The sequence below is a fragment of the Anoplopoma fimbria genome, chromosome 14 (assembly GCF_027596085.1).
Source record: "Anoplopoma fimbria isolate UVic2021 breed Golden Eagle Sablefish chromosome 14, Afim_UVic_2022, whole genome shotgun sequence".
Classification (NCBI taxonomy): domain Eukaryota; kingdom Metazoa; phylum Chordata; class Actinopteri; order Perciformes; family Anoplopomatidae; genus Anoplopoma; species Anoplopoma fimbria.
In genome coordinates, this window is record NC_072462.1 from 9,532,783 (window position 1) to 9,821,140 (window position 288,358).

General features: G+C 41.6%; 12 protein-coding genes across 27 annotated transcripts in view; 10 read left to right on the plus strand and 2 right to left on the minus strand.

Annotated features, from left to right (window-relative positions):
- The first annotated feature begins 2,035 nt into the window (after positions 1–2,035).
- On the plus strand, positions 2,036–14,121 carry ndor1 (NADPH dependent diflavin oxidoreductase 1). Its single transcript, XM_054612766.1, has 15 exons — positions 2,036–2,118; positions 3,264–3,403; positions 3,593–3,670; positions 3,952–4,049; positions 4,123–4,221; positions 4,859–4,960; positions 5,062–5,265; positions 6,889–7,016; positions 8,772–8,983; positions 9,288–9,395; positions 9,552–9,666; positions 11,290–11,436; positions 11,546–11,664; positions 12,103–12,197; positions 13,972–14,121. Exons 2-15 carry the CDS (start codon positions 3,269–3,271, stop codon positions 14,114–14,116), a joined length of 1,785 nt encoding a protein of 594 aa, XP_054468741.1. The 5' UTR covers positions 2,036–2,118; positions 3,264–3,268; the 3' UTR covers positions 14,117–14,121.
- Positions 14,122–14,158: 37 nt separating this feature from the next.
- On the minus strand, positions 14,159–19,508 carry ntmt1 (N-terminal Xaa-Pro-Lys N-methyltransferase 1). The gene is made up of 4 exons (XM_054612767.1): positions 19,419–19,508; positions 18,094–18,253; positions 16,427–16,679; positions 14,159–15,582 (listed from the first exon to the last, which is right to left on the minus strand). Exons 2-4 carry the CDS (start codon positions 18,250–18,252, stop codon positions 15,326–15,328), a joined length of 669 nt encoding a protein of 222 aa, XP_054468742.1. The 5' UTR covers position 18,253; positions 19,419–19,508; the 3' UTR covers positions 14,159–15,325.
- A 37,615-nt stretch (positions 19,509–57,123) lies between these two features.
- ier5l (immediate early response 5-like) lies at positions 57,124–59,723 on the plus strand. Its single transcript, XM_054612816.1, is given in 2 exon segments — positions 57,124–57,724; positions 57,727–59,723. Coding segments are annotated over 2 exon segments (891 nt in total). The 5' UTR covers positions 57,124–57,270; the 3' UTR covers positions 58,164–59,723.
- Positions 59,724–66,703: 6,980 nt separating this feature from the next.
- ptpa (protein phosphatase 2 phosphatase activator) lies at positions 66,704–86,198 on the minus strand. 2 transcript variants are annotated; one of them, XM_054611987.1, is made up of 10 exons: positions 86,104–86,198; positions 85,149–85,258; positions 84,709–84,795; positions 83,367–83,492; positions 81,992–82,109; positions 80,679–80,778; positions 79,760–79,884; positions 77,596–77,696; positions 72,040–72,147; positions 66,704–67,643 (listed from the first exon to the last, which is right to left on the minus strand). In XM_054611987.1, exons 1-10 carry the CDS (start codon positions 86,126–86,128, stop codon positions 67,569–67,571), a joined length of 975 nt encoding a protein of 324 aa, XP_054467962.1. In that variant the 5' UTR covers positions 86,129–86,198; the 3' UTR covers positions 66,704–67,568. The 2 variants fall into 2 exon arrangements, with proteins under 2 accessions (XP_054467962.1, XP_054467961.1); XM_054611986.1 differs by lacking the exon at positions 86,104–86,198 and adding an exon at positions 85,427–86,076.
- A 219-nt stretch (positions 86,199–86,417) lies between these two features.
- crata (carnitine O-acetyltransferase a) lies at positions 86,418–111,316 on the plus strand. Its single transcript, XM_054611985.1, has 14 exons — positions 86,418–86,654; positions 91,050–91,346; positions 91,521–91,639; positions 92,110–92,163; positions 92,667–92,832; positions 94,843–95,017; positions 95,954–96,132; positions 97,668–97,768; positions 97,978–98,097; positions 105,490–105,612; positions 107,676–107,811; positions 108,257–108,319; positions 108,746–108,883; positions 109,940–111,316. The coding sequence occupies exons 1-14, from the start codon at positions 86,628–86,630 to the stop codon at positions 110,153–110,155; spliced, it is 1,914 nt and encodes a 637-aa protein (XP_054467960.1). The 5' UTR covers positions 86,418–86,627; the 3' UTR covers positions 110,156–111,316.
- A 1,672-nt stretch (positions 111,317–112,988) lies between these two features.
- Positions 112,989–116,818, plus strand: psmb10 (proteasome 20S subunit beta 10). Its single transcript, XM_054612028.1, has 8 exons — positions 112,989–113,183; positions 114,086–114,179; positions 114,296–114,393; positions 115,102–115,242; positions 115,454–115,569; positions 115,681–115,739; positions 116,183–116,334; positions 116,576–116,818. The coding sequence occupies exons 1-8, from the start codon at positions 113,119–113,121 to the stop codon at positions 116,685–116,687; spliced, it is 837 nt and encodes a 278-aa protein (XP_054468003.1). The 5' UTR covers positions 112,989–113,118; the 3' UTR covers positions 116,688–116,818.
- Positions 116,819–119,546: 2,728 nt separating this feature from the next.
- On the plus strand, positions 119,547–125,243 carry LOC129102491 (uncharacterized). Of its 2 annotated transcripts, none has more exons than XM_054612668.1 (5): positions 119,547–119,651; positions 122,330–122,498; positions 122,724–122,845; positions 123,322–123,396; positions 124,581–125,243. In XM_054612668.1, the coding sequence occupies exons 2-5, from the start codon at positions 122,378–122,380 to the stop codon at positions 124,707–124,709; spliced, it is 447 nt and encodes a 148-aa protein (XP_054468643.1). In that variant the 5' UTR covers positions 119,547–119,651; positions 122,330–122,377; the 3' UTR covers positions 124,710–125,243. The 2 variants fall into 2 exon arrangements, with proteins under 2 accessions (XP_054468643.1, XP_054468642.1); XM_054612667.1 differs by having other exon boundaries at positions 122,326–122,498; positions 124,581–125,241.
- A 4,330-nt stretch (positions 125,244–129,573) lies between these two features.
- On the plus strand, positions 129,574–143,336 carry dcp2 (decapping mRNA 2). 2 transcript variants are annotated; one of them, XM_054612463.1, is made up of 11 exons: positions 129,574–130,156; positions 133,215–133,366; positions 133,664–133,791; positions 134,770–134,868; positions 134,975–135,127; positions 135,531–135,643; positions 136,007–136,111; positions 139,313–139,421; positions 140,485–140,565; positions 140,838–140,889; positions 141,561–143,336. In XM_054612463.1, the coding sequence occupies exons 1-11, from the start codon at positions 130,089–130,091 to the stop codon at positions 141,689–141,691; spliced, it is 1,191 nt and encodes a 396-aa protein (XP_054468438.1). In that variant the 5' UTR covers positions 129,574–130,088; the 3' UTR covers positions 141,692–143,336. The 2 variants fall into 2 exon arrangements, with proteins under 2 accessions (XP_054468438.1, XP_054468439.1); XM_054612464.1 differs by having other exon boundaries at positions 140,485–140,550.
- Positions 143,337–144,830: 1,494 nt separating this feature from the next.
- Positions 144,831–178,287, plus strand: LOC129102118 (3'-5' RNA helicase YTHDC2). 5 transcript variants are annotated; one of them, XM_054612101.1, is made up of 33 exons: positions 144,832–144,901; positions 145,539–145,608; positions 149,366–149,531; positions 149,754–149,844; positions 151,366–151,562; positions 152,142–152,344; positions 152,459–152,625; positions 153,520–153,622; positions 153,963–154,119; positions 155,045–155,152; positions 155,269–155,405; positions 156,111–156,246; positions 158,540–158,666; positions 158,891–158,956; positions 159,138–159,316; positions 159,423–159,519; positions 159,842–159,929; positions 160,150–160,230; positions 160,344–160,426; positions 160,578–160,683; positions 162,010–162,129; positions 162,267–162,539; positions 164,019–164,145; positions 164,354–164,559; positions 165,055–165,244; positions 166,350–166,441; positions 169,034–169,153; positions 171,028–171,179; positions 173,906–174,080; positions 175,147–175,356; positions 175,487–175,669; positions 177,482–177,556; positions 177,691–178,287. In XM_054612101.1, exons 1-32 carry the CDS (start codon positions 144,852–144,854, stop codon positions 177,551–177,553), a joined length of 4,332 nt encoding a protein of 1,443 aa, XP_054468076.1. In that variant the 5' UTR covers positions 144,832–144,851; the 3' UTR covers positions 177,554–177,556; positions 177,691–178,287. The 5 variants fall into 5 exon arrangements, with proteins under 5 accessions (XP_054468079.1, XP_054468078.1, XP_054468077.1 ...); XM_054612104.1 differs by having other exon boundaries at positions 144,831–144,996; positions 177,482–178,287; XM_054612103.1 differs by having other exon boundaries at positions 144,831–144,996; positions 145,542–145,608; positions 177,482–178,287.
- Positions 178,288–181,631: 3,344 nt separating this feature from the next.
- hmgcs1 (3-hydroxy-3-methylglutaryl-CoA synthase 1 (soluble)) lies at positions 181,632–192,337 on the plus strand. The gene is made up of 10 exons (XM_054612292.1): positions 181,632–181,749; positions 182,942–183,399; positions 183,594–183,719; positions 184,096–184,260; positions 185,543–185,711; positions 187,272–187,442; positions 188,141–188,247; positions 188,375–188,500; positions 189,559–189,716; positions 190,051–192,337. The coding sequence occupies exons 2-10, from the start codon at positions 182,952–182,954 to the stop codon at positions 190,126–190,128; spliced, it is 1,548 nt and encodes a 515-aa protein (XP_054468267.1). The 5' UTR covers positions 181,632–181,749; positions 182,942–182,951; the 3' UTR covers positions 190,129–192,337.
- Positions 192,338–195,657: 3,320 nt separating this feature from the next.
- Positions 195,658–266,109, plus strand: tln1 (talin 1). Of its 2 annotated transcripts, none has more exons than XM_054613179.1 (57): positions 195,658–195,816; positions 208,613–208,686; positions 212,189–212,351; positions 213,764–213,861; positions 215,629–215,758; positions 215,959–216,111; positions 216,680–216,822; positions 218,415–218,542; positions 218,682–218,742; positions 219,035–219,139; positions 219,542–219,697; positions 221,034–221,135; positions 221,709–221,785; positions 222,060–222,240; positions 223,373–223,486; positions 223,597–223,705; positions 224,006–224,214; positions 224,309–224,407; positions 226,357–226,524; positions 226,657–226,951; positions 227,239–227,405; positions 227,520–227,648; positions 228,083–228,196; positions 228,635–228,748; positions 229,534–229,668; positions 230,250–230,378; positions 230,487–230,589; positions 232,202–232,410; positions 232,801–232,920; positions 233,902–234,099; positions 234,661–234,800; positions 234,888–234,981; positions 236,689–236,778; positions 237,484–237,606; positions 237,783–237,926; positions 238,059–238,220; positions 239,559–239,699; positions 239,869–240,050; positions 242,048–242,180; positions 243,438–243,539; positions 243,664–243,834; positions 245,114–245,362; positions 247,252–247,371; positions 247,480–247,626; positions 247,756–247,922; positions 248,678–248,861; positions 249,244–249,369; positions 249,789–249,905; positions 250,231–250,416; positions 250,987–251,094; positions 256,304–256,409; positions 258,517–258,641; positions 258,927–259,052; positions 259,984–260,046; positions 260,132–260,314; positions 263,408–263,533; positions 264,636–266,109. In XM_054613179.1, the coding sequence occupies exons 3-57, from the start codon at positions 212,222–212,224 to the stop codon at positions 264,768–264,770; spliced, it is 7,626 nt and encodes a 2,541-aa protein (XP_054469154.1). In that variant the 5' UTR covers positions 195,658–195,816; positions 208,613–208,686; positions 212,189–212,221; the 3' UTR covers positions 264,771–266,109. The 2 variants fall into 2 exon arrangements, with proteins under 2 accessions (XP_054469154.1, XP_054469155.1); XM_054613180.1 differs by lacking the exon at positions 195,658–195,816 and adding an exon at positions 195,844–196,011.
- Positions 266,110–268,733: 2,624 nt separating this feature from the next.
- tpm2 (tropomyosin 2 (beta)) overlaps positions 268,734–288,358 on the plus strand; it is a 33,254-nt gene continuing 13,629 nt past the window's right edge. For 2 of the 8 annotated variants that reach the window (XM_054613155.1, XM_054613156.1), the window contains exons 1-8: positions 268,734–269,035; positions 274,636–274,761; positions 277,767–277,900; positions 278,300–278,417; positions 279,042–279,112; positions 281,463–281,538; positions 284,452–284,514; positions 284,630–284,699. In XM_054613155.1, coding sequence (XP_054469130.1) covers positions 268,922–269,035; positions 274,636–274,761; positions 277,767–277,900; positions 278,300–278,417; positions 279,042–279,112; positions 281,463–281,538; positions 284,452–284,514; positions 284,630–284,699 — 772 coding nt within the window. In that variant the 5' untranslated portion in view covers positions 268,734–268,921. Of the gene's footprint in view, positions 269,036–274,635; positions 274,762–277,187; positions 277,373–277,766; positions 277,901–278,299; positions 278,418–279,041; positions 279,113–281,462; positions 281,539–282,331; positions 282,408–284,451; positions 284,515–284,629; positions 284,700–288,358 lie in introns of those variants that run through there. The other 6 variants (XM_054613157.1, XM_054613158.1, XM_054613159.1 and 3 more) reach the window with 3 other exon arrangements.

Genomic DNA, 288,358 nt, shown 5'->3' on the forward strand with positions numbered 1-288,358 from the left:
CTGCTTCTGCCTCCGCTGTCCACTCGACCTGTTGGGGTTGGGGCATCATGGGCTGGTCATGTCTGTCTTTGGAGCAGCCCCAGCTGAAAACTTTGGTATGAACAGATAGTAGAAGCCAGCCATCCCAAGGAAGGACCTGAGCTCTCAATTTGTGGGAGAGGACATGATTCTTATGAGTTTCTGGTTTATTATCCCCTAATTCAATGGTGAACACAAGGAACTAAGCTTTAGTTCTAGCAAAGACACATTTGGCTTGATTGATCACTCACCCAGCCAAATTAGTGAAGGCGTTCCAGGACACTTTCTTCAGGTGTCCCAAGTGCTCCTCTCAGGTGGTACTGTAAAGAACGATATCAAGCTGGAAGGAGTACCTGAACCATCAGCCTTTGAAAGGTTGCAACAGCACTGTGCAGTCCATTTGAAGATGGTAGACTGGAAGTGTCTCCAGGGAGTCGTGAAGGCCATCAGCTCCTGACCCTGTTGGGCTCAATGAAATCAATAATTTATGGAGTTGGATATTTACCTTCACCCATGTCACTAGGAGTCACTCTGCTATCCTGTAACTTATACGTCTTACAGTTGCATCATCGTTCAACACAATATCATGCTCCACGAGTTAGCTGTGGCCTGGTGAGCCCTGGACATCAACTCTTAAGAAGGTTCAGAATCACATGACTATAACGCTGGTGCCCTGGAGTGGAAACTTGATAGGTGGTGGGTCCAAGTGTCCAATGCCCCTGCCTTTTTCGTGCTGCTGGGCTTCTGCCATGCCTGGGCCAGTTCCCCTTATCTCCTGCAGCTTTTCTCTCATCTGAACAGTAAGGAATGACATTAACAGGCCCCTCCCTCACTACACCAAACCTGGCCCCCACCAGGTCTCCCTTTTCTGGTAACGTCTTAGCACATGCCAGACCAGTGGAGAGGGACCACTGGCTGTTTAACTGGCCATGCTGATGGTAAAGAACACCAATTCGTGACCCCAGTATGCAGAAAAATTTGAATATTAGAAAATAACACATTTATACTGTATGCAAATAAATGATCATAAAGTGGGGAGAGTCATGGGTACCATAGCACTCATTTTCATTCAAATATGTTAAGGATAGAGGTAAATGCACCCCATGATAGTTTTTCCATCGCCAAAATTTTGCCTAACTTTGGAGCATTATTTAGCCTCTTTCCTGACAAGCATTACATGGATTGTACCAATGGGTGCCTTAGGTTGTCTAGTTTAAATATATCAGCATATTCACTGTAGCTCTAAAACAGAGCCTACTACAGCCTCTTAAGGAAAGTAAAGTCAACAGAGGCCGCCAGTATCTGCAAGGAGCTGAAGAGGTTTAGGTCCCTCTCTGGTCTAAAACTTGTTCTTGTTCCTTGACTTGGATGCTTCACCTTCACTGTGCAGAATGATAAACGGCATGTTCAGTTTGACACTACAAGGCTGTTTTCACATACATCTGCTGTGTGATGGGGAACCTCAGTGCACATACATGGTCAGGTAGTTAGGAGACATCTTGTGTCCAGCAGATAAACTTTTGAGATAAACAATAATTGCATAGATTATAGGTTTTTGAATGTAGGAGAAGGATTAGATGTTATTGTAAGAATTTCTAATGAATTAATCAAACTTTTGATTAATTCATTAGAAATGAATCAAAAGTTAGGGGCTATAAAAAAAAACTCCCTTTACACTGCCAGTGACAAAGGGTTGAATGTTTGAGGATTTACTGTAGGCCATTCTATTTTTCAATTCATCATTAATTTAGCTCATGGGACAAGTTTGCCTTTAGGGCTTTGTGCCATAAATGTCTTTAGGATTAGGCAACAGACGTTCTTGGTTAGATTTAGGAAAATATCGTGTTTAAAATAAACCCTTTATGGCAGAAAGCCCTAAAGGCATGCTTCTCCCATGTGCATTACTGAGGGTGGATAACCGTAAAATCATTTCATGTAGAAAACACGAATCTCTGATTTTCTGTGTGCGGCTTTAAATGTAGCATCAACACACGAGCCAATCACAACTTAGAACTGTCTTGCCGTAAAGTGATGCGTTGATGTGGAAGTATTTGTTCATTTTATGAGTTTGTAAGGCCAAAGTGGGCGAAGACAGCAGCGGTAAGTATCTTGTGTCATTAGTATTTGGTGATATATGTTATTCATAGAGGGAATAAATAAATAAATGGGAACAAAAATAACCGACCGTATTTCCTCGCCAGCTAAATAGCCTGCTAGCACCGGACGTTAGCCACACAGTCATGTAATGTCAAGTCCAGGGGGCCTGAAGGTAGCATTAACTTAACTAATGTGGAAAATTACGGGAGCCAATAGCAGATATATGAGAACCTCCAAATATAGCCCATGGATTTCTAAGAGAACTACATACAGTTGGAATGTCTATACAAACCAATTTAAGATGATTAGTTTATTAGATTACAGGCATTTGATTCAGGATGATGGAGTTATCAGTTTTTGGACGTTCACAAGGTCCTTGACATCCATTTTCATAAAAACACTGTTATTTTGGGTTTTTTTGATGATTGAGTTGCTTAATTATGATGTCTTAATATGATGGATTCTCTGTCATTTGACTTCTTTAGAAATGCAGACCACTCTTCATATCAGAGATTAATTTGTCTGCACTGGAACCTACATTCTCCTCAGCTTTTTTTCTGTCCTGGCCCCTCAGTGGTGGAATGAACTCCCCACTGACGTCAGGACAGCAGAGTCGCTGCCCATCTTTAGGCGCAGGCTGAAAACTCACCTCTTCAAGAAGTACTACCCGGAGCCTTCCTCGTAGCACTTATTGCATTCGTATTAGTTGTTGCACTTACTGTATTCGTATCAGTTCGCTGCACTTATTGAATTTGTATTTGTTTACTGCACTTATCCTATTCGTAGTAGTTTGTAGCACTTACTATATTCGGATTAGTCTGTTGCAATTATTGTTTTCGTAGTAATTTGCCTCTGCACTATACTTTTGCTCTGGCTTATGCTTTTAGATGCTTGTTTAAGAAAGGAGATGCACTTATGACTTCTGGTGACTAGTAGTTCTCTTGAATACCTATGTTGAATACACTTCCTGTAAGTCGCTTTGGATAAAAGCGTCTGCTAAATGACTGTAATGTAATGTAATGTAATGTGTGTTCCACCTTGTGCTCTGTATGTTTCATTTGTGTTTAACTCCCCCAGTATTCGTTTTACTAGTCCAAGTGCACCTTCTTCTAAAATAACAGAGCATTTTGTGACTCTGTGTCTCTCAGTAATCATGTCAAAGCCCAGTCTGCTGGTCCTGTATGGGAGCCAGACTGGTACGGCCCAGGACACGGCCCAGAGGATTGCACGACAGGCGCTTAAAAGGCAGCTGCAGGTTCGAGTGATGCCTCTGGATAACTACAACGTGGTGAGTGTGTCGGCATCAAGAATAGCAAGTAGAGGGATTTGATTACTGCTCTGACCTGTTCTAGTTACAGAACCAGATCGGGGGATCGGTCTCAGTTCCTGCAGTGGTCTGTGATATTTGTTAAAGCCTACATGATTCACGTGAAAACAGTGTGACCTTGTGTGTGTGTGTGTTTCTCTCATCTTACAGGCCAACTTGATCTCAGAGACTCTGGTTGTTTTTGTGTGCTCCACCACCGGCCAAGGAGAGCCCCCAGACAATATGAAGGTAATAAAAAGAGAACAAAAAGACATACAGTAAGAGTAATTTAGTGTGAATTGTTTCTGAAAGGGGGATTAAAAATCAAAAGATGCATGTTAACATTGATGTGCTTGCCTTGAATATTGACTTGAGGAGTGAATATGTTTTCAATTTAAAATATCTTGTATCAATAGTTTTGTTCTGATCTTATTTATACTAGACCTATTACATTTGTCAAAATACAGAAGAATACATTGAAATTAACCTGTTAATTTATGTTCCGCTGTCCATCTCTACTTTCTTCAAAGATCTTCTGGAGGTTTGTCTTTAAGAAGTCTTTGCCCCTTGGCTCTCTGAGTTGCTTGGACTGCGCTATACTGGGCCTGGGGGACTCTTCCTATCCTAAGTCAGTATTTCAGGTTTACAGTTCTCACAGTGCACATTCACAACGACTCATGGTCAACCACATTCACCCATAGGTTCAATTTTGTGGCCAAGAAGCTTCATAAGCGCCTTCTGCAGCTGGGTGCCAATACGCTGCTGCCTGTTGGGCTGGCAGATGACCAACATGACCTGGGGTAAGAAACAACATGTCTGGATCATCTCACCTCATTAACTGGAGATAAAATAATGCTCACTATCTATTTTTATTACAGTTAGTTCTTATTACTATTTTTTCTTTTTTTTTTTACAACATTTGTATACAATTTCACCCATCAGATATACATTTTTACTTGTGTGAGAACTGGGAAGCCAAAACAACAATGATATTTAAAGAGTAACTAAACCCCCAAAGCACTTTTTTTCTGCTGAAAACCAATGTGTATGTTTTTAAGTATTGGTGTTGATGGATTCAGACCCTAAAGTCTACACAATGTGTAGCAATAGCAGCCTTCTGCTGGTTGAAACACGGCTACTGCAATTTAATTTTGCTGATGGCTGACCTGGAGTGAGTGACACATATGGAGCCAGCTTTCTTCACCACCCTTTTATGTTCTGTAACTGTAGCATGAATTCATGATAGCCAACCCATGCCTAGAGCGTAGGAAAGTACATTTGAATTTCCATCCTAGAATATCTTGAATTTATCAATTTATTAGCAAAGTATAGTGAGTCTGGAACAGTAGGGGAAATGAGGGAATGTTACAAAAGTTCCCAGCTGGAATGGAACCGTGGGGCGTTGCCTTTGCTTACCTCACACTCTGTTTGAAACAGGTCAGACGCTGTGATTGACCCGTGGCTCACTTCGTTTTGGGAGAACGTGTTTGCTCTGTACCCGTCTTTGGCCGATGTGATTCCACTGAGGGAGGATGAACCGTGAGTATCATTTTGTAGTCAAGCCTGTAATTAACTCCTGTTTGGGTTTTGTGTTTGATCCCAGTCAGTGATATGTTTTTTTTCTTTAACTCTTGTGGCAGGCTCCCTCCAACATACACTTTCCACTTCCTGGATGATGTGAAAGAAAAGACGGATGACAGGCTGAGGATTCCCTCCGAACAGACCGTCCCCTCCCAGTCCCATCCCTTTCCTGCCAGACTAGTGTCCAATAGGAGAGTAACGGACATGTCACACTTTCAGGATGTGAGGCACATCGAGTTTGATATCGCAGGATCCAACATTGAGTAAGTCACCCCTTTATGGTAATCTGACAATTATTTATATGAGTTAGCGCCCTGCGCACTTTTATGGGAAAACACACAACAGTAGTCTAACAGGTCAGTCCTGTAACATTTCTGTAACTTTTTAATTTTCATTTATGCCAACATCATAGATGAATAAATGAATATCCAGCAAAACTTGCAGCATGTAGGCCAATTAGAATTTACCTTTTAAGTCATGTTATTCTATGTTTGTGCACTGAAATTATAAGACAGGCAGCAGCATTTGTGTTTTCAACACTTTATCTGTGTTATGCTGCATTTGAGGATTTGAGCATTCAGTTTTTAATGCTATCTGGGCCACAAGCTTTCCTTAGCCGGAGAGATTTTCTCTGAGATAAATTCTTCCCAGGTAGTTGAGAAATCAAGGGGGTTTAGTTGTCTTTAATTGTTTCTTCTAATTATTTCTTACATAATACATGATTTAATTTGATGTCTTTGTAAAGATTTTCAAATGTGCTCTACAGATTTCATTTTTGAAATGGGTAATGCTTTTTTTGTGTTGAAGTTGTTGCAAATATCCCATAATTGATTAGTTAAAATTTAAATTTCATGTAGGAATTATTTTGTTTTTTGATCCTAATTATACATTTTATTTTTGTTTCTAATTGCATAAAACATATTGCAGAAGGCTGGTTGTTTGGTTGACAATGTTTTTTTATTTTTCTCAGGTCTTTGCTGATGGTCTTGTATTCTAGAAAGTATTTAGCCCTTTTATAGACTTCTGTTTTTGATTTATATGGTCCGCTTTAATAGCTGTGTTATGGAATATCATATTTATATCATCAGTGGCCTCCCTCTTTCTGTCTCTCTATCTCATTTCAGTTTCAATCTGCTTTATTGTTATGACAAATCAAGAAATCTGTGTTGCCAAAGCGTAGGAAAAAATTATAATAATACATAATAATAATGAAAGTAAGTATAGCATAACTATGACATCAATGAATATAATTAACATGTACTGTACTTGTCCCTCAATATAGTAATGTGTGGATACATGTTACATATGTATTATCTGCTCGTCCCGCAACCACAAGGTTGGTGGTTCGAACCCCTCTACAGGCCACATGCCGAGGTGTCCTTGAGCGAGACACCTAACCCCAAGTTGCTCCCCGGGCGCTTCATTGCAGCCCACTGCTCCTCCGGGATGGGTCAAATGCAGAGAATTGTAATTTCCCCATTGTGGGACTAATAAAGGCTTAATTATTATGCTTGGGTAAAGCTTTTTTGAAATGGAAATGTATTTTACTCTTATGTCTTCATATTTGGGACATTTACATTAGAAATGTGTTTCTAATTCAATGTCCTGGTGGCAGTGTGTACCAACACGTTCCACTCTTGGTCTCCACAATGTTAAATGGCGACCTCTGATACTTGTATATCTCTCACCCTCTCTCCCTCTCTGTTATTCATCTTTACAGGGTCAGGTATGGTATCTGACATTAAAGCAAAGTGACATAAATGATTATATTAATGCTGAGTCCAATATGTTCAACTTCTCTTGTTTGCTGATTATTGCTGGCCCTACAGCACATTTGTAACTCTGCAACAGCTGCACTGAACATTGGTTGTGGTTTTGCTGTGTAGGTTTGCTGCTGGTGATGTGGTGATGATGCGTCCATGTAACACTCCAGAGGACGTACAGCAATTCTGTCAACTACTGAGATTAGATCCAGATGCCAGGTTCACTCTCAGGGCCACAGACAACAGTGCAGGTAGGTGGGGGATTTTCTTACTCTGTGCATTATCCATAACTAAGAAATCAAGAAAGCCAAACACCCGAACATGCAGGCCTACAGATGACCTTAGATATGAGAGTATATACTAGTTCCAGAAGTGTCATTTCACCTAATAACTGCTCCATCATTGTCACCCCTGTAACCTGCTTTTGAGTCTGGTATTTAATAGGAAGTAGGTGAATAAACTTCATGAAATAATCATACACATGCTAGAAATGTATAGATTAACCTATCATGTGTGAAATTGTTAAAACTCAACTTCATTACTTTTCCATTGTAGATTCTTAATGTGTTTCAAAATGTTTTTCATAATTCCACTTTTCATGACTTTGAATCACTCCCTGCTCCTCAGCTGTTTGCATGTTGCCCAGCCTGCTCACTATGCTGCCAGATATATTTCTAAAGGTGCTATTGACATGAAATTTTCACCAGATGTCGGTAACAACCCAAGTAATCCATACATACAGAGAAAACCAAACAAATAAGTTCAGAAATTAAGTTTTGTGTAATAAAATGGAATGACACAGGGAAAAAGTATTGAACACGCTTACTGAAATTTATTTAATACTTCGTACAAAAGCCTTGGTTGGTAATGACAGCTTCAAGACGCCTCCTGTATGGAGAGTTGCATGCATTGCTCAGGTGTGATTTTGGCCCATTCTTCCACACAAACAGTCTTCAAATCTTGAAGGGTTCTTCTATGAACTCTGATCTTCAGTTCTTTCCATAGATTTTCTATTGGATTCAAGTCAGGTGATTGGCTGGGCCATTCTAGCAGCTTTATTTTCTTTCTCTGAAACCAATTGAGAGTTTCATTGGCTGTGTGTTTGGGATCATTGTCTTGCTGAAATGTCCACACCTCGTTTCATCTTCATCATCCTGGTAGATGGCAGCAGATACATTTTTCCATTCATCCTTCCTTCAATTATATGAAGTTTGCCAGTGTCGTATGCTGAAAAACAGCCCCACACCATGATGTTCCCACCTCCAAACTTCACTGTTGGTATGGTGTTTTTGGGGTGATGTGCAGTGCCATTTGACCTCCAAACATGGTGTGTATTATGGCATCCAAAGAGTTCAATTTTGGTCTCATCTGACCAGACTATATTCTCCCAGTATTTCACAGGCTTGTCTAAATGTTGTGCAGCAAACTTTAAACGAGCTTCAACATGCTTTTTCTTCAGCAATGGAGTCTTGCGAGGTGAGCGTGCATACAGGCCACGGCGGTTGAGTGCATTACTTATTGTTTTCTTTGAAACAATTGCACCTGCTAATTCCAGGTCTTTCTGAAGTGGTCCTTGGCTCTTGGACAACTCTTCTGATAATTCTTTTCACTCCTCTGTCAGAAATCTTGCGAGGAGCACCTGGTCGTGGCCGGTTTATGGTGAAATGATGTTCTTTCCACTTCCGGATTATGGCCCCAACAGTGCTCACTGGAACATTCAGAAGTTTAGAAATCCTTCTGTAACCAATGCCATCAGTATGTTTTGCAACAATAAGGTTGCGCAGCTCTTGAGAGAGCTCTTTGCTTTTACCCATCATGAGATGTTTCTCGTGTGACACCTATTTATAGGCCATCAGTTGGGACTGAACCAGCTGACGTGTTCAATACTTATTTAAAGATACGGATTTGTGCAGCTTTAAAGCAGAATTGCCACTTCAAAGAGACATTATGACGTAGCCTTATCAGACCTTTGGTGGTTAAATGACCATGAACCCCTGTCTTCTCAGTTCAAGCCAGGCTTCCTCAGCCGTGTACTGTTCGCCACCTGGTGAAGAGCTACCTGGACATCGCCGCCGTACCTCGCCGCTCCTTCTTTGAGCTGCTGTCCACCTTTGCCACCAACGAGTTGGAGCAGCAGAAGCTGGTCGAGTTCAGCTCGGCGGCAGGCCAGGAAGAGCTGCACAGCTACTGCAACCGGCCCCGACGCACGGCGCTGGAGGTGACGGGTCAGGGTTAGGGTCGGTGCTGGGCTGTTAGCTGGGAGTTCAGTCTTGAATGATATCAGACTGTGTGCCTTTGATTTAGCTTTTTACTTATAATAAAGTCTTCTAGCATGTTTTTAATGACTTTAATTGCATATGTTTTTGTTTGTAGAAAATTGGGCAATCTTGCTGGAAATAGATATTCAAAGTGTGGCTTTTAGCACATTCATTTGATCATTGCTATCTGCACCCCTGTCTTTTATGTTCAAATCATGCACATAAAGGCTTTAACATTTTAAACATGTGCTCTTGCTGCTGCAGGTCTTGGCAGATTTCCCCCATACTACAGCAGATATCAAAGTAGACCATCTCCTAGATCTATTCGCTGAGATCCAGCCTCGTTCATTCTCCATCGCCTCCTCTCTCCAGGTAGCTCCTCCTTCATGACAACTATTTAACTGCTATGAAAAGATCAGCTGTGTTTCACCTGGATGCCTCAGGCAAAGCGGTAAACGAAATTCATTGAGCGGTAAAGACACAAAGTGAAATGTTGACTTATTCTAGAAAAGCCTTCTCTCCACACAGGCTCACCCACACAGGCTTCAGATCCTGGTAGCTGTGGTTCATTACAAAACCAAGATGTATAAACCAAGAAGAGGCCTCTGCTCCACCTGGTTAGCCTCCCTGGACCCTGCACAAGGTCTCTCACCACGTTTAACAAGTGTTTAGATCTCCTCCACAGAGATTACTTCATTCTGATTGGCTGGATGTTGGGGGTTCATTTCAGACATACATACATACTGTTAGTATTATACAGCTTTTCCTACTTTTTGAAATGGATGTGTCAACACATATGGCCTATGCAAAAACACAGATCCATTCTTAAGTGGCACATACCAGTGACATACGAGAATGTCTCAGGGTACAAACAAAAATCTACATTTACTGTAATTAATTACTGCTACAGTACTACAAAACATCAGTCGACTAGTCTTAGTTGATAACAAATAAGTGAAAGGGTATCGCTTATAAATTCAGTCAAAACACATTAAGGGGGTAACAAAATATTTACTTCTAGAATAGCTCAAATGGAAAATGAACCATAATGAACATTCAATCTCACTTATTTACTGCACACACTCACACTTATTTGCTCGTTTGTAGTTTTAAGGTCCCATGGTATGTATCCAGGGTCAACACATTCAAATATTATCAACACTGAAGAAGTATTCTAAAGATATCCTTGTTTCAAACAATATGACTGAATCGTTTATCTTGATTGCCAAATGTCCCAAAACCAAACGAACACAGTTTTTCTGACCATAGAAGCATTTACGCAGAGGCTTTGAGAGTGAAACAAGCATTGTACCAAATCATCTTATATAAGAAGTGGTCCAAAAGCCATGTGGCTAAGAACAAAGAGTCTGTGGCAAAGCACAAATAAAGAGAAGCTGTGACAATCGGTGTCTCCACACACTTGAGAAACACTTACTCCAAAATGAAAACACATCATTCAGATTCAGACCACATCATGAACATCTGTGTAGAACCCGGGATCGAGCTGGTGCCTCCAACAAATACCTTTCTCACTGACTTATTCAAATGTATTACCTCTACTTCTATGACGTGTAGTGGGAGCAAATAATCTGATGTGAAAATCAGAGAAGAGATGAGGAGTTTGGGAACAAAAAATGTAACTGACCCATGTTGGTCTTTTAAAAAAGCTGACTTTTCAGAATGAAACGGATCACTTTTGCAGATGTTCATTTTAAAAGCCGACCAGGAAAGTCAGGGATTTGACCTCTTTAGCAAGTGGAACACTTTCTTATGTGAAAAATGTATGCTGGAAGTGTTTGCATTATTTCTTTTAAATGTCAAAGCTAAGAGCAGTAGAGTGGCGATATGGCTGTTCTGAGCATTAGTGCTGTGGAAATGTACATTATACAGAATTTATCAAGACAACAGGTAAATCTGGTGATAGACGGTATCAACAAGATCAGATAACAGGGAGAAAATATGATCAAATATATTCACAAAAAAATGGGAATTTAGGAGTCAAGTCACATCTCTAAGCCAGTTTTAAACAAACACTTTATTATCCTCGGTTGCAAAGAAAACAAACACTTCTATTTTAGAATTCCTATTTTTATTTTTTGCGACTGTGTGCCAACTAAATACTGTAAACGTCACCAAGTCCTACAGTTTAAAAAGAACATCACATAACTTAGAGAATACGTTCCCCCTGATGCAAAAAACAATGTTTTTGATTACCTGCATTACATTACAATGAATACTTTTTGTATCTTTTTGAACTGTGTTGCAGGGGAGGTGTATGTGCCTCAGTGGGTGAAGAAGGGAACTCTGAAGTTCCCCAAAGAGAAAGACACTCCTGTGATAATGGTTGGACCTGGAACAGGAGTGGCGCCCTTCAGGTCGGCTTTACAAGAAAGGATGGCTGAGGGGAAAAAAGGTGAGACCTTTACCTTTCTGACTGTCTCTCTCTTATTTTTCTACTATTACTACACATCATTTCACAGCTCTGACATGACATACGTCCTCCTTGTCTTCCTGCTGTTTAGCCAACGTCCTGTTCTTTGGCTGTCGCTCTGAGTCCAAAGACTTCTACTTTAGGTCAGAGTGGGAGGAGATGATGAAGACTGGACATCTGAACCTCTTCACTGCCTTCTCAAGAGACCAGGTCAGACAAAATCACTCAAAGCACATGTGAATGATCTCAGGAAAGGACTGAAAGGTTAACAGCGTACACAGACCGTCTGTCTTCTACAGAACCTTTATTTTAGTGGGTTGTCCATCCATCCGTCCGCTCCATTCTTGTTAACACTTTATCTCAGGAAGGCCTAGGGGAGGTTTTTCAAATTTGGCACAAACGTCCACTTGAACTGAATATATAATTTGGGAAAGAACGCTGCTAGTCTGCCGTACTCCACCTGAACTCTGTATGAGGTAAAACAAGAGGAAAGTGGAATGGTATTTAAAGGAAACACCCAACCTGAAGTTTTTGCCACCACTTACAGTGGTATACTTACGTTTCCTTGATATATTCTTTTTCATTCTCCTAAGACTTGTGTGTGTATATTTGTGACCAATAAGGAAACTGAGTGTTTTTGTATTTCAGGAGGACAAGGTGTATGTGCAGGACCGTGTGAGGGAGCACGCTGAGCTTCTGTGGGACTTGATTGCCAATAGAAGTGCCTGCTTTTACATCGCTGGGTGAGTACAAGGCACCAAAACTATCTCTCCTTTGTACACAATCTTTCAAATCTGTCTTAAAACAATGGTCTGGTGCCCATATAAACATTGATCATTCCTCATATTCATACTGACCATTAAGAGGTCCATTTCTAAAGAGCTTCCAGGGGAACAGTTAGTGGACGAAATCCAGTGTTTATTCAATGCAAGAATACATTCCAATGTTCATCTAAAGCTGATATGAGTCTTCAGCGGTCTGAGTTAGACAAATCAAGTGGTTATCTTCCAAAGTTACAGCCTTTTTTTTTTTTTTTTTTTTTTTTGATATCCACTGACCATCCACTGAGACTTGATTCTGAAACTCCAGGCACTCTAGACCTGCTGAAACAACATAAGAAAGCATTTGAGATTTATTTTCAGTTGGCAATTATTTTTTGGGACAAAAAGACCTTTCTCAGTCAGAGGTGAGGGAGTGCTGCTCCCTGTGCTTCCCCCTTTACACTGCTGTCGTCCAGCTATCATTAAGTTTAATCCTGGACTTCTGGTTTCGTAAGGGTTGGCTTACCTCACGAGGGCATGGTATAAATCGAAAGTACGCCACAGTTTCCAAATAATTGGAGATCCTCCTTGTCGCACTGGCTCTGCAGTGTCAAGTCTGTGGCCAGCGTCAGGCAGGTGTCAGGACAGTGGCACTTGTTCGGCACATGTCGAGAAGTCGCTGAGTGGGCGGGGCACATTTCCTGATAACACTGTTTGCTGTCACGACAAGTCAGCTGCCATAAATTGTTTTTAGGATTTTAGTTGAGTGACAGGGAAGCTGTTTTTCTGGATAAAATACACTAAAACGTTTACATTTCTCAACCCATTCCAATGAAACCATAAAAATAAACAAAGTAAGCAATAGAACTTTTTACTGTGGAGCACATAGTTTCAACATGAACCTTCCAAGTGAATGTCAATACCTGAATTCATAGATATATGGATGGATAGATAGCTTATAAAATACAAATTAAAAAAATAACAATAGAAACTATACAAGAGTAATTTAGTTTGAAGATGAAAGTATTAATAGATAATATATAAATAACCTTATTGCAGAGTACTGTATACAAAGCATTATATATTGTATTTCTATTTATCATCCTATTTATGCTATTGTTATATTTATGAAGATTATTATTATTCAATTGTATTATACTGCTATTTATACAACATAAACAATTTATCTTTTGTTAACAACTACATTTACATCTACTACATTTCATTTTATAACATTACACTTGTATTTCTAATGTACTTGCCTGTATTTTTTATTTCAATGTACTTTGAGGAGACTTAGTCTCAGCACTGGAATTATTTTTCCACCACGTAAACCTGAATACACCGTCCTCTCTCGAGTGTCCGCACAATTATTGAGATTAAAATTAACTGGAAAATAAAGTTTTTACACGTAGATCTTAAAACCCTTAAATAGTTATCTAGCTAACTAGTTAGCCAGCTAACTAGTTAGCTAGTCAACTAGTTAGTCCGTTCGTTAGTTTGCTAGCTAGCTTGCTAATCCCACTATGCTTTAATGCTACACTGGTTACATCATCTAGTGATAGCAATGTGCTTTCCTACGCTTTGACAAGAGTTAGCTCTCTACAACAGTTGTAATGACAACGATACACACAAAAATGGCCGCCGCTCCGACCATCCTGCTACAAGTGTCCGTTCTACTCCTATTCTAATTCTATGGTACAAACATTGAGTGGCTGTGAATATACAGTGTTGCCTTTGTTTTTGTTCTATGCAGTAATGCTAAGCAGATGCCAACCAGTGTGTGCGACGCTCTGAAAGAGGTGTTCCAGCAAGAGGGAGACATGTCCTCTGAGGACGCCTCGCAGATGCTGGCAACCATGGAGAGGACAGGCCAGTTCCAGAGTGAGACCTGGTCCTGATCACATGACCTAAATCCACTACTCCAGAGTTCATGTTCAGCTGCTGCTACCATGTTGACTGCATGATACAATCACTGATTTGGAATGAAATTGAATTCTTCCATCAGTCAACATCAGCATATCCAAGCGTGGAAGTTCACTCTAGACCTTTTGACATTACCCCAGCAGTGCACGGTAGAAGAGTCATTCCCAAAGACTGGGTGGAGACGACGCACTCCTGTTAGCTTGTCACCAGCTAACCAGGGAACTGTCCAGCTGAGATCATTTTGTTCCAACATCAACATGGTAAAAATGAGTGAAGCCCACTGTTTCAACACCTTGGTTCAGAAATCAAAATCTCTCTCTCCATCGTCTGCTGTCTGTCTCCTCTCTCTCTCCATAATCTGATATGTGTCTGTCTCTCTCTCCATCGTCTGTCTGTCTGTCTCTGTCTCTCCTCTCTGAAGGAGTATAATGGCCCTTATGAACAGAGCCGTTACATCTCTGGTTATAGAAAGAGCAGTGTACAGTCAGGTAGAAGCGTTTCATTTTCCATTTAATCAACATTTCTCAGAACCCCAAAAAGTTGATTAAGACATCCCTCATTAAAAAATGATAAATACAGCCACAAAGTCTGTGTTAACACATTCATCTGCAAACTTGTCTTTATACGCTGTAAAATGTCCATAAAACATCTCCATGATATTGGAATTGGGCCTTTGTAAGAATAGATTGCTTGATGATGCTCCGCTTCTGAAACGCTTCCAGTAGCATTAGAACCAGGATGTGATGCAGCTGAATCCAGTGAACATTAGATCCAGTGACGCAGCAGTTTGTAGTCTGGTGATGACACAGCTCTAGAACAGTGACTTCTCCATTCCCAAACACAGTGCATCCAATTTCTATTGGCTGACTGCATATCCACACAGCCAAAGATGAACCTGGACCTGCAATCCCGCTGGACTTCACACTGACACAGCAAACGCATGCTTGAATTTGGCCGTCTTGCACTGGAGATGAAGCAACTAAGACAGAAGTGTAACACAGCCGTACCTTTAGACCTGGTGGCCCAGAAAATATGACTCAGGAATTAGCACAGAGCAGAAGACTGAAGTAAGGAGTTAACTGGCACTGCGGATCACTTCACAGATAATAAATGGATTGCTGACTAGAAAACACGTTAGAAATACTGTGTATACTCTTAACTGTTCCGTGGAGGAGGGAAGGCTCCTATCTGAGAGCCAACATGTGGACTTGGTAGATCTCCTTTGGGAAGTTAGTTTGTTGCTCTTCGTGGAGGATGCGGAGGCCTGCTCTGCCCACCAGACTATGAACTATTTCCAGATCGCGGCAGACGCTGCTGTCCACCTCGTCAGGGACCACGCCCTCATACGACACATTGTCCTTGATGATGATGAGGCCGTTGGGCCGCAGGGCTTTCTGGCAACGCCGCAGGAACTCCACCAGGTGGGCGTCTGTTAGGTGACCTGAAGAAGGGATCAATCAGGAGGGAAAATGTTGAATTAATTGTCCAAAGACCCCTGATTGAGCAAGAATAATGCAAAGATACGTAGGTGATATGGCTTCCTTCTTAATTTATTTTAGGACATTTCTATCACCCAGAAATGTGCTCAACAAGGTTGACGTCCATTCAGGTCACTCAGGGCCATCAACGGGTGCTCGATTGGCCACATGGGGCAGTAATACTGACCACAGTCTAACAGTATATACTTTAGCTCAATATGAAATATAACCTGTCCTTTTGGGCTCCTACAGTAGGTACTCTGATCCTCCTCCTGTCCTAAAGTCATGATGAACTGAAAAAATGTCTATCTTACCGGTTGAAGTGTTCCCCTTTTTAACAATATATGAAAAACATTACAAAAGAAATACTTCAGCAATTAACAACCAATTTCTTCCAAAAATATCATGTCATCAATCTGCAACTTCAAAGGAGGTGTGTGTGGCGCCACAGTCATCCGTAGCTCCGTGTCACACTATGAGCCCGTCCACGTCTAAGCAGTCCAATCAAATGCAAAGGATTTGATATAAATTCTTCTTATAAATGTGCACCGCTCAGATATTCAGTTTCACTGGAGAACAGTGTGTTATTTGGTTGGGTTGGTTAGGTGATGAGGAATGACACTGATAAGAATAGGGAAGGAATAGCAGTGTAAGCCAATCAGAGACGGAGTAGGGCAGGACATGCCTTTGCCATCCTTGGAAAAAATATCGCCACAGGGTGAAGTAGACTCCCGACACGACAGTAAATGTGTTGTGCCTGTTATCACAGAGGACTGCCACCATTGCCTACCGATGTGCCAGACTCACCAATGACCCACTGGATCCAGATGACATCATAGCGTCCACTCTCCGGTACAAGGTCCTGCAGGCCGCTGCAGAGGTACTTCCCAACTCTCTTGCCCTCCTCTCCCAGGTACGTCTTGGCTTTGTCCAGGAACTCCTGCGTCACGTCCACTAGGTCTACAGTCTTGAACAGAGGCAGCAGCAGACGTTTGGTGATTCTGCCGATCCCTGCTCCACAGTCCAGAGCGCAGCCCGTGCCCGTCTTTCCTTCCCCTTCCTTTGTCGGTAAAAATACACAAGAGGTCGCTAGTGAGTAAAAAAGCTTGTGGCACATGGGCGCGCTGTGGCACAATGGTGGTTCAAACCCCTCTACCGGCCACATGCCGAGGTGTCCTTGAGCAAGACACCTAACCCCAAGTTGCTCCCCGGGCGCTTCATTGCAGCCCACTGCTCCTCCGGGATGGGTCAAATGCAGAGAAATAATTTCCCCATTGTGGGACTAATAAAGGCTTAATTATTAATTATTATTATTATAAGCTGCGACACAAGCTGCTCCTGTCAGGGTGAAAAGCCTCCGAAACAGCAGTCCAAAGTTCCAGACTGCGACCAAAATGGCCGGACAGGCACCATTTTTTTGTGAGTCTGCCAGTTACAATTCACAAGCTCACTTTCATGAGAGTGCATGCAGATCATTATGGATCATCATATAGTCATCATCTATTCCATCCCTGTCTCAAAAGTCTTGACCAGTGAGCGTGGAGCGGTTATGAGGGAATAGGGAGGGACGACGTCATGCTCGACACAGCCCTGGATTTATCCATCCATCATCTTTTTTTTTACCGCTAATCCTGTTCAAGGTAGCGAGGGCGGCTGGAGCTGATCCCAGCTGACACCCTGTACAGGTCGCCTGACATATAGACAGACAACCATCCACACCTACATCCACATCCAATTTTAGAGTCATCAATTAACCTAAGCTGGAGAGAACCCACGCTGACACGGGGAGAACATGCAAACTCCGGGCCCGGGGCATGCTGTGAGGCCACAGTGCTATCTACCACACCACCGTGCAGCCCAGCCCTGTATTGAGTTGTTCAATTATTATATTGTATTATTATTATTATTGATGCAGTAGGTAACTATGTAAGATGCATTTTAATGTTGTAGCTGAGTTCATTTTATTAATTTGTATACTGTTTGGTGGTTTAATTTACTTTATAACAATGCATTGCATTCATATACTCAAGTAAAAAAAGTACAACATTTCCCTCTGAAGTGTAGTGGATTAGAAAGTAGCCTCACAATTAAAATGTACTTAGTAACTTTCCACAACAGATTAATACGAATGTTGGGCATATTGTTGTCTTGACATTTGAATATGATAACGTGGTGTTTCATCTGTTGTTTCTCTGCTGGTCTGTACCACTTCAGCAGTAACCACCTTGAAGTTTATCTGAAATCAAGAATATGAAGAGTTGATTTGCTGCACACTTCTTGGACGTCAAAAGGCCAGTGAAGCCATAGTTCATGAGTGTTCAAGCCAAAATTGAGTTGCAGGTTTTTCAATTTGGTCCAGTCAGTTCTTAAATCAAACTTCAGAGACACTGACCTGACAGACGCATACTGCATGTTTAACTGCAGCAATTAGTTTCATTCGAATTGGTAAATCGACTAAAAAAAAAGTTTCTTACACCAAGGAACTTCTGCAGGAAAGCCTTGGATCCATTGATGTCGATGCTGGAGATGCTGCCGTAGCCTCCCAGCATGCCATCCACTGTGGGGGGGACCTCCCTCCAGTAGACCTCTGCATTGGAGTAGAAGCTTGTCTCACCATCTGCTATGTCACCCATCCTGTCATAGTACACAGATAACACGGGTCACTCGGAGACAAATGAACACTAACTACTATTTTTTCTGGGATAAAAATAGGGTCAAAGGCTTCTTGAGCTAAAAATATGAATAGTGTTTTTCTCCTGAACAGTCTGCTGCCTTACCTGCATTATATTACTCTCCGTTTAATTACTATTCTTTGTACATTGTAGCATCTTTTCATCATATTTCATGTATGTAAAGCCCACAGTCTAATTATATATATATATATATATATATATATATATATATATATATATATATATAATATTATATATATATATATTATATATATATATATATATATAATATATATATATATATTATATATATATATATATATATATATATATATATATATATATATATATATATATATATATATATATATATATATATATATATATATGGCTTTCAAAATAATGACGTTCAGATATCTGCTCGGCATGTGGGACCAGCACACACACACGTACACAAACTCCAGCCAAATGTGGCTACACTCGACTGTTCAGCTGTCACTACTCATCTTGTGACCTGGACAGAGTGCATACTTGTGCTCTGAGGCTCTCACCGATATGAGTGAGAGCAGCACAATGTATGGGACTGAAGCTGGACGACACACCAGCCGAGTGTAGAATCATCAAAGATACTAATTAATTAACCTGATTATATATCTATACAACACCACATATCAGCCCATTAACACACCATATGTCATTAGTATGACATAATTCAGAAGCTAACACGACTCTATGAGCACTGACGCTGCTCAGTAATGACGTAGCAGCGGCTGCTGTTACAGCTCGAGCTGGGAGCCGACGTCATGACCACTTGCACGTGGAAAGGGAAAGTTGTAAATAGAGCGGAACCTTTAAAATAAGACATTTAACTCATTAGTAAAAGCTATTCGTTAATTATAACACACCTATAGCCATCTTATTATCATTATGAAATGATAATACTTTGGGTTTTAAATGAAGTTTCATATTGTTCGTTACAATGTAACGTTAAGTGACACCAATACGGCCCAGCACGTGCTAACTTAGATGTTGTAGTTTTAGCCAAGTAGCTAGCTAGCCGGTGACAGCTCTGTTTCCAGGGCAACAGACTAAACTTTCTAAAAGCCATTCTTCATAACAAAGCTTACCTCGTCTTGTGTCAGCGGCAGCTCCCTCACCCTCCTCTTCCTCTCACCAGCCCGGTCCGGTCAGTGTTTCACTTCTCTATTTGAGGCTCGGCACCGCGGCAGTGTGAACACGCAGCACGTCATTTCCTTATTTGGTTCCCGAGAGAAGACGTGACACCAGCGCCCCTTCTGGCGGACTTCACTCATGTCGGTACCATATACACAACTTCAGAGAATTGATGGTCTATAAATTACATTTTAATGTGTTTTAAAGGTAATTGTAAGAGCTAGTATGTGATCAAAGGTATATTCAAATATTTACATTCAAGTCATTGGCACTTCACTTTTGCCAATTAAAACTCATACACAGGGTTTAAGGAATGGGAAAGAGAAATACTGACATAGTGAGTCGAAGTCCTCTTATGACTAATTCCAGTTTGTAAGCCAAAGAAAAATGTATGGGTTCATTTGCTTGGAAAAAAGGTGCACGGAGAGAGAAAGCCCACTTGTAATATTAAGATTATTATTCTTATTATCTATTTTATTCCTTTTTTCCCCCGTGTGACAAATTGGGACTATTATCTAAATTTCGTTGTGCAACACTGTCGTACATTGACAAATAAAAACCTTGTTACCTTGTAACATTTCACTCTTCAGGCTGACATTATTCAGGTGCAAATAATCAAAAGAATGATGTCTCATTTCTTTTTAGCAGCTTGGTTTTCAGGTTCCTAAAATTGTTAATACCAGCTCACTGCCATACCGTCATTGTTTACTGTGACACTAGAACAGACCAGAGTCATAATTATTTTTTTAAGTAACACCTTTGATTCTCCTTCTATGAGGAGTCACCATGTCTGTGGGGAGGAGGCCCCAGCGGTGGGAGACAAATGTTGAAATGCTCTATAGCAGGTTAAACTCATGGAGCCTTTTGCAGACTGTCATTACAAAGAGCTGTAGTGCAGCATATAAAGCACAGGGGGGCAGTGCAGTATAGAGCCATGGATGATCCACTTGTGAATTATCCCGCTTTGAGAACTCTTTGTCAGAGCATTTTTCTCTCATATTAAGTCTGTGCCCCGTACCCTCAGTGACTGTGGAACTGTAATCTGTATATGTGCATTCCCCAAATAGTGATTTACTCTTATTGATTATTCACATTAAATTAGTATTAACAAGTGTTAATTCATCCCTTCATGTGCTCCGACTCTGTAAATACAGAGGGTCGTTATTAGACACTTTACTGAATACACTACGTTTTGTTCAATTCAATGACTATGTCAGTGACTATGTGTTTCCATGACGACTGAGTACATTCCATCTGCTGATGAAAGCCATGAGATATGACTGAGAGCTCCAGATGATGCCAAGATTAAAATGATTCTGTCTCACTTACTGTGTAGTTTTTTAAAGCAGCTATGTGTAGAATTTCTTTCTGCCATGGTGTCTTTTCTGGTACAACCACTGGGGACCAGAAACAAGTCAGAAATCTCCACCAGACGAGTCACACAAATGTCAGATTGTCTATTTCAGAGAGTTACAGAAATCGTCAGCTGCAGTCCCTCCTGATCCACTGAGACACAAAAGGGGCTGCTTCTAACTGTCTTCTGTTCAGTCTTGGATGTAAGTTTGGTCTCTTTCATTCAGTTCAGTAAACCCATATTATCCCTCTTTCTAAGGCTAAGAGTAACAGACAGAAGTGTGTCCATAGTTTCTTCTTTTTTCTCTTTCACTAAGTTTGAACCGAAACACAGAACAATCAGCCTGTTCTTATTCCCAGGCGCCAAATGCTGACGCTTTGTCACGTCCCTCTGCATCTTATACCAATGCACAAGGCATCCTTAAGTGTCTGTATGAGAGGCAAGCATCTACAACGTAAACCCATCCACTTCATTATTAGACGCTCAGAGAAAAGGCTCCGGGTGGGGGCTCTAGGATCACAGGACTCTCAATCAGGAGACCGTGTTTGACACTGGTGTTGAGTTTTTTTTAACTTATTTGTTATCGGTACATTTTTTTCCTTTGTAATTCCAGTACATGCTATTTGAACTTACTTGTCTCTAACTCAGTTGTTTTGTTGTCTAAAACTTAGCAAGTGTTTTGTTTGAATTCGCAACGCTGACCACGTGTTTGCAGCGGCCGTGTGCCGGGTATTCAGTGTGTTAGAAAGGGGACGCCCAGCGGTCTGACCAAGCGTCAGTATGTGATGAACATGAGAACGTGTTGGAACACCGTGTACCAAAGCTGAGCTGTCATCTGAATTAAAAGAGCACCAGTGCAAAAAGATACCATTTTTATTGGGGACACTAGTGATTCTATACATTGAGCTCAGCTTCAGGATGAGATGATGAAGACTTGATTATTCCTGTACAGAACACACAGTTTGTTGCTTGTTGGAAAGGGAGAGAGCAAGCATGTACTGTGTAGGCTCTATGAGAATATGAATTATGTTTGTGTGTATAGTACAGAAATTAAGATGCACTGTAGGGTCAATATGGACTTATGAAAATGAGACAGATAAAAATGAAAGGGAGTAGAGGGGATCCTCATTCAGGCGTAATTATAATGTACACAGATATGGGTTAATATAACTGTGTCCCTATGCTATACTACATACTAATAATATGCAACATATATTTATACTAATAATTGCGGTGTAATTGTAGCTCAACTCACTTTTCCTGTGTTGCACTGAGATGTCACTCAAACTGTGACTTTGACATGTCGCAGCCAATTTCCCTTCACAAAGAGAGAGCAACGTAGTTTTCCAAAGCTGTAATACTTCTTCGGTCACCATAGCAACAAGACTGATGTTTCACAGATTGTTACCAGCTAACTCACTGCTGGTACTAACCATGTTTGTGATAATTTGATAACACAGCTTTGTAGCAATCTTTCTTGGTCTAATATGCTATTATTCAGTTCCATTTTTTGTGTCTAAACAATGCAGAAAACCAGTTCATAATATATAGATATTGTATGACTTTCATCAATGGTCCATTGGCTATATTTCTCATTGTGTTGCCTCCTTCAGCGATATACAGGGACTTAATAGACATTTATTTCAATGACAACCTTCAAGCTTGCCACTTTAAAGACCCACCAGAGATGATGCGGCTAGGGAATAGACCTGTGAACGTGTCTGCAGGGCACGTAGCTGGTCAGGTCCTCTGTACTGTTGATCAGTGGCGGAGTGGGTTACCAGGGCGGCCGCTGTTTAGACTAAAGATCTTTAGAGTTGTTATTTTGTAGGTTATAAACTAAATAAGATGACAGTACAAACAAGTGAATTCCTTTTAGGTGAGTTAGTTACAGGGTCCTGGTAATGTGCATGCTGGCTCACACTGACATTTGATTCACATGTGCTTTTCCTGCTAATGTTTGAAGAAACAATTCAAGTTCAAACATTTAGATTTTAGAAACTCCACAAACTCTGTTTCAAATATATTTGTTATACATATGTTCATCTCTCCGGGTTCTCCGGCTTCCTCCCACAGTCCAAAGACATGCACTTTAGGTTATTCGATGACTCTAAATTGCCCGTAGGTGTGAATGTGAGCGTGAGTGGTTGTTTGTCTCTATATGTCTGCCCTGTGATAGGCTGGCGACCTGTCCAGGGTGAACCCTGCCTTCGCCCATTGACAGCTGAGATCGGCTCCAGCATCCTCGCGACCCTTAGCGGCTGTGGCTTAGTGGAGAGCAGGGTCGTCCTCCAATCAGAGGATCGGCGGTTCGATCCCTGGCTCCGGCAGTCCATGTCGATGTGTCCTTGGGCAAGACACTTAACCCTGAGTTGCTCCCGAAGTGAGCATGATTCGGTGTATGAATGGGTGTGAATGATTAGAGAGACCCTGATGGGCAGGTGGCACCTTGCATGGTAGCTCCTGTCATCAGTGTATGAATGGGTATGAAAGGGTGAATGATTAGTAATGTAAAAGCGCTTTGAGTGGTCGGAAGACTAGAAAAGCGCTATACAAGTACAGTCCATTTACCATTTACCATTTAACTGGATAAGCGGTTACGGAAGATGAATGAATGAATGAATACATATGTTCAGTATATCGTTGTGTCAATGCGCATTTCCATTTACAAATAGGCAACAGATAATATAAATGATACAGGATTGCATTTTGAGAACTATATAAAAGTAAAACCAGAGGGGGAAGGAAAAATCCTAAAAATATACGAAAATGAATAATTAAATTTAATAAGATTTGACCAATATAAAATACATTTGTAGAATCAAAAATAAAGGAGGCATAAATTAAATCTAATTTCAGGCATAAGAAGGCATCCCATATCTTCCTTTTCTAACCCTTTCCTGTTTCCCTGTCCCCCTTCTTTCACTCACCGGCTCATTAGATGATTGAAACATTGTAGAAGTAAAGCTACAACTCTATTTGCAAGGTTTGATGTGAGGGGATGCCAAATGGCATCACACTGTGTGAATCTGCCCTTTAATATATATCGTATCCCTTCCAAATGTTACGTTCCGTACTCCTGAGTAAATATCTCTCTTCAGCTGCTAAATGCATCACTGTGTTCACCAGCTGGTCTCTAACTGAGTCTGTCTGCTGTTTGCTGCTGAGCAGAAAGTGTGCAGAGGCTGTATCAAAGCTTTTCACTGAAAACAACAACCTGCTGTGACCGACAGAGACACTACAAGAGCGGAGAGAGTGAACCAAAACCATGAGCTGAAAGACGCTATAAAACTCTGTAGGGGAAATGCAGAGTCAGGGGACAATGCTCGGTGTATTCATCAATACGAGCAACTTCATGTGTAGTCATGTGAAACACAGCTACTATAATAAAAAAAACTGTCTGTAGCAGCAGTAAATTGAAATATAGCAAAAGTCTTCAGTGTTTCTCAGCCATAATTATACCCTGCATGTTTAGGGCCGATTTTGAAACAATGTTAGACCCTCGTAAAGTAACACATATTACTAGAAAGACCTTCAATTGGAACATTTTGTACGGATGGCCTTATGAGGTAAATTATTAATTTCTTGCAGTTTTATAGTATGATAATTGTTATTATTTAATTCATCATTTTTTCAAAACAGCTTACATTATTGCAATGCTCAGTACAATCTGTTCCTTATGTATGAAGAGAGACGGTCTGGTGATGTTTGGTACAACCCTTAATTGATTCTACCTTTGTGTGCAGAGTTGAACCAAAAAGTCAAAGATCTGTGTTATGTTCAAGTACACTACACTAGGTACAGAATCAGACTCCCAAAAGAGCACAGGCTGTGTTTGTTTAAGGAATTCAACCTTTACTGTGGCACATTTCATTTGTAAACCCTAGGTGAGACAAAGTTCTCTGTCTGTAATGTCATGTTATATATAAGAAGTTCTGTTCTCTTCTCAAGTGGGCTGGGCACATACGATGAACTACCACTGCTACTACACACAATCTAAATACTGCTGCTGATAGAATATGCTCCTCACATGACGAAGAGTCTGAGTGTGAGATAAAGGGGAAAGACATCAATGACAACAGAAGTAGTAGAGGGGCCGCATCCAGTCTGCCTTTTCTAAGTGAAAATAATAAGAGAAAACGGTAGACCAAAAAAATTGTAATGACACACTGAGAGGGATTTGAGAAAGGAAAATTTGTGGAGGGAAGAGGAAAGGAAAGAGAGAGACAGAGGGAGAGAAATGGACCGCACAGATGTGGCTGCTGCACAGTTGCTTTGGTGCATTTTCTCATAAATATTTCAGGGAGGTAAACTCCCCCTCAACACCTCCTGCACTCACTGCCGTGGTTTGGACTGCAGAGAGAGACAGTGAAGAGAAATTGACTGAACCATTAGCTCAGCTCTGACATGTTCCAGACAAAACAAAAGCTTCAATGGAATAGTGGAAAATCTTTATTAAATTAAATTGAATATTTTTGTATTTATTCAATTGAATATTACTGATACTACTTGTATGTTAGTTAGTTTAGTTATATGAATTCCCTACCCTGTCCCTACTCCTCCTAAATATGTAAATCTGCATGCCTCACAAACGTAAGGTTTCATATAGAAAAAGGCTCAGTAATGTCCCAAAACTGCTGGACACTGTAGTTTTTACGTTACTCAAACATCAGGAATTGGACCACTACCTGACCACAGATTTGCTGTGTGGTTATTTAGTTAACATTTTCATTAGCATTTATCAAAAGCTGAATAAATGAAGGCTTAAAAACAGGGTTTTGACACATGGCCAAATAATAGAGCAGCAACCACTAACAAGGCCACCACCACACCAAGGAAGAAGAACATCTGGAGAAACCCCACAGGCACAGTTCAAACAAAACCAGGTCGATAAATCATAGAAATAGTTACTACTCAGCATAAATATAGTTGTAAAGTATCTTCTGTAGCTCTTAATGAGCATTCCAAAGTCTGAGAAAACAACCTGATGATGTCACAGTGGCATTTTTGCTTTCATGTGACAGTGTAGAGATGGGGGCATCCATTTGCATCCACTCGACTATCAAACTGTCTACATGCAATGTAAGATCCTTTTTATTAATTATTTGTTTTCATAATACATATTCCTAAATATATTGCCATTTAAATGAGCACAAACCAGTTGACACACTATGAGCTTTGGGTAACAGCTTTGGGGCCCCAGATGCAGTGGGTAATGCAGCTCTTTTCATTTACTGTGGCTAACACTGCTTAGAAAAACATCAGATGCTACTAATTCTTTGGCTTGGCTGGGACCCTATTAGCTGGTGGAAGTATATCCAAGCCTGCACATCATTAGCAGGGGACACAGGGAGAGATGCAGGTGTGATCCACCTATGAGGCTGCAGAGAGGGAGACAGGCAGAGGGGAAAAGAGAGACAAAGAGACAGACAGAGATACAAGGCTATTTAAACTTTGCTGTTCTATCCCAAGCTCATTGGAAAACTGTCCACAGTGAACTCAGCACTGAAATTAGATATTGATCCTCCCATCTCCTCCCCAACCTCCTGCTCTCTCCATCTCTCCCTTTCTAGCTTTGGGACTGCACATATTCTCTTCTGGTGATTCCCTCTCTTTCATATAGCCTTCCCTCTTTCTTCCTCTTGTGATTCTTCTCATCTATTCTGCATCCTTGATGTGAGAATGGAAGAAATGATGCAACGCTATTTTGAGTTTGAATTGCATGACATATTCTCTGACCAGCGATGTCTTATTTTACCATATGTCACGTTTACCATGGAACATGACATATGGTGGACCTGAGAGCTCAATGTGCTGCAAAAGCGAGAAACTGATCAGCATTTTAGAAAAAAAAACCTGCAAATAGAGAAAACACAACTAAATACAGAAATGCTTCCAGGGAACACTAAAAATGATGCACACAGCTGAAATTAACCTAGAAAAGACCTTATTAGGTTTTATACCTTATTTCAGGAACAAGGACCATGGCCTGAACATCTCTAGTTTCCTCTGCACAAAGTTTTTAAGCATTACTGACCCACTCACTTCCGTTTTGACTCAGTTTCCACATGACGTGCGACAGACGACCTGTTCAAAGACGACCAGCTGTCTCCGATAGTCCCGGAGCTCCCTCCTTCTCCCACCCCTGGTTCCCAGCATCCCACGGCCGGAGAAGACCAGCCATCCACATCAGCCCTTTCAGAGGGCCAGGTCGTATCCCGCCTTCTTCAAGCTCTCTCTGTCCCAGAGATATCTCACCCTGCAATCACTTTTTCCAAGACTTCACTATTAACCCATGCACAATCATCCCTCCATCCCAGCCTTCTCACCTCTTCTCTTGCTTCTGCCTTTCATGTCACACCCACCTTGGCTAACTTTGCTCTACCCAGCTTGACACCACCAGGGATCCACGATAGAGTCATTGGCCAAAACCCGTCGTTTTCTCCTGTTTCTGTTTCTGTTTCTGCTTCTGCGCACCATCCCAACCGGCCACCACATGCACACTTACAGCCCCTCTGCCTTTATCCTCAACTCTTAGTATATGAAGCCACACCGTTTACTAAAGCCTGCCTCCCATAGTCCCCAAACCATCTATCACCCCTAAATCAGCCACCACCCAGCCAACCATCTTCAGCCCTCTCCCCAAAGGCGTATATAGGAGAGATAGAACGGTCCTCTCCCAGGGCGGGTTTGTAATAACTTCAACAACCTAGGATTCAACACCTCTAGCTGCCGATTCCTCCATACCTGCACCTTCTGCGGAGGGGCCCATGCCAGACCAACTTGTCTTAACTATCCAACCAAGCACAGCTTGTGTAAGTATCTCAATACCCAATTAATGTTAATGCTCTAGCTTCTGCCTTAAAGAACCACCCAGAACATCCAGGTTTGCAGGTTAAGTCAGAATCCTCCTACACCTGTAAAAATTTGCAAACAGCAATCTCCAAGCCAATAAACCCCAGGCCCACGAAGTCAAAGACGCATTCATGATCAGCCGACTCACCAGCCCACCTTTCCGAATCAGTCCTATTGGTGTAGCTACTAGGAAATATTCAGGGGAAAGAGCCTTATCGTAGACATCTCATCACCCCATGGCTCTACTGTCCCAAGCATCAATAGCCAATTCCCAGCCCAGACTATGCAGTACACAACAATCAATCATGATACATCCTTTGCAGGTCAAGGAGCCCGAGTGTCTAATGCAGATGTTGCTAGCACCCTCAAAGTCCTTCCCATCCACCCTGACTACTGGTACCTTTTTGGTGTCCTTTGGAAGGGTGCATATTACTTTGCCGTGCGTCTGACCTTCGGGTGCAAGAGCAGCCCGAAAATGTTCAATTGCTTATCAGAAGCTCCCATATGTCATCAATCTCTTAGACACTTCCTTACTGTCACGCCACCTTCCTCAACCCAAGCACATGGTCTACACACTTCTGCATTCCAGGAACTTGGCATTCCGCTTTCATCAGAAAAAAACGTAGGTCATTGCACGTCCTTGGAATTCCTTGGCATCTCCCTCAACTCCCTTTCAGTCCAAACATCCCTACCTACTGAGAAAATCCATCCGATCTCATTACTCATCTCAAATTTCCTCTTGGGCATCAAATGCACCAAACAGCACATCCCCTTTGCTGCTAGGCCAACTAAAATATGCCATCCATATCATCCCCCATGGTAGAGCCTTCTTGTACCACCTCGTTTCAGTTGCAGCCTCCGTTTTAAATCTTCACAACCATGTCACCTTCGACGAAACATGCAAAATGGAGCTTAAACTGTGGCACTAGTTCCTCTCCTTATGGAATAGCCTCCTTCTTTTATGGTGACCATATCACCAAGCCAGAAGAAATCCAGCTATTCATAGACGCAGCGGCTCCATCGGCCTCAGCGGCTTTGGCAGCTCCTATGGCTGCAAGTGGTTCTCAGCCGAATGGCCGTCCGAATTCTCATCCCTCACTCCTTCTTCCATGATCCCTAAAAATGTATCCCGGAGTCATAACAGCAATTCTTTGAGGGCACAATGGTCCAAAAAGACCGTCGCAATTTATTTAGACAACAGCGCCGTCGTAGAGAATCTTAACAAAGGACTGTCTCATTATCACGATATAATGCATCATCGGAAGCTTCCTTTGGTTTCGACACAGCACCAGTTTCTCATCCGAGCCTCCAACATCCCAGGTCAAAACTTGATTGCCAACTCATACCAGAAATTCTGACTATTGGTACCAGCCTTCGACCATCGACCTGCTCCGGTCCCACCATTTTCAACTGACCCTGATCGTATCATGAAGGTTCTCGGCTGCTGAATGACATCAGAAACGTCCACTTCGACCTACCTTCATGAACCTTCAAGGACTACTTTATTGCCTTTTTACAAGCCCTGTAAAGAAAGAAGTCAAGTATTACATGCATTATAAAGAAACAAATGCTGAATAACCTCTAAACAATGTGATTTGGTTGGAAAATATAAGCTCAAATGAAGACGTTTAAGACCAAGTATTTAAAAGCGAATTGGCCTTCTTTGTATAATCCCTAGACAGGTAAATAGTGCTTTTATCAATTAACTATTTGTGACAGTCAAGTGATGTTCTCGCGCTGGGTTCACTACAGCAATATAAACCAAGCTTTATCCCTTCCTCCCTCAACCACCTTCCTCATGAAGTCCATCTCTCTCACTTTGACATGCAAAAAAACCTTTGAAACCCATATATCCCATATATTATAAAAATGCTCTATAAAGGAGATTACTCATTACAAGCTCTATCAATGGTTTGTAATGGTATACATTTACATATCAGAGCAGACTGGGTTACCAATGTTGCTGGATCTCAGGAGTGTGTTGCTGAGACCAAGAAAGGTCTCAAACAAGAGGAAAAACATTGTGGCAAGTAAATTGAAAATAAATAAAAACACATCTTCACAGCAGTGTGCTTTAAAAGACCAAATGTATTCAATACAGGCAGGCAAAGCAAGTGTGAAATGTTCAAATGTGCAAGCTCAAAAGGATAGTTTGACATTTTAAGGAAACACACATATTCTATCTCGGAGCTGGAGCTCTAGCTTCCCTACTGATCTCGTTCCAAAGCATATTTCTCAAAATGTTGAACTGTTTGTTAAATTCAATTCAATTCAATTCAGTTTATTATGTATAGCCCAGAATCACAAATTACAAATTTGCCTCAGAGGCCTTTACAATCTGTACACATGCGACATCCTCTGTCCTTCCCTCACATCGGCACAGGAAAAACTCCCCTAAAAAACCCCTTTAACAGGGAGAAAAAAGGAAGAAACCTATGGGAGAACGACAGAGGAGGGATCCTTCTCCCAGGATGGACAGAATGCAATAGATGTCATGTGTACAGAATGAACAGCATAACAGAGATACAACACATTCAATGTATATGACATCCATCCATCCATCCATCTCCTTCCGCTTATCCGGGGCCGGGTCGCGGGGGCAGCAAGCCAAGGAGGGTCCTCCAGACGTCCTTCTCCCCAGCAACACTTTCCAGCTCCTCCTGGGGAACCCCGAGGCGTTCCCAGGCCAGACAAGATATATAATCTCTCCAGCGTGTTCTGGGTCTACCCCGGGGCCTCTTACCAGAGGTAAGTATATGTATATGACATGATTTTGTAAAAAGAAAAAAAAAACAAGTTTAATGAAATCTTAAGTAAAGAGGTAAAAAATGAAACACCAAAGTATGGTTTACATTTTGTACTACCTTGTCATTTGCAAGTGCCTTCATCATTTTAAGTGTTGATTGTAGAAAGAAATGTTATGTTGAAATCATCACTATCATGTCAGATTTTCATTTGATCACTAGCTGGCTGCTCATTGCACCCCTGCATGTGAGCTTGCCACCACTTTCGAATAAGGCATGGTTTATTAAAGCATAAATTCAAACAGGTATGTTAAAACAATATTTATAGGCCATATGTGCATTAAAACAGGGACAAGGCAAAAAGTCTGAGTCAGGAAATCAGAAGACTCAAAAAAACAGGTAACCATAATCACTAGATAACTGCTGGAATGCTAGACACAGAGGTAAAGCTTGCAACAGATAGGGGTAAATATAAGCTGTGTCCAAATCCAGCAGCTGCATCCTTCAGAGGGTTTATTTGTAGACCGTTTGTGTCACAGCGGCCGCGACAAGGCTGTCCCATTTCATAAACTCCTTCTAATGCAGCTGACAAATGCAGCCTACTTTTCCCAGATATGGAGGATACAACTGATGGATCCTTCACAGCCCAACATATCCCAAGATTCATTGCGTGCCGGTGAAGTTGATTTTTTTTTTTTTAATGACATGGCGACTAGTGGACCATTAGTGGGAGAATTCACATTTAAATGTAATTATTGGGTTTTAACTCACGTGAATGTTTCCAGATACAAGTGTTAAAACTCTAAACAAGGGACCTGATCAGATCACACTTATGTTAAAATGATCGGTTCATTTACGTGACGCTATTAACTAACCAGCTAACGCTGTGTTGGGGGCCCGAGAGGGGCTGCGCTATTTATAGCAGCTCGTCCACTTTAATCTTTTAACTTAGCTTTACCTCTTTTATGACAACCACAGCTGGTTGCTAGGAGACGGGAGTGGCAAAAGGGTCGGGGCGCGAAAAGCTGGTGACGCAAACAGGAAAATTATTTGTGGACCAGACCGTCTCATTTCGGGGACCACTCGGTCCAGCCTTCGCGGTATTCAAAGGACCCGATTGGGACACAGCTTGAAGGGGGGATAACAAGACACAGGTGAAACAAATCAGCTGAAGGCAATCAAACAGGTGGGAAACACACAGGGACAGGAAGTGGATACTGAAAAAAGACTAACCCTATTTTTTAAACAATCATCATCCATCCAGATCCCTAACCCATCACCAGGCAAAAGTATTTAAATAGGTAAATAAAATATATAGACAGATAGATACAACTCCTTGTTTAAAATTTGCCTCATGTGATGCTTGATAGAAAGCAGGGCTGGATTTCCCAAAGTGATCAGCTGAACCAAAACCCCGCAATTAAGCAAATGCATCCACTATCATTGTGTCATGGCGTAATACATTCTTATTGGTCCATCCATATTTTGAAAGGTTTTTCTGCCTTTTTGCTTTTAATAAAATGAAGCAATGTAGTAACGGTGGCATTGTAAATTAAATCAGTTGGCTGGAAAGGCAAATGCAAATGATTCGTTTTTGAATCTCTATGTTCAAGTGTACATACATATACACAACATGTATCATCATACACACACACACACACACACACACACACACACACACACACACACACACACACACACACACACACACACACATATCTTCCCTTTCTCTTTTCTATCTCCCTTAGGCTCACCTTCACTCATCACCTCATCTATTTTTCCTCCTCTGTTGCCAGGCAACAGACAGGAAGAGCATCACTTGGAGACATCCAAACCACAGGAAGAGCTTGCAGAAAGACACATCACACAGATGTTCCATGGAAGGATCAGGGTCTACATGAATAAACCCTTCTTTCTCCTCTCAGCACTCTTTTTCTCATAGTTTGCCCTATCATGAAAATTCCACTCGACATATGCTATTCCAGTTATAATCAACAATAAACATAACTGCAAGAAGGTTGATACCCTCTATGCTGAGGCTTTAATAATATTTATATTTATTTACAAGTTTATTATTTATAACTCTACTTCTGTCACTCAAATCCTCCCGACCAATCACAAAACACTGCATTAAACCTGCTCTGCTCAACATCGAGTCACTAAGCAACAAAAGCCTTATCATCAACAAATTCATTACTGACAACAACGTTGATATCCTCTGTCTCACTGAAACTCACTCATCCAAACCACCACTACTGGATATCAAACCACGCCCTGATGGCCACAGGGGTGGAATTGCAAATACATAACAACCACCCTGACTACCATCCAAACTCCGTCCTCATTTGAACACCTGACATTCAAACTCTCTGGTCCTTAATCCCTCACAAAATTCTCCACCCTCACCCCCTCTCTTAGCCCCTCCCCAACGGACCTGGTCAACCTCTGACTGTCTATTTCACCCACACTGCTCCATGGTTCACCCCTGAACCAATAAAACCAGCCTCACAGTGCACACCCTGGCTTACAATGAATACATTCAAAAGTACAAACTTGCCCCCAATAATGCACGCTCCACCTACCACTCTGGCATCGTCAACTCCGGTTCCGCCAACCCCAAGGTCCTCTTCTCCACAATAAATAAACACCTCAAAACCATGAACAATCTCTCCCACTCCTTCACAGTTGATAGATATAACTCCTTACTGTGCTTCTACAAAGCAGAAATTTACATTGTTTGAAATGTGCTATAAAAATCAGCTTGATTTGACTTCTTTGAGGTCCAGAAAAAAATGCCGAGCTGAATGTCAGTTGGAGGCGCTCTTACAAAAGTAACTTTAATAAGTTAAAAGCTGTTTTAGACATCTAAAACAGCCTATGTGATCCAGCATTGCACAAATGTACACAACATGTGTCAAACCAATTCTTTCTGTCATTGGAAAGACAGCCGGTTGAGACTGTCCATTATTATTATATTCCTTTATTGATCCCCATGGTCAGCTGTTGTTGTACAGTCTGATGGCAATGGGCACAAATGAGCGTCTGAAGCGCTCCGTCCTGCCATACTGTGAGCTGTGGATGTTTGAATTCTGGGAATGCATTATAAAGAAAGCAGAAGATAAATAATAATTATATTAAGTTTAAACATTATTGGTGTGTAGCTTCATTAAATTAAATGTATATTTTAATAAGACCTACAATAACAAATTTTTTGGTCACTTGGGGTAACACAACATTGATATATCATCACCTTTTAAGTTGATAAGAGAACTAGTTCTTAAACGGTTGCATATTTACACATCAAGCTGACAGAGCAGCATCATCATTTATCTGCAGTTGTGTTTGTGTCCAGCTGATGAATAAAAGTTGTATTAAACGCCACTCTCTTTCAGCTGTTTCCTGTCTCTTAACTGCTAAGCACTCCACTGTGTTCACCAGCACTCTCTAACTCTGACCTGGTGAGCAGTGACAGTAACACAACTAAACGAATGTGGTAGAGGTGTTAAATTAAGCAGGATTTGAATATCTTTTTTTTTTAATTCTTCACACAACTACTTCCATCACTTTTCATGTAAACAACTGAGTGCACCTCAAAGAATGCCGTATAGGAAATACTGACAAATCTTACAAATGGGAATAACTCCATACACTTTGTATGGAGTTATTCCCATTTGTAAGATTCATCTCATCTTGCCCCTCTCTATGACGTCAGTCTGTGAAAGTTTTAAATGTATGTACTTGACTGTCCTTTGGGTCTTTTTTGGTTTTTAAAATGTGAAAACCTAAATATACTTACAGTAATGAGGAATCATGTACAGGCTGATATGTTGTGAGTGATCCACTTGCTCTCTGCAGAGCAGTGAGTTGGTAATGTCTCCACCTCTAGAGACGGGTGAAATTTCCTATTCCCCACAACTTTATTTACGCTGCTGACTCATGGTTAGCCTGTGCATGATGTTGATCAACAGCAATATCCTTGTTTTGTGTGTGTATTGCAGTTTTGTGTTCAGATAAGAGAGTCTTAAAATGTTTAACTTTTTCAACATAAACCAGACCAAAGGGAAATTTCAGCATGTAGACAACGTGTGTGCTGCTGTACTTTATACGGATTTATGAGTACAAAACATGGATGCGTAAAGTGGGTCTGGCGAGTTAGAACATTGTGCACCATGGCTACAGCAGAAAAAGCCTACAGTTACCACAATTAGATGTCGACGAACAAAATATGGTTCAGCATCTTGGCAAAGTGGAGTTCCTTTATTAAAGTACACTCATACTTGAACATTGCATATAAGTAGTTCCCTATGCAGCTAACAATAGCTAATGCATGGGGCTACTTTAGGTTGGACACCTATGTTTATTGGGAAAGCTTGAGGAGGTTTTGTAGTATATATGGAAGTTCTTTCTGGATGAATCCCTACAATGGAGTGTAAATGTGACTGCAAAGTTAGCATGACGCATTGTCAGAATCGTTTCAATAATGAGAGTACCGAAGTGGAAAAGTGCTGAGACAACTGTGGCTCGATAGTAGAGCGGATCGGCCTTAACCCTAAATTGCTCCCTTAGCTGTGCCTACGATGTGTGAATGTTGTCTGAATGTTAGTAAGTCCTGATAGGGAGGTGGCACGTTGGATGGTAGCCCCTGCATTCAGTTTATGAATGGGTGAATGAGGACATGTAGTGTAAAAGTGATTTGAGTGATCATAAAGACTAGAAAAGAGCTATACGAGCTCATTTACCATTCAATTTAACTATTTTTCTCTCATAAGGTCTTGAGGTGCATTTCTTGAAAATGTGCCAGATACATTATTATTATTATTATTATTATTATTATTATTATTATTATTATTATTATTATTATTATTATTATTATTATCAGTAGTATAAGTATTATTATTATGGCAGAAGTAGAGCAGAAAATAGTAGCATGTGTGTGGTGTGTGCTCACTCTGCTCATCAGTAGCTGTGTGGGGTTTGCTGCTGCTAAGAAAATATTCCATGTGATTTATCTTCAGTCAGTAATGTGGCTCCTTTTCATGCAAGCAAAATTCATCCTTATCTCTCTGCAGCTCTCTTTCTCTCTGCTCTGCTTTTGATTCCTTTTTTCTTCCTCGTGGCAAGCACAGCTTCAGCGTTTCCTTCTCCTCTGTGTCACCTCCACTCCCTCCCTCCATCTCCCGCTGCTTCCAGCCCTCCCTCCCTTTTCCGCTGTGTGCTTGCAGATGAAACGGGCAGCCTGCCAGCATTTCATATTTCTTGGCAGCAAAGTGGCTAGCCAGCTTCCTGGGGATGGGGAGTGGGGGGAGTTGGGGTTTGCAAAAGGTTACATTTGCACAATGTGTCTGTGAAAAAACAGCAAAGAAGAGGTAGGGAGGGAGTGAAAAAAAAGAAAGAAAGAAAGAGAGGGAAAGCTGGGCTGGATCAGCTAAACGACTGCACCGTTCTGGGGTAATGGAAAAAGCCCTCAGGGGGAATATTCAGTATGCAGGAGTATCGAGTTGCATGCAGTCATTACAACGATGTCTGTCCCTCTCTGTTTCTCTTTTTGTCTATAACTTCTCTGGAATGTTCCCTCCCCACCAGCACACACACACACACACACACACACACACACACACACACACACACACACACACACACACACACACCTCACCTGGTCTCTCTTTCTCTCTGACTGTGTGAAAGTGTTCTGTGAGGCGATAGCTTTTCGATGGAGACTCTGGTGGAATCATAGCAGTTTGATGGGTTTCTGTGTGCATTGCACGGTGTTACTGCTGCTGACTGTATACCAATAAATACCCAAAACAGAACAACCGTATGATCTGTCCTGCTGTGCTGTAAGGAATGACTTCATGGGGACAGATAGAGTGAGACGGAGGGAGAGTTAAACAGTAAAGTGGAAAGACTGAAGGGAATAAATTCCAGTAGTTTACCACTTCACTTATCAATCCACATCTGTCCATGCTGAGGAAGCTAAGGAGAAAAAACAAGGGTAATTCCGGTTTATTGCAACTAGGGTCTTATTGTTTTGACCACGACCTGTACTCTCAATATTATGAATCAGGAGCTGATTGTTGACTTTAGAAAAAAGGAGGTGAAGACACACTACTGTCTACATCAATGGAGCTGAGGTGGAGCAAGTTAACAGCTTTAAGATCCTGGGAATCAGCATCACAAACAACCTGACATGGTCCTCACACATATCCATCCTGGTGAAGAAAGCTCATAAAGGACTGTATTTATTAAGGAAACTTAAGAAGGCTACATTATTCTGCCAAGTTCTTGTTAACTTTTACAGAAGAGCATTAGAAAGCATCCTGACTGGAAACATTACAAACTGGTATGGGATGTGTACGACCCAGGACAGGAGGAATCTACAGCGGATGAATAAAACAACCAGAACATCATTGGTACCATCTACTGAGCATCAGTGATATTAGTGACAAGATGAGCCTGCAAAGAGCTAAAGGGATATTAAAAAACAAACCCACCCATTTTGATATCTGGAAAGAGATTCAGAAGTATCCAGACATTAGAACAGCTTGATTCCTCTGGCTGTGAGACTCCCTAACTCATTCTCCACCCTCAACATATTATATAGGTTTTGAGTTTTTCTTGTGTAGCAAAATTGGACTACAATCTGCCTTTCGTTGTGCAACCCTGTTGTACAATGACAAATCAAATAACCTTGTTACCTTGTAACCAAGTTAGTTGTGAGATCTGATGTTGGGGTGCCTAAATAGAAGTTTGACGGGAAGTGAAACACAAGCAGTCTGATCAGACAGGATATAAACCCTCTGGTTAGCCGAACTTCTTTTGAAAAAAAATAGAGCACTGAAAAAAGGCTAATACAGTTTATAACTTATTCACATCCTGTCTTTTTAACTACAAGGAAAATTAAAATGAAAAAATGTATTAATTGATTAATATAAACAACCATATATTCCATTGTGAATACAGCTTGTGGTTTGAATTTGTATAGCTACGCCGTGCTGGTGATTATGGCAGGGCTTTGGGTGTTGCTCTAGCTGTGATTATGGCTTTGGTTGTAGCTATGGTTATGGCAGTGGCTGTGTTGATGATCAAGGATGTGACACTGGGAGTAACACCATATGCAGGGGTTGTGCAGGAGCAGTGTGTCGGCTAGTGAATTCTATTTTTGCATTCCCACGGCATTGCAGAGAGTTTTGCTCACAGGCTGAAGCACATGTCCTTTGGCAACACATTCTCACTCCCAACTCGTCAAATACCACCACTTGGTCAGGGTCCCTCTGCTTCTGCAACCGACTTACTAACAGCAACACAACTGATGCTTTATAAAGAGAGAGACAGGCCACGTAGGGCAGTAGGAAGGGGAGATTGGATGGGTCAAACAACCTCAGGACTCTCACTCAGGAGACCACTCAGGAATCTGTGTTCTTAGACAGAGATCGGACAAAACCTTTGATGTCCAAAAATTCCAAAATTGCCAAAACCTACAAATTAAAATGCAGTGTTGTCAATTTGGAAACTTTTCGGATTCTGCTTGCAGTAACACCAACAAGTCTTCACCCATAAAAAAATGGGTTGTTTTACAGTGTCAGCAGTTAAACAGCAGTGACAGCGTGTCGGTTCCTGCTCGTTACATGCATTTGTCTTTTCACAATAAACTTCTGTCTTCACAGGGGGTTAAGTTTAGGCAACAAGGCCACTTTGTAAGCTTTTGGAAAAGAGCGTGGTTGCACTTTAACTCAACTGACTAACAACTTTTAGTTTTGCACTGGACACAAACAGGACAGCTAATGTCCTGTGTTTGTTCAACCCAAACACATAAATAGCACAACATTTCAGCGTGTAATAAGAAAACATTTTTGCCTTTTCAAGTGTTATGTATACTCCCCGAGGTTAATGTTGTGAAACTGCCTTTCGCGTGTCACTTAACACCCCATCGTAACTTAAAAAAAACAACACATTGGGACAATGTTCTTCTGGGAGTAAGTCTTGTGTTTGTTTGATCCATCCCTCTCCCATTTTATACTATGTAACTTGAGCGTAATCATAGTTATGTTGGTACGTTTACATTGCAGTCAGTAGATTACATAGCGTAAAAATGACATGCAAAAAGAAAGAAGAGGTCTTCTTATTGAATGCTAAATGACCCACATTGTTGTGACATTCGAAAGCCATCTGGTAAGAGTGGGCATGTTCGTTTGACCCATCCACCTTCCCCACCGCCTGCCCTGTGCGGACTATCTCAGCCTTTATACCAAGTCAGGTATCTGGGGATGGCAATGTCAATTAGTTTGTCCTCAACTTTCGTCTGGGCTGAAACAACTATGGATTACCATGAAATTTTGAGAAGACATTCAAGGTCTCCAGAGGATGAATCCAAGGGACTTTGGGGATTCCATGACTTTTCCTCCAGCACCACCATGAGGTTGACATTTTTGGGTAAGATTGAAATGTGCTGGAACCTACTGGATGGATTGACATGGCATTTGGCTCAGACATTTATGACCTCGGATGAAGTGTAATAAATGCATCCTCTGATGTTTCATCTAGCGCTATCATCAGGTCAGCATTTCATTTCGTCCAATACTTTGGTTTATGACCAAATAGCTGCAGAACTAATGACATTCCCATCAGCTTCAGCAGTAATGTGTTAAGTAAATATTTGAGAATGTTAGCAAGCTAACAAGCTAAACTAAGATGGTGAACTTGTAACCAAAATATCAGTGTTGTACTGCATATTTTACTGATTCCATTTAGGTCATACACTCTTCCTCCTCATCACTGCGCAGTGAGAGGAAGACTACTCTAAATGAAAAATTTGATATGAAACACTGTTCCTAACCTGCTTTTAGACAATGCCTACAGATAACAGCCTCCAATGCAGAAATTATTCTCTCTTTCTCTCTCTCTCTCTCTCTCTCTCTCTCTGTTTCCCTGCCAAACAGAAACAGACGCACACACATAGACGCACACACACACATACACACACACACACACACACACACACACACACTGAAACACCCTCCCCCGCTCCCTCTCCTCTTTGCTGCTTCTATAATTCAAATTCTGTCATGCTCGTTCCAGACTGCTGGCTCCACTTTCTCTCTCTCTCTCTCTCTCTCTCTCTCTCTCTCTCTCGCTCTCTCTATCTCTCTCTCTCTCTAGGAAAAGAAAAGCGAGAGAAAAAGAAGGAGAGGGGGAAAAAAACAGTTTGAGGCACAAAGCTGACAGAACCACACACAGACGAATACGCCGAGCTAAACTAAACAGCAAATGTGAAAAAGCCTGCTGTGGGGTTGGATTATTGCAGGAACACTGAGCATCCTCTGCACTCTTTTCCTCACTCCACATATATATTTTACATTCATTATGTTTTATCTCCCTTATCTCTTTAAGTGGTAAATGAGAGCATGTTAATACAGCATTTCAATCATCCACTTCAAGAGCTAGGCTACTTTTAGTCTGTAGTATTGGACAAGCTCTTAAAGATTGCGTCCTTCACTTACCATAATGCAACTTGATAGAATTTATTTGTCAGAGCTACCATGCCTGGCAAACGCCCATCATCAAGGTTATTTTCTCAGACTTCTCTTGAGAGATTCCTCAAGGGCCTTTCAAGACATTATACAACTGTTCTCAGAGGCTTTTATTTACCATGACTAGTCAACTCATCTTGATGTGTGTGACCTTTAACCTCAGAGGGATTACTTTTGCAACTCAGCATGTGTAAGTGAATTCAGTTTATATGCTCTTATGCCATACATTACACTACTATAACACAAACACTGGCGTCCTTCTTCCTTTTTCTGTACCATACCATTCCACATGTAAAATGACTTCACTGCTGTGAAGCTGCACTACAGGCACAAAAGAATAAGTCAACTTCAATTTCACTAGCACTTTTAAAAAGCAAAACACCCAGTACTTTTACAGAACACAAACAAAGAGAAAACTGAAGTGAGACAAGATGTCAGAAGTGACAATGTCAACATGATTAGAAGGTAGAAAGTCAGCATCTTAGTTAAGTGTGTTAGCACGCTAACATTAGCACTGAACTCTAAGTACACCCTGATGGGAATGTCATCATAAACCCAAGTATTGGACAAAATAAAATTATGACCAGATGATGGTGCTCGATAATAAGTCGTCACCAAAGTGATAAGGATCCTTTTGAGAAAATAGATGTTGTGGAGATGGTTCAGTCTAGATCAAAGTGGTGGACCATTTGAACAACCATTGTTAAATGCAATATAGTGCCCCTCAGATTTCAAACATTTCAAAGTGCACTTCATCATCTTCACATGTGAGAGTCATTGTCATATTACAGAATATTGTTTATTAGAAGATTATACAGTTAATGCATAATGTATCTGAATGTCTATATCTTAAGTTCAGAGTTCACCTTAGAATCAACAGTAAAGAAAGATTTTTGTGAGATTGTTTTTGCAAATGTATAATAATAATAATAATTAAGCCTTTATTAGTCCCACAATGGGGAAATTACAATTCTCTGCATTTGACCCATCCCGGAGGAGCAGTGGGCTGCTAAGAAGCGCCCGGGGAGCAACTGGGGGTTAGGTGTCTAGCTCAAGGACACCTCGGCTAGTTGGCTGTATACAACATCATCTTGATATGGAGAATGCACATTTCTAACAGAGAGCCTGCATTACAAGCTGGAGGTCTGGTGTTTGGAAGACGTGGATGTTTATCACCCAGATAGGGTGCAATGAAAGATGCTATTCAGTTTCCTTTGTATAATAGTGTTTTTGCTGTTTGATCTGTACAAGGGACTAAAGTCATCTCTTGACCATTCTTTCCAAATCTCTCTTGTGAGTCACCCAAATTTGTGCAATGAAAAAATTGTTAGAGATCTCATTTAAATGTACCATTATGAAAAAGGTGTTGGTGGTTGGGTTTAAACAGGGAGTAAAAAAATCACAGAAGTCAATTGACATTTTCACATTTACCAATATTCTGACCAAGACCCTTTTGTTTCTATACAATAAAAAAAAAAGTATTATTTTTCCCTCTCTCTGCTGGCTGCTTCACTGCCTTCTCCTCTCTTTTCCTTCAAGGTCTTTGTCTGTGTAAGGACCTGATCGTCCTTGGAGATGGACAGCTGATGGACATAATGTCCCCTTCCTTGTCTGATGATGACCTCCACACCTGACTGGCAGGACACACTCACATACAGAGGTAAACTCACCTTTGATCTCTCAGGGTAATTGAATCATAATGGAACATTTTCCATGTCCTGGCCCGGCCCGGCTCATTGCCTCCCTCACTCTGATGATGCAACTGCAACAAGAGAAATGGTTCCTTTAGTCACAGCAAATGTCATCAAGGACCAGGGCAGCCATGAAATTGTTTCACATCTCGAAATCCAACAAATGTTCTATATTCGCACAGACTGGATGGATTGCCTTGAAATGTATCCACAGGTAAGAACTTCCTAAGCTGGTGAGCTGGTGATCTGGTAGGCAGAACCCCACTGCATCCACTTAATGATCCAGGCTCTGTTTCCATCCTACCTCCATGCCTGTGGCAACAGTGAGGCTCAAAATTAGTCCACTTTGCACTGGTCGGGGAAACTTGGAGCACACCCTGAGCAGATGCCCAAACGTAGTGGGGGAAAGCCACTATTGCTAGCACCACGACCAGGTGCTGAATGAAGTGGCAGAGCACATTTACCATTTAGCCATCAACAGCAGAAAGCACCTCTGCCCACCTTGAATCATTTGATGTTCATGCAAGCAGGTTAACACCATCAACTGGAGTCTAGGTGCCAACATGCCCGTCCCCAAGAGGAAATGCTTGTCAGCTTCATGTGGACCCATGGGCAAAGAGCTCAAGTTCCATGTCACCATTACACCAACGTCACTGAGCCCTGGCGTGCTGCTCAGAGCAGGTGACTTTGGCCAGAGAAGACCAGAATGAGTAGCCCCTCTATAGAAAGAGGGACAAAATACCAACCGTGTCTGGATTGTCCCTAGTCCATGTCAGTGATGAGGGTTTCTCTCTAAACATATGACAGTGTGCATCGTTATCCCCATACTTAAACAATGCATTGTTTTCTGTGGTTCTGTTTTTGTGATTACTTATAATGGATACATTTCAGTATGCCATGATTACTACACTGAAAATGACATTTGGTGTATTTTTTCTACAGCAGCGTTGAACTGTGCCCTCTTCACTGATATTGTTTAGACAGTCTGAACACAGTTCTTTTCTTTTTCAGGTAGACAGACAAACACCTTAAGCAGTATAAGGGAACATTTTCTGTTGATGTCACTGTAAACCAAACAAATTAGAAAGTAACTTAAATTGAAGAGATCCTTGAATGTGGCTTATCAAATCTGTTGCATTAAAATTCATGAAGCTTCATACTTTTGAGGAGCGTTGAGTTGTTTCAAGTCCTTAGTTTGTTTAATTTGTCAAAACTAAATAGAAGTGAACGAATTAAGAAATGTGGCAGGTTAATTAACAAGCTTCATCACAAGGTTTTATTAATTTCCCAAGGACAATTGTGTTATGAGGCCCTCCACTGTTTATATCCCTCTATCATAGTACACAAAGACAAGCTAGAAGAGGTGGGAGCAGAAATCTCAAGACCTGCCCACATAAAGTAAAAAAATAAATGCTTGGTAAGTTACCATGGAGGTAAAGGAGCTTGTTTTTTTAAATTTGGGTGAATGTAACCTAAAAAATGGTTCTACAGGCTTATATGGGCTTTGATGGCTCCTACTGCAGGAAAGAGGAAAAAAGGAGAGCTTCCAAAAACAATGATGTGCTAGATCAGCTTAGTTTAAAAATCTGGTTCTTCATGTACACGGATATCCATTTCCAAACTCTAGATTGGGGCTAACTGTTCAGAATAGATTCCATTATTTATGCTGACAGAGTCGTTAAAACCGTTTCTGCTGAAATAAACCAACAGGAGTCCTCGTTCAGACACAGAAGGCGAGCAAGAAAAGAAGACAAAGCTGCAGGGCTGTGAGCAGAATGTTTGTAGGCTTCTTTCTGTTCCACTGCTCCCCTCCCTCACTCCCTCCACCCTCCCAATGCTGGAGACACAGAAAACACAAGCTATTTGAAAAAAAATGGAGGCAAAACAGAGCTACACAAAGGCAGCGCTTGCTTTCTCCATCGCCAGTTACTAATCGGCGTCTTTGCTGTGCTGTGCCTGTCGCCCGTTACGTGGCAGCATTGCCATGGCGACAGGGGTCTGAGTAATCATTTGTGCAATGACCCCTATTCTCTAGAGGGAAGACAGAGAGCTGGAGGAGCTAAGGGGGAGGAGGCTGGAATGAGAGCAGAGCCAGCAAAAGCAGAGGAAGGGAGGGAGGAGAGGAAGAAGTAGGGAGGGGTGGGGGTTTGCAGAGCAAAGCAGCAGGAATGAGACAGACACAAAAAGGAAAAAGAAAATAGATTTTCTTTCTATTGGCAGAAGGGAAAGAACCTTTTATGTTTTAACGAACAGAACCCTCTCAAAAAGAAGGGCAGGGTGATCCAAGCTCAAGACGAACTAGCATTCAGTAAATTGTAAAGGTGGGAAGATGAATGCGGGACTAGAAAATGGACAACAGACAGCGATAGAGAAAGGACAGGAGTAAGACAAAGGCTTTCCTGACAGCAAGAAAGATAATGTGCAGTGTTCATTGCACTCCACAATATGGAGTTACTAGAGCTGGTGCTGTACCTGGAGGAAAGGTCATGGGGTCATTAACATAAAAAACAATCATCCAATGTGGAACAGGAATCTGCTCAAAATAAGTAATTGCCTGAGATACAGATATTTGTTGACCATGAACATCCATGCCTTATTTCATCGCAATGGTCTAAAGATTTTTTTGATGTTGAATATAAATTTCAGGGGAGAAAGAACTCCTGTCAGTTGTATATGCACAATGTCAATTTACAAAAGAAGAGTCCGGTTTTCTTCCTGAATTTAAGAAAAATATCACAACTACTTTTGGTTTTGGTACACATGATTGTAAATGTAATAAAACTAAGAGTTTACAACAATGCTAGCAGATCTGTGTGGCGGTTAAGTGGATTTGGAGCTAGTAATGGTTAAAGGTTGTGTAATAGTGCGATATATGTTTCTAAAAACTTTATGTTTCTACCTAAAAACCTGTGAAGCTAACATTAGCAGATCATGTTAGCACATCATTAACTAGCGTTAGCACTTCTATGCTACGCTAGCTCCTGAAGATATACTGAATGTATTTCAATGATTGAAACAGTGAATGAAGAGGAACTGCGTCGTTCCAGCTTCTGTTTTGATCACCAGAGCTTAGCTTCTATCCTTATCGTTTTAACCCGTTTTCACACATTGTAGACCATTCTGGCTTCTGTTTTTCCAAAAACTAGATAATATTTCTTCAGTGAGTGCAGTTAGCAACAATGTGATCTCCATGGTAACGTAGTGTAAATTCTGATAGCTTGAACGAGTTACATCGGGGGCTAAGCCAAGGGTTAAATTTATCCTGAGGGGAACATTAATGTTTGAACCAAATGTTATGACCATACATCTTATGGTTGTTGAGACATTTCACTCAAAGCAAGAAATGTCAACCTCATGGTGGTGCAAGAAGAGAAGATGATCGCCAAAGTCACTGGGATTCATCCCCCAGGGAGCATGAATGTCTTTACATTTTCATGGTCAATTTGATGATAACTTATTCAGTAGTGTAGAGATATTTTAGTCTGGGCCAAACTGATGGACTGGCTGACAGGCCAACATTGTCATAGAGACATGCTGCTATTACAGCAAATGACAATTAGGGCTACAATCTATAAACATTGGTGAATGCTTCTGCTTAATGATGTCGCCCCAGCTCTAGATCTCTACAATTACTTTTATTTGTTCTGGCTGGTGCCCAGAGTTTCAAAGATACAACCAATAGTTGGAATAACCCACAGCTTTCCTTTCAAATACAAAGTTTCACTTTGAGAAGAAAATCTACAAAAAGACCCAATACCAACAATACAATACAAAAGTATTAAAAACACATCAATGAGCCTCACTGTTGCTCTGGTGACATGTTCTTTCAACACCATCAACACACACACACACACACACACACACACACACACACACACACACACACACACACACACACACACACACACACACACACACACACACACACACACACACACACACACACACACTGTAGTTTATTAAGACAAGTCAACATACTCCTGCTGCTACAAATATTCACCAGAGCAACACATGTACATTTACGGCTGCTGAAAATAGTTACCAAAATGTCCACATTTTCCTCTTGAGTCACATTTGCTCATAAACTACATTGAGCAGCTCTTTTAGGAAACTGCTGAGCCTTTTAAAAATTAACTATATTGTGATTTATTTTTAGCACTATGCCACAGACAGGGTAGGGAAGTCAGAAAGTATCAGCATTGTTGGTTTTTGGCCTTTTCATGATTACTGGTTGTTTCTCAACAATAATATAATTACATTACATTACATTACAGTCATTTAGCAGACGCTTTTATCCAAAGCGACTTACAATCAGTAGTATATTACATATCATTCACCCATTGATGACAGGGCTACCATGCAAGGTGCCACCATCAGACTCTAACTAACATTCATGCAACATCCAGTCCACACCGATGGCAAGCCTTCGGGAGCAACTTGGGGTTAAGTGTCTAATTCACACCTTAATAGGATGTTCTCATGGTTGGAATGTGCCCATTCAAAATTATATGTACAATGTGTGGCATGCCCAGGTTGGAAATGAAAAGTCTCTAAAGCTGATCCAAACAGCCACACTCGAAGCCAGAGACTAAAGCTTGCTGGCATAAAGCTGGGGAGAGAAAATATTTTTAAATATGGTTCACAGTGCACATTTTCAGACATTCTCTCTTGGATGAAATCCATAGTGTTGTTCACATGAGACATGAAGGAAATTAAAAAATAACAGCTAGTGAGAGCAGTTCAAACCCTGGCTCCTTTATCTGCTCCCAATTGTTGGACCGTTTGGAAAGTTACAGAAATAGTCATTGCAGACCTCCAAATGTGTCGCAGGCAGGCGAAGGTAGCTTCAAACTGTCTGCTGCTTCAAGGATAAACGTTACGCTTAATCATGTCTATGACGAAAGAACTGACATAGGTTTAAAGGTTCAGTGTGTTGCATTCTGACCACCAGGGTGTGGTCAAGTGTGAATAGTTGCACTTGGGACCACACAGGTCTTGTAGCTAGGGTGTGGCAGAGCATGCAGCAACTGCTAAATGGCAGCATGAGCAGTATTTGAAGGCATGGTACATTTATTCCTTCAAAGGGGATTAAAGGAGCAGATGTGATTGGCCAGTACTGAAGCTCACCATCATTAAAACTCCCCTGCTGATACTGCAGTTCTCCTACTAATAATGTATTCATCCTGCTCCCGCCTCTCTTCATCTTGTGCCATGCTATACCAGGGACACTCACTGTCCATTTGGTGTGGAATATAGGAATTTTGACCATATAGCAATTATTAAAGCCGCACCAATTAATTATGTTATCTAAAGTTGGGTCAAATTACTATGAAAATGTGAAATACTTACCTGGCAGTGGCGATACCATGATCAAGAAGGTGGTTCATCCAGGTGTGCTGATTGCTGCGAGTTCCTCAAATGTTAGAATCTCAGTTGCATAACTTGTGCTAGTGGTGCTCTTCTCTGACTCTAAGGGGTAGTTGTGGCTCAGTGGGTAGAGCGGGTTGTCCTTAAACCACAAGGATGGCGATATTATCCCTGCCTCCGATTGTCTACACACCTTGAGTGAGACACTCCCTTTTTTGGTTTTACAACTCGCAACTCTACGGACTGTTTTTGTTCAGCGTCCAGCATCCATTTTGTTTCAAGCTGCAACAAACAGCTGTTATCATCAAAAAAGATGTAATGAGCTCACTCACTGTTCACTGCCTGCTCAAAAACAGCAGACTGACTCAGTAGGCAACTAGTTGTTGAACATAGTGGAGCATTTAACAGCTAAAAAGACAGCTATTTACCCCATGAGTTAAAAGAGAGTTAAAACAGAGCTAAAAGAGACTGAATGTTGGGTGACCAGCAACCCAACTTTAACTGTGTAATGTAGGAAACTGTTGTTGCGTGTTTACCACTTCATAAGGTGACTATAGTCAGATTATTTGCTTTAAAGCTTGTTCCATTTCCCTCAAGTCAGAGTATTCAATTGTCATTATAATGACTTGAGCTATTTATAGAATAAGCTACTTAAAGTAGTAGTAGTCAGCGTACCCATATTTTTTTTTTAAAAAGGCAAAAAATGACTTGCTGTTGAATTCTTTTACTATTTTTTAAAACCAAATTTTCCTTCCCCTACATTATATAGCAGTGGAGGAAAAAACCTCAAGACCTACACAAAACTATCTGCATGGCTTGATACTACTAGTAACTGTATCAGTAGTAACAAAAATCAGCACTCAATAAATATGTAATTTCCCAGTAGACATCGAAGACTTAAAGTGAAGCCACTTACACAAAAAAAATTACATGTTTCAAAATCTAACATGTTTCCTTCCCTTAGGTCAGTGAATCACACTAAAATATACCAGAATCGGATGTATTTTTTGTTACGGACAAACAGGTTTGGATGGAGAAATCAGACGTAATGGTGTCTCGCAAGCTTCACTGAGGGATAAACTGACTCAAGTCTTCCTCAATTAATAATTTATATATGAATTCCAGTACAGTTTGCTCTTCCTGAGGACTGAGTTGAAGTGAGAAGTGCAGTAATTAGATACCGCATAAGATAGATAAACAGAGAGCACAAGGAAAAAGTGGAGGTATTGAACAAAGAACAAGGGAGCCTTAGGAGTCAAATCTGGGGGTTAAAATGTACTGTGACTTCAGCACAGACAGCTATGGTCTCCAGTGCTTAGGAAGCTGCGAGAAAACAGAACCTGCTTTGCTGACACCTGCAATTGTGTTGCAATGCTGCACTCCCTCTACAAGCTACAAAGAGGGAAATAAACATGCTTAGGAAGAAATTGAGCGGTGAGGATGACAGTGAGGATGTCAGTGCAGTAAGCAGAGGGGTGGTACAAGTAGCCAGGGACAATCTAGCAATGGGGCTGAAAAGATGAGGGGAGAACATAAATTAGTGAGATGGGTGAGGATGGGAGGATGGCTGTGAACAGGGGAGTGCAGATAGACGAGGTCAGACTGAAAATAGAAAGAGACCACAATATAATGGAAGAATGGTGGATAAAGAAAGCAGGATGATGGAATGAACTCTGTATTTTTCATGAAAATGTAGGCCGAACATCAGTTTAATTGGATTTTATTTTTATGGGAAGGATCTGTATGTATTAACTGTATATGTAACTGTAACTGTAATGTTGCTGTTTTCTGAATCAAATCGTTCTTTTCAGTAACGTAGCTCTGTCATTTATCAAATAGTGAGGCAACGTCCATAAGCTATACATTCCCCAAGCATTTCTGAAGCTCAAGCGCTCTGCTGCAGCCTGAAATAAAACTGTGACACAGACATGTACGTGAAGCCACCAGAAGCACTACCGTATGTTGGTGACATCAAGTACCGATCCTTAAACTGATGCCTACAACCTCTCTGCGGCAGGGGATAGAGACACATGAGCTTGAGTTTAACTGATGGAAAGGTGGCAGAGGGTGACAACGGAGAGGAACTGATCCTGAGGGAGTTGCTGTGGCTGTAGGCCTACACATACTACCACAAACATACATGCTTTAATTAAATTAAAATGCTACAGTCTAGTTTACTGTGAATTTTCGTTAAACAACCATGCATTAATAGTTGAATTTACAATATACATTCAACTCCATTACCTCAATGTTCCCATCTGCTGCTCCCATGTTCATATAATTTGGAGGTTGCTATTGTTGCTGTCTGATGTTGCCTGTAAGTAATCAAAGTTCAAATGAGAATTACTCAACTAAGTTCTTACGTTTTTTGAGTATTTCTTGATCTCAGGTTGATCTGTTACTGACTTTTAAACCTAGATAACATCCAAGATTAATTTATTGTCCTTTATTATCACGACCATAATACATACTGCATATATATGGAAGCAAAATAATTTTGTCTGTTGCATACCAACAACGTATACAACAGAAGAGACACACCATTAAAAGAAGTCACTGCTAAAGCAAGAAAGATATGTAAAAAATAGTACTCACAGAAAATAAATACACAAAATAAAATGTACAAGAGTAATGAACAAGATGGTGAGAGCACATAAATAAACATATAAAACATATAAATGAGGACATGCATTAAAAGACATGTGTGTTGTGTCCTATCTGATCATATCCTATGTGTTGTTATAGTAATCTTCTTGGTTGTTTTAATTTGTGTTTTGTTTCGTCCTTGAACTTCCCTTTACAGATCACATTGGAAGCTGCCGAGGTTGCTGTGGAAATGAGGTCCACATCTTGTCCCTGTGCTGCAGGGAGAGCCCCATGTAACTGGTGGGGCTTCTTTATCAAAGCGCACGTTTCAGTGCCTTAAACTACAAGATGGTGCCATTACATGTTTGATGCACAGACAGACTGCAGACCTAGCATGAGTTGATAGTAATTTACAGCCTCAGTAATTATGATAACAAAATGCACATGAATGTTGGTGTAGAACAGATTTACCTGCTCTCTTGTTGACCCAATTGTGCCAGATCTTTGGTATTTTATTTGTTTTTAAGGCCTCACTAGTAGCCGATTGGCATTGGACCTGACACTTATATACATGGTATAAACCCTGATATATCCTGCTGGTGTGGTGTCTGTTGGGGACACATTGAGAGACGTTTTTACACAGCTAGGGATCTGTAAGATTCTTTATGGACTTTAAGAACTCACCATGGTAGAGTCCAAATTAAATTTGGACCTGTGCCCTTTGGATCTGTTTTGTTATTACAGTGCCCTCTTGAGGCTACTCGGGAAACTATGAAAAATCAAAGAGCCACTTCGAGAGCATAAAGGTGTCTCGTGATCTTTCTGAGACCAGCAAACAGTCTGACAGCCCCTTGTGGATCCAGGTACGAACCAAGAGTGCCTGCCAGCTGGTTCAGGGAGGCATGTCATGTACGCGGTGAGTCCTCAGCAAAAATCCCTTACAGTCCTCATTCTTAAAGGAACGACCCAGACTCGGCAATGAAAAGAGCCTGAGATATTAAAACAGTTTTCTGATATGTGTAAGGTGTCTGTTTATCCGTGGGGGCTCATTGTGCCTCCTGATGCTCCTCAGTTTGGTGGCAGCCCAGATGGTGAGGTTTTTGACCCAGCTGAACTCTAGCCTTTGGACTTGAGGAAGTGAAATGCTGCGTTACTGAGTAGCTCATGTTCAATCTGACTCTTGTGAGAATGGCGACAAGATTACACATAGTTCCGTCCTCTCCTTGACTATGTTGGTAATCTGGATGACAAACTAGTTTGCTTGGACAAATGTTTATTCATCGCTCAACCTTGCCATGTATGACCACATCTTGGTATTGTACTCATGTTTTTTATTGAATCTTTTCTGTAAGAGGTAAGCAGTCTTTTTATTTTCCGTTCTATGCAGTTTAAAGTAATCCTGAAGATTTTGGTTTAAAGAAAAGTCTGTTAGTCACTATCTATCACCAAAGGAGCTAGCACAATGGTGATGGAGCCTATGGCCCCCTGATGAATGTTTTGCAATATTTATTTATTTGTTTATTTGTTCTTTGGCATTTCAAACCAGGTGTCTCTGGCAACATTACTTGAAAAAATTGCTGCCTAAAAGTTTTTTTACCATTGTATACGCACACATAATGGAACTAATCACATAATTCTGAAAACTGAAGCTAATGTATCGACAAAAAGACTCAAGACCGCTAAACTCTAAGCAAATTCCTTTGTTTCACTCTAATAGAAATTCTAAATCAACCAGTACTGAAATCTTAAGGATTGCCACTTCAAAATCACAATTTGAGAAATGACTTGATTATTTGACGGTTTACCAATAAAATATTGGCAGTTCTCTTTTAACATATGTATAAATATATATAATGTATTAGTGTGAATTACTGTATATTTCTGCATTTAATAGTTGTTAATGTACTTGACACATGCTGTTTAATGAATCCCTTTTTAAATGAAAAAAGTAGGAATTTGTGATGCGAGGGTCCATGTGTCTTTTCCTTAAATTAATATGGAAATACCAATACCAGCATATCCTAAAAAAACTTAAAAGATCCTTAAAAAAACAGTCAGCCTGGACTCACTCTCTAATTTTAGTATCGTTGACTCTCTCTGGGAGGCCTTAAACTGACCAGGTGGAGGCGATAAAGCATAGTCATGGTCAGGATAAGGGGCGGCAGCTGCACCGCTCCAGGTAACATTCTTCGGACACCAGTCGTTTTTGGCTTCTTTCCCAGTTGTTCCATACAAAGAAACAGCATGCTTTTTAGGACGTCTTAAGCCTTTTGGAGTTGAACATGCTCCTTTTTAAATTGAACTCTGCGCCTGGCAGAGCCTCGTTCTCCCTCGCCTATTCAAACTTTTGTAACATTCTGTGTAGAGTTCTGTGGGGTCGGTGTGTTGAGTTAAGTTCATTAAACATCCAGCCCTCAATAAGTTTTGGAGCTTTTGCAACTGTTCCAAACCCCGACATTACACTTTCACTTGCATTGTAAATGGCGCAGACTTATGTGTACAGCACAGAACAGTAGGGTTGAATCACTGTTGATGTTTTACACTGTTTTCTCTTGTTTAATAATTAATAATTATAATTAAGCCTTTATTAGTCCCACAATGGGGAAATTCAGTTCTCTGCATTTGACCCATCCCGGAGGAGCAGTGGGCTGCAATGAAGCGCCCGGGGAGCAATTTTGGGGTTAGGTGTCTCGCTCAAGGACACCTCGGCATGTTGCCTGTGGAGGAGTTCGAACCACCGACCTTGTGGTTGCAGGTCAAGCGCTCTACCTCATGTGCCACAGCCGCACATGTGTCAGGTTATGTCTTGTTGAATTGGTTTAGTATTTTGTTTGTTTCTTTTTGTCATAGAGATGAGCCCGAATTCCGGACAGCAAAGTAGTTGGTTTTGTTTATAGTTTATAGCTTTTGGTTCCACCTGGACACAAGCTTCATCTCTGTAAATAATTTCAACATTAAGGCGTTAGTGCCTCCAGCTATTTAATTGTTTATTGTTGCATTCATCTGCTCTCTATGTTCTTATGTTGCCCTCACACATTCCTAGATCGGGCGTAACATAAAATGGGGACTGGTGGGGAATTTGGACTCAGGACATCTTGCATGTTTGGGTGCTATCCCATGGGAGCAGCACCCCACAATAGTAAGACACGACAGACCACAGTCTTCAGAAATTATCACAAGAAACAGAAAAAATAGGCTGCTGCTGTCAGCGAGCGGCGTAGGAGTAGAGGGCTGCGCCTGTGCTTATTGAACTAGGGTTACAATTGAATAACCTTTGTTCTAAATCACATAGTTTCCACACTCTATTACACTGTATGGGAACAGTGTGTGGAGCAAGATGAACGCAAGCCATGCCGCGAAGGGACCTATTTCCCACAGCGGGAAATAGGAGGCGCCGGCCAACCCAGATAGTAAGTAACTGAACTTGGTAGAGCCATGGCCTAACCCTGCAGGGGTCAAAAAGGTCTAACTTGTGGTGTTTACTGTTTGCTGTATCTTTGCTTAAAATAATTCCTTAAGCTCTTGGGAACAATAAAGGCAATAACAGTTAGTTAGGGCAGTTAGTTTGACACCAGGTGGCCAAAACGCTTGTGTCAGGAAGAAATGGCTGCTACGCCATGAAGGCCATGTGGTTGCTGATCGTGAAGATCCATGCCGGCGGTGAGGCTGGGACATGATGGGCACTGATAAGATTCTTAAATCGGCGACTCCATCCATAGAGTACATTTGATGCATCTTGTGTATTTGCATTAATGTGTTGTCATGTTTTATTTCACTGTTGTTGTTGTTGTTGTTGTTGTTGTTGTTGTTGTTGTTAATGTATTTTTTGACTTACTGAACTTGAAACGGCAGGTTTTTTTATTTTTTACTAATTGTGTCATTCAGTGGTTAAAAAAAACTGTTCTCCAAGAGGGTTCCTTACTAAAAAGCTTTCCTCAAGAAATCAATGAGGCACAGATTGCCGTTGGGGATGCTCCTCCTTATATGTTGAATATCAGCTCCAGCACCTCAAACAAGCCTTTTATCTGGTGAGCGGTGATCTTTATATATTAAACTGAAGCAATCCTCTGGGCTGTGCTCTGCTTTGCAAACAGCTACCTCCTCTGGAAGAAAAGATGAGTGTGTAGGACACAGGACGCTCTGCCTCACACATTCATCACTCATAGAGAACATTACATCCAGGTGTCCTTCAGCCATCCCTCAGCGTGGTCTTGGTCTTATCCAGTCACAGTTACACTTCATGAATTCTGCTTCATACTGCCTGGAAAATAAACGTCTAGTTGAAGACTGTAGAAGTGATGTGCCACCTCAGAATGACAATTTGGAAACAGTAACAAAACACTAATCACAAAGGGCAGAAAACTAGTGCTGCACTGGCCTCTACAGGTTCAACACGGGTTATTGCAATCACATGGCAAACATTTGAACCTGTGATTAAACCTGTAGAGGCCACTGCAATGCTGACTTCCTGCTACATGTGACTGAGTTGGTGTGTAACTGGAGTATACTCATACACAATAAACCAAGTGTTTTCTTTCATTAATCCTACCATCCTTTATTCATTCCACATATTCAGCTGTCATGTCAATGACAACATTATTATTAATATGAAATATAATAAATTGTATTATTATATCAGTTATTATTCCAACATGTTTACTGGGGGTGTAAATCACAAATTGTATGATAACACGATATTATATAGATTCTTTGGTCAGCAATGCGATATTTGCTGGTATCACACAGTCTGCCACGATACAATTTCAATTTGATTAAATTCTAGGGCCTGTGATCAGTTTGACCATATCATGTTTCCATTAAACTAAGTCAGTTACATTTAAATCAACTCAAAAAGAACAACTAAAACATGATTCTAAACTTTTATTACTGGACGCTGTATGAATGAGGTGCGCTTGGACCAAAAATGGTGACACAGATGTGCCATGGGAATTTCAAAATAAAAGCATACCTTTAAGATCATCTAAATAAGATCGATGATGTTGGATCATTGAACTTTGAATCAATTCATCTATCCAGATCGATGTATTGTTACACCCCATATGTTTACTGACAATGAGAGTTATTAATATTCAGGGTCAAACGGTTTGAGGAAGCAGAATTATTAAATGTTCTGATTTTGTCCAAGAACTCACCACAAACACATACTTTGATGTTTTTGCTTATTCTACATACATCACTGTGACTCTCAAGCTGCTGCCATATCTTTTGTAAAAAATAAAATCACTGACAAAGTGTCTGTGTCTGTTGTTTTGAAGCTGAGGGTTTGGGTTTCCTGCGGTGTGCATTGACAATGTTATAAACAATAACAATAACAGGTCGAGAGAAGACTGAACAAACGTCCCTTTGCTTGCTCCCAGATGACTGGAGCACACAGACACAGCATGAGGCGTCCGAGCAGTGATTCAGGGCTCATTACTGTGGATGGCTGTCACACACTTTTTATTGGACGTAATGAGCCGACAAAGTACACAGTCAAATACTAGCGCAGCAGTTTTAACAGCTTTTGACCCATAACCTGCGCTGGTGTGTTGATTTACATAAATAGGTCATATCCATGGCCTTAAATACTGATAAATTAGATCACTTCCTGAACAGTTTTCACAATCAGCAGATGAGCTGATTAGAAGTTCAGCTCTTGAAGTCATGCTAATATTAAATATCTGCTATTATAAAATACTGTGGTTGGATCCTTTCCTTTTAAACCACTAACAAACTGTACGTTTCAATGCTCAATTGGTAACAACCTGTTTAACATTACATTGCTATGAATTGTGGTTAATTCCCTTGGGCAAAGACTGCTATAAACCCTTAAAGGGCTCAAATGTGTGAGAGAGAGCCCTCAAATCCTCGGTGAGTCGACAGTGGGACAGAACTAAACCCTCATGCGCTCTTCAAAGTCTGTGAGTCCGTGAGTGTTTAGATTGGAATTGGACCACAGAGCAACATCACTTTTCATGTGGAGCCATGTTTGTGGTCACCTCATGGTGCTGAGCAGGAAGTGTACGGTGGCTTTTTAGAGCTCTTTTCTCTGAAATCAGCTGCCTGCTTCTGCTGGAAACGATGCTATGACAGGCCCAGAGCAAACTAAGGCTGTGAAGTTGAGGGCCCAAAATAACTTCCGTTGGGTAATAACTCTCAGTGTGTTTGTCAATACGAGCAATCCAGTCATGTATCCCATTTTAAAAAATCTAATTTTAGCTTCAATGTGCCACCATGACACTTAAAATAAGTTAACTGTTAACTGGTAGAACTTTGACTACCTGTGGACAAGACACACTCCCATTATGTTTCAAGAAAAGTTTGGATGATTTGTGTGGAATCCTGTGCAATTGGAGAATTTCTGGAGCCATCTGGAGGCACCAATTGACTCAGGTCTCAGCCATGGAGGTCCGATTGTATGTATGCATCGATCAATGAAACTAATCACTCTCCAAAAAAAATACAGCAATAAAATTGTCTCTCTGATTACTGCCCCAACCCAATTATAATGGAGGTGGATTGGAATGGAAACTTTAATAATTTAATATAAATTTCAGGGACTCTCTCTTTGATGGAAAGAAATTCCAATGAAAACCAGAGAGGGCTTTGGATTATTCAGAGCAATAAGGACAACATGTCTGAAAAGACACCACTTGTATTTTGTAATATTCCAATACTGTGAGCACCACAAAAGATATTCCATTTACATCCTTTGTTCAGATGGAGACAGAAATCTCACAACCAAGTTGTTTTGAAGTGAAACTATCTGCATGGATAGATAACAGAGGTAAGAGACAGAATGTGCTTTTGTTGCCCTTTTAAACAAAACAGGTATTTCCCTTCAGGTCTTTGTAAGCACAGAGTTTGTAACACAGTCTCTTGCAGTGTTATGGTGCTAATGTGCCATATGACCGAGCATGGCTTCATCAGAGGACGACTTCAACAATTTTCACCACGTTTTGACTGATAGTCTGTTTGTATTTGGATCCATATGTGTCTATGTATACACTGTACGTACTTCATTGAAAACAAAAATTATTTATTGGGTTTATAAGGACTGTTACAGGACTATTCTTCCTTTGAGCCCTATGAGGCGTCATAATTGACAAATCTGTCTTAATTAAACCATTTAGGGACACAATTAAGTAATTATTAAGCTTTCTCTGTCTTTCTCAAAACTAATATTGACATTTGTCCCAGGAACACCAAACTTAAAAAATTAAGTTTTTTTTATTTATTATTTTATCTCGGTTGTTTTATCTGGAAAAACGAACTGGTTTTCTGGCAGTCCCAGCTACGGGGCAGCTGAAACGAGGACATTCCTGTTAGACAACCTGGGTGGAATTTGAATAGTACGGAGGAACCGCCTAACGCTGATTGGTCGAGAACAACATATTTCCAGCGCGCCAGTCTGCCACTCAATAGATCCCAGGCTGCTGATTGGCTCTCTCTGAAGTGGGCGGGCCTTCTGTCTTAACTATATATATGTGTTCTTGTTTCAGGCCATCTGCAAATAATTGCTCGCTTTCCGAGGGAGGTGGATCACTGTGTCCAATGTTTCTCCACAGAGCTGACTTAAACCTTTCTCCTCGAACAAAACGAGTCCCGTAGAGATAGCTGAGAGTCGGGTTTGACTCCCGGAGAGGAGCTGGAGGTGGACTGGGGGGGGGGGGGACATCATAATGATCAACACCATGGAATGCGCAGCGGACGCGCAAAGCCTGATCTCCATATCCCTGATGAAGATCCACAACTCCAGGACGCAGAGAGGAGGGATCAAGCTGCACAAGAACCTGCTGGTGTCCTATGTGCTGAGGAACGCCAGGCAGGTCTACATCAAGGAGAAATACGCGGAGATCTACAGGATGCAGCAGTACGAGGAGGTGATGACGGTCTGCAACGAGATCCAGGAGCTCAACCCGCTGGATCTGGACGCAGAGGACTCGGACTCGGAGGAGCAGGCGCGGGCAGCCTGCTGCGGCGAAGAGGCGAGTCTGTGCGGCTCCGCGTGCCACCGAGGCGCGGCGCAGCCAGTGGCGCACGCACGGACAGCGAGCGCTCTTTTCGGCTGCTCTTCGCCCGAGGACGGGAGCCTGGAACCGGATCCCTCCTACTACCGGAGCTGCTGCATGGAGGCTTCCCCGTGTTTCACTGTGACCAGCTTCCCGCGAGCAGCGGCGCGCACTGCAACAAGACCACGGTGCTGGACCTGGACACGCATGTGGTGACCACCGTGGAGAACGGCTACCTCCACCAGGACTGCTGCTGTGATGCGCTCCAGTTCGGCCAGGGCGCGCAGTCTCCGGCCAAGAAGCGGAAGGTTGAGTTCGGCTGTTGTGTATCCGACGTGGAGGAGGTATCGGACTTTACAGCTGCTCGCAAACGGGCGAAACGCGAGGACTGTTCCTACTCCAACCTAGACTACACGGACACCTCCAACATCTCCAACCTGATTTCCATCTTCGGCTCGGGGTTCTCGGGGCTGCTCAGCAGACAGGCGGACTTGGAACAGATATGTAGCAAACAGGTCCTGGCCAGTCTGGGGGCATGGACCCGAGCGATTGTGGCATTTTGAATCAGACCCTTTATTTTAGGGGACACAGGGACACAGGGACACAGGGGTCAGTTGTAACATGAAGAATTAAACTAAAACCCAGAGGAGATTGTCGGGGAACACTTGGCCAAACTCAGGAGAACAAAGTATCGTTCTCCATGTTCTCCAGGGACGTTTACAACATGTTTCTCATGTCGTCTTTGCAACTTAAACAAATGTTCTGTGTTTTTAAAAATGACCACGCAAGGCGGAATGTTTTCTACAACCTTCCTTTTTGGAACGTTACTGAATATAAATGGGAACCATGGGGGAACGCTGGCAGTTCACTGAGAACTCCCAGTTTAGCGTCCTCTCCATGTGCCACAGTCCAAGTGCTGCAGCAGAATGTGTGTTTGGTGAAATCAGTGTTATCACAGCAGCTGTGCATTGTTACACACAGAGTCTCATGTGTGAGCTCAGTTCACCAACAGCAGCCGGTCAGTAGTAGAGGTCAGTAGTAGATGTCCATTCGTCTGTCCATTGATGCTCACTCGTTTGGTAATGATTATTAATACACTTATAACACTCAAAGTGTCAACACATCACAACTGGCCAAACTGTAACCATAACTGCAATGTTAATGTTCATCATTCAGAATGTAAAACAATGACACAGATTTTTAGAAGCTTTACCTCTGAGCATTGGATTTCTTTTCACATGTTACAAAAAGATGAAGGTGTCAAGAATTATACCTCACTTAATTACATATGCCAGTGTGGTTCATTGGTGTGCATGTGTGACATCAACACGCACTTGTTTCCGATTGGAGGATATGGAGGCGTTATAACTGAGCCCGGTCTCCCCTACAAAGTCTAAATCAACTTTATTTTTGCAAGAAAAAAGAAAAGCTATTTAAAAAGGGAGCATTTGAAAGAGAAGGGGGATGAGAGAGTTCGTACAGGTGTTCCTGTTGTCAGAATAGGAGATACATATCTTCAGATGACACTTCTGTGACGATTGAAATGGATTGACTTCCGTTGCCTTAAAAGAAATGCACAGCACTGCTAGTTATTGTAATGAACAGAACGTGACTGGACCTCTCTCCTGGCCTGGGCCGGGGAGCCTCTAGGAAAAACAGTTTGTTGTCATGTGAAACAAGACTCCCTCCTAAACACTTTGAGGTACAGACTCTGAACCAACTCTCATCACTTAATGGCGCTCCAACACTTCCGTACTGGAACTCTCTCTCCCAGTGTGAAATGAACAGTGCTAGTTGTTCCCCCCCTCTTAATGGTTGTTGCTCAAAGCCTTCACAATAATTCATAATTCCAACATGTCTTGGTTTTGTGAGTTTGACTTTGTTTTGTGAAATAATTATCTTAGTCCTTTTGTTTTAAAAAGGCAAACTCCTGATTTAGCCATAACCTGAGAATCCACTCATTAGCTTTATGAGCACTATGTGTACCAAAATAAAGAGAGTATTCAGCCATTCTCTACATATTTTGTTCTTATTCTTGTATTTTTGTGCTTACTAAATTGTATATCACCGGGTAAAACTGTTCCAGAAAATATTAGTTAAAAATGTATAATCTTAATAAAAAATTAAAAGCTTAAACTTGACTGTTGTGGTTTTATGGAGCCGTTAGTTATGACTGATTATTGATGCGGTCACAGGCCTATAGTGACTGACCAGGGTCAACTATTAGGAAAAACACTTCAATACATTTACTGGAAACAATTTCATGCTTAATGCATCAGGCACACTGGTGTGTATCCTTTTGTTTACTAATACAAAGTATAGTAATACATATGTCATTAATAAAGGGTGACTTTATTATAAGCTCAATAGGTCCACAGTTATACATGTAAATAATAAAGGACTTTTTACAGTAATCCATCAAGTCTGCAGTAACAAGTCTGTATGTAACAAGATCTTCCTACCGGCTCTCTGAAACTCACTGATTACCATGTTATATGACAACTGAACAGTCTAAAAACAAGATTATGTTCTAGACTGTTTTTCAGTTCTGCAGACAAATATGAGAGTGTTGATCTTCTACAACTAAGTCTACGCCAGAAAGCAAATGAGCGTATTTCCCAAATGTCAAACTGTTCCTTTAACAAGTTGTTAGTGTAAATGGTTTAAGTCCATGGGTTATCTTTCCCAATCTGGCAAACTAAAAGTCATTGCTAGTAATGCCTTATAAATCCTTAATCAATGATTTAACATTAATAAAGCCATTAGTAACAACATGTTGAGAAAGGGGAAAGAAAATAAATGCAATATAAAAGTGTCCCAAACCACATTACCTATTTTTGTTTTACATTGGAAACAGTTTGATTAAAAAGAAAAAAAGAAAAAAACACCTCAATGTGAACATATCTTTATTTTGTGGGCTTTCAGCTGCATGTCATGGTCTTCCTCAATGGATGGAGTATGCATGTTATATATGTTCCACTCAATGTATGTTCAACATCTCATTGGGTCACATTATGACAGCTGAGCTATCGGCATGAGCAAACTCAACTGTAGTTGTAGTAGAAAGCTGCAGAAAAAACTAGCAATTGGACCTTGAGTTAATTATTAATGTCTTTAAAATGCTGTGTTTTACTCCCCTGCCTAATGAAATTAAATAAGGTATCCTCAAATACCTAATGCTGAAAATATAGTCCTTCTAGGGACGGCTGTTGCAAATTAGCTTCCACTATAAACACTATGGTAGTTGTTTTCATTTTGTGCATGTTTATTGTATCTGTCCCTAACAAATGATCCATGAATATGTAAAATAAAAAGGCCCATTCTTTATACAATGCACTGCCTGCACCATATGAGACCTAGCTCTACCTCCCAGAGCTAAACTCTGAGTCCTGTTATCTCTGCTCTGTGCCACTTGGTGGTGTTCTTTAAAATCAATGAATGGAGATATCAGTCAGGCTGTGTATCCAGAGCAGAGCCACCGCAGGCTGACCCTCCCTCACAGCCTCCAGCACCCTCCTCCTCCTCCTCCTCCTCCTTCTCTTTCATCCTCCTCCTCTTCCTGGCTGGCTCATTTCTCCGTCTCTCCCCGACACATCACACCATCGCTGCTCCTCCAGCTCTGTGGGCTATTTCCAGCTCCTGCAACACAATAACTTGAACCAGGTAGGGTGTAATGGAAGGAATGAGGCAATGTGAACAATGCACGGTATAATTAAACAGAGACAGGGTGCAGAAGGAGTCTTTTTTTGATTATTACAAGCACGTCTGCCTGCCGCATTAAGACACAAAAACCTCTGCTTCAAAATAAAGGATCCAACCAAACAAAAACCTGACATGATACCAGAAACAAACCGTGGTTCAGCCTCTGCGCTGTACTCACAAATGGTGTGGACAATGAGCACGTTTCCATGGTGTACACACAGCTCCTCCCTCTGGACCAGGAAAGACACACACTCCTGAACACACACACGCACACACACACACACACACACACAACACACACACACACACACACACACACACACACACGCACACATGCACACACGTACACACGCACACACGTACACACACACACACACACACACACACACTCACACACACACACACACACACAAATACACGCGCACACAAACACACGCACACACGTACACACACACACACACACGCACACACACAATCAAAGCCTTTGATGTCCTGTTGGATATTAGTGATTTTATTATTCATCTACCCTATTTGTCATCCACATCTGCATTTAGGATTTTTCCGTTTATGTTGTGATTTAGTCTTTGGTTTTATTCTATTTACATAGTATATACATAATATAAAGTATAATAAATAAAATTACACACAAAAACTCATTTTTCGATATGTGGATTAAATAAAATAAAATAGATGAATACCTATGAATTTGAAGCATGACTCTGGATAGAAATTATAAAAGAGTTTTCTTACTTATTTTACCAATCACTCACTGATGTGGGATGGGGGGTGACGTGAGGGGGTGGGGGAGTGTGTGACTAGTGTTGCCGGGGTAGCTGGGAGGAAGACAACAGAGGGAGGGGGAGAGGTGCAGTCTGAGTGGGGTTGGTAGGGGGCAGGGAGGCTTGCTTTGTCAGGACATGGGGGTTGATGCATCGGGGGGTTTGCAGAGGGGGACGGGGGCCGAATGTGACAGCAGAAGGGAGGGGTTTGGGGGGGGGGTGTCTGTGGAGAAGAGGTGTTCTGGGAGGGGAGGCAGACTGGCAGCAGAGATCGGACAGGTCAGCCAGGTTGCACAGAGGTCTGTGGAGGGGGGGGTCTGATGCAGACCAGGTCCTGGCTCATAAGGACACATCTGAAAACCCACCCTTTTTATAGCCAGTTTTGGTTTTCCATCTAGACTAAGCTGGTATTTTTCTGCTACTTGGACTTAAAATGACAAAAAAACAAACTTATAGTCTCACTTACCTGAAGTGGTCACTGATTTACTAAATTAACTTCATGCTGTATTGAAGAAGACTTGAAACTAGAGATTGAGACCATAAACTCATGTTTACAATGTTTATTGAGGGAATAAATCAAGAGAGAAGTAGAGTCATTTTCTCATAGCCCTCCTCCCAGGCCTGTCTAGTTCCTAGTACCAGTTAGCATCATTGTTGCAGAGGCTAGGCTAATGCGCTAGTCTCTCCAGCTTTGATTCGTATACACAGGAAGCCTGATCAGATCTGTGAAGCTGAAGTGAAAAATCTGCATATCAAACAAGATTAATTCAGATTGGGTCGTGTGCATTTCTAAAACAGTTTGACACATGTTCAGATTGGAAGCTTGGTATTTGCGTGTGGATTGGAAGACACAAATTTACTTTAGATTTACAAATTATTAAACATTTGCAAATGTTATTTTGTAGCTGTATTACACATTTGTGACCGTTTGAGACTAATCACTCCAAACACTAGTGTTTCCATTAGCCCCGCCTCCCAGCCCTCGGTCCATCCTCGTTATCATTCACGGGAAGAGGAAGAAAAATAACTCTGGATATTTTATAACTTTTAGGACCTTATGAATAACATAAGGGCTGTCATGTGTTGGCATCTAGTGACGGACCCGGAAGCTGTAGTTCCACTGTTTGGCCACTATGTCAATTTGCCTCCTTGGGCTTGGTCCGAACACATAGGTCACTCCCCTATTTCCAGTTAAAGACCAGATAAATTGAAAAATGCCTTTTAACCCTTTACATCACATAACTTGTCCTACTGTGCACACCAACAATACATATATAGCAACAATACATGAAAAATAAATGACAAAAGATAAATTCTTTGTATGTTTATATCTAAATCAATCCTTGTTTCTTCTTGTAGGACACAATATGATGTGTGCTTGCGTAAGCTAGTCCCAAACAATTCCAACCAATGACATTTTGATTTCCATCCAAACTCTAAGTGAAGGGAGGTGTGTGTGCAGCCATAGTCTTCTGTAGCTCAATATGGACTATGAGCTTTGAGCCTGTACACTTTGTAGCTGTCCAATCAAATGCAAAGAATTTGATTTCAATTTCTATAATAACTGTGCGAATAGACCACACCCGTTGTGCATAAGAACCGCTGCATATCAATGAAAGAGAAAAAACATATTGAAATAAACAGACCACGCCCCTTTGTAATATGAATTAGCATATTGCATATTGTAAACTAGGTTATGTTATTATTTGCATATTTGGGACACACTGCTTCATCTTATTTGCATATCATAATAACTAATTAGGTCAAAGGGTTGCTCGCACACTGAACACAGAAAATTATGATGATTTTGTATGTATTTTCTAAAGTGATAATAAAAGCTCAGAAGAGGACAGAATGTGTATTAAATTATTCATTAATCTACGTATTATGATTGTATGGCCCAGTTCAGCCTTTAATATGTCTTTAACTGAAGCCTTCTGAGAAGTTAAGAGGGAAAATCACTCTTTGGTGGGACTGATACAACTTCTGGAACATGTGACATCAGGGCCATAAGCCAAAACGTCTGGGAACAACTGATATGTAATATACTACTGATTGTAAGTCGCTTTGGATAAAAGTGTCTGCTAAATGACTGTAATGTAATGTAATGTAATGGTTCAGTATATAATAATGGATTGTGTTTAGCCATTAATGTAAAGTCTTAAAGTAACGATGGATAAATGCAGTGCAGTAAAAGTACAATAATTCCATCGGACATGAAGTAGAAAGTAACAACAAATGTGAATACTCACATTATGTACAAGTACCTTAGAATTGTACTTGAGCGCAGTACTAAGTAAATGCACTTAGTTACTTCCCAAAACTGCTTTTCCACCATCTTAAGGATTGAGCTGCCTTCCATCTCAGAAACTCCACATTTCCAGCCCAGACATGTGGGAACGGGTTGACGCAGCTGTCCCATTCCAAACATTCCTCCAAATGAGCCCAACAGATTCAGCCTTTTCCCTCAGAGTCGTACCCCCAACCCAGCATGGGAATCACAGTCCATTGTTCAATCTAGTTTGGAGTGAGATCACTTAGGGTGACGTCATTTTATAATTAGGCCTTCATCCACCACAGGAGTTGGGGTCATCTCCCCTCAACTCTAAATGATGCTGATTAATCGCTTAACTCTGTGTATTGTGTTTGGTGCTTTATGATGGTGCCTTCATCACTATCTGATGGTATGGGTTCCTAAGATGACACGTGGAGTTATTTGGGTTATTAGTGTCACTTAGTTGTGACAGCACCAATAAGCACCTTTCCCTCACAGTCACCGTTACACACTGCTGCAGATCCACTGGTTATTTTGTGCAACCAGCATCAGACTGTTGTAAAGTAACAGAACCCCCTGCCCACGTGCACACCCAACGTGTTGCTCTGATTAATTATTCTACAGTTTTTTCTGCACATCTACAGGAATGTTGCAGACGGACACACGGGAAACAATTCACAAAGCTACACAAGATAACTTCTCAGTCTGTGTATAGCACCGTTCCTTTCGGCCAAGATAGCCTGGCCATGACGTCACACTAAGCTCCAGATGAACTGAGCAGTTTGCTGGTGAGAACACGCTGTACTGATTTTTTGAGGATGTTTAGAGCAGGCTGCTGGTTTTACAGCATGTTGATTTATGCCTGGGTTCCATTTTTTACATAGTGGCCTTTTCAATGCACTAGCTCTAATGGTCTGTTTATTAGGGACTGAACAAAGACCCGGTGAATAGGACCTGATGACTGTCAGACTTGGTGGCGTGAAGAGTATTGGCTCAATACACCAGTGCTTTTTTCCCCAGTCAGCATCTCATCTGATGACATCATACTCCTCTGAAGGTACAACATAGGCTCCATCTGAAATGAGACACCACTGCTGTTCTACTCTACAACATTTGTGCAAAGTCCCTCAGTTGCGTTTGGACTGCTGTGCTTCATTCTAGGATTCCCTCCACTGCAGTCCAACCTGCTGTACGTAAGGGGAACTCCAGCCCAGTCCTTGTCCAAAGTAAAAAACGAGACTGTTGCATGATGTTTTAGAATCGGAAATTGAATCGGAGTTCCCCTACTCCTGGTTACCACAATCATTCCTCACATGAAGGAGCAGTGTAAAGTGTCCGGACTCATGCAATATTCAACACTTTCTCCTCTCATCTCAGAATCCATTTCCCTCAGTGCTTGGTTCATCTCTAGGTCACAAGCAAGCCTAAGACTGTCTCCAATAAAACAGTGGGCCTCATTCAGGAAACACTCGTACACAGAGAGTGGTTTTTAAATGGCAGGTAGGAGTTTAACAATTCACAATTTCAAAGAATTTGTGGCATTTAACAATTTTCTCCTACTGAATTCTCTCCCACTTTAACATGAAATTCATGAGCAAAATGGACTATTTTGACCTAAAATCATTATTAGTTTAAAAATACCATATTTAACTCAAATAAAACAGACAAACTTGATGTTAGTTAACATTCTGTACACCATAATATCATTGTTAGGACTGCCAATTTACTAAGAGGGTCGGTGGTTCGATACCCAGCTTCGGCAGTCGGTGTGTCCTTGGGCAAGACACACCGACACGATATGTAATATACACTGATTGTAAGTCGCTTTGGATAAAAGCGTCTGCTAAATGACTGTAATGTAATGTAATGTAATATCAGCACCACAACTTGTACATTTAAGTAGCTTCAGAGCTCTGTCTGTCAGCGGCCTCAGTATCTTGCAGCAGGTCTGTCCAGTATCATCCTCCGTTATAACACCTGACAGTGAAACATCACCTACTGGAGGCTAGAGTATTCTCACATGATCACCTCTCATAATCAGTAATGGACAGCTCTGCTTTGGAGAGATGTTTTTATGGACTTTATGGCTACTATTAATGTTGTCTGATTGTTCTGGGTCCTTTTCATCAGGATTCTAACAAAAACTATGTGATGCAGCTGAAATTGGATGAAGAGATAAAACAACCTATTTTGGACTTAAAGCAATCTTTCTGCATGTGACCTCAGCACTTTCCAAATTAGCAGCGAGCATTGGGGGTGCTAGCATGGGACATTTTCAAACTAAACATGTGATAGCTTGAACTTACAATGGAACATGGAAATCAAGAATAAAATTCACGGTCGGGTCACCAGATAAAAGATGAGAAATTTATTAAATCAGGTTTGAAAGGTCAATGTAATAACTGCTATTACATTTTTAAAAAAGCAATGTTCTTTAAAATGTGCCACTTTGATCCCATGCAGAATTTAACTCATTTGAAGGCCTGGGTTAAAAAGTACAATGTTTTCCCTGGGTTGACAGTGACTTGTAAGGGACAAAGATTGCCCCCATAACTGACTAAACTCTGTAGACTATTTGGATGAGCTGTTACAGAAGCTTTGAAAACCTAATCCTTTACCTTTTCCCTCTGAGCAAGACACTGAACTTTCAAGTTATTTTGTTTAGGAAAAAAGAAACAATCACTCAAACACAAATATTTCTTAGCAAATTATTAATGTGACTTACATGGTGAGATGAACTGGGCAATCAAAATGTTAGTACATTTGCAATAAAATTAAAACCTTTGGCCTTAAAAGCAAAACCAAGAAAATATCTCAAAGAATTTTGAAGAAGTCACACAAAGACTCTGCTCACGATGAGCCACACTGTTGAGAAAAAATTCAAACATCAATGAGTAGTCTTCTAAAAAAAATAACAAGAATCCCTCCATCCCTCAAAAAGGAGCCTGATTCAAACTCTATCCATTACATAAATAAAATGAAAAAAAATATATAAAGATGTTCCAAAATCACAAAGGTCATCCACAACATGCTCTGCATTAAAGTTATGGATGGCCTACAAGCTTTCATGACCACTTTCGTGCACATGTGGGAGTCTGTGTGTCAAACTACATGTGGTTGATTTTTGCTACTGTTTTCTTTGCACGTGAAGATGCCGAGGAAGGGAAAACTGTTGGGATTTTGGTCTTTCCATTGTGTGCGTAGCCTGAGCGTCAAGGCTTCCCTGGCTGGATGGGCAGCAGGCTACCAAATTTGAAGTGCTGGATCACAGGGAACTTCTCCATACACTGAAAAGAGAGAGAGGAGGAGGACAAATTTAACAACACCAGAGACAGTATGCTTCAAACAAGTACAGTACGCATTAACACTACATGTCATCAATCACCCATCCATACACTGATGACAGGGGCTACCATGCAACCTGCCCGTCAAGACTATTCTATCTAATCATTCATACCCATTCACACATCGCAGGCACAGCCTATGGGAGCAGTTTGGGGTTAAGTGTCTTGACCAACAAAACATCAACATGGACTAGCGGAGCCGGGGTTCGAACCGCTCCACCACTGAGCACCACTGCTCCTGTCTCCTGGGAGTCCAGCCATATCTCTACACACAGCAAAGGTTTGATTTATTGTCAGATACAGACTGGTGATGCAGTGTTTATTTACTTTGCAGATGCACAGTTACGGTGGGCTATGCTACGTTACATGAAGGTAACTTCCTCTCATTACTGAATAGACAGAGTGACGGTGTGCTATTTTACTTTACATCCAGCTAAATATCTCTCCTAACTAAATCTACAGAGTGACAGTGGGCTACGATACATCCACCTAACTTTCTCTCATTATTGAATAGGACTACTTCTGCGTTTACTAGAGCTAGACTGATAAGTTGGCCACACCGATGTATATTGCCATCCACTATCTCTACCACTACCAGTAACTTGTAGGAAAAAACCCAAGCAGCCCAGTCTGAACAGTCTCAGTTGGCGCTGCATCCTCTTGGCATCATTATGGTTGCGACAGCCAAACGTGTACAGCAGCAACATGCATTGGCTTTGAAGCAATCTACGCCTTAGCCCCTTAACGTCGAATTATAAATTACCAGTCAGGTCATGGGGGTCAAGTTTGAACAATTTGGGTTTAGTATTGCCGTTATGTGCACCATTCCAATCAGGAAGAAACAAAGAAAATAAGATCAGAGTTTTACTTTTACATTTCCCTTTTTATCATCCAACACCCTTATGACCCTACTGATTTTTTTCAGCATCTACTACAGATATATTGTTTACATATGATCATGATTTATCTAGTAGACCAGATGTAAATATCTTGCCATTCATTAGGAGTGAAAAAAAAAAAAAAAAAAAAAAAGTTGCAGCATAGTAGCGCATTATTTTGGGTGATGATATTATATCCATTCAAGAATACCAAGTATCGGTATTTCATCATATAAACTATTATTTTTACAATTAGGAAAGTTGGGATTAATGAATTTGGCCATAACTGCGGTTATATAAGTCACAGTTTCAAGTTCTACCGCCGTTGTCTTCGGCCTGTATTAAGTAAAGAATATGCCATCTGAAGAACGGCATTGATGCTTTCTAGTCGCTGGTCTGATAATTATACATGTGAAAAACAAATCTGTGTTGAAGTCCGCAGGAGGAGAGCTAGTAACATTAGTAACGTTAACAGCAACAGCTCTTCCAAAGAACGGAGCAGATCCCTTCGAAGGTTCAATACATTGTGGTGCGTTCAAGCTTGATTCAGGAGAAATGACTATTTGACAAAAGTCATTTATGAAGTCATCATGATGTGTCCAATGTACTCTTGTAAAATGGACATAAGTAGGTGCGGAAGTTGTGGCAGCATCTGACTTTGCATTGCTTGAGGTTTAGTCACAGGACACGTCCTCGTCTTTAAATCAGACTTCAGTGAGGCCCACAGAGAGTAAACATCTACAACAAGTATTGCTGTTAATTTGTACCACTGGCCTTTCAATTTGAACATGTTCAAAATGGCTGTGGCTCAGCCCAGAAGAAGCCCTTAGTGTGTACTGACATGGACCCAGTTTTGGGGAGCAGTGGTGGGGGTGATGGGTGTCTGCAGTGGGGGTTGGGAGGCTTTTCTGGGGGAGCGCATTGGAATTGAACTCTTGTGCTCAGTGTGTCTGTGCAGTGACACTTTCAGTCATGATCTGGGCAGAACTGGGGTGGAAACTCATGCCTGAGTATGAGTACTTTGGTCCAAACATATTCAATCAATTAAAATGTGTCATTGGTCACAGATAAACTATCCTAATAAAAAGCATTAACATAGATTCAATCAAAATTGCTGAAAAAAGTTAAGGCAAACCCATTGATAACATAACTCGATCCATAGCCATTTGTATCTATATGCTTTAGTCTTTTCTACAGCACACAAAGTGTTTAAAGGAGTAGTCTGAGATATTTTACATTTTTCTTACTGTCAATAAATCCCATGAGCAGACTGAAACCATCACTGACCATCACAGTAACTTGTTGGAAAAAAAACCAAGCAGCCCAGTCTGAACAGTCACAGTTGGCGCTGCATCCGCTTGACATCATTAGTTATCCACTAACAAGTATTGAGTGAGGATAAATCTTCTTCATCTGTGCCATAGAGCTCCATTGTTATCCAAGAACTACCAATTGTTATAAAAACACACCAATGAGCCTTACTGTGTCACGTTAGCATCTTCCTTTTGGTGTTTTCAAAAGATTTAACGAAGAGAAAAACATAGAATAACACCAGGCTTATCTGTGAAGTGTTTTAATGTCTTTCCTTCCTTCCAGGCAGTCTGGATTTCAGTCATTTCCCTCCACTATATAAATCAACTTGTTGAAACTTACAACTTGCCTGTCTTTGACAACAATAAATCAATTATGTTCACAGGGATGAATTATCCATCTTAAGCAAGTCTGTGCAAGTAGATTTGTATTGTACACTGAATTGAACTGAACCCAATGGCTGCCTGAAGATGGACAAGATAAAAAACACTTAAACATGGAAGTAACACACACTAGTAGGGGCCCTAAATATGCAGAAGAGAGCTGGGTGGCTGGTCGTCTTCTCATGTGTGGACAAGACACTGTGTAATTCTGTCCATTCAACAGTCCAAGATCATCCAGCACATGTTTCCATTAGCATGTGTCATTTCACACAATCAGTTTATGTTCTGAACAGGTGACCAGCCCCCAGAACTGCCTCATCTCAGACAGAAAATGTTGGATTCTGCTCTAAGTCTAGTACAGCTCTGCACCGAAACCCTGTGTGGGGCCAGGGAAAGGGAGTGAGGAATGCAAGTCTGCTGATGGTTGCTCCAGGCTTGGAGGAAGGTCGGGACAGAGGGAGGGGAGGATTTAATGAAGGGAACGGCAAAGGAGGAGGAGGAGGAGGGAGGAGGGGGGGGGGGCAGACAGCTTGGCCCCTCAGCTCTTCGGGAAGGCTCACAGGCTGCTCTGGAAAACACAGGATGTGGGCATGCAGGCGGGGAGAACGGGCTTAGACATCCCCCCAACCACACACACACACACACACACACCACACACACACACACACACACACACACACACACACACACACACACACACACACACACACACACACACACACACACACACACACACACACACACACACACACACACACACACACACACACACACACACACTTCCATTCCTTTATTAACCCTTTCCTGCCTCTCTCCTCTACTTCCCAAAGAACCAGTCTGCTAGGCTGCATTGACCAAAATCAGACGTTTTTGAGGAACGCAACCAAATGCTACCATCAGCATGCTAACATGCCTCAAGTCACAATGCTAATGTGTTGATGTTTAGAATCTACAGTACCATGGTTGCCATCTTTGTTCAGTGTGTAAGCATTATTTGCGGCCAGTGGGAATGTCATTGGTTTGCAAGTCATAAACCAAAGTATTGGACAAATTAAATGTTTCACCTTGTGATGGTGCTGAAGCAATTGTGAGAGAAGACCAAAGCTTTCATCGGTCATATCATATTAATATTCATCTAGCATAGCTTAAATAAAAACTAATTTATGTTTCGTAGAGGATGAAACCTACAGACTTTGTTGATCCTCCAGCTTTTCATCTAACTCAGCATCAGGTCAATCTTTTGGTTTACTTTTACATTATTACTACTATTAAGTGCTAATTAGAAAACGTTAGCTTGCTAACACACTAAACGAAGGCGCTGAACATGGTTAACATTATATATATATATGCCATAAACATCAGCATGCTAGCCTTTTCACTATGAACATTCTAGCATGCAGGCATTAGCATTTAGCTCAAAGCACAGCCCCACAGTGTTTGTTAACACTTTAACTCTTCTTAAACAGGCTTGGTCACATTGACGGTTGCAAACCATCCCCACAGTATTGACCTTTGAGGGAACCAAGAGAACAGGAGGGTCCAAAGGGTTTTATTGATTTTAATCTATGCAGTTCAAATTTGGTGGTTTTCTATGTAAGTTGTTATTCATCTTCTAATCTTCTCTGTTTTACTTTTGTGTCAGCCCAGATTACAATGATATTGAATTTAAGTTTTAAAACCTGCATGAACTCTTCCACCACCATCAGACCGATACATCACTGATGAATTGGACTGAGCGGTGACCATGAGAGGACGAAACAAGCGTACCTCGGCCTTGTACATTCTGATCAGGCCCTGGTTGACTTTGGACCAGGTAGGAACGGCGCTGATGTTCCACAGCTGGTTGGAGTGTTCGGCAAACGGACCGGTCTTCATCTGCAGAACAGAAAGAGAGTGACAAAGACCCAGACCCAAGTTAGACACCTCTGGTGTAATTTATCCTCACTTTATCAAACAGTATAGAACAAAGGAAAACACTGGTACTGAGTTTCACACTTTGTTGATTATGGTGAAGGATGACAGTTTTAATTTCAACATAAGCAGGCACATTCAGGCTTAAGTCACAAAATGACGTCTAATAACATTCTAACTCCAATCTTTGATTAATATCAATTCAGTATCTAAATCATAGTTATTCTCTTTAGTTATCTTTTATCATTTTATTGCACCACAAGGTTTCATTAATTTGAACAGGAAAGCTGTTAAACCTTCCTTTTAGTCCTGTTAGAAACCATCATTAGTGTTTTCACAGAATGAAACACCCCCTCTGTAGGCCAGAAAAGAGGCTTTTCAAAAGTTTTGAGCCTTTCAGTGATGAAGCTTTGGTCAGCCTGAGTTGGGTGTGTTAGAATGGATCCCAATGACAAACCCATTCTCGTGGCAGAGAAAGACATGCTTCGGCAAAAGTTTATTGATGGACAGTGAAGAGGTAGCTTATGTTGCTGGAGTGGTTTTTGCTTCTGTGGACAACTTCATTCTTTGTTACACAGATAAAGGGTTCATTGGTGGAATCCAGCACAAGGACTGGAACCAAGCTGACTGAAGCTACAATTTTAAATTATCAGACAAAAGACAACCTTTTTATATCCAAGTCTGATTTGTGTAGTTCATAAAATGAACGACTTTTGAGGAAGGGAATGTGAGAAAAGTGATAGTGATAATGAAAGACGTGTACAGTGAATGTGTTCTGTAAAGGGACAGATCCTACTGTGTACCGTGAGGAGTAACCGGTAACCTGGCTGATAGTCCAGGGAAGACTACAACTTTTTTTTTTCATTTTCAGGTTTGTTCCTCTGAAGATGATATGAGGATGAAAGAAAAAGTCATAGCAAGACAAATAAGTGTGATTGAAAACAACAGGCTGACTGTTCTCCTCATCACACTCATTATGGAAACGGGATTACAATGCTTTTTCATCACATTGACTTCTCTTTTTTTCATTAGGTAGAACAAAATGTTGATTGTTGTTTCAGCAAACACCTAAATGAAAATAATACCTTCTGCGGAGTGTTGGCTTACAGACAGACAGCCACTAGTAAGAACATACAGCAGAACAATAGGTAGACAGTCACTGTGACATGAACAAATGTAGGAATTCATAAATGTATGAATGAAGTGAGGACTATCGACCGTTTTCCCACCATTTTTCCAAGAGGTGGGGGAATCCAAACCCAGACCCTGGGGCATCAATCTAACAACCCCCTCCTTTTTCCATCCCCCGCCACTCTGCTCTAGACACTTTCCAGGGCCTCGCCTGAGAACACATGGGGGAGGGGCATGGAGGAGGGAGGAAAGGGGGGTGGAGACAGACCGTATTCCCTGGAGGAAGGAGTGATTCACAGCAGCATGTGGGGAAGGAAGTGACTCATGTTTAGAACGGCACACACACAAGCCTTCTGTGTGAATCAAAAACGAACAGGAGTTTGGAGTATCCACATGTTTGTGAATAGGAGCAAAATACTTGTACATGTGTCTGAGCAACAGCACACATACGACCAGTGATAGAGCCAAGAGTGGCTTGTTTATTCTGTTTCACTTACCAAACAAAAAAACTCAAGTGGATTTCAACAGTGAGAGTTAAGTGGTATTAACTATTAAGCCTCAGCATTGTTGCTATGGTTACCCACAGTTAAATAAACCTTGCACTTGGAGTTAGAATGGAGGTTGTGGGTAATGGTTAAACATATCAACTGAAGCCATAGTTCAAAGTAACTGTGTTGACTTATATTGACTTCCTCTGTTGGTGGTGGTGAATGGTTTGCAGTTATGAGACACAAGGGTTTGGGTTAGGATTAGGTTCAGGGTTGCGGGGGTGCTGGAGCCGATCCCAGATGACACTGGCAGAAGGCAGGGTTGACATGGACAGATCTCCAGACTATCACAGGACAGACCCATAGAGACATTCACGCTCACAGGCAATTTAGAGTTGGCTGCATGTTTTTGGACTGTGAGAGGAGAAGGTCCGCCCAGCCTGGGAATCGAACCCCGGCACCTCTAACTTTCAGGTGACTACACCACCTTGTAGCCACAGACAACTAGATAATCTTTGGAGTCTTTCTAGCACTGGTCAGTGTTTAACTGGCCAGCTAGAGCAGCTCACCAACTAAACACTGTGAGAACAGTCACAACCTCAACCAGCTCCTGTCCTTCATGAGGATTGGTGAGTTAGCTTGATTTGATTGTTCACAATTTGACACATCTGGATCTTTCAGTTCTTTAAAGCTGGCTTGAAGTTCGTCTGAAGCTGTTGTCCTGAAGTTTATTCAGTCAGCTGGATCAAGACCAAGACCCCTCATATATGGACTCATTTTCAGACACAAATTACTTGTTTTTCTAGATGAAAAATGTTGATATGAGGACGAGAACATGTAGGTTCTTGAAAAGTCCCTAAGATATGTTGGTGTGAGTGTAATTTGAAGAGTTAAATATACTAAGGGATACTATGAACAAAAAGACAAACTCAATTAGAAGTTCAGTGGAGGCTTGACATTTATCTTAGGGCTTCCATAGGAGGGAGGTTTGCGTAAAAGGCTGCCAGCACCCATCCACGCTGGCATTGTGTGTATTTTATCCTCCGCACCGCAGAGGGATGGAGAGTTGTTCATGTTCGGAGAAGGACCGTGTCACGGGTCTGTAGTACTGAACCGACCCACTACTATGGAAACAATATGGAACACTTTCTGATGTTTAGATGAGACTTAATGCTTTCAGCAGTAAAGAATATGTAGTGTACTTACAAACTGTAAATACTTGGATTGAAACATGTTTACATGCGTTATTGCTCATAAGCCGCCTTTCTCATCCTGGGTGCCCTGCAGCACCTCTTCTCACCTTCTCTCTGAAATGCTCCGTTGTAGTGCTTGCTCCTCCCTCCAGAAAGCAAAGTCTACTCTGATTGGTCAGCTAGCCCACTCTGTTGTGATTGGTCAACATTTCACATTTCAAAAAACTCTTCCTCCGGAGCTTCAGCTCCGTCTCTCTCTTTTCTTGAAGAGGGCCAAACTAGCCGGAAGGAGTTTTACGTCACTTCCGTAACATTGTGACCTCATAATGTAACAGAAGTGAAGGAGAGAATTCAATCGAGCCGTTTCAGGCAGCTCAGGAGCTTCTGAGGGAGAGGGTAACTCTACAGACCTTTTACATTAAAAAATATATATAACTCAGTAAAGGAGAGGGAAAAAATAGAAAAGCATAACAGGGCCACTTTAAAATCAGAATGATAGTAAATGGACTTTACTTGTGTAGATCTTTTGTGGTCTTCCGACCAATAAAAACTCTTTAACACTACATGTCATCGTTCACCCATTTACACCCATTCATACACTGATGACAGGGGCTACTATGCAAGGTGCCACCTGTCATCAGGACTCTAATTAAACATTCATTCCACATCACCAATTTAAGGGTTAAGTGTCTTGCCCAAGGATACATCAACAGGGACTAGCGGATTCGGGGATCGAATCGTCGATCATCTGATTGAAGACAACCCTGCTCTACCACTGAGCCACAGTTGCCCCTAAACACTATCAGCCAATTGTCAAACAATGTAAGAGTGGAAAACAACACAACAGCGGCTTGATCAACGCAGGAACGCCTATACAATGAGACTTCTATCCATGAGGCTATTGCCCCGGTGCATTCTGGGAGTCCTCCCATCCCTCATACCTGTAACGCGATGTGTACAGTACTCAGCCAGTCTTCATGATGTCTGATGGACAGTCCAAAGCCCAAGGCACTCAGTTCAAAATGATATAAAACAGAGAAAAGCAACACATCCACACATCATCCTCTCACGCTGGAACCAGAGAATGTTTGGCATCTATGGCAGCTAAATGACCAACAATTGACCGATTATCAAAATATATACAGGTTTATTTTCTGTCCATCGTCTTTAAGCTCTAAAACAATCAAATCAAATATGACGAGTGAAAAAATAAAAACTGCCTAACAGATGAGGGAAACCACTGAGGCCCTTCCTTCATTACACAACAGCAGCATCCATTCATGACCTTTCATGACCGTGAAGAGGAGGGAGAATTCAAACAGCAGGAGGAGGAGGAGGAAGAGGAGGAAGAGGAGGGAAGGCAATGGTGCTTCTGAGTAAGAAGGAAGCAAAGGATGTAGCTGCTCCAACAACGCCCTCCTGTACTTCCCTCCCCTCCTTTTCCTTCCCAAACCAAAAACAAAGCCATTGGTTCCTGCTTTGGCTCTCAACCAACACAATCCATCTTCCTCTTCCTGGACGAAGCTGAGCTGGACTTATTCATGTCCAACAGCTAAATCAGTACAACATCTACTTAAAGGATATACATTCTGAGTATATATTAATATATAATTTGGTATAACATATCCCAAAAGGAATTTTATATACATGTGAAGAAACTGTCAGAGTTTGACCACACAGCGAGGGTAATGTCCATTAGAGGGCAGTGCTCCTATTAAACAGCAGGGATGGTCTGGAGTTCAGGGAACTGATGTCAGGGCTGCCAAGGAAACAAACAGCTGAGTTACTGCAAATGTTCAATTGAAGATATTTTCAACGACATGCATCGCAGGTGTTTGGCCGGGAATTAAACCGTAAATTTTGCAGCTATGTGGCACCAGCGTGCATGGCTCCACCATGAGACTACCTGGGCGCCTTAAATTTTAGCCATGGAATTTCATGGATCTGTCCCTCAATGTAATCCACAGGGAGCTCCTTCGGCTCTCTTGTTTTGCTCTGAGAATTCGAATTGGAAACATTCTTAGGTGTGTTCCTTTTGATCTCTCATTTTATGTTTAAAAGGTCAGTCAGTTCACCCAAGAAAAGGTACTTCTAATCCAGCTCACTGTGAACAGTTTAGCTGCTAAATGCTCCGCTATGTTCAGCAGCTAGTTGCTAGCTCCCCTTTGTGCTGTTTAGCGGCAGGCAGCCGGATAAGAGGACACCTTACACTGAAAACAGCTGCTGATGCTGCTGGGAAGAACGCGATGAGATCAGGAAGACCAAACCATAACCAAACAATGAACTCAAAGTGACTTATCGCATGTGCATTTAGCACATGCGATAAGTCACTTTGAGAAACATCTTTTATATTACACATAGTCATGATAACACAAAACAGTGACTAGGGTTATTTCTAACACAATAGAGTAAAACGCCACCACTAGAGAATCAAGTTTACATTCAGAAGTTTGACACAAGCGTAAGAAGCATCAGTAGGGAGGATGAACAGCATCCCTTTGGGTGGCTGTTATTATACCTAGAATATTTGTTTACAAGTGGACGTCTGAGCAGATATAAAAAAAAAAAATGTAATAGTGGAGTGCGTTTCATTGTCCCACCTCATTTATGAACTTGATGCACTCCAGGAACATGAAGTCGTGGTGGTGCTCGTTCACCACCCTCTCATCGATGAAGTGCCGGGGCTCCAGTGTCGGGTTATCTGAAAGGGAGAAGGAGCTGTAAGTGCACATGTTAACCGCCAGGGGTCACCATTTACCTTCCCATTATCTGAGATCAAGGAGAGCAAAGAGGCAGAGCAATGCCTTCTAGTAAGCATAGTGGACTGGTCTCCTCCTTGTCTTTCTGACATGTGACAGCAGGAACAGCACAGGTGTGAATGGTATCGTTCATGCTGGCTCACTAACTCGTGGCCATGGTTTACTGGGACATTAGGACAAAACACAGTCCATGTTATTGTCAGTAGCACAAGGACAAGTCAAAATGTCTGCTGGGAAGAAGTCAGATTGTAACAATGACTTTAGTCCTGTTTGAGCTTCCTTAATGGTCAGCCTGATGGACATTCGGTTTCAGGTTCTAGTGTTAAGCATTATTGTTCTGGAATATCTAGTTAGACTGCAGAGCTTCATTTAATCCCACATAAAGCCCTCATGTTGTCTGAGATTCTCAGACAGGGACTTCTAAAAGGTGTTTTAACACCTAGCCTGTTTGGTGGAGAGGTGGAGAGGCTACTGTGGAAGCTGTCAATCAAACTTCTATGATGATGACATATGTGACTGAAGCATATGTTTAAGAGAACTATTGAATCCATCTCCTGATCTGTAAACTATGAGATATGAGTAATGTAACGCCAATACCTATCAGATTATTTGGTAACCGCAGTAACACCGCAGTAACACCGCAGTAACACCGCAGTAACACCGCAGTAACACCACATCTGCGCGGTGATTTTCCATGACCAATCAGAGAGTGAGGTGCATGAGGCTTGGGTCTGAAACATAGCAACCATAGTATTACAGTATAAAGAGCTTCTGTCTTCTCCTGTTTCTGTCAGTCCATCAATATTCATCTATGGGGTCCAGGAAACACATGTTGTCCTCCATCAGCTCTTCTGACTCCTCAGTTACTGCCACTTTATACTGTCCCATAAGTGCTTTGTATAGAATTATAGCTATAGGGAGCAAAAATAACCAGCACAGACACACAGTCCAAGGTCTGGACCAATGTAAACGGACCACAGGTGGGAAGTGACCTCAGCTTACCCACTGCCCAGGTGAAAACCCAGAGGAGGTCGAGACAAGCGTAGTTTACCATCGCTGTAGTGAAGCACCAAAAAAATGATGTAATCACGGCCTCGCGCGCAACTGGTAATTTGAGTAAAGACCTATCAACATGTCTGAGGATGTTAGAAAGAAGGCTAACTAGTTATTAAACGCTTTTGAAACAAGAAGTCTTCAAAATCTACATTCTAGAAAATATTTTGCAGCCAAATTAAGTTGTTTACAGGATATTCTTTTGTTTGTTTCTTTATAATGCATTTAATACTGGACCTCTTTCTTTACAGGGCTTGTCCAAATGCAAAGTAATCCATGAATATGAGATATGAGTTCATAGATAATTACAATTCCTCCTCAGCATTGAGGAGGTCGGTTTATGGTGACTCAACTTTGTGCTTTTTAACAGAACATTTTGTGCATACGCCCTCTGGAGTTTCAGAGAATAATGCAACGAACAAGTTCAGGCAAATATTTAATTGCAATTTCTCTGACCTATATTGGGATTTAAGTTATCAATTTAAGTACAGGCCAAAGTTTGTGGTCTTGTGAAGCAACATGAACTGTACAACCTAGCAGGATTTCTATGAAGGATAGCCAGGACCTCTGTCATGTTACACTGCTCACAACTTCTAGGTCAAATTATGGCTCTTGCAATAAGAGATTGACCTCTATCAAATCAAGATGTCAAACCGATGTCTGACCAATCAAGCTTTCAGTCAGTGTGGTACTACAGTGCAGACATCTACATGCACACACTTACGCCCACTTTAGGCTCCTTTCAATATTCCATACACACTGATTCTCTTTTGTTGTCCACACCAACATGTTCTAATCGACTGTACACAGCCACTTACATTTTTGTTCCTTATGCTGACAGATTATCATCAGCATCATGCCACCACATGTCCCGACCTCCATCCCTCCATCTGCATCTTACGCACACACACACACACAGTTTGAAGGGAGCTGATGGTGGTGAGACTCTTACCTACAAACTGAGAGCTTCCCCAAATGAAGGGCAGAAACTGGAAGTCATCTAGTCCCCACACACCTTGGCTCCCAGCTGGCTCCATTCTGTAGGTCTTTTGCAGCTTGCGCATCACTTCCAGATACCTGCAGAAACAAACGGTACTCACACTGCAGGATGCTGTAGGGTCCCTAAAGTGACTGATCACTATCAACAGTTAATATTCCGAAGCTACACTAGAGATGGGGGATTTGGATCAATTCTGCAATCATCAATCTTCCATGGTGAGGGCTGGAGCTGATCTCAGCTGTCATTGGGTGAAGGCAGGGTTCACCTGGACCGGTATCCAGTCTATCACAGGGCTGACATATAGAGACAGACAAACATTCACACTCATATCCACACCTAATGGGAATTCAATTAACCCAAACTGCATGTCTTTAGACTGTGGGAGGAAGCAGGAAAATCTTATTTAGCTGATAATGATATACCAAATGTACATCAAATGGAAATTCATTTGAGAAATTGTTTATAGATAAAATAAGACAAGTTAATGTCGTGAGTTAAATACCTGACAAATCAAATCATCTGTCACATCGGATGATGATGCTCTTACATGATAATTCCTGTATTTTCTGAAATCGGACTATTTCTCATTTCTTTACCATGACAGCGAGCTAGACTATAATGGAATAATGGAGTTTCTCACAGAGAGTCTAGCAGATTGCAGAGGCTGTTAGACCAAAGTGTTAAATAAACAAACCAAAGTACTGGACAAGTGGAGATTTGACCTGAACAAAAGTCAGACCACCACAATCATTGGGATTCATCCTGCAGAACATTTCAAGGCAATCTGCTGCGTATCCAGAGATCGGTCAGTCTGCGACTAAAAACACGTATGGTTACCTGTTTAGTGCTGAGCTCAGCAGTACCAGCTCACCTGTTAAACACCATGAAAACGATAGCCAGCTGATCATCCACCCTGAGAGCTCCAACCTTACAGAGGCAGCAGAGGAACGCAGCGAAGGCAGCTTCATGACCTGAGAAGATAAACTCACACATCAGCGGTGTGCAGTCCACTTGTGCTTCACTTTAACTCACCATCTTTCTTGATTCGACTGTAATGTGATGAACAGAACCTGACAATAGATCAATATAATCAAGCTACTCCATCTGCTCTCAGCTAGTACTTTACAACGTACTACTTCTACAATGAATTATATTTTGTTGCTTGTAGTTTATAGACCACCACTACTTCAACTTCTGCTCAATATAATTGCTTTTAGTCCAAATGTCCTCTTTACTAAAGGACTATTTGCAGTGAAGGACTCTCCTTCTCCATTTACAGGGTATTTACACGCATTTCATTTAAACATTTCAGATCCACGTGTTGTCTTTTAAGCTTAACTCATAGTCTTTGTCCTCGTCTAGTGTTTCTTTCCTTCTGTAGGACTAAGTGACTGCTGCCTTCATAAAGCTCTGAATCAGGCCTTCTTTTGAAACAATGGCGCCTCCTGGTGCCCCTTTAGTATATCTATAGTCTGATACACTTGAAACATAACAAACACCACAGCATGACATGACAATTCCCACCAGGGTTGTGACAGAAGAGCTGTGATAGGCCCAACAACTGCAAGGTGGCCATTAGGCAAGAGATCAAATCTGGTTACATTCAGATATAAATCCTTTAAACAGTCCGTCCACAAACATTTTCTCCCCTATCTCTAGAGGTCATCCTGCACATTTCAGTTCCTGGAGCTCAGAGCCTTGAAAAATATTTTGACAATCCAACAGCAATGTCTCTCCAGATAGAGTGTCTGTTACTGCAGATCATCCACAGGATATAGCATCACAACTAAATTAAAAATGTTATAGATATTTAAAATCCACATATCTTTGATAGGTAACAGTAGGTCTAATTGAGGAGCGACTCTTCATCATTAAAGATGGCTGGGATGTGGCAAGGTTTAGTGTGGTTCTTATGTTAGAGTAAGAACATGGGCAGAACTATTAGTAACTATTATATTTATTGAAAAACATTCTATGCTTTTGGAAGTATTGTTTTGGTAATTTTAGCCTTTATTAGATGGTACATAGTGGAGAACAGACAGGAACACATGGTGTCCTCCATCAGCTCTTCTCATTCCTCAGTTACTGCCGTTATATACGGTCCCATTACTTCAGTGCTTTGTATAGTCTTATAGCTATATGAAGTGAAAATAACCAGCACAGACACACAGTTAGCACTGTTACCTGTTCCATAGTCTATCCTGGTGGCGTTCCCCACTGACTCTTTCAGATAGACAGCTATCTCTGGGGCTGCAGCACATCTGTCAGCCGGGAGCACAGCTGCCACCAATGCCTCTGCATCCTGCACGCACACACAAAAACATCACCTGTGAGCGGCAAGCCATCTACCTGCAGAACAGCTGTGAGACAGAGTGGGAGTGTCGAATCAAACATGGGGAAGCTTGGATTGTGCCGAATGAGAAAATGGTTACAAAACGGTCCACACATTTCCAGAGAATGTCTAAAATTTTCCAAAGGACGTTAAACTTGCTAATCTTGAAAACTTTGCACAGTTTTAATACAAAATGATAATAAAATTTGTAATGGGTGGGAAATACACAAAAAACATACTTAAGGCATGTTTTGGTGAGGAGACTGCCCATCTAATTAAATTATCACCAGCGCTGCATTCAGATCTTTAGCATGCCATTAAATAGGAGTAGAGCCTCTGAATGCACAGCATGTGAAGCCACACTACTGCCAACACCACCCTGCCGTCTGAACCGAAAGACGACATGCTTTGAGGAACGTTATGATGCAATAACTGAATGTATTTTGTATATTTGCGTGAACCAGCAGCTCCTCGCCTGAAGCAAAGCACACGGTTAACAACGAGTGAATGCCTTCTGCTAGTCTCTGCTAGCTAGCTGCTTCCAAATTCGGTATGTTGCAGTGTCATTGAGGGATGCACTGTACAGCGAACTAATCAAGTAGATCTGTTATCTGCCAGACTGATCCACAGTGTGCTGAGTGAATCATGTGTAAAGCTTCTGCTGATACTATGTCACTTACTACATGGGTCTAACAATATGTGCATCTCAGGCCTGTACTCTCAAGTTTTCTGTTAGGTCACAGGAACTCGAATATAAAACTAGATTCAGAACTTTTGGGCACTTTTATACAAGGAGTTTTGGTGAAGAGATGTAGAAACGTGTAGTTACACTAAGCCTTTTCCATTTGCTGTACGGACACAGAGAACGGAGAAGCTCAGCGCTATGTGTTAAAGCATCAGACAAGTTGACAGTGATGGTGCGTCTGCCACATTGTAACATGTGGTTCATAAGTCTTCGGCTAGAACTGAAATTTGTACACCCTCACTTGTAGTTGAGAATTGATAGTCTCAGTGTCACATGGATGAATGATCTGAATCAGAAGCACACAGAGAGCTTACACATTTAACATTTGGGAACATGTGGAACCCTGGTATCTGAGCACCACTCAGCATCAGACACAGGATTTCAGTTAAATATCTTGTGTGTGTGTGTGTGTGTGTGTGTGTGTGTGTGTGTGTGTGTGTGTGTGTGTGTGTGTGTGTGTGTGTGTGTGTGTGTGTACTAACCTGGTCTAGTTTGGCGAACCAGGTTCTGTAGGCCTTATTACCAAAGCGTGATGGCTGGTCAACAGGAGGGGTCTCGTCTATCCAGCGGTCCAGAGTCCCCAAAAGATCTACTAACTTCTCCACTGTCTGTCACACAACACAAAAGTAACTGCAGCAACACGAGAAGTGATGTTTATCATTCTCATCATTATCACATTATGGGGCTCAAACAGTAAACTACCGTATTTAGCTCGGGGGGAGGGGGTTAACAGTAATAACTTTTTCGATTTCCATGCAGCAGAATTCCAACAGTTGTTCTGTTTAAATGAGTGCTGGCAGAAAAAAGAAAAAAAAGAGACATCAGGAATTTGTCTGCTAAGAACTGCCACACGGCACCTGAGCATGTTCGAAGGGTGACACCATGTCCTGGTTTCAGAAAAGCTCCAGTTTTACTCGTCCACACTACAACATGACAGCTGTGGTTTCAGTCCTTAACTCTGGAGGGGCCACCATCATGCTTACTTTCGTAGAGACAGAGGGTTGTCATGGAAATGACGTGACTACTGATGAAGACTATGAAAGGTTTGTTACAGTTTGTTACAGTTATCCATGTGACTTGACTCTGTGTGGGCTTAAAGGACATAGCAGGTTCAGGCTGTCACGAAACAATACTCTCACCCTCAGGTAACAGCCTTTCAAATGTTCCTGTTCAGTAGCTTCACTCACTTAGGGTTCTAGATAGCTACTGATGGGGTGAGGTCTGACGACAGCAGCTCACTACTAGTAAACAGCTGGCTTGGTGTGGGCACTAACTGGTACAAGGTAGCCATTGGTTAGTTTCCGAATGCCATGTTTCTTTTTAAAACGAACAGCCAAGTTGACGAAGCAGAGAGGAGACAGCAAGAGACAGATCTCAGGTCAGATCTACAGTGGCTAATTAAGCTAGAAGTGTGGGCTTACTGGGTGTATATTGAATCATTTTAATTAGCTGCAGGAAACAATGCCAACAGGTATTCAAAAAGAAGCGGGCAATAATAGATTTTTTGGGGCTCTAGATTGAATCCTCATCAAAATAATCATAGTCCACTTCTACTGCTAGGTATCTGCCACTGTTTACCTGTCTAACTTATTGATGCAAACCGGCTTAACTCACACAAAATTAACACATTTAGTCTGCAGGAACTGCCCCACTCAGATCGATTTTAGATTTGTTTATTAAAGAAAGAATTGAGTTTTTCAATATAAAACGGGCGTATGAATTTTGTTTCTTCCTATTCTTTTACTCACAACAATAAACATCTGTGGAGAGTAAAAGGCTACCAGCACATGCTTTTAAAGATTACTGATATGAAAGACAACATACCTCTGAAACTTTATATTCACTTGAGAGCTTCTTTCCCTTCACACCTTCATTCAGTGTCAGAACGAAGCCCATGTAGTCAGCATACGCCTGTAAGAGGGAGAGATGTAGTCGAAAGTGGGATGTCTTCAGATGTGCAGTCTGACCAACTGTTACAAAAACTAAAACCACTACTATGATATTGTCAAAAATACTGCTACTAAATGGCTATTGATCATGATAAGGCCTATGTTCTACTGTGATGGACTACATACCAACAAAACTCTTCACATGAGCACTTCAAGAATGTTATAACTTCAAGTTTCTTTCCCAGGTTTTCATTATTAATCTTGGATTCAATCAAAGTGGCTGAAGGCTGATTTTAGAAACCTGTCTCAGTATCAGACTGATCAGGCCTAAATGTTCTTGGTGTGGTCTGGTACCATGCTGATGCAGACACCTACTTGAGATCGCTTCCACTTGCCCATGTCGGGCACCATGCTGATTTCTTTCTTGGGTACCATGAAGGTGATGCTGTCTGTGACTTCATGTGCTTCATCCTCTGGAGTGGATCCTAAATAGTTAAAGAAAAGACAGATTTCAGAGGTAACTGCATTTCAGATATCTTATTGTTTTTGGAAGCTAACTTTGGTGAACTCAACATGCCCTCAATCTGAGATTGTTCATTTTGTCACAGAAAGCATGTATTGTAAACTAGATTTTAAAAGATGTGGACGTCTACCTGGCAGAAAACGGTCGAATGAAAGATGCATTAAATTGCACTATGGGAAATGTAGGATCCAGTATTTTTGGAGCTAGACTATGTACTACAATTCCGGACATTTGGCCTCTGCTGCTTCATTTTTGATGAATCTTGTTTAAATCTGTCTCCTGAGACAGCTGCGCTGGAGAACGCTAAATCAAAAGGCAAAAGGAGCACTTTGCTCCATTCAGCGTGGAATAATGGAACCCACCAACTTTCAAATACAATCTCTTGTTCAATTATACAATACAAATATCTTAATAATAAGTGAACGGCGGCAGTGCTACACTGTAAACTGTCTCCTGCAAAATTCACTCTACGCGCTAGCTAACACCTTCCAGACCGATCTTTTTTAAGAGTTTGACAATGACTGCTTACAAAACATTACAGAGCGTGACTTCAAGTTGGTTTACAAGTAAATAACAAGCTCAAATAACAACTTAAGTTATTCTAATGTCTCGTTTAGGGTGTCTCTGCCCGGGGACAGTGGCAATGTGCCTTCTAGGCTTGTATACCCACTGAAAAGTTCATTCACGACTATGTGTCCTATGTGGCAGTGTGTTGTAGCCGCTAACGTTATCAGCGATTACAAGAGGAGAGCGAACGCTATGCAGAACGGTCTAAAGGAGAGCAAAAGCTATCAGCCGTGGCTTTACCTGACTGCTGCTCTGTTTCCGCCATGGTGAGGATGTGAGTCTTCTTCGTGGGTTTCAGGCAGAGTAAAACTAGCCGTATCGCATTACCGCCACCGCTGTTCAAAAATGTAAATGGCGTCGTACAATAATACGTATTATTTTCACTTTAACTGCTTTCTGCTACTGCGTGCATTCGTTGTTTATCAAATTATTTTGTATCAAATAAAATAACTCAAATGAACTTAATCCTGTTGAGAATACTTTCAGAATACTTTATGTTAACGCTGACATCACATATTATTATTATAACACTGTTTCCCTCCGTGGTCATTTATTCAGCACGTAACGCTGCATGACTCCTTCAGTAAGTCACACCCACCACCGAGCTACGCCACCTTACTGTGGTGTCGAGCAGCTGACCTGTACGGGTGTGAACACAGGAGAGTGCTGGCAGCCTGTCTACAGTGGCTCTCTGAGCACTGACTGACCGACCGACCGACCGACCGACCTGAACCCGGACCTGGGGGCGGTTCTTTGAGTGCAGGATGTGGGGCATTTGCAGCAGAACGATGGTAGGTAACGCAACTTTAGCTGATTTTGCTTGTTTGACACTGGCCAAAAGCCAACTTGAGCGGTAGTCGTTCAAAATTGATTCAAGAACTATTGACTTCAGCGGACCTTATTAATTGTGATGGATCAGTTAACACTAGTAAAGCTTACTGACGTGAGGTGGGGAAGGATTGTTAGCAAAGTTTGCTAACTTCGCTCGTAATGGAGGGAAGTAGATAGTGGCATTTGAGCTAACTGGGTCAAAGGTGATTTTGTGGTTCGCTAAGATTCAATATATGGTTAGCTAAGAGACACTTGAGGACAAGCTTGACCGAGACTATAGTAGTATATTTGACTGTTACTTGGTCTCGCAGTGCTAACTGTAGATGGGAAGAAAAACAACATTAACTCAATGTTACTCATCATCAGAATGATCTTGCTATTCGGCCAACGCACCTGCTTGGAGTAACGTCAACATGTCTGAAGGCCATTTAAATATCACTTGAGACAAACATAGTCCCTTAACCTGCTGAAAGCATATGTTGATTACGTTTACTAACGTAAGCTGTTTCCTTGAGTGACGGATACTGAAAATGTATATCCCTGAGTTCATGGGATAACAGAAACACAGTGCTGCAGGAGACAACATTCATTAAGCTTTTCCATTTCTGATCGTCAGATGCTGTCAAATAAAATAATTTAACATGAATGGGGGGGGGGGGGGGGGGGGGGACGGCAAACTAACTATAAGTCTCACGTACATTGACAAACTTTGCGTCCCATTGATTTTCTTGTTGACATAGTTCTCCACTCTGTAGTCGAGTTGAAAATGAGTACAGGCTGCCCTCTACCGGGGACATGTCGCTTTTAAAGGACGTCACTTTTTCTGAGACCTGTCACCGAGGAGTGGGGTCTGTCTACTGACTGAAGAGAGGGGCCGTGTTGCCAGATCAGAGTGACACCTTTCAGCGCGATCACAACTACAAAACATCCCACATTGCTTGAAACTCCTGTAAAACCGTTAAATATGCAATAAAAAAAAACCATGATAAGCATACAAAGCTTCATAAAAAGGTGGATAAATTGAATTGATTAGCATAATCACCTATATGGGCAGTATTTCAGCAACTGCTTTTCTGATTTGGACAATATTGGAGTGGGTTTTAGGGTGCTGTATCCATTTCAAACATTTTGTTTTAAAAAAAGGGCTGTTTAAACCAGAAGTGGCCATATTTCAACTCTATACTATTTTGATGAAGTTACATTTTTTTTATTTTCCGAGACACATTACATTACATTACAGTCATTTAGCAGACGCTTTTATCCAAAGCGACTTACAGGAAGTGTATTCAACATAGGTATTCAAGAGAACTACTAGTCACCAGAAGTCATAAGTGCATCTCCTTTCTTAAACAAGCATCTAAAAGCATAAACCAGAGCAAAAGTATAGTGCAGAAGCAGATTACTACGAAAACAATAATTGCAACAAACTAATACGAATACAATAAGTGCAACGAACTAATACGAATGCAATAAGTGCTACGAGGAAGGCTCAGGGTAGTACTTCTTGAAGAGGTGAGTTTTCAGCCTGTGCCGAAAGATGGGCAGCGACTCTGCTGTCCTGACGTCAGTGGGGAGTTCATTCCACCACTGTGGGGCCAGGACAGAAAAAAAGCTGTGACCGGGTGGATCGGCCGCAGGGACCTCTGAGCGACGGGGCAACCAGTCGCCCCGAGGCAGCAGAGCGAAGTGGTCGGGCGGGGGTGTAGGGCTTGACCACATGGCCTGGAGATAGGAAGGAGCTGTTCCTTTCACTGCCCTGTAGGCTAGCACCAGAGTCTTAAACTGGATCTTACAGGGAGCCAGTGGTCGGTCCGAGAGCTGGAGGGGAGTGACAGAGAGGTTAGCAGTAGAACAGTGTCTAGTGAAGATAAGATCCAGCTGGTTGCCGGCCTTGTGGGTAGGAGGAGAAGAGGAGTGGTAGAGGTCAAAGGAGGAGAGGAAGGAAAGCAGAGGTTCTAACTTATCAGTCTGGATGTTGAAGTCGCCGAGCATGATGAGTGCGGAGCCATCGTCATGGAAGTGAGAGACTAGTGTGTCAAGCTCCTCCAGGAACTCACCAAGCTTGGTGAGCTTGACTGGATAAGTGACGGTAACAGCATGAAATTCAAAAGAGGACGGGGAGAACTGTGGAACAGAGACAAGAGAGTATTTCCAGACACTAAATTGATTTGATTGGAAAGGTAACTTATGTATTTGAAATGATTTAAATAACTTCACCTCACTTATAAATCATAGGATATTTATGATCACAATTATTCAAACAATGCATAACATGTACATTTTAAGTCACAGACTATAAGACGACATTTTGATGTGACTCACAATTGGTATTGCAGGTAACAAAGACAAGAACATATCATACTAGAGTGATATGACTATGGCTGAATATTATCCTCAAAAGAGAGAAAAAGGCAATTAAATATACATGGAACACGAGTCCTGAAAAAAGTCTTTAAACACAAATTTACTCAAAATAGTCACAGTATTATGTGCACAGTTCCGCAATGCGTTACAACTGGAAAACTTTTATCAAGCAGTAGTGCCTTGCACTTCTCCTACTCTGTACTGTTATGAACCTCATCATTATCCTCAGCCTCGGCGCTGTCTGCATCTCATTCTCCAGACTACACCGTCTTGCTGTCGGTGTGTGTGAGCAGGTTGCAACATGTTCTTTCATAGTCCTTGCATTTAATGGTAAATGGACCGTGCTTGTATAGAGCTTTTCTAGTCTTCAGACCACTCAAAATACTTTAACCCCAAATGTCATTCCCCCATTTACACCCATTCATACACTGATAACAGGGGCTCAGGGAGCAATACCTTGCCCAGGGACACATCGACAGGGACTGAAGGAGCCGGGGCGCTACAACCCGCTCTACCTCTGAGCCACAGCCGGTCCTTTTAAGTTCTGTTGACTCTCCCCAGTATTCCAAATGAGGTCGCTGTGAAGCCAGGGTCAGACCCTGCAGTGTTGTGTTGGTGTTTGACTTATTTTGGAATAAAGTTGTTTCATTGGACCAGTGGTCCTCCCAGTTGCCACTTTTACTTTGCCGCGGGCCTGCTACATTTATCTCTATCTCTATTATTTATTCATTCGTACAAATATTGATCCAGGAAGCAACATGTGTTTTGATGTGGAACTCTGACTTCAAATAAAATGGTGTTATCACAAGAGATGATATGAAACACCTTTACATATTGTGGATTACAAACCTAATTACAGCCAGGAGATGAGCATGAATTGCAGATACATTTTTCGCAGAATGGTTACAGTTGAGATGACGTCTAAGATATTTATTTTTATGAATTGGTTGTTGTTCTGTATAAAACCCAAATCTTTCATCTCAAAATCACCTGCACTCTCTATTACATTGCAGTCATGAATCGAAACACATTTAATTTTTAACAGAGAACATGTGTTAGTGACTTTTAATCAGGATAACTTTGGTAGTATTTTTGTGGGAATAATTCTTAGCTACTTCGATAAAAGAGAATAACTTAAGCCTAATGCTAGGTGTGTGTTACTGATTGGTGTTTTCAGGTAGCTAGCTACATAGTGCAGTTATTGACTATTAGATACTTGTCCTATATCTGTGAACCAGACATGTTTAACTTCACTGGGTATTCTGACACTGTTTCTACAATTTCACCTAAATGGTGAAATTTCCAAAAGGTTACTGAAATAAAAGACTACATCCCACTGTGAAGAATCCATCAGAAGAAGGCTCATTTTCTCATGGGCTTCCATACAGACTTCCATACAATCAGAGGACATGAGAGAGAGAAGGCAGGTTTAAGACACTTTTCCACTGACTTCACTCTTCAAACCCAGATGTGGCCGCCAGACTGGAACACACTACTTTGTCAGAACATGGCACCTTGAACTTTGACCCTCTTGCTCATTCATATCTGCACCTCAGAGGATTATGGGTCAGAATAGCCAGGAAAAGCATGTTGGCTGGCATACTGGAAAATTCAACCAAATTTAAAAACATATAAATTCCAATGAGAATCTTAATAAGTCAAGTCAGTTCATAAAAAATAAAAAAAGTTGACGATTGGTCTTTTATTAGCATATTTCTTTGAATACATAAGAAGCCAGATTCATCATGTGTGGCCTGCATTTAAGAATCTAGTTTTTTTGTTTTTTTTCATTTTTGCTACAGGTGATGACATATTTGAAAACAGATGCTGTCTCAAAATAACTGCCTTAACTAGCAATGGTTTTGAAGAGCAGAGTTAGTCGGGAAGTGTGTCCGAGTTAGCTTTCACAGTTGACTTGGAAAATAACAACAACACACTTTTCTAACAATGCGACACACAAACTTATTCATTGTCCCCTCTTTCGCTCTCAGGTAAAGGTGGGGATGGCCAAACCCTGTGGCTTAATGAAATCCTGTCACTTGGTGAAGCCTGTGTCAGTGACTCGGGTCTCTGGCAGATACCTGACCCACCAGAAGGGACTGCCCAGTCTGCCTGTTCCCCCTCTGCAGCAGACATGTGAGCGATACATCAGTGCCCTGGAGCCCATTGTGGAGATGGATGAACTGAAGCACACTAAAGAGCTGCTGGAAGAGTTTCAGAAGACGGGAGGGGTTGGAGAGAGACTCCAGAGAGGCCTGGAAAAGAGAGCACGGAACACTGTGAACTGGGTGAGACTTTAGATTCTTTGAATCAAAAAGTTACAATGCCTCCCTGACACAACCTGTTTGCTTTCCTTCTCAACACAATTGAACTACAAAGCCCACTGACATTTGACTTCCTTCCTTTTAATCAACTTTCTGCCATGTTGATCTGTTTTTGACGGTGTCTCTGTGTCTATGTAGTTGTCAGAGTGGTGGGTGCAGGTCGCTTATTTCAGTTACCGGTTGCCTGTGGTGGTTCATTCAAGTCCTGGGTTGGTCTTGCCACGCATGAACTTCAGTGATAAGCAGGGACAGATAAGGTGATCACACGAACATTCTGCGCAGCTCGGTTTTTACAACCCATTTACAGCAGGTTGACAAACCTCCTTCAGAAGACCGGCGGCAGAGGTGTGGTGTTTGTGTTACTGTTACCATATTAAAGCAGCATTTACACAGAATGTCAGAAAGTGAGCCGATCTAATCAGGTTTGGATGCACACAGTTCACTGGAAGATGATGCACATACATGAACGGTTCGGCCAAACACTAATCTCTGCACATTTTTGTTTCTATAATAACTCTAATTTAATACAGTGTCTCTTTAATACACATTACCACCATATAATGCATTTTTTTCCCATATCATGCAGATGTGATGAGTTCTTTTTTTTTTTTAAAGTTTACAGAAAGCGCATTTTAAAAACTTGTAGACACTGTATTTCTGTCATTTAACCCACATCAGGATAAAAGTGAACCTTTAAATGAATGTGGATCATGTTCTCTCTGTTTAGGTTTGCTGCCAAACTGATAGCAGGTGTTTTGGACTTCAAGACGATGATTGACAAGTAAGTACTGTGCTTATAACCATCACCTGATTGTCCCATTTCTGGTTTTGGCTCTTAGATTCAGTTTATTATTACAGCCTTTTGTTAAAAGTTGCAGCCCTGATTGATTCAGACAGCCTACTGAAGATTTCTTAAAGATGAGAACACGCCTCCACAGTTGGCCTGACAAACCACATCTACCACAGATATCATATTACAAACACCATGTTTGATCCAAAGCAAGGTCTTCAACAAGAGGCTGGCTTCTAGTGGCTGGCTCAAGGTTCAAAACAATATATGTTTACATTTGATTACACCAAGTTAATTTGTAAACCTCTTTAAGTTTCTATCCAATCAAATTCAAAGACGTCCCGCCCCCTTCTGACACAAAATTATTTGCCAATCAGCCGTCAATCAAACAAAATAGGCTGCTTTTAAAGTTTTGTTAAATCAGTGATGGCGTAACGTTATTATTGTTATTAATGACAGGGACTGTATGTTCAATGTGGAATTATGTCTTGCAGTGAAACACTACCAGTGGAATACCTTGGAGGGAAGCCTTTGTGTATGAATCAGTACTACGAAGTGCTGTCATCCTGCCGTGTCCCTGGTCTGAAGAGAGACTCCGTGGTGAACCACGCCAAGAGCTCCAGGCCCCCTAAACACATCACTGTAGTCCACAACTTCCAGGTGAGGAGCACACTGCTCAAAGCAAGTTTAACTGAGTGTGGCTCTCTGGGATACCTGACATTACTGTACAGGATAACGAGTATCAACAAACTCAGTGGACTCTGGGTTCCAGTAGTCCCATAGTCAAATGTCGATTGGGGGATTTGTCTCTTGAAGAACTAACTATTAGGATAAGTGGAGTTTTAATTCTCACATGAATCTGCCCATCCACTACATCCATTCAGGGGCGGCTGTGGCTCAGTGGAGAGCAGGGTCATCCTCCAATCGGAGGTTCGATCCCTGGCTCCGGCAGTCCATGTCGATGTGTCCTTGGGCAAGACACTTAACCCCAAATTGCTCCTGCAGGCTGTTCCTGCGGTGTATGTATGTGTATGAATGTTAGTTAGGGTCCTGATGTGCAGGTGGCACCTTGCATGGTAGCCCCTGTCATCAGTGTATGAATGGGAGTGAATGGGTGATTGATTAGTAATGTCAAAGCGCTTTGAGTGGTCGGAAGACTAGAAAAGCGCCATACAAGTACAATCAATTAATTATTAGAAATAGCCAAGTGCTACTGCTGTTTGTGATGGTGGTTCTTGTTCAATATATATATGTCAGTCTCACACACACACACACACACACACACACACACACACACACACACACACACACACACACACACACACACACACACACACACACACACACACACACACACACACACACACACATATATATACAAAGAGCAGAGGAGAAGAATCACTTGTTGACTGGCACAGAGAAATGTCAGAGTGTATTATAGCCTCTTCAGTGCAAGACATATGAAAGCCTTCTGGAGGACTCCAAATATGGAAATAAGATTCCCTGGTCTATGAGACCAAGATTCCTTTTTTATTCTAAGCGGTATGTGTGGAGAAAACCAGGCACTGCTCATCCCTGCCCAATACAATCCCAACAGTGAAACATGGTGGTGGCAGCATCATGCTATGGGGGTGTTTTTCACAAAGGGACCAGGACGACTGGTTGCAATTGAAGGAAAGATGAATGCGGCCAAGTACAGAGATATCCTGGAAGAAAACCTCCTCCAGAGTGCTCAGGACCTCAGACTGGGCCGAAGGTTCACCTTCCAACAAGACAATGACCAGAAACACAGCTAAATAACAAAGGAGTGGCTTTAGAACAAGTCTGTGACCATTCTGGGGACTGGCACAGAGAAATGCATCATTCCCAAGAAGACTCGTCAAACTGAACAGCCAAGCTACTTCTAATGCTGCGTGACAAATGACATCTAATGACTACTGGATGTGGAAGTGTTGACAACAACACTTCCACATCCAGTAGGAAGCCAGCTAAAGGTCTGAGGTATAATCACATTCATTAGTGTGGTAGTGATCTGTATAATCTCTATTTGTTAAAAGTCTTTTTAAGCCCAGAGTGGACACATGGTTGTGAGGATCAGGTTAATCAAGGTCATTATACTGATCTATTCCAAAGTGATTACTTAAACACTTGATTTAAAAGCAGTAGTCTTTCACGATGCTTGAGGAACGATGACTCCAGGGATCTGATTGGTCAGGTGGCGGGCTGTTCTCTGAACTGAGCCTGTTATGGGCAGATTAGTCTTGTTGCATAGGTTACTGTGGTGATCTCCACTGTCATTATCTTAGAAACCTGAGTTAAATCCAAAAATGGCTGGATAACCCACTGATTTTTTTGTTTTGTTATACAGACCCATAATTTCCTACAGTGTGCTTACATGATTTATAACAAAACCTGGAACAAATATCTGCACACGTTTGACTTTTAGAGACACAATGGTGTCTTAAGCACCTGTGATGCATGAAGAGCTTTATGTTCTGATATGACAGAGCACACTAACCAGACAGGGGCAGCTATGATTGAGTCTTTGGACTTATTGAATCAAAAAGAATGAACTACAGCTGATGACGTTGTACAGCCAAACTGGCAACTGTGGAGTTAAAGGGAGAAGCTTGACGGAGCCTTTCTTGTCTTTTCTCCACATGGAATCAGTTTTATGCGTTGGAAGTGTACAACAGCGATGGGACTCCACTGACAGCCGATGAGCTCTGTGTCCAGCTGGAGAAGATCTGCAGCTCCTCACCACAGATCGACACGGAGCCTGTCGGCATCCTCACCACCCAGCACCGCAATGCCTGGGGCAGGGCCTACGTCACCCTCAGCCAGGGTGAGCTAAAAGACCACCGACCTTGATCCAAAGCAAGGTCTTCAACAAGAGGCTGGCTTCTAGTGGCTGGCTCAAGGTTCAAAACAATATATGCTTACATTTGATTACACCAAGTTAATTTGTAAACCTCTTTAAGTTTCTATCCAATCAAATTCAAAGACGTTCCGCCCCCTTCTGACACAAAATTATTTGCCAATCAGCCGTCAATCAAACAAAATAGGCTGCTTTTAAAGTTTTGTTAAATCAGTGATGGCGTAACGTTATTATTGTTATTAATGACAGGGACTGCTGTGAATAGCCAGGCCAATAAAAGGCAAAGCTATACATATCATGAGGAATGGTAACAGAGGTTTTTTTCACAAATGTGTGTGTGTGTCTCATTTGCGGTGCGAGCCTGTCAGTCTCTAAAAGAAGTAATGTTTTGCACCACTTCACCAAAGACCACAGCTTAAATGGAACTTTCTGGTTGGTAGCCGCAACAACAGTTTGTTTACCAAACGAAGGAGGAAGGCCAACGCAGCAGCAGCTTGATCGAGATGACTGCGGAGGCTGAAGCGGTATTAAAGGACCATGAGAGGCAGAAATGATGTCCGCTATGTAGAACCTGGTGCTATGAGTAGCTCTCAGCGGTCAAATGGTTCCTCTGATCTGAAGGACTTTGAGTCTTCTCAGATAGATGACAGCAGTGTCACGGAGCATCACCAAGAGTGATCGTCAGAAACAGAAGAATTCAAAGCTTGATTCCAAAAATCAGTTGTTACTTCACTATGAAGATATTTCAAACAATGAAACAAATTACAGTAGCACAGTGATGCATCCCTAATATGGAAACTTTAAATATATACATACAGTATATCTTGATTTAGTTAAACTGTTACTGCCTGATTACATAAGTACATCATGTTTTCTTTGTGTGCGTGTACTTGATGTGTCCAGATAAGACCAACAAAGAATCAGTGTCTGCTATCCAAAGGAGCATCTTTACTTTGTGTTTGGATGGAGCGATGCCTCAAGTGTCTGAGGAGACGTACCGCAGCTGTGCTGCCATCCAGATGCTGCATGGAGGAGGCAGCCAGTGGAACAGTGGCAACCGCTGGTTTGACAAGACGCTGCAGGTGACCCACAGAGGCCTGTTGTGTACACACACACACACACACACACACACACACACACACACACACACACACACACACACACACACACACACACACACACACACACACACACACAGTGTAGTTCTTAGTAATATTTGGACGAATGTTTCCCACGACTGTTTGGCAGAACTCTTCAGGCTACAACGGAAGTGACTTAAAACTCCTTCCGGATAGTTTGGCCCTCAAACAACAACAGAGAGATGGAGCTGAAGCTCCGGAGAGAGACTTTTTTGAAATGTGAAACGTTGACCAATCACTACAGAGCGGGCTAGCTGACCAATCAGAGCAACGGAGCATTTCAGAGAGAGGGTGAGAAGAGGTGCTGCATGACAGCCAGGATGAGAAAAACAAGGCGGATTATGAGCATTAACGCATGTAAACATGTAAAGTGTGTTAGTCCCATTGGAGCCAGGCTTGTCACTATATGCCCTGTTTTATGAAAGACCATTCTAGAAGTTCTGATCAAATATTCAGTTTCACAGTTTCTATTAGTGGGACGGAGCAACAAGAGTAGAATTTAAGGGGACTAATTTAACCATGCACAGTACAGCCTCCTAGGATTTTCACACCCTCACATTAGTTGTCAGATCTGTTCTTATCTTCACCTTCAATCTGATGATACAACTATGGAGTTAATAATAGATATTAGCTTCTCTGGTAGCAAGCACACTAAGGAACTACTGTAAGCTCAAGCATGGTGTTCATGAGGCTGGTTTCATGACTAGAAGTCCAGTAACCAGCACCCCCTGGGTCATATTAGGCAGGCCGGTCTTCCCAGTTCCCCCGGCCTCCCCAGATTTCTCCTTTGTTTCATGAGTGGTGAAATTGCAGAATTCCCAGACAGTGCGGCTGTGGCTCAGTGGAGAGCAGGGTCGTCCTCCAATCAGAGGATCGGCGGTTCGATCCCTGGCTCCGGCAGTCCATGCCGGTGTGTCCTTGGGCAAGACACTTAACCCCAAATTGCTCCTGCAGGCTGTTCCTGTGGTGTATGTATGTGTATGAATGTTAGTTAGGGTTCTGATGTGCAGGTGGCACCTTGCATGGTGGCTCCTGTCATCAGTGTATGAATGGGTGTGAATGGGTGATTGATTGGTAATGTCAAAGTGCTTTGAGTGGTCGGAAGACTAGAAAAGCGCTATACAAGTACAATCAATTATTATTATTATTATTATTAGTGCCCTGAAAAAGAACTGGATGGTAAAATGTGTTGTCACTCTCTCTCACAACACAGTGGCCATTGACAGAGCTCAGGTAGTCGGTATGTCTTTGTCAATGGAAACGTACCACTCTATGTTGACTTCCCTGATGGCCGTGGCTTCCTTAAACAGACTGGAGACTTGCTCAAAAGACTTCAAATAGCTCTGGAACATTTTAATTTAAATACTGATGAAGTTGGTATGGTAGAAACTTGACCTTGTCAACAAATTCCTCAGGCTGGATGTGAAGTAAATTCTTGTTTTATGTCTTGTTTTGTAACGTTCTGATCTTTCTTTCAGTTTATTGTTGGAGAAGACGGGACATGTGGCGCTAACTACGAGCATGCCCCAGCTGAGGGCCCACCCATAGTGGCCTTGATCGACCACGTAGTAGAATACACGTAAGTAGGTCAAGTGCTGTTTAGACTCTCTAGGGGTCGGTTTGGATTTCTTCTCGTCCGAACATCTTTGAAAGTTCAGCGATGAGACGGAGAGTACACAGAGACATGGACAGGCTGAAATTCACACTTGGACAACTATGGCTTCATTATGTTTTGCTTTGGTTTTTCTCCTATCTCATGTGTCATATCTTTCTTGTTTGTGCTAACAGGAGGAAGCCAGATATGACTCAGTCTCCCATGGTGCCTTTGCCCATGCCCCAGAAACTGAACTTCAACATCACACCTGAGATCAAGAAGGACATTGAGGAGGCCAAGCACGCCATGAACATGTGAGGACAGATTTTAATATATATATATATATATATATATATATATATATATATACACAGTGGGGCAAAAAAGTATTTAGTCAGCCACCAATTGTGCAAGTTCTCCTACTTAAAAAGATGAGAGACGCCTGTAATTTTCATCATAGGTACACTTCAACTATGAGAGACAGAATGGGGGAAAGAATCCAGGAAATCACATTGTAGGATTTTTAATGAATTAATTGGTAAATTCCTCGGTAAAATAAGTATTTGGTCACCTACAAACAAGCAAGATTTCTGGCTCTCCTTTAAGAGGCTCCTCTGTCCTCCACTCGTTACCTGTATTAATGGCACCTGTTTGAACTTGTTATCAGTATAAAAGACACCTGTCCACAACCTCAAACAGTCACACTCCAAACTCCACTATGGCCAAGACCAAAGAGCTGTCAAAGGACACCAGAAACAAAATTGTAGACCTGCACCAGGCTGGGAAGACTGAATCTGCAATAGGTAAGCAGCTTGGTGTGAAGAAATCAACTGTGGGAGCAATTATTAGAAAATGGAAGACATACAAGACCACTGATAATCTCCCTCGATCTGGGGCTCCACGCAAGATCTCACCCCGTGGGGCCAAAATGATCACAAGAACGGTGAACAAAAATCCCAGAACCGACTTCCGGTGGCGCTACAACAAGATGGACGTGTAGTGGTGAGCTCCTCAGAGTCGGTTTTTAAAAAGTACCTCCTATCAATGTAAATCAGCACAAAATTAGACTAAGTTGAATATGAGAGGAGGGAAATTGCACAGGAGGTGTAAGTCTGACAAGAAAATGAACAAAACACAAGAAAACCCGACTGTTGCCGAGGCTACTAATCAAGAAGATGGCGGCGGAGACGACGTAGAATCAACGGCAGGTGATGAAGCTAACGTAGCTAGCCAGCATGCACTGCTAGAAGGCCTCACACAACTCTCTAAGGAGCTAAGGGGCTTCAAACAAGACATGAAACGGGATCTTAGTGAATTTAGAAGCGATGTCAAGAAAACTATGAAGGAAGACTTTACTGAGTTTAAAGTCGAAGTTCTACGTGAGCTGCAGAGTCAACACGCGAGCATCGCCGAGGCACAAACCCGTATAGCTGACCTGGAATCAGCGTACCTGGAGATGAAAGACACGCTGCTGACGGTAGTGAAACAGAACTCGGGCATGCGAGACAAACTTGTCGACCTGGAGAGTCGTTCTAGGAGAAATAATCTCCGCATCTATGGAGTCCCGGAAGATAAAGAAGGAAGATCAGTTACGGAATTTGTAACTGAATTGTTTAAAAGCCATCTTACGCTTCCCGACGGCGTTGAACTCCAAATCCAGCGAGCGCACAGAGCCCTGATCCCGAAGCCAGCTGCGACCTCAACTCCGAGATCAATCATCGTTAACTTTCTACAGTTTAATGTTAAAGAGCTGGTACTTAAGAAAGCCTGGCAGCAGAAGATTGAACTAGAGGGCAAGCGATTGTTTTTTGACAACGACTATGCAGCTGACATAATGGAAAGACGCAAGGCGTACGGGCCGATCAAAGCGGTGCTTAAAGAGAAGGGGATCCGGTTCCAGACGCCCTCCACGAAGATACGAGTACACTGGGACGCCGGGTTGCGGGTCTATGATAGTGCCGAAGAGGCTGCACGGGACCTGAATACACGTGGGATAAAGGTGTCGGTGACGGAGAGGGTGAACACCGCGGCTGCCCTGGAGGAGAGGCTGAACGAGGTGTTGCCATGGAAACGTAGAGAGAGGCTCACCGAGTTCAGACGGAGCCCACCGCCTTAAAACGAAGGGATGAAGTGAAGTGGACCAGATAAGTGATAAACACTTTAGATCTGACCAGGTGTTTTACATGACAAATCTGGAACACGGGATATGTCACTTTGATTTAGGCAACGGGAGAGACATATTTTTTTTTGTTAGTTAATCTATTTTTCTAACCTGAGGTCTATATAATACAAACTTTAGGAACAAGCCTCTTAGTGGTTTTAGTTACAATGATAAAGAAAACTTTTTTTTTGTTTTTGTTTACTAAGGTCTCCGTCATGTGAAATTATACAAATCCCGGCCAACATATTTGAAAGACTTATGACTCATTTGATTATCTTTAGGAAACCGATGGAGGGAGCACTTTTTGTATGCGCTAAATGTTGGACATTTCTAGTACAGGTGGAATACCAGTTTGTAGGTATTTTCTCACTACTAGGGAGGGCCCCTTCAGCAAAGAGGCACTTTACCCTCCTCCCACCAACAGGGAACATAAGGAATGGCAAGTAGCATCCTTTCTCGCTGAAGTCACACTGTTCTGTGTTCGGTTGTTTTTCCATGGTTCATGTTCCTTTCTCTTGTTTGGGTACGGATTGCAACTCGGCTTCATAAACACAAATGATAGAGAATAATATTCAGATACTGTCGTTGAATGTGAACGGTTAAAACAACCCTGTTAAACGACGGAAAATAATGACAAAATTAAGGAAGGATAAGGTACAGATTATATATCTACAGGAGACACATTTGTCTAGGCAGGAACATGAGAAGCTTAAGAAGTTTGGCTATGCAAATACATTTTATAGTTCATTCCACCAGGGTTGTAGAAGAGGTGTGGCTATACTACTCTCTAACTCGGTGAAATTCGAATGTATTAAAGAAATCAGTGATAAAGAAGGTAGATATATTATTGTGAAAGGAAAACTGGAAAACGAAGAATTAACATTGGTCAATGTTTATGCCCCACCCAACAGTGAAAAGCCCTTCTTTAAAACTCTACTGGACAATATTATCCTTGAAATGGAGTACTAATATGTGGAGGTGACTTTAATATTGTCATGAATAGTAGTCTAGACACAACAAACAATAGGAAAAATACCAACCATGTCACAAAAATGATCAAGACCTTATTTAAAGAATTTGGGATAGTTGATATTTGGAGGGAGTTTCATCCCTCTAAAAGGAACTATACACACTACTCAGCACCTAATAAAAGTTATGCCAGAATTGACTATTTTTTTATGAATAAAAAGGACATATACAGAGTTATGGAGTGTAAAATCGGCGCAGCAGACGTGTCGGACCACTGTGCAGTTTATCTTAAAGTCAGACTAAAACCACACGAGAAAAAGACGTTATGGAGGTTAAATGTTGGATTACTAAATAGTAAATCTGTTGTTGAGGGGATCAAAAAAGAGATTATAACATATCAAAAAGAAAACGACAACGGAGAGGTTAATGCTGTAATCTTGTGGGATGCTCTTAAAGCAGTTATGAGAGGGAAACTCATTGCGACGACGTCATCTATCAAGAAATTTAAAGAAGCAGCATACAGGAAGGAAAAGGAAAAATTACTGGAAATTGAAAAACAACACAAATATACTCGAGACTCGACATTGCTACCAAAAATTAAAGAAATTAGAGACAATATAGATAAACTATTAACCTCTGACATAGAAAAAAAAAACAAGACTTCTTAAACAGTCTTACTATGAAGTGGGACCCAAAGCAAAGAAAACAAGACTGCAAAAACAACAGGCAGATAGGACAATTCATAAGATAAGGGATACTGTCACAAATCGGTATCCTCTGAACCGAAAGAGATTGAAACCATCTTCAGGAACTATTATCAAAATTTGTATAGTCAACCTCCATCCGCTGACGCTGATCAGATTAGAGCTTTTCTAGAGACGCTCGACCTACCAGCAATTGGGAAAGAGCAGAATGACCTTCTGACTTCACCCATCACAAAACTAGAAATAGAGAAAGCCATGGGTAGACTGAAAACAAACAAATCCCCTGGCAGTGATGGTCTACCAGCGGAGTGGTACAAAACGTTCAGTGAACAACTTGTACCACTACTTGAGTCGTCATTTAACTATACGCTTGACCATGGTAAACTCCCACCATCCTGGAAGGAAGCTGTAATAACAGTGATTCCTAAAGGAAAAAACAGTGATATCTGCTCTGGCTACAGACCCATATCAATACTTAACATAGATTATAAACTATATACTTCGATTATTGCAAAAAGGTATGAACACTTTATGAATGACATTATAGAGGAAGACCAGACCGGCTTTATCAAGGGACGTCAAACCCAAGATAACATAAGGAGAACCCTACATATAATTGAACATATCAACAGCAAAAATATCAGTGCAGCCCTGATAAGTCTTGATGCAGAAAAGGCATTTGACAGTGTAAACTGGTCATTTCTGTATCAGGTACTTGAGAAATTTGGACTAAATGAAAAAGCGATTCAATGTATTAGAACACTTTATCAAAACCCAACAGCAAGGATAAAAATAAATGGGAGTCTGACTGATAGTATAGTATTAGAACGATCTACCAGGCAGGGATGTTGTCTTTCACCGACCTTATTTGCAATATTTATAGAGCCTTTGGCACAAGCAATTAGGCAGAATAAGGACCTTAAAGGGATAAAAGTCAGGAATGAAGAACACATCATTGGGCTTTTTGCCGATGACGTAATTTGTTATTTAGAAGACCCAGACACATGCCTCCCCACATTAATCAACCAACTTGAAATGTTCGGCTCTTACTCTGGGTATAAATTAAATTTGTCGAAAACAGAGATTTTAACACTGAATTACAAACCATCCCAAACCCTACGACAAACACTTAACTTAAATTGGAATTCCAAAACTATGACATATCTTGGGGTTAAAATAACAAAAGGTATTGATAATCTATATAGAGCTAACTATATCAAAGTGGATCAGGACATTAGGAGTGATATGGAGAGGTGGGCTATTCTTCCACTCGATCTCAGTTCACGAATAGACACTATAAAAATGACCATCCTTCCAAGACTCCTTTATTTCTTTCAGTCACTACCAATCGAGATACCTGAGAAACAATTTAGAGCCTGGGATAAAACTATATCAAGGTTTATATGGAATGGCCAAAGGCCGAGAGTCAAATATGAAACATTACAGATTGGAAAACATAAAGGGGGAATGTCACTACCAAACCTTAGGGAATATTTCCATGCAGCACAAGTTAGACCAGTGATTTACTGGTGTACTAAAAATTATGAGGCGAAATGGAAAAACCTAGAACGGTATGTAGAAGGAAGGGAAATTCAAAGCCTTATTGGGGACAGAAATATAGCAAAAGAGTTACTTGAACAGATGGATGCTATCACCCGATTTACGCTGGAGATGTGGTTTAAACTGGTACGAAAATACAGATTACAAGAAGAGCTCAGGCTTCTTCGATGGATAGCCTATGACAGGCATTTTATCCCGGGTACACTTCTGATCTGAGGTTTAAACAGTGGATACCGTATGGAATAACAGCAATATGCACAGTTATTAAAGATGGGAATGTTGTGAGTTTTCAGGAGCTTAAAGACAAGTATTTACTAAATAATCAAGACCACTTCAGATATATGCAATTAAGGGACTTCTTTGACAGAGAAATAAAGCACAATATTAACTCGGATAAAAATGGAATAATCAGAACCGTAATTGGAGTTTACAACTCGAAGAAATACAGAATCATATCCACCTTATATCAACATTTGATGGACAGTTTAGGAAATACAACATCTTATGTAAAACTGAAATGGGAAAAAGAACTTGATGTGAATATTACAACAGATGAATGGCTCTATATTTGGAGGACACAACAGTCCTCAACATCCTCGCGAACTTGGAGAGAACATTGTTGGAAGAATGTCATTAGATTCTTTATCACCCCCCCAAATCAAGAGCAAATATCTGTCTATTGCTCAACCATGTTGGAGGAAATGTGGGGCAGTAAATGTAGATCATTCTCATGTATTTTGGTTATGTCCTAAAATTGTACAGTTTTGGGGAAATGTCCATATGGTTACTGTCAAAATTCTGGGATATGATATACCTAAGTCATGTATGCTGCTTTACTTTGGTAGTATGACCGGAGATATTGTGCTAAGAGAAGACAGGTATCTGCTGAAAATCTTGTTAGCAGCTTGTAAGAAGGCTATCACAAAGAGATGGTACAAGGAAGAACCACCATCACAAGATGGTTGGCTGTTAATTGTGAAGGAAATATATGATATGGAACTGTTAACTCACAGGATAAGATCCCAAGAGGAGCGATGTCACGAGAACTGGGAGAAATGGACAATGTTTACATCTCAACGATAAGACAGGATAAAAAAACCCTGAATATATCTCAAGATTTATAATGCTTTTGAAGGAACAGAGCAATCCGGAGCCCTTTTGTTTTTGTTTTGTTTGTTTGTTCTACCCTTTTGTATGTATGTGATCTACCTATGATGGAAAAAGCAACAAAAATAAAGTGTTAAAAAAAAAATCCCAGAACCACACGGGGGACCTAGTGAATGACCTGCAGAGAGCTGGGACCAAAGTAACAAAGGCTACCATCAGTAACACACTACGCCGCCAGGGACTCAAATCCTGCAGTGCCAGACGTGTCCCCCTGCTTAAGCCAGTACATGTCCAGGCCCGTCTGAAGTTTGCTAGAGAGCATTTGGATGATCCAGAAGAGGATTGGGAGAATGTCATATGGTCAGATGAAACCAAAATAGAACTTTTTGGTAAAAACTCAACTCGTCGTGTTTGGAGGAGAAAGAATGCCGAGTTGCATCCAAAGAACACCATACCTACTGTGAAGCATGGGGGTGGAAACATCATGCTTTGGGGCTGTTTTTCTGCAAGGGGACCAGGACGACTGATCCGTGTAAAGGAAAGAATGAATGGGGCCATGTATCGTGAGATTTTGAGTGAAAACCTCCTTCCATCAGCAAGGGCATTGAAGATGAAACGTGGCTGGGTCTTTCAGCATGACAATGATCCCAAACACACCGCCCGGGCAACGAAGGAGTGGCTTCTTAAGAAGCATTTCAAGGTCCTGGAGTGGCCTAGCCAGTCTCCAGATCTCAACCCCATAGAAAATCTGTGGAGGGAGTTGAAAGTCCATGTTGCCCAGCGACAGCCCCAAAACATCACTGCTCTAGAGGAGATCTGCATGGAGGAATGGGCCAAAATACCAGCAACAGTGTGTGAAAAGCTTGTGAAGACTTACAGAAAACGTTTGACCTCTGTCATTGCCAACAAAGGGTATATAACAAAGTATTGAGATGAACTTTTGTTATTGACCAAATACTTATTTTCCACCATAATTTGCAAATATATTCTTTAAAAATCAGACAATGTGATTTTCAGGATTTTTTTTTTCTCATTTTGTCTCTCATAGTTGAAGTGTACCTATGATGAAAATTACAGGCCTCTCTCATCTTTTTAAGTGGGAGAACTTGCACAATTGGTGGCTGACTAAATACTTTTTTGCCCCACTGTATATATATATAACAGTTCTCACTGTCCTGACATTCCTTCCACTCCTTCCACCACAGACTGGCCCAGGACCTGGATATGAGGGTCATGGTATTTGGCCACTTTGGGAAAAATGTCCCAAAGGCCCACAAGATGAGCCCTGATGCTTTCATACAGATGGCCCTACAACTGGCTTTCTACAGGTGAGACGCTGAGAAGTGGTGTTGAGACGGAACTATGGTTGCATCCAGACATTTTACTCTTGACATTCTAAACCAGGGCTAAGTAGAGCGTTCATGTAAAAAAAACTTTATCACACAGTTAGGATGTAACCGAGATTCTTGTTTTCATGAACTGAGATGAGATGGATTCACCTGGTGTTTAGGTACTAATCTGTGGCAATGCGTAGGGTATAAAAGTCTGACTTAAGATGTCAATAATGGTCCTAAACTTTGACTTATGAGAAAAGTAGGACTTGAAAACTTTCTATTAATAAGCTCAAAGTTAGATTTTAAAAACCTAAAGTGTGCCTAGTGTTAGGAAATGAAACATTGCTGTTTATTAACCTCCTTCAAACAACTGGGTTTATTAAGGTTTCTCTTTTAAAAACTACATTTCAAGATTACATTTGAACACATCATGATAGCGTTAGAATTTACCCTCACCCAATACTCATTTTTACTGAATAGAGTTTGAAAGAATACATTTTTTAATTTTATTGGTTTATTTGGTTGGGACAGTGCACATTAATAAAACATTTCTGTAAATGCGCCAGAGTTAGCCAAGAGGCTATTTTTCATCTGCAGTCCTTCCACAGATGTTACAAAGTCCCCCTAAAAACAGAATATAAGCTTAAGCTTATGCAAGTCAATGCAACCTCTGTGAACTTTAGCTGTTTGGACCCTTTCTGTCGGCAGACGAGTCGCTCACTGCGATAACTCTGAGAAGCATAATGGCGATGAAAAAGTGAAGCTTCCTGTTGGCAGCACTATAGTTCCATATTCCTGACATTTTATATGAAGCATTAATGAGTTGAATTATGTCTTTGTGTAGACCACATTTTGCCTACCAGTGTGATATGACTTTACTAATATGACTCACATTAATCAATATCATCCTTCTTTCAAGCTACAAATGAACATTTTCAAACAAATTGGTGTTTTGAGACAGGTTGATGTCACCCAGTTTTCAACTAGAAAGGAACATTCATATCCTGGTTTATGCTCACTGGGTGTGTGTGTATGTGTGGCTTTGAAGTTACTGTCTCTGCTGCTGTGTGCAGACGTAAAACTATCATACAGCACACGCGTAAATCTGAAGGAAATATAATACTTGACTTGCTAGTAAGTCACCCAATAACATCCTGACAACCATCCATCAATCAATTTGCAACTTTTATCCTTCATGTAGCCCTGTGATAGGCTGGCGACCTGTCCAGGGTGTACCCTGCCTTCGCCCATTGACAGCTGGGATCGGCTCCAGCACCCCCGCGACCCTTAACTGGATAAGCGGTTACGGAAGATGGATGGATCCTTCATGTATAGAATTTGTAGGCAGCTGGACAAAATTTTGGTATCTGAAGTGCTCTGGAGTCTGTCTGTAGTATTGACCAATCCATTAGAGCAGGCTTTGGTTCGATGCAGGTAAACAGTCCGTGTGGAGATCAAAAGAGCCGGAGGGCATTGGGCAAATGTAATGTCGGTTTCAAATCAGCTTGTAAACTGGCTACATGTGAAACCATCCGGTTGTTCTCATTGTCTTTCATCTCGACTTTCTAATCCAACTGGGAACAACGAGCAGCGCACGGAAAATAAAAAAGTCTTGACCCAGATATCCAGAGCAGCAGAGCACCAGAGATATAGATCCTGGACCTCAGATGCTTATCTGTCTTGAGACTGATGTAGAATGAGCTTCATCATTATCATTTCTACCTTCCTCTTATTAATATTCGGCTGTAAACTGGGCAGAACTTTTGGATTTCATATCCTGGAAATTGAAAATGAAACATTGAAACATTATGTTTATATTCGGTCTTACTCACCAATATGCATTGTGTGTATTCTCGAGCTCTAACAAACAAGGAGTGTGTTTTCCTCCTTCATAAATTGTTTGCAAGGCAGATTTTGGGGGCCACCGTAGTTCTCGAGTACAGCTGGATGCAATCAGCAACCTCACCACTAAATCCTACACGCTGCTCCTTTAACTGCTTCCATGCATCCATGATGAGCAGCTAGTAGCCTCTCTGTCTCTCCTCTTGTCTCGGCAGGATGAACCAGTGCTGCTGTTCCACATATGAAAGTGCCTCCCTGCGTATGTACAGACTGGGCCGTACCGATACGATCCGATCAGCCTCAAGCGCCTCTGCAACCTTTGTCATGGCCTTTGATGACCCCAGCAAGCAGGTGTGATGAGAGGGGGCATTTTAAAGGGATGTATTTGTATTTACAGCAACCTTCTGGGCAGTAAACTGACCAGCTGTCTGACATGGTAAAGCTGGGCCTAATCAATCAGCCTGGACACTAAGGCTGGAGATATACTCATTCCTAACTACACATGCACACGATGGCTTCCTCATATCCTGCGTTTGGCCTAAATGGTACAACAGTTGTTCAGAGACAACTCACAGCTGTTTGGCCACTGAGCCTCCGTTACATCACTGGAAACCTCATTAGAAACAGATTCAGCCAGAGATGGAGCTAAACACTTAAGTGATCATTTATAATGAGCACAAATTATATTTCTATTGTTGAGGAATTTTAATATGACACTTAAAGTTTCAAGTCACCTGTCAATAACTAACTCTAAGATGTGTTGTAACATTACTGTCTCCTTTCCATTTTATCACAGAACACTGAGAAAGTAGATCTAATGGTGAAAGCTGTGAACGCACACAGGTCATACACTACCATGGTGAGTATCCACAGGACCAGGATTGGCAGAGTTAAGGACAAGTCTGGTGATAATCTATGCTCTCCTTATTGACAATAACTCTGAGCAGAGCCAAACCAACAGTGAATGTATCCACTAACAAGTAGAGTGTGATGTCTCTTCTTGCTCTGTCCTCTTAAAACACATCAATGAGCCTCACTGTTGTCATGGTGACATGTTCCTGCATATTTAGACTAAATACCACATACACCATACTGCTGCCACAAATACTAGAATACTAAATCACTAGAGCAACACATGTGGATGTTTTAGGAAACCAGTGGACATGGTGTAACTGCTGGTTGTTTGCATAAATACAAATATGGAATAATGCAAGCCTTTATTTTTTTAGAGGTTAACATTTGGTGACTAACATCACATGTGAAGGAATTCTCTCCATCCCAACAGGCGATCAGTGGCCAGGCCATAGACAGACACCTCCTGGGCCTTAAGATGGTGGCTGTTGAGGAGAACCTCTCCATACCTGATATCTACACAGACACTGCCTACGCCAAAGCCTTACACTACAAGTTATCTACAAGTCAGGTATGTTCCGGGGTAGGGGTGGGGGCTGTTACCGATCCCAGCTGTCACTGGGCCAAGGCAGGGTACACCCTGGACAGGTGACATATGACGGAGAGAACCAACGCTAACATGGCCTGGGAATTGAACCCGGGCCCCTTTTGCTGTGAGGCGACAGTGCTAACCACTATAACACGGTGCAGCCTCACATTGCTGTATAGTACAACCAAAATATTTTCCCTACTTAAAAAAATTAAATGTATAGTCCTACAAGGTAACATAACCCACACCAAAATCTGAACTTATTGATATTCACATGAAGCGGTCTCCAGCACAAGTCAATTATCTAAAAAGAAAAAAAAGATGAAAAAGACAGGGAGTAAATGCCAGGAGCTTTTTATGACTTTAACTGAATGCCAAATTAATCAGAGCACACAATGCCAAACTGCCTCCAAGTCACGACATGACCACCGGTGGCTGACAAACAATGTAGCATTTAGAATGCTGTTTTTTAAATGGAGTCTGGTACAGCTCACGCCGCACAAACAAAACCGGAGCTAGATTACATCACTGCCAGGAAACTTCACAGAGAGCAATGAGGATCAGTTTTAAGTGAATATTCTGTGGTCCAGCTGACAGCCCTGAATCTGTCAGCATGTTAGTCTGTTTTTCACTACGGACAGCCTGTTACCGTGGGCTACCAACAATGTTATCTCACTTCACATGTCTCTCACCGGTGTGATGTCTGGCGGTGCTGGATCTATATTCCTGGCTCGTCCCCCACTCTGTTGCATAAAGTTTATGTTTATTTACAGTTTATTGTGTTTGGAGAGATTTTTACATCAGCAGCGCCATATAACTGCAACTGATAGAATCAGTAGAGGCTTTTGGAGGCGTTTTAATCCATCTGATATCGTCATATCGCACACTGTTGGTCAGGGGTGACACTACCACTGCATAATGGTTAAGATATTCTTTGTTCTTTGATCTAACACTTGGACCTAAAAGAACCGCAGATGGAAAGTATGCCTCATGTATTTAACCCCATTTACCAAAACTACGTTCTCTTTTCTTCACAAGGTACCTTCCAAGACGGACTGCGTCATGTGTTTCGGCCCGGTTGTTCCCGACGGATACGGCGTGTGCTACAATCCTATGGAAGATCACATCAACTTTTCAGTGTCGTCTTTTAACACCTGTAAGGACACAAAAGCAGCACATCTGGCCCAGGCCGTGGAGGATGCGCTGTTGGACATGAGGACAATGCTGGAACAAACGCCAAGAGCCAAACTGTGAAGGTCCTCCAGGCTTCATAGGGCTAAACTCAGCAAGGCACTTCTGAGTCACATTTAAATAGGAAGCCCACTCTTAGTGTGATTGAGTGACGTTTGACAAATGACTGAACCCCACCCCTGCTGCAAGACTGCCAAGCTCCAGCTGGTAGTCCAGTCCTCTCCCCGTTTTATTGATGGTACTCATGTGACCTGGCGTTCCTCTGGTGGTACAATGCTCACGCACATTACAATAATCATCAGTTTTACAGACATTTTTGTAACTCAAAATATATCATTAACTTAAATGATCTTGTTGATGGCTATGGATGAATATTTTATTATTGTATTATCAACTAATCACCTGGCGAGACCCAACGGTCAGTTGCTGTGTAGCCACAAACTGGTTTAGGTCTCTCTGCCTGCTTTATTGGCCAGGTATGTAGGTGCCCCTCATTGTAGATACACAGAATCAGAAATGCAGCTAGAGTGAAAATTAAGAAGATAAACATATATAACAAGGAACAACAACATTCTACGTCTACAAGTCCACTGTTTTCTGTTAACAATATTAAATTTGTGTAATGGTGCAGAGTGCAAATATGCTGGAGTAGATATTGAATGTAATATATTACTTGGGTGGATATGTACAGTTTACAGTCTATCAGTATATACAGGAGACTAGTACATCACAGCATGTCAGCTGTTGCACACTCTGACTGTTGAAGGTCTATTTCAAAATGCATCTCCTGTCACTTGTAAACTATGCATTAGCAATCTAGTAAGGCTTGTGCAGTGGTCTGATTGGCTGATGGTTAGTCTCTTATATGCAGTACAATGGATTCTTTATTGATTTTATCAGTTTAAAGTAGCCATGTTTGAAATGATGTACTATGACCTATTGTTGACTGAATTCTAATTTTGTTTTCAACATTTGTAAACTGCCAAATCATCCTCCGATTTGACGTCTCTCTCTGGAAGACAAGCCTTCACTTAATTGACTTGTATTGTCCAGTGATCATTTCATCCATGTTTGTTTCAGGATAGCACACAGAAGGTGTAATTATTCTGGAAGCAGAAATGAAGATAATGAAGATAACGAGAGGGTAGTCTAGCCAGAACCCTGCATAATATGGAACATGTGATGGGTCGTTCCCATTGTTCAACAATTCCAAATTAAATGCTTTTCAAATCACCTGTTGTGCCTTATTGTTGGTTTAATACACTTTAGTGAAGCACCATTTGCTTTTCAGCCCGTCTAAATTCACTACTGACAAAAAATAGCATGGAATAGTGTGATTTTATTAATCCAGTGATTTATTATTTCATTTCCATAAAGTGAGTGGCCGGCCACATTTGGAGGTGGTCAGGCTCACAGTGATCTCAACCTTGTATAAGTGTTGCTACATTTATCAGAGAAAAGTCCACCTCTTCCTCCTCACTAAGAGGATTACTTCTCCTTCAAAGGAGGAAAAGCTCACAGCAGCATTGCTTCCCTTGAGAAGGTCAACTCAGCCAGCCCCACCTAACCCTAAACTTTATTACAGTGGTCCTTCACATAAAATGGGACCTCTGCATTTCATCCATCCTCAGCATTAGGAGCAGTGGACTGGTGTGAAGCCCACTGCTCAGGGATTAACTTGGGGTTCAGTGTCTCATGCAACAACACTTCAACGGGAGAAACTGGGGCCAGAACCACCATCCTTGTGGTTAAAGGACGACCCGCCCCATTTACATGTAGATCTGATTACAATGCAGACACGTACAGATCACATGTTACTGCTAGCTGGAAGCCACAGTCCCTTGAACATGGGGCAAGCTTCAGAAACACTGGAACCTACATTTCTCACAGTGCAACAGGATACCAATGGTTAATTATAATCCTGATGGGCAGGTGGCACCTTGCATGGTAGCCTGTTATCAGTGTATGAATGGGTGTGAATGGGTGAATGATGACATGTAGTGTTGAAGTGCTTTGAGTTGTCGGAAAACTAGAAAAGATCTGTACAAGTACAGTCCATGAGATACCTGATTGATAACAGGAAATGTGCTGGAAGTCAAAACATTTCATCATTGACAGAAAATAAACAACATAACGAGTTGTGTATTGATGGAACCAGTGGATTCATACATTTGAGCCCCAATGTAAAGCCTTAGTTTAACAGTAGATGTGCCCACTCTGCCCATAGACAGTCTATGGGGCCCACAGTTGAATGTTGTGACGCATTCCTGTTAACATCGGCTGCACGCAGACTTTATTTAGTGTCTGTCCAATTTCACACACCACCACGAATCACAGCAGTAATGCTTTTGATGATAGTAGAAATCCGACAGTACATGGGATTTGATTTTAAACTGATTAATGCAAAAACACGTTAACAATAGCCTTTAAAGGTGGTAATGGGATCAATTATTTTAGGAATCATGAACAATAAAAATGAGTATTATTATATTTACTATTGGTTTGGGATGAGTGTTGACATCTTCAGTAATCTAAAGCCAATTTAAAGCAAGGTATAAAAAAAATAGTAAAACTAGTCGACACAAGATAGCTTTTAGGAAGCTCCTACTTTTTCAAGTACTTCCCTGTTGTGCAATCAAATTATAATACACTGCAAGAAATGTCGGTAAATATATTCAGCAGTTCATTTGATGACGCAGTTCATAACTCTATAATCATATAAAAGAGTGACCCGTGGCCAGAGAAGCAGATTGAGATGTAAACTTGCTCTCATATTCTCATATTTATTCCATAAATGATGATAAATGAGGAGTCGTTTTTGTTCTTTTGTTCTTAGAGGTGGAGATTCCTCTTTCATTCCAAATCTGAGTCGGCTTTCAGGAAATAAAATATGAGTGGAGGCTGGGCTTGTGAAGCGAAAGTAAAAGAAAGAAGCTGTGAAAAGTGCTGACACTTCTCCTATTCAACGTTTCATCTATTCTCCAGTGTAGAAGCTTCATCTTCATCTCCCCGTCCTCAAGGTGAACATGCTCCACAGCTTGAAGCCCTGTGAGCCGCGGACCGGAGGGTTCTGCTTTGAGAACAGCCGCAGGTACAGAACCCACGCGTCGTCTCCTCACCTCACTGCCGCCTGAACGAATGTATCCTTGTCCGGACAGATTTGAGATAACATTCAATACAAATCCACTTAAAGAACTTATATAAATGATCGTGGACGGTTTTCAGTTGAGTTAATGGTGTTATACTCAAGTTGACCTTATTACCCTTTTAACTGAATAACGTTTGGAGTATTCACTTAAAATGACTCTAACGCCGATGGAGTAGCTTGTCCTGGTTCGGACTCACCTATATCCTGGTTGTAGTCACTGGGCGCTGTGGAAGTTCACTTCTGACAGAGTAAAGAAAAAAAAAGATCCTGTTATTCATTATAATGAGAAACATATAAACGAACAAATAATGCCTTACTATCTCTTATTTAGTCGTAAGTGATCGTAAGTGGTGATTATGAGATGCTAAGTCAATGTTATGACTTATTATCTCATAATAATAATAATTATTGTTGTTGTTATTGTTATTATTATTATTATTATTGTTATTATTATTATTAACAACCTTATCATGATGTGTTCAAATGTAATCTTGTAAAATTTAGTTTTTTGGTGAGACACTTGAATAAATCCAGTTGTTTGAAGGAGATGTTTTCACAGCAATATAAAATAGATATTTAAGATAATTATGCCCTGTTAAACTATTTAATTATTTGTCATTTTAAATATAAAATGTTTTCCACTTTTTGATTTCACAAAAAAGGTAAGTGAAAAAAGCATGCTCTGTAAAAGTTTTTATTTATTTTAAAAATGTACAGCACTTTGAGCTACATAGTCTGTATGAAATGTGCTATATAAATAAAGAGTATTATTATTATTAAGAGACAGCAGGGTTGGAGTGAACCAATATTAATACGAGTGTCTCATGTTCATTCATCATTTCCAGGAATGCAGTGTTAGAGTCCAGTTTGTCAGAGTTAGGCTACAAATCTCCCAATGCCAGAAAGACTGGGACAACTATTGCTGGGATTGTTTACAAGGTGAGGATCTGAGAGAGAGTTTTTGGAAATATCTAGAACATTACTTTAAATATGTAAGTAACAAGGTGCAGTAGCCGCTCCTCATTTCTGGGTGTATTTCTGTCCTGGTGAGTCAGGATGGAGTGATCCTGGGAGCAGACACCAGGGCCACAGACGACATGGTGGTGGCCGACAAGAACTGCATGAAGATTCACTACATCGCTCCAAAGATCTAGTGAGTGGAACCATCTCCACCCTCTCAAATGTCCTGTGTTACTCCTTATTATTACTCGTGATTACTTATTAATCATCTTTACGTTTTTTTCCCGTTTTACTTTTGAAATGCAAGCCTTTATGGTGTATTGTTGTGTCACCTGACCTCTGTGAGGAGCCTCAAGCCTTCATGCATGATACTGTACGAGCCAGGGAGCTTTTTCAGATAAGCCCATGTATCTTATAACTATTTTCCTTTTATTCATCTGACCTTTGCTTCTATAAAAATATTCAAATAACACATAAAAAACAATTGAAGATTAAGGCTGAAAACTGAAGTTACTTCTTCTTTTGCTGATTTTAATTCTCACCTCCCAGCATAGTCTCACTTTAACCCACTTTAACTGAACTACGTGCAGGACAGGCTGAGGCAGCTGTAGCTCAGGTGTTACAGCAGGCCGTCCATACTTGTCCCCAGCTCCTCCTGTGCTCCTGTTTAGGGATCACTGAGAAAGACAGTGAACCACAAATGGATCCCAGCAAGTGTACTGTAATCACAGAACTGCATGATGTTTTTGAGGATGTGATCTGATTTGACTGCATATTGAGGTATTCTAATAACTGATCACCCACAGAGTTGGTAAAAAAAAGAGAGCTTTATACCCATAAGACGTGTTCATGAAACGGTCCACTGTTTGACTTGTCAAACTATGTTGCCTACGTTCTGTAGCTGCTGTGGTGCTGGCGTGGCTGCAGACGCAGATATAACCACACAGATCATGTCGTCCAACGTGGAGCTGCACATGCTCAACACGGGGCGGCCCCCACTTGTCGCCATGGTAACCCGACAGCTGAAACAGATGCTGTTCAGGTGAGTGTAGCCAAGATGTGCAGGATACAAAGCACAAATCAGTGATGGTCAGAAGGTACACATCCGTAAGTTCAGTTTGAAGTTTGCTTCTGTCTTTTTTATTTTTCTTTCTCTTTCATTAACATCCACACGAGTCCAGTTAGGCCTGTCCCTTGTTCTCCCACAGGAAGAGAGAGCAGCATGTTGTAGTGATGTCTGTTTGGCTTTGCAGGTACCAGGGTCACGTCGGTTCATCTCTGATCGTTGGAGGAGTCGACGTGACTGGTGCTCATCTGTACAGTGTTTACCCACACGGCTCCTACGACAAGCTGCCTTTCGTCACCATGGGTATGTGCTGAATGTACTGTATACGGGCTGAATAGGCTCAGGACCAACCTCTAGACCAGACAAAAACAGAAACCCTGAGAAGCAGAATAAAACCTTTGATTCTGGTTTCAGGCTCTGGAGCTGCAGCTGCTGTCTCTGTATTTGAGGACAGATTCAAACCAAACATGGAGGTGAGGCTGACTGTCTGCGGTCCTTTGTTCGACGATGTAATCCAATGTGATGTGTTATAATAAAAATGGTTTATACTGACGGCATGTTGTGCACACACGTATCGAGGGGAAGGAAAAATGGTATCCGAACAGCCATAGAGTCAGTTTGTTATTCTGTGTAAAGGTGGTGACACCTCCATCACGATCATCCTATCAATGCATAGTTGGCTTGGTATTGCACAGAGACGGGGGTTGATGGGGAAGGTAAAAGCTTTTGTTGGATTTTCAAGAGCCACACACCACTACAATGAAATTAATCTGTTTGTTTATTTTTGGCCCGTCCTCCATTATGGCCACCAGAGAATGGATCTAGCTGTTATTCAATGTTCAGCACCAACCCTATCCTGTCCTCATATGTCTAATGTTCAAACCCTGTTTTCCCCTTCCTCCTCTCTCCTTTTAAGCTGGAAAAGGCAAAGCAGTTGGTACGAGACGCCATCGCTGCAGGGATTTTCTGTGACCTGGGTTCAGGCAGCAACGTGGACTTGTGTGTTATCACCAAGGCTGGAGTGGAGTATCTGCGCGGCTACGACAAGCCCACGATGAAGGGCAAAAGGTAAGTCAGTACCTTTTATCGTGTGTTTCTCCCTTAAATATTTTGTAGATCAATGTTTTTTCTGCAGCTATCTATGGAGACAGGACAGTAACTGTAAAACTTGGCATTGAAAATAAAAGACAAGTTCCCTACCTATATACAGATTATATGTAAATCACACTCTACTGGCCTCCTCCCCTCCCCTCCACACCAATACAGTGACGGGGACTTGTACGGTCCTCCTTGTCTGTCTCTTTTTCAGAGAGGGACAGTACAGGTATGAGCCCGGCACCACGGCCATCCTGACCAAAACGGTGACCCCATTCTCTCTGGACGTGGTCGACGAATCTGTTCACATCATGGACGCTGAATGAAACACTTCTTTTCAATATGTAGTAATCCTTCGATGTTCAAGTAAAAAAGAAGACAGCTTGTTTTTATATCTCTAAAGCAACAATGACGTAAAGAAATAGTTACGCAATAAAAGTTTATGTTTGTAAAATGATCAGTGCCCTTTTCAGTTAAGTTATTTGGTGACCACATAAGGGGCTGGATGACTCATTTTTCAGCTTTTCAAGTGAGAGGATGGCAGAAAGGAAACGTAGCAGATAAACATAAAGCAAGATGCTATATTTGTGCCAACCAGCAACACAAATACAGCAATACAAGCAGGCTCCATCAGTCATAGTATTTTTTGTTTACACCTAGTGGCGCAAACATTTTTATTTCATTACACTCACATTTGCTTTTGTAATAAATGTGTTATTAATGGCTAGTATGTGAACGGCCTTTTTTCCCAAAAAACAACCATTATTTAAAAAAGTCACATAGCCATTTAAGAAATAATCAGTATTGATCATTTAAATTGTGTGGTGGAAAAAATACTATCTATCTATCGATATCCCGAGATGAGTCCCAATGAGCGTTGAAATAACAGTGAAATGACAATTGAGTGTCTTTGTGGTATTTTATTTCTTATAAGAAAGAGGCAGAGGTTTACAGGATCACATAGAGCCTGCAAAGGAATGCACTGACTCGAAAGGCTGCACACCCCTGATATATAAAGGAAGAAACACCGATGGGGTGGTCAAGGCTAAATTTCAGTGTCTGCAGGCTCAGTTCTGATTTAATATATCTACTGGCGCCTATGATAAGGAACAGGTTTGAGGAGGGAGGCGTGAAGGTCAAAGGGGAGGAAGAAGACCTTGTTCAGAGGTGTTATTCTTCCTGCACCTGGCCTGTGGACATAAATCCCTCACACAATATATCTTCAAACAAACACAACAATAAAGTTCCAGGCTAGTTAACATAAATCCCTCACACAGTATATCTTCAAACAAACACAAATATAAATTGCCATTACAATTGTAACAAAAAGTATCGGTTCCCTGGACAGGATGGGTCTCCAGACTATCACAGGACACACAACCATTCAAATCAACAGGCCATTTAGAGTCATCAATCAACCTGAGCTGCTTGTCTGATGTGATGGTCTAGGGACAGAGGATGTTTATGTTGTACAGATTGTAAAGACCTCTAAGGCAAATTTGTGATTTGTGATTTTGGGCTTTACAAATACAATTGAATTGAGTTTGATGGACTCATATTCAGAAGCATTAATGGCAGACTATCTGTATTTACAGCAGAAACAGTTGCTTTACTTTTAGGATTACAATGGATAGTTTTCATTTGTCCAGACTCTACTGCAGCTCTTGACTTTAAAAGAAACAACTGAAGATGATTCGTTCACAAAAATGTGGAGAATACAGTTGGAGTGAATGTTCAACTTTATTAGGTTCCTACTCATGTTTTTGGGTGGAGGGTGATGAGAAAGCTTAATTCTGCTTAATTGCACCCAACAGAGAGGGAATGAGTCCACTTGAACACCATTAAATCTTCAAAACAGGCACTGTAATATCACCTTAAACTAAGACCTTTAAGCAGAGTATAAAACGTCTCCTGCTTCACATGTACAGAAGGTTCAAAGAGATGTCATTCGTCATATATATCGTGTCATGGCCTTAGGGTACAAACCATGTGCAGTAAAATGTGGTCTGCACTTGCTGAAAGGCTAGCTGGTAGACAATCATAGATTGTGAGTGATTGGTTTCTCTGAGGCGTTCTGCAGCAAGGGTGTTATAGTAGCTTCTTTATGAGTGAGCGTTTCAATTTTGCATTCATTAAAAATGTATTTAATAAAAGTCCATAAAAACTGCTTTCTATTTAAGCATAAGAATGGCAGCTAAACTTTCAATTGAAAGTGCAGAAGAGAGGAAGTGATTTTTCATGATTAAGATTTGGACATACTCGAGTGCATATCAGATAAATTAGATGTTTGTAACATTCTTGAAAATGTTGAGCATGTCATTTTGAGATGTAGTATAATAACTCAGATAGTAACGTCTTTATTCTCCTTATTCTAAGGACGATATTAAAAGATACATTTATTTATTTTTGTTTGTTTTTACTTGTATATAACCTGTGTCAGCGTGGGTTCTCTCCGGGTTCTCCGGCTTCCTCCCACAGTCCAAAGACATGCAGGTTAGGTTAATTGATGACTCTGAAATTGCCCGTAGGTGTGGATGTGAGTGTGAGTGGTTGTCTGTCTCTATATGTCTGCCCTGTGATAGGCTGGCGACCTGTCCAGGGTGTACCCTGCCTTCGCCCATTGACAGCTGGGATTGGCTCCAGCACCCCCGCGACCCTTAACTGGATAAGCGGTTACGGAAGATGGATGGATGTATATTATATATATTTTCTACTGTAATAATTGCTGCTGTTATTATAAGTAGTCTTATTATATGAATCATTTATGTCATATACATTGAATGTGTTGTATCTAAGAACTGTTATGCTGCTCATTCTGTACACATGACATCTATTGCATTCTGTCCATCCTGGGAGAAGGATCCCTCCTCTGTCGGTCTCCCATAGGTTTCTTCCTTTTTTTAGGGGACTTTTTCCTGTGCCGATGTGAGGGAAGGACAGAGGATGTCGCATGTGCACAGATTGTAAAGCCCTCTGAGGCTAATTTGTAATTTGTGATTCTGGGCTATACAAAATAAACTGAATTGAATTGAATATAACCTGAAGCATATAAAGCCATGATGTTAAACACCTCGGTACAGTGGGTGGCAGTGTGCATCTATACGTTGGTTTGCGATTCGCCATCAAATCAGAGAAGAAGAAGAAGAAGAAGAGGAATCTGATTGGTTGAGCCGCTGAGGCTTCGTTTGAATTTCAGTTGGATGTTGTTGTGACTGCTCGGCACCATACATTCTTTTCGGTTTCCAGTATTTTACAAAACATTTTATTCGGACATCTTCTTCAAATCTACGGTACGTTGATAATAACTTTATTGGGTTAGGAAATGTTTTAAAAGGAGTGAGTTTATAAGACGTTGTAGACGTAAACTAGCATTTTAAAGTTAGCTTATCCAAAAAGCGATTTAGGATGGGACTAGCGCTAGCGTTGAGTTCAGGGGAAACATTGTTTTTACACGATATGACAAATGTTGGTCAGCCCAGGATATTACAGATGAGGCTTCACGTTAAGTCATCTTACTGTTGTTGTCAGAGCTAGGAGTTTACGAGGACGTTACACAATCTATGGACGGAGCCTGATATCAGACGGGAGGATTCAGGGGACTGTGCTCTATTTGTGTTTTTCCATTATATGCTACTTTATGTTTTTACTTTACTATATTCAGAGAGTAATTCAGATCCGATTGAAAAAAACCCATATAATAACAATTCAATTAACCATAAAATCAATTAAAGTACACACTAAATGTAAGTGTAATCAGTTACTGAGGAAACATGTGTATTACATTACATTACCGTTACTAATCAAAACCTTGGTGATTACAAAATATTATTGTTAATAAAGCGTATATTTAGAGTCTTCCAACATTCATTCAGTCCTTATATAAAGTTCTACTGAAGAACCGTTAATAGAAGTTTGGCAGTAATCAGTGTTGTGAGGTTTACAATGCTGGTTTGGGTTTATGTTTTTAGGACTTTTCAGCTTTGTAATCAAATACAAAAAGTTACTTTGACGAAGTAAGCGAAATAGTTACATTACCTATTACGTTTTTAACAGGGCAGCTTGTAATCTGATAAACGTTACATTTCCAAAGTAACTTTTCCTCATTGCTTATAAGACTGATGCATTTTACCTCTGCAAATGTTTAAGGTTATATTATATATGTTGGGTAATTGAATCTCCAGCAGAGAAATGCAACATAAACATTAATGCAGCAGTAATATTAAAAACATCATATGTAATAGTAAAACACTGTCAGGGACTAGCTGATAACACTGATACTGTTCTTTTACTTCAGTGAGGTTGTTTGTAGCGGAGTACTTTCACAGAGTGGTACTGCTTGGTATCTATTTGTGACAGGGTTGTTGTAAATGTACCACGTTGTTAAAGTAATGTGTGACGCTCACAGCTAGCATCCAATCTCAATCAACATTTAAATGCCGTCATTCAGAATGTTGCCACAGCCTATACTTATTTTATTTCTTATTTTATTTTGAATGTTTGAACCATCATTTTTGGACTCAGAGCAGATCACAATAAATCTCATTCAAGAAATAAGAACACCCTTCATCTGGTTCAGAAAATCACATTAAAAATCACATTAAGCTGCCAAGGCTACTATGATATACTCCTAGTGACTACTTTTAAATGAATTTAACTCTGCCATAATGTCTTTCAAACAAGCTATCATTTGCCAGTCATTTTCATGTGATCTCTTGAAATTTAATGTCAATGCATTTCCTTTTTCTTTTTTTTTATAATTATACAGACACTAAACTCTGCCCTTTGTCTCCATCTGCTGGTTAAAAGAACACCACTGTCAAGCTTTTATTTTGAAGTCAGAAGTAAGGGTCCATCAGGAAGACCCTTTACTTCCAAGTCAAAATGGTCAGATACTCTCATACTATTAACTGTGCCAGAAAGAGATTCAGTACTCCCAATCACATACCATGTCAAATGCAGCGTAGAGTAGAGGTACCCACTGATTGTAAGATCATACTTATTTGTTTATTAGGTAGAAATAATGCAGTTTATACTGATTGAGCATGTAGTATGCAGTATGTTAGTGTGCGTTTGGAACACAGCCAATGACCACTCATTGACAGAAGCTGCAGTGACAGATGAGGGATATATGAGCGAGAGGGTCAAAGTTCAATGCACAATGTTAACAGGAAGAAATATGTCCCATGCATTCAGTACAAACTCTGTAAGGGCAGCTGCAGTGCTCACTAAAATAATAAAATAAAAAGTATGCCGTTTGTGCTCAGGAGATTCAGTTATTAAAAATAAGTATGAGCTGCTTTAATCATTACAAGCATGAGAATCCCTCTTAATGCTCAAATCATCCGTTGCCCTCAGGATTTTGTCTTCCCTTGTACACAGAAATTAGATTCTGCTCTTAAGCAAAGGTTGACTGGTACTGAGCAGTGCTCAAATTTGTTATCTGCTCAACGCTTCCTCAAACCGTATGTTGTCCATTTACTTCTATGATAACCTAACCTGTCAGTGATGTTGGAGGTGAGGGTTACTGTTGATTCTCACTACATTCGTCTCCAACTCATTCATATCTCAGAACCGTGAGGTGTGATGCCCTCAAAATAATGTATTTATTCAACAGGAACCATACAAATAAACATTGATAGTAATTCAACACATGTTCTGTATATATTGTGGGCTCATGGCTCCAGAGAGCTGCCTTAGTCTTGCTCCTTTTGCTATGGCTGATTATGACCTTTATATACTCTATGGAGAGAGGAATAACTAGAGTACAACCCCAACTTGATTAAAAACAAATCTAGAGTTAACCGTCATTGGTGTCCTTTTCTTATTTTATTTTATTTTATTTTTAGTATAACCAGTAAATGAAAAGAAATGAATGGAGTAAAACGTATCCATCTCCTATAAAGAGAGGACATGAATGTTTGTTTTATGATTGATTGTGCATGTGGTGTTCTCATTCTTTCACAGTTAGACCTTGGCTGCAGTCTGTTTCTTGTGGTCCACATCTTTGTTGGAGGCGATGCGTCACGATTCATCCGGCAGCCGCCGAAAGGGGAAAACCCCTCAACATCGCCCCCCCGTGGTGGCCCCAGGGACCTCCAGTTCGACACCCAGGTCCCCAAGACTTAGTGGAGTTTCAAGTGAGAGTGATTAAAGTAGCATGAGGGGACCTTTGAACAAATCATTATGCTTATGTGACAGAAATAACTTCCTGCTAAAAAACAGTAAAAGTTTAAAAAACAAGGCAGGTCATTGAGCTAAACTAGTATTTAAAAACTTGTCCATACCATGGTCTACATTCATACCAAAAGCCTACCTATCCTGCCATCACAAAAACACTCCAGCACTCTGTATCTGTTTTCCAGGACAGCCCCCCGTGTCTCCCAAGAAGAGAAGGTTCCGACCAGGGACCAGGGCCTTAATGGAGATCCGCAAGTACCAGAAGAGCACAGATCTTCTGCTCAGGAAGGGACCCTTCTCTCGTCTAGTGAGTAATCCTCGAGGAGAGTCTGATAGTTGGACCGAGCTTAGTGCAGTCTAAGATCGATCAGAAACACTAAACCACTATCATGGACAGGGGCCTTTAGTACAATTTAGTAAAATCATTTTATTGATACATAACACATTCCCCAGGCTATTATACAGAGATGTATTTGGGGGTTTGTGTCAACATTTAGTTTTTTCCTTTCGATTTTTGTTTCTGATTTTCATGTTGATTTCCAATACATAGCTTTAAAATCAACAAAATTTGATCACAAAAACGAAACCTCAAAGTAATACAGATTTGATTGTAAATTCCCAGAGGAGGAATATAACAGGGTTAATATGTGTTTTTTTTTTATGAATACATATGGTTTGGGAATGCATGCAAAGCCAGAAAAACATCATTTTCTGCTGCTACTTGTTCCCTCTGACCTGTGTGACTGCAGCCTGGGTTGATTAAGTCTTGATTTCTTGTCTCAGGTTCGTGAGGTGTGCCAGAGTTTTTCTGGTGAAGCTCTCCGATGGCAGGTCTACGCTCTTCTGGCTCTGCAGGAGGTAAGCACCAGCAAACATGCTGTCATCATTCCTCACTGGAAATGACAGCATGAAAAAAAGTATCAAAAAGTAGAAAATGGTTGACTGTGTGGAACATATTGTGTCATTTGGTGTCACCCCTCTGGTTTAAATGAGATTGTTAGACATTCATAATAATTGGATTTAAGAGGAATACTTCACTCCTAAAATGACCATTTTACCTTGTGACCTTGAATTCCTCTGTCCGCCTCCACGCCGAACCTGAAAACGGAGTAAATTAATGAATTAACATAAAATGGGGGCAGTGTTTAATAACTGCAAAAAACCTAAATAAGACTTTCATTCACAAACTCACAAAACTTGTGCAGTATATTCCAGTCTCAATTATCCAGTAACACATGCATCATTACTAAAAACCTTACTTTGTAAAACACCAACTCGCAACATGCAAGGGCAAGCAGTAGTGGCAGATTTGCTTTAAATAGAAAGATTCATGTGTTTGTGAAGGAGCATACAACTCGATAAGTGAGACCTGATTATCCTGCACGAGTTGTGCGAGTTTGTCAACGGATGGTTTCATATAGTGTTTGCTGTTATTAAAACTTCGCCTCGGGTTTTCAGATAGCAGCTCTCAGACAGGGCACTGAAAGCCTATGACATTTTACACTGCAAGAATGAGCCCAATGGCTTGCAGACTTCATTTAGTTAGTTAATTTTCCTTACTCCCAGCTTTTCTACTCTTACTGCATCACAGTAATTCCCAGCAAAACCCATCACTTTTGAATTTCAGCATGCATGCATGTTTTCTTATATTATTAGTGAGAGCAAGCTAGCGAACTGCCGAGGGCCATCTCTGATCCGCACGCAAGGTGTGTGAGAGCTCCCCTTGTGTGAATTACATTCAATTATAGCATTTTCAAGAAAGGCTCGCACTGAGCTGAAATTAAACCAAATTGTGTTCTGTCACTACATCAATGCAGAAACCTTCACGTCTGCATTATGTATAAAATTCATAAATGCTTGATGAATACAGTAACTCTTACTTTTAGGTCATAGATAATGAACCCATGATTTTACGTTGGGATCCCTGTTTGCATTTAGAAGGGAAACTAACACACTGAGTCACCCAATGAATGACAAAGCCGATTTCTTTGATTCACAAACATCTGGCTTTCTTCTCCTCCTCCTCCTCCTCCTCCTCCAAGGCTGCAGAGGCGTTTCTCATCATGTTATTCTCAGATGCCAATCTGTGTGCCATCCACGCCAAGCGGGTCACAGTGTTCCCCCGTGACATTCAGCTGGCCAGGAGGATCCGCGGGGTGGACAACCTGTAAAAACAACACTGTACAGAGTGGACAAGCAGGAATTATTTTCATTTCAGACTGTTCAGCTGCTATGATGCTGCGTTTCATCTGTTCAAACAGAATAAGTATTTTAAAGTTTTTTCATTTTGTGCTACATTTTTGGGAATTTGGGTTGGTAAGGAAAAGAAAACGTTTTTCACAGGTTTTATGAAAAGTTTGCTTTAAGTCACCTTTAACAGTTTGACTGTTAATAGGAAAATAATCCTTGTACAGCAGTATTTTTATACATTGTTGAAACATTTTACTTTATATAAAAAATCTGCTGTGTTAGTGTGGTCTTTATTTTGATTTTGATGTTATTGACGTGTACATATTGTTCCCCATTCAAGTAAATGTATTTTGTTAATAAACAGTTACCTACCTGGTGTTGTTTAGTTTTTTACACATTCAATCTTATTGTATCTCTTTGTATGATGTTACCATCATGTTTAAGACAATTGTTCACATCACTGAAAATTGTGGAAGTGTTTCTGCCTCAGTAAAAATATGAAGAAATGTTCAACTCAGTTTCTCTGTGTGTTTGTGTGTGTTTGTATATGTGTGAAAGAGAGAGGGGTCCTATATGTTTTTGAGTCAGAAGCAGTTATCTTGGGGAAAAAACAGACATACCTCCTGAAAGTTCATGAAACCCATCAGAACTAATGGAGAGTGGCTCTTCAAGCGAATGTATTCACCTGTGGTATGACTTATAATAATTCTGTGCAACTTTTTTTTTATTTTTTATATGGAGTAGCCGCATGTGCCCAAGGACTAAATATAATATGATAAGAAGCTGGCTGTATCTCAGAAACTTCAGGGAGCACAATCAAGTGTTTGGCATCTATGAAATCTTTGAAATTTGCACGTTAAGTGTAAAACAATATTCCATATGGAAGACATTTGACATACTCATGAGCCCCCGGCTGAGCCACTCTGTGTTGGAGTCTGCTCCAGGGAATGAGAGGCTCATCTCTGCGACTGCGAGTTGTTGAGAGGAAGTTTCTGACTGTTATTTGTGATTTTTTTAAAAAGGAGCCCAGAGAGTGTGCTCCAATTATCGTGGTATCACATTGCTCATCCTCCCTTGGAAAGGAAGCTCAACCGATTGTCGAACCTCAGATTCAGGAGGAGCTATGCGGATTCCGTCCTGGCCGTGGAACAGTGGACCAGGTCTTTACCCTTGCAGGTCTTTTGGAGGGGTCATGGGAGTTCCAGTCTACATGTGTTTTTTGGAATAGAGGGAGCTAACACAGTGTCTCTGGCAGAGTCTGAAGGGAATACATGGTACTGGGGTCGTTGCTAGAAGCCACCCGGTCCTTGTATGACCAAAGTGAGAGCTGTGTCCGTTTACTTGGCACAAAGTCAAACACGTTTCTAGTTGGTCTTGGCTTCTGCCAGAGTTGTCCGTTGTCACCAATCCTGTTTGTTATTTTCATGGACCGGATTGCAAGGCCCAGCCGGGGGTAAGAGAGTTTCTGGTTTGTGGACCTCAGAATTGTGTCTCTGCTCTTTGCAGATGATGTGGTTCTACAGCAGCACTGGGGCAGTTTGCAGCCGAGTGTAACGCGGTCGGGATGAAAGTCAGTACTGCCAGAAGACCGTGGATGGATCCCTCCTGGATGGGATCGAGTCACATCCCAAAGTGAGGGAGTACAAGTTTCTCTGAGTCTTGTTCACCAGTGAGGGTAGAATGGAGCGTGAGATGGACAGAGGGTTCTATGCAGCGTCAGCAGTGATGTGAGTATTGACTTGAACCGTTGTGTTGAAGAGGGAGCTGAGCCAGATGGCACATCTCTCACCAGTTCATCTTCGTTTCTACCCTCATCTATGGTCATGAGCTTGGGTAGTGACTGAAAGAATGCTAATGGTAAATTGTACACATCTTCTGACCACTAAAATCTCTTTACACTACGTGTCACACACATTCATACACTGATGGCATTGTAGAGGTTTTTTCCGAGTATAAGTCAACATGGTAAGAGTCCACGGGGGAGACCTAGAACGCGCTGGAGGGATAACACACCTTGGGGTTCCCTCAGAAGGGCTGGAAAGTGTTGCTGGGACATGTGGAATACCCTCCCAAGGCTGCAGCCAAGGGCATAGGCATGGTTTGAACATTGGTGGGGTCACATAAAGCGGGGGGAGGCTGTGCTCCTCCCCCAGGGTAATGTTTAGCATCAACACACTCCTGTATTCTGGTGATTTTTGAGCATCGATTTATCGTGGAAAAGTCTTTATATATGTAAAGGAAAACAGTAAAACCAGGTGGCAGGTGATAATTCATTCATTTTAATTAATTCATAAACTTTAATAGTTCAAATGTTTCAGCAAGATTTCTGCTCATGTTCAAAGGTTTCTCTATATTCAAAACATATCCTGCATATCTTTGTTCTCTGAAAAAGTTGAGAATAAAGTCACATTTCGAGAATTAAGTTGCAATTTAATAGTCAAAATATATAAAGAAAAAAATCTACCTGTCATATAAAACTGAAAATAACAGAAAACCCTTCTGAAAAGGCATAAATCTTACTATTGTGTGTCATATTGTCCCCACATATGTTATCTCCAACTACCTCTGATAAAGTGTAAGCTAGAAGCAATTGATCATAAACTTTATAACTGTCACGACCTGGCTCTGAAGCCATGACAAAAGAGAGGGAGATGCAGACTGAAGGCAAATAGTAAGTCATTTATTTAAATAAAATTGAGGACATTAAACCCCAAAACAACTAGGGAAGCAATGGGATGTGATAATCAGTGAAATCCTTGGTGTAGGTGTGTGTCTGCATGAGTGCGGAGTGTAGTGAGGAATAGATGTTGCATGAATGAGAACAAAAGAATAATGCATCAAAGGAGCGCAAAGAGAGAGATATATCTCATCGTCAGAAAGGCGGGGCCTCCAACTAGGGTGATCAACACCTTCAGGTACCTGTTGTATTAAAGAGACATACTCATATACAAGTAAACATGCCAGGGGACCGTTACAATAACCAGCAGTTCAAACCCCCCAGTGCAGATGAGAGAGTCGGACTTTATGCTACTGACACATGCGATTTGTCCTCCTCTAAACGGAGACGTTTGAAACCGATGCTGACGCTGTTTTATTTGGAAAATTCCAGATTACGTTTTAGTCTGACGGACAGAAACGGACACCTTCCATAACGATGACACAGACACCCAAGTTCACAACTTGATTGGTGAAGTGGCAGCTTGTTTAAAAACTTCTTCACCACTTATTGCAGGACGTAAAGGGTTCTGACTCACGTAGACTACCACGCCCAACTCAAATGTGCTCCTCAGCAGGCTATACTTTCCATGGTCAGCTATCCAAGGATGAGGCTGGTAGTGCATCAAAAGTAGTTTATTCCATTAAAACAAAAAGTAAACAAAATTGTCAAAAACTGACCTTCTGCTGGCAATAACTAAAAATACAGTCTACAATCTACGGTCAGAAAAATTGTTGGGCCTCATCCTGTTCCACTGACACTTAACTTGCACTAACTCCACTTAAAGGAGCAAAAACCAAATTATCCAACAGCATGACAGACTAGAGGAGCTTTCATGTTAATAGGGCCAAAACACACATCTAAGCACATATGCACACCTTGACCAATTACCTTAATTTTATTGTATGTTAAACATTTTAAAAAGGGCATAACACATTAGTTTAGCAATAAAAAAAACCTATAAACCATATAACATGGCTCTTTCAATTGGGTATTATCAGTCATGACGTGTCCTTTCCTGATTCGTCACACCAACAGAGGAAAACAGGCAACATCAGCCTTGATTATGGATCGACTACCCATGGTTAGTTCAACATGGATAAAGGATTACAGCTGTTGTTGACCTTGTCATCTATACTAGCGGCTGGGTGTACAGTTTAATTCTGCATTTATAATTCTATTCCTGCCGACATGCAGAGGAGGCAAACTATTTGGCTTTGCGAGGCCCGTATATAGCAATGTTATCAGCTCTACAAAACGGATGATTGATGTCACGATTTGAGGCTTTGACGCAGGTGTAGGACATAAAACATAGCACTTTCCTTTTCTTATCTATGGGAATCTTGTTCTACACTACTATTGTGAAGTTCACACCTACGGGCAATTTAGAGTCTTCAATTAACCTTAGCTGCATGTCTTTGGACTGTGGGAGGAAGCTGAAGAACCCGGAGAGAGTCCACAGTGACACGGGGAGAACATGCAAACTCCACACAGAAGGCCTGTCCGAAGTTCAATCGCAGAGAAATAATATAGATGAAATAATACTTCAGGCGAACCCAGAGACGGGAGGTCAGTGACGGTTGAGCCCACATGCTCACGGAGACCTGTCCAGGTTCATCACAGATCAAGCTGCACTTGACGGTTGGACAGCCAGACAGAGAGCAGGACTCTGGTGGACCAGAGGAGGTGGACTCTGTGTTTACGTCATGATGCTTGATGCTCAAATACTGATAATGATGGACAATGTTTTCCTGATGTGGAATTTTTAATATGAAGATGTCGTAAAGACATTGTTTATGAATTAATAAAAGTTTGTACCACCAAACAGAAAAAGTCCACATTTATAAAAATGGTCGTTTCTGATCTACGGATATGATATTTCCAAAACGTGCATGCCGATAGAAAGAAAACCATATTCCGAGATGTTTGTTGTCCGGTTTGGACTAGCGTTAGTAGTTGAAACAGAGTGAGAAATCATTTTATCTGCATTGTGAATTTCTTGTAAAGTATTATGTGTGAACCTCTTTCACTGTGGCACAGGCACCTCACACTACCGTGTTAAATTCCTCTCCCCGTCAATTGACAGACATAAGGATGAACCAATAGCGTTCCGTCTAGTTAACCTCTACCGTCATCTAACTAACCATAACTTCCGGTTCTGAACTAATGCCGCGTTCGTGTCCTATCGGAGTTTTCGAGTTTCAGACTTGTGTTCAAGTCAACGTCCAAGTCGTAATGACGAAGAAATGATGAAACTCAGATGTTTCTGAAGGGCTCGACATATGTCAGTGCGCAGTATTCTGGTCCCCACACAACCAACCTCTTTCTCCTCACACGAACAACTCTGATCACGCAACCGCGTGAATGACGAGTTCGCTCGCAAGGCATTGATGTAGGAGTGTGTTCCATCCGGTTCCATCTCTACCATCCGGGCCATGTGACTTGAACGCTGCATAAACAACAGAGTCCGTCCGGTCCCGGGTGGAGGAGCGAGAAGAGTTTTTATTCGATCCTCGCTACTTTTCCCTGGCTGGTGTAAAGCTGGAGATCCGGCGCAGTCTGAGGGATCCACTGAGCAGGACACGCGGATGTAGCTGGCTGCTCTTATGGCTTTAACATCCGAATGCTCTGAGACTGAGACAGGATGTTTTCAACCAACATGGAAACAAAAAGAGTGGAGATCCCCTCCGGCGTACTGGACGACCTTTGCAGGTAAACAGAACCACTTAAATACCGATCCCTTCCACCCTCAGTTCTTCGGTCATTACGCATTTAAGTGCAATCGTAAAACTGGGACTTACTTGTATTTTGTGGTAAGCCAACTCTCTTTGAGCAAGACAAAAAAAAACTATCGCTCTATGAGCCGCATAACCTTTTTATATTCGCTGTTAGCTCGGTCAATGTTGAACTGAGCTTGTTGCCTGATGATTTCACACTCAAGGCTTTTACGTTAAATGCCGCCTGCAGTGCTTACAAACCTTTATACACAGAGTGTGTGTGTGTGTGTGTGTGTGTGTGTGTGTGTGTGTGTGTGTGTGTACCGACAGACGACACGAGAGACCGCAAAGGGCACACGGACAATATAAGAGGAGACACCCCGGGTTCATAGGTTAGAAAATTCAAGCATCACTTATTGTTATTATTCAACATAGAGCTACACAACGACATTCAGTTGTAGCCTCTTTGTAACGCAACACACGCAGAAAAACAAAACAAAAACGGTAGTACAGACCTGTAGTGCATTTTTTGAGTTTACATCATAAACAGCATCAACAAAAACAATTCTCTGTGCAGATAATGTGGCCGACATCTTCACATCAAAAATTCTAAATGAGGAAAAACGTTGTCCATCAACTGGTGTTTGAGCACCAAGCATCATGGTGTAAACACAGAGTCCACCTCCTCTCCTTCCACCGGAGTCCTGCTCTCTGTGCTGTTTTTTCCCCATAACCAACACACAGAAGTGTCCAACAACACACAGTACTGTCAAGACCATTAAGTACAAGCACATTAACAGTTAAACACACTGTAACTATTAAGTAAATCCAGGTGGCAAGCTGCATACGTTTTACCAAGAAGGTGCGAATGTAAGTAAATAAAAGCCAAATAAATACAGATACTTCAGGTTTTGTCCACCCTTTGTCTTCTCACTATGCTTCCAATCCCACCTGCTCGAAAGCTGTGAAGAGTGTGGGCAGTGGATATGTATAGATAACTGGATACAGTAACATGAACGTCGCTCAGTGGAGCATGAAAAAAAAAAAGTTAGACTTCCAAGTATAAAGCCAAGTTTATACTCACGCTTGGCGCCGGAGCGCACGCCTCTGCAGACAGCGGGCAAGCTCAGAGTATGTATGGAGGCGAGATTTTTTTTTTTTTGCAACCAATGAACAGAAGTTACCTTATTTGGAATGCAGAGGAGTGATGTAGAGATGCCATAGCCCCGCCCTAAAACATACCCTGCTTTATGGTCTATTTGACTTTAAATGGACCATAATTTACTCAATGAACATCATGCTGTATTGAAGAAGACTTGAACCTACAGATTGAGACCATAAACTCATGTTTATAATGTTTACTGAGGGAATAAATCAAGAGAGAAGTAGAGTCATTTTCTCATAGACTTCTATACAACCAGACTTCTTTGTACATCCAGAGGAGTCGCCTCCCGCTGGTCAGTAGAGAGAATGCAAGTTTTAAGACACTTCCACATCGTCTTCACTTGGCAGAACCTGAGGTTTGCTGCCTGGTTCAATCCCCCCTAAGGCCTTAAACCCTGAACCCTCAGGGACTTACTGACTGAGTGTTAGAGACTGTAAGGGCTTGAAATGTTCTAAATACGAATGGGACAGCACATTGCTGCAACATATCATGTCGCCATGTTATGGCAAATGGGGGTATTTATTTTATATGTTTTACTCCCTGGTTTGGTCATCTGCCATTAGGAACAACTAACTTTATCAGACTATTATATTGGAATTCATTCCCATCATGCTACTCAGAGTGTGCCGACATAATGGAGCTAACTGCTAACGTTAGCAGAGGTTGTTTTGACTATTGTGATGATTCAAGCTCTACTCAGTAAAAATGAGTATTGGGCGAAGATGAATTCTAACGCTATCATGATTCAGAAAGAGAAACCTGGTCTTTGGTGTCAGCTGATACAGAGTACTGATCAGATACCAGTGTTTAATCAATAAGCTGTATGCATTACTGTGAAGAGACTGGGATTTTTCTTGATAAGAAAAAGACAGGCGTGACTTTAACATTGGTTTACTAACGCTGCTAAACAAAATATAACACAAAAATACATAGAAACAAATTAACTGAATTGTTATTTATCAAAATAATGGTATCTGATGCCTACTGATTCAGTATTGGACTGATATCAGATATCTGTACCAGAGCATCTCTAGTTATGATGTGTTCAGATGTAATCTTGTAAGTAACTAGTTATGAAGAAACTACGGATGGGCATCATTAGGATTTTATCAATATAACAACTCTTCTCGGTTCTTTCTCATTACTAAATGGTTGCCTTTTAATCCATTATTTTTAAAAAGAACACATTCAGAACAGAATGAAAAGTTATTTATAAATTAGATTTAATTAAATACTGTTTCTAGAGCAGCAACGGTTATGTTAACAACAACAAAGTCACTATATAAAGTCATTAATATCGCACTGGAAACAAATCAGTGAGTGAAGAACACAGACATCTGTCAGTATAATCAGTCTTCTGTCCTCCTGTCTTCTGTCTTCCTGTCTTCTGTCCTCCTGTCTTCTGTCCTTCTCTCTTCCTGTCCTCTTTCCTCCTGTCCTCTGTCCTCCTGTATTCTGTCGTCCTCCTCTCCTCCGTCCCCCTCTCCTCCGTCCTCCTCTCCTCTGTCCCCCTGTCTTCTGTCCTCCTGTCCTTCTCTCCTCTGTCATCCTATCCCCCTGTCCTCTGTCCTCCTGTCCTTCTCCCCTCTGTCTTCTGTCCTCCTGTCTTCTGTTCTTCTGTCCTCTTTCCTCCTGGCTGCTTTGTCTCGGCAAGCAGAGAAGTTTACAAGAACAAACTAAACTAAACAGTCAGACAACAGACAGACAGCTGTTGTTTTAGCTTGTTGGTAACAATGTGCTATTAGCCGAGCTAACGTGCTGTGCTTGTGTAAACATGGCGGTGGTGGATAAGAGACTGAGGACAGAGCTGATTGAAGTTAATCAGATGTATTGATAAAGTTTTGTCCCCCTTTTAATCTGTGATCCCATCTCTCCTGTGCCTCTCCAGCCGGTTCATCCTGCACATTCCCAGTGAGGAGAGGGACAACGCTATCCGGGTGTGCTTCCAGATCGAGCTGGCCCACTGGTTCTACCTGGACTTCTGCATGCAGAACACTCCAGGAGCTCCTCACTGTGGGATAAGAGACTTTGCCAAAGCAGATATCCTTCCATGTAATGTTAATGTTAAATCACTGTATCATTTTTTGATAAAAAAATGCATGTCCACTGTACTTTACTGCACATACAAAGCATGCCCTTTTTTTGAAACTTAGAATGCATTTTTTAACCTCAGACTTTTTGTTGTATTAACAACTTCCATGAAGAACTGCGATTCAGCAGCAGTTCACTCTTGTCAGTCTTGGCTCCTCTATAGGTTCATCCTCAGAACAGGAAGCCCAATGCGGTGCTCATGTTAGATGTCATTAGTTTCAGCTATTTTCCTTGACAGCTGTGCACTCTTCCATCACTGTCCGTTCCTGTTGCCTCATGGGGAGGATGTTCAGAAAATCCTTGAACAGTGGAAGGAGTACAAGATGGGTGTTCCTACGTATGGAGCAATCATTCTAGATGAATCACTGGAAAACGTGAGGTTTTTTTCCCCCACACTCATACATTGCAGCATTACTTGACATAGCCTTTCTAGGGTCATTTAGAGCAGAATTCTATATGTTCATGTTTTTGTTAATTTCCATTTGTGATATCAACGCTATCAACACATCTCAGCCATCCTCTTGGTGAGTACCAAGTGAATGGCTGAGATGTGGAAACGCAGTGACGTCAACGGACTTGATCTTGTTCCCAAATCTCACTAAGTGGATTATATAACTATAAAAATAAGACTCAGGTTGTAATGAACCAGAATAGTAGTGGAGACTAGACCCCCCTTTTATTGATGTTGCCTAGCATAGATTTTGAAAACAGAACCAGGACTTAATTTAATAAAATGATTATAATAGCCTATTAAAGACATGCCTTGATTATTCATTTCTCTAGTGTTATACTCCATATCATTTTAGAGTAAATTGTCTTGGTATTGTTTCCTGGTCGGTTTTCCATGTTGAAGGATAAGGCTGGTGTCATTCTATATTTGTCTTATTGTCAACAAATCTCAGGCCTAGTGAATTGTAAAACAAGGTGACTGCTTTAAACACCTCATCTCACAGAGGCCTATCATAGCCGCGGATGGTGTTTACGTGATAAACTCAATAAATTAGACATTTTGGACATGTTTCAAATAGAGATAAAGGATTTCAAAAAAATTATCAATTCATGATATTTGAAAATGTAGATTTTCAAGATATGGAAAAATACATCCGATGTTTCTAAAAGGAAAACGGAGCTGAAACTGTGACAGTTCTTCAGCACAGATTAGTGAATGAGTGCAAATCTAGAACATCACCACACCTGTCCATTCAAATTAGGCTGAAAAAGTGCAATCAATAACTATCTATTACAGTTTTGATATGAAGCACACCATGACACACCATCACCAATGTAGTGTAGTATTTTGAAGTAAAAGCTCCACACGTGCTGCAGATAACAGATGCTCCTTTTCTCTTCAGGCACTGCTTGTTCAGGGTTACCTTGCAAAGTCCGGCTGGGGCTTTCCAAAGGGGAAAGTTAACGAGGATGAAGCTCCTCATGACTGTGCAGTTCGTGAAGTGAGTCTCTTGTTCTTTGCAGTTCAACTTTGACCAACTGAGAGCATTAAAAAAAGCCATGTATAGGTAATGCGTGGAGTTCATAGCTCAGAATCCTGTTTTCCAGGTGTTGGAGGAGACTGGCTTCGACATCAAGAATCGCATCTGTAAAGACAGGTACATAGAGCAGAAAATCACTGACCAGGTGGTGCGCCTCTACATCATACCAGGAGTGTCAAAGGATACCAAGTTCAATCCCAAAACAAGGAAAGAGATCAGGGTAGGAATTCCTTTTTACACGTTTTCTCATCACATTGATTTCCAGCTTTATAATGACGTTTCTTTTTACGAATAACACTGCAAATGACAAGGTAGAACAAAATGTAAACCATACTTTGACAATGAGGAAGATCTTGGGTAGAAGATAATAAGAACATTTCAATAATCCACTCTTAACTAAGAAGAAATCTGGTTTGAATGGAAATCAAACACTATTACTAAGCTTGTTTACAAGACCTTCAGTCAGTGCTGCTCTATAGAGTGCATATTTTGGTGGATGGGAAAACAACACTGAGGGAAATGCTATTGACTCTTCCAGCCCAGAATGTATTCATGAACAGGTACACTCACACTTCCTTTTGCTGACAGAAACGTCTCAAAGTCTTGTTGTTCTTTTCTTGTAGAACATTGAATGGTTTCCTATTGAGAAGCTGCCATGTCACAGGAATGACATGACCCCAAAGTCTAAACTTGGACTTGCGCCTAACAGGTTCTTCATGGCCATTCCATTCATAAGGTGTGTGTACATAAGGTTGCAGTTCATTATTTGCAACATTGAACCATTAACATATCTGTGTCAAAAGAATTTACACATATTTGCTTTACTTCTGAGAGTAAGATGAGAAGATGTCTGCATAATAAGAACAGATCTGGAGTCAGGACATGGTGAGCCTAGCTCAGCTAACAGACTGGCTCTGTCTGAAGTTCACCAATACCTCCAAAGCTCCCTAGATAATGGCTTCTATCTTCTTTGTTTAATCTAAAACAGCAATGTGTGTGTTGCTGCCTAAATGTTAAAATAATAATAAAAAAACACAGTTAAATGGTTTCACTATAGTAGACAGGTACTGATGGCTCACTTCCTGCTCCACCTGTACAGGCCGCTGCGAGAATGGATCAGCAGGCTGAAAGGCGAGTCCACAGACAGTGATGAGGACTTTGCAAACAGCGGCACCACTGCAGGCAAATCTTCGGACAACACTCGGTAAAGACACTTCACCAGTGCTCAGTGGAGCTCACCACCACTTCACACCACACACACACACACACACACACACACACACACACACACACACACACACACACACACACACACACACACACACACACACACACACACACACACACACACACACACACACACACACACACCTGCGCTTTGGTTTTAGCTCACGCTGTGGCTCAGTGGTAGAGCAGGGTCAACCTTCAATAAGAGGATCAGTGGTTCGATCCCCGCCTCCGCTAGTACATGTCGACGTGTCCTTACACTTAACCCAAAATTGTTCCTGTAGGCTGTTCCTGCGGTGTATGAATGTTAGTTAGAATCCTGATGGGCAGGTGTCACCTTGCATGGTAGCCCCTGTCATCAGTATATGAATGGATTTGAATGGTGAATGATGACATGTAGTGTTAAAGTGCTTTGAGTGGTCGGGTGACTGGAAAAGATCTGTACAAGTACAGTCCATTTACCATATACAAGGGAGAACTACTTGCCACAACATCTGCTGAACTACGTCACACCTACACAGGTTCTACTGTCTTTACTGTCTGACTGTGGTTACATGCAGGCTTCCTTCACCGGTGTGTGCGCGGTGTCCATGCAGTGATGCTTCCAGTCGATTTTAATTTACTTGAATGATATCACAAATCGTCTTTTCAATCTGTACAGCATACAACATCCTCTGACCTCCGACCCTCACGTGAGAACAGGACAAATCCCCAATATACCTTTGATTCATATGTGCAGAATGAACAACATAATAGAGTTACAACAAAGTCAATCCATAGGACACAATTGATTCATATAGTAAGAGTAGAAACAATAACAGCAGCAATGTATATAATAGAATAATACTGATGATAAAAGCAGTAATAGAAATGTGACTTATAATAATCATCTTGTTACCATATGTCTTTTGTAGAGCACTGGTCCAACTGTGTCTTTGTTGCATATTTCCAAGCTCTTCTTCTCGCAGGCTCAGATGTAAGAAGTCAGCTTTTGTTTCTTCAAACCCCTGAACTCCCAGTTTGGGTGGTATATTTGAGGAATGTCCACAGCTGATGGGTACCTTTTTTTAATTTATTATAAAACGTTACAGTATAGCAAACCAAATGCACCTGCCCATCAGGATTCTAACTAGTATTCAGCTGTTGACAGATTTTGATTTGAGCTTTACAAGGTTGAGTGAGTGGGGGAAAAAAAAAGCACTTACACAGGTTAAAAAACTACAAGCCTGAATTAAGAATTCAATATTCTTGTCATAAGCCTAGAGCTGTACCGAATAGTTCAAAGTTTTGACACGTCATTTATAACGTTAACATTCAAATTATTATTATTATTAATACCCTACAGAATTTTTTTTGCAATATTAACTATAACTTCTCTTCCCCTTTCTCTCTCTCTCTCTCTCTGTAATGTTTCAAAACCTCATTCAGAGCTTGGTATATAATAAATACATTTCATACAGCCCTAAAGCTCAGAGCTTGAAGCTCAGAACAAATGAGGCTCCAGCAAACGGAAAAGACTTCAAAGTTAATACCACTTACAGCCACAACCAAGCACACGGACAACTTTTTAGATCTAGGTCTCAAAAATCCCCATTAAAACATGTTAGGATCTAACTAAGCACGTACCTGTGTTGCTCCACCTGTCTGTCATGCTTTTCAATGGGGCACCTGTATGTGCTGTCAGTTTGGGCATCGGCGTTTATCCATTCAGGTAAAACCAGTTTCACAGTATTATCCAGGTGACTTCAACAGCTCTCATGATTCTCAATCCTCTCAGAAAGATGTTCCAAATCTTTATAACCCATCCTCAACCAAGTACCATCTCCACCAAAGGGCAGACATGGAAACAGAAGAGTTCCTTCTTTTGTATCCTAACTATCTACCACTTTCTCTTTAAAAAAAAAAACTGCATGAAAAAAACACCCGCAGTTTGAGTGCTGATAATATCTAGTGGCTGCTGGGCATCGAGGATTTATTCTAAATTCTCCTCCAAATTAAGGGTTTCAAATCTGCTTGAGTATATAATCCACCTCATTCAGTTACCTTCTTGCCGAGCTGTCAATTCCAAGCTATTGTTTGCGCCAACGGATATCCCATCAAATTAGAGATATGAAATCATGCTGTTGAGGCACTACAGGCTGTCAACCCCACTATTCATCGAATTCATGTGATCAACATTAAACACAGACAATACAATACAATACACATTGTATTGTGAGAGAGGGGCTAGCCCCATAGGTCACTGTAGGCTTACTGAGGAGTCTGAAGCAGCAAGACACTGGCTACTTAATATGATGACAATATCAATTCTAACACAAATTATATGTAAATCAGGAAGACACTATTTTCAAAGATGATTAATTATAGCAGATATTAAGCTTTGAGAATTAACCATAACATTATTTGAATCCACAGTTCTGTCCGATGACAGCAGTTGGGGCTATGACCAGTCGCCCCTGCTCAGTGGGGTTTTGTCTTTTAATATTAGTTTAGCTCTTCTCAGGCTCCTCTTGTCACCAATATCACTGATGCTCAGTAGATGGTACCAATGATGTTCTGGGCGGTTTTAACCACCCACTGTAGAGCCCTCCTGTCCTGGACCGTACACATCCCATACCAGTTTGTAATGTTTCCAGTCAGGATGCTTTCTGTTGCTCCTCTGTAAAAGTTGACAAGAACTTGGCCCGGGAGATTTTGCCTTCTTAAGATATACATATAAGAAATACAATATCCTCTGTGGGATACTGGAAAATCTGAGTTAAGTGTAAAGATATCTGGCTAACTCATCTTGCCTCCTGGTACTGGTCACATATCATTTGTTGTTGACCCACATATTTTGCTATTTAAGTTCCGAGAAACTACTTGCAAGTTATAAAGGCTTGCTTGATTGCATAACGTTTGGTGTAAATATATTTAGTGCAAATTGGCCTGTATTGCTGCCACTGTAGGCACTGTCTTTTCAACATTCAAGCAATGTAAAAGAATGAGCAATTTTGAGTAATTTGTTATTCATAAGTATAACAAACAAGTAATGTTCTGTAGAGCTGGAGAGGTATTAGTGATATTCCCATGCATGTACCAGAGTTGGTATGAATATAAACCTTGAGCAGAAGTTAACGTGTTATCTTCTGGACCATCTGCCCTGTATCATTTGTTTTTTTTTTCTTTCATCTTTTAGGTCAAAATCGCGCCGCCTCACAGGTACTGATGCATTTCCAGGAGACAGCTGGGCAAAACAAAAGCAGCAGAAGGCTCTGGACCAGCTCAACCAGTATGAGCTCAACCAGGTTAGAAAAGATAGGATTATGATGCTACAGTCAACCATTAGGCTACATGTTACCAACAGTCATTTTAGCAGTAATAATGGTGGACCTGAGGGTCAAAACACAACAACAGTATTCCAATAGTAATCACGACATTTCAAAAAAACATGTTATTTCAGAAAACACGACAACATTTCAAGAAATACAACATTTCCGAAAACAAAACGACATTCAGTTTGCAGCCAAGTGGCAAGTGGTGTGGGATTAGAGTCATCACCTCCAAGTCTGAGGCTATGGTTCTCTGCTAGAAAACAGCGGATTGCTCCTTCTGGGATCTGAGTTACTGTCCCTTTTTGTTTCAACCGATCATCTATGATCATGAGGTTTGGTTTGTGACTGAAGGAATGAGAATGCGAAAACAAGCGGCCAAAACCCTCCATAGGTTTAGCTGGGCTCATCCTTTTGAAGTTAGGTGAGTTATTCAGACACCCAAAGGAAGCTCTGAGTAGAGATGCTGCTCCTTTACATCGAAACAGGCCAGCTGAATTGGTTCATGCATCTGATCAGGATGATCCCTGGGCGGAGACCCTTTGGGTAGACCCAGAACACGATGGAGGGCTTGCATCTGACCTGGGAACAACTCTGAAACCCCCAGGAGGAGGAAATACTAGTCATAAAATTCCACCTTGAACTTTGACCCTCTTGCTCATATATCATAAGAATGACCAGAGAAGCATGCTGGCTTGCAAACTGCAAAATGCAACGGGATGCAGCTGGACATCTGGGTATTCTGAGAGTACTGCATTTGAAATACTATGCATTTGGACGTACTTAATATTTTCTTGCATTCTAAATAGTGTGGTAGTATGGTTATTGGAACGCACCCTATGAGTTGATGAGGGCTGCCTTAACACACCATTAGGTTTGATCTTTTTGAAACGAGGGACGGGAGCTTGTGATTACATTTTTGGTTGAGTGCAGGGCATCCTGATTTACTGATACAGCCCCTGAAATGGGACGTATAATCTGAGACTCTGTCTTGGTTGAAACAACACTGTAACCTCATAACTTGTGCTTTGCTCTGTAGAACCCAAATTTGAAAAGCAATGGGAAGAAAAGTCAGGACTCATCTAATGGAGCCAACAACCAGCAGGTGAAAGCCATATTAGTAAGTGCAAAACCATATTTGTTTGACATTGTTGTTTTTAGACCACATGTGATTCTGACCTTTTAGAACAAGAAAAAATAATTTTAACTTTAACACCAGTCATCAGTCAAAATGTGAAATTAACATTCCTGAAAATTCCAGAGACTTTTTTCCACTGAAGTAGTTTTAAAGCCACTGTATGTAGAATTTGAAAATGATCAACTTATGCATTGGTGCTGCTCTGTAAGAGATGGTTTCATTACAAGCATTGCACTCTTGTACAATTTCTACAGAAAGAAGATAAAAGACTTCAACCCAGAAGACTGCAAGACAGTTTTGAGAGAGGTATGGTTGATTCAGTTTCAATATCCTGAAGAAAACTGTCAAGTCAAGATGTTTGTAAATAACTAAATCATCTCTGGGCTACGACCATTTTTCTTCACATATGGTTTGTACAGTAACTAGTGTAACCTTGAGACTGCACGCACTTTGCTAAGCTTAATTAGCTTAATAATATACTTTAACTGCTGCACTGTTTCTGCTGATGTGACGGCATTGAATTCACGTTTAACTGTGTAGAAAAAATGACAGGTATGTTACTGGGTCCTAAGTTACTAGATACCTTAACAGAAAGACAATGCCGGCCTCTTTTCAGAAAAAGGACCATTATGTAATGAACATTTACAGAGTGAAATACTGTAGGCTATCTGCTAGAAAAAATATTTGTTTGGAAAATGCTTAACTGAAGGCATGATTTAGTCAAACGTAAAAGGCCTTTTTGAAAGCAGAGGAACACATTATTTTTTAAGCTTCGCAATTTCAAATTGTTTTCCAATTTGGGGTGTGACCCTCAAGGGCCACACCGCCATGGGGCACTGTAATGAATGAAGAGCACCAGTTGTTGTCCAGAAAGGGCGCATTTAAATGAATGCCATGACAACAGAAAACTGAGTGGGGAATAAAAAATGTTCCTTTCAACACAAACAAGACATTTAAATGAACTTTTTTCTTCACAGATGTGGCTCCATGCAGCTCCAACGGTCACCAGACAGTCCACAGCAGAGACTCCGAGGACCTGCTGTCTTCCAAGGCTTTCCTCAATTTCAAATTTGACAAAGACGCCATCATGAAATGTTTTGACTACTGACATGGATGATGAGGAGCTGTGCCTTTCCTGTAACGGCATGAAACTATGGCCTCAGAGGCTTTTTACCTTATAGTCTAGGCAAGGATGTTACTGAACATGTCCTTTTCTTTCTTGGCCTGCTCTTTATGAGCACACATTTACAGTGGGGAGCTGCTCGTCCAAAAAGCTTCACAGGAGTATTTTGCCTTTGCTGCACTACTTTTCAGACTTTATATAAGGTATTGTTACCTAACAGCACTGTCTTCCATTTCTCTGAGGCAGAAACCTAAGTCTAGATCCTAGTCTAAATTCAAAATTCAATCTGCAGGAGACAACACATAGACCATAAGGAGAGGACTGCTCAGGTAAACCATTAGTCTTTTAAAGGCAAGAGATCAAAGGTTGGAGGAAAAAAAATGATTTTAAGCACATATGAGGTGACTGAAACATAAAAAAAACAATCATTTGTGGTATCTCAGTGAATATGGCCAGTGAATCAATGTTATATTTAGTTTATTATGTACTGATTTTAAGATGTAATAACTTAAGTGTTGTTCATTTTCTCCATTCTTCCTGTGGAGTCCTAAAAATGTTTTGGATTCTTAAAAAAGGTTGGTATTAATAGTGTTATTGGCTTAATGTATTTACAGTGTTGTTGGCTTTATTACCATAATTACTTAAGATTTTACCCAGGAATGTAGTATGTAATGGAATATTGACTTGAGGAATGAAGAACAAGTAGTCTTTACAAGATGAATGTCTTTAAATTCATGCCAATATTAGGATAAAATCATTAGATCGAATTGATTTGTTTGGAAATCAATCATTAAGGCCAGAAAAATCACTGATATAATGACATAATGATAATATAATTGAATGAAACATCTATTTGAATTTTAAATGATGTCCTGGTGTTGGCTTGTCCCAAATGAAAATGTCCATAATGGCAGTAGTGCTCAGGATCACACTGAAACAATGGTCAGTGTAGTTTTCATTTCAAGTTTCATTTTGGGAGTAATTGTGCATTTTACATTATATATGTGAAAGTTGGATTTTAACATTTTAATTTTGGCATACATCAAATGAAAGGAAATTACTTTTCAATTTGATTAAATAGTTTAATTGGAATGTTTTTACCAACAGACATCCATCCATTGATGTTCTCTTCCAGCAGGCTTGTAATTTAAGGCTGTTCTGTCCTGCAGGTTTCACAGGTTTAAATTCCTTTTGAGATATTGTAGACTAGAAGTTTTCAATCATATCCTTCATGATCCATTACTTAGCTTCTTTAGTGTTGGCTGGTATGACATCTTGCACACCCTTAAGGTTATGGGGCATGATGGAGGACCATTGCAATAGACTACTGTAAACCCAAGTTATTCTCTCAACCAATGACAAATACAAATGACTCTCACAAAGGCCCACATTAAGGGATTTCTTGCCACTATAGATGAAAACAACAAGAACATTTTCATAATTTTGACTTTAAAGTTCAACCCCCAGTCTTACAATTTATATTTTGTCAAGGTAATATAAACATGCATACAAGTGAGATGTCTTTTTGTGTTTCTCACTGGGGTCCTTTTACATTAATTGTACAGATGGTGATCTCAAGTTGTCCTATGGCTTCAATGGTGTTTTGATTTAAAATGTGAATATTAATAAAGTCTGTTTTTTCCATTTGTGGCTGTTTGCTTGTTAACATGAATTTTAAATACTATATCACTACTATGTCTTTTCTCCTGGAGAACGGCTTATATTGTGGGATTTTACATGGATTATAGTCTAGGTTTGTAAATGTGTTTTCTATCATGAACATCATTTATTACATTCACATTACATAACAACCAGAAGCAGGAAAATGCTATCGGATTGAACAGAAACAACATGTTATTTGAGCCATGTTTAGTTGCCCACAAGAAAGGCTCTTTAAGAGAAATTAACACTTAGAATAAGATTTTGCTGCACTAACGTGAGGCTAGAGGATTGTAATATTGCTCCGTCAGTGATCTTGGCTCGTGCTGAAATTGACAGTGGTAAAGGTAAAGGTCCCCATATTATGATGGGTACTTGTAGTTTGCAGACTACGTTTGGATATCTATGGCGTGTCCATCAGTGACAATAGTTCTCTCCTTTTAAAAGGTTTTCTGATGCTTCACAATCGTTAATCTATGGACTTCACACATTCAAGTTCTCTGACAGAATTTTTTTTTTTACATCAAGTTGGAATTAGGCTTTCTCAATAAATATCTTTATGTACAGTTACTAAATAAATAACCTTATATATCATTATTGTTATTATTATTATTAGTAGTAGTATTATTATTAGTATTATTAGTATTATTATCAGCCACATCATTGCACAACGTGAGTCCACTAGCCAACAATCTAGCGTCAAATCTTACAATTACACAGAAAATAAGAATTTTCTACAAAACGTGGTGTTTGTTGTCAAAACTAAGAGCCAATCAGCTCTTTGATCAGGAGACAGCAAGGCGTTTCCCATCATGCACTGGGTCATGCAGTCGCTGGAGAGCAACTGGCGCCTGGCTCTAAAACCTGCAGCCGCCTCGTTCTCGTGAGGTTATCGTTGCCCACGTGTTCATGAGTGGGCAACGATTTCAGGTGCCAAAATACAAACCGTAAATACTTTTATTATACAGAATGTTACATGCAGTGACAAAGAAAAATGATCAGTAAGTTTATTTGTAGATTCAAGGGTTTTTAACAAATAATTACTGAACTGATATTACACTGAAACATTAAGAAAAAACACAAAAACATGTTAAAGCAGAGAAATGCAAGCAGAGAATATATTACACACCTTTATTCATCAAACATTGAATTACTTTATTGAAGCTGTTTGACAATTACCTCTAATCTTATTCAAATCATGGAGTAAAAAAATATAAAATAAAATCCCATGATTGCACATTACATTTGTCTAACATTGTCATAGTAATGTGATATGTTGCAGTAAAGTGCTGTCCCATTAGTATTTACACTATTTTTAAGCCCTTACAGTATCTCACACTAGACCATTTACCAGATGACGTCAGTAGTTACCTGAGGTTTCAGGGTTTCAGGCCTTGAGATTTGGCCTATAAACCAGTATATAAGCTTCATAGGTTCGTAATAGCGACTACCACTGCCTCATTTTATTCTGAAGGGGTCGGACCGGATGTACCTTCGTTGTTGGCGGTACCCGGCACCATTGCCGGCGGAACGGAGGTAAAGGGTCAAAACACGCGGAACCTCTCACGTCCCATTGATCTGACAGGATGCTTGACGTTTGAGAGCACTGCTGGGGCACTTTGATAGTCAAGGTAGAGTTACGTGATCTGCTTGTATTAGTTTAATGACAAAGTTGGACATGACGCTAGCTACAGTTTTGTTAAGCTGGTGTGTCTCTCACCACTCCTGCTAGTGTAACGCTAGCTAACGTTAAGTTAGTGCCATGTTTCGATAACGTTACTGGCGAAATGACTCTCACAAGCCATTTGTGGAGAGGATTGTTTAAAGCTAACCTGGCTAACGTTCAAACACAGCAATGCTTGAGCTAGCCGCTAATGGAAGTGTCGTTATCCAGCGACTTGAAATTAAACCGACTTGCCGAGTCGATTGTATAGTTTTTTTTTTTATAGCTTTGCCCGAGTCTCACACATGTGCAGACATTCAGTTATACTAACCTTTGAATGTGATGATTTCCTCTCAAGTCTGAAGTCTACAGCTTTGCCAGCGAAACCACATCCAACAAACGTTCCCATAAACATCCACTGTAAAAGCTCGACATCACCGTTAAACATGTGACCTACCATTCTTTTAAACTTTAACTATAGCTTTTTCCCCCTATGTCTGTTTCACACAGCAGCTGTGATCGCCACCCTTTGACCCTCTTCAGTCCGAGACAGGCCATTATTGATATTCCTAACAGTCTGGTAAGAATGACACAATGCACACATACTTGATTGTATATAAAGCAGACATGTAGGGTTAGTAGTTAACCTGTCAGGACAAGTCCTTTTGATGGTGATATATAGTCCAAGAAATAATTGCAATGAATGAATACAATTGTCATTTTAAGACCATTTTATGCAACAGATACAATGAGAAAATAATAACATAATAATGCAAGTACACCCTTTCAAAGAGCAATGAACTTACAATTTTGAGACATTGCACATGGAATGTGAAAAAATAACAATAACATAAATTTGATAAAAGCAACAACCAAAACAATAAATACAATGGTCTCTTAGGCTCTGTTAACAACAATTACACTTAAATAAATACTAAAACATTTAGCAGAGGCATATAGAGTCATTTATTCCTTAAATATATAGTTTGGGTGTTTTGAAGTAACCCTAACCCTACAGTAGATGGAGTTTGGAGAAACTGACAGGAGTACCAGCGCGGGAGAAAAGCAGTGGGTGCTGAATTTAGAATGTTATTCCGACATGGTACTGAACTGAAAATGAAACTTCTCTACAGAGTTTTTTAAATGGAGATCATTAAGTTTCACTTCCAGTTCAGTTCCCCATCAGAAAGGGCTGTCTGATGGCAACAGAGCAGAGCAGTAAACTGCTGAGGACGGCAAAAGCAGCAAAAACTGAACTGGAAGTGAAACTTAATGATCTCTTCAAAGCCACCAGGCTCCATTTAAGAAAAACTCTGTAGACAAGTTTCACTTTCAGTTCAGTACCATGTCGGAATAACATTCTAAATGCAGCACACATTGCTTTTCTCCCACGCTGGTACTCCTGTTGGTTTCTCCAAATTCCATCTACTGTAGGGTAGGGTTAGGGTTACTTCAAAACACCCAAACTATACATTTAAGGAATAACTCACTACCTGCCGGAGCCCCGGCGTCGGCCATCAGACCTCTGGAGCTTGTCCAGAAAGCTGCAGCTCGTCTAGTGTTCAATCGCCCCAAGTTCTCCCACACAACTCCCCTTCTCCGTTCTCTACACTGGCTCCCTGTAAGAGCTCGCATCCAGTTTAAGACTCTGGTGCTAGCCTACAGGGCAGTGAAAGGAACAGCTCCTTCCTATCTCCAGGCCATGGTCAAGCCCTACACCCCCGCCCGACCACTTCGCTCTGCTGCCTCCGGGCGATTGGTTGCCCCGTCGCTCAGAGGTACTACCCTGAGCCTTCCACTTAGCACTTACTGTATTCGTATTAGTTTGTTGCAATTATTGTTTTCGTAGTAATTTGCTTCTGCACTATACTTTTGCTCTGGTTTATGCTTTTAGATGCTTGTTTAAAAAAGGAGATGCACTTATGACTTCTGGTGACTAGTAGTTCTCTTGAATACCTATGTTGAATACACTTATTGTAAGTCGCTTTGGATAAAAGCGTCTGCTAAATGACTGTAATGTAATGTAGGCTAGGTTCTGTCTGTTTTGCTTTATAGAGCGTCCATCCCTTGTCTCAAGCAAGTGTTCTGTTGAGGGCGGGCAGCCTTATTCTCAGCTTTCTGTTCATTAGGAGTTGTAGACTGTCTCTCTCTCCAAAGGTGATGCTCTGTAATTTGGCAGAACTAAATATGGATCTCCTCCAGTCTCTGCTGCTTTCTTCTACAGCCCTTTTATGAACTGACCTCCTTTTTCGGCAATGCCGGTTTGACTGTGGAAACAGTGGGCATGATGTTGCATGCTCAAAGCCATATGTCTCAGCAAAGTTTCTGAACTCCTGGCTTCTGAGCTGGTCCGTTATCACTCACCACAGTCACCAGCATTCTGTGTCTTGTGAAGATGGCTTTGGTGTGTTCTATCACTTGTTTCGCTGAATTTAAGTGCACAACAGCTGCTTGTAGAGACAACAAGGTCAGCCACGCCTGGAATCAAGGCTGTTGTTGTTTGTTTTCTTCTGGAAAATTGTTACATGACTGGGGTGTGACGAATCAGGGAAGGACACGTTGTGTCTGCAAAGACCCAATCAAGTGGAGAACTTGGGTGTCTAGGTCATCGTTTTAAAATGTATGCAGATGCATATATTGGGGGATTGTGGCTCAGTGGTAGAGCAGATGGTCCTTCAATAAGAGTATCGGCGGTTTGGGAAAGAAGCATGCTACTGACATTGAGCTTGTAATGTCTCACTTTGTTAGCAGTCTGAAGTTTTTTTTTTTAAATTAATTTGTTAAAATCTCTTGTATTGATGCATTGTTTCAGATCTCCGTTATTGTTTTCCAAAATGACAAGGGAAGTGACCCTAGTCTTTACATTCCTCCACTTTTCTCCCTATCCTTTTATTGCTCATCTCTCATTCTTTTCAAAGTCTTTCTTTCAGAGCCACTGGTGTATAACTGGCTCGGCATTGTCTTTCAACAGTATTTTGACACCCTGGGACACATCCTTGTTCTTCCTCACTATGTCAGCGGTTGATCCTGCGACTCTGTCCATGTGTTTTTTGGAACTGCCCTTAGGGGTCACTAGATCTCCATCAATGACATGAACTATCTCCATAACCCCCAGCCTTTTGTTTGTTCTTAGACCTAAGATAGGCTGTCTAACCTCCTCAAACAGTGTGTTTCTCTTGAAAGAGTGGCTCTGAATAACCCTTTGATGGGAATTGTTGGTTGTTAGACAATCTTAAGTTCATTTTCTTTGGTCTAACTTTGGGCTTTTCAGCAAGTATTTTGTTGGCAGGATTAGTACCTGTGCTCCAGTGTTATTGGGAATGTTCATTCATCCTCATAACCATCCATCCATCCATCCAACCAGAATTGACAGCAAAACGTTTCTCAGCACATTTTTTTTTTCTGCTCATTCAGCTTAGGTGCTGTGAAAAACAGGCTTAGGTGCTGCACCCAGGTCTTGAAATGGTAGGGGAAACCCTGATGTTTATTCTGGCATCATCTTGTCAAAAATGTTGGTGATAATCTCATATAAAACACTACAGGCAATATGGAGCGCAGCAAAAATGATCTAGGTCATGCCCATATATCTTAAGATAAGTGGATAAGGTAACGTACCTATCATGAAAGGCCTAGTAATAGAATATACATTATGGCACAATATTGTGATATAACAAGTGAGAGCAGTGTCACATTTCTGAATCCAAACTATCCCTTCTCACTATGTTGTGCTCCAGCATGGGGGGGCAAAAATGCTACTATGATACATTTTTCACATGCCTCAATATCGCCAATCTGCAAAGGCTATAATAATAAATACCCGGTATTATTATATAGCCTTTTAGCCTGAGAGTCACTGACATTGGATACAGATTGGAAGGGAGAGCTGATGAAAGCAGAATGCCTTCCCGTGGGAGCCGATAGGAGTCTTATCACATGATCCACATCTTTTGAGTTGAGACAGAGACAGTTTGTGGTGCCAGTGAAAGAGAATGCGTTTATGGTGTATGGGAAGTTTAACCTGATGGTTGGTTGCCAGCACGGTCACCACTTTTAACAGTTAGTGTTGAGCCCTGTTGGTGTTTTAATTCCTTGACAGTTTTTCATTATTTTCTAGAAAATGTACTGCATAATATCACAATATAATGGTACACAGCGTGGATTTTTACCACTCCAACCTCAAATACAGAAGCTATGATTTTGTTTTTAAACAAGTGGCCATGAAGGAATATGTATTAAATAGTATAAGATTAGAAAAGTAATGACTTAAGTCAGGAAACATTTGATGTTTTGCTCAAACACACAAAAAAAGTCCTGCTGGCCCTATTGTTGTGTTGCAGTGCATCATGTCCAGTGCTGGCCCAGCATCACAGAAACCAGCCAAGAGCCATAACACACGGCACCATGGCTCCATCTCCAAAGGTCGCAAAGAAATTCTCATCGATGAAGAAATCAAGATATCGATGAACCTCTCTCTGGAGAGGTTTCACTACAGTGACCAAAAAGGTATCAACTTGTTTTGTTGTCTTATATCAGAAAATAAAATCAGAGCACTTCTGTGTGGTCGACCTGTGTAAACATTCGTTATTGTGAAATCACATGACAGAGGTAAGCCACTGTCATGCTCACAAACTCGTCCCAGTGTGAGCAGGAATGTATGATGGTTGAGTCTTGTAAAGTGTCCTAATATATCCCCTTTCCTTTCCTTTTCTTTCCTCGACTGAGCAGAGATGGAATTTCCGTCCTCCTTGTCCAGTACTGAGAGAGCTTTTATTCATCGGATGGCACAGTCCCTGGGTTACATTTCTAAGAGCAAAGGGTAAGTATCCCTGTACATGAGTCATTTACAAAGTTACATGCACTCTGACAAATGGCTGGAAGTTCTTTTACAATAAATCTGGATTTGTAGTTTTATGTTAAAGTGTTTGGTATAGCTGAGGAGCCTAAGTACAGAGCTGCTGTAGGCTACGCTGTAGCTGACGTAGACCTGCTCAAAGATGGGACTGCAGTTAGGGCTACGGTGGCTACAGAGATGACACGTGGTGACTGCTAGACTTTTTATCGGTCAGCTCTTCCTTCTTGTGTTTTCTCCTACACGTTTCCTTTGTTGCTGGAAATTGATAGAAAAGAGAGCATCATGGCAGGGTTTTTCCTGCATAGAGATTTATGAGTCCACTGCCTCTGTTAAATTTTATCCCACCCCAAGCTTTTTTTTTAACAAGCATTGCACCTGGTAGATTTCTTTGCTGCTTAAAAAAACTTTGGCTGGTCTGCTTAGAAACAGGAGCTGGCCCTATAAACCCTATAAAAAGTTTTTCACTGACTAAGCGAGTGATGAAATAGCACTATCGGTTCTAAATGAAAAGGTGCCACAGTGCTTCCGCTGGTAACGTAAAAGTATGTGAGAGGGGATTACGTAAATATAGGAAGAGCTCTACCTCTGTGTAAATACTATTTTAGCAGTCGATATTAGAAAATATTACTGGGACCACTACAGAAATTGCATATGAAAATCTGATATCCAGAGATTCACATTTTAATAGAATACTCTTGATACAATAAGTACTAAAATACCTTGCATGTAAAAAGTGGTAGAGTGACCAGGGGGGCAGATTCACCTGCTACCTCAAAAGCCTGTTTATTTGTCTCAACCGCCTAGTGGGAGAACCTCTGTATCAGTGTACTTCACCTGTTTTTCCCTCAATTGCAGACAAACAACTGCTCTATGCGCCTAAAGCTCTGCTTTGCTCTAACATACAAGCGCAAGCCTGAACTGAACACAACCAATTGGCCCTTTCCTCCATCTCAGATCTAAATGGGGGAGAATAGTATGCCTCCAGCTCTATGTTCTAATTTAAAATGGCTTGGAGACAAGAATATTTGTAGGAAGGAAATATTTGGACACAATGTCACCCCAGAATTGTCAGCTTTCCACTGTCATAACTGCCAGGTGAAAAGCCGACTTTCTTGACATATTCTCCATCCGCACCTAGTAGAAAATTTCGTCCAAACAGTTTCTATACACCACTCTTGTGGAAGGAGCCCTTGCACTCTACAAGGTCTCACAAATGGATGGCTCTAAGTCAGCCAGGAGGGACTGCTCCCTTTGAATGGTCAAACCCAGAGTTGATAGGAAAGAGCTTAATCAAACTATGTTCTATACTCTCTCATAAAGTTTGACATGTAGGAAAACACCTGCTTAGATGGAACAGTAGAGGTCAGAGAGTGATTTCTTTCTGAATTACCTCACTTTGAGATTTTTGAACAGCAACAGTTTTTGGTGCTTGAATCAGTTTTAGAAATGTTGTTAATGCAAGAAATGTCTCTCTCCCTCTCTCAGAAAAGGACCAAATCGCTTCCTCACCATCAGGAAGAAGAACGGTTCAGACAAACCCCGGCCTACTATGCCCCTCACAGTCTCCCACAATTCCTTATATTTCATCCGCAGCCTACTTCAGAGGTTTCCCATCAGCAATAAGGAACGCATAGACATGCAGCCCAACAACAAAAGTGGCATGTCTGTTAGTGCAGAACCTGGTGAGTGTAACTGTCTGTCTAAACTATGACTCTGCAGTGAGTAACAATGATTATTATTATTATATTCCTTTATTGATCCCCATGGGGGAAATTCGGGTGTTGCAGCAGTTCAACTACATAGAAACAGATAATAAATACACATATTATACAATAAAATAAAAATAGAATAAAAATAAGAAATAAGAATAAAAAAAAAAATGTACAGTATATCCACAAGGGGGTCGGGGCTGGTCAGCTTGCAGCTGATGCAGGTGTAACAGTTAATACTCATTCCATGAGAAAAAACGGCAGAACTGATGTTGTGGTGCCTACTTTCTGGGGGTGCTTTCCATTCTGCCCACCTATTGTAAAATATTGATTTAAAAGAAAAAAATAACTTGCTTTTGATTTGTCATGTCATGCTGATGACCTCATACAACTGATGTAGTGCATTTTTTTAAAATTTACATCTGGAAGAATGTAAACAGCAGCAACAAAAACACGGGGGAATTCTCTGGGCAGGATGGAAAAATCACCTGTGTGTCAAAGCAATAGATGTGTTGTATAAGGTCGAGTAACATTCTTCAGTTCTTCCCTTAGACAGCAGTTGTGAGAGGAACAGGGCAAGCGGGCGCTTAAACAACGGCATACCCATGGTGCCCCGGAGACGGAGCCCATCAGACCTGGACAATTTCCGACGCTCCCTGCCGGTGCATGAACGCCAGGAGGAGATCATCCAGCTCATCAGAGAAAACAGGGTTGTGTTGGTGGTTGGAGAGACTGGCTCTGGAAAAACTACACAGGTGGGTCTTCCCGAACACTTTAAACAGGGGCTAAAGCTACTGATATTGGATAACTATTGGGTAGTGTGTACGCTTTGAGCCTTAGGTAATACAGGGTCACTGTGCATTGTCCAGATCCCACAGTTCTTGCTGGATGAGAGCAGCCGGAATGGAGATCCCTGCAGGATCTTCTGCACTCAGCCCAGACGACTGGCTGCCATCTCTGTGGCTGAGAGAGTGGCAGCAGAGAGAGGAGAGAGTGTGGGCCAGACTGTCGGGTATCACATCAGACTAGAGAGCAGGTACATTAGATCAGAGCCTTCCATCTCAATGCTTCATGTGTTCACCATTTACACCTACAGTAACTAGTTCAATTCAACTGAGCTACAGAGCTCTTTCCAAATCTCACAGACAGACAGACAGACAGACAGACAGACAGACAGACAGTGGACACACTGAAAATTTCTGATTTCAATCGAATTTCAAATTGCATGTACGTTAAGTTTAGGTTTTTTTTCCCCAAATCAACCCGTTCTTACTCACCAGTCAGAATATGTGGCATTTAAATTAAACTGTTAACCAGTTATACTGTCTGCCGTGGGTGAGCAAGTTATGTTGTAAAAGATGCTGCATCCATTTCTTTAAATACGTCCATTATAAATGTAGTAGTATTAATCGGTTCACTCTGTGTGTTTGCTTTCCAACAATTACAACAGTTGAAACATACATCTGAATTTATGAAATTTGGATGTGTATTTGAAACAAAGCAGTTCCACTCTTTTTTTTTCCAATTTAATGTCAGATACTCAGATCCTGCTCAAAGATCAGCTGGCACCAATGCAGTCTACACAGTTGTCACATTGTCACATGTTCAGGGTTTCTGTTATTTTAAAAACTGAAAGTTGTTTTGTGTATTTAAATATTGTTACGAATAGTAATTTCCTATACCGTACAACTCATTTATTAGACTTTAGTTTGAGCTGCATACACATAACCCACACTTATATACACAGTATTCACTCTTTGAGATCTGAGGACTCTCCAGTCTGAAAAGAGATCTTCTCAGGTGATGAGAGCTGTGGGTGAAATCCAAGTCTTCTATTTAACTTTCCTATCTAACATTTGCAAGCTTGTGTAACAATTAATAATGCTTAAAATGGAAATGACTCATGTAAGTGTTGACTTTAAAACCTCAGGGTCTCGCCTAAGACACTGCTGACCTTTTGTACCAGTGGAGTGCTCCTCAGGACGTTGATGGCTGGAGATGCCAGCCTGACAACTGTCACACATGTCATTGTGGTGAGCATCAAGACTAGAAATAAACAGAAAATAGTTTTACACTGTAATCCAACATGTATTTGAAGCTGGGGTTGTTCTTTGAAGAGTAACATCACAGCAGGCTGAAAAGCAGTGTTTTGCTGCCCTCTCTGATTGAAATGTGTGTAACCACAACCAGCAGTGATATCACTGGGTCCTGGAGTCCACCTGTACATCACTGCTGCAAGGTGAAAAGCTAAACCACTGGAGGGCAGCAAAATAACATTTTCATTGGATGTCAAGTTCCTTTTTAAAGGTGATTCAGCTCCCAGTTTGACTTTTGTTTTGAACTTGTTAAAGTGACCTGCTGTGTTTTTAACAGGATGAGGTGCATGAGCGTGATGGTCTGACTGACTTCCTGCTCACCAAGCTGCGGGACGTGCTTCAGAAGATTCCCACACTGAAACTGATCCTGTCCAGTGCAGCTCTGGATATAGACATGTTCCTTCAGTACTTTGGCTCCTGCCCTGTTATCCACCGTACGTCCTGCTAACTCTGTGTTCACTAAATGAATGCTCGTACCAGCTTTTAGTTATTATGATTATTTTTATACATTTCTAACATTTTCAAACGTAACAAGGCGTCCTATTGGATAATCACATCATAGGTAATCTGTATACTTTACATATAACGTCATGAAAACTTTCTTTCAGTGGTTTTGGATGAAATCTTCTTGTAGTAAATAGTGTTCCTGTCAGTGGGTTAAGCGTTAATTGTTGGTTATAGTTTTTAACCATGTTTGATTTATGTAACATCTGAAGAGTTGAAGTTCAGAACTGAAATTTGTGTCGAAATTAAGAGTTCAAGCCTCAAGCTGTTCAAAAAGATTTTAGATTTTTCCAAGTTCAAAAGGGATTCATCAAAACAAAAGTAATTCTTGGTCTAAACCATCTTAGTTAGCTTGACCACAAAACCTACAGGCAACATTTGGTTCATATCATTGGACAGATAATCAGATAAGCATTCAAACTATCCTCGTCACATCTATGGATCTATGGTTACAAGGTGGCCAGAGAGCATGTAGAGTAAGACTCGTGCAAACTGATGCCATTTTTGACTAGCCTAACTTATCAGGAAAAAAACAGGAGTGAAAACCGAGCAAAAATGATCTATGGTTCAAACTTTTATTTACTTCAATGAACACAGGTAAATAAAGGGAGAGCGTTACCCAGAAATTGCAGATGACACATTTCTGGGTAGACTTATAGATCGATAAGTACTGGAGCGAGTGTTACAGTCAGAACATATTTCATTCAAGAAACAGTTCATTCTATTACAAAGATGGGTTGTTATTGTTAACTGAAGTAATGCAAATTCAGTCTAATCTGGTTGGAGTGTTATCTGTGAATGTGGAATTTGATGGTAATTACTAATAAAATTAAGAGTTTTGTTTTATGTGTTTAGTCATAGGAAGGCAGTTCGAAGTGAAGGAATTCTTTCTTGAAGACATTCTGACGCTGACGGGCTTTAACAATAAGGACATTAAGAAATACAAAGAAGAGACACAGAGAAGTATGAAGCTTTTATTAATTAGTCCACCAAGTCACATTTAATAATAAAAATGCATTATAGCCTTCCATCTGTCTTTGTCTTAATCTCCTCTGTGTATCACATGCCCTGGTTCTCAGAGGAGAAGAAGCAGAAATGTTTGACAGAGTGGTGTAAGGCAGTAGAGGAGGAGAAACAGAGGACCCCTGTGTCTGCTCCAGGCTTCCTCCAGGACAGCAGCTCCCTGGACAGAGGGGACGGCACCTTCAACAAGCCGGTAAACAGACACAATCACATTCACACCACTCTCTATGCACTGCTTCACTGGGACAGTTAAAGCCCAGTGTTCAGCATCTCCTCTCGTTATCAATGATGATACACGAAAACAATGTGTGCCATACTCATTAAATATGGGGCCTCTGCTATCTGATGTATCTGCTCGTATTCCCTGAAGCTTACTTTACTATTGTTTTCATAAAGAATGTAAAAAATTCACTAGAGGAGCCTGCACTACAGTGCACGGTACCAAACCTTCCTGAATACCATTAAAAGCTGGGGTTGGTTATGTTGAGAAAACTAGCAAGAGCACACTAGATTTCAAAGATGATCCTACTGAAAAACCGAGCCCAGTGTTGCCAACTCTGTTCCAATTATTTATTTGGTGGCAGGAATTGCTACTAATTATGTGAGCACCAGCGTTTTGCTGACATAGTTTGGACGCGTCATTGCGTCAGTCAGTCCAGAGAGACAGGATGATGGTCCCAGAGTAAACAAACTTGCATTGTGGATCTTAAATATTCATTTTTTTCTTGACATATACATAAACACATGGAATTTGACCTCTGCATTTAACTCATCCCCAGCATTAGGGACGTGGGCTGCTGTGAATCAGATTAGGTTAAAAGTAAAACTCGGCGTTAATGAAGTCACAGGAGGATAAGTGAAGACTCCGGTTGAGTCAGTGTACTATTTTATGTCCCAGACTGAGAATGACATGGAACAGCTGGAGCCGTGGCTGCTGAAGGAGATGGACTCATGCATTTCCAACATTTTCCTCAATGAAGACCAGGATGCTTTCATTCAGCTCTTCAACCTCATCCTCTATGAAAGTGTGAACGGTACGACACTGCTCTTACTCACCTTACTGAAATCACTCATTCATTATGCAATTTTTTAAATGTCTATTAGAATGGTAATCATTTTGCACTTGATACTATGGAGATAAACATTCCTGTGGATGATGTACACACGTGGACAAAATTGTTGGTACCCTTCCATTAAAGAAAGAAAAACCCACAATGGTCACTGAAATAACTTGAAACTGACTAAAGTAATAATAAATAAAAAAATATTGAAAATTAACTAACAAAAATCAGACATTGCTTTTGAATTGTGGTTCAACAGAATCATTTTAAAAAACAAACTAATGAAAATGGCCTGGACAAAAATGATGGTACCCCTAGAAAAGATTGAAAATAATTAGACCATAAGGACATGTTAAACTAAGGTGTGTCCTCTAATTAGCATCACAGGTGTCTTCAAACTTGTAATCAGTCAGTCTGCCTGTTTAAAGGGTGAAAAGTAGTCACTGTGCTGTTTGGTATCATGGTTTGTACCACACAGAACATGGACCACAGAAAGCTAAGGAGAGAGTTGTCTCAGGAGATTAGAAAGAAAATTATAGACAAGCATGTTAAAGGTAAAGGCTATAAGACCATCTCCAAGCAGCTTGATGTTCCTGTGACTACAGTTTCACATATTATTCAGAAGTTTAAGGTCCACGGGACTGTAGCCAACCTCCCTGGACGTGGCCGCAAGAGGAAAATTGATGACAAAATGAAGAGACGGATAATACGAATGGTAACCAAAGAGCCCAGAACAACTTCCAAAGCTCCATCAGTGTCAGATCGCACCATCCGTCGCTGTTTGAGCCAAAGTGGACTTCATGGAAGACGACCGAGGAGGAACCACTGTTGAAAGCAAATCATAAAAAGCGAGACTGGAATTTGACAAAATGCATATTGACAAGCCACGAAGCTTCTGGGAGAATGTCCTTTGGACAGATGAGACAAAAATGGAGCTTTTTGGCAAGTCACATCAGCTCTATGTTCACAGATGCAAAAATGAAGCATACAAATAAAATAAAATTGTACCTACTGTGAAACATGGAGGAGGCTCGGTTATGTTCTGGGGCTGCTTTGCTACATCTGGCACAGGGTGTCTTGAATCTGTGCAGGGTACAATGAAATCTCAAGACTATCAAGGCATTCTGGAACGAAATGTGCTGCCCAGTGTCAGAAAGCTTGGTCTCAGTCGCAGGTCATGGGTCCTCCAACAGGATAATGACCCAAAACACACAGCTAAAAACACCCAAGAATGGCTCAGAGCAAATCATTGGACTATTCTGAAGTGGCCTTCTATGAGCCCTGATCTAAATCCTATTGAACATCTGTGGAAGGAGCTGAAACATGCAGTCTGGAGAAGGCACCCTTCAAACCTGAGACAGCTGGAGCAGTTTGCTCACGAGGAGTGGGCCAAAATACCTGTTGGCAGGTGCAGAAGTCTCATTGAGAGTTACAGAAATCGCTTGATTGCAGTGATTGCCTCAAAAGCTTGTGCAACAAAATATTAAGTTCAGGGTACCATCATTTTTGTCCAGGCCATTTTCATTAGTTTGTTTTTTAAAATGATTCTGTTGAACCACAATTCAAAAGCAATGTCTGATTTTCATTAGTTAATTGTCAGTACATTTTTATTTATTATTACTTTTGTCAGTTTCAAGTTATTTCAGTGACCATTGTGGGTTTTTCTTTCTTTAACGGAAGGGTTCCAACAATTTTGTCCACGTGTGTATATACATTTGATACAGAACATCTGTGATTACATTCATCCCTCATTTCACGTATATTTATTTGTCAGGCAATAATTCAATGGACATTCCAGTCCATTTTTTTTTTTTAATTCATCAGCAGTTTTTTTTGTTTGTTTTTTTTGCTTTTATTTCCAGAAACTTCTACATTAATATATACTAAATAGATATTTCAATATAAGTTTACATGTATTGCCCATAACTGCTGGCAGCGGAAAAACTCCGCAACACAACTTGATGAGGTATAAGTGTGTGTATTTCTAAATTTTGGATAGCTGTTTCCCCCTGCTTCCAGTCTTTATGCTAAACTAGGCTAATCGTCTCCTCGTTCTGGCTTCATATTTACCGTACAGACATGAGAATGGTGTTGGTCCTCTATGTCTCATGAAAAAGCATCAGACTTTGCAAAAAAGTGCTGAACCCAAATTGTTGAGCTGTTCCTGTGATAATATTGAAGTGCTATCCTGAAAAAGAATGTGTGTTAGGTGGAGAATGAGTGGATGTATAAAGATAGGAAGGCTCAAGTTGTTTTCTTTACCCAGTGGACTACAGGCACAGTGACACAGGGGCCTCACCTCTGATGGTGGCAGCAGCTCGAGGGTTCCTCACACAGATGGAGCAGCTGCTCAGCATGGGGGCAGACATCAACATGAAGGCATCAAATGGCTGGTAGGACGTCCACCATGTTATGTTACCCAGCTGACATCAGGCCGCTATGTTAAATGACGTCCAATTACAATTTACTGCCAGTCAGGACCAGTTTTTGTTATTGTTCCTCTCATTGTCCATGGAAATGAAGGAGGCATGAGTACATGTACTGTACCTACCACATTGTATTGTTTTAATATTCCTCCAAGCTGTTGCATTGAGTGTCAGTGTTCATCTCATTTCAGGACAGCCCTAGACTTTGCCCAACACTTTCAGCAGACAGATGCTACGGATCTACTCAAATCTTCCATGTGAGTGTCATGTTGACCGCCATGTGCAAAACTAAACTAAGTCTTCTAAAAAGTGGAAAAGGAATAATCAGTTTCTTCTTTTTTTGCAAAAGAGAGGCTGTGTTAATAGCATGTATTGGTGTTTCAAAAAGAGTCTCTGGAATGTTCAGTGTAAAGATGCATCATTCTCATTCTGGTGCAGTCCTCTGGGAGAGGTGAGTAGCCTTGATGAGTCCACTCTGATGCAGTGTGGCAGTGCAGAACTGAGCACTGAGGAGCAGGAGCTGCTCAAACTGTACCACCACAGCTTTGACGATGAGCGGGTGGACCTGGACCTCATCATGGATCTGCTGCACAACATCTGCTCCACCACCAGTGACGGTGAGCCTCAGCATTGGATTTTAACAACTAGGCTGTTCATTGTATGCTCCTCATCCTGATCCTGTTTCAGATTATTACAACGTGAGCTTTATCTGTTGGTCCTCAGGTGCTGTCCTGATTTTTCTTCCTGGATACGATGAGATAGTATCACTCAGGGACCGCATCCTGTATGACGATAAGAGATTCTCCACCCACTCTGAAAGGTGAAACATATACTGTACATTTGAACATCATGCAACATCTATAGTATTGTATCTTTTTTAGATATGTTGATTTGAAGTCATGATAAGTTAGAGATGTTCCTAATGGTACTGCAATATACAGATAAATACAGGGTTCTTAAAATATATGATCAAGAAAATATTGCATGTATAGATTTAGACTTGGTCATGGATTCATCTTGCCTTTTAAAGTGAGCCTTATTGTCTTTGTTTGTGCCATGTGGTCAGCTGATTGTGCTGAGCGTAGTACGGCACAGCAGCATATTATGTAGTGTGTCTCTGATGGATGTTTGTCGTCCCTCAGGTACCAGGTGTTCACTCTACATTCAGATATGCAGACCTTGGATCAGAAGAGAGCCATGAAGACCTCTCCACCTGGTATCAGGAAAATAGTGAGTCGCTCAAGACACTCAAAGATAATGTTTCCTCATTCAGCCACTGAGTGGCTCGTTCCAGTTACCGTACACCACGTCTGCATCCTGTCTGGACTATGACTAGTAACTGGTGACCAGTTGGGTTTGCCCATTGAATGGAAGTTTACAGGGAATTTGTAGGAAACTCCCTCGCTATCAGACTAGAGAATTACATTTAACATTTCTTTTTTTCTTTCAGATTCTTTCTACTAACATTGCTGAGACGAGCATCACTATCAACGATGTGATCTTCGTCATTGATTCAGGAAAGGTTAAAGAGGTATACTCACTGCCATTTGGATTTGCAAAACAAGAGTAACATGAGGTCCAACAACAGATAGAAGTTCACACGTGTGGTTAGTAATAAACTCCTAAATGTTTTTCCTGTTGTAGAAGTCTTTTGATACCCTCAGTCATGTCTCCATGTTGAAGACGGTTTGGATCTCTAAAGCCAGCGCTTTGCAAAGGAAGGGAAGGTAACATAGACAATGTCCATTTTTTTCCCCCCTTTTAATCACCTCAAAAGATGTTACATCTTACATCTCACCTGATGTTGACTCAATGTAAAATCCTCTACTCTTCAGTGTCGCTGTTAAATAATCTACTGAATGTGTGACCTGTCCACAGAGCCGGCCGCTGCAGACCGGGGATAAGCTTCCGCCTCTTCAGTCGACTAAGGTTCAACAACATGCTAGAATTCCAGGTTCCACAGCTGCTGCGGATGCCACTGCAGGTAGCAAAAAACACACACACACACAGACACACACACACACGCGCAATCTTTATAGCCTGTTTCATGTGGAAGTACTTGCTTTCAAGACATTCATCACAGCAACCGTTTTTAGATTTTTTACGAACACTCATAGTTTTTCCATAAAGTAAATGCTCTGCTTAGTGTTCATCATTTACTGTTATTATTAATATCATTCTATTATATCCACCGTCTCTATTATTATTTATTTTTTCAATTAAATTAAATTTAGCTTTATGGCATGAACAAAAATATATTTTTTTCAAAGCATTCACAGTACACATATTACACATTACATACACCAGAATCATATGCAGGTTCATATTATACTATAGTTTTAATACAGTGACTTCATTTTGTGGATCTATTATTGACTGTGCGTCCCTCAGGCTGTGTCAGCAAATATATATTCAGCTGCCTGAGGAGCTGCTGCCCTTCACCTTGAAGAACTGACAGTTTCTCCTCTGAGAAAGTGTCATTTTCTTTATTTCCCCAAAGTGGAAACCTTTTAGTGCAGAGATCTTCTGACAGTGGAGGAAGTGCATCTCTGTCTCTACCTCCCACATACCCGCTGGTCTCTGGGCACTGGACCAAAGTTTATTATACTTGGTAATTAGCAAATGAATAATCAAGTAAAAATTAAAGAAAGAGTGCATCAAAATACATTTCTGGGTGTGATAATTGTTCATAAATTATGCTCAAATATGATATGAATCAAAAACATATCTTCAGTCAGAACTCAGTATATCTACTGTATTGTTCTCTCGTAGTTCCATATATTACCTCCTGTGTGGAGGGAGAAAACCAACACTATTCAAATGTTCAGAAGAGAGCGAGTTGTGAATCGATCGGGTTACTGCGAACAACCAGCGCATTGTTTATTTGTGTTGAGGGCTTTCAAATTTTGTGATCTTGTTGATGTTAAAACTGCAGCAATAATGTACAAAGCACAACATCATTATGATGTGGACTGTCCCTTTTAAGGACCCAAATACATTATTTTTATTATTATTACTCCAAATGTAAAAAAAAAACGTCAATATTTCTGAAGTGGAACTTCTAAATAACACAAAAAAGATGCGTGGGTGCTTTTACTCTTTCAGTGTTGAAGTGTTAGTGTTTATTTATTTTTTAACCACACACACACATTCACCTGTACACACATCAGACTGGTGGCTCATAGCGCACTATTGTGTTTAACAAGGAGACATTGCGTTACCTGAGCTCATTAAACAATTTTTTCATAATTTGGTTCTATCATCATTCAACCCTGGGAATAATGATAATATGTCATGTTGTGTGTGTTAGGAGCTGTGTCTGCAGACCAAACTGCTGGCCCCCTCCTCCTGTCCAGTAGCTGAGTTCTTGTCCAAAGCTCCACAGCCTCCTTCTGCACATGCCATTAAGAACGCTGTGCAGATGCTGAAGGTAACAAATACCACTTTATACTTCAATAATCCTGATCTGTTGCACAAGCTTCTACACAATTCTGCGCATACACATACAGTATTCCAGCAACACAAAGTCATGGAGCAGGTATTGATTCATACCACCTTTCTCTGCAGACAATAGATGCTATGGACCAGAATGAAGACCTGACTGATCTGGGCTACCACCTGGCGGACCTCCCCGTCGAGCCCCACTTGGGCAAGATGGTGCTGTGCGCCGTGGTGCTGAAGTGTCTGGACCCCATTCTAACCATTGCCTGTACACTGGCCTATCGGGACCCGTTCATCCTTCCCGCCCAGGGGGCTCAGAAAAGAGCGGCACTACACAACCGCAAATGTTTCACTTCCACCTCCTTCAGCGACCACATGGCCCTGCTGAGAGCTTTCCAGGTAGGTGGGGGATAAATATGGGAAACCTTTGATTTGAGGAGAGATGTAAAGGATGCTTTTATTCTTTTTATTCTGTGTAATACTTTCCAGTTTTACCTCCTCAGGTCTCTAAGAACTATGAAAATATAGCATGCCTGAATGTGTTATTGTTTAGTTAAACTGCTTATATCTTATTGCTTTCGTATAGAGGGAGCAGCAGCTTGTTATCTGCCAATTAGCGGACCACTTTTTCCAGAACATGATGGGCAATTAGATAACTGGTGGATAGCTGGGCCTTTTTACACAATTTGGGACAGGGGTGATGGGCAATATGGCCCATCATCTTATATGTAATTTTTTATCACGATTCAGTAAATCTGTAATTTAAAAGAAGAAATGGTCTAAAATAACCATACCGTACTTCATCACATTTGATTATTTTCTACTTTTATTAAAAATGTCCATACAAACAAAAACAACTGACTCACATGAAACAAAGCGTGTTAAAAAACAACAGTCAAAACAGTAAAACCCAAATTCTTTCAAAATGCAAGCTTTTAGGTTTTTGAGAACAATAATTTCTAAACAGGTTTCTAAGGTTATCAGGTGTACATAAATACCAGCCTGGATTTAGTCAGTGGCATATAAAAATTACACCAATTTGTATCACACAAGGATAGCTACTGCGGATGAAACGGTACCAAATCCCTACCGTTGGACGAATTGCTACCGTCACACGGTAAATACTGTCATAACGCCCAACCCTAGTTCAAGAGCAACTTCTTTCCCACTTAAAGGACCAGTGTGTAGGATTTATTTGTACATTACATTTTATACAATCTCTACTAAATCAAAATTAAACCCACCAAGCTGTCTGTCCTTGATGCAGCGGCTGAGTGGAGAAGTACAGCAGTGTTTGTGCTGGTTGTTAACCAAACACACCGCATACTGTTTTCCCTTATTATCAGCAGCTACTGATAAAAGATGCTCTCAGCTGTGGCATCACTAGTGGCCCCCATCTGCCGGGGGCCGGTTAGAGTAGGGAGTGAGGAGTCAGCGGGCAGTCAGTGGCAGTATAAAACCAGTAATAAAACTTGTTCTTAGAAAGTGTGAGTCACTGCAACCACTAGAGGTCCCTGATCATGCAGTCATAACTAGACTCCCAAAATATGATGCAGTTTACTGCTGCAGAATGAGAGATTAGTGTTATGTTTCATCTAAACTGACCCTGACTTGGTAATAGACTATTTACAGAAGAAACCATGTGAAACCATGTGTGCTTTTTTGTACACGGACACCAAATAATACATTGTGCAGTTGAGCCTTACAGGCTTTTCCTTTAAGACAAGATAAGATAATTAGATGTATGCATTAGTAAGGAACATTCATATCCTGATAAAAAGTGATTATTAATTAACGTGTGACAATGTATCATGATGCACATAGCCCCAGCTGAATGGAGTTGAGGAGGTTGTTCATTTTTGTCCTGTGTGGTGTTAGGCATGGCAGAAGGCCCGCAGTGAAGGCTGGGAGAGATCCTTCTGTGAGAAGAACTTCCTGTCCCAGGCCACCATGGACATGATACTGGGAATGAGGACACAGCTGCTGGGACAGCTCCGAGCCATTGGTCTGTTCCACTTACATTTTGGTTTTATATTCCTCACTCTGCCATGTGTGTGTTTTGACCCGCCTTTACCAGACTGCCTGTTATCCACTTGACATCGATTGTGTGTCTATATTGCTTGGACAGGAAGAAAACACATGTGTTATTTATGTAGTTTTTGTCGAGTGTGTAAATGAAGACCAGTATTGTTACCGGCCTGTTTGTTACTCAGGTTTCGTGCGAGCCCGTGGGGGCAGTGACATCAGGGATGTGAATCTGAACTCTGAGAACTGGGCCGTGGTGAAGGCAGCCCTGGTGGCTGGCATGTATCCAAACCTGGTCCATATCAACCAGGAGACCTCCCTGCTCTCCAGTAACAGGGAGAAGAAGGTCCACTTTCATCCCACATCTATCTTGAGCCAGTCCCAGTTAAAGGAGGTAGGGAAACAAAAGAGTTCATTAATATGTGATTCTGTCTTTGCATTGTGGTCTCACCACTAGAAAGTTCTTAACTCAACTTTCTATCCTCTAAATACTGTCCAGAGGGGTCAGACCTTTACAAGCCCTGCAGAATCCATGCCTAGTTATTACACACATGAACACATATGTTTTAAAAAATGTTTGTGTACAGAAAGAAAGGACACCAATATAATCATTTCAGCATTTTTGTTTCTAACTTTTTGAAAGAGTTAATTCCATCTAGGCTTGTCCAACTCTAAAGCCACACAGTTAGTGAGCCAGAGAGGAGGGAACTACATTAACACATGGATCCCCTGCAACCATGTCTCGGTGCATTTTTCCTTTACTTTTATACAAATTGGATGAAATTAATTTTCTCTGCAGCCCCTTAACACAGCACTGACGGACTGATTAATAGACAAAAGGTTTTAGTTGTGTGACTGTGTTTGTGTTTGTGTGTGTGTGTGTGTTTAGAACAGCCAAGCTAAATCGGCCCAGGCCCTTCCCACAGACTGGTTGATCTACGACGAGATGAGCCGAGGCCACAGGATGGCCAGTGTCCGCTGTTGCTCCATGATGACTGCCATCACCGTGGCCGTATTTGGAGGGTGTGCCAAACTACCCAGCTCTGCTCTGCAGGAACCTGCTGCACAGAGAGCTACTGGTAAACAAAATCTCATGACTTTTTTTCTTCATGAATATTTATTTAAGGATGGAATCTGCACTGCTCCTCTCGAATCGACACAGCCGTCCAAAAGTTGTGGTCACCTGTTATATTGATGTTTTCTTCTTTCCTTCAAAAATGACTGTTTTATCAGAGATTTAAAATAATATTTAGGACACCAAATGTTTTATTCACATTCAAAATAGTTTTGTCCCCAAAAGAAGAAGAATGAAACAACTCAAGCACACATTTAGTGGATGTCCTCAGTGTCACATGGCAGGAGAATCCTCTTCAACTTGATGTTGAATTAGTTTGATGATTGAACTGTAAATATTGAATGAAGAGGTTTAAACTGGGATTGGTCCAGCTGCTGTTCCCACAGTGCTAACCCTAGACTAACCTTTTTAATTCTATAGTGAAGTCTGAAGAAGAGCTTTACTAAAGCTAATTCCAGCTTGTTATAGGCTGCTTTTATTGTGAAACTCTTGACACTGAAACAGGAAGCTGTTTAAATCAAAGCTTCCAGTTTCTTTGACCAATGACTGTTTATTTCTTCTCTTCTTACTCTGCTGCTGCTCAGAGGATCTCTGTCTCTTACAGTTAAACTAATGAACAGTGTTTTGTTCTTCATCTACTAAACTGAATAACATCTGTTAGTAAAGAGACTTTCTACAAGAGATCATTAAGACAATCATATTCCTCGTGTTTGTACACATGGCCAAATGATTCTGACTTTTAGAAGCTTTCTCGGGGGGGCTGAGCAAACTCTCATAACTGAATTTGGTGTAAACCAAGTCATCCCAACACTGTCCAGATACCTTCTCTTCATGAGAGATGGAGAAAGGCCGTGCTTTCCTTCAGTCTTCCAAACATTGCCTCCACCTGTTACGATGGGGTTTCTTTCACTATCCTCTGAGGCCGACCGAAAGGAGACATGCCCTTCCCAAATTTCTCACGTCTTAACCATTGCTAAAATCAATCCTGAAGACATTTAACTTTATGAATGTCATGGTGTTTAACAAAGCACTCTCTGTTTTATGACAGAGGTTGATTTAGAAGCCTGCCTGTACAGATTCAGTCTCTTTCTCCATGCTCTTTCTTTCAGACAGTCCGCCAGATGACATCAGTGACAGTGAGACAGAGGACATGGCTGAGCTGAGGATAGATGACTGGCTCGTCTTTCAATTGGACAGAGAGGTGAGGGAACATCGGTGTCGACAATCGAAAACATTTGTATTGTGATCTATGTCAGTGGTCCAAAAGTTTTTGGCTTGTGACCTCTAAAAACAAATCAATGTCTACTTTGCGCCTCAGCAGTGAATTTTAAAAAGCTGCCATTGTGAATATGTTTATGGTAGAATCCCTGACATTAGGAAATAGAAAATGGAAAAGTTTTGGGTTAGCTCAGCCTCCCTTTACACACAGGATCACAGAATTTTTATTGACAGGTTGAGACAATGTTTTAGCCTATTTGACGCTGCCCTCAGTTGATTTGATTCTGTGTCAGTAGCAATTGCTGATGACGTCTCTGATCTGCTTCAGGGGTCTGTTCTTGGCCCTTTTTTACTTGCTATCTACTGTATATGCTTCTGAGGGCCTTTTAAATTCTTATGTTTGGACAACACTTGGCCGTACTTGTCTGATGGCCCAGCAGAAATAATGGCCCAAATGACAGCCTGGACATGAGAGGCTGGACGTCCCAAGATAGAAACAGAAAACAGAAATCTTGAGAGTGCACAAAGGAATCCGCAGCAGTCACTGGAAGCTGTAATCTATAATGGTCATCTGCAAAATGGGGCTAGGAGCAGACTAATTGATTTGCAGTCTTTAATTGTGACTTTACACAGGGATGTCTCAGCTTGTAGACAGCATGTGTGCTGCTGCACTTTATGAAAGATTTCACATTAAGGTCAAAGCGTTGGACTATTAAAGGCTTCAAATCATCAGCATGCTCCAGTCCCGCTTTTTGGGGCTCCTGGTTCAGCTGCATTATGCTGAAATATTGAGAACCCTCTTCATCGAAGAAATGAAGTGTCACATTTGAATATTGTCAGAAATGGAATTTAGAAACTTTAACAATAGGGCTTTTTCCAATAAAGAAATGTTTTTCAAATATGGACACATATTTTATCATTTGACTACACAATGAGGTCCCTGAGTACCACTCTGAATGTTTGTGTGTAGAAATTCGAAGTCTCTCAGGTGGGCTAACCAGTGTCTACTGAGTGTTACCAAAGAGAACGCAGACTGTATGTTTGCTGCCTTGTCCCCAACCTTTAAGAGTAGTTTACTTCTCGAATTGTGATCATCCAAATCGATTTCGTTTTGAAAAAGTTCTCAAGGCTTTCTCATATTCCCTCACAGATGTTTACGCTCTTTTGTTCTGTGTTATTTCAGTTCAGTTTATTACCAACACGGTTAAAATACAAGTCCAGTCAAAAGACATAAAGGAGATATGTGATATGAGAATAGGTGTCCAGACACTAAGCAGCTAGTATTTCTAATAGATGTTTATTAATACATTGTCTAGATCTTTTACAGTAACACTCTTAACCTACAAAACACATTAGACTAACCAAAGACTCTAAAATCTAACTAGCCTCGCCCTAACTGCTAAATGGTCAAAAATACTTAATTCCATCAGCCCCAAAAATTGGTTACATAGGTAAGTCAATTGAATAAAGACATATGGCAAGTGGAGATATTGTAAGGGTCATGGGCGACGTGGGTAAACCCACTTCTCCTCTCTCCCTCTTTTTTTCTCCTCTCTCCTTTCTTAACCCTGTAACCTCCAGCTGCCTGAACAGCACTGACTAGTGGCGATATCTGCTACCAGATCACCATCAACTTAACATAACTGCAGACACTAAGTATGTGTAAACAGGATGATGGGGAGCAATTCAATAATACACTAATGCCCATGAACAACTATATAACTATAACCATATAAGGCTTGAATAAAGACTTGTATAAGGTTAAAAGTGCTCTAAATGGAAGAAAAAGCCTCAACTTGTAAAACTGGCCAATGAATTTGGACAGTGTTTTTGCCAGTTCATCAATATGACCCTTAAAGTTTAAAAACTCATCAATGTGTACCACAGGAATCTGGTGGACTTAATTCTCTCAATAACCTGACTTTTTGGAGCGAAATACAATTAGGTTTGCCTCGCTTGTATTTAAGAATAATATACTGCATTTTAGCCATGTTTCCACCTTAATCACTTCCTCGTTTCATTCTTTTTCAAATCATTTCATTTGTGTGATATCAAAATATATTTGTATCTTTAGCAAATTACACTTAATGTAGAATGATATTCTTCGAGAGAAATTCAAATAATTAAATTCCTAGCTCCTCCAGTCCATGTTGAGGTGTCCTTGGGCAAGACACTTCACCTCACTGAACCCCATGTGACTGGCTGAATGGCATGTAGTGGAAAGCCCTTTGAGTGGTCAGAATACAAGAAAGGCAATATACAAATTCAAGTACATTTACCATTTACCAAAATCATTAATACACAGTATGAGGACGAGCTTCCTCTTATGGTCCCCTGGGGGACCCAATATTTAATGCATTTACTTTGAGATACTGTAATGGGACATCACTACATCTACTATAAACAATTCCCTCCAATACTTTGGAGAAAGTAGACAATATAGATAACGGTTTCTCTTTTGTTAAGTTTACGCCTTTGTTATTGTTTGGTTTCCACCCTGCCACCTTGATATTTTGAACTAAATCTTTCCCTATTTACATGCCATTTTATGTCATGTTGTGTATCATGTTTTCAGGCTGCAGGACTGGTGTTTGAACTGAGGCAGAAGTGGCAAAATTTGTTCATCAAGAGGATCCGTTGTCCTTCAAAGCCCTGGTCTCAACAAGACGAGGCCATCATCCGAACCCTGGTTTCTGTATGTCACATTCTCTTTTCTTCCTCTGAAGAATCCTCTTCTTTTTAGAATATTATGGCTGTTTACAACATTTGGGGATCTCTGTTTTATTCATAGTGCTTGGTTCGGACTTAAAATGTGTGTTACTGTGTGCACTTCTTTCATGAGTAGGTATGGTGTCTGGATCTCAATCTGTATCTTAAAATGACTGACATGTGGATTTACAGTGGGTACGGAAAGTATTCAGACCCCTTTAAAATTTTCACCCTTTGTTTCATTGCAGCCATTTGCTAAAATCGAAAAAGTTCATTTTTTTTTGCATTAATGTACACTCAGCAACCCATCTTGACAGAAAAAAACAGAAATGTAGAATTTTTTGCAAATTTATTAAAAAAGAAAAACTGAAATATCACATGGTCATAAGTATTCAGACCCTTTGCTCAGTATTGAGTAGAAGCACCCTTTTGAGCTAGTACAGCCATGAGTCTTCTTGGGAATGATGCAACAAGTTTCTCACACCTGGATTTGGGGATCCTCTGCCATTCTTCCTTGCAGATCCTCTCCAGTTCTGTCAGGTTGGATGGTGAACGTTGGTGGACAGCCATTTTCAGGTCTCTCCAGAGATGCTCAATTGGGTTTAGGTCAGGGCTCTGGCTGGGCCAGTCAAGAATGGTCACAGACTTGTTCCGAAGCCACTCCTTTGTTATTTTAGCTGTGTGCTTCGGGTCATTGTCTTGTTGGAAGGTGAACCTTCGGCCCAGTCTGAGGTCCTGAGCACTCTGGAGGAGGTTTTCTTCCAGGATATCTCTGTACTTGGCCGCATTCATCTTTCCTTCAATTGCAACCAGTCGTCCTGTCCCTGCAGCTGAAAAACACCCCCATAGCATGATGCTGCCACCACCATGTTTCACTGTTGGGATTGTATTGGGCAGGTGATGAGCAGTGCCTGGTTTTCTCCACACATACCGCTTAGAATTAACGCCAAAAAGTTCAATCTTGGTCTCATCAGACCAGAGAATCTTATTTCTCATAGTTTGGGAGTCCTCCATGTGTTTTTTGGCAAACTCTATGCGGGCTTTCATATGTCTTGCACTGAGGAGAGGCTTCCGTCGGGCCACTCTGCCATAAAGCCCCGACTGGTGGAGTGCTGCAGTGATAGTTGACTTTGTGGAACTTTCTCCCATCTCCCTACTGCATCTCTGGAGCTCAGCCACAGTGATCTTTGGGTTCTTCTTTACCTCTCTCACCAAGGCTCTTCTCCCACGATTGCTCAGTTTGGCTGGACGGCCAGGTCTAGGAAGAGTTCTGGTCATCCCATACTTCTTCCATTTAAGGATTATGGAGGCCACTGTGCTCTTAGGAACCTTGAGTGCTGCAGAAATTCTTTTGTAACCTTGGCCAGATCTGTGCCTTGCCACAATTCTGTCTCTGAGCTCCTTGGGCAGTTCCTTCGACCTCATGATTCTCATTTGTTCTGACATGCACTGTGAGCTGTAAGGTCTTATATAGACAGGTGTGTGCCTTTCCTAATCAAGTCCAATCAGTTTAATTAAACACAGCTGGACTCCAATGAAGGAGTAGAACCATCTCAAGGAGGATCAGAAGAAATGGACAGCATATGAGTGTCACAGCAAAGGGTCTGAATACTTATGACCATGTGATATTTCAGTTTTTCTTTTTTAATAAATTTGCAAAAATTTCTACATTTCTGTTTTTTTCTGTCAAGATGGGTTGCTGAGTGTACATTAATGCGAAAAAAAATGAACTTTTTCGATTTTAGCAAATGGCTGCAATGAAACAAAGAGTGAAAAATTTAAAGGGGTCTGAATACTTTCCGTACCCACTGTACACCAGGGTGCAGGTAAATGACTGGAACTCAAACTCATGTTCATCAGGTGCTTGCGGCAGAGGAGCAGGGAGCAGGCCTGCAGCAGCCCACAGGGATTGGCCAGAGGCCCCGGCCCATGTCGTCGGAGGACGGGCCCCAGGCTTCAGCGAAGAGCTCCAAGAATAGCCCCCAACTACCCACCAACACCAACTATGACAAGTATGAAGCAAACATTGGAATTGCAGTGTGATGTGTTGTGGTGCTTAAAGATATTGATGGGCAACTGTCCTCCCTGGCAGTGCTGTAAGGATCCATGTCAAAGGACAGAAAAGAGCAATCCATGTCCACTCTCCTCATTTAGCTTTTCATTACGTTGTCACATTTGAATTGAGTTATCCTGCTCGCGGAGCTGCGCTAGGAGTGCTTACATGTACCAGGACGCAATGAAGGCAAACATCGGAGAGAGGGTCTGCAGGGACCCGGAGACTAGAAATCCTCGCCCTCCAAAGGCTGCGACAAGCCGTCCCTTTCAGGAGGGATAGGTGTGTTCGCCGTTCGGACCATTGAGCCCTCGGCCGGCGGACGCTCCTATCTTCGGTCATCATCAGTGAGATTAATTAACATTGTTATCTATAACATTAGAGTTGCTGTTTGTTTGTTTTCCACGGTTGGCAGAGTTAGCCGCGCTGCTGGCCAAGGGTGCAATCGAGATGTTGGACACCCTGTCACAGCCCGAGGGGTTCTACTCAACCTACTTTCTCGTAAAAAAGAGTAACGGCAGACTGCGCCCAGTCCTGGATCTGAAGGGACTCAACAAGTTCCTGAGGGTCTTAACATTCCACATGTTGAGCACAGCAGACGTTCTTCGTGCTGTTTCCAGTGGAGAGTGGTTCACGTCTGTCGACTTGAAGGACGCGTATTTCCATGTTCCCATTGTGCCTGACCACAGACAGTTTCCTTGTCAAGTCCGTCACTTTCAGTTCAGGGTGCTTACATTTGGACTTTCCCTTATAATGTTCGCCAGGTGCTTTGTGGCTGCCCTCTCCCCCTGCAATCACAGGGCATGAAGATACTGCCGTAGCTGGTCGATTGGCTGATTTATGCGCAATCCCGGCTTCAGGCAGCACAGGACACGGCTCGCCTTCTCTCTCACGTGGCCCAGCTGGGCCTCATGGTGAACATGGAAAAGAGCTTTCTGAGCCTCTCTCAGAACATAACTTTCACTGGTGTGGATTTGTATGCTGTCACTATGAGGGCCTGTCCCCCTGCAGAGATGGCTGAACAGTCTTCAATTGGACGCCAAGTGGCACAGGCACAAGACAATAGGGGTATCACGGCAGTGCCTTCTTGCTCTTTCCCCATAGAGGGATACTGCACCCCACCTTGACATGTATGCCCTACATGTCAAGGTGGGGTGCAGTATGGCAGAACAGGACTGCTCAGAGGCAGTGGTCTGCTAAGGACCGTATGAAAGAGCTCCAAAAATAAATGTGGCCAGAGGGTCTTCTTTATGCCTTCCCACCGTTTCCTCTGATCTTTTCAATGCTTCTCTGAGTGCTTAAACAGGGCCACAGACTTCTGCTGGTGGCCCCCTTATGGTCAGCCAGGATTTGGTTCTCCCTGCTGCACAAACTCTGCTCCAAGACACCCTGGCTTGCCTCCCTTTGAAGCAGAGCTTAGGTGGCTGTTGGCCAAAACGTTTTTTCTCCTTGCCATCACTTTGACAAAGCGGGTGGGCGAGCTACATGCCCTGTCGGTGAGTGAACCCTGTCTGAGGTGGAACGCAGATGGCTCGGGTGTCACTTTGTGGCCTAAAACAGTGTTAATCACAAAGGTGCTGGCACGCTCATATGCCTATCCAGCTTGCTCAGTTTGACCCCCCCGGGAAAGACGAGGTCAAGGCTGCTGTGCCCGGTGCGGGCCCTAGGAGCCTATGTGGAAGCCATCGCTTGCATACGGCGGTCGGAGCAGCTCTTTGTCTGTTATGGTGGTCCTAAGAAGGGCTATTTCAAAACAGTGCCTGTCCTACTGGATAGTGGAGGCCATTACCTATGCAGACAGGGCATGCTCTGCCATCCGTAGTGAAGTGCCATTCTACTAAGAGTGTCTCCACGTCCTGGGAGACCCAGAGCTGTGTGCCTGTGGAGGATATGTGTGCTACGACCCCAAGAGTTCTTGGTCACTCGGAATATCGTGATTTTGTGATAGGATTCTGTAGGACTGATCTCAGGGATGACACCGGAACTTATACCCGGCTGGGTCATCCGAGGTCAAACATGACTTTGTTGATCTAAAGTCTCGACCTGCGTGTACGCGAGACGGAAGGTATTCAGTGTTAAGCCCTGCCTCTTGCGGTCATCCAGGATTAATAGAACCGTAGTTACATCTGTAACTTTCGTTCATCTTTTCATCCAACTACATCACAGTCACGTAAAATAACTCCCACAAAATGCCGACATCGCTTTTCCTTTTTACAATCAGGGCCTACGGTCTCTATAATCTCAATGCCATCCAACTCCTGCTGTCTCAGTCTCCCGATCTGCATCTCATCAAATTCTCTCCTCTACCACTCCACAAAGCTTCCCATCATGTCTCTATGCTCCTCCTCCTGTCCATCGCTGATGCCCAACTGCCGAGTGGTCTGAAAAGTTCTGCAGACGATGGGACTCAGAGTTGAAAGGTGCTACTGTGTTGCTTAATACCTGTTCAGATACAGAGCCTAACCTGTGGTCTGAGGTGGGAAAATTGGCATTAATCAGACCAGAAAACAGGAAGACCTCTAACTACAATATTATAAAACCGTAGAAATCTGAAATAGGGGCCGCTCTCTAATATACAGCCACTAAACAACTCCCAGACTGGTGTTTGGAAATAGTCATTCATGTTATATTTTAACATTTCACTTCATACTCACACTACTGCTCTACTTCAACACTTCCCACCAGGTCTCGTAGGATGCCTGCAGCCTGGAGCCTTCTACAGGGGAAAGCCCAGCACAGAGAGGAGGCCTCACTGCCCATCAAGCAGCTCTGTGAGGAGCCTCACTCCTCCAGCAGCTCATCCTGCTCTGTGACCTTGGACAGTCCCTCTTACAGCCCCTGTCCTTCCTCCTCAGGAAAGGTATGCACTGTCTGCCGAGCAATGTTGATCCTCCTCATTTTCATTAGATTTTTTTGACATTTTAAATCCTCCTCTGATTATCTGTCTCTCTGTGTGGTTGTCTGTCTGTCTGTGTGGTTGTCTGTTTTTTTTGGTTGTCTGTCCCTCTGTCTGTTAGATAATCACTCACTCCTCTTAACCAGCCAAAAGGGGCTGCATGTGATTTGCATTTTTGTCAATCGGTTAAGCTACAAACAAGCCTTACCTTAGTCTGTTGCAGGCTTTTTGTCGTGGCTCACTGACATCCACAAAAACGTTTGGTCTCATTTAGAAGTGGAGCATCTGCAGATTAATCCCATACCTGAAGTTAGGCACAATAGGAGAAGAAAAAATCCCTGTTTTTCTTTTTATCATTTAACTTGTGTAACTACGTCGGACTCACGATGGACATGTTGAAGCAAGCAGAGATGAAGAGCTGGCTAAGGAGGTCTAATGAGCTCACTTCTTTCTAACTTTTATTTTCAAACGTGTAGTCTTCAGACCCAACCAACGCTGACTCAAGTTACATGAGTCATTTATCGGACTTCATAATGCTCCCTCCGGAGACAATTTTAGACACTTTACACTTCTTTCTTCATACATGCAGTAAATGGTAAATGGACTTGTGCCTGTAAGGCACGATTCAAAGCACTTTAACACTACATGTCATTCACCCACTGATGGAGCAATTTTGGGTTGAGTGTCTTGCCCCAGCAAACATCTACATGGACTAGTGGATCCAGGGATGGAACTGCTGATCTTCTGATTGACGACCTGCTCCATCACTGAGCCACAGTGCTGATGTGAGATCAGTGGAGTTCCCCTTTAACAAGGGTTTGTCTGCGCTACAAGGTTTGCCCCAGCAGGAGCGGTCTCTGAGGCCGGGGATAAAAATGTGCAAGGCTGTTGTTGTGAATCCTCTGTAGAGCATCTCATGTCCCCCTGAGAGCCTTCAGTGTTTGGATGGACATGTTTCATTTGACTTGTTACTGTCTCATCAATAAATCGTTCTCTAACAAGTAAGCTATGCTGTTGTTTTTTCCTCCAGCCGATCTCAAAGCCACCATCACCTCAGCTGCTCTTCTCTTCAGCGCGGTACTTCATCATGAAGAGCAGCAACGTGAGGAACATAGACATTTCTCAGCAGAGAGGTATCTGGTCGACCACACCAAGCAATGAGAACAAACTAACAAAGGCCTTCCTGGAGAAGAACGCTATCATCCTCATCTTCTCTGTTCAGGGCTCTGGACACTTCCAGGTAACACTCTGATCAATGCTAGTTCAGTTTGGATTACCAGAGCTCAGACCATGTGCCAGAACTTTAACCTCACTGTCGATGCGTATCTTTTAAAGAAAAACAGAAGTGCTGCATTCTGTCTTTTTCACAGGGCTACGCCCGCATGACATCAGCCATCAGTCAGGAGAGCTGCCAGGACTGGGGCTTCATGGGACTCGGAGGGGTTTTCAGTGTAGAGTGGATCCACAAGGAGAGTCTCCCCTTCCAGTGCTCCCAACACATCCTCAACCCTTGGAACGACAACAAGAAGGTCCAGATCAGCAGGGACGGACAGGTGAGGGGACGGTGCTACTGGGTCTAGATACAAGATAAACTTTATGTCTGTCAAAAAGCAATTCAACCAACAATGCACATTTAATACCACACACACATGTAGAATAGGACTGAATATGTCAAAGCTACGCTTCACAAGAACAGTATAAACAGGTCACAGCACAGAACCCATTTCCATTTGTACAGGGTGATGATGCAGAAGGAACAGGTTATTTGTAGATAATTTTCAGGCCAGTTTGACTCAGTAGCGTCGACCTGATGGCAGCAGAGAACACAGTCAACAGAAATCCTTCTAAAGACCAAATCTTAACTCAAATACAGAAAAACAAGGTGATCCTTCACACTCTAAAACCTTGTCCCACAGTGGGTGGAGCATTATGCAACACAGGTATGCACAACGAAATGCAGTTGTAGCTCAGCGGTTACAAAAGTAAAAACGTGACAAACATACAGTTCCTTCCTGTAGTGCATTTTTTACATTTGCATCATAAGGAATGTAAACGGCAGCAACAAAAACAATTCTCTGAGCAGATATTATGGCTGACATCTTCACAGAAAAAAATCAACATGAGGAAAACATTGTGTAAACAGTCCACCTCCTCTGGTCCCACCGGTGTCCTGCGCTCTGTCCTGCTGTCTGTCCGTCAGGTGCAGCTTGATCCAGGATGAACGATGGATCCAGATCTCTGTCAAGATGTGGGCTCAACTGTCACCGATCTCCTGTTGCTGTTTAGTCTGAGTTTTCCTGCCACCAGACATTAGCCAGGAGCCAACTGGGTTGTGAATTAGCTTCAGGTCCTAGCTGGCTGAGCTTAGTTCCACCGCAGCTTTCTCTCTCTCTCTCTCTCGACTCCGGTTTCCGTAGCGATAGGTCTGGCAGGTCTTGCTGGGTGGTCGCCCCGCAGGCGGAGATCATCTCAAAGTCCACTCCCCTCAAATAAATCCAATCCGGACGATTCCTTCCCCGATGTTAATGAGTTTATTCTGTAAAAAGAATTAACGTCAATTTAATTGTAAAAAATTCCCCTTTTTGTGCCTTCTCGATTCCTTTCCTCACCTCCTTGACTCGCATCTCAGTTCCACTGACGGGGTATACGTTCGGAGGAGGCGAGGAGGAGACGTGAGAAGAGAGGAGAAGAACAGACGTCCTCGCCTCAGAGCCGCCACTTTAAAGACACGTCAATTAAAAAGGCTGTGTGTCAAAGCTGATCAGCTTTCCATTGTTTTGTTATCACTCTGTATTTTATGATGAGCGTTACAGTGTTCATGAGAACTATATTTATTCAATTCATCTGGGATTGGCTCTGCTGTTTTGGGGCAATAACAGCAGTGTTGACCGAGAGTGTATTTATTGCTGAATGTTGTACATTGGATCTTTTTACTTTTGAGTAATCCATCATTTAGTTTTACGATTGATCACTTTTCAATGAAAGAAACATCAGAAAGTAGGGATGTCAAAGATGCAACCGACTGACCATGAGACGGAGATATTTCATTTCAAATTAGATAAAAAAGAGAAACATTTCACTTTTGGTGTGTTTGCTTAGATAATTGACTTAAACGATGAATTGTTCAATCAAATTGTTGCTAATTTCATTTAATCTCTAATGTATATTTTTCTACAGTTGGTTTTCTGTTTCTCCTCCTCAAACACTTTATAGAAGGTTAACCAATGGAAAGAATGTTCATTCCAAACTGTAAAGATCAAATTCAGCTAGTCAGTAGAAAATACCACAGGTTGGTAGTGTTGTGTTTTTTGCCACTTTCTCTGCTTTTGAAATAACATTATTGCATTTCTTCCATCTTCTTGCAGGAGTTGGAGCCCCAAGCAGGCAGCCAGCTGTTGTTACTGTGGGAGAGAAACTCTGGGGGTCAAGTTCAATAAGAGGTAGCAGCAGAGCACAACCCAAATGAGGCTCAAACTACATGCATACATTGTATATTTACATGTAGATACATGTATTTTTCTATCAGCTCTATTAGATATTAAATGTTTGACTTTCTAAATTTTTCCTTGAACAGTAAAAGGACTGCACTACCAGTTAAGTCAAAATGACGGAACAATGGAAGAGGGACTGATTGATTGGAAAGTTCACCTCTTGTCTCTTGTTTCTGTGTTGTTTTTTTTAATAAGTTCTCATTCAGGTTTTATTCATTCTATTCAAAATGGTACTCATGTTCTTATCAAATGATATGTTCACAATCAAATGTCTGGTTGTTATTAAAGGGTCTGACATGATTTAGAAGGGACAACAAATGTGAAATATTGTGAAAACAGATCTACTACAGCTTCTTCAGGTTTTTGTAATGTTGGTGTACACTATTTACAGAAACGATGCTCGTCTGCACGTCCAGTAAGAGACAGTAGAACAGGTAGAACATGTTGTTTGTGTTAAAGCTTTGCTCTGATGACGTTGGAGGGCCTCAGCAGACTATTGGTTTGACTTATTTTAACACTTTGTTCGCTTTTTTTTTTCCTGAATGAGGACAGAAATAATATTAATATTTGTTGTTAGCATTTGAATTGTTCATTTTTGCTGCTGTATGAGGTGTTGTGAACTTGTGGCCGTTGAGTTCAGGCATCCTCATGATTGTTAATGTGTTTACAAAATAAACAGAGATTTCATCTTTAAACTTTCAGTGTGATTTCTTCTGAAAGAAGCAGCCGATAGAAATTTTGATACGTTCATCAACATTCATCCCCTTTTGCTTCATAAGAAACATTCATTTTAGCTCTTCTCCGGCTTCTCTTCTCACCAATATCACAAGACAACACAGTCAGTCTGTTGAGGACTGTCTGGATCCGAAGACATTCAACAAGCCATTCAGATTTGGTTCTCCTTCCTCATTAGAATACACCGCCCAAAAAAGCTTGAGAGCTACCTTTACAAAGGTGTGCCATACTTTTCTCATAAGCCAATCAGAGCAGACCGGGCTTTTGGGGAGGGAGCTCTTAAAGGGACAGGCGCTGAAACGGAATGTGTCTGTCAGGTATACACTATTTTATTTATTTAAAAAGAATGTTTAAAATACAAGTATGAACCTGAAAGTGAGCATGACATGTCTCCTTTAAGTTTCTGAAGTTATCAATTCCACATACTTTACTTTAATTACTTTTGAACTAATTTTGAAACTTAATATTGTACAGTTTGTCACTATTTGTTGCAGAAGGGGACATGGACAAGATGAAAACATCTATCTCACACAGCCACTGTAGTTAAGGTGGAAGAGACAAGTATCGGCAGTGCAACAGTCATATTTTTGAGGTTAGTATTAAAAAGAATTGCTCCGTGTTCAGCCATATACTAGGTATGCATGACTGTACAGAAGTTAACTACGTGTGCATTCTACAAAGATAACTAATGCCCTGCCAAAAATACTCAGCTATGAGTACGAAACAAAAGCTATGCATTTTGATTTATCTGTTACCTTTTGTTTGTGCAATGTGAATGTGATGTGCATAAGGTAAAAAAAAAAACGTAGGTGTGTGAGTGCAGGAAGGTTATAGATATTTTAATCAATTGCTTGGCAGCAGGGAAATTTTCCATTAAACAAAATTATTCTATTCAATTCAATTTATTTTCATAGCTGAAATCATAGGTCTTTTACAATCTGTTCAGCATACAACATCCTCTGACCTTGGATCCTCGCAGTGGAAAAAGAAAAACTCCCCCAAAACAACTTTTAACAGGGAATACACACGTGGACAAAATTGTTGGAACCCTTCCGTTAAAGAAAGAAAAACCCACAATGGTCACTGAAATAACTTGAAACTGACAAAAGTAATAATAAATAAAAATTTACTGAAAATTAACTAATGAAAATCAGACATTGCTTTTGAATTGTGGTTCAACAGAATCATTTTAAAAAACAAACTAATGAAAATGGCCTGGACAAAAATGATGGTACCCTTAACTTTATATTTTGTTGCACAAGCTTTTGAGGCAATCACTGCAATCAAGCGATTTCTGTAACTCTCAATGAGACTTCTGCACCTGCCAACAGGTATTTTGGCCCACTCCTCGTGAGCAAACTGCTCCAGCTGTCTCAGGTTTGAAGGGTGCCTTCTCCAGACTGCATGTTTCAGCTCCTTCCACAGATGTTCAATAGGATTTAGATCAGGGCTCATAGAAGGCCACTTCAGAATAGTCCAATGATTTGCTCTGAGCCATTCTTGGGTGTTTTTAGCTGTGTGTTTTGGGTCATTATCCTGTTGGAGGACCCATGACTGCGACTGAGACCAAGCTTTCTGACACTGGGCAGCACATTTCGTTCCAGAATGCCTTGATAGTCTTGAGATTTCATTGTACCCTGCACAGATTCAAGACACCCTGTGCCAGATGTAGCAAAGCAGCCCCAGAACATAACCGAGCCTCCTCCATGTTTCACAGTAGGTACAGTGTTATTTTCTTTGTATGCTTCATTTTTGCATCTGTGAACATAGAGCTGATGTGAAAAAAAAAAAAGCTCCAGTTTTGTCTCATCTGTCCAAAGGACATTCTCCCAGAAGCTTCGTGGCTTGTCAAACTTCTGAATAATATGTGAAACTGTAGTCACAGGAACATCAAGCTGCTTGGAGATGGTCTTATAGCCTTTACCTTTAACATGCTTGTCTATAATTTTCTTTCTAATCTCCTGAGACAACTCTCTCCTTAGCTTTCTGTGGTCCATGTTCAGTGTGGTACAAACCATGATACCAAACAGCACAGTGACTACTTTTCACCCTTTAAATAGGCAGACTGACTGATTACAAGTTTGAAGACACCTGTGATGCTAATTAGAGGACACACCTTAGTTTAACATGTCCCTATGGTCTAATTATTTTCAATCTTTTCTAGGGGTACCATCATTTTTGTCCAGGCCATTTTCATTAGTTTGTTTTTTAAAATGATTCTGTTGAACCACAATTCAAAAGCAATGTCTGATTTGCATTAGTTAAGTTTCAGTAAATTTTTATTTATTATTACTTTAGTCAGTTTCAAGTTATTTCAGTGACCATTGTGGGTTTTTCTTTCTTTAACGGAAGGGTTCCAACAATTTTGTCCACGTGTGTATATATTATAATATATAACACTCTAAAAGGGCTCATTCTTCATTCTGCACTGAGTAGACGACTTTTACTTCTCATATTTTAAATATATTTGATAGATAATACTTCAGTATTTCTTCTTAGTAACAGTTTGAAAGTCAAACTCTCAGACTAGACGTCCTACAGTTTACTTCTTTGACCACTGACAAAGACACTCTACATGACTGTTCACAGGACTAAAAGAACTCAGGACCTAATATAAAAGATGCATGATGTCGATGCCTGTCTCACATGTTGCTTCGTTGTTTGGAGCTCGGCAGAATGTATGAAGAAGTTTAAATGGCATTGCGTTGCTTCTAAAACTTTTTATTGCCATTCTGTTGCAAGGGCAGCAGCTAGGGTCCTGGTTTACTTCCTGACAGTGAGCCTACTGCGTTAACAAACATTTCAACAGGAATTAAATAGAGGCCCATTGAGAATGTTTATGCTGTCAAGTTTGAAAAGAAGTATACACTGGTTTAGAACGAGGGACCCCAGTTATCCATGAAATATAATTGTATAGTTTTAAGGTCATTTCATTATTTAATTACATGGGCACTAATGGCCTGCACCGAAATTTGAGTCTATGGCGTACCCGCTGACTGTATGGATGGATCGTGGATGACTGTTGCCATGGCCACACTGCTCTGTTTTTCAAGCGCAGCCCACTGCTGGGTCTACCGCGCCAGGAATTACTTTGGCAGTTTGATTGGCTCCTGCTCTCTCACCAGACATCGTACAGCTCACGCCATTGGTCTGCAGATACGGCTCTGGCGCGTGGTTGCGACTCCTAATCTCTGATTGGCCAGCGATGTGCGGGACTTGGTAGCGCCGCATGTTTTCTGTGGGCTGTGATTGGACGGAAGGCCAGGTGCCGTAGTGCAGGGCGTACGCTGCTCTGTCATCGTCATATATAAATACACTTCTGCCGGACTGTCAAAGATTGGTGGACTGGACACAAATTACGACGGGGTAACGTCAGCGACTCTTACTGAAGTTAACTTCACACTCAGGTGAGAAGATCCATGTAACGTTACGGTCTGCAACTTTAGTCGTTTTTACCTCAACATATTAAAACGTGTTACGTTGGTCTGTTAAGTCTTGACAGGCGATGCTAGTAAACAGAAGCTTGTTATCTCGCGTGTCAGTGAGGAATGTTAATTAAATCAGAGTTGTTGCGTCGAGGTTTCTCTACTCGAATAGTTTCATATCTAACACAGTTGGTTTATAATATTACAAGACGCAGCTAGCGTTAAATCAAGCTGCTGTGTGGAAATGTCAGTCCCATCAGAAAGGAAGCGGGTCCGTCACCTATTTGGTCCGGGTTGTAATATAACTGACTGTATTATCGCCCTGCAGAAATAAATGTATTAAAAAGAAAAAAACATTGTCACATACACTTTTAGGTCGACCCTTCAACGTGACAGAGTCTAACGTGTTAACTTTACAGATTTCGGAATTAACGCTAAATTCTAGAAAATCCCATTGCCCTTTCACCCAGTTTTACTCTCCTCTATCCTTCGCATCTGGTCTTGTCTCCCAAACACAAGCGTCATGTAGCAGTGTAGTTACGTAGCATACGCAATGTACGCTGCAGGGCTAGCTAGCTGGCAAACTTTGGACATAACAGATATGCCACATTTAGCTTTAGTCCCGAAAAGGCATTGTCTTGTGCCTTTTACAGCTAACAATAGCAACTTTCTCTGGGGTTTAAAGTCTTCTGTTACCCTTAGCTCGTGGCGTGTGCAACGCGACCGCCGTTAGTTTGGTTAGTCTTTAAACGTCAAGTAACGTTAAAGCAGAATAGTGTCTTAACCACCACGATACGTGTCACACTACTAGTGAAACGACCGTAGCTAACATGCTAGGTGTTGGTCGGTGTTTTCTGTAACCTTGCCAGATAGCTCACCTTACATTAGCTATGGAAACGCAATATCTCTTAGATAACAGCGGATGCAGTGTCACAACCACAATGTCTAATGTTGTTGACAGTGAAGTTGTAAAACTGTGACTTAGTTTTCTGTTAACTCGTCCAAAGGGCGAAAAAGTTTGTGTGCTGAACAAAGAACAAACAAAGACCGGTTCCCACTTGCACTGCTTGGCTTCAACACTGTAGAAATATCCAAAGTTGTAGTACTCCAACACTAACAACACACAACATATTTATCCAATTCATATAATGCTGAACCTGAAACCTCTTCTCAGCCTATTCAGGATGCCAGGATCTGCCGCAATCAGTTGCTTGGGACCATGGCCCAAAGACGTGGGTATCATTGCATTGGAACTGTACTTCCCGTCCCAGTATGTGGACCAGGCCGAGCTGGAGCAGTTAGACGGTGTAACTGCTGGTAAATACACTGTGGGCTTGGGCCAAGCTCGCATGGGCTTCTGCTCCGATCGTGAGGACATCAACTCTTTGTGCCTGACGGTGGTGCAGAGGTTGATGGAGAGGAACGGTCTTTCCTATGACAGTGTGGGTCGACTGGAGGTCGGCACAGAGACCATCATTGACAAGTCCAAGTCTGTCAAGACCGTCATCATGCAGCTGTTTGAGGACTCCGGCAATACAGATGTGGAGGGCATTGACACCACAAACGCCTGCTACGGGGGTACGGCTGCACTCTTCAATGCTGTCAACTGGGTGGAGTCCAGCTCATGGGATGGTGAGTGAACAAAGTTTATTTATCCCATTGACAATTAATTGTATTGTCCAATATCCAAAGCGTAGGAGTTTTCATTCAGTTTCATCATTGGGAAGTGTTGCATATTGATTACTGCTAAATCCTGATTGATGATTGATGTGTGGATATACATACATGCATAAACATTTCCTTCTCCTCATGTTTCCTTTCTGCAGGGCGTTATGCTTTGGTTGTGGCGGGGGACATTGCTGTCTACGCAACAGGAAGTGCCCGGCCTACGGGAGGTGCTGGTGCAGTGGCCATGTTGGTCGGCCCTAATGCTCCTCTGGCCTTTGAACGAGGTCAGCGAAGTGATAACTGTTTGCTATGCACAATTTATCAGGCAGCACTCTTCAATGACTGACATATTGATAAGAGCCCACTGTTATTTAGCTGATTCCATCATCCAAATGCTGATTAAGTCACTCAACTGTTGTACCGAGTTTTAATTTAATCTTCTCTCCTGTTAAGCACAGAGATCAATGTTGTCAGACACTTGTTAGCAACATGTGTATAAGAGCAAGGCTCTGTGTCGTCCGATATGTCTGCCTTATATATGATTTTATCTATCTCAGTTATTCTCTGAAAGTTTATAAACAGCAAAAAACTGTAATTACACACACTGAGCTATACATACAGAAGGTGTTTAGCCAACTGTTCCTGATGTCTTTGGTGCAGGTCTGCGAGGAACCCACATGCAGCACGCATATGACTTCTACAAGCCAGACCTGATGTCTGAGTATCCTGTGGTGGACGGAAAGCTGTCGATAGAGTGTTACCTGAGTGCCTTGGACCGCTGCTACTCTGTGTATCGCAACAAGATCCACGCACAGTGGCAAAGAGGTGGGTTAAAACTGTTGTCTATGATCAATATAGGCCGATCCTCCATTTCAAAGTGCTCCACGTAGACAACACTACAAGCCCAAGAGGTGCAGAGGTATCAGAGATCACCATACAGTTTTGGGACTCAGAAACCGGACAGGAAAGATGTGAGCATTTTCTCACTAAAACTTAATTTCCTCTTTCATGGTGCGACTCGTTTTCACTCGCCTCTCTTGGAAGCATTCCGTGTTTGTTTGTTTTTCCAGTAGAAGAAGTTGTGGGTAGTGCTTAGTACCTGGTACTGTTTTTGGTAATGCCTCAGTTGAGGTTACAAGGGAGCTGAGCAGATACTAGAAGGTGGAGTAAAAACACTGCAGACCACGGATTGGTCAGAGAGAATCATCATGGGACATTCATTTTTCAATAGCCAATGCAATATAAATGGTGGCGCGTTGCGTTGAGGATGAAGTGACTGCATTTAACATGCCGTCGCTATGGCGATTACCTGAGAGTCCTGCCTACATCAAGGGGTACTATCTGTAGTGGAAAACAAAATCTAAAAAAGCACCTTGTACAAAAAGCGAGCTGAGCCGAGCTGAAGCGTACCATGTAGTGGAAATTCAGCGAGAGTGACTCATTCAAACTTATTACTGCTCCATGTTCTAGAGCGTTTATCTGAAGACGGAACACCCCATAATACTGCTGCTACATAACACGAGCAGAGGTAATAATCACAGTATCGGTGTGATGCTTCATCTTTACCTGTTTGTAGTACCTTCGGTTGGAAAGGTGCTGTGGCTCTCATGCAGGTGGAGGGACTGGTCGGATAAGAGCCTGATTAGTTAAGAGGGTTTAGGACATTACCTGTGCTAAAGAGTTTACCTTAGTTCAGTGACCATAAAGTAGTTTAATGAGATGAGCCTTTAACCTGATGTGTCAACAATGAGCAGTATCTAAGAACATTTACGGTCTTTATGAACATTTCCAGCTTGTCTCTCTAGGCTTGATTATAATGGGCTGTGTTTCCATGGCGGCACAGAGCCTTCTCACATCAGATCTTTGACAGGTGTGTTCCTGACCTTAAACTTAGCTTTGTCACTGTGGTATTTTGTACGTATGCATGGTGCAGAGGAGGGAGGAGAGGTGCAACACGATGAGGTGTATGCAGATAAAGCACAGCGAGGTGAAGTGTATTTTGATTGTGTCAATGAAATGGAACCCAGTGTGTTATGAATTCATGAGGCCGTGCAAAACAAGTAAAAGGCTCATATGATATAATCCTTGTTCTTCTTCTTTTTCTCAGAGGGTTCAGAGGAGCGCTTCAGCCTGGAGGACTTTGGCCATCTAATATTCCATTCTCCATACTGTAAGCTGGTGCAAAAGTCTCTGGCCAGACTGATGCTGAACGACTTTCTAAATCACCCCAGCCCCAACACTGAGACGGGACCCTTCACAGGCCTCGATGCCTTCAGGTACAGTCTGAATAAAACAACTTGACAGCAGACAGGGGTTTGTTCCTTTTTTAAGAAGGAAAAAGAAAAACGGGCCTCTTGACTAAAGTCCTATTTAAAGGATCACTACCACATTTTGTTGACAAGAGTAGACTTGTTGCTGGCTTAATATGCAAGTTCCTCTCTGTGTGTACAGTAAAGGCCTAGTTAAAGTTAGGTGTATAGTAACAAGCCCTTCAGCATTGATGTGGTCTCTCAGTATCTGATAGTTATTATTCCATGATGGTAAATCAGTCTGCCTCGGCCACTTCAAACCTGCTCCAGGCCCGCTCTGGCTGAAAGCTAAAGTGAACACAGACATTAAACTGGAGTATAGCTAAGCTTGCTTTATGACTTGGCGAAAAACATGTCTTACTTCTTTTATGGAGCTAGGACGTTACATGTAGGTAATGAAAATAACGTGGGATTCAAAGGTGCACAATACCAGATCGGGAGCATTCCGATTGCCTCTTAACGGCTCTCAACATGGCGATGCCGGGGGTGGAAGCCCTTAGCTAATGTCCCTAACAGTGTTTACCTGAGTGGAAGTGAAGGGTGGGCGCTACGCCTCTGTAACCACGCTGTCGGTGGGGATGGCGTTTTCAGCTGTGACCGTTGCGTAGATAATAGCTGTTAGATTTCATATTTTTGCTCTGAGTGTTGTATATTGATCTTTTTAAAACTGCATGACTTGGATATCCAGAGTCCTCCAGCATCACCACACAACAACGCTAATGTCTTTCACCAGTTCACCTGGAAGTCTTTCTCTCTTGCCCCAGTTTTTTTTAGGTAGAACAGGTGAAGCTCAAGTTAAGATTCACCTGATGTTCAAGAGGTCCCCCGAGATGAGCGCTAACGTTAGCTCAAGTCAGCTATCAAAGCTAGAGTTGCCATGTCCTCGATACGAGTTAATGCCAGAGGCTTTCACCAGTCAAGCAAGCTGCCACTTGGCTTTTGAAGTGCGTCTATTCATGCAGTTGCAGTACAGCACATCTTATATACTTAATATAACCATATATATATATATACCTCTAACCATTTTCTACATCAAGTCATCAGCTCAAACATGTCCGGCACAGAACGTATTGGTCACATGGGTTCAGTGGTTGTTTGACTTCACTTAGAAACTTAATTGTCCTGTTAACTTCTCCACGTTCCTCCATCTCTTCTTACACCACCTCCATCCAGGCTCTTCACTTGGTGCTCACTCACTTTATAAGATATAATATACTGTAGTATTTGTTAATATTAATACACATTTTGCTCTGGATGTTGAAAGTATTTCCCAATGACTTCACTTACCAAATTAATTTAGTCTTTACACATTTTCGCTTCATCCTCCATGTGCAACATTTTGAAAGTTCCTCGCACCTCAGCATTATGACCTCAAATCGTGGAATTGTCTGTAGAACCGCAGTATTGCACTCAACAAAGAAGGTTTCATAATTAACCAGGTGGCAAAAGCACAACCTAGTTATTCTACGACAAAACCAGGATACACTTTGGTGATGCTGATGAATAGTGTGTGTGTTTGAATGGTAGAGATGTACAACCAGAAGAGACCTACTTTGACCGGGATGTGGAGAAGGCCTTTATGAAGGCCAGTGCAGATCTGTTTGAGAAGAAGACCAAGCCCTCCCTGCTGATCTCCAACCAGAACGGGAACATGTACACCCCCTCGGTCTACGGCTGCCTGGCATCACTCTTTGCACAGTAAGTCTCAGTGACTGACTTCAGTGACCTCATTCATTCATTCATCTACTGTATTTAATCACAAAATGTGCTTACATCAGATTAAAATAACTGAAAACCACAGCACTGGAAACAAAGCATTTCTAGATACGGACAAGTAAAAACTAAGAATGAGCAGAACAACACAGAGTGTCTGCTGAAGAACAGACTAACCCTGCTGTAGACTCTCTGCTTCAGTAGACATTGAATCATGATATAGACTGGTCCTGAAACCAGGTCCCTAGCACCTAACACAACCAGATCTGTTGGCCGAGTCCCTCCTGTTTTCAGGCGGGGCAGCGTTGGTCTGAGAGGAGGCAGAGCCTAACAGGACTCATCCTCAGAGCAACAAAGGTCATTGGAGAGCTGTGGCATATCTATTTATCTAATACTACCAAATCCAAAAAGAATATTTAGACACATCCTGCAGTTAATAGTAGGGTGAGATGACTGGTGAGATCTTCAAACAAAATGTTACATTTTATATGCAGTTTACTGCGTGTCAGAAATGGGAAATCTCAATAGTTCAGGGACGTCACTGTAAAGTTCCTTATTTTTGCAACTTTCTGGCTGCAAAAGACAACGCTCATAGATTCTGCTGTGGCTCATTGAAATGGTTGAAACAAATTGAGTCTAGGTGTTTATATGTAAAGAGAATCTTTGTTTTCTCTGTGTTCCAGACACGCATCTTCACAGTTGGCAGGACAGAGGATTGGCGTTTTCTCTTACGGTTCAGGATTTGCTGCTACTCTGTATTCTCTCAGAGTCACACAGGACCACACACCCGGTGAGTCCGCCACGGCTCAGTTCACCTGTGTGTTGTGGATGAAAGTAGAACCTGAAGTCATTATTAAACTGTAGAAACTAACGAAAGGTGTGTTCTTCCGTGTGATGCCTTGGACTGTTTGTTTCAGGATCTGGTCTGGAGAAACTTGTGTCCAGCCTGAGCGACCTGAAGGTCCGACTGGACTCGAGACAGAAGGTTTCGCCAGCTGTCTTCTCCGAGAACATGAAGCTGAGAGAAGAGACGCACCACCTCGGTATGACCCTGCTGCTCACGTATGATTCTGAACGACTCTTCCAGCTGCTTGTTTACAGTGACTGTCACAAGTCTGGCAGCAAGTAAAGCTCTTAGACAGTCCCTAAAACAATGGCTGCTCAATCTTTCTGGGTGCTGGTTATTTATATCAACACCTTGAAAATTTCTTTGGGGATCATCTCAACTATTGAACTGATAATAAATAAAATACCAGCTTTCAGGATGTGCTGCATTAGGGGTGGGGATCTCTAGGCATACTGTTAACTGGTTCTGAACCGGTCTCAGCTTAGTCCTGATCCTCTATATGACCTCCATCAGTAAACAAGACCATCAGAGTGAAGATGGTCTGTTTCTATTTAGTTATTCTTAAAGCTCATCCTTGGTGCCACCTGGTCAAATTCTGGTAAAATAAGATGAAATCATGCAGGTTCACCAGAAACCCCTTCATCCCAGACTCCAGCATGACTCCAGCAGAGACCAGTCTGCCAGGTCTGGCTTCACCCCAGCCTCCCTCCTGCAGTCGGAGCTCCAGAGGGAGGAGGAGAGCTCAGCTCCCTGCAGCAGCCGCATCTCCTCCTCCTCCAGGATCAGAGCTCCTCCTTTCTGCTCCTCCTTTTCCCCAATGTGAGCCAACACCGAGACCCACGCTGTACTGCTGGGCCCGCTGGAGGGAAAGGAGGCCCAGTAGAACAAGAACTCCTCAAACCGGAGCTCTGACTACAGGTCGAAGACAGCAGGGATGCCAGATCTGGTTCTGTCCATGTTGGACTGAGAGGCTGTCAGCCCCTACTGCAATAAAATGGGACTCTGGAGCTCCACAGGGACTGCCAAAATCATCAAAAAGCGAAAGTTCCTCATAGTAACTTTAATATCGCCGACTGACCAAAAATAATCCAATTTAAAATACTGAAATCATCCCCAATTTGAAGAAAGCTGATTGTGATGTTAAGAAAGAAAATTTAGAGACACAAGCGTGTCCAACACCATGGAGGCACAACACAAAATATTACACTCCTCAATCATGGTGACCATATTCTTTTTTTCAATCTGTCCTCACAGCCAGCTACGTCCCTCGAGGCCCAGTGGAGGATCTGTTCCCGGGGACGTGGTACCTGACACGGATAGATGACAAGCACCGTAGGGAATATGCCCGACGACCTCTGGACCATGACCTGGCAGCAGAGCCAGAACTTGTCCGCTCCAGCACGGGCACCGAGGTACATGAGGACTAAACATTCTATCTAATGTAAATCAAAGTAACCGGGATCTGGGAACACAGTGACATCACTATCAAAGCTTAAAAAGACTTAGTTTCATTCATCACATACATGAAATTTGACCTCTGTAGAAGTGACTGCTAATCATTAGGAAATGAAAAGAGTCTTTCTGTGAAAGACGAGGAGTTAAGAGCAACAGACTGGTGAATGTGACGTGACTGTGGTCTTACTGATGTGATTAGTGCTCCTTCATAACAGAGCAGCAGATCGGATACAGATTTGACCCGAAAACTATTTAGTGCTTTGTTAACCAGCAGTTGTTTTCCTCCTCCAGCACATCCCCAGTCCAGCCAAGAAGATGCCTCGCATCCCCGCAGCCACCGCCGGCCCCGAGGCTGCCGTCAGCCACTGAGCACCCGGCTTACCTCTGAGAGGTATCAAGGAAACTCTAGTCTATTTTGATCACAATTATCACTTGTTTTAGCAATCTTTTATTTCGATGTTAACATTTGTACATATTTTCCTTTTGCATTTGTGCAAAATGGACCGTTTACATTTGGGAGACGCACAGGCGGATGTTTGCATAGATTATGCCGATGTCGAGTTAAACGAGCAGGCATCCCACTGGCAGCTGGCAGCCAGTGACAGGAAGAGGAAATGGACATAATTAATGTGGTTGCAGGCCTCCCGCTGATTAGCAGATCAAAGGGAAGTGTTCCTTAACTGTGTTACTGCATTGAAAAAATGCTGACGCCGCAGCAACCCGGCCTGAAACGGAGCTCGTACCCCACTTTACTCTTTGTGTTCAATACCTCAGTTTTCTATGAAAAGATGCGGTCAGTTTTTAGCAGGTTCATCATGTCACCCTGTGACCACACATCAGAATATTGGTACTCAAGACTCACCCAGAGACTTTCACAGGGTGGAGTCTCTTTTCCACCGTTTTTGAAGGTTGTAGCTAAGCTCAGGGGAAGGAAACATTGATCCAAACAGAAGATGTTAACCGTCCCACACTTGGTGAGAATCCTCAAAAATGTTCCACTGCAGCTGTATTGGATGACACCAGTCATTTATTGCCATAAAAAGCCTCAACTCACTGAATGTGTAGCTGCTGCTGATCTACGTCAGGTTCACTCAACCTTCCAAAGCCATCTGCTGTGATTCTTTTCAAAATCTCTAAAGAGACAGCTTGAGGAGATGCACGGCAACATTTGTCATGATAAACTTTGTAACTATTAATAATTCAATCAAATTAACAAATGGTTGATCATCCATGAATGAGGGATTAATCATTTGCATCTTTTATGAAGCAGAAATGCCCAACATTCTGTGATTGCAGTGTCTCTTTTTTTTGGACATCAAAACGTTGTCATTCGGTGATGGACTGCATTAGTCACGCTGCAGCATGTCGGTCAGATCTTCTTGTTTAAGGGTAACGCACAAAAGAGTGAGTCCAACATCAATGGGTTTAGACTTTTCTAAAACATTACACCTGTCATCCTTAAAAATGCAATCTGCAAAATGTGATTTTAGTTGTGATAGTACAAAATGTTCTTAGATTTAAAAAAAAAAAAAAAAAAAAGATTTTATGAAACTCCCCACCCTTTCCAAACTCTCCACCCTTTCCAGTCCTTCAATGAGAAGAGAGCTACATATCATAGCAATGTTAAAACTTAACCCTTGTGCATCACTAGGGATGTTTTGTGCTTTTTAATTTTTTGACAATTCTGTTTTGTGTAGATTAAAAAGGGGTTAGTTTTTAGTTTAGTTTTTTTTATAGACACCTAAACCCTTAATGACAAAAAAGTCCCCATAGAATCTCAATTAAACCACAATGTTTGATCCCACGGCTATCACAGCATAAAATCATGGATTGTATCATATCAAGATTAAAATCTAGAGCCCTGGCTTCAGCATTGTACTTTCTTCCCTTTTCCACCAGATTGAACTATTTGTCATGTCTCTATGGAGTAAAACATGCTATTCTGCTGGTGTCCACTAGGGTCATCACAGCTCTATATTGGAGCACTGCAGTGATTGATGAAGTGCTTCAAAATCTATATTGTTGCTAATCTTTGACATATTCCAGACCGTGAAAAAAAAAAATCACTTGGTATCGAGGAAAAATAATTCGATATTTGTGTTACTTTTCTTAAAAAATCACCAGTGTAATTATGTAAACAAGCTGGAATTTAAAATTCTGTAAAAGAGTACATATGTGGTAGTAATGAGTTTGCAATTGGTCTAAAGATTGAAGTCGAATGAACAACAATATTAATATATCATTTGATGGCAGTTTTTTTTTTTTTTTTTTTTTTACATGGACATTCTGGTCCTCGTAATGACTGGTGGTTGGGTTTACACTGCAAACACAGTGTAATACAACAGCCCTGCCATAGATCCTTACTCCATCCAGGTTCCAATCAGTCCTTCCTGCTGTCGTGGGACACGGCAGATGTTTTAAATATTTTGTTCCCCCCTTTTTATATAAATGAGGGCAGACTGATTGTTCAACACCTCTTCTATAATGCAGAATGACCATGATGCTGATTCTTCACCTCTGTTTCAAAATAAATGGAATGTAGACTGAAAAAAGTGTAAATAAATATGACCTGTGTCCTATTAAACGTTGAGTCTGTGTAATTCATTCCTTTATGAACTGACAGGTGCTGAGCAAGGCACCTCAGGTTCCTAACTTGACCTACAAATATATAATGCGTCTGGGCTCCAGATTTACAGACGGCACACACATTTCAGAGGAGATCGTGGATAGTTGAGGGAACATCCCCAGCAAATACACACAGCAGCGCTGGCTCTGCCTCATTAAAAGCTTGAGAGCAGCAGCAGTCTGATGACATATTGACAGTAAGATATTATAGATAGCATCTTCAAGGATATGCACTATATCAGACAGTTATCCAAGAGTTATATGTGTTGTGAAACCACATTGTGATGCAGTGATGGGTAGATATGAATATGTGACTAGGAGAGACACCAGTCAAACTGTCACAGTGTCATATAAACAGCTGCTGTGAATATGAACTGCAGCTGAAGTGAAACATATGAATCCAAGCTAAAGCTTTACTGTCAGAGGTCAGGAGTGGTAATAGTAGCTGACGAAGTGTCTTGATGTCTATCTGACCAGAGCTGTTCATCAGTTATGTTCAGATCTGATCCCCATCTCATTCAAGATTTGTGCAAACCTGGCTTTGGGCCCTTATTCAGCAATAAGGAATGTTTTGGAAGGTATACATGTCAGGTAAAGTCATAAGGTCATTCCAGGGCCTAGGTTTGCTCTGAGAAAAGAGCTTAATCAAGTTGTGTTTTGGGTAATGGGTCCGTTTTAATTCATATATTTACCACCCCCTGGGCATTTGCAATTTCATATAAATTGTCTGACATGTTTTTGAGGGTTTTTGTAAGGTGTCTTAAACTGTCTTAAAGCTGCATTCTCTCTACTGTCCATCAGGGTGCAACTCCTCTGGTTGTATAGAAGTCTATGAGAAAATGACTCTACTTCTCTCTTGATTTATTCCCTCAGGAAACATTGTAAACATGAGTTTATGGTCTCAATCTCTAGTTTCAAGTCTTAGGGCGCAGTTCATCTCGAACGAACCTATTGTATCAGAACCGTATACAACTTCTCTACATCACTCCTCCACAGTCCAAATATGGTCACTTCTTCTCATTGATGTGGCGACTGCCGTTATCCAAGATGGAGACCACCAAATCGCCTAACTTTAGGCTTCAAAACGACAGTCCACAAACCAATGCGTGAAGTCTCGATCAATATGTCCACTTCTTATATACAGTCTATGCCCGCAACACACGTCAATCTCCCCTTGTTACATGCATACTGTGTTTTTAAAAAAACTTCCGTCTTCACAGGAAAAACTCAGTAAGGTTTATGCAACAAAACTACTTAGATAGGTTTAGGAAAATATTGTGTCGTTAGGGTTAAAATAATCATAGAAGTAAATGGTAACGGTAAATAGACTGTAGCACTTTTCTAGTCTTCTGACCACTCAAAGCACTTCAAGTCATCATTCACCCATGCATACACTGATGACAGGGGCTACCATGCAAGGTGGCACCTGTCCATCAGGACTCTAACTAAGCATTCGCACACATTCATACACCACTGGCACAGCCTGCAGGAGCAATTTTGGGTTAAGGACACGTCGACATGTACTAGCGGAGCTGGGGATCAAACTGCTGATCGGAGGTTGACCCTGCACTACCACTGAGCAACAGTTTCCTTTACTAAAGTACACAAGTTCTCGCTACACATGAGGAGAGAACTGCGGTCTCCTGTGTGAAAGAATGTGTTTGTCGAAACCAACCACCCTAACCCTTAAATGAGCTTGTTGTGATCAAAACTCATTAGAGGAAAGATTTCACTTTTATCCAAGTTCACCTTGTACCCTGAAGTAACAGCAGAAGCAATGAGCTGGATCAATACTTTAGATAGGGAGTTACCAGCGTCTTTCTTGGGGCACTCACAGTCACATCGAGGGATCCTTGAGTTACCTCAGCGCCTCTGAATCTAGGGCAACTCCGGAGAAGGAGGGCGTCCAGACCCTCTGCATGAGTTTGGTTCAAGACCGAGTGCTATGCGTGGAGGTGAGCCAAACTTCATCTAGTTGGTACAGCTCCATCTCCTGCACCAGTCTGTGATGCACGCCTCTGTCTCCACCTTCGCCTGCCGCCTGGCTTACAATGCACCCAACCCCCAATGCCTGTCCTTATAGATGTTGCCACGTGGGACAGCGTTTGTGGATGCGGAATCCATCTCATTGGGCCCTCAGATCCAAACCGAACCCATAGAACCCCCCCAAACCTCCCCTACCTACTTTGGTGGGGCGACAGACAGAGCATCTTACAGGCATCTAGGGAGAAGCAGATGCTGCTCTGGGCCAGTGTTTCTTCGTCAGACAGGATTTGGTGATGGAGGTTCAATACAATGTGCTGCCGTAAAGGTTATTATTGACAAAATTAAGACCACCAGCCAGTGATTTGGAATACGAAGTTTGTCATCACAATCAAGTGAGGAAATTCAAACAGGAATCACCGGAGGCGTCCTTAATGGATTTGAAAGATAATTTTCCAGATATTTTTTTTGGGCCACTTGTTTCTCTCCCTCCAATGGATGACTTCATTTTCTTTGATTTTCTTTTGTTCCACCTCTTTGTTGTGAACCCGAGGTTTTCAAATCCTCTGTCAGGTGGTCTTTGTTGTATTTCATAGATGTGAGTCAGTAAATCCATATAATTTTGGGCAACACAACTAGATCCATCCATCATTGTTCCCCTTATCTGAGGCCGGGTCCCTCTACCCAGCGATGCTTTCAGGATCTTACTGGGGAACCCCGAGGTGTTCCCAAGCCAAATCCCACAACTGGAAAGGTTGCTGTGCGTGGAATGAATTAGATTGTTGTATCCGATACCAATCTTCTGGCTGATGTCCAATTACAATGCGGCTGCATCCTAATTGAATAATCTGATGATACACCATGCTGAAAATACTTTTCTCTTGAAATTAAACCATTTTAATATTGAATACTATCATATTCCATCACCAACAAAAATGCTGTTGCTGCTGTTAACTGTCCCCTCGCATTTAGGCCTATTTATAGTATCTTGGTCCTTTCCTTCTGCTCTTCTTCTTGACTCTTCTTTGAATGTTCGTTGGCCCAATCCCTTCACGCTCACTGAGTCACAGATTTTGAGGCGCGCTCCTGTAAAGTCTGTGAGGGTTTGGGGGGGGCACTGGGAATGGGCCCCAGTCTCATTGTTGGGTTTTCGCCATAGGTGGGTCGTTAATGACCGAGCCCGCCGCCTGCCATGGAGCAGCAGTACACCGAACCGTCCACGGAAGAGCGACACCGCCCCACTGTAGAGCGACGCGGCCCACCAGGGTGGAGTTTAAGCAGCGGCGCTGCTGAGAGCGGATAGGGAGGGGAACTGAGAAGAAGTCGCTATCTGACTTTTCCCCCTTTGCTAAAAAACCTCGCTCTCTAGCGGAATAATCCAAACACCTCAAACTATTCTGGTTCTCAAATTCCGAGGGGCTGCCGGCGGGAGAGGATTCACGCGCTCAGGTCAGGCTGAATGTTTTTTTTTTTTTTTTTTTACTTTGAAAAGTTTTCACTATTCTGACAAGAAGTCCTTGACGTCAGCAGAGACTCGACGTGGGAGCGAGAAACTCCCGAAAAGTAATTTACGCAGTTTAGGCCGCATTCCAAACTACCGTGTACGTGAAGCTAGTTAATGAACATATAGGAAACGAAGTGCTGGTAAGTAACAAACGCCACACAGACAGACAGCCAGCGAAATATGCCCCCCCCCCCCCCTCCCATCCTCACACACACACACACACACACACACACACACACACACACACACACACACACCTACACACACCTCAACGTCCTGTGGGCCATTGAGGAACATGCAGTGATGTGTTCAAGTTCCCAAAGAGTTAGTCAGAGCGTCTGGCTTTCTGAGGAGGTGACGGGTCGAGCGTTGAGAAAATGTCGCTGCTCTGTCAAAGTTCCGTATTTTGTCTCAAGACCAGCTCTACAGTTCGGCTCAGTGCTGACCTCCGCTTCATAACCTTCCTCGTGACGTGTTCAGACCCGGTCCAGAACTCTATGGTCCAGACCAGCTCACATGTGACCTTGTATCGTTTCTTTTAGTTCAGGGCGTGTTTCTCAGCTAGCAGACCAGCGAGAAAGCAAATGTAGCCTCCGGGTGTGAATTCTTCCACCACTGTGATGTGGCGTGCGACAGAACGGAGGGATCTGCATAGAGACGTGTTTACTCTGAGCCATACACTTCTGTCAGTGGTGGACTAGAAGGCCTGTGTGTGTGTGTGTGTGTGTGTGTGTGTGTGTGTGTGTGTGTGTGTGAGAGAGATCCTGGAATGGAGGATTCTGTGAGGCCTAATAACAGTGTGTACGTGCTACATGTTGGCACATGATAGGACTGCCTCCACTGCAGAGGACAATTTCAACACTGTCCAAAAACCTATAGTGTAGCTTCATGCTCTTTTTTTATTTTTTTTATTCTAAATGGCATAGCACTCTGCATGTCTACTACCAGAACAGGTCACCCATTAAACTGTGATAGTATAGTTACAGGGTGACATATGGAGATAAGTCTAAAAACAGTGCTTTATCAGAAGCCTGAGCGGTTTCAAAGGTTTAGGGGCGAGAAGACCCGGGTCTGTCAGAGCACGGTCTCAAGTCAAGGCTCACTTTCTTTAGTTTCTCACATCGTAGTTAAAGTCATCGTTATCCCAAACGACGTCTCTGTGATGATAAAGTAGTTATATGCAGTAATTGAGTTATTACCTGAGGCCAGCACGCATGTGATAATATGGGGATTTGGCTCTAAGTGTTGTTTGAACAGATCGGACCTGATGGATGAAGAAAGTCTGTGGACTCTTTCTCTACTCTCAGATGAAAAATGTATTTTAAGACAAACTGACACTACAAAAAAGGTGTTGATTTGTATTTGAAGTGTTTTAGTGTTGAAATAATGAGCTGAACAACCAAAAAAGAAATGTTGTGTAAAAAAACAAAGTGAGGTATCCTCTGGTTCTGGCCTTCTAATGTGAGCATTGTCTGCTTTTCTACATTTGATATCAAATTGAAAATGTTTGTGTTGTCCAACTCTTTCTGTGACTTTCTGAAAAGTGACTTCACACTGTGATTTGACAGCTGTATGGACTTGAGAGAGGAAAAAGAACCAGGGTGTGAACGCCTCTGAGGCTTTCATTTTGTTGTTCTTAACGAACAGGCCTCAACCAACCCTGTGCTGTTTTAGGGATGTGTGTTGTCACCATTGAGGGGAAAAAAAGGAATTTAATCTCACAACAGAAGTCACGTACCATGTGCTGGAACTATATTAACTATATTAATCTGGTCAGGTGACAATGATCAGCTGCACAGTTTTTGTTCACTGTAATTGATCGGAGCTGCAGGCCACAGTATTGAGTCTTAAGGTTGGCAAAAGTGTTGCAGTCTGTCACAGTCAAGAGGTCCAAAAGATCTCCATACAGGCAGAGGAGAGGCAGACACACCATTATGAATTGAATTTGATAATCGACCAATATATTGATGATAAAATAATAATCAAACTTTATTTAAATAGTACCTTTTTAATACAGGGGTTTAGATAAAACTGCCCTACAATACATGGTCTGTGTTAAGTTGAAGTAAGTTCCCAGTTCCTTTCCCACACATACTGCTCTCATATTGTAAGTTGTGAAATTGTTGTTGTAAATTGCGTATGACTACAAAAAGAAAGTTGATAAGCTGATTTTGTGACTGCTGCCAGCAGATTCTTTGCAGATTCTGCTTTAGCCAATAAATGTTACAGAGCAAATCAACACTGACAGGGTGAGTACGTTCACTCAAAGGCACTCTGTTGAAAGGAAACTTGCTGTTTCACAGGGAACCTTTAGATCAGAGCCTGGTCAAACAATCGGGCAGCTGATGTTATCGGCAGTCATCGGCTTATCACAGATATTTGTGCCTCTGCGTTTGTTTGTCCCAGCCAATGAAGAACAAGCAATGTCTGTAGACAGTAGAAATCTGATATGTGCCAGGCTCTACTTTATATGGGTAGGGATTGGGATTGCCGTTAAATATATACAAAAGTACTTTGTGGCTGTTTGTGTTGTGATGCTCTGCTCACATGAATTAAAAAAAAAAGAATCCTCCAATATTTTTCCTTCAGTGCAATGCACAATGGTATATAGTGCCTGGTTAGCTGTCAATGGTTGTACACCACATTTCACCATGTATATTGGGATACTTTGAGCCCACTATATAGGCTATAGTAATTCTCACTACACATTCGGACAGCACTAGAAATGGCAAACTCATACAGTCATCAAATAGTGACTCAGCACCAGTGTTCGTGACTTTCTCGCTAGATTTAGTGACCTTTCAGCCCCCTTAGCCACATTATTTCTTAGAAAGCAGCTAGCAAAAAATGTATTGACTTTCTCAGACCATCAGGGACAAGCAAGACATTTATTCAAACATTATATTTTCATTTATTACCCCTGCATGCCGCTCAGAGGAATTGCAGTGAGCGGCTATTCTGCCGGGGGAAATAGATACAGATTCATAAATAGTTTTGTATGAACATACATGAGCGGTGCAATGGATCATAAAACTATGAACGTATCTCAGATTCGAGTCAGAGATGGGATCAGCACAAAAGTAAAAGGGAGCAGATATAACTTTTTAGAGATCCCTGAGCAAACCTTTTTGATGCCAATACCAGTTGCAGGTCATTGATGATTCAGATTGTTTTTGTTGATTTGTCTGGTTATAGCAGCTGGTCCACAAGAATCCACCACCATCCCAAAAATGATTTCAACTGCTCTTAATTCCGAGTAAACCAATTCTAAATATTCTCCTTTTACTGTGTTAAAATAATCTATATTGGTTATTAGCATAATAAACACAATTCAGATTATTACATTTGTCATTGGTAGTTTAAATGATTGCGTAGAGCTAGTGTCATAATTCATCTCTATTTAAGTTGCTGTGAAAACATCTGCTTCAAACAACTGTATTTATTCCATTTTCCAAGATAACCTTCGAACACATTATGATAATGTTATAATTGACCTTTGCCCAATACTCATTTTCACTGAACAGAGCCTGAACGCATGGAACCTCTCCGTACTTTAGCTGTTAGCAGTGGTGTTAGCCTTACTGACCTTCCTCCTGTCAATGTTAACAGATTGGTTGTTCAGTGTAACATTATCAGAGATCAGCAAACAGAAAGCATTGAAGCCGATCTCCTGATCGCATATTTTTACTGAATATGACGATCAGCAATAATACTTTATTTCTGTATAACTGTGTTATTTATTTGTGGTTCACATGCGTGAGGATCAACAAGGGTCTGTTACACCACTATTTAGTAAGCTTCAGTGACTGCTGATCCACCAACCCCACACATATTCAGCCTGTAGCGTAGACGCTCTGTTGCATTGGTGTCATGGCCCACTCTCACACCAGTTAAGGAAACCTGCTTCTCATTCCAGTGTGCTGCAGAGAGACTATGGTGTTTTCACTCAGCCATATTTGGTCAAGACAACATGTGCAGCCACTCCAGCACACGAAATGATTTGTTGTAGACTCGAGCCAATTCACAAGCCTGCGTGCTTTCTGAGGAGTTGAGTCAGACCCCTGAAGGCTCTCCAGCCTCCAGAGATAAAAGCAGCTCAACCTTGATCATATCAGATGAAGCAGTGAGGCTGCTTGGGGAAAATAGATACATTTTAGAAAAGTCAATGGTTTTGATCTTTGACCTTATTATTTTATTCCCTGTGACAGACTTAAGGAGGCCCGGCCAATTTCCAAGCTAAAGTTGTGAGATGATATGTGCACTTCTTCATGAACCTTCAGGTCCACGTGAATCCTGCTGATTCCTTTAGAGTCGGCACCACTGACATGTTGAAGAGCTTTCTGGCTTATGACAGACACATAGAAAATAAAAATGCACGTCCCTTTCCAAACACACGTGAATTGTTTTAAGGTAAGCAGTGGGCTTTCCTCTGACGCTGAGACAGCAGCTGCTTGTCTGCTCACGTGCAAGGTGTGGCTCTGTATCCTGGACCTCCACTGGCCCTTCTGTCAAAGATGGAGGAAACCCACTCCGTGCTAGGAATGAAACACTGTACATGGCTGGTGGTATCAAATCATCACAAAAATCAGAGAAATACACTGTGGTTCAGGAGGAAACACCAGGGACAGACTTTACTGGTAGACACGATATACAATCCGGACCTGGGGCCCCAACTAAAAGGGCCCCAAACAGCTTTAGAATTATTATGATGTTTAGATATGACTAATATGGGACTATGTTACTATTCTAACTCATTGTTCCCTGAAATAACTTACAAAAGGCTCCAAAGCCCTTTAAAAATATTCAACTGTGCTGTACTGTGCAGGGCTTGACATCAGCGCTTGCCCACTTGTCTCGGGCAAGTACACTCTGTATTCAGGCAAGTGTAAGGGTTCCTGCAGTTAAAAAAAAAGAAAAAAAGGTAAATAGTTAATGTGTAATGTTTTTCTAGTCCCACGACCACTCAAAGCTCTTTTACACTACATGTCATAATTCAATTCACCCATTCACACCCATTCATACACTGTTGGCTGGACTCTGTTCACAGAGCCCTGAAGCTCCGCCCCCAGCGTTGCACAGAGCGCTGTGTGTTTGTTTCTTCAAAGTTTATTTGTATTAAATGTGTCACGTGTCTAAATTGCATCCAAATTTGACACAGCACTTCCTTTGGTGATGAGGAGGTTCTGCATGTAGTTAGATAGTTAGTCACAGCAGGTGCTCATGTCTGCTTTGTTCTATGACGTATGTTTTCTATACAACCAAAATATGAGCATTTTCTGCTTTTTGTCACTGCTTTATGTACTGTACGTTACCATGCAGGTCCACTCACTGTGGATTCTCTGTCCAATCAGGGTCCGTCAGACTATATTCAACTTCCTGTGAGAGAGCAAATTGTTGTCCTTCTCCAACATCAGTCAGACAGAAGGCAGTAAAGGAAAGAGCTCCTAGTATCCGGTCTCTGGTCATCAAACTAAATATAAGTTCTGTGAGTCTGTGTGAGGAGTTTGAACAGTGTAGACATTTCCACTTGACACAGCATTGTAACTAAATAAATGTCCGTGTCTCTATAGCAGCGGTCAAATGAATGTAAATAAATACAGGAAATGGCATATAGTGTGTATTGTTTTTGGTCGACTTCCTGGGAGTTGAAAACAGTCTCAAAGTGGAGATGCGATGTTATCTTCCCTTTGCCACAGAATTACTCCGTCCTCACATTCCTGTATTCCGTTGGGATCGGCTGCATTTAGTTCTTGTGCTGGCTGCCAGTGACATGCTGTACGGCTGAATAAAGCCTCTCTTCTCTTTCTCTGTCTCTGTGCTCTCGTGCTGGTATTCTAGAGGAATGCACGCTTGAATTCCTCTGCAGGGCTGGAGGCAGCAGAGCAGCTATACGGTCTTGTGCTCATGTTGCCCTGCTAAATATATACCAGTACCTAGTTTAAACGATGATGAAAGACCTGGGGCCAGATGCACAAAACCTGTGCGTACTTTCACGACTTAAAGTGCACAAAGACAGAAAAAAAATGCATTCTTTTCAGGTCTACCAAGTGGCACATGCGCCTGATTCTGTTTGTAAATCTTGATCGTTGTGGATGCACGAGCCTCGTTCCCGCTCTCACAGGGAGCCTTAAATGGATGGAGAAACCAGAACCCACTCCATCACTCAGTAGACCTGTGAATGAGACGGACAGCGAAGAAGAAGTGTAATTCAGAGCTGCAGCTATCAATGACTTCAGTAATCGAGCATTCTACCAATAATTCAAGCCATTACTTTTGTAATTGGTGCTTCATTAAGGAGTAATATAAAATGTACCAAGGGAGAATAAAATTGGTTTGCTATTTAAAAAAATCCACATTTCTATAGCTTAAATTGCTGATTGATGTTATTTGTCAAACATGCTCTAAACTTTAAAAAAATCTTGTATCAAGTATCACAGACCAGGGTCACAGATCGGATCACAGATTAGATCAGCACAAAAGATGATCCATATTGGCAGATACCGATCCCTTTGTTGTTTGATTATAGCAGTTGCTCTGTCTTCATACTATTTACTTTTTGCAACCGTCCCAAAAATAAATTCAACGCTCTGAAGTCATAAAACCATCAAAAATACTAAATGTAATATCTTTACGTTGTTATAGTAAATTTACTATAAATGTAAATTTATTTGTTTTATCATAAAAACACACAATTCAAATGATAAGGGAATAAAAGGTTGTAATTTTATGGATTAAAACAAATCTTGTCATTAGTTTTAATGATCTATGTGTTAGGAAGTTAAACAGCTCATAATTCATCTCTAATATCTTTTATATTAATGTGAAACATCTCCTTCAAACTACTGGATTTATTCACATCATGATAACGTGATAATTTAACTTCACCCAATACTCATTTTCACTGAACAGAGCCTGAACGCATCATAATGTAACTGAACAGAACCTTTGTCCGTTAGCCGTTAGCGGTGCAGCTAACGTTACTAACTCTCCTGTTGATTTAAACACTGATTTGTTGTTAACAATGTAACATTATCAGAGATCAGCAATTAAAAAAGCATAAATGATGTCCTGATCTCATATTTTACTGAATATTGGAGGATTAAGATCGTCAGTTAAACTTTATTTCACACTGTGATGGTTAACGATAAAATGTGTAATAATCCAATTAATTACACCCCTATTTAAATTATAAACAAACACTTCTTATCGCTCTGTGGTATATGAAATATATTGTAGAGGACTGTTGGCAGACACACCTCCCTCCGCCACTTTGTTATATGAGGAGGAGGTAGAAATGAATAGAGTAGAGCACAACCCTGCTCCTCTGAAAATCAGCGTGAAGCCAACTGAAATCCAAACACACCTCTGTCCCATGATATCGCTCAGCCACCTACTATGAGCTCAGGGCTGGGTCAGATGAAGAAAATCAAATATCAAGATATTGCGACAGTATTGTAGGGTTGACTATCGGTGCTGTCAACAAGGTTTTGGATAAATAATCATCATTAAAGTTGAAATAATGCTCAGAAAATGAAATGATACAACTTTACTGTTATGAAGCATTTTAACTGTAAAAAAGACAACAGTTATGCCATATCACGATATCTAAGAGAAAATATGGTCTCGTATCACGATATCGATACTTTATTGATATTTTGTCCAGGCCTATATGAGCTAATGGTCTTGTAAGGTTTTATATGACTTGAGGGCTATTGGGCTCGTATCACATTTGACTGAATAAATGTAGTTTTTCGCCTCCGAGTTCCAGATGAGTCATCATTAAGACTATCACATTTGACAGGAGGAGAGTGGAGAGGGATTCAGATATTAAAATAGTAAAACATTAGAAACTACTTTTACCCTGCCCCCCTTTTGCAAAAAAAATACATTAGGGGTTTTAACAGACTCAAGATCAGCTTCCTTTCTGTGAACGTGTCATACTGGGAGTTACATAAGCAGCTAGACTGACAAGAGTATAATTCACCGTCAGCAGGGTAAACACAGCTGCATCCAATATGATGAACAGATCATTCAGTGTTACTGAGCACTGTAACAAGGTTTACTGTCACTACTTTTCCATTGTCCCCTGTCCCAACAGAAGTGCTGCAGTGGATCATAAAACTCCCGGGTAGGATCGTATCACGGATCAGATTAAAACAAATCTAGTCATTAGTAGTTTTAATGATGTATTATAATCTGTTTAGAGCTAGTGTAAACACACATCATTTATCTCGTATATCTGTTTACGAACACATCATGACACGTTATAATTTACCTTCACCCAATACTCAATTTCACTGAACAGAGCCTGAACGCATCATAATGTAACGGAACAGAACCTTTGTCCGTTAGCGGCGCTGCTAACGTTACTAACTCTCCTCCTGTTGGTTTGAACACAGATTGGAGATCAGAGACTAGAAAAGCATAAATGATGTCCTGATCTCATATTTTACTGAATATTGGAGGATAACGATTCTCATTAAAACTTTAATTCAAACTGTGATGGTTAACGTTAAACTGTGTAATTAATCGGTAACGGATCACACGTCGACAACGATCCGTTTCATCACTACCCAGCAGTGCATACCAAAGGACCGAAAATGTTCAACAAAAAATCGGACATCACCGAAAGCGGAGAACTATCCTAATCCAGGTTGATGTACTGGTGTGGATCCTGGTGCAGGGTGTGACCATGAGTCGGTCTTGTACTGCAGCAGTGCATGCAGCAGGGCTGGTGGGGCCACCATTACACAGGATGTGTGACAGTAGAGCTGTATGCACTTTGCTGCACCGTGACCTCGTGGTCAACTGTTCTTCACCACATCTCGCTTTACTTCTGCTAAATTGCCTTACTGCCAACCCTGCTATACTCTCAGTGAAAGGAGAAGTGAGGATTTCTTCTAGCTTTGTGTCGGGCTGTTACCAAAGAGAGTTGGACGCTCTGAAGCTTCATTTATAATGTTGACACTATGAATGTCTATTCATTGTGTATTTCTGCTCAGTTTACATAAAAAAAATCAGGCTACACATATATTAGTATTACACTATTTGTGGAACTCTATTTCTGCGTAGGATTGTTTCTGACTCGTGTGATCCAATCCTTTCCAATGACTAATATAGGCAGCGCCTGTATTAACAAGGCGGTCTAGCAGCAATCTTACATCACCATAAATTACATTTATATAACCACAATAACACGATTTTTTTTATTTATCCCATGTTACTACTCTGTAGCAGTACAATTAACGTCGACGTTTTCTGCACTGAAGTTGCATAAACAACCAGTAACACTGATAACGTGCCGTAACAGAAATAGAAACCTTAACTCCAGTTCCTCTTGTTCTTCTGATACTTCTTCTTTCTCTATATTGTGGGCATGTCTGCATTTGGAGTATGACTCAGATGAGACAGAAAATGAAGTGGGTTCTTGTGCAGCATCACACAAGACACGCTGTCATGAGCACCGGCGATGGACGTGAAAAAACTCCATGTGGCCCTGACAGAGCTGCTGCAGCAGTTGAACACTGACGGATGGATCCCCTAACTTTGTCTCTGAAAACCTAGAAGTCAAACCCATTCATACATCTAACGTCCATCATGGCTGAAATAATGGGGATGCTAATCTCTGGTACTACAAAAAATACTAACCAAACTTTTCCACATTTGAAAACCTCATTTTGCAGTTTGCACACTGAATGAACAATGGACACATTGCAAAAAGACCACAAAAGAGTCTTCCCCCCCGTGGATTGATACATTGATACACTTGATAAAATGGAAGCGCATCTGTTTTGTGAGACAGGTGTGTCACAGACGTAAAAAAGAGAATGCCAACAGCTTGGTTCGGGTTGTTTGGCCAACACATGAGTGTACTGTCCAATAAGCTCCAGGCATCGGTGGATGTACTGGATCACATGCTCTACTTATCAGCAGGGGAGAGAGTGGCTGTGGAAATAGAATGTGTTGTTCTGGCATATTAAGATAAGAGGTTATTGTAATATTCCTCTGCGCTTTACAACTGAGCGAGGACATGAGGACATGAGATAGAGTATCTGGATGCTGACAGGACAGGACAACAGTTGACCGCTGTCACTCTACAGTGTTAGTCTGGACCAGACAGACAGGAAGTGAAGTGGGCTAAGAAAGGCCTAGCACTGATGATGTAGCTGCTAGGTCACCTCTATGGAATGCACCATTATTCACCTGCCTGTGTTTGTTCAGTCATTCTGTGTTCAAAAGGAATAATCAGTTATTTGGTAGGGCAGTGCAAAAATATCAATATAGCTTACAATTGCAATATTGTGTATCGATATGTCCACAACATATTTTAAACAAATTTAAAATGTCCTTTAAATTGCCTCGAATCCCCTTGTGTGTCAGAAAACCTCCTCCTCTAATCCTGAAACGCTAGATGCCGCTGCCTATTTCCAAAATAAGAAAAGAAAACATTTTAGTAAATACGTGTTCAGTGACACAATGATAATAAAATATGCACTTTATCTTCACATAACCTTTTATGGCAAGTGCATTTCAGCTCAGTGTGTTCTCTGCTGAGTTACTATGTGCACTACAAATACCTTTTGAAGTAGTTTGATGCAATTTGTCTGCTGAGTTCTCAATATGTTATGTACTCATTAGACTATCCAGGTGGTACACAGTAAGTTGCATTTTCAGCTCTATTTTTACATGTTCATAAAAAAAGTATTGCAGTATGTATATATGAGATGCTTGCCAAAACACAGCCCTATTGTTTGGTCACATTAAGGAAAGCATGTGTCCAGTACTTGGATGCTCACGTCATCCAAACGAGAGAATTTCTCCTTGTTGAAACTGTAACTCATGTGACCTCAGTATGCACAAAGTGTTAACCACGATGAAGCTGAAAGCCTCATGCACACGTGTGAATTTTGACTCATGCAGTATATCGTTGTCAGAAACATTCACATATCAGCATCAGCCTCAGAAGTGCAGAATTGGTCAACCTCTAGTAACAGTGTGTGTCAAAACCATATTGTTATTATTGCTGCTATGCTAACATAGTAAAAAAAACAAAAGTAATGTCAACTCCAAGAAATTAGGCATATTTTGAAGTATACTCAATTTATTTGTTTGTTTAATCAGACTTCTATGGTTAACTCACTACTGTTATACAGCTGATAATATTTTGTTCTATTTATTTATGCAGCCTTTAAAACCAGGAAAAGATTTATGCCATATTACAACATGTGACACATGTGCTGTATACTTCAGTGCACTCTTCCTCATTGCTCAGTAATTACTGTTGTGTCTCAGCACTTCCTCTCTCAGTCAGGGTGGGACGGGAAGCATTCTCAGCACATTTTCTCTCTCTCCGCCTTCAGACGAATCAAACTGGAGGAGTGGAAGGGTGAAGTGGTTTAGGCTTTTTGGTCCTAAATGTTTTTTAATAATAAACAGACAGACCTGAATGAGATTTGGACGAGCCCTTCTTATCTCTCCTTAAGCCAAACTAACTGTCCTTCCATTCACTGCAGACAGGATACTCTGCTCCCAGCTGAGTCATAGCTTCAGACAGCTGAAATGCCCTTTTATGGCATCGACAGGCTTTTTAACACAGGAAATGACATCAGTTCATCGAAAGGGGATCTCACAAGAACCCTGTCAAAGCAGAGTGAAGGAAGGTCTGAGTTTATTGTTAGGTGGGTGAACACTGTGCTGTGCAGCAGCGTGCTGAACGACAGCAGTGAGCTGCTCGTGTTGCAGCCAGAGGCCTGAGGTGCATTCATACATGTTGCAGCAGATAAATCCAGAGTCAGCATGTCACATATTTGTGAGAAGTGACATCATGTAACTTGGACTCGTAACAGAGCTTCTGAACCGAAGTGTTTTTTGCAAATGGCAATTGGACAAGTTTGGAGAATTTTTTCCATTTTTTTGACGATGAGCGACCTTTTTTTCTAAACTTGAATTTCTTAACAGGTGATGATAAAGGACAACTCAAGCTTCAGTGCAAAGGCATGTTCACTTATTCATTAACAACAGAAAAAGACTCAATAAAGTTAAGAAGTGTATTTAAGTCTTGGACTATTCTTTAAGGTAATAATGGAGATTTTTGCATTTAATTTCAAGATCTAAGTTGTCCTGTTGCACTTTGATAGGAAGCATTAGGCCTGTCCCCATAACTACCATATGGACTTATTGTACATTACATGGACATGTCCCGGGTCCTTTACGTTGAGGACTTCCTGGGTTCAGGCCCAGTGAGAGAGGAGTGTTGTTGTTACTTCACCGCTGAGAAACTGGACTGACACTATATGTAAAGTTTGTGTGAACTGTGAGCAATGTTTTTATTGTTTTGGTTTTGGTTGGTTGATTTATTTATTTAGGATATCTATCATATTTTTTCACATGCCAATGTATGCATATTATTTAGAATTAAAAGTGCATTGCTCTTAGAAAGGGTGTATTTGCATTACTATGCTTTTATATTGTCATTATATGAGTGGCATAAAATGACAATGTTGTTTAATTGCAATTATTTCCGGGACAATATATGGTCCATCAAAGGGAGTAACAGGCGTAGGAACAGTGACCCTTTTTTGCAAATAATGCGGGGCGTGGTTGAATTTGTTTAAAATCTTGAAATTGCGGGGTCACAAGTTTCTGTAAGGTCTGATTATTGTATTTCGTTTGGTCATGACAATGTAAGAGTATGTGTCACAGTAATAATGATTCTAATCTGGTCTGTTTCCCTTTCTCCAGCCAGAGGACAAAAAACCCACAGTTCATCATCTGACGGGGCAGGAGGGCTGTCACTAAAACACCGTTTACATCAGGTATTTACTCCATCACCTTCTTTCTAGTTTGAATAACTCCAGTGGAGAATACAGGGCTCTGCAGTAACCTTTAAAACAACCAGACACCAGCTTTTGGTTGCCAAAACTGAAAATGCAGTTGCCATTTTGGTAACTTTAAAATGCTATACAGTTAAAGGAAACTTCACAAATGTGCTTTTTCTTAGGTCAGTTGAATAAATTGGCATATTAGTCTGTGATGTTGACAGGTTACTCCAACTTTTCACCCCACAGTCAAAGCACTTCATCTGCTTTATTTCAGGTGGCACCTTTTGCTGTCTGCCTTCCCTGTTTCTTTAATTTAAAAAGTAGTTGCCACTGATGGCAACCTAAGAGCCAATAATTGGTTGACAATTTCTCAAAATGCTTGCCATTGGCAACCTTGCAACCCTTACTGTTGAGCTCTGCAATAATGAATTGAAAGTGAGTATGAAATATCAAGCAGCACCAACAGTTGATCCCACAGGAATCAGTCCTTACACGTTGATTTTATTTATCAAATTACTTAATTAAGTAGGATCATATTACAAATACAAAAACTTTTCACAGCAATGTGTAAAAAAGGAACTGTCTTTGTCCAACATTACTGTGAATAGTTAAACAAGATATTGTATTCATGGACATCTTAAAAGTCCTCATTGTGGCTCCGGTTTCTCAGCTCCTTTTGATCTTGTTGAAGTATGATGAGTTCACCTTTCTAGTTGTGGATCTTCAGTCAGTCTTTACGATCTGTTAGGGGGAGTAGTGTGCCCTCCATATCTTCCAGGAAAAGGCAGTTTTCCTGCTCATTTTCTAGAACTGGTACTACAATACCCAGCATTCATTTTGAGAGCTGTAACCTGAGATCTGATCCCCTAACGGCAACGCACCCGGGCAACATCCGCCTGTCATCAATGAGGGAGCCAGAAAAAGAAGGAGGAGCTGGGGGGTCGGGGGGGTCTGCGTTGTGACATTCAACTCCTCTGAGCTCTGATGCCAACACATGCCGTGCTGTTTCCACGCTGCAGTTAAGATGTCAACTCCAAACTTTAAAGACACACCCGCTTTGTTTCTTTCTCCCGCTGAGAGTTTCTAGATGATACTCAGCCTCACTCATCAGGCCCTCCCGGATCCGGCAGAGTTTTTGCAATTATTGCAGCCGGAAATGATTTAATGAACGCCTCTGTTCTCTAAATGGTAGTAATGAATTGTGAGTCTTCCTCTGTGCTCATTGTTTCCGTTTCCACAGCCCACAGCCTGATTACTGTTTACAGGTTCAGTGTCAACGCTCCTCATCCTCATTCGCAGCAGCAACGGGCAGCTGTTCTCACACACACACACACACACACACACACACACACACACACACACACACACACACACACACACACACACACACACACACACACACACACACACACGTACATGCACACAAACACACACACTAGCACTCGCACACATAAACACCCACTCACACACACATGCTCACACATATGTACATGCACATGCTTGCACACGCTCGCACGCACGCACGCACGCACGCATGTGCACACACATTTCATGACAGTAGTGCCCCAGCATGCAGCTCAGGTTTTAACAGAGAGCCTTTCGATATCCCCTCAGTGCTGCATCTGGTTCACTTGTCTGGCTCATTTTCTAGTACCCTACCTGTCACAGATGTCGCTAGGCACCTGCTCCTCATAACAGCAAGATTTTAGCTCCAGGTCCCGAACCATCAGAAGCACAGATGACCCAACTGCTGTCCCAGCCCTCCTTTGATTCCCTCCCCCTACTCTGTCACTGTCAATATACAAAGCAGACCTCCTAGCCTCTGTGAAATCTCCTGCTGCTCCTCTCATTCCTCATGGATTAGGGACATTTTTAAAGGGTACAATATGCAGGTTAGCTAAAAACCAGAGATACTGAGACAACAACAAATCCTCCCAATCATTACTTACTGTCCCACTAATAGTGTGGGTGTCTTTTCTCTTCTCTTCTTGTTCTGCTGTGTTCGGGGCATCAGTGGGCTTAAGCAAAAAGCCTTTGGGCCCCCCGTGGATGTGTGACCCAGCTAATAATAGGGAGCTTTGTCACGCCCCCTCAACGTCTGACACCAAGCTGTGTCAGATATGAGGCTGCCATATTTGAGGGATGAGGGCAGGTTGTTGCATAAACCACAGCTCTCAATGAGCTAGCAGTATATGTATGTATGTATATTTATCTATATAGCGGTAACGGAAGATGGATGGATGGATGGATATATATATATAATGTGCATGTACGTATTCTAGTCATCCCTCTTGTAAAACCAAAGAAACAAAACTGAAAGGAAAATTCCCCTTCAGTGTACAGCTGTTAGTCAGAGCTATTTAGCGAGAGGAGCTACTGCCAGACTCCCTGTGTCTCTGCTGGTACGACTCAGACTCTGATGGACCACAGCCATAGAAGCACATGAATGTCCCCTTGAGAGAGACACTGCATTGTCGCTGAGGCAGCAGCCCCACTACGAGAGGCTCTTGTGTGGGGGGCACAGCACAGTGATCATCTAAATGTTATCCTTTTACTTTGTTATTGTCATCTATAGTGTATTTTTTTCTTCATAAAAACATACAATTCAAATGAAAGGAATAAAAAAGGTTTGTATTTTTATGGATTAAAACAAATCTTGTCATTATTAGTTTTAATGATGTATGTGTTAGGAAGTTAAACGTCATAATTCATCTCTAATATCTATTTTATATTAATGTGAAAACATCTCCTTCAAATAACTTTTGATTTGTTCAAGTTTATCACCAACACTACATTTTACCAGGTTGCATGTGAAAACATCATGATAAGGTTATAATTTAACTTCACCCAATACTCATTTTCACTGAACAGAGCCTGGACGCATCATAATGTAACTGAACAGAACCTTTGTCCGTTAACCGTTAGTGGTGCTGCTAACATTACTAACTCTCCTCCTGTTGGTTTAAACACTGATTGGTTGTTTAAAATGTAACATTATCAGAGATCAGAGACTAGAAAAGCATAAAAGATGTCCTGATCTCATATTTTACTGAATATTGGAGGATAACAATTCTCAGTAAAACTTTATTTCACACTATGATGATTAACATTAAACTGTGTAATTAATCCTCGGTTCACATACGTTCCAGTGAAGTTGGGATCCGTACGGATCATGGATCGACAGTGGTCCGTTACATCAGTAGTGTCTTCAGTATAACATCGCTGTCACTGAGGAGCTAGAAAATGAGCCTGAACCCAACTTTCAACTCCAAGCACAGAGCTAAAAGTCAATGTATGTGTTTAATAGGTTCTTTTGTCCGAGAAGTCCCCTGCATTAGCATCATGCCAACAAGAATCTCTGTGATCCCGTGTACAGTGTGGTTCAAGACTTTGGGATGGGTCAGAGCTGTTGATGTGGACACAGTGGATGTGATATCGCCACGGGCCACATTCCTGTACGATTTGATTTGTCCTAACCGCTTTATTTCTCATGCAGGTGTGAGTCGGGCGGAGGTGCAGAGCAGCAATCATGGTGGCGCTGTCCCTAAAGATCGGTGTGGGGAACGTGGTGAAGACCATGCAGTTCGAGCCCTCCACCATGGTGTACGACGCCTGCCGTATCATCAGGGAGAGAGTTCCTGAGGCGCAGCTCGGACAGCGTGAGTTCTCCCTCTAAGTCCTGGCTCCTCCCACTCCCCACACAGATAACACTACACCAGTTAGAAGGCTTCAGTGTGCTTCATCAGAGCTGCTTGTCGAACGGTTGAAAAGCTACAGAAACCCTCTCTCCCCAACTTTTTGAAAACCGACAATCTGACTTTCACACATACTTCTCACTGTGATTGGCCAGACATGAGAAAAGAACCCGGGTGTCATGCTTTCTCTCTTTGTGCAACCGTGAATGTCTTTCTGGGCAAAATATCTGAAAATGTTATCGTTATCTCCTTATTCAAACAATATTGCATCTTCCCTCTCTCTACAAGGGTCTGCTTTTCACCCCACCTTTCAGTGGGGCTCTTCTGAACAACTATTAACACTCTGGGTGAATTAGTTCGTTTACAGCATAACCCAACCCTTATCCAAGCCATGTGGATGCTGGGTTGCAGATTGTTGCTTTAAGAAGCAGCATTACAGTCCGACTGAGTGCTTCCTGTCAGAGTATCCACCACCGTTGACATCATTTGAAAACTGAAGTTTGATTCACAATTAATTTACTTATTTAAGTTTCGTTATGGTCAACTTGGCCTGCATTCTGATTAGGACTCATAATGAAGTGAATGTGCGAGAGCTGTCAGCATATAACATTAAGAGTGATTGTCTTCATCCTAAGAATAACAATGATGAAAAAGACTTCATCAGTCAAAAAGTCCAAAAAGTGTCAAAGATACCAAAGACACAATCATTTCCTAAATATTGTGAGTGTGGAAGATAGAGTTAAACATCGGAGTGTAAACTTGTGTCGGGCAACCCGAGGTCCACAGAGTGGAAGGCAGGGGACAACGTCTCAAAGCAGATGAGAGTGTCCGTGCTACCTTTGTCTAGTTGATTACAGGCTCTGCAGAAGAGCTGCAGTCAAAAAATGGGAACAGCTGTCTGCTCCACAGATGCATCAGCTGGTGAGCACGCAGAGTTATGTCTTATTACATAAGTAATTTGATCAGCAGCTCTCTGCGTTACTTGTTCAGAGTCCACTTCATCGTACATTTAGAAGAGTCAAAGCCAGTATCTCTGATTTGCCTAATTCAACAGCTTGTTTCTACACTGCAGCATATGAAATGGTTCGGTTCTCTTGTCTCACCCTCAAGAGACAAGTGGTTGCATTTTAAACAGTGTGACCTGATATGTTTGGAGCAGATGCATGTTTTGAAACAGAACCGCTGACCAAGTTAACATGGACAGGGAAGCTAGTGAGAGTATTCCAAAAGTTACATCCAGCACAGGTACTTCAAATAATAATAGTAGTAATAATAATAGTCATAACAGCTCACTAGCGGCCTAATATCCACATGTGCATGTAAGCCAAGAAACACAGGACCAGTGACTCACACAGTGTTTCTGTCTCCTTCTACAGCCAATGACTATGGGCTGTTTCTGTCCGATGAAGACCCAAAGAAAGGCATCTGGCTGGAGTCGGGGAAGGCCCTGGACTACTACATGTTGAGGAATGGGGTGAGCCACTCTGCACACATTCTGCAAACCACTTCAAATACTTAACTCTTAACAAAGCAGCCTCCCATACCGAGAACCAGTGGAAGAATGGCAAAATGTGATCACTGTCAATACAAAGCACCTTCTGGTCTGTGGGGACCCCAACAACTACAGGGTGTGTTACTAAATAGACAGGACTCTCTAATAAACAGTATGATCAAAGGTAACATCAGGGCCGGATTATACTGCCTCCCCTGTGCATCTTGTATTGGTCTGAGGCCCCGGAGGACTGAGGTCTGAGTTCCTAGAGTCTGGGGCCATGGGGTCTGAAATCCTGGAGTTGTTGGGCCCTGGGGGTCTGAGGTTCTGGAGTTCTGGGGACCTAGGGGGCCGTTTCATCAGTAATGAGATTAATTATTAAGAATGTTCTGCCATTTAATGCGACTTGTGATTGGCCTTTGACCTAGCAGCTAGTGGTGCTAACAGTTCTAGCAGCACCTGTCATCTGCAGCTAAAGGCCGATGATGGGGGGGGAGGGAATGATGATTATACCAAATTATAAAAAAATAGATTACTCGATCACATCACTCTGGTGCTATTTCAGTCATAATTCTTCCAAATCTCATGTTGTCGATGGTAACATCCGTGATGTGAAACAACAGCATCTCTGCACCGTAGGAGGACGACAACAGAGGCACAGCCTCCGCTAAAACAGTTTGAAAGGAGGTAATAATGCACAGGAGGAATGAACTCAGGTAACGCAATGTCTCCTCGTTAAACAGAATAGTGTGCTATGAACCACCAGTCTGATGTGTGTACAGGTGTGTGTGTGTGTGGTTTTTCAGTAGCAGCTGGTGTTAACATGTGATTTAATAACAAGGGTAAACACAGTGAACAATGTGTGTAACGGCGCTGCGCTCTGCTGCAGAATGTCTCAGATTAATCATCATATGTGTCCTGACGCTTCAGTTGTCTACATACTTTTCATGCAGTATTAAGCAGAATCCCTCCTATTCACTGAGAGAGAGAGAACGCAGCATGTCTGATGATCTTCTGGCTGGAGAGTGTTTAGTGAATTGTTTGAGCATAATTTAAGTATTATTCTGTGCATTTGCTCCAAATATTTAGTTGTTCTTGTTGATTAAATGGACTGGGACTTTGCTCCAGAAACAGACTCGGTTCGCCCGTTAACCTGCTCTGAAAATACTGAAACGTCGACGGCTGCTTGTGCTGGGCCACCATTAAAATAGTAACCTAAGATGCTAACAGCATCTTTCTTCTGATGCAGATGCTATTAGCACCCTGCTGTCAGAAGCCAACAATACTGTTTGCATCCGAGCTTGCCTACTTTATAAACTGTATGTGTATCTGGAGCCTCCTGTAGGCTAAACTGAACCACACTGCCAATGAAAGTGATTAGTTCACCAAGTGTAACAATAGGCTTCTGACAGGAAGTAAACTTTGCTGAAAGTTCTGAGTTTGACACATTCATTCCATACCACCTGCGCATACTTTGTTGGTATTGATACCACTACTACTATCACTATTACTACTACTACTAAATCTAAAGCCTTTTGACTAGCTAATTATTGCTAAATCAAGTAGCATACTGTATTTAACCTGGCAAGGTCTAAATAGCCAAAAAGCTGCTGTGTGACTATTCTCACCCAGCGATTTAATAGACACTCTAATGTCAGAATCAGTTTTGTTTAGTTTCAGAGTGTTACGGGTCATAAATAAGGCATTTCGACATCTAGTAACATTGAACTTGTCTCTTCTGTCTGTCAGGACACTCTGGAGTACAAGAAGAAGCAGAGGCCTCTCAAGATCCGCATGCTGGACGGCACGGTGAAGACCGTCATGGTGGACGACTCCAAGATCGTCAGTGACATGCTCATGACCATCTGTGCCAGAATAGGTCAGCTCTGCCGCGCACCGCTCACACGTCACCTGGACAACTCTCTGAGGTGTTCAGGAGAAAAGATGTCTGCCCATTGGCATCACAACGAGAAATACTGTTGCTGCTGGTTAATGCCTGTGTTTAGTTCAATCCTCAAAGTGTGCTTGAACCGCAGGCCGAAATTGAAAGTAAATGCAGTAACCTGTTTGTTTTGACAGGCATTACAAACTACGACGAGTACTCCCTGGTGAGAGACATTGGCGAGGAGAAGAAAGAAGAGAACATGGGCACCCTGAAAAGAGACAAGACTCTGCTGAGGGACGACAAGAAGATGGAGAAGCTGAAGCAGAAGCTCCACACAGATGACGAGTGTAAGACAAACACCAGCCCCCATACTCACTTCATGTCCTGTAGTAGAAACTGACCAACAATGAAGTGGTTTCACTCTCGTTGTGTCGGGCGTGATGATGTGAATATATTCTGAATATTGTGTTGCTACTTGACAAGTGGCCTCTCCTTTGACACACAACTGGATAATGCGTCTCTTCCCTTTTGCTTGGCCTCTGTGCAGTGTGAGTTGGCAACATAAACAATAGTTTAATAGATATATATATTTATATATCAATCAAACATCCCTTGTAACATTATACATATGAGAAAAATACCATAAAGTTTTCATTTCCGAATAGTCACTTAGCACTACCTTTGCCCAAGTTGTCTCATCGAGTGTTGCAAAAACAGCATTGGAGTAAAGCTGTAATCCAATCCGTTCTGATTGGTTGTTGAAACCGTCAGCACGCTGCATGTTGTGCATGTCGTATATGAGCCGTAAACAAGCCTGCAGCACTGATCAACCATCTTTGACCAGGTTTCTAAAAACATCAACACATTTCGCAGCGTGTCTCTGCCCTTCCTGAGTCAGTTTGTGTTTTCCCACAGTGAACTGGTTGGACCATGGCAGGACATTGAGGGAACAGGGTGTGGAGGAGACGGAGATGCTGCTGCTGAGGAGGAAGTTCTTCTACTCAGACCAGAACGTGGACTCCAGAGACCCCGTCCAGCTCAACCTACTCTACGTACAGGTGCACAGACTACTTGAAGGGTTTTTAAATCAACCAGGGCTCCTCGTGTTTGAAATACTCTAATTGGCGGGTCACAATTCTGTTTTCACAATTTGTTTATTAATATTTCAAATCTCACATTTAAGAAAGTCATTATTCGGGAGGTTGACATGTATGTGCATTACTCATCGTTTTTCATCAAATAGAAGCTGATAATAGCATGTAAGGATAAACTGATGTTTGGCCTTAAACAATATTTTTGGGGGCACATGTAACGTAACTTTATCAGCAGGAGAACAGACAGATTAGAGGCAGTTCAAGGTGGAATAACCAGGCAGGGAAGGCTTGGTGTAGGGTATACACATCCCCAAAACTCCTACAGGTGCTGGATCAGGAAGCAGACTGAGGGCAAATAAAAGACAAAAGATCCCGTCAAATCTCAAACTGGACCAGTGAGAGAAGAGCTGGACAACAGGGTGGGATCCTCACACATAGAGGACAAAGCGTCCCACCGTACGACTTTTGCCCGTGATTTAACCCAATCAGAAGAAACATTACTGAATACAGGAACAAATGGAATTCACCTGTATTGCTCCTTACAAAGACAATGAAATATTAACACACCACAATCTGATCACACTCAACGTTCAATCTACTTGCTTTGTATGTGTGCTTGTTCATTTGTTCATAGGATGAGTGTGACTTAAACAGGACACTTTCTCTGTTAACCTTTGAATAAACGTAGAGTCACTATTCCAAAAGGAGCAGCCTTAAAAACCAGCTGCCTATCACATGAGTTGTAACGCGCCATTTTTCATCCCGACAGATTCCGTATCTGGACTTGGATTTGTTCAAAACAAATATACTATATAGGCCTTTCTATTATTGTAATTGTTTGACAGCTGTATACTACTAACCCAGCATGAATGCGATATGATGGCCTGGCTCCTTCTTTTATTATTTGTTTTGACAATCTTGTAAAGTACTGCTGATATTTTTCCAGCTTGGGCTCACGTTACACTCTCTGCTAGTATCAGGCCCGATAGCTACTGATCATGTGCAACTCTCTACGGAGATGACAAAAAGTGGGATGGCCCACTCCTTTTGGACGCAGGTTTTTTTTCGGCTCTGCCTCTTCGAGCAGGATGTTCAGATCAAGTAGTGAGTGAAATGTGTTGTGTTGCTCTTGTGCTGATGAATGACACGATAGCTTGATATGGGTTTGGTGCACAAACATACTCACAATACCTCGATCCAGCATTTTAGGCTGTATCAGAGGCATTTGCGGAGCAACTCTGCTGGTGAGGACGCTGCACTGCGAAGTCGTCTGAAAACCATGCACTCCCTCCAGCCAATCACAATCAAATATTTGCCATGGCTCGAGGGTTGTACTGGTTGACATTGTTTTTTTTATTTTAAACTGAAGTAGTTTTCAGTTGTTCTCCTGATTGTTGTTGCATGACATCCTGACGTGTGTGTGTGTGTGTGTGTGTGTGTGTGTGTGTGTGTGTGTGTGTGTGTGTGTGTGTGTGTGTGTGTGTGTGTGTGTGTGTGTGTGTGTGTGTGTGTGTGTGTGTGTGTGTGTGTGTGTGTGTGTGTGTGTGTGTGTGTAGGCCCGTGATGACATTCTGAATGGATCTCATCCAGTCTCCTTTGATAAGGCCTGTGAGTTCTCTGGCTATCAGTGTCAGATTCAGTTCGGTGACCACAACGAGGCCAAACACAAGCCTGGATTCTTAGAGTGAGCGCTGCCTTCTTATTCGCATGTTCACTGTTTTCTTTTTGTTCCATCCATTATCATTTGACATTTCTGCTTTGAGTGGTCTTCTTGAAATGGTCCCGAGGCTTGTTTGATCCTAGCTGAACTTTTTCTCCCTCAGTTTAAAGGAGTTTCTGCCCAAAGAGTACATCAAGAACAAAGGGGAGAAAAGGATCTTCCAGGTAAAACAAGATTACATCTAGGTGTTCAAATGGTCGTTAAGTGTTAATGCTAAAGGCACTCTGATTTAGTTGTAGCTTCCAATGTTGCAAAGTTCTATCTTGAACTAATGTTTTGCAAAAATGTAACAGTCTTATTGAAAACAGGAAAGTTTTATGCAGGACAGCTCATTAAAAGAAGCAGCATCACAACTCTGTTAGTCATGAGAAGCCACAAATCTAAATGACTTTGGGTTTGCCTTTAATGCTACACTGAGTCGATCTACTCCTCTGATTGTGTCTCTTGCCTCTGCAGGCACACAAAAACTGTCAGAACATGACGGAGATCGAGGCCAAGGTCAGCTACGTGAAGCTGGCCAGGTCTCTAAAAACCTACGGAGTGTCATTCTTTCTGGTCAAGGTGAGAAAAAAGCTGCCACTCAACGTCTCATATCACAGAAGAAGGAAACAGGCCGCCGTGCTTGAACTTGGAAGCAGCCTACATCACAGCATGTTATGTGCGGAGGTTGATACAGTTTATATAGGTAGACTCTTCCAACATGGGGTTAGATCCTCTTAGGTTGCTAAGGTGACCAATAGCAACGTCTAGAAAACATGATATAAAATTCAGAACAGAGGGAATGTTCACTGTGGTTTGTATTAGACAGTAGGATACACAGCATGGATAATCAGATTTTTAAGGTTTGCAGGGTGTGTTTTGTAGACATGCAGCAAAATGTTTGTATTAGAAAATAAAAGTATTAACATTGCTGGTTTATTTCCAACAAGGACATTTGTAACTGTTTCCTTGAAAATCCTGCAGGAGAAAATGAAGGGCAAGAACAAACTGGTGCCTCGTCTGCTGGGTATCACCAAGGAGTGCGTGATGAGGGTGGATGAAAAGACCAAGGAGGTGATCCAGGAGTGGAACCTGACCAACATCAAACGCTGGGCAGCCTCTCCCAAGAGCTTCACCCTGGTGAGTTCACACGTTGTCAACCTGAAGGGGGGGGGGTCAGTCAGCTGCATCGCAAGTTTACTTCTCAGTTTATTTTTTCAGCCCCTCACGTATGCTAACACAGTCTGTGTAGTGTGAGAAAACGACATGATGGATTTGAGCTGCTGAAGCGAGTTTCCCTTATAGCATGTCTGAATTCACCATGTACAGAGGCCCGATCCGCTCACTGTCTGGCTTCATGTGATCCCCTTCTTAACTTTAACTGAACAGCAGACATGTGCTGTCATGCAGGTGCCCAGGGAGCAAATACCATTTTTAGTGTGAATACTTTTTAGGAAACAGATTCAGAAGGCTAAAGGACTAAAGGATTGCTGTTGACAGATGTAGAAAACCTGTCCAGGTTATAACCTGTCTCTTACCCAGGCTTCAGTCAGCCCACTTGACAGATTGATATTCCATACTGCTGTAACGCAAATGTTTTTGCCAAAGTGACAAAATGTACCTCCCCTTAAAGGTGCAGTCAGCGATATATAAAATCATCAATTATCAAAGATTCAGTAAAAATGTGCTCTCGGTCCGCTAGCCGTCTGTTCTGTGTGTTGGGGGCTGTGTTCATACACAGACCTGGCTCTGTAAGGAGGAAGCTAACACTATTCCAGCCAATCAGCAACAGGGGGCGTTAGAGCTCATGCACAGGACAGGGGAAAGACCATGGTTGTATACAGTGAAAGGCAGCGGGACCGAGTGGGATGGTACATCTGGTGATTGGGGGGGGGTTCAACACTTTCTCTCCAGAAACATTGACTCCACCTTTAATCCAACATTTATAATTTGTTTGATCAGATAATTAAAGTTGTTTGAAGAAGTGCAGAGTAATTATGAACCATAGATTCTGCTGCTGATGTGGTCATTTGTTCACAAGAGAAACACAACATACAGCTTTGTAATGAGTATGAAGCTGGTGGTTAGACTGTGGATGGAAAGGGACTTGTTGGAGCACATACCCACATCACCTGCAAGGCATAGAGAGCTGTTAAAACTGCACACTGACACTGAGCCAGCTGTGACCCAGCTGCGTTCCAGCTGTGACCCAGCTGTGACCCAGCTGCGATCCACCTGTGTCCCAGTGTGCGCCCTCATCAGGGGTTCAGAGGAAATGCCATCCTATTTCTCTAAAAATGTGTTTCCTTGATTCCTCCCTCCTCACATTAACTTCTCTTTACATCTCTTCCTACCGTCTTACATGGGAGGAACAAGATGTATGTGAGGGAAACTAAGACACTTTAAAGACCAATGAGAATGAAATGCCTGCATGGGTTAATCTTTTCAACCCAGGTTGACCTTTTTCTGCTTTTAGGACTTTGGAGACTACCAGGATGGTTACTACTCTGTGCAGACCACTGAAGGAGAGCAGATAGCTCAGCTTATTGCCGGTTACATCGACATCATCCTCAAAAAGGTAACAGTCGGCATTGTTATGAGACCAACATTATATTGTACAATGGTAACCTTGATAAGTTAAGGGGTTACTAACTTGACTTCTCTCTCTTCAGTTTGTCTGCTTAACTTGGATTCCTTAATTCTAAGAAAAAGAATACGTAAATGGCATCTAGGAGCATTGTGTTGAATAGAAATTGCTCAACTTCTGTTCTGTTGATTTTTATATCTAGACTATATTAAAAACCATAATCATATTCTGTCTTCTGATGCATTTTACACAGGTGTATGTTCAGTGATAAAGAATATCAATGACTGTGTTTAGTGAGAGAGTTTTTGAACTCCAGCCCTAGTAGACGCTCAATACCACGAGCAAAGTTCTAGATATGGACCTAACATTGCTTACATTTGTTTATTGACCACTGTTCTTACTAATATGAGTTGTGTTATGAGGGATAAAACCTGCCCCGTGTCTCAGATATAACTAACAGGTTTATTTCCCTGCCTGTCTAACCTTTCTTAAATCAGGAGTCCTTTAAAATGACCTTTTGTATGGTCAAGTGTGTCCACTGAAGTCTTTACTGTCTTTCAACAGAAAAAGAGCAAAGACCACTTTGGCCTGGAGGGAGATGAAGAGTCAACCATGCTGGAAGACTCTGTGTCACCCAAAAAGTATGTTTGTTACTGATCCACCATTTTATGATTGTAATCTTTTACAGATTTTGTATGTTTGGAAATAGTAGTCGTTTCCAGTAGTTGCAGACATATTCCTATGCATATACTGTCTATATACATGTTATAACCCAGAGGGACAAAATGATAAAAGTCTGATCGGGCAGTTCTTCCATGGTTAGTGTGTGCTACCCAATTCTTCTGGTGGAAATCCTTAAAGCTGAAGGGAGTTCTCCTTTCCTTTTCTTTCTCTCACATCTTTCTATCACTCCAGGTCCACAGTGCTGCAGCAGCAGTTCAACAAGGTGGGCAAGGTGGAGACGGGCTCGGTGGCCCTGCCAGCCATCATGCGCTCAGGAGCTGGAGGTCCAGAGAGCTTCCAGATGGGCTCCATGCCTCAGGCCAAGCAGCACATCACCAGTGGACAGATGCACCGAGGACACATGCCCCCACTGGTAAACCAAATATCACAAAACTGCATCTGTTCTGTACTGGTATGAACACAATACAAGTACACGACCTGCTTGGACTTTTCAATGATTTCTTGTTCTACATGAGAGAATCATAGTGGATGTAATTTGGACTTTTTTGAATAGTTAAAAAAGGATTTAACGGCAAAGAAAATAATTTATTTTTAAATATGTTGTTTATTTAAGAAGGACAATGCACTATACATTTATTGTTTTTCCTATTTACATATTTATTTTACAGAAACAAAGGGAATATATGCCTGATGGTATGTAACATACTGATGACATAGAGGAGGGTTGGCTCTGAATGGGAAAAGGATGAAAGTTATGAGTTGAAAAATGAAGTCAGATTTCTGAGCCTTATGTTAATCCTCAGAGGGTTAAATAATTCAGAGTTTTCTCAAAATAGTGACAGTGAACTAAGAACCAATCCATTTCTATCAAAACCCAAAACCTGTTCTAGAGTTTCAAGTTGTATTTACATAACAACAAACAGTCTAAAAGATAAGTCTACTATATATTCTTTGTTATATTTTTCTTATTGTAAACAAATCTCATGTGAAGAGCTTAACCAACACTGAATGTATCTACTTAGGACTATAGGGTGGGTCCCAAATGTCAGACTAACATGCTATTTGGTACCTTATAACAGTATGTAAGTTGTTTTAGTTTTTCTGAAACCTTAGTACTATTTGCGGTGAAATATTGCAGTATGCAAACACACTCTAGAAACGTTCATAACAGACAATGGTGTACAGCTCTGTAATAACGCCTCAACGGAAGCTTCAGTATCAGATTTCACTTTGCTAGGCTTCATATATTTTTCAAGCTAGTTCAGCCATTATGCTCCATTAAATTGCCTCAATGAGCCTCACTGTTGTCATGGTGACATTTCCCCTCATCCCCATCAACACACACACACTGTAGTTTATTTAGACTCAGTCCCACATACACCTTTAAAAAAAAAAAAGAAACTTTATATATTTGTGAGGTGTTTTTCAGGATAATACTGTTCATTAGGAACCAATGGGCTTAGAGCTGAGAGCCACAGACCGAGTAGAGAAAACCGAAAGTATTGAGTGACGCACTAACATGTGGTGGTTTTGTCTGTCCACAGACTTCAGCACAGCAAGCCCTGACTGGAACCATCAACTGCAGTATGCAGGCTGTCCAGGCCGCCCAGGCCTCTCTGGATGACTTTGATACACTGCCTCCACTGGGAACAGACGCTGTAAGATGGAACTTTCCTTTGTTCTTGGTCTAAGTGGATTGGTTTGAGTACTAATATGAGTATGAGATCTGGATCATTGTGACCGGAGGACTTTTTTTATTTTGTTCAAGGCATCCCAAGCCTGGCGCAAAAACAAGATGGATGAGTCCAAACATGAGATCCACTCCCAGGTGGATGCCATCACAGCAGGCACCGCCTCCATGGTCAACCTCACTGCAGGTAGAAACACTGTACTTCACCAAACCTTCCTTATTGCTGCCAGTATGTATAGAAAACATGTTGTTGTTGTTCGGTAGTAAGACATTTCTGGTCAGTGTAGCACATAACATTGAGACCTTTCCAGTTTTGCACTTTCATTTCAGGGAGAGGTGACTTTAATTCAGGGCAATTCAACAAATATTTATAAAGAGTTCTGCTATTAAAAAATAAATAAATTATGAACACTGAACACTGTCGAAAGAGTTCCACAACCAAACTCTGGGTGTTCATACAGTTATTTATCTATCTATCTGTTCACAGGTGATCCAGCAGAGACGGACTACACAGCGGTGGGCTGTGCTGTGACCACAATCTCCTCCAACCTGACAGAAATGTCAAAGGGAGTGAAACTGCTGGCGGCCCTCATGGAGGATGAAGGAGCAAATGGGCAGCAGCTGCTTGGTGCCGCCAAGAACCTGGCCTGTGCCGTCTCCGACATGCTGAAGACAGCCCAGCCTGCGAACACAGAGGTACACCCTGCCGAACTACAAGGGACATTGGCAATATGTCATGTTTTGACTCTATGTTGTTTGACTTTGAATCCATAATATCTTTTGGTTCCAGCCTCGTCAACACCTGCTGCAGGCTGCAGGGAACGTTGGCACGGCCAGCGGAGAGCTGCTTTCTCACATAGGAGAGACGGACACGGATCCACAGTTCCAGGTGTGTCCTCCTAAACTTTGATTCATGCACTTTTCGGTGCCACTTCATTCTTGCTGTGTAATGCTAGAAATGAAAAGCCTTCAGGTGAAACAATTTATGTGAAGTTTAGATGCTGTGTATTGGTACTGGACCTGGTTTTCTCCCAGTAACGGAGGAAAAGTAGTACTACTCCACATATATGAGTACAGCACTTCATCTTAAAGAAGAGTTATTTCAATCAATAATTTAAACTTTATTTAAATGTTAACTTTGCATTTCTATGTTGATGCCTATCCAAAAATGTCATTTTTTTCCTTCATTTAAAATGGGTTTGAAGGGCCACATTCGGCACCATACAATGAGACTTTAAAAACCAAGTTCCTAATAATACGCTACATACCGTTCTCAACACACTACTGGCTAAAAGGAGTTATTTTTGAAGCAAGCTTCTTGGGCATTGCTGAACCCTGCAAGAATGAGAACGTTAATTAAATAAATTCCATTAGGACTAGTGTCTTTGGTTGTGTTATAAAACTGTGTCCTCTGTTTCATGTTTACATTTGACAGTTTCTAGGTAAAGGATCTTTCAGGGTTGCCAGGTGGAGAGTCCCCTCTTATTGTCAAATGATGGTAACAAATGTGTCTTTAAGACAACCTCGTCGTTCTAAAAGGCCAATCAAAACAATCTAGTAATATGTAATCCAGTCCAACGTAATCATAATCCAGTTGGTCAATCCTTGTTCATTTCAAATCCAAACAGCCCTAAAATGAATCTCAGTGAGGGTTCACACAGTGGGGACAGGGTCGTATGTTATCTTAAATCGTCCTCTACTCCTTCATCATTTGTACCATACAGCTCTGATTGTAGTTTAAAAATCTGTGTGTGTGTTCCAAAAGTTAAAAGACGAGGACTGCTGTAATGCTGAGGTGAGCGTCCCTGATAAGATTTGTTCAGCTCAAAGTGATATGAGGCTTCAGCGATCTGTTTAGATCTTATCAAGTGGACTTTTTTTTGTTGGAGATATGGGTGTAACAATATGCTGTTATTAAAGATAACTCTGATATGTGAAATGTTTATGATACACATAGGATAATATCGCCTTTAATCATTGAATACACTCTCGGTTATGGTTACAGACTCCTTTCCTTTTCCTCCCTACACTTTTGAGTATAATTCATTTACCAAAAAAAAGAGACAAAACGCACAATAAGCAAAGTTAAAGATGAACCTTGACTCAAAGCTTTGTTGTTATTATTTAAAGTTTCTCTAGATATGGCGGTAATATTGTTCTTATGACTTTCTTTTTGGCCACAATAGTGATCTAGATCAAATCTGATATTGTGACCTCTCTAGAGGGAAACGGAGAGGAAATCTAAAAGTAAAATGTCCAACTCAGGCTGCTGAAGCCTCGAGTCGCCAATTAGTTACAGCATGACCACGCTATTAGTTAATTAAAAAAGACCTCCATGATCTCCTTTAGTTGGTCGGTAACGCTGCCAATTCTCAAAATAGTTTTACCCCCTCACGTTTTAAAAGTCATCACAGTTGAGTTAAGTTTCAAATAGCCAGCAGCAAGCTGCAGACACATTTTAGGATGGGTGGGTGTGGTCTGAGCGCCTTAACAGAATAGAAGAGTAGAACTTTTAGGCAGAGCGGCTCATTGGCACGGCTCGATGGACGCTCCATTTTTGTGACAATCGAATGAAACAACTAATGTGGAACCTGGAGGCAGCATTGAAGAGATGAACCCTAATCAAGTCTCAATAAATCAACCATTCAAGTTCACTAGATTTATGAATCATTTCAGATTACAATCATGTATTGTGAATAATTTCATTGATAATCTAAGTGATTCTAGGCATTCAAATCTTTACATTTTCACTAATAACTGTCCCTCCTTCACCTATGGGAGATGAGCGGTCAGAGCTAAGTGATGCTAACTGTGTGTGTGTGTGTTTGCTGCTGTCAGGACATGCTGATGCATCTGGCTAAGGCTGTGGCCAACGCCGCAGCGGCCCTGGTGCTTAAAGCTAAGAACGTGGCTCAGAAGACGGAGGACTCGGCCCAGCAGAACCGGGTCATAGCTGCAGCCACTCAGTGTGCTCTGTCCACATCTCAGCTGGTGGCCTGCACCAGGGTGAGTGGTCCACCTGAGATATGCATATATACTCTGTGACCGCAGTATTCACCGTCTGAAAGCTGATGAGGAACATTGTGCATGTGAATGCAGGCTGAGCCCTTTTATTTTTCTACCTTGTCAATTGTAAAGGTGGTGGCGCCAACCATCAGCTCCCCAGTGTGCCAGGAGCAGCTGATTGAGGCAGGCAAGCTGGTGGCAAAGTCGGTAGAAGGCTGTGTAGAGGCGTCACAGGGGGCCACCAATGACGAGGGCCTCCTGAAACAGGTGGGCGTGGCCGCCACAGGTGTCACCCAGGCCCTCAATGAGCTGCTCCAACACATCAAACAGTATGCCAGCGGAGGCCATCCAATCGGACGCCACGGAGAAGCCACCGACAGGATTCTGGACGTCACTGAGAACATCTTCAGCTCGATGGGAGACGCTGGTATGTGAAGGCAGCTGAAGTCAGGGACACAGGGCTCACATCACAAAGCTGGGCATCCAAATGGTGACATCCGTCTTTCCATCCCTCCTACATGTGCTTCAGATTAAAACACTTTGACAGCTGTGGTTCGGATGGTTCCACAGTTCGCTGTGGCATCTTAAAGTCCTCTAGAGGATTTATATTCTCACTGAAGTGGAAACTAAATCATATTCTCAGGCGCAAATAGCAATATAAATGTTTCTAACAATGATAGAAGCAAACTCTTTTGTTTTCATTTAACCCACCAGGTGAGATGGTCCGTCAGGCTCGCATCCTCGCCCAGGCCACGTCTGATCTTGTCAACGCCATCAAGATGGACGCAGAGGGAGAATCAGACCTGGAGAACTCACGCAAGCTGCTGTCAGCCGCCAAGCTGCTGGCTGATGCCACCGCTAAGATGGTGGAGGCCGCTAAGGTCCGCCTCGGTCCCTCTCTTTCAGCATGTCTGCCCTTAACGCAGTGACCAGACGTCCTCATTTCCATTAGCCCGTAAGATGAATGTGTGTGATCTGTGTGTGTTTCGCCCCAGGGTGCAGCAGCAAACCCCGACAGTGAGGAGCAGCAGCAGAAATTGCGAGAGGCTGCTGAAGGCCTCCGCATGGCGACCAACGCTGCCGCCCAGAACGCCATCAAGAAACGATTGGTCAACAAGCTGGAGGTAAGAAGGAAGGAGGCGGAGCAAAGAAGTACTGCAGTCTGAGCGATGTTGACAAAACCCGATTGTGTTTAGTGCCCCTTCACTTGAATCTTGATTTTAATATTAGGAACTTTTGTAACCGTCTCAGCTTAATCCTGATCCTCTATGTGACCTACATCAGTAAAAGAAACCATCAGAGAGGAGATTGTCTATTTCTATATAGTTATTCCTAATGATTGTCATTGGTAGCTGCTGGAAGTTGTTGCTCCTGGTATCACATTATATTCAGGTATGTCAAACTTGACATTTGGCTACTGATTTAAAGTGAAAAGCAGCTGGTATTAGCCGCTAATGTAGTTCTAGCTATTTTATTCAGTTATCCAAATCTAAATGATATTCATTGAAAGTCATATACAGGTTAAGTTGACACATGTCTGTTTCCTGTTTCCTGTCAGAATGCAGCCAAACAGGCAGCAGCAGCAGCCACTCAGACCATAGCCGCTGCACAGCATGCGGCCTCCTCCAACAGGAACCAGGCCGCCCAGCAGCAGCTGGTCCAGAGCTGCAAGGTAAACACGCTCACTGTGTGCTGCTGTCTGTTCATCTCAGCACACCGCACATGTGATAAGGGCTTGGTCTCTTCATTTAATTTTCATATTTTAGTCCTCTCACTCTGTATTTCATCTTTTCATATATTTTGTTGCATCCTTTTAAATCCCACAAACATGATTTGAGGTCAAACAGTTGGTGATTTGACTCACAAAATATCTATTGGAAGACATTCTGAGTTACATGAAATATAAAACCTTTGATTACGTTTTTTCTCATAAATATAGCATAGGGCATGTGAATTCACAGCAGGTGTGTGTGTGTGTGTGTGTGTGTGTGTGTGTGTGTGTGTGTGTGTGTGTGTGTGTGTGTGTGTGTGTGTGTGTGTGTGTGTGTGTGTGTGTGTGTGTGTGTGTGTGTGTGTGTGTGTGTGTGTGTGTGTGTGTGTGTGACATCAGGTGGTGGCAGAGCAGATCCCTCAGCTGGTTCAAGGAGTCCGAGGCAGCCAGTCTCAGCCCGACAGCCCCAGCGCTCAGCTGGCCCTCATCAGTGCCAGCCAGAACTTTCTGCAGGTGACTGTCACACCATGACCTTCATTCACTCAGTGAACCGGAAAAACGCATCCAGGTTTTTTTCCAAAATAGCAGTACAGCAGTGCAGTAACAGGGTCACAGACTTATACTAGAGTAGAGCAGTCATGGTGGCACAACAGTGACAAATACAGCCACCAACAGTTTTTTTTATAGCCTCCACACCGACCACAGCCGTTGCTGGTGGCATTATGTTCTCAGGTCGCCCCGTCCGTAAGTGGACTCCAGGATAAACTGATCAGATGTTGGTGGTCAAAGGTCAAGCTCACTGTGACCTTCTCATCAATCTCCATGAAGTGATGATATTTTGCACAGATATGGACGTTAATTGTAGCCGGACTGCTTGGAGTCATACAACCACAAGGCGGTATTTAAAAAAACTGCTGACGTGCTATCTGCAGTGATTACCCAACACTCAAAGTCTTTTCAAGTTTATTTTTATAGTGTTCTTAAATAACTTGAATAAGTCAAAAACACAACACTATGCTTGGGAAAATGGTCAACGGTATGAAGCAATGGCTAGATGTCTGGTATACAATGACGTACTGTAGATATCATGGTCTGGATCAGATGTTTTTTGATGACTTTTATCTGGCACTCCATTTTGATTTAATTGAGGTCATTTGCCACTAATGGGCTGATGTGCATCACATCTGCAGAGAATCTTCATGTCCTCTGACCTGAACAAGTTCCACCTTTAGGACAAACATAAGAGGTTTTGGACCAGTCGGTAAGTTAATAGTTTGTCTCTTCCTCTCCTCTAACAGCCTGGTGCTAAGATGGTTACAGCCTCCAAGGCCACGGTTCCCACCATCAGTGACCAGGCCTCAGCTATGCAGCTCGGCCAATGTGCAAAGAACCTGGCCAGTGCCTTGGCTGAGCTCCGCGCCACCTCACAGAAGGTACCACACATCTACATTTTTTATTTTACGGTCCTTGTGATGTGGACTCACTCCTAAATTCACTGACATGCTTCTATGAATTACACAGTGAGAGCTTTATATAACTTAATCTCCATTCTACTTGGTTGGTGGGTTTTACTTGTAGTTTACGTGTGCTGTAGTGACTGTGCTGATACTGTCTGGTCAGTCATTTATTCAGTGAGCCCAAATAGACCTAAAGACATCTGTTGTTTTTACATTACCAGTATGAATCGTGTAGTGGAATGCAGTGTCTTTACATTCTTATGCTAAACTTCTCCTGCTTTCTCTTAAATCACACGCATGTGCCACTTGAGAACAAATCTGTTTGCACAACGGGTTCTTGCATTATTATTGACTTTAAGTAGAATTGTATTGTGCTGTAGCGATCTTATAGTGTTATTTTTTACACAGTAATTAAAAGCAAGTTGAAATTTTAAGCTCACAAAACAAGCTGTTGAGCTGATTTCAAGCAAATTGCATGTCCATAGAAAGTTTACTTGAACTTGTTCAGTTCTAACGTGTGTGATTAAGAAAATTATTTTGTGTGCGTGTGTGCGCAGGCTCAGGAAGCATGTGGTCCATTGGAGATAGACAACGCTCTGTCCATGGTGAGGGGTCTGGAGAAGGACATCAAGGAAGCCAAGACTTCGGCTGAGGCGGGCAAACTCAAACCGCTGCCAGGAGAGACGGTGAGCCAAACACACACACAGTCTGAATTCCACGCCACAGACTTAGGAAAAAGGGACACAGTGAATAATAGTTTGTCTTCTCCCATGTCTCCTTGCTATGTTGCTCAGCTGGAGAAATGTTCCCAGGATCTGGGTAGCTGCACCAAGGCGGTGAGCTCGGCCATGGCTCAGCTGCTGAGTGAGGCCACCCAGGGCAACGAGAACTACACAGGTCGGTTTCATGTTCACACATCCAGAGAAGAGCAACAGGAAATTAAATGTTGCTCCTTTGCTTTGACTATTTCCACCACATCCTGAGATGTTCACTATACATCGTGTACAGCTGCAAAAACACTGCAAATATCAATTCATGAAAGTAGCCAACAAATTGCTGCCACCAAAAAGTAAGACATTGAAATACAGTGTTTAATTTTTTGTAAAGACAATAAAACACATTTCTGGCATCATCTCTTCACCACAACGGTCTGGACTCGCATAGAACCCTCTGTCCATCTCACGCTCCATTCTACCCTCACTGGTGAACAAGACCCAGAGAAACTTGTACTCCCTCACTTTGGGATGTGACTCGATCCCATCCAGGAGGGATCCATCCACGGTCTTCTGGCAGTACTGACTTTCATCCCGACCGTGCTACACTCGGCTGCAAACCACCCAGTGCTGCTGTAGAACCACATCATCTGCAAAGAGCAGAGACACAATTCTGAGGTCCACAAACCAGAAACTCTCTTACCCCCGGCTGGGCCTTGCAATCCAGTCCATGAAAATAACAAACAGGATTGGTGACAACGGACAACTCTGGCAGAAGCCAAGACCAACTAGAAACGTGTTTGACTTTGTGCCAAGTAAACGGACACAGCTCTCACTTTGGTCATACAAGGACCGGGTGGCTTCTAGCAACGACCCCAGTACCATGTATTCCCTTCAGACTCTGCCAGGGACACTGTGTAAGCTCCCTCTATTCCAAAAAACACATGTAGACTGGAACTCCCATGACCCCTCCAAAGGACCTGCAAGGGTAAAGACCTGGTCCACTGTTCCACGGCCAGGACGGAATCCGCATAGCTCCTCCTGAATCTGAGGTTCCGACTGATTGTCCAACCTCAGATTCAGGAGGAGCTATGCTCGCTGGAATAAACTTTACCTGGGAGGATGAGCAATGTGATCCCATGATATTTGGAGCACACTCTCCGGTCCCTCTTCTTAGAAATGGAACCAACCACCCCAAGAACAGAACCAGAGCGTTCAGCGTCTCAGGGTACATCTCATCCACCCCTGGCGCCTTGCCACTGAGGAACATTTTGACTACCTCAGTGACCTCTGCCAGGGATATGATTCTTCCCTGGAGTCTTCAAACTATTCCTCCTACATGGAAGAGGTGTAGTTGGGTTCAGGAGTTCCTCAATGTGCTCTTTACACTGCTTGACAATATCCCAGTCCAGAACTGCAGTTTACCCTGCTGAACACAGCCTGAGCCAAGCCCTGCTTTCCCTTTGTCGTCTTAACGGTTTGTCAGAACTTCCTTGAGGCCACCTGAAAGTCCTTCTCCATAGTCATCCCAAACTCCTCCCACACACAGGTGTTTGCTTTTGCAACGTCCCAGCTGCAGCCCTTCTGGCCAAACGGCAACTGTCTGCGGTTTCCAGAGACCTCTGGAGAAAATGGTGATGAAGGATGAAATAACATGTAATGATAAAAAGGGAGAGATTTAAAAATGTGTGTGATAACTTCAAATTAAATATGTCTGCATTAAATCATGTGTGCAATCATCTGCAATAATTCATGTGGTATTTATTTTTACCAAGTTGCTCTCCTGTCTGATCCAGGCATGGCAGCCAGAGATGTGGCGCAGGCTCTGAAGTCCTTGGCATCAGCAGCCAGAGGAGTCGCTGCCACCACGGACGACCGATCGGCACGCAATGCCACGCTCGACTGTGCCAGTGACGTTATGGATAAGTCGGGCAACCTGATCGAAGAGACCAAGAGAGCCATCGCCAAGCCAGGAGATGCAGAGAACCAGCAGCGGCTTGCCCAGGTCAGTGAGGGTGTCAGTAATGCAGCAACAGTGATTTATTCCTGACTGATCACTTCATCGGTGATGGTTACATCATATTTCATCAAGATGATGTCCTCTTACGATATACTGCTTTATCTACCTGCTGAACAAACTGCTTGTGCTACCATGTCTGATAAGAAAATTAGTTAGCAAGGCTTCAGATGATAGCATTAGCTTTGTCCAGCAGGAACATGAGAACAGTTGGCAGATTAGTGAGTAGACAATGTTTTACTCATGTAATTCAACACTGTGTGTGTGTGTGTGTGTGTGTGTGTGTGTGTGTGTGTGTGTGTGTGTGTGTGTGTGTGTGTGTGTGTGTGTGTGTGTGTGTGTGTGTGTGTGTGTGTGTGTGTGTGTGTGTGTGTGTAGGTGGCTAAGGCAGTGTCTCAGGCCCTGAACAGATGTGTTAACTGCCTTCCTGGCCAGAGGGATGTGGACAACGCCATCCGCACTGTGGGCGAAGCCAGCAAGACTCTGCTGTCTGATTCTGTAAGTTAGACAGATTACATCTTACTGATGCATCAAGACAAGAGAGAAGAGGTGAATGCTTTGTGGGTTTTATAGTGAAGCTCCTCTGTATTAGTGGACCAAAGCCCAGAAGCCTGCTGTTTTTCATAGTTTCTTCTCTCTCTCTCTCTTTCCATGACACAAAATCAAATCAAAGAACTGCATGGTGTGGTCCTAAATGACACATTCTCAAATATGGACACACACATGATGACAAAAGCATGCTAATGTTGCTTTGTGTCTATCAAAGGATTTTGGGCATTTTCCGCCTCCTTTGGACAGACAAAAGTGTAGAAGCAGGCGGTAAATGGCGGGAGAGAGGGGGGGGGACATATAGCAAAGGTCTGGTGGATGATATTAAATAGGGGATGTCGAGGTAACATGTCATGAGCTGCAACCATTCAGGACACCAAGGTGCTGTGTTGAAAACAACCTGAATAGGTGAGGATATGTCAATGTTGTGTTGTGTGTGTGGTTTCATCTCCTAAGTGGTTCCGCTGCGCCCAAGTTGTTAAAAGATCAATTAAGGTTGCTTTAGAAAATGTGAATGGGACATATGTGCATAACATGTTTCAAACAAATTATGACTTTCATACTCACATTTCCCAAAATTGCTGTACACCACACCTTTACACATGGACAAGTAATTATTAAAAGTTATAAAGTATTTATCTTAAGTAATAATCTTGAAATCTGTTTTTCTTTGTCTAGTTGTGATTTTATGATACATTTCTTTTTTTCTGTATTATTTATTTTTCCAAAAACAGCCTTTCCATGAATGACAATGAACCAGTCTCATCCAAAATGATAAATTCATAATTCTGAGAACATTTCCCAAATGTTGGTGCTACTAGAAAGCAACCGTTACATTTTCATTTCAGCGTTTGTTTTTCCTTTGCTACATTGGCCCCTGCCGGCCGTGTCACTACTTGCAGCTCTCACGTCTTCCTCCTCCCTCTCTAGTTCCCGTCCAGCGGAAGGAGCTTCCAGGAGGTTCAGTCCCAGCTCAACGAGGTAGCGGCCGGTCTTAACCAGTCCGCAAACGAGGTGGTCCAGTCATCAAGGGGGACCACCCAGGACCTGGCCAGGGCCACCAGCAAGTTTGGACAGGACTTCAGCAACTTCCTGGATGCTGGTGTTGACATGGCTGGAACATCCAAGGTCAGAACAATGAGAGGATACAGGCTTAAAACAGTCCAACGGGGGGGCCAGCCTGCTGTCTATTTACTCTTTAACTTCACTGACACCTGATCCACTCAGCAAGGGAGGCAACTGAATTATTTGATTGGATGAGATGACAACGAGGTAATCCTCAGAGGCCTGAACAGAAAATGTCCATAGAAACGGTATAAATATAGAATAGAATAGAATATAGGTGATGTAATTCGACACCATGACTTTTCCTAAACTCATTTTAACATGTATGTGCTTACGTATCGATCTCTTTTTCCTCAACAAAAAAAGCTCAGGTTCCAACTAAAGACATCTTAAAAATATATAATTCATGTATGGTGCTCTAGTGAGTATCTGTGGCAGTGGGACAGTGTTTGTGGGAAGTCCAAAATAAAGTACAGTTTGTTGATAGTAATGTAGGGACATGTCATGTTATCAGGATGAGTAGGCAGGGGCCAAGATATCGAGTCATCATTTTTATTTCACTAGGCAGTTGTATGGAACAGATTCTGTCAGTGTAACGTCCCCTTCCCCCCTCCTCTCCTCCAGTCTAAAGAGGACCAGACACAGGTGGTGTCCAACCTGAAGACAATCTCAATGTCGTCCAGCAAGCTGCTGCTGTCAGCCAAAGCCCTGTCCACTGACCCCAGCTCCCCCAACCTCAAGAACCAGCTAGCAGCCGCCGCCCGGTAACAAACATCTCCCCGTCTCTTCGTGTGCAGCTCTTTTCTTACTGTCTATCCGTCTTCTACATCTCCGAGTCTTTGTGTTCACAGGGCCGTTACAGACAGCATCAACCAGCTCATCACCATGTGCACCCGGCAGGCTCCTGGTCAGAAAGAGTGTGACAATGCTCTCAGAGAGCTGGAGGTAACAACTGTCCTTAAGTATTCCATCAGTCCCTTAATGGTTCATCTCCTCTTCTCTTTAGTCTAAGTTCTAATGTTTCTGAAATCAGCGGTTTAATCAGGCCTGTAACTGTGAGCATGCTACTGATTGAGACTGCTTTATATATGACATCTCAACTTTAGAAGCTACTGGATGAGTTAAGATAAGATAAGATAAGATAATCCTTTTTAGTCCCGCAGCGGGGAAATTTGCAGGCTTAGTTTATGAGTAATAACTAAACTTGTCGTGCAGCCTTTAGCTTTGAATCAACTCAATCAGCTCAGAGGTCTCATTAATAAAAACAGTGTGTATGATCCACACCAAATACTTCCGTACATACAAATGACAAAAAGTACACAAACCAATGAGCACCATGAGGATATGGAGCTGTCACTGGCTTTATTTCCACACTTTTCTAATTTACACTTTTATCAGGTTAGAAAGCTTCATTAATCCCCCGTGGGGAGACTCATTGACACCAAATCAACTCGTGCAGACTAAAAACAGGAGACAATAGACACACCAGTTAAAACCACCTTCAAAAGCCATTTGAGACATTATTAACAGCTGAAAGATGCTTGATATAAATAACACAAAAGTCTGACCACTGCTGGAACAAAAGACCTTCTGAGTGGTTCCGTAGAACACTGAGTCATCCTTAGTCATCCTTAGGACTCACTGAGCTTCTGAGTCCATTAAAAACACAGTGTGATGGCTTCCTCAAGAAGAATAGTCTTTACTGAGCCTTCTTGATTACAGCATCACTGTTCTCTTTCCACTTTGATTTACTGTCCAGGTAGACACCAACATATTTGTGACTGGACAAGTTCTATCTACTGACCCTTAACTATCACTCAGGAGACCTCCTCCTTCTTCCTTCTGAAATCAATAACTAGCTCTTTTGTCTTTCCAACATTTCATTTAAAAGTAATTGCATCTCACCAGCTACCAAATAATTTAACATGTCTTGTAGTTCTCCTCATTGCCTTGGGTAAGTAGATGAACTAGGGCAGTTTCTTAAACTGAATATGCCTATATTCAGCAGTATAAAGTGGGATTAAAAGGGGGGATTAAAGCATGCCCTGCGGTGCTCCACTTTTAGTTAAGATAGTGTCAGACAGCACAGTCCAGGGGTCTCATTTACAACCGTTGCGTACCCACAAAATAGGGCTGGAAAGAGGTGTACGCCACTTCCCATGCAAAAGTTGTGATCTATAAATCAAACTTGAGAATGTGTGCACCTGAACAGAAACTCTGACCCATGCGTACAAACATTTTTGGGAAGCAGATGGTGAGGAGATGAACTGAAGCCAGACTGTAGAAATGAAATGTGAGAGTTATCATTATACGTACAATGATAACTCTCACATTTAATTTCACTTCATATCACATGTTACTTTGCACTTATATATTCTCTTTATCATAAACAGCCAAACTAACAGTGTTGTTTTTGCTAGTGAGCCATAACTATAAGCACATTTTAATTGTAAAAGATATCAACCAACTCAAACCTCAAAATGAAATGATGCTTCGTATCTCATTAGCGCTGTCTGCTCTCCTCAGAGGAACTTCCCTTTTTAAATGATATCCAGGGTGGTGGTTTCCACTGATTGTAGCGATCAGCTGTGATGTACAGGTACATTGTGTGTTTCCGTGTGTACGTTGTGACCGTTTTGTGCCTGTGTGCAGTCGGTGAGGGGGATGCTGGAGAACCCGACAGAAGCCGTCAATGAGCTGTCGTACTTTGACTGCATCGACCACGTCATGGAGAACTCAAAGGTAAAACATCTTCTTCTGTGTTTAGTTCTCGTCTCATTTGTTCTTTGATTGCTCTCCTCATTTCTTGACCTCCGTACATTCAGTGTATCTATCAGAGGAGGAGCTGTCCTTCACTGTTGAAAGTGTTCCGGTGGAATTCTTCTGAAGTAGCACAATGCTTTGCTTTATAAGTCCTTTAATTTCTGGACTTTTAATGTGGGACGAATTAAAAGGATGTCCTGATGCTGTTTTGTGGTTGGAGTTTAGTTAATAGTGTTGAGTTTACTGGTCGTTTTTTTGTTGGTGAAGATAAACTGTGAAACCGCCCTTTTTCAAGCTTTTGATCCCATTCCGTCCTTTTCTCTTTGTCTTCCCAGTCACTGTGCTGTAAAGCACAACTTGTACAGCACAACCAAAACCTTACTTACAAAGATATTTACAGGTTACCTTTGTTCATTCAACAAAATAAGCCAAAGTCCTTAAATGTTAAATACATAGAACTTATGAACGGCTCAAACAGGATGAGAGGTTTTTGATTGTATCAGGAACTGTCTGTCCAGAGATGAATAAACAAGATAATGAATATGAGCAGTTATTAGCTCTGTGCTACCGCCGTGAGTCAGTCAGTACCAACAAAGGGTTGTCTGTTCATCATAAGAAGCACATGAAGACAATGCCCAGACTAAACCGTGTCTCTGATGTTAATCTCTGGTTTCCTGTTGACAGGTCCTTGGTGAGTCCATGGCTGGCATTTCCCACAATGCCAAGAACTCCAACCTGCCAGAGTTCGGTGATTCAGTCAGCGCCGGCTCCAAAGCTTTGTGTGGTCTGACTGAAGCAGCTGCACAGGTACAAACCACTACTGAAGGTCACTTCATTGTTGCTGTAGTCTGAGACCACTACAGCAACAATAACATCATAACATAACAGAGATTTGTGAATGAATGAGTGTAAAGAGAGTCTTTCTGACTGAACTTCCGCTGAGCCTCATTGTTAAATGACCAGTGACCTGTTGATGTCCCTAGGCTGCCTATCTGGTGGGAGTATCAGACCCCAACAGTTCAGCGGGTCAGAAGGGCCTGGTAGACCCCGCTCAGTTTGCCCGGGCTAATCAGTCCATTCAGATGGCCTGCCAGAACCTGGTGGACCCGGCCTGCACCCAATCCCAGGTACACGCCGACCTCACTGGGACACCACACCCATGGCCAGAGTCATCAGCGTTCTTCTTCATCTTGGTTGGTGAGTCTATATGTGCTTGAAGACATCTTTGATTCACCGCTGTGCTCTGTGTCTCTGCCCAGGTCCTCTCTGCAGCCACCATCGTGGCCAAACACACCTCTGCTCTGTGTAACGCCTGCCGCCTGGCCTCCTCCAGAACCCCCAACCCTGTTGCCAAGAGGCAGTTTGTCCAGTCGGCCAAAGAGGTGGCCAACACCACTGCCAACCTCGTCAAGTCCATAAAGGTCTGTAGTACAAGTCCTGTCAAATCATCGTCAACGAAATGAAAGGAAAATACTCTGATTTCTTAGCACTGGGCCAACCTTAAAGGCTGGTGTATGCTTCAAACCGACTCGTTTGTAAAGCTGGCTTTGGATTATGTCTAAAGGTAGAGTGTTAATAGCTGTTCTGAAAGAGGGGGCAATAAACCTGCTAGAATAGAGAGGGCCCAGACATGATGAATTGTTCAAATGGGAATCCATCGTCATCCAGCAGTTGAACAGCTGTTAACGCCGTCCCACGAGCCGTGTTGGTAGGATCGCATTGTGGCCCAGTCTAAAACAGTTCGCTCTGTCAGTACGGTTAGCTACAGGCCGTGGCTCAGACATCTTCATGTTCACAGACGTGTGCAGGAAGGCCAATATAGTTTGACTGGAGCAGTTTTGATACTACCTGGTACTGGGTTAATTCAGAGTAGCACTACCCAGGCCGAAATCTAGTCACTGCTTCCTCAAAAGGTTCTTGGTCTCCTGGGAAAGTTCCTGTTCCTTTTTCAGTTTTTTGCATCTAAAGAACCACAATGAACCATGATGATATGAAATAAATTAGACCGACGTTCTAAGAAAGGACAACTTTGTTTAAGAATCAAATTTGATTGGGCCATTGTGTTTTCACTGCTGCATGACTATGATGTTTGAATGTCCTAGTCCCACAACACACAACTGTCCCTAGTCTAAAAATGAATACTAGCACTAACCTACGCCTGCTACTGCGTGTAGAAGCTGTACACTAGTGGTAGCAGCTACGGGGCTTGTGCTCCAGCGATGTTCAGCCCTCCAAACTTCACCCCAGCAGGAAGAAGTACCCCCAGAGCAGGGACTTTTGGGGGAGGCAGAAACTTCATCCAAGTAATGACATCTTCTGTAGTCAAAGTACAAAGTAGTACAAATTACAAATTTGCCTCAGAGGGCTTTACAATCTGTACACATACGACATCCTCTGTCCCGGAACCCTCAACTCGGCACAGGAAAAACTAATGATGACTACTAATGATAACAGTAGCAGCAGATAATGATAATAAAAGTAGTTATGGTATCGGAAATAGTAATGGTGTTGAGAATGCAATATACAATAAATGATCATGTCATTGATCAGTATTTTTACTTCTGTCCATTCAGACTAGCCTGTTTAGTCCTAATCTTGATCGAGGACCAAGGCCGGAGTGCCATGCAGGAAAAGGCCATTGAGCCCAGCATAAAACAATTCTGTTCCTTCTGTTTGGAATCTATGATTTAAGACTGTAATGATCCAAAGGAGACAGCAATACAATGAGTGTAATCCTGGCTCAAACCCATGTCTGCTAGGCTTTGGATGGAGCCTTTAACCAGGAGAACAGAGAGAAGTGTAAGGCTGCCACTGGTCCTCTGATAGAAGCTGTGGACAACCTGACTGCCTTCGCCTCCAACCCGGAGTTCGCCAGCATTCCTGCTCAGATCAGCCCAGAGGTATGTCCGCACCTAAACAAGTAAGTTCGGCAATGAGCCCTATTAAGAGTGTGTGCCTGGGTGGTCACCATTTTTGTTAAGCTTAAACTTTCATGTGATTCCTATATGTTCCATCTTCTGGAAACAATACCATTCATTATTTCTGACTCCAGTGAATTCCTTTCCTTAGGGTCATGCGGCCATGGAGCCCATCGTGGCGGCAGCAAAGACGATGCTGGAGAGCTCCACCGGCCTGATCCAGACAGCCCGCTCTCTGGCTGTCAACCCCAAAGATCCCCCCAAGTGGTCCGTGCTGGCCGGACACTCCAGGACTGTGTCTGACTCCATCAAGAAACTTATCACCAACATGAGGTAATTTCTACTGCTGCTACTACTTGCTCCCTTCTGACAGACTCAGAGCTCCTCTTCTCCTTCTCAGTGATGCTGGATCCATCGGTACTTCCACATTTAGCAGAGCAACTCATTCGTCTTCAGTAGTTGCAACTCGTTAGTTCCACTCCTTGTTTTGTCTCTCTTAACTTCTGGTTAATCGTTCTTGCTATAGTAAATGGAAGTTAAAAGTCTCACTCACTCTGATATACATTTTGTCAGAAATATCAGATTCAAAAGAGCATTATGCTTATTTTTTTCTATATTTGTAAATTTCATAAGCACTGATACTAATATATCAGTATGATGATGCAGATTATTAAGTTATAAACATTATTTGCAACTTTCACAAACAATCACTTAACCTTTTTTTGATCTGGAATCTGATTTATCAACTCAAATTAAAATGCTGCTAACTAACAGAATGGTGAAATATTTCATCAACACGTTTTGAACAGCTTATTCTATTTTGAAACCAAAGTATTAGAAACACATAATAAAACAAAAATACTAACACATTCTGACCAGCCACCATGACAACAGTAAGAATACCAGCTGATTCTAGAACAGTGAGGGAAAACTGTTTTGATTGACGCCACTATTTAAGTTGTGTCCAGTGTTTGTCAGACTGCTGGAGAGGAAAATCTCTCGTTTTCTTTCAACTTTGTCAATCCTTTAAACTTAATGTTGGATTATAAATCTGCTCAGATGATCAAATATCAGACAGAAGATGGTCAGAAGCATCAGCTGTCCATCTACACAATGCGACGCATCCCAACTTCTGGTGCAGAAGAGACAGTCGAGGCACTTCCATGTCCCTGAAACACATTGGGTCATTAAGTTATACTAATTTACAAATTTAGTTTGATGAGAATCCAGCCATACTATACCAAAGCCTTGAAATTTAGCCGTACCGTCTTTGCTATACGTTCATTTTGAAATAAATAATGATGAGATACAAACTAAAAGTGGTACATCTTAGGTATTATGAATCGAGCAATGCTAACAGAATGTTGATCGTAGTGCTCCAAAAGTAGCCTAATTATAGGGGATGAGATGAGAATCAAACTGGTGAGAGGAACATTTCTTATAATCTTTCCTTTAAAGGCGCTAAACTCCAAACTCAGAGCATTACGATTGCCTCCACATGGCTCTCAACATGGCGATAGCTGATCTGGCAGCTATCAGTTTACGGTGCTTACAGTGCATAGAACAGCAACAGAGCTAACAGTGTTTACCTGTCGAGGGAACCAGAGGGTTGCTGTTACGTTTCCTCGACAACGCTGTCAGGATGGCGTTATTAGATGTAACCGCTGTATGGGGGCGGTGGCTGTGAGCTAGCCAGTGGGGCACTCTGACAAGCACTCACATGTACTAAAAGGAGAAGCAGGCCGGCTATGTGAACAAAGAGTAGAAGCTGTGATATAAACACACATAGAGGGAGAGAGACTTCATTCTCTGCTCAGGTAGACATTACTACACTAGATCTTTACTTAGATGATAGTTGTTGATGAACAACCTTTTCACCACACCACAAAAGAATAAATAATGCTGATTACCACAGCATTTCTATATTGTTCTTGTTGTGCCACCATTACTAAGGAAAGCACAATAAGCTATTTCTTGAGAGAATGAGAAAATTATTTAAACTTTTTGGTTGGATCGGCTCTGAGTATGAAGTTTGCTATATTGTTACTTTGTATGAATATAGACTTCTATGATCATATCAGCAACGTCTGAGTGCAGAATGACACTTTAGAGGAAGGTCTGTCGTTTTTTAAACATGACCTTGAAAGATACCGACTGAAGAGTGGAGAACCCAGAGTGCTGAGGAACAAGACGTTGCATATTAATTCTATCAGCAAGGTTTCTTTTTCTGCTTAGCTATTGTCAAGTGTATTTATAAGAGTGCTGTAGTACTCCCTTACTCCAGCTACTTCTCACTGTATACACCCTCCATCTCCTGTGTTGTTCTTTAGGGAGAAGGCTCCTGGCCAGAGAGAATGTGATGATGCTATTGAGGTGCTGAACGGCTGCATCCGGGAGGTGGATCAGGCCTCTCTGGCTGCCATAAGTCAGCAGCTAACACCACGAGAGGACATCTCCATGGAGGTAACCACAGACAGACAGACAGACAGAGCGTTGTAATGAACCAGCTCTGTCCAGTAAACTGTTTGAAAGTCCCTTTGCAAATTATAAAAATGTCATGGTATATATGCTATCTTATGCAACAATTGGAGCAGATTGTCAGCCTGTGTGTGTGTGTGTGTGTGTGTGTGTGTGTGTGTGTGTGTGTGTGTGTGTGTGTGTGTGTGTGTGTGTGTGTGTGTGTGTGTGTGTGTGTGTGTGTGTGTGTGTGTGTGTGTGTGTGTGTGTGTGTGTGTGTGTGTGTGTGTGTGTGTGTGTGTGTGCTGTTTGCACAAAAATTCTTAATTCCTAAAATCCAACAGAAAAGGACTGATGAAGTAGATCTACTCATGCCATGTCTTAGATTTCACTGGTCCTAAAACTTCACAAACCTCTCTGTAATTTATGTATTTGTTATCAAACAATCTAAGTTTAAAGGTCAACTTTCTGCTTTTCCTCTTCTTTCAACTTTATGTCAATCTGCTTCAGAGATGCCTTTGGTCTTATTTCACCTGGGCACTTCCATTCAGCGAAGAAGACGTGAGATGCAGTTAAAAGTTCTGAAAAGCTTTTCGCTTTATTTCCTATTTGCTAGTTTGACTAGAAAGTTTCACACAAACAAACCACATTATCAAGTTCTTTATAAATGAAAGGTTTACACACCAGATTGATAACTTCTAACATTCAAATAAATGTAAAAAAATACAGTGATGGCATTTTACTTGTGACCGAGTGAGGAGCCCAGTTTTACCAGGTAAATTCAGTGGAGGATATCTAACTTTCAACCAATCAAAATTAGTTCACGCACCATTCACCAGCTTTGAGTTTGGAACCACAAGGGAAGATTTTTGAACCAATTCAAATACTATCTATATTTTGATTGGGATATGCTTCACATGATTGAGCAATAATTCTTTAATGAGCAGCGACCTCACTATCCCAGGAAATGTAAGGTCTCACCTGGCGGTTCTGATGGCCCGGGAGGGAAGGACGGGTAGATGACATTTAGAGCTCTGGGGCTTCCTCAGACATTTTCTGCTCGCTCGGTCCCACATGGTGACTCTCCGCAGGCAGCAGGATGGTAACATCCCACCCAATCCAAATCTCAATCAACTGAAGGAAACCGACTCATTCACTGTGCCTGAAACGTGTGATGAGTGCAATGACAACCATAGAGTATGCAGATAGATCTGTGCTTGAATAAAGCTTTATTCATGAGTATGATGTGTGTATCTGTTGCAGAATCTCCATCAGCAGATGGCCGCCTCAGTCCATGAGATCAGTAACCTGATTGATCCCGTAGCCGTGGCTGCTCGCTCCGAGGCCTCCCAGCTGGGACACAAGGTAGAACGCAGGACACCACCTCTAGACAGCTGAAACAACTAGTGGTCCATCTGAAGACTGACTTTGGCTGCATTGATGTTGATTCAACTTGTTTTTTTCATTTGTTCTGCACACATTTGATCAGGTATCTCAGATGGCCAGCTACTTTGAGCCCCTGATCATGGCAGCCATAGGCACAGCGTCCAAGATCGTCAGCAGCCAACAGCAGATGGCTGTCTTGGACCAGACCAAAACCCTGACCGAGTCAGCCCTGCAGATGCTTTACACCGCCAAGGAGGCCGGAGGAAACCCCAAGGTACTGAATCTGGCACTCGTCATATTGGGTCCCCTGAGCTGGTAAAAGGAACCTGGCCAAACGCCTCAGTATTAGCATTTATTTACCATTCAAGAGAAAGAAGTTTCCTCAAAGGTTGTCTTTTAGGAATAATCATAATATATTTGAGGAACTTTCAGTCAGGTTTCCGTTCACCTCACAGCACTGAAACTTAAAGTAACTAATGATCTGTAACTTACAGCTGATGGACCATTATTGTTACTGCTATAGATATAGATATAAATAACTGTTCTACTCTTCTTCTTCTTCTTCTTCTTCTTCTTCTTCTTCGTCTTCTTCTTCTTCGTCTTCTTCTTCGATGTTGGTCATGAGAAAATTAAGCAAGTAGGGGAAGTAAAAAAAAAAAAATAATAAGAAAAATGTAAAAATCGTATAAACACAGTTGAATGATTTTGGTCTGTGTGCTTATAAGAGGAAAAGGTTTGAGATGCACAAGATTTTAAAAACTTTAACTGTTTATGATTAGAATGATGGGGGCAAAAAAAGAAACACAGAATTTTTCTGAGAATTACTTTTGAAGCATTACTTTCCTATAGAAACATCCTCAAGAAAAATCAGTCTCTGTGCCACCAGGTGAGCCTGCAGCAGAATGGTAGAAAGACATGTCCAAGAGAGCAAACTATAATATCAGTGTGAAGGAGAAACATACTCTAGTGGAACTACACTGGAATCCAGAGATGATCATATAACAAACAAAGCACCAAAGATTATGTGGCAGAGGCTATGACACAATTAAATACTACAGTCTTATCTTCTAGAGAAGATGCACAACAGTTACATTATTTGGAATAGGAGTTCCCCGGAACACCCATTGTTTCTAGAACTGAATCTTAACTGAAGTCAATTTGTGGATTCTCCTATCTTATATAACGGATTCCAGATTTCACCATGCCAAACAGATCATTTTCAATAACTTTTGGCATTGAGAGCCTTTACACAAATATTCCTGATCAGTGTGGCTTTTTCCTCCAGAGTTCATCCCTCACTCTGCCTATAAATATCAGAACTGCAGTCAGAGATATTTAATGGTAAATGGCCTTGTACTTTACATATCCAAAGAGACGAGATCCCCCAATGTTCTGGCCTCTCTTCACTGATTACTTCTTAAAAATGCATTCTTTAAAAAAAAAAAAAAAGCCTTTTATTAATGTAAGCCCAATGTTTTATTTTACCACTTGCACTATTCTTTATATGGCCATTGTTTGAACAGTCCAGTTCAAATGTATTTTCCTTTCTCCAGGCGGCACACATGCAGGAGGCCCTGGAGGAGTCGGTGCAGATGATGAAAGAAGCAGTAGATGACCTAGGTGCCACTCTGGCTGAGGCAGCCAGTGCAGCAGGTGCTGTGGGTGGCATGGTGGACTCCATCAATGGTTCCATCAATAACATGGAAGATACACCTGCTCTGGAGCCTGAAGGCACCTTCGTGGACTACCAGACTACCATGGTCAAGACAGCCAAGGCCATAGCTGTCACTGTGCAGGAGATGGTAAGGCATTTTGATAGTCATCCATTAGGTCTGGTGACTTAAATACAGTTTAATATAAAAAAAACGATATTTGTATCAGGTCCCGCCCCTGGACAGTACAACCCCCTCCCTATTATGTGTATCAGGCCCCGCCCCTGGAAATACAAGGCCCTCCCTGTTATGTGTATCAGGCCCTGTCCCTGGACATACAAGCCCCTCCCTGTTATGTGTATCAGGCCCTGTCCCTGGACATACAAGCCCCTCCCTGTTATGTGTATCAGGACAGCCCCCAGTACAAGCCCCTCCCTGTTATGTGTATCAGGTCATGCCCCTGGATAGTACAAGCCCCTCCCTGTTATGTGTATCAGGTCATGCCCCTGGATAGTACAAGCCCCTCCCTGTTATGTGTATCAGGACACGCCCCTGGGCAGTACAAGCCCCTCCCTGTTATGTGTATCAGGTCATGCCCCTGGACAGTACAAGCCCCTCCCTGTTATGTGTATCAGGTCATGCCCCTGGACAGTACAAGCCCCTCCCTGTTATGTGTATCAGGACACGCCCCTGGGCAGTACAAGCCCCTCCCTGTTATGTGTATCAGGTCATGCCCCTGGATAGTACAAGCCCCTCCCTGTTATGTGTATCAGGTCATGCCCCTGGATAGTACAAGCCCCTCCCTGTTATGTGTATCAGGTCATGCCCCTGGATAGTACAAGCCCCTCCCTGTTATGTGTTTCAGGCCCTGCCCCTGCCCTCTCCATGAGGATCAGTCCCATGGGGCCCGATTAGGCCCTTCCCCTCTCATAGCATCATGGTTCAGTCATACTGAAATCTGCTCCCCATAATTTTTATGTGGAACAGGGTGAGTCACATTTGCATCCAGCTTCAAAATGGCAAGGCTTTCTGATGTCCAGCTACTTTGAGAGAGTGGGTGGGACTAACCTCTTATTCAGGTGTAATTAGTATAACCTTGTTTGATAACTGCACGGCCAAATAACACCAGCAACAGATCACAGTGCATGCTGTTTTGCTGTAGCGAGTCTAAGGACTGTAACTGAGGCAAATGACAGTAAAGTGGCCACACTGCGCAAGTTAACATTGCCAGGTAGATTTGGTACTGACTGCACCATCAGGCCCCACCCTGTTGCAATATAAGCTCTACCCCCACGACCGTTCATGGCCATGCCCAACGTCAAAGTGTCAGGGCCGCTTTAATGTATAAGATGTGTGAAATTAGGAACAAAATTGTGAAAATGGGGTTTACATTTTTTGGTTTTGTTGTTTAAAGATAAAGGGTGGATCAGTTTTGATGTCATTTCATAAACCAGCACAGGATCATTCATGACCAGTGTTGGGTTGAGTTAGATGTACATGTAAGTAATTCAATCAGTTACTCAGTTACTGAGAAAACATGTGTAATTCCATTGCAGTTACTAATCAAAATCTTGGTGATTACAAATATATTCTTATTGGTAAAAGTGTATATATAAATTCAATGACATCCATTCAGTCTTTATGAAGTTCTTGCTTATTTCATTTTAACAAGGTAGCTTGTTATCTGTTACACATTACATTTCAAAAGTAACCTTCCCAATACTATGTAAAACTAATAAGAACAGGAAATGTTTTAGTCATGAAATGTATTATATCCTTTATAGATGTATTTATTTAAGAGTAAATCGGCTTCATGTGAAGTGATTTGTACAATGCTAATTACATTTTTATTCACTTTAATTGTAAAATCACAACTTGGCCTCAGAGGGCTTAGATGTGTGATAGATGTCATGTGTACAGAATGAACGTGCACTGTTGTTATTGTCATTATTTTATCAGTATTTGTGATTTGTTCCTTTTACAATCTACTCGGTGAAAACCCTAATGAAGGCACTTTATGGTTTCTCATCTCTCCTCAGGTGACCAAGTCTAACACCAACCCTGATGACTTAGGGGGATTGGCCAACCAGCTTACCAATGAGTTTGGAAATCTTGCAAATGAGGCCAAATATGCAGCCGTGACTGCAGAGAATGATGAAGTAAATAAAGCCAGCCGTCCTTTGAGGGACACCATGCAGACCATGCGTCTCACTTAACATATTTTTGGTGCTGTAATACTAATGTCTTATGTCTTTGTTTGTGTCCAGATTGGTTCTCACATTAAGAAGCAGGTGGGCGAACTGGGTTTCAGCTGCACAGGTCTGGTGACCAAAGCTGGAGCTCTGCAGTGCAGCCCCAACGACTCGTTCACCAAGAAGGAGCTGATTGAAAGCGCCCGCAAAGTCTCCGAGAAGGTCAGACTACACCCAATCCACTCTACCTTCTTTTATAAATCACTGTTACTTTACTAGTTCAAATCTGATAACTTAACTAGATATGCACAGTAAGTCCAGCTTTCACTCAGAACAGTCTTTTTCTTGCAGGTCTCCCATGTGTTGGCGTCTCTGCAAGCAGGTAACCGTGGCACCCAGGCCTGCATCACAGCGGGCAGCGCTGTGTCTGGAATCATTGCAGACCTCGACACCACCATCATGTTTGCCACTGCTGGTACTCTGAACAGAGAGAACGCAGAGACCTTCGCCGACCACAGGTACTACAGACCCTCCTGTAAAAGATTTCATTAGAGTATCCCTGTAAGGAAAGTAGATCATGGCAAGTATGATGTCAAGTATGATGGGAGGGATTCTGTGGCATTTGTCAGTTTTGGTGGATTCAACTTGTTCTTCTTGCTGTAACTGTAATGAATCTGTAACTTGATTTGAACAGCAGTGCATCGTTGTAGGGATGCACCTTACTGACTTCTCCAGTCGATAGTGAAACCTGGTCTTTGGTGTCAGCTGATACAGAGTACTGATCAGATACCAGTGTTTAATCAATAAGCTCTTTGCCTCACTGTGAAGAGACTGGGATCTTTCTTTATGTCTAAGGAAACAACAGGCTTGACTTAAACATTGTTTGACTGACTCTGTTTAACAAAATATAACAAGGATACAATGTTACACATGTACTGAACTGTAATCTGTTATTAAAATAATAAATCGTACACCAACAGCTTGGTAAAGAATCTTAAAAATGTACAGAAATTCCAATTCAAGTGTAAATCATTATAATGCAGGAATTAAAATTCCAGAATAAAATATATAAAGCATATAAACATAGAATTGAAATGAATAGATCGGCACCATTGTGACCATTGTGTCCCATTTTGTCCCATTGTTTCGGCCTGATAGCGTTATCACTTTCACTATTAAATGCTGTTATGTGGAGAATAAGAATATTATCCCATATTGTCCCAGTTTCATGTTGCTCATTAAATATGTGACTCCGTGCTCTTCCTGTGTGCAGAGAATACATCCTGAAGACAGCCAAGGCTCTGGTGGAGGACACCAAGCTGCTGGTGTCTGGTGCTGGAGCCAATCAGGAGAAACTGGCCCAGGCTGCCCAGTCCTCAGTGTGCACCATCACCAAACTGGCTGATGTGGTCAAACTGGGAGCTGCCAGCCTGGGTTCTGAAGACCCAGAGACACAGGTAGAACAGCAAAGAACATGTCAGCTGTGTTTGTCTGCACTATTACCCTAAACTGAGGACGAGTGGTTTAAAGGCAAAATGTCGGAATATACCAACTTCAAAGAACAGCCACGAAATGTAAATGTAAATAACAAACAGATCTATTCTTAAATAGTGAGGAAAACAATGAGTAATACAAAAAGAAAAACAGTTGTGGTGTATTTTAAGTCAGGAAGCGGGCTGAATTCTATATATCCTATTCTAAAACCTATGAAGGACATGACCTCAACACACATCAAGCCACCAACTAGGACGCAGCTGCCACTCTATGTGTCTAGGTGCAATCACTTCCCCTGTGAAGGCGTCCCATTCAAGTGTAAAGTACTGGTTCTGCATTCTACAGGTGGTCCTGATCAACGCAGTGAAAGATGTGGCCAAAGCTCTGGGCAACCTCATCAGCGCCACCAAGGCGGCCGCAGGCAAACCTCATGACGACCCCAGCATGCTGCAGCTGAAGAACTCTGCCAAGGTAAGTCACATGACACCTGATGGGGATGCACAGAGTGCTGTGCTCCTCCACAGCAACGCTCTCCCTCATTCTCTGAGAACAGCTGGACGGTCCCTGTGTGAAGGGCGATGGTTTGTGGGACTGTCCGATGCACTGGGACGGGGTTTCAGATCCTGCTTGACCAGCAGAGAAGCACTTTTGAAGCATACCAACACCTTTTAACAGAGCACTCGATGAGGGGCTCACATTTTGGATTATATCCTATATTGTTTGTTGGATACTGTTGAGCCACACTGCATGTTACACAAAGACTTTAAAACAAACTTTTCAACAGCAGTGTATTATTTAAGCGGTATGTATTCTCTCTGGTAATGCTGTGTATTTGGAAATCCCTGTGACAGTCTGCTCTAAAGCCTCATCATGTGACTTTGCTGCTTTAGGTGATGGTGACCAATGTGACATCCCTCCTGAAGACGGTGAAGGCAGTAGAGGATGAAGCCACAAAGGGGACCAGAGCTCTGGAGGCCACAATTGAGCACATCAAACAGGAGCTGGCTGTGAGTAATAATAATAATAATAACCTTTATTTATACAGCACTTTTAAAAACAAAGTGCTTTGACAGACAAAGCAGCAAAAGCAAGGCAATAAATCAACAGAAAGATCAACAGTGAGACCCAACAGAGTAGACAAGCTAAGGTCAAATGTAAACCCTGATAAAACAATAGATGAAAAAAATAAATAAATAAGAAATAATAGAAAATGAAATAAAATAATTTTGTTAAATAAAATAATAATATCAATAATAAAATAAAGAGGTACATAACATTAAAAGCCAGTCTGTAAAAATGCGTTTTAATAGTGCACTGGTTTTTATCGCACAGGTTTTCAACAGTTCTGACCCACCACCGAAGACGACCACACCAGAGGAGTTCATTCGCACAACTAAAGGAATCACCATGGCTACGGCAAAGGCAGTGGCTGCTGGGAATTCTTGTCGTCAGGAAGACATCATTGCAACAGCCAACCTCAGCAGAAGGGCCATCGCTGACATGCTGCACTCCTGCAAGGTACACAGTAGATAGATACACACTGAGGAGGGAGCCAGCTGGCAGCTGTAAATATCAACACAAAGATTATTCAGAAAAGTATGGTGGGTTTTATCAAAAAGTTAACCATGGGATTTAGAAATAACATTTTGTCTGTTAACTGGTTCTGAACCAGTTTCAGCTTAGCCCTGATACAACTCTTTAGCTCACAAATCTTCACAATGTCAATACTGAATTCTGATTTCTAAACTGTACAGTGGTTTAAAAGACCTACCTGTATATATTTAATCATTATAATTGCAGTTAATAAGCTTCGGCTATACCAACTCACCGACTATATTTTACATTACTGTAGTATTTTTCTCCCATCTATGGTACAAAGTAACATTGGAATAAAGTCTGCATATTTCAGTCAGGTTTGTAAAGTTTCTTCTCAACTTCTTAATCTTTGTACCGACTCAAAAAAAACATTTCACTAATGACAATTAGACCAAATTATTTCCTATTTAAAAGCATTACATTTCAACTTGCAAAATAGCTTACATACTGTCAGTGTTAGTTCAGTGGATTTCTGTCTGTTTGCCCTCTCAGCAAGCTGCCTACCACCCAGAGGTCAGCAACGAGGTCCAGATGAGAGCTCTGCGCTACGGCAACGAATGTGCCTGTGGGTACCTGGGACTGCTGGAGCATGTGCTGGTGGTAAGACATCTTTGCCCACGTACACGATGACACACACTCACTCCAAAAACTCCGAAATGAACGGAGTGAAAAGTCAACACCGAAATGACCACAGTGTGGGTGTCAACTGATATTTGTGACGTTAAGCACAAAAACACCACAGCAGTATTAAATAACTTCTTTGGTGTTTGCAGGTCCAACTTAAAATACGTCTTCTCCCATTTTGAGTGATGTAGCTTTGCTCTTTATTGTGACTGAGGATCAGATCATAAACACCTAACAGCAGACTCAGTAGAGGTTTGGTGGACATCAGCCGGACTCTCTGAAGACAATCAGTTGAAGTGTTTGTAGAAGTGTTGTGTATACTGCCACATCAGTTCAACAATACACCGGGTCCCCTCAACGAGTCAGAGAGAGAAGGAATATGAATAACATCATATCATAACACCTTTTCCTCATAGTGGACAGGCTCCCAGCAGGCGTGACCTGCATTGGACACTCAGGACATGCTCAGTCCTTCAAGCAAAGCAAAGAAATAAATCAAATAAAGAGCTGGAGGATGTTGAAAAGAGGTGGAGGACAGAAGAAAAAAAGAAATACTAACATTACTTATTTTGCTGTCAAGTACAAAGTACATCATTTTACATGTACAAAAACATATTGGTAAGACTTTCTATGACACCAATGTCTATAATGTATTATAAACATACTGATAATGTCTCATAATCTGCCTATAACACTGAATAATTACAGTTATAAACACTCAAAAATATCCATATTGCTATATTACAATAATCATAATACAATAATGACTTATTTCATAATTGCTGGTCACTCACTGACATGTGTTTTGCAAGGACCATAAAGTAATCCCATAGTTGTAATTCATAGTAATCTTTTTATATTAGAACCATTGTTATAATATGCCTACACCTCAGGATTTTATTTCTTCACTTAAAGCACCCAATGACCACTAAATAACTTATAATGTTTTATAACATTGATTATAATGCATTAGATAATAATGTCTACAACTATGGGAATTATAATAAATTGTAATACATGTCAGTGAGCTACTTACGGTTCTGACAGATAGATAGACCGATTCCTTGTTTTATAGTGGGATAAAAAACTGCTTGATTAAAAACTAATTTGGACTAGCAGCTCAGCGGTCAATTCATTAGTAAGACAACGTGTAGGAACCTGTCTCTGTGGAGGAGTGATAGGCATCGGCATGCAGTAACTAAACCAGTGACACACCAGCAATAAAAGTGCTTGTGCAAGTTTTCATCTGCTCTCTCATCCGCATGCTTCATGTCCTCTTTTTAAGACCCGCCTTACTCTGCCTCTGATTGGCTAGTACTTGTCACCTTCTTGCAGAGTTTGCAATTTGGATGTGGATGTTTTCATCTGGATGGCAGCTTCTTTTGCAGTGCTCACATAGACAATTACAATGTCGAATCATGAGAGAGACATACTTTTTTTAAATGCTGCTATGCATGTTGCTGAGATGGAAGGAATAAAGTTACAGATCCGTTGGAGATAACAGTTTGATGTGATGTCTTAAATTAAACGTAATGTTGATGTAGCACGCTGATTAACATAGACACACCTGTATGGTTCTGTAGGTGTGGTCACTGTCTTCATTTTCATCAGCACCCTGCTCTGATCTTTAACACCTACACACATTAACACCAGGGCCCTGCCCTGTACCGCAGCCGCCTGTATCTGTGAACTGGTGAACCTCAGTGGTGCTCATAGCTATATATCCCAGTATAAAGTCATCCACGAGCCCTGGGATCACACAGGAAACCTTCTAGCAAAGAGTTTTACATCACATCAATCAGCAGCCTTAAATGCCACTGAAAAACAATTCATCCGTTAACTGTCTACAAAAAATGTTTAAATGTGCAATCCAGCTTGCTTTAAGCCTTTTAAAATGTAATTTTGCATTTCCTTTATAGTAGCAAATCTGCATTTTAGCAGTTTGTAATAGTGATGGTGTTCCCAGCATGACACTGCATGCTGTCTGAATCGATATCAGCCGTCATGTGTTTGATGACCTCTCTTCTTTCCTTCTCCCATCGCTCTGTCAATGCTCCTTTAAACTTGTGGCTCACTGATGTCGGTGCAAGCCGGTGAGTACGCCATGTGAATGACCTGCACACGTGTGGGGCTGCACTGGTTGAATGCTTCGCTGAATGCAATAACAATGCTGAGGAGTCCCGTCAGCAGCACGTGACCAGAAGTTAGACCTGCTGCTTACAGACAGGAGGAGAGGAGGTGGGGGGGAGCAGCTTTTATACAAACTTCACTCTGAAGGAATCGGACTTAGCGGGATGTGTTTGAACGCACCCTGAGACAGTCAGATCTCATTCTAGCCTGATGTTAGACTTGACAGTCACACTGATTACCGATTGTCTCTATTCTGACCGTTCAGAGGTGAAAGATCAGATCTCATGCAGGGTTTAAATTACTAGAGGGTTTTGGGGTCTGATGGGCCTGGGGGGGTAAAGAGTTCTATATTCTTTTTACCTGAACATCTTGTCTGATCTCATCATTGCAGTGACTGTGTAGGTTTCTGTTAGTAGCCAGCTGTCTAAGTGGCTCCCTTTACAACCCTGGAGAAAGAGTTGACTACCTGCTTTGCTGGTTTGGTCATTTCCCAGTCAAACCCAGTAAGGGATTTTCCAATCTTCATGCCTCTGTGCGGTTTTATATCTGCCTGGCTCAGAGCAGATCGGCCTTGTCATTACAGTGCAAATGCTCTGGGTGTATATATATTAATTGCAAACTTTGGTTTGTCCCAATAGTTGTGAACCTTAAAATGAATATGATTGTACTACTTAGTATTCCTGCAGTATTCTATCAGAGTGGATGGAACTTCTTGACATTAATCAAAAGTGAAAAATGATGAGTCAGGTCCAGAGTTTTCACCCTCTGGTTTCAAAGGTGACATGCTGTTAAAATGTCAAAATAAAAGTGTTTGAGATCTGCGAGGTTGAAATGGGGACAAAGAAGCAGATTGATAGAGAACCGTTTGTGCCTGTAGAGTGTGAGGGCAGATGTACACCACCACCATGATCATCAATGGTGACTAATCCCTCACTTTACAGTCACGTATTCCACCAACGGTGAACAGCAGCTGGAGCCCACACATATTGTAGATGCCAGCACACCCCCCCCCCCCCCTCTGGTCTACTGGAGGGAGTGGCGTCCCCTGGAACATTTCACTGAATACAACAGTCCTCCATCTTGTGCTGTGGTGATCAGCTGTCTGAGGTGGTCCAGTTTATTGTCCAGGGAATCTTTGTTTGATGGTCAAATCCTTCTTCTAAGGACTTCTTGTCCATGTTGACCAAAGAGTTGAATGACTACGAGTTTGGGAAGGCTTCACACAATCTTCTACCACAATATAAAATCCCTCTGAGAATTATACCCCTGAAATATAAACTGGTAGATCTTTGTTTTTATTCAGAAGTATATATGTTCTGTTAATACGTGTATTAAAACTCTCCTCTGTGATTATGAGTGATCTGAAGCCCCGCCCTCTGAATGTTGGAACAGAACAACACACTGACCTGCCGATCATGTTGCTCACTGACGCGGTTTGCTTTTGGCTTAAAGCACCATAGAATCACAGCTGAATGAACCTTTTCTAGACTGGATGCATGTTGTATTTGTGTAACACAGAACATTCTTTGAATGTTGAAGCTCAGGTTGAAGTGTTTCTGTGTGTGTCTGTACACTGGTGTGCAGAATGTGTTTGTGTGTACCCGTGGCATTAGTTTGGCCCGCTGCATGCGTTCTTGTGCAGTTACGTCCTCGCCTCTATCTTCTCATGACAACACATCTGAATAAACTTGAGCTGGGCACGGGCTGAGCCCTGTTAATGCCTTGCACCTGTCGCACATCGCTCCAACCTGAATACTGCATGTCTACCTAGGACAGTCTGAGGACAAATACCAGAAGCCCAAACCGGTCTGAGCACCAACAAATCAAACCAGCCGGCCATTATTTTCATTTAAATGTGAGACGGGCCTGTCATTGATAGGAGTTGACTGTCTCATTTCCTCACAGTTAAAAGTCAGACCTTCCGTCCACACCGGTATAAAACTCTGGTCATACACAGTTCTACATAATGAATGTAGGTGTGTATGGCAGTAGTTCTCTACATTAGTTACCTACAAAGACTAAACAGAAGAGAACCATACTTTTTAAAGACTGTGTTGTTGATACTCAAAGAGGAATAGTTCAGCATGCCTTTCTTTAAGGGCACATAGGTTGATTTTCTGACATCATAGTTATATGTCACCTTCATGTCTGCAATGGTGTGTATGTTCCTGTCAAAGACAGAGAAAGTCATACTGTACGCATTATTTTCATCACGTTGAGAGAGCTAGCATATGTACGCTTCTGTTTATAAATCTCTTATAACTGAGGAATCGGGAGTACTTGGATGGGCCTGATTCCCACTCCCACGTTCACCCATAATGCATTGGTGTATCACTTCTCCTGTCTGCTGCACTGGTCCGTCAATAAACGAGTCTCGTCAGTGACCTCTTAGTTATCATAAATTGATCACATATACGTGTGAATCGTTGTTTCCAGTGATCTCACAATCATTCTCAGGTTTCGTTTATGACTATCATATCAGAACAGCTTTTTTAAGTTCCTCACAATGAAGAATCAATGAAAACATCGTAAACACAGAGAAATGCAATGATGCCTCCAATATATAAAAAGGCGATAAAATGTATGGCCCAAATGGAATCAATACACATTTGATTTGCATTTTATAAATATACTTTTAGACCTTAAAACATCAGAGAAATTGGCCAACCACCTGAAGAATGGTTTTATTTTTTAATTCTGCCTGCCCTGTTTTTCATGGTCAGCTTATCATATTGCCCTCGGAGCACTCTAGAAAACTCTGAAGTATGTGGAGGTGTTCCTGTAATCACAAATTCCTGTGTGGGGAATGGAATATGTATGGTTTTGTGCGTACACATTGTTTCCTCATGGCCACCATGATTTACACTTAATGTGGTTTGTTTCCCAGTGTGCAGCTGCGTAAGTAAACACAAATACAACATGTGATGGAATATTATCTTAGCACAGGATTATATTCAAGTGAAAATGTTAAGCATCCGTTATGCGGAAAGTGAATGTAAAAAAAATAAAATAAAGTTGAATAAAAGGTTGTGACTATTTTCCCCGTCACCCACAGATCATCCAGAAGCCCTCTCATGATCTGAAGCAACAGTTGGCCAACTACTCCAAGCGGGTGGCAGGCTCCGTCACCGAGCTCATCCAGGCCGCCGAGGCCATGAAAGGTATCTTAACCTTTGACCTCTTCAGCAGAACTAAACTGCATGTCTCTTCATGTCTCCATTTACATTAAATGGTGTCAGTGTTCTTATTGATCTGTCTAAATGGGTCTGGGTGTAGCCGATGACACCAACCCCTACCAGACATCTTTCATTTATTTAAATCATGGTAGTAAGTTAATTACAAGTGTCATACATATGTGAATGGCATTTCAGAAAAGGTTGTGATGTACAATATCAAATAAGTAATTACAATAGACTGTTTTTATGCCACTTCGTAGAAAACCCCCTGTGGAAGCATCAAAAAAGGCAGAGAGTACTGCTCACTGCATAAAACAAGTCTGAAATAGCCCAGCACCAGGTCTTATTTAGAGCACTTCATGCAAATGGGCCCTGACAGTAATCTGAAGTAGGATTAGTGCTTACTCCCTGTAGAGTTCTACAGTTTCACACAGCTCTGCTCCGGGATCCCCCTCTTAAGAGTCAGGTCCAAATAACATTGAACCCAAGGCAATTCCATGAATGCATCGTCTGTCAAATGGAGGGAAAGTCATCCTCAGAGCTTTATATCACAGATTAGCGTCCCTCTGCTCCAGTTTAAGGGACATTCTGAACCCTGCTGGACCGCCAGTGATTAATGTCCAGTCTTTCCCATCTCAGTACCTTTAGACACCTTATCCAATCTAGTGAGGTTAGCCTTCTACTTTGTAAGTAACTGAATGAAGTGTGATCACCTGTGGTAAGTGGAGAGGGTCTAGTTAATGACAACCTGTAGCTCAGACCGGAAAATGTGAAATGAAGTGTTCTGTTGTTCGTCTCCGAACAACAGAACACTTCATTTCACCGTCACTTTGAAGGACAAAATGGAAAGCAGGAGTTAGAGAGTGCTGCTTCTATCTCTGTTAGACGCATAAACAGGACAACAGTCAACTTATGGATTCAGCCTTTTTGCAGGTCACCTATGGATGCATTGCATATCTATGAGTAAATAAGCACTGCATACTTTGCATTAGCTACAAAACATTCAGTGAGTAGATTTAGCAGTTTGACAATTAAAAAAAGAGCGAGGAGAGACACGAATGACCCTAGAGGTTCATTATCGTCAGAGCTTAATGGATCTGGAACAGGATCCAAATGGAAAGTGCCCATTGGAACCTTACCCCATTGACTCTGAAGAACCTGAGTGGGTAGTTATCTAGGGTCTAGCATTAGAACCTATCCTAGCCTGTGATCTCGTGTAATTGTATCATGGCAACAGAGACTGTTTGTGAAACACTGGGGGGCTGTACAGTTAAAGAACAAACATATTGCACCTTTATATATAAAAAAAACAATGTTTAGATATTGATAGCGACTAAATTATCTGGTGTAATCTGCTCTCCTGTGCTGTTCCATAAGGTAGCACGCTCTGGGTTCTTAGGCCACACTGCGTTCAATCATTGTGCCGCTCAGTAAGGATTTATTATTATGTACTAATTTGTCAAATCTCGACAGACTCACTAGTACACACTCTTTATTAAATAAAAACTTTGATTAGTAAATTACTAAATGCTAAAATTAAATCAGATCCATTACCTCTCAACATGGCGCTGTCGAGCTGGCAGCTAACGGTGCTAACAGTGCAAACAACTGCAACAGTGCTGACAAAGCCAAAGGCCCCGCTCTGTTCTGAAAACAGTTTTCAATGACCCGGTGCAACACTACAAAGGATTTACCGCTGAGTCTAGAGCAGCGTGCCGTGATGTTGCTGTAACAGCGCTAACTGCACCATGTGTGAAAGGCTCCTAACAGTGATTAGACAAGGGAGGAACCGGATGGCAGGTGCTACGCTACCATGGCAACTGTGTGAGTTATCAGCTGTAACCACTGTATGAGAGCATAGCAGAGCGGCCATGAGAAGTTCTGGTAACAACACACACAGGGGGAGACATTTCTCCTCTATATCTTTATATAGATGATAGTTATGGATGGGATATTATTGCTCTGAATATCGTACGGAGAACCTTTATGCACTAGAACTTGGAAATCAATTCTGATACTGTGAGCCATATTGTCATTACTGTTACACAATATTCAGCTACGAGAAATCCTGTTGTGTGTTTGTGTGTTGCAGGCACAGAGTGGGTGGACCCCGAGGATCCCACTGTCATCGCAGAGAACGAGCTGTTAGGAGCAGCGGCAGCCATTGAAGCAGCTGCCAAGAAACTGGAGCAGCTGAGGCCCAGGACCAAACCCAAGGTCAGAGGGCTTTTTACAGAGCAGCAGCAGTCTCACTGAGCCTGTTAACCTCACTGCAGGGTCACACACAGTGTGTGTGTGTGTGTGTGTGTGTGTGTGCGCTGCAGGTCTTCTGGCCCGTTAGCTCCTCACACCATGAATGATATGCCTCCATTTCTGAGTCTTTGTGGACCCCGGCTATTTCCTATGCAGTTCACTTTTTGTCTGAATAAATGTTCCACAGATCATCGCAGCCCTGTACCACATCGTGTTTATGACTGTTGCTTTCCTCTCTCTTGTAAACAGGAGGCAGATGAGAGCTTGAACTTTGAGGAGCAGATTCTGGAGGCAGCCAAGTCCATTGCAGCTGCCACTAGTGCTCTGGTTAAAGCCGCCTCGGCAGCACAGAGGGAGCTTGTGGCTCAAGGAAAGGTACGCCTGAACGCTGCCGGCATCATTTAAACCCTCCACAGATGGTTAACTCCAAGTTTCTCTTCATAATTTGCCACAAACAGAAACAACCCAGAACATGGTTATATGGTAACACCTAATAGTCAGTTTTGGGAGCACACATTTCTTCCCACAAGAAACTGCTTGTGTGTTTTAGTAGGAATTTGAGACTGTACCTGACACTGGCTGGTCATTTTCTGAAAAGAGGAATCCATCATCACAGTTCAGTGTTTAAGCATTGTTACTTTAAAGGGGACACCTTTCCCGTGCTTGTGCACATCCATCTGGGTATCTGAGTGCACAGTCCGGTTGTTGAGGACTGTCTTGATCCGAAAAACATTCAACAAGCCATTCAGATTTGGTTCTCCTTCCTCATTTAAATATACAGCCCATAGCTTGAGAACTACCTATGCAAAGGTGCACCATATTTTTGTCACGAGCCAATCAGAACAGACTGGGCTCTTTTATGGGAGGGGCCTCCAAAAGAAACAGAACTAAGATGGAGTGTTTCATACAGGTATATACATGTACATTCAGACAGACAGTATAATAGTAGAAAGAGGTTTTTCTTTAACATTAAAACATGTAAACATGTTCTAGTAGAAACCTAAAATACATGTATGAACCTGAAAATTAGCATGACATGTCTCCAACAGAGCAAAACAATCCTGAACAAACAGACCGATGCAGATTCTGCATGTCCCATAGGGGCTAAATCCACCATGTTGGGCTGTGATGCACAGGAGAACCGGAACCCCAAGAATTACAGCCCTGACCCCTGCTGTCAGCCTGATAGCGATGGGTTCAGAGATTGAATTTGCCCATCCATGTCATTCTCATCCCCTTAATGAATTGTCTGCTTTTGTTTCCATGAATGCTGAAGGTTGATGACTGAGTTTTCCTGTATTTTCAGGTGGGAGCGATCCCTGCCAATGCGTTGGACGACGGACAATGGTCTCAGGGGCTGATTTCAGCCGTAAGTCCTCGCCCTCAAGGTTTATTTAAGCATGTTTCAAAGTTCTTTGTAAAACATCTTACCCTCGATGCCTTTGACCCCTCAGGCTCGAATGGTCGCGGCAGCAACCAGCAACCTGTGTGAGGCAGCCAACTCTGCAGTGCAGGGACACGCCAGCGAGGAGAAGCTCATCTCGTCAGCCAAGCAGGTGGCAGCCTCCACCGCTCAGCTGCTGGTAGCCTGCAAGGTTAAGGCTGACCAGGACTCCCAGACAATGAAGAGGCTTCAGGTCAGCACTGCGTCTTAAATGCCTATAAATCTGCTTCACACACTCCCACTTCTGTCTGTTACACTGGTACCTCAGGACACCGAAAAGGGGAAAGAAACTGAGAGCTCAGTCACCCCTAGAGGTCAAAACATGAAGTCATACCGACTGACAAGCGACTCATTCTGCAGCATCAGCACTACATAGACTCACAAAAATCGAATTGCCGTGACTGACAAATGTTTTTTCATGCTTAAATACAGGCTACACTTCAGTTGTACTGAGTTACGTGACATTACATTACCAGATAAAAAACCCCCTCAGGTTTCAGTTCCTCTTCTCCGTCCGTTCGTTCACATGCTCCCTTACATGTGCACACTCTCAGACTCTCTCACTCTTTCTTGCGAGGTTGTTAAATTATGTTAAATGGTCCGTAAGAATGAATATGTTCTGGTCTAGGTAGAAAAATAAGTTCACCAAAGCAAGGCAGCCTCCGACAATTAAGAGGTCAGACGGCAATGAGACGTTGCTGGTTTTGCAATAACTCCTTGACAGTAATAAAAATATAGGATAAAACCTGAATCATCGTTTGAATTACCTCTGTATTTTTACAGTAAGCAGACTGTCCACTTTCTGCATTAGCTACCATGGCAACTGAGTTTTTTTGAACTAAAGTGAACTCCTTAACCTTCCAATTCTGCTCTGTCAGAGGGACATCTGATATTGTTAAAATTCATAGTGAGATCCTGTGTTCTGATTCAGACCTACAGTACTACCTGCTGAGGAAACAATACTCACACCACAACATCAGTCATTCTGCAACAGCTGAGGTTGTTGGAGGGTCTATTAATAGGCGGCAGTTTGAGTGTTTAGGGTTACAGGTGAGCTGCATGATCTGTACAGCTGCTCCATCAGGATTAGTGTGCTCTATATTCAGCACAGGTAAGAGTGCCTTTAACATACTGCTGCATTTTAGCATTAGGACAGGGCTACTCCACGGGTTTAGTACTGTAATAGACGGAAGAAAGTGAGCAACAGAAGCTGAGATATATTTTGTTCCTTGTCTGACTCAAGGAAAACTAGACTACATTTCCCACAATGCAATAATTAGAACCTTTTCATTTGACCCTCCCTGCCTAGCAATACCCGCATATTTCAAACTTCACTCCTGCAGTTTGTATCTCAGGCCCTCTGATATCCATGGGAACTTCTAGTCTCCAAGACTGAGCTGAGTTCACCTCGATGACACCACTATGACATCATCAGGATCATTATGTCCGACACAACAGCCATGATAGTGTTTTCACAGGCTGTGGACCGCCCGTGACGATTAACCTCAACTTTATATGTCAAATTGGTGGAGTGCTCCTTTTTCCTTTTTAAGATGCTGATGGTGGAAGTAATGTAGCACAGAGGGGTCGCTGTGACCTTTAAGTGTAACCGATGCAGTCAGTCCCAAGACATAACAGAAACTACAAGTATCTGTTGTCACCCCATCCACCCAAAAAGACTATATTTAAGGCTGTGAGCACATCAGCCTGCCTTGGCCATCTCATATTCTCTGATCCAATCAGCAGTGGCTTATCTCCTCCTCTTCTGGGCCTGCAGCTGCCACCACAGTAATTCCCATACATTTATGCGTACAGGAGCTCTGGAAACAATCCACCAGTCCGCCCATGGCACCAGAACTGGAAACATTAGCCCTGATCTATGATTACACAAGCAGCATTTGCTCTCCACACTCTCTGCCCCAGTGCTTTTTAAGGTTGCATTATCCCGAGTGCTGAGTATTGTACAGTCTCTCTTAGGAAAGGTGGCTGTTTGAACTGTTCCTGATGGCAGCAGCTGGTTCAGGGAGAGAACTATATGACACACTGAGGTACCAGTTTGTTTGGTACCACCCACCATAATGCAATATTAACTAGTAGCCAACCGGGGAGTGTTAACATGGTATTCCAATGGAATTATTTTTAATGTGCCTTGTTGTGACATTAGATAAATGACAATTAAAGGTAGAATTTGGCATGGGGAATATTTATTTGCATCAAAATAGGAAATGGATGTCTGGCCAACAATAGTGAGTCAATGCCATTTTTCTTATTGCTATGTTTGAGATTCAAAAGAAAGAAATTCTTATACATGCATGCATATCTATATATATATGTATGTATGTATGTATGTATGTATGTAAGAGTGCAGAGATCCATAAATGAACAACGGCCTGTCCATCTGACTAGCAGTAGTATCAGTTAGGTGTGAGTGAAATGTGAGCTGTGAGGTCACTGATGTAGACAGCTGTGTGGATTCAAACGGATGAATACGTGAAAACAGGGCTGAAATGAGACCAGTGTAGACGGTCAGAGGGAAACCTACTGGAGCAACATTCCCTCAGACAAAGGATTTGAAATGTGACAATGGACTTGATGTGCATTTTTAGAATGCCAGCCGTCTCTTTTGATCTCCTGAGACAAACGCTGTGACAGTCCCAGTTTAGTGTGTGTCCTCTGTGTACAGTACAGCTGATGAAGGGAGCTGCACAGTGTTGTGCTGTATGTCAGGGCCAGACTAACAGTAACATTCCAGCCAAAGATAAACCAGCGGAGGAGGATTCACAGTGTCTGATTTCAGTCGACAGAGCCGCAAAAGGAGAAAACTCCTCTTGGTTAGAGCCGAGCTGGCCAATGAGACAAATGTTTGACTTTGAGTGCAGTTCAGCAGGCTGCTGCTCGTTGCCTTTTACAGTTATTCTCAGGGCACTGAGCAGGGAAAAAAACTGTTATGGTTTTCTGTCAGAGCACTGGTGGACGTTTTCATTGCCTTTCCAGGAATTGCTATTCACAAGAAGCACAGTTGATGTGTCTGCTGGCTCAAGTCTGCATGAGTCTGTTTCAACATTCCCTCAAAGACTACATCATGTTCCACGGTTAGAGATATAAGCTATCTGTTCAGAAATCTAAATATTAGAATTCCCCTCGTCTTTCTTTTATTCTATTTATTTGTATCTTTTTACTAGCTTTTTGAAAAAAAACAGTGAAGGGGTCTTTTTTCAGTTTACTGCTTCCAGTGTCAAGAAAGACACCATAACTTCCTTTCTTTGAATCCTGTGTGTTTCTACAGGCTGCTGGAAACGCTGTGAAGAGAGCCTCTGATAACCTGGTGAAAGCAGCACAGAAAGCAGCGTTTGATGCTCAGGATGACCAGGCCGTGGTGGTCAAGAGTAAGATGGTGGGAGGTATCGCTCAGGTGAGTAAAGGGCCCCACACACAGTGGCAGCACAGATATACTGCATGTACATACATACCTGCTTGAAGTAGGTACAGATATAAAAGAAAATGAAACAGTTAAATATATCCTTTATGAAAAAGATATACTTATTTTAAATAAATGATTAAAAATATATTTAAATAAACATTTTTTGAACATTACCCTGTTTGGGTGCTTAAATACTAAAGAAAACACACTTTGACAGCAACACAGGTTAAAGTTATGCTATATTGTTGGTATTCTCTGTATTTTATAAAATGAGAAATAACAGTGGTGTTTGGCTAATGTAATGTTATTTCAGCTATCGAGTGAAGTGTAAAACTCCCCAAATCCGGAAAGTAGCAGTAGATGCTAACGTTAGCCAAAATTCTGACACATCCAGGGCCAGTTCCTACAGTTAGTCCTGGATGGGGCTTGTTTTTTAACCTACCTGCTAATCAGGATAATAACGCCACTTCGTAACTAAACATGATGTGAACAATGCAAACATCGTACTGTTTCAGTTTTCTCTCCAATAAAGATGTCCTAACCTGCTCCACATGTCAGCTACAGGCTAAGCAACGTATCTCTTGTTTTGAAAGAACGCTCGCCCTGGTCTTGTTGTCAAAATTAGCGCCAACGGTAACAGAAAGTCAAGCAATATTACTCTCGATTACATGGAGAGCAGCATAATTTATATCAGGACAATGTTTTGCGCTCCATTCACTGGAGTTGGCTCACCTGCTGTATGTTAGAAGAGGTGTAACTCCTGGCCTTTGCAAATAATGTTAGCAGCTGAAGTTCAAGTGAATTAACACACTTTCTTTGTACTTCTACTCTTGTGTTTTGAGGTTTGGACGGGTGCTTAGAAAGACACAACTCATCATCCGTTATATTACAAGTGTCTCTCACTAGAGCCTCATGCACAAACCCGCTTTGGCATGTTTGGTAATCCAAAGCTTGACATATCTTTCTAGTTCTGGTTTCCAAACTACTGCTGCTAACAATAAGGGCTTTAGCGAATGGCCAGGCGGTTTGTATCAGCCTTGTGATTAAAGCTGGGGTTTCCTCAGTGTGCTGACGGACCGCTTTGTGTTTGCAGATCATCGCTGCTCAGGAGGAGATGCTGCGGAAGGAGAGGGAGCTTGACGCGGCCAGGAAGAAGCTGGCCACGATCCGACAGCAGCAGTACAAGTTCCTTCCCTCGGAGCTGCGTGAGGACGGCCAGGAGCAGTGAGAGGGTGCAGCAGAGATCCGTGGAATGCTCAGGACCTTCCTCCAGCGACATGTAGGGAGAGGAGGCTTCAAGTAACATTACGCAGGCTCTCAATTCGTTCTTGTATTTAATTTTAAAGACAAATGACGCCAATGATTATGAATTTTGATAATACAGAAGTCCTTATTAAGGCATTTGTGCTTTTGATTATCTATGATCAAATACTTATCAATATATCTGTCTTCTTTTTTTTATCTGGATTACATGTATTTGTTGTGTACATGCTTCGTGGCTTCATAAAATGGCTAAAACCTGCCAATAAATCTGGCTCGCCTTCACCGTTAGAACGTTACTGTTAGATGTTTAGAGATATGAAGGCGAGCACAATTAAGCTTTCTATGCAAACTATGCATTATCTATGCAAATGTTCTATGCAGGTGTGTGTGTGTGTGTGCGTGTGCGTGTGCTTGCGTGCGCGTGTGTGTGTGTGTGCGCGTTTCCAGAGACACGATTTCTAAGTTCATTGTGAAGCAGAGGTCTGTGGTGAGTGACCACATTGACAGTGATGATATTCAGTGTGTGACTTGTCATACTGTAAAAAGCTGAAATAAGGACTACGATAGCACAAGCAGTTTTAAAGATTACATTTGGGGGAAAAATACTTTGCAACGGAACAAATCTGAGTGGGAACACATTATTTTTCTAAAGTTGAACTATGAAATGTATAAAAAAAATTGCTATTTTAGTAAAAGCTTTTTGTGTCAGTATTTGGATGTAAGCAGCTACAGTGTTTAAACCGGGGGTTGGATTAGCATACATGTTTGTGTAAAGAGTATGAAGCCATATATTTAACTTCGAGACATTTGACATCATATTGTCTGTTCTCCAGTAATGTGTCATCTGTGCCCTTATTAGTGCTTAATACTTTCTAGAGGATTCCTGTCCCAGCACAATCCATCCATGCTGGTCTGAGGTATGCATGATGTGTCCTGTTAGATATGACTTTGTTTCTCATTACAAAGGGCCGTATGTTTGATCACTCTTTGGTCCCACTATATTAAGTGCCTTCATAGAAATTATCAAGTATTATTAACTGCTGCCAACCATTTACCCTGTAGATGCATTCATTACTCAGCAAAATAATTTATCAGAGCATCATTTAAATCCTCCTTCTCACCACACACGTCTTTATTCCCTTTACGTATTCTTTTCACGTGGCACAGCTAAAACAGCACGCCTAATACCAAAATGACTGTAATCATACAAAGCCTTCTTCTTTTGCTCACATCTGACTTTATTACAGCAGCACCACCTCATGGGCACTGTAACAGAGATTTATATTCAATAAAGCAAGTTTTCAGTGAAACTCTTGACGTCCATTTCTTAACACTTTGACATTCCCTCTTCTCACCCCGTTCATAAGAGGAAGAGCCTCCTCAACATACCTGACTATGGGTTACCCAACTGTGGGGGAAATCAAAAGCAGCCGGTCTACAAGTTCGTTCATGTTGAGCTATATTTTAAATATGTTTTCATAACCAGCATCATTAGCTGATATAATCATATAAAGTATCAGGTCTGTTTTTATTCCTACAATGTTTGCATCAACTTTGTCCACGCACAGACTGCAAGTCTTAGTGTTCAATTCAGATTCATTTTCAGATCAGTTTTATTTTTATTTTCTGTTAACATTATTTATTTTTAATGTGGCCAATTCCAGTATGAACTGGTCACAGTCCTGAATCAACCAGCACGCACAAAAGAACATTAAAAAAGACTTGACACGCTGTCGCACAGAAGTAAACATGAAGGCCTCTGAAGCTGGCATTTAGAGTTTCACAGGGTTCAAAATGCTGGAATCATTGCCCAACATTTAAATGGTAAATGGACTGTACTTGTATAGATCTTTCTAGTCTCTCGACCAATCAAAGCACTTTAACACTACATGTCATCATTCACCCATTCATACACTGATGAGAGCGGCTACCATGCAAGGTGCCACCCGCCCATCAGAACTATCTAGCATTCACAGCCTTCGAGAGCAATTTGGGGTTAACTGTCTTGCCCATGGACATATGGACATGGACTAAAGGAGCCGAGGATCGAGCCACCAATATTCTGATTGAAGATTGAGATTTAAAAGCTTAGAAAAAATACCTCTCATATTTTTACATGGTTGTGTATTGGACAGAATGTTTGGAGATAAAGTAGGGGAACCAACTGTCAGAGTTGAGGGGAGCTTTAAAATATTCACAATACATTCTCCTTAACCTGCTCTCTTTCCCACAGTTTATATTCTCCATGTATCATTTTAAAATGTAGGGACATTTTTGCTCTTAAGTACAATGTTGCTGTGGAAGCAAACAGCCTTAAACATATGTCCATATGAGCCTGAAAGTGAGAGGATCTCCAACCAACTGCTGCATAGACTCTCATGTTAACTGACACAAAAATCAGCTAGCAGCACCACTTTTCTAACCTGATCCCATGCTCACATTTTTAACCTTTCACACATAAATTTCACACAATATATTCATGTGGGTGTCCTGTAATATGCTCAAGTGAAATATTACAATGTTTACTGAGGTAATAGATCAAGTGAGACATTTTCCCATAGACTTCCATTTAATCAGACTTTTTATTCAGAACCGTAAGTTGCCGCCTGAGTGGAAGCCATTGAATTCTGGAGCAGATGATAACGAGGATATAGAGAAAGAGATCCTTTTTCATGCCCACCCAGCTGGCTCTGATTAGCAGCAGAGCCACACTTCATTCCAACTATTCAAACATGAAAATAGACATGACAGATGGAGGGTAAAGAAAAGGAAAAGCCATTTTGATTAAGGTCATGTTCTATCTTTGAACGTAAAAAATGCTTTGTCTTAATACAAAAGTATTACCATCAAAATGTACTTAAAGTACCAAAAGTAGGCTTCTCATGCAGAATGGCCCATTTCAGAAAAATGTATATTATATACTTAGATCATAATCATTGATGCATTTATGTGTAAGTACTTTAAGTTGCAGCTGGTTGAGGTGGGTTTATTTGAAACCATGTATAGCTTCGTATGGCAATATACTTCCAGGTTGATTTTATAAACATACATCATAATTCTTAAATTTATTATATTTTATTTTAATAATCTGACTCTGAAAAAAAATCTGGTAACTATTGCAAATTAAATACAATATTTCTCACTCGGATGTAGAATAAAGTAGAAAAAAGAGAAACACCTATGCAGAGTGAATGGACTTAGTTGACCATAAATGTTTTCTTATTTCTACTGGAATAAATGAAACATTTATATTTTAATTTAAGATAAGATAAGATAAGATAAGATAATCCTTTATTAGTCCCGCAGCGGGGAAATTTGCAGACTTACAACAGCGTAGAGTAAAGTGCACACAAGAGACATGGTAGAAGAAGACAAGATAAAAATAAAATTAAAAATAAAATAAAACAAGTATTATATATAAGCAATAAAAAAAAACAGTAGAAAAAACAACAATAACTGAAATATTATATTTACAGACAGAGAAAAAAACAACTATTTTAACTATTTTTAACTTTTTTAACTATTATTGCACAGTGTAATGTGTAATGTATTGCACAGGTTTTTATTGTCATGTTATTATTGTCATGTGGTCATGTGGTCTGCTGGGAGCAGAGTTGGTTGAGCAACTTGTTGTGATTTTCATTTGAAAATGATTGCTTTTTGTCTGAATTCTTCCTGCCAACCCTGAAGACTTTCTAGGCTTCTTTACAGGTGGATCCTTGTCCCTCCGGATCAACGTGTTCTCCATGGACATGGATGTGAGCCGAGGTGGAGGACTTCCAGTGTTCCAGGTGGAGCTGACGCACCTGGATGTGATTCATTTGCACTTGCTGAAGACACACGTCATGCGCACAGACTGGACAACTCTCGTTGCCTAAATATGGGCAACGTCCCCGTGCGGATCCTCATTGGAAAAAAAAAAAAAAAAAAAAAGTGTAGGGGGCTCGTGCAGCTGGTATTCCATCTTCGAGCTCTCCACGAGCCTTTCAGACCAGCCGCACGCGCGCTCCTGTCCACCTCCGTCCCCGTCGCAGACCTCTGTCTCTGTCTCTGTCTCCGTCCGGACTAACCCAGCACACTTTCCCCTCTACCCGAGAGCGCACCACCTGAAGAACCATGGAGGCCATCAAGAAGAAAATGCAGATGCTGAAGCTGGATAAGGAGAACGCGATAGACCGAGCGGAGCAGGCTGAGGGGGACAAGAAAGGAGCGGAGGACAAGTGCAAACAGGTACCGAAAGATCGATCTGCTCCCATCCGTTTATTTTGGATCCAAATGGTGTGAAATAAATGTGTAAGATGCATTTATTAAAGGAGCACTTTTAAAGAACAATTGAATCAACTGAATCTCAAACAAACTAGAAGATAAAGAGAAGAGATGTTGAGCAAGTCTGTATATCAGGTTTTCCAAGGCTTTTTAGCAGAGACAGGGACAGTGTGTTCCAAGGCATGATGGACCATTGTGAGGACCTCCACGAGATGAGGGCTCACTAAAAAACACCAGGAGCTTGAAGCATGACTATGACTTTTGACCTCATTCAAGTCATAAGTATTGAAGCACTTCATACTGACTTACGTTATCTAATGTTAAACTTTACATGGCTTCTGTTATTTACTTGTTTTTTTTGCTTTTCTTTAGTATTTACCATTAGTTTGTAAATTAGCTACATGAGATGAGGAAAATTTTGTATTCATTATATTTTTTACGGGCATTTTATCCCTTTTATTAGTTGGTGGACAATACACCAGGCACAGGGGGAGAGATGACCTGCAAAAAGGTCCTCTGCCAGGTGCAAACTGCTTTAAACATGTTTAAATATTTATTTAATTTAAGTAATTTACAAATAAATTGTGTTATGTAAACATTTACTGGCCAGTATATTATCATTGGAATCAAGCATCCATAATTGGTCTAATTGGGAACTAAGAGAGGCTGAGAGCAGAATAAACAGAAATTCAGTCCTATAAACACTAGTTAAAGCTAATAAATCCACTGTATGGATGTTGGTTTTCTGTCATATTTGGTGAAGGTCATGTTAGGGAAATATATTGTAACCCAACGAAAGCGTGCATTTTGAAAATAAGATTAGGCCTAATATGGAGTGTGAAACACCATTTTTTACATGTGTGGATGTGCACACAGCTGTGCCAATGGAGAAAAATGCTCAATATCAAAAGTGTTGCACTAAAGTTATGGAATTTTGCAAATTCATTCTTCATATAATATCAAGTTTGTTCCAAGGGCAGCTAGAGAGAGAAATAATGGGGTCTATAAATCCTTGTCTGCACAGGGCCGTAAGGAGGGTGTTAGAAAAAGGGAAGTCAGTCCCCCCCCCCCCCACACACACACACACACACACACACACACACACACACACACACACACACACACACACACGCACACAAACATACATTAATTGTTGAAACTAAATGTGCTATGGTTGTAAAAATTGGAGACCGTAACTCACCCTAGGCTACCTAATCATCCAAATTCTACATTTGCTCCAAAAATGTGTTTGTTGTTGATAAAATCACAAAATTGATGCAGTGACTTTTGATGAAAAGTTCAAAGGACCGCCATCCCAATTAAAGGAGTATAAATATCCATTTGTAATAACCAAACTCGTCGATCCCCGGCTCCACTAGTCAATGTTGATGTGTCCTTGAGCAAGACACTTAACCCCAAGTTGCTCCTGCATGCTGTTTCTGCGGTGTATGAATAGGGATGAAAGAGTTCTGATGGGCAGGTGGCCCCTTGCATCAGTATATGAATGGATGTTAATATGACATATAGTGTTAAAGTACTTTGAGTGGTTGGAAGACTAGAAAAGTGCTCTACAAGTACAGTCTATTTACCATTTATCCATCCATCCCTCATCTTCCACTGGCCGCCATTATGAATCCAAATGGAATGTATTCAGGGTCATATTTCCTCATTGCACACTTTGAAACATTAACTGCCACAGGGTTTGCCCCCAACTCACTTTTTCGATTTCAAATCATTTCAATTAATTTCAATTTCACCAGAGTCCTTTAGTGTCACTGTACCCTGGAGCGTTGGCACGCTAACGAGGGCAAAAAGTAAAGCTTCTAAGACGATGTGTCGTGATTGGTGTGGTGGTATTCAAACGTAAGTAGTCATAAAAATATGCTTTGTTTGAATAATAGTTTTTTTTCAATTGATGTGAATAAATAGAATGAAAATTATTCTTAAGATATATAAAAAATAAAGAAAATACAACCATTTGGCGGTAAGACCGCAGGCCACTAGATGGCGGAAAATACCAAACTGTACCAGTCGTTATAATCAATAACTAGAGGCTTCTGTCCCCCCTTGGCCTCCCCCGTCTCTCTCGCGCACGCGCTATTTCATACAAGTAACAATGAAAGTCAAGAAACCAAAGTAATTCACATGAAGCTTCAGAATAATTTTTTCATGACCATATTGGGAGTCTCTTAATACCGTTGGCTATTACTTTTAAGGGCCATTTAAAAAGATACTTTGAGATGGGCCACAGGTGAGACTGAGGTCTGAACTCTTCAATCCTCTCATCACATCATGCAGACTTTGATGTGATGATGGCGAGCATGTTATGGAACATATGACCCAAGTCTTCGAGGGCACAGTTATTCCAGTACATCCACAATGTGCTTCCAAATCCAGCTACAGTCCGAGCTGTGAACTGAGGAATGAGTCACGGCGTACTGTTTCAGCTAAAGAACACAGTGATCTCCCTTTTATGGTCTAGGGACAGTCTCTCCTGTGCAGCTCCACGGTGTAATTTAAAGGATCACATGGCAGGGAATTAATAGATAGCAGCTATTCAACATATGCAACTGTCTACATAGCATTTGTTCCCAGAGGATCCCAGTAGTTCTCAGCTATTACAATGCCTGCACAATCACTTCTCTCTACATAGGAGCTCTGAACACTGGCATGTCTATTTCTGTGTTCCCTCTAAAGTCCCCCACCTTCTTTGAATCGTTGTTCCTCTCAGAAAGACGGTCAAGGCTGTTGGTTTCGGGAGTTGTCACAATGTCGACTGTAGGATCAGGACTGTCCCAGGCTATTTGTGACTGAGAGGCCATACATGGCTACAGGCTGTGGCAGACTGTCCGAAGTGTTAAGAAAGGACATTGTGGTGGGACCACATCACTGTCATTTACAATTGGCTTTTTATAGTTCTAGAAGCCGTCGTTGCAAATGGAGACTTGCTGAAACAATCTTTGCAAATGAGTCATTGGATAACAACAGCCTGAAGTCCAAAAATGGAAGGGACTCATCTGAACGTTGAAAACGCTCAGCAGTCTGCTTGTTATATTGATATTTTCTGTTATGGGATCACGAATATGCTCCGCTGATTTGATGACAATCTGCCAATTAGATCACCATTGAAGTGTCCCAGATCATTAAACTTGATGGAAATATGTCTCTTAGGTGTCTTGTGTATGATTTGGTATAAGGTGGGGAAGGCTAATGCTTCTATATCTTGGCCTCTCCTCCACACAAGTTAAGGTCAAACGGTGATTTTTGAAAACATCTTCCAGGCTGCAAATTTTTCCAAAACTCCTGTTTTTGTGTATCTGGGTGGAGATATTGGGAAATAATGACATCATCACTGCAGAAATGCCAGCAGCTCACCAGAATCATTAGAAACATTAAGATTTTAAGCTTGGCAAAGTTTGTTTTTATAAGACGACTGATTTCATTTTTTAACACTTCAACGGCCAACAGCTAAAAATGTAACTCTGTATTTTGATTAAAATGTTCAAGTTCCCCAGTTTGTGTCTTTTCCTAAAAGCCTGTCATGTGGCGCCCCCATATTGTTAAAAAAAAAACTGTAGACAAAGGCGGACTTTAAAAAATAAATGACCATTTATACATTAAAGCGCCAAAGGGTTGAATTAACCCCTATAGAGAATTCAGTCATTTTCACATAATTGACCTTTGCACTTTTAGATGACAATTTTGTGTTGCTATGGCAACACCTTTTGTGTACTACTATGCATAATGCTGCATCTTAAGTCATCTTAGTCTTAAGGCTAACCTTCACTATGGACAAGAGCAGAGGCCTGAGATAGTTATGCTGTTATGACGGGTCCTATTAACTTACTGCCTCTGCATGTTTCAGAGGTAAGAATTCAATTCAGTTTTTTTGTATAACACGATATCACAAATTTGCCTCAGAGGGCTTTACAATCTGTACACTAACAACATCCTCTGTCCCAGGACCCTCACATTGGAACTTGAAAAACCTCCCCAAAAAAAACTCCAAGGGGAGGAAAAAAAGGAAAAGACCTTAGGGAGAGCCATAGAGGAGGGATCCTTCTCCAGGGAGGACAGAAGTGTGATAGATATCATCTGTACAGAATGATTAACATAATAGAATTACCACAGTCAATGCATATGACATAAATGATACATAAAATGAGAGTAGTAATAGCAGTTATAGCACTAATAAAAGCACAATAATAATAGAAAAATTATGACTACTAATAAAAACAGCAGCAGTGGATATAATAGAGTAATAATGAAAATAAAAGCAGTGATGGTAATATTAAAAGTAAAAGAAATGTGTAATAATAATAATAATAATAGTAGCAGTGGGTGTAAGGCAGGACCATGGCAGGAGACCCGACAACGGCCCAGATAGAGCCACGATTCGTGGAAACCTGCGAGGAGAGAAAGCACAAGGACTCCGGGGGAGAAGCAAAGTTGTGAATGCTTGCTCAGCTTGCAGATGTTTTCAGCTGGTCAGTCGTGACAGATATGGCAACTTAACTAGCTACTACATAGTCACATGATCAAATAGGCCTGAGACTGCCTGAGACTTGAAATTGGACAGCAACATACACATAACCCAGCAATCATCAAATCTGTATATGATAAACATATCAAAGAAAACGAGAAATTATTATTCATTCAACTGTTTATTCTAGTTTTATTTATATATTTCTTTATATAGATTATTTAGGATGCTTAAACTTTTTTTTGATTTCCACTGACTATTTTACAAAATAAAGAGGAGAGATGGATTTGCCTTTTGTAGTCATTTCAATACATTTACAGTTCTACAATGGCAATCATAAACAGTATATAAGTAGACGTAGTCCTCCTGATGTCACCCGTTGGCTTGTGCACTGCCGTTTTAAAGCCTAGAGTTCGATATTTTGGTCGTCGCCATCTTGGTTTTTTGCAACCAGTGAACAGATGTTAACATATTTGGACTGAGGAGGAGTGACGTAGAGATCACTGTAACCCCGCCCAAAAGCATACCCTGCTTTATGGTCTATTTGACTCTCAATGGACCATAATTTACTAAACGAACATCATGCTGTATTGAAAAGACTTGAAACTAGAGATTGAGACCATAAACTCATGTTTACAAGGGAATAAATCAGGAGAGAAGTAGAGTCATTTTATCATAGACTTCTATACAATCAGAGGAGTCGCCCCCTGATGGACAGTAGAGAGAATGCAGCTTTAATACATGAAGCATTGGCTTCACTTTTATGAACAGGAGGTTGCTGCCTGGTGGCAATCTTAATCAATCACATGTTCTATTCTTCACCACGTTGATGGGGGGGCTGTTCTTTCCATGGAGACACAAACAATATGGCCCAGCCTTCAGGAGCAACCTCTGAGCCATGTGTACTTTTGTAGGAGACAGGGTTTAATGAGATATCTTGGGTGTTGGATAGAGAATATTACCCTCACAGGTGATCCTACCAGTGATGTTAAAAGAGTTATTCTCCTAAATGAATTGAATATCCGTCATTGTTGTATTATCTGACGTGCTGTGTTTCTGTGTATGTGTACTCGGCCTGTAGCTGGAGGAGGAGTTGCTGGGCCTGCAGAAGAAGCTGAAAGGAGTGGAGGATGAGCTGGACAAATACTCTGAGTCGCTGAAGGATGCCCAGGAGAAGCTGGAGCAAGCAGAGAAGAAGGCAACAGATGTGAGTGAAGGGAGCTGATGCCACTGGTCACATTACTGCAGGGAGGCAACCATGTCAGGTCCAAATTCCCCTATTGTAGTCGGGTCACATCGGAACCCTTTCCCCAGTTACACGGGTGCCATGTTGTTGACTACATGTGCTGTCAATGTTTCACAAATCTGTTTCTTTTAGATGTTGTAAAATTTTTTTTTTTTAAAAACACAGGCTGTTTAACAGGAATTACTGCACCTTTGTAGATTTAGACCATCAGTGACATTGCCAGTGCTATAAAGTAACAGTGTCAAGACCTAACTCCTTCTGTGTTTCAAATATGCACAGAGCAGTTTGTTACCGTCAGTCAAACTTTACACTTCCAGGTCTCATGTCCAATAATCACAACCCTTTTAACGCTGACCTTCAGGAGCACAACTTAAGCAGGTCGTGCTAAATCTCGTGATCGACATCATTAGGTTCTGATGTTGAGTAGCCGTCTCACCGCTGACAGCAACAGCAGAGGAGGTATTAAATCTGTCTTGTGGAGTATCAGATTCTACCAACATATCATAAAGCCTGTCAGCACCTTGAGGCAAACGCCATCTATTCTGACTAATCTGGGGGGCTTGGCGTGGAGGGTTCGGTTTCTTGAGGCCTTGCTTGGCACCAGCCTGTGCAGATGCTGGTGTACTGACACTCATATGGGGCCCCCTTGAGTGCACACTGACAAGGTAAAAGTGTTTAGTAAAAGAATGCTAGAGCACTGTATCATGATATATGTATTATAGACCAATATTAATCTTAAGTATATTAAAGCATACTTAAACTGGTATTCACCTTCTATACTGAACAGGGATTTACAAGGTGGTGCTTAAAAACCTCAAGTACTTAACTTCTGACCTCCAAGCGTTCCAGGTGCCCGTAGCTAAACTTAAACAAAAACCATGGCTGACTTTGACAAATTGATATTTCTTTGGCATGTGTACACACAGTTCCTCCACATATTTAACGTTTTTAAAGTTTTACTATCTTTTCATTAATATGTAATTAACTGAGACTACGAATTGTAGTGATTACCTTAGTTTAGAAAAAGCCATTTGTATCTACGTAGGGAGGGTATTCTCTTCTACGGAGTCCGCCAGTATGCACTGCCATGTTTCTGTTATCGGTCTCCACTTGGTTTGTCTAACTCATTAGCTCACTCACAGCCCATAGTGCTAATTTCAACTGTTTCAAGTGTACACACACAATATCTCCTTCCTTCCCTCCAGCTGGATCTTAAACCACACTCACTATTTAGTCCTCAACAGATGAGTTTGTGATCAAGAAATCTATTTAATAAACAATAACAATAAATGAAACTAATCTTTCATGGGTTTGAGAGAGCTTGTTATTTTGAACTGTTGTTACAAAAGAATGTTGAAACGGATGTAGTCGTCATGACGTCACCCATATGTTTGTGGACTGCTGTTGTCAAGCTTCAAGGTCGGCATTTGCAACCAGTGACCATATTTGGACCATACCTGAGGATGAGTGACAAAGACATGCTGTAAACGCCTCTGGTAGAGACCTGTCAATCACAAGGTAGCCCCGCTCTAAAGCATATCCTCTTGGTACCTCAAGTGGACTTCTAACATAGACACCATCAGGAAAAAAGGCCAAGCAGAGAGGACGTATGCTAACTCCTGCCTCAGCTCAGGAAGTTCAACCTGCCTCAGGAGCTGCTGACATAATTCTACTCTGCTACCAGTCTGCTCTCTGCCCATCCATCACTGTGTGGTTTGAATCAACCACAGGACTACAATGGAGAACTTCACTGGTGCAGACCCTTCACACCCTTCACATAACCTGTTTCAGCTTCTCCCCTCTGGGAGGCTACAGAACACTGAACGCTGGAACAACCAGACACAAAAAGAGTTTCTTCCTGCAGGCTGTCACTCTGGTGAATGCTAACATCAGTTGAACAGTTCAACAACATCCCCCTTCTCCCATTATAGACCATATTCTTTACAGTATTTACAGTAAATGCACCTTTTTCCTGCATATTTTTCATACTCTACATAATCTACTGTCCATGTACATCCATTCAGTATTTATTTATTTGCACATTATTAGTATTGTTTACAACTTACAGAACACTTGACTTGCATAAACATTATTTATTTTTTATATAGATATATATTCTGATAAGGGGCTGAAATAAGTAACCTAGCTAAATCATTTAGGGGAACAATTAAGTCATTTGAATTTTAACAAATGATTTGTGCAAATTAAGTCCCAGTTGGAATTTTCAAATGACTAACTATTAATACTAATTCATGCGCACAAATAATCTAGAATGCGATTGATGATTTGTCTCGTTTCATTTATTAAAAGGCTAACTGACAATTGCTTTATTTTGAAAATCGTGTCCGGAAGAAATTGTCGAGTCGATGCAGACGCTCTGACGCCGTTGCCACGGCAACACCGTGACACCTGGAAGGAGCGGAGGTTGAGCGTTCACAGTATGGCGACTTTAACGTCGATGGACGCGGTCAGAAGGAAGATTCAGACGCTGCAGCAAGTGGCGTTCGAGGCGGAAGACCGAGCCGGGCTGCTGCAGGAGGAGGCGGACATGGAGAGGCATGCCAGAGAGCGGGTAACGCACCTCCACACCGGGAACCACGGAGCTCGTCGCTCCGCTTCAAGTTGCCCCCACTAGCGTGGAAGAATCAAAGATGTAGCCTACGGAGGAGATCTGAGATTAAAGTCTGAATTCTGAAGTCAGAATTGACATGTTTAAAGGTTTTATTGGACTCAGATATTGTTCTCTTCCTATCTTCCTATCTTAAGCAACTGGTCAAAGTGCTGTTTGCCCGTTGTTTTTTATCACCATTGTTTGTTTGTTTGTTTGTTTCTTTCGTTATAGAGGGAGTAACCATTGTCATTATGGCTATAATGTGACTTATTCAGGCTCTTATCTACTGTGTGTGTGTGTGTGTGTGTGTGTGTGTGTGTGTGTGTGTGTGTGTGTGTGTGTGTGTGTGCTACAGGCCGAGGCAGAGGTGGCGTCTCTAAACAGGCGTATTCAGCTGGTGGAGGAGGAGTTGGACCGAGCTCAGGAGAGACTGGCTACTGCTCTGCAGAAGCTGGAGGAGGCTGAGAAAGCTGCAGATGAGAGCGAGAGGTGAAGAGCTTCACCTCACTCGAACCATTGAATGATTCAGCTTGGTTTCACTCAGTTGCAGGGCTGGATCAAACTGCCAGTACGCCCATGATGAAAAATTTGCTGATTTAACTGGAATTAGTTTGGAATTGCTGCTATCAGGGCTCACAATGTCATGGGAAATTGTCACCATAGTCAGAGGTAGTAAAGGTAATGGTTGTCAGGTAAATCCAACGATTTAGTATCACGCTTTCATAACATTAGATCAAAAAAGAAACATTTTCTGTTGGTCATAATGTGTAGAGGCTCTTTAACACTAACTGAGTAATATTCAGATTAAGCACATGTAGGTACAGTGTTATTGATATTGAATCACACATGAGTGGTTGTTTCTGACCGACTGTTCCTCATTTCACTCAGAGGAATGAAGGTCATAGAGAACAGAGCGTCGAAAGACGAGGAGAAAATGGAGATCCAGGAGATGCAGCTGAAGGAGGCCAAACACATCGCTGAGGAGGCCGACCGCAAATATGAAGAGGTGGGAACTTTTTTTTTTTACGTCTTTGCAGGACATCGTATACATGCAGGAAGCTGTGTCCCAGTTCAGCACTACGAAATAATACCACACACTCATTCTAAACAGGTTCTGAGCGTGTAGCGTGTGTGCACTGAAAAAGTGACTTCAATAAAGAAAATAAGGGGCAATAAAAAAGATAAAGAAAGAGTCAGAGATAAAGGCGTGTTGTCATCGCAGACAGAAACGGATGATGTATCAGATCGTCTCATTCACGCATGAAGATTTAGCTGTGGTCAACAGAACACAATGATGTAGCAGGGCAACGCACCAAATGTTATGAAGTTCATTTAAAAGTAATAAACTCAAAGTTAAATTTATTCCTGTAAGTTTACCATGATGACTGTTTAAAATGTAGAATGCGGTGAAGGCTGGGTAATGAGTTTACGACTTGGGACTATTTGGCCTCATAGCCCAGACTTGAGACTAACTTTGGACCCATCTCTGAATATAGTACATACATTCACAATTAGTACAGTATGTAATTGGAACACAGTGATAGAGCCAGTGAGGATAAATACTAACCGTCGGTGTAATGACAGATCCTCTGTCTAAACAGAGTGTGTGCTGATTGCTGATTGTCTGCAGGTTGCTCGTAAACTGGTGATCCTGGAGGGTGATCTGGAGCGCTCAGAGGAGCGTGCCGAGGTGGCCGAGGCGTAAGTCAACACCTGCACCATGAAAAGGCTACACCGACACAAGAGCCACCGTCCATTATTCATGTTGCCATAGTAGAGATCATGTGATCACTACTATGGCAACATGTGATCTTACACATTCCCTTGTCATTGAGGAATGTCTTACTTCATAACAATATAATCCCCTATAGATTGGTTGCACCCACAAGGATCCATTTAATCTATGATAAGTACTAATCAGAGTTTAACAAAACTAGGTTAAAAATGAGTAAATCTTGATTTGAAATGAAGCAGATCTCCTTTGCACAATTGTTTAGTAAATCCAAGTTTAAAGCAAAAGCAAATAGTTTATCATTATGGAGATGCTTGCTCAACCAAATTAAAATAAATGAATTAATTTGCATGTTTCATATTTAAGAAAAGAAAGCCAACCCCTCCTCACCCGCCTTAGGAGTATTGGAGATAATTAACACAAAAACTACATCTCAGTCTCGTCCGTACATTGCAGGCTTAAGCATCAACAGCAACGAAATCTTATAGGCAAGAGCTTCATAAAATAAAAAAATACAATTAATAAATATAAATAATTGAACTAATAATAATAATAATAATAATAAGGGGAAAATATAAATAATTAGCTAGCTAGGAAGTCAGTAAGTTAGCCTAACATAACTCATGATGGCTTGGCAGAGAAGCTCTAGTCTCTGAATAAAAGGAGTCAAACAATTCAATTCAATTCAGTTTATTTTGTATAGCCCCGAATCACAAATTAGCCTCAGAGGGCTTTACAATCTGTGCACATGCGACATCCTCTGTCCTTCCCTCACATCGGCACAGGAAAAACTCCCCTAAAAAAAAACCCTTTAACAGGGAGAAAAAAGGAAGAAACCTATGGGAGAACGACAGAGGAGGGATCCTTCTCCCAGGATGGACAGAATGCAATAGATGTCATGTGTACAGAATGAACAGCATAACAGAGATACAACACATTCAATGTATATGACATAAATGATTCATATAATCAGACTACTTATAATAACAGCAGCAATTATTACAGTAGAATTATAGTTATGAAAATAGGGATAGTAATGTGATTAATAATAATAATCGAAGTAGCAGTGGGTGTCAGTCGGCTCACAGCAGGAGGCACGACTACGGTCCAGGTACCACAACGATTCATGGAAACCTGCAGAACGAGAAAGCAAAAGGGCTTCAGGGTGGAAGTAAAGCTAAAATGCTTAATGGTACAGGTAATAGTAATAGTAATGTGACTAGTAATAATAATGGTGGTAGCAGTCGGTGTCAGCAGGGCCGTAGCAGGATGCACGACCACGGTCCAGGTACAGCCACGATTTATAGAAGCCTGCGAAGCGAGAAAGCACAAAGACTCCAGGGTACAAGCAAGTCAATAAGCGTAATAGTACAGGCAATAATCATAGTAATGTGACTAATAATGATAGTGGTAGTAGTAGTGGGTGTCAGCAGGGCCTCAGTAGGTGGCACGATGACAGTCCAAATATAACCCCGATTCCTGGGAACCTGCGAGGCGAGAAAGCACAAGAACTCCGGGGAAGAAGCAAAATCAGTAATGTGCATAAATAGGAGATTAATACATAAAGATGTAAACAACAGACAACAGGAAGGAAAAAGAACTGCCTGTTGGTCAAATATTCCTGTTCAGCTCCAGAGCAGTTTCCTTGCATAAAACTCACTTGGATTGAGTCTGACCATTGACTTTTTTTTCAATGAACTTGTTCATTTTTCTCAATCAATCTCAAAATGTTAACCATTTTAAAAGTTAAACCTCCTCTAAGTGTAAGTTTAAAGTTAATACTGAATCACAGTTCATAGTTTAGTTGCAACAACATTTAAATTCAATCCAAAGAGGTTTTCAAATGTCTTCATTTTGAGTAAGTTTTAAAGTTTGGTGTAACATGATCTAAAGTTGAATCATGATTTAAGCCTTGTTGTTGCAACCCAGCCTCGGTGTTTGTATTGACGTGAAGTGTAAGTGCTGTATGATTCTCTTAACAAATGCAACTAATGATTGTTTTTGATGAATCTACTAATTCTTTTTACAATCAAATGATGAATTATTTTTTGTTAACATTTGACATTTTGCTGCTTAAATGACCTAAATGTTGGGGCAAGTATTGAAATGGTTGACTAATTATTTTCCGTTGAGGGACTAATTGATGATTCACTTGATCATGTGGCCATGTGTTGGACATATGGAATAGAGACCTACCTGGGTGTGTGTTTATATGCCATGCATGCCTGAACACCCCCCTCCTGTGTGGGACCTGTTACTGTTTGTTGTTGTTTTATGGCCGCCCTGCCCACTGTCCCCCCCCCCAAACTAACCCTTCAGGAGAGTGAGGGAGCTGGAGGAGGAGCTCAGACTAATGGACCAGAATATGAAGTCCATGATGTGCGGAGAGGAAGAGGTACTTACTGTACGAACTCAACCAGGGTCTATAATTCTGCACCTCTGACCTGCAGCCTCTCAACCCCTCTCTCTGATTTCTGTCTTGCTTGCACTTACCCTCGAGCATGTCCTTCAAGTAGCACTTAAAGCATAAATCTGCTGATATTCTATGTTGTTTTTCTTGTGAACGAATCCCATGAAAAGACCAAACCCAACGATGAATTGCACAGGTTTGCTTATCATAGGTGGAGAGCACACAGTGAATTTCTGTAGTTTTATGTATAATCATTGTTTTGGTTTCGATTTGTAACTGCAAGCACTGTAATGGATGCCTATTTGCAAACAGTTTTAGCTGATCCTTTTTCAAAAAACTGAAAAGTTAAATTCACGAGCTGTTTTCAAAGACTTAAGTCTTGAGGAAGAAGAAATGAGAGCCTCAAGCTCATTGGTTGAGAGTAGGGACGTCTGAAAGTATTGAGAGATGCAATTAACGTTGTTAGTTTGGGTCTGCACATGGGGCTTACTGAAAAAATATAGAATACAACAGGCTTATTTTTTCAATTAGTGAATACTCTGTATCCTAATTTTGGCCCACATTTTCCATTTCAAAATTGAAAAGCCTCTTTTGCTGTCTTACTCCGAGTCATATGTTACCAGACAGTGATCCACCTTCTGTCTCTGAGTAAGACAGACAGAGACTTGTTAATAGAGATTGTTGGAGAAGTCCTTCAAACAATGTCAGGGTCTGCTTTCCTGCCTTTCAAATCACTACTTTGTCTTCTCTTGCTTTTCCTGTCCCTTGCCTTGCTCAGTAAATCAGGTGACCTTGAGGAAGAGTTGAAAAATGTCACCAACAACTTGAAGTCACTGGAAGCCCAGGCCGAGAAGGTACAGTAGGAGCAGAGGGGCATAGGGCCACGGGACCGGCCAGTCACAACAGAACTACAGACATTTAACAAATTCAAACGCACATGGTGATAGGAATCCATGTCCACTTAACAACTCGCATACAGTCCTCATTAGCTCACTATGGAGACTTAGGGACTATAGACTGTACATAAAAGTGGACGTAGGCCTTGTGATGTCACCCGTTGGTTTGTGGACTGATGTTTTGAAGCCTGGAGTGCCGAGATTTTTGGCCGTCGCCATCTTGTTTTTTTGCAACAGGTGAACAGAAGTTGACATATTTGGACTGAGGAGGAGTGACGTAGGGACGCCGATTACGGCTCTGGTAGAGACCTGTCAATCACAGTAACTCCGCCCTGAAGCATACTCTGCTTTATGGTCTATTTGACTCTAAATGGACCATAATTTACTAAATGAACATCATGCTGTATTGAAAAGACTTGAAACTAGAGATTGAGACCATAAACTTTTACTGAGGGAATAAATCAAGAGAGAAGTAGAGTCATTTTCTCATAGACTTCTATACAACCAGAGGAGTCGCCCCTGATGGACAGTAGAGAGAATGCAGCTTTAAGACATGAAGCATTGGATTCACTTTTCGGAACCATAGGTTGTCGCCTTGTAAAGACACGAGAAACAGAGTTTAGAGGAGGAAGATCCTTGAACAAATGAAGCAGTGGCTGCTAAAATTGTCATTTTTGCTTAGAAAGGTACCCAACTGAGTGAAATGACCCAGAAGTACCTTATTGTGAGGCATGATAAGAACTGGCCGAATTGTCTAAATGCTAAGGAAAGGGGCATCGTTTTTTTCTTTTCTTATCTCCTTTGGCATAGGAAACACTGGCCCATCCTTTACCGAAGTAAAGGAGATAATAACGTCCCATAATTCCTTGCAACAGCACCACAGCAGGCCAATGACATTTTTTTGAGTATCTGATTGCAGACTTTAATTCAAGTTCTGCATTTGACAAGATCGAAAGGTTTAATATCTTGAAATGTAAATAAAGGCTTTGAAAGATCCTACACTAAGTTTATAATAATTAAGGTAACAGGTATGTCAGTATATAACAATGTCATTTCCAGCTACCATCTTTGTTTAGATGAAAGGGATAGTTGTGAGGTTTGGAAGTGGGGTTATTTAAAGTACCTCTCCATAGTCGGTCTATGACCTACACTAGATGTAGAAACAGACTGGAGTACTGGCACAGAGCAGAGCAGTGAACTGCTGAGGACGGCAAAAACGGCAAACCACAATTTAGACACCTAAAAAAATCAACATCACTCAAAGTGAGTGCTATATTTAGAATATTTTACCGCCTTAACTTGCATTCAGACAGCCCTTTCCGATGGGGAACTGAACTGGAAGTGAAACTTAATGATCTCTTCAAAGCCAACAGGCTCTTTTAACAAAATCTCTATAAACAATTTTCATTTTTAGTTCAGTTTCATGTAGGAAAAACATTCTGAATACAGTACTTAAACTTGTTTTTTTTTTAAAGTGTGTAAAATAGGCTTTGCTCCTGTCCCGTCCACAGCAGTACATTGCTTTTCTCCCGCACTGGTACTCCTGTCTGTTTCTCCAAACTTCATCTACTGTAGTAATACACTGACTATGGAGAAGAACCTCACACAACCCCACTTCAAAAAATGTAACCATATATTGACCTTAATTTAAAGATGTAGAATTGAAAAGTAGGGAATCGGTTAAACCAAAAAAATTATCATGTACTGCAGAAAGTATTGTTAAACAACCTTCTGGGTTTTTTAAAGAAGTTTCGACTCATGTTTCAGAAAGGCCGATGCTCTGTGACTGTAACATACATGAGGGGGCACAAACTGCGGTTAAAGTATCATAATGACAAGGTTCAAATGCCCTACAGCTATCTGAATGTTTTACTGTTTAATTCTGTTTCACACCAAATTCTGCACAATTTGGATTGCTTCTCTTAAAGAATAACAGCATAAGTGTATTTATCATCCATTTATGAAGTACGCATTTTAATACCTTTTTGTATTTGGATTTTAGTACTCACAAAAGGAGGACAAATATGAGGAGGAAATTAAAGTTCTTACTGACAAACTGAAAGAGGTGAGATTCTTTCTGTTGTTGCTGTTTTTGTTGTTTACTCCATATGAAGTTAATGAACGTTCATAAAACATGCCAAAGAGCATTGACATGAGTTGTGCTGTGGTTTGTGTCAAAGGCTGAGACCCGTGCAGAGTTCGCAGAGAGGTCTGTGGCCAAGCTGGAGAAGACCATCGATGACTTGGAAGGTATTCAACACTCACCTGTGTAACATGCCTGATATCTGTCATGCAGTGACTAATGTTTAAGTAACAGTCATCTTTTGCTAGTTCGGGTTCTGCTGTTGGAACTGAATTGATGACTGGCTGGAAAACTGTATTGTTTTGACTGATGAAGCCAAACCACCTCTATCTAAATCATTGCATGTGCATGTTTATTCAACTTGAGCGTTGACGTAGTCACAGTGTGATCCCTTTTGTGTAAATACACAGTGATCACCAGATTAACGTACCCAATGACAGAATGATGATACTGACACGAATTATCTCTGTGGTTCTTCCCCTTTGCGGACTTGTTACCTTAATGAGCACGGTTAGATCTGTGAAGATTTGTTTAAGCAGTCAAACTGAGCCTGGGTGATCTCAATGCCACCTTGAGCTTTTGATGTGACTTAAATTCAGCCATTAGCCTCCAAAATCAATGGCCCTGGTTACCCTTTTTTTTCAGTTTTACTTTTGTCATCGGATGCGCCAGATCGGAACTCAGCTGTGTTCGAACGTGTGTCCCCACTAATTGGACGATGAACCCTGTTTCTTATAAATCCTTACAATAAAAGTCACTTTTATTTTTATTTGAATCAGCCAAATCTCGATATGTTTTGTTGTCATCAACAGTAACGTTACTGTAGTATTGTAACATGAGATTCTTTGAGGAAATGTAGAGGCCCCTAAGAGCTGTTGCTATTGTGGTCATCCCTGCACGCACTGCAGTTGTTTTTTTTCACACCCTTGTGCCCTGCGTGGGCCCCCCTTACATCCACACTTGTGACATATAACAGCTGTGTGACAGAATTTCTTCAGCTGGCGTAGGTAAATGGTAGTGGCCTTGTTCTTGTACAGTGCCTTTCTAGTCTTCCGGCCACTCAAAGCGCTTTAACACTACATGTCATTCACCCAATCATACACTAACTAACCCTACACACCCATCCACACACCGATGGCAAAACCCTCTGGAGCAATTCGGGGTTAAGTTAAAACACATCGACATGGACTAGACGAGCCAGCTCTACCTTCTGAGCCACAGGGGGTGGAGCCAGAGTGGCCCACAGCTGAGAGGGATACGCCTATACTCATAGAAAAGTTCTGTATTGTGTAGGCTTCAACCTCTAAGAGCTGTTATTGGATTAAGGTCGAAGCTGATGTAGTCTATGTCCCAATGTGACACCAAGGTCCACAAGCAGACAACATAAACCAGTTCACAAACCGTAAATGCCTCACGTAATATGGCAAGGGGGCACAGACTGTGCCATGTTGAATACCTTGTCAGCCGTGTGTGGAGACACACACACACACACACACACACACAGAAGAGTGGGAAGTCGATTATGTACCATAATGGTCCCCATGCAGCCCAGTAATCCCTTATGATCGCAAGGTTTAAAATGTGCCAGATCAGGCAGTGCTTCATCTGCCGTTCAGCACATTTAACACTGAATGCATCTCAAAGATACAAACGGATGAAAGGGCAAGGAGAAAACCAGAATGCCGCTGCGCAAATGTCTGCCCCCGTCACTCCTCGTAGGAGGGCCATGGATGACGATAAAGCGCTAGTTGAGTGTGCTCATATTACCTGCGGAGACTCCACTTCAGCTGTACTGTAGGCTTGTGCGATGTGGTCACACAGCAAGTGAATCAAAAGCAGTTTTGACAGAGCCACACCTTGTGAGTGCCCTCTGTATTGAATAAACAGCTGCTGTGTCTGCCTTATGTTTACCATGCTTACCACATTCTGAGAAAAAGGCAAATACCCTAATGAGAAATTATTCTTGACTAAAAGGACTTTTAGTCAGATTTGGCTATAAAGGTGCTGCCCTCTGTTCCCTTTATAAGAAAGGCAGGACAGTGAGACATATGTAATTAAATCACAAGTTAGTTTACAGATGAAGGTTTTACATACCAACATATGATCAGCTTATGAATCATCAATCTAATGGATAAAACTTCCCAAGTGTATATAAAGTGTTTAAAGTTAGGTCCATCTTGAGCAGCTACAATATTAAGGAGCACTTTAGTACTGGAGTGATTACATCGCATGGTAACGCTGCCAGTTGTGTCCCAGCTTGGGACCTTTTTGCTTTCCTGTCTTCCTCTTCACTTTCAACCGTACAAAAGATATCTTGCAGTTTAAACTCTGAAAGGAGCCATTTTGTAGAATGAATACATTTCATTTGATAACTGTAATGTTTTTTATTATTATTCTTCAGCCAAATTAATTGCCTTTTTGAGGGCTTTATCATGCTCAAAGTCTCACCATATTTGACAGGCATATCAGGTCTGGTGAAAATTTTGATATTTTCAAGGTCTCCCATTTGGATATGACAAAATGGCTCGCTAGCGCCCCCTACAAAAAAACTATTAAAAAATATATATTAATTCGGACACCGTAAGTCCAATCGCGGTCCAGTTGACACACATATGCACCTGAATAAGCTCTACAAAAAATCCTCTTGGGAGCCTTGCCTACCGAAATTTTCCGCCATATTGAACTTTTGTAAAAACGCATTTTTGCAAATTCCTCCTACACACTGGGTCCGATTGCTACCAAATTCTCTGTGGATCATTATTGGATCAATGTCATCGAAAGTTATCAAGAGCTTGTTGATATCTCATTTCGTTTAGAAGATATGGACCAATGAACTTCATAGGGGGCTTGGCTATGTATATAAATTCACATAACTTCAAAACCATTTGACCTATCATCACGAAATTTGCAGCCTAAGTGCACATTGCATTCTGCAACATACTCATCCCATACAACCAATAGGGGGCAATACAGTAATTATTTCAATTTTCTGGTTTTAAAGACATTTTTCGTCGTTTTCAGGAGTTATCAAAATGCTAAGTTCTCATCAAAGGACCTTGACGTGGCTGGTTCAGGTCTGAACACATTCCACTGCAAACATTTTCACAAGGTCATAGCGCCACCTAATGGCGACAGGAAACGACACGTTTTATACTTTGATGTACTCCTCCTAGATGGTTGACCGCAACAACCTAAAAGTGTGTTGGGTCCCCCTCAAGACTTTGGTTTTGCTCGCTGATAAATATTGTTAATTTGCGTTAAATGCTGTTGCCGTGGCAACGCATCATTCGCCATTAAGCTCGCTTAGGATGCTTTAAAATTCCTGGAACTTTGCACATCTATTAAAAAAAATTGAAATGTGTTTTGGCCTTTGCCGTTAAAAATGTACTTTATAGCGCCCCCTACAAGTATTCAAAATAGCAGCCCCAGCGTTACGTTTCACCTAGATGTATGAAATTTGATAGGCATATGTAGACCTAAAAAAAGTCTCTTGGGACCATGCTCTAAAACCAACAGGAAGTTGGCCATTTTGAAAATTCTGTGAATTTTCCCCCAATTTTTTGCTGCTATACTTTTTCGAACTCCTACTATGAAATTTCTCGGATCCACTTCAAATTTGGTCAGTACAATCTAAAGACCTTTGTGATTAAGATTTATTAAAAGCTTTACATTAGCTGGAACGGCCTAGCCGTAGCGGACGGCCATTTTAAGTGTTTTTCCAATAAACAACAAGCTGATGTAACTCCACTGCACTTGCTTGAATCTGCCCCAAACTTTACATGCTTGATATAAGGAATGGTCTAAGGATGTCAACAAGCCTATTTTC

Excerpts from the sequence above, each read along its gene's own strand:
- LOC129102118 (XM_054612100.1), top strand. The coding sequence starts at position 144,852 with ATGTACCTTCGTTGTTGGCGGTACCCGGCACCATTGCCGGCGGAACGG. Across the intron at positions 144,902-145,538 it reads CCATTGCCGGCGGAACGGAG|CAGCTGTGATCGCCACCCTT; the intron begins GTAAAGGGTCAA and ends TGTTTCACACAG. Across the intron at positions 159,317-159,422 it reads CTGCTCCACCACCAGTGACG|GTGCTGTCCTGATTTTTCTT; the intron begins GTGAGCCTCAGC and ends GTTGGTCCTCAG.
- ntmt1 (XM_054612767.1), bottom strand. The coding sequence starts at position 18,252 with ATGGGTGACATAGCAGATGGTGAGACAAGCTTCTACTCCAATGCAGAG. Across the intron at positions 16,680-18,093 it reads TCCTGCAGAAGTTCCTTGGT|GAAGGGGAAGGAAAGACGGG; the intron begins GTAAGAAACTTT and ends TTACCGACAAAG. Across the intron at positions 15,583-16,426 it reads CTGGATCCAGTGGGTCATTG|GTCACCTAACAGACGCCCAC; the intron begins GTGAGTCTGGCA and ends TCCCTTCTTCAG.
- tln1 (XM_054613179.1), top strand. The coding sequence starts at position 212,222 with ATGGTGGCGCTGTCCCTAAAGATCGGTGTGGGGAACGTGGTGAAGACC. Across the intron at positions 243,540-243,663 it reads CCTCCCAGCTGGGACACAAG|GTATCTCAGATGGCCAGCTA; the intron begins GTAGAACGCAGG and ends ACATTTGATCAG. Across the intron at positions 243,835-245,113 it reads AGGCCGGAGGAAACCCCAAG|GCGGCACACATGCAGGAGGC; the intron begins GTACTGAATCTG and ends TCCTTTCTCCAG.
- psmb10 (XM_054612028.1), top strand. The coding sequence starts at position 113,119 with ATGCTCCACAGCTTGAAGCCCTGTGAGCCGCGGACCGGAGGGTTCTGC. Across the intron at positions 115,243-115,453 it reads CTGAAACAGATGCTGTTCAG|GTACCAGGGTCACGTCGGTT; the intron begins GTGAGTGTAGCC and ends TTGGCTTTGCAG. Across the intron at positions 115,570-115,680 it reads GCTGCCTTTCGTCACCATGG|GCTCTGGAGCTGCAGCTGCT; the intron begins GTATGTGCTGAA and ends TTCTGGTTTCAG.
- crata (XM_054611985.1), top strand. The coding sequence starts at position 86,628 with ATGTGGGGCATTTGCAGCAGAACGATG. Across the intron at positions 92,833-94,842 it reads CTGTAGTCCACAACTTCCAG|TTTTATGCGTTGGAAGTGTA; the intron begins GTGAGGAGCACA and ends ACATGGAATCAG. Across the intron at positions 108,884-109,939 it reads ACAAGTTATCTACAAGTCAG|GTACCTTCCAAGACGGACTG; the intron begins GTATGTTCCGGG and ends TTTCTTCACAAG.
- ptpa (XM_054611986.1), bottom strand. The coding sequence starts at position 85,457 with ATGCATCTTTCATTCGACCGTTTTCTGCCAG. Across the intron at positions 82,110-83,366 it reads GGTTCGCCAAACTAGACCAG|GATGCAGAGGCATTGGTGGC; the intron begins GTTAGTACACAC and ends GTGTGCGTGCAG. Across the intron at positions 67,644-72,039 it reads TCAGAATGTACAAGGCCGAG|TGTATGGAGAAGTTCCCTGT; the intron begins GTACGCTTGTTT and ends CTCTCTTTTCAG.
- hmgcs1 (XM_054612292.1), top strand. The coding sequence starts at position 182,952 with ATGCCAGGATCTGCCGCAATCAGTTGCTTGGGACCATGGCCCAAAGAC. Across the intron at positions 188,501-189,558 it reads AGAAGAGACGCACCACCTCG|CCAGCTACGTCCCTCGAGGC; the intron begins GTATGACCCTGC and ends CTGTCCTCACAG. Across the intron at positions 189,717-190,050 it reads GCTCCAGCACGGGCACCGAG|CACATCCCCAGTCCAGCCAA; the intron begins GTACATGAGGAC and ends TTCCTCCTCCAG.
- dcp2 (XM_054612463.1), top strand. The coding sequence starts at position 130,089 with ATGTTTTCAACCAACATGGAAACAAAAAGAGTGGAGATCCCCTCCGGC. Across the intron at positions 133,367-133,663 it reads AAGAGACTTTGCCAAAGCAG|TCTTCCATCACTGTCCGTTC; the intron begins ATATCCTTCCAT and ends ACAGCTGTGCAC. Across the intron at positions 133,792-134,769 it reads TAGATGAATCACTGGAAAAC|GCACTGCTTGTTCAGGGTTA; the intron begins GTGAGGTTTTTT and ends TTTTCTCTTCAG.
- ndor1 (XM_054612766.1), top strand. The coding sequence starts at position 3,269 with ATGTCAAAGCCCAGTCTGCTGGTCCTGTATGGGAGCCAGACTGGTACG. Across the intron at positions 3,404-3,592 it reads CTCTGGATAACTACAACGTG|GCCAACTTGATCTCAGAGAC; the intron begins GTGAGTGTGTCG and ends CTCATCTTACAG. Across the intron at positions 9,396-9,551 it reads CCATCGCCTCCTCTCTCCAG|GCTCACCCACACAGGCTTCA; the intron begins GTAGCTCCTCCT and ends CTCTCCACACAG.
- LOC129102491 (XM_054612668.1), top strand. The coding sequence starts at position 122,378 with ATGCGTCACGATTCATCCGGCAGCCGCCGAAAGGGGAAAACCCCTCAA. Across the intron at positions 122,499-122,723 it reads AAGACTTAGTGGAGTTTCAA|GACAGCCCCCCGTGTCTCCC; the intron begins GTGAGAGTGATT and ends TCTGTTTTCCAG. Across the intron at positions 123,397-124,580 it reads CTCTTCTGGCTCTGCAGGAG|GCTGCAGAGGCGTTTCTCAT; the intron begins GTAAGCACCAGC and ends TCCTCCTCCAAG.